The sequence below is a fragment of the Corythoichthys intestinalis genome, chromosome 22 (genome assembly GCF_030265065.1).
Source record: "Corythoichthys intestinalis isolate RoL2023-P3 chromosome 22, ASM3026506v1, whole genome shotgun sequence".
Lineage (NCBI taxonomy): Eukaryota > Metazoa > Chordata > Actinopteri > Syngnathiformes > Syngnathidae > Corythoichthys > Corythoichthys intestinalis.
The window spans coordinates 10,670,540-10,930,227 of NC_080416.1; the positions used below are offsets into that span (position 1 = coordinate 10,670,540).

At 39.2% G+C, this 259,688-nt stretch overlaps 2 protein-coding genes across 4 annotated transcripts; both read left to right on the forward strand.

Annotated features, from left to right (window-relative positions):
• The first annotated feature begins 42,192 nt into the window (after positions 1-42,192).
• Positions 42,193-60,504, forward strand: hepacam2 (HEPACAM family member 2). The gene is made up of 9 exons (XM_057827181.1): positions 42,193-42,357; positions 52,194-52,553; positions 52,628-52,915; positions 54,993-55,292; positions 55,510-55,635; positions 55,723-55,744; positions 59,283-59,317; positions 59,683-59,756; positions 59,848-60,504. Exons 1-9 carry the CDS (start codon positions 42,306-42,308, stop codon positions 59,956-59,958), a joined length of 1,368 nt encoding a protein of 455 aa, XP_057683164.1. The 5' UTR covers positions 42,193-42,305; the 3' UTR covers positions 59,959-60,504.
• A 4,559-nt stretch (positions 60,505-65,063) lies between these two features.
• On the forward strand, positions 65,064-214,765 carry vps50 (VPS50 EARP/GARPII complex subunit). 3 transcript variants are annotated; one of them, XM_057827781.1, is made up of 30 exons: positions 65,064-65,203; positions 68,400-68,468; positions 81,622-81,744; positions 85,203-85,274; positions 95,970-96,023; positions 104,881-104,951; positions 107,953-108,070; positions 108,141-108,176; positions 108,445-108,527; positions 123,214-123,256; positions 127,140-127,238; positions 134,826-134,966; positions 141,529-141,661; positions 149,784-149,875; positions 149,946-150,040; positions 150,661-150,759; positions 153,137-153,227; positions 153,330-153,512; positions 155,902-156,020; positions 159,000-159,106; positions 160,907-161,028; positions 168,093-168,170; positions 171,924-172,004; positions 196,648-196,796; positions 197,107-197,203; positions 197,790-197,948; positions 205,833-205,954; positions 211,599-211,788; positions 212,283-212,437; positions 212,578-214,765. In XM_057827781.1, exons 1-29 carry the CDS (start codon positions 65,171-65,173, stop codon positions 212,400-212,402), a joined length of 2,979 nt encoding a protein of 992 aa, XP_057683764.1. In that variant the 5' UTR covers positions 65,064-65,170; the 3' UTR covers positions 212,403-212,437; positions 212,578-214,765. The 3 variants fall into 3 exon arrangements, with proteins under 3 accessions (XP_057683764.1, XP_057683763.1, XP_057683765.1); XM_057827780.1 differs by having other exon boundaries at positions 212,283-214,763; XM_057827782.1 differs by lacking the exon at positions 168,093-168,170 and having other exon boundaries at positions 212,283-214,762.
• The last annotated feature ends 44,923 nt before the right edge of the window (positions 214,766-259,688 follow it).

The following is a 259,688-nucleotide window of genomic DNA, read 5'->3' on the forward strand; positions in this document are numbered from 1 at the left end:
ACTGTTTGCAAGTAAGGACAATAAAAAAGATTGGTGACATGACTCAAACTATCTCAGTTAATATATTTTTTAAATAATATTTGCTTCTCTTTGTCAGAGCAACCAAGCATGCCGTTACTGACACTGAAACCAATGTTGACTGTGCGAAAATATGCACACAACACATTTTTGAAGTTACATTTATATCAAATCTAAAGGAGTGGCTCCGTCAAACAGCATTCCTCTACACGAGGGACGCCGGTGGCAGATTCTCAAACACAAGGCTGATTTGCCAGATGAGGCCTTGCAGCAACATGCATTGTGATTCATAACTGTGTATGGGAGTGTTTTAGATCTATGACAGATTTTCACTGACCATAGACACTTTCACACATACTGGAATGACTTTCTTTTGTTTTGATTTTTCTGGGAGATTGCAAACTCTGTCAAGTCTTGTTGTGGGAATTTCTATGCATTTAAATAGAGATTTTGGATTTGCTTTCATTTTGTGTCCATGTACAAACATAAATTCTACGTTTCATAATAGAGAACGTCTGGGTAACTCAAAATATAATACAATTTGCGATACAAGACTCAAGATAAGGCTGCAACAACTAATCGATTAAATCAATTAAAATCAATTAATAAATTAGTTTATTGCTGGCAGCTACGAGCAGTCCTGTTTGGGTCTTTGTTTGTGTGTAATGTGAGGTTGCGCGCGCACCAATGATTAGAGTAAGAGAAAGAGAGTTCACTGCTACCCTCAGGATGGATTGCTGAATCAATGATACCGTATTAGGAAGCGACGATAGTAGACATGTGCCGATTACCGGTTTCAAGGTACACCGTGGTATGAAAACGTCACGGTTTCAAAACCACAAAATGTCCCAAGAATGCAGGGAGAAACCCTCGCTTGCAGCTGCAAGGCTCAACCCTCCACCCCTGGTTGTTGCTCAGTTTCAGTAAGTCAGCTTTGCTACACGATGGCTAGAGGAGGTTAAACTCCTGAACCTTTTCCCCCGTAGAAGAAAACAATAGAATAGCTGGCATGGGAATACTTCGGCCACAGAAAAGTTACAGACGGCCGCAGTTAAAGGAGGCGGGCCAACCGATATGTAAAACATGTTTGCGGAGTGTGGCTGCAGAGGAGGCAATACCTCCAATTAGAGATGTCCCGATCGATGCCGATCGATCGGGTCCGATCACATCATATTCAAAGTATCGGTATCGGCCATGCCTTTTTTTAATATATATATATATTTTTAATTAAATTGTTTTCTAATTGTATTTAACGTTACAGACATAATATGTTACACTCATCCAGAGTCTTGAGTTTAGGCTTAAGGTAGGGTTATCAAATTTATCCCAATAACAGCGGTAATTAATTTTTAAAAAGAATGTATCACGTTAAAATATTTAACGCAATTAATGCATGCGCTGCACAACCAACGCATTGTCACGCTCCATCTGTAATGGCGCCGTTTTGCCTATATAGAGAGCTAAAAGGAAGCGTAAAATGAGTAGAGTGAATTTTGGCAGCCTTTGGAGCCTTATTTTAATTGGCTAAAGCCTTACAATCCCTCTCCCTTCGATTAGAAATATCATGGGAAGCAATGTGGGGAAGCAAGGTAGCAATTGATCTTTTTCTTAACACCTTATGTTATTTCCCAACGCAGAGAAGATATATCAATTGGTAGCACTACGCACAGTCATGGTTCCACTTCCCATCATGCATTTGGGCATGGCCTTCAGTATCATTTACTGAAAGCTCAACAAATACACTAGATGGCAATATTTAGTCACAATATACAAAGTCACAAGTCTTTCTATCCGTGGATCCCTCTCACAGAAAGAATGTTAATAATGTAAATGCCATCTTGAGGATTTATTGTCCTAATAAACAAATACAGTACTTCTGTACTGTATGTTGAATGTATATATTCGTCCGAGTTTTATTCATTTTTTTCTTAATGCATTGCCAAAATGTATATGATCGGGAAAACTTATCGGGAATGATTGGAATTGAATCGGGAGCAAAAAACAAGCAATCGGATCGGGAAATATCGCGATCGGCAGATACTCAAACTAAAACGATCGGGATCGGATCGGGAGCAAAAAACATGATCGGAACAACTCTACCTCCAATATGATTTCGCATTTTTACAAAATTCAAGGTTAGTAAACACTGTCATGAATGTTTCCCACCAGCTACGAGAGTTAACTCCAGCGTGTTTAGTGTGTCTAGTGGTGGTAAAACGTGTTTTTTCTCTCTCTAGCAACTGTCTATGTTGAGAAAGACAGTGTGTGTGAAATATCAAGATGATACGAGTCATACACACGTGCCTGTCATGAAAAATAATTCAGTTATTTTTGTTCTGATGGTAGTAATGTTGAACTGGGGCTGTGGGTTTAGACTCATCAAAAGGACTGCATTTATTTTAATTTTATTTGGAATATCTCAGTTATTTTTTGTTATTTTTTAAATTTAATTTTAACTTAACATTATACTTATGTTGCAATTTGCTAATATGTTTTGAAAAAAAAAGAATCCTGTTCAATGGAAAAAAGTGTCCTAACCTAACCCAGATATCTCAAATTTTAGAGCTGTAATTGCAACACCGTGAAACCGTCATATTTTGGCTTAAAGTTATCATAGTACTGTCAGAATCTCATACCGGCACATGCCTAGTCGAGTTAGATTGTCTTTTGTCTAGTTAGACCCAGTGTGCCTCCATCAGAGGTGAGTAACTGAAACCAATTGTATTGTTTGTATTCTTTGTTAATGAGACATTACTACTTAGTATGGCGTGCTAAGGTAGTTAGCGATTATGATTATCAGTGTCTTAAATGTCTGTTTTTTGTGTGTGTTTTGGAGAAGCATATTAGAACTTGAGTTATTGGTAGATAGTAAAGTTCTCTCATTTCTTTTGAGAAAGAAACCACAAACATTAACCCAGTTTAGTCTCTTTTAAACAGAAACTCCCATTCAATTTGTAAATTGTCATACAAGAGAGTGTGCTTTGGAATTGGAGTTGGATTGTATTTATGAACTACTGTTTGATAAAGAAAATTGATTCATTACAGTTTGTCTCCTTGTTATTCGAGTTTGTTGTTTAGTTTGTTTAAGCGCTTTGCCTATAAGGGAAAAAAAATGTGAATTACCAGTACTTTTTTTTTTTTTTTTTTTAATTTGAATGAACAGGATTTTTGTCTGATTTGTGGACTTAGAACTTCTTTTAATATTTTATGCTCAGAATCTTTATTAAAAACTTTAACAAGCTTTATGTACTTAAAACAGTAGTTGTACAGTAATGGGCAAGTCAGGAAGTAATAAAATATTTTTGAAGGAAATGGTCATTCAATTTGTCTTCATTGTTACTAACAACATGCTTAAAACAACTTCAAGTTAAATTGTGAAGGTGCTTAAAACAACTTCAAGTTAAATTGTGAAGGTAATCAAAAAGAATGACATTTCTCAGATTAATCATTTAATTAGTCGTCCGATTAATTAATTATAAAAATAATCATTACTTGCAGCCTTAGCAATAAGCAGAGTTTGACTTTTGCTTCGGGGGGGCAAAACATGTTGATGACCCAGAAACACAGTGTTAGCAATAAAATTAACTTACAAGATATATGCTCGGATAGTAGTTTAGCCCATGCTCCTACATACTGGCATCCCAGCTGTGTGTGCGTGTGCTTTTTTGCGTGTGTGCGCAAACGTGTTTTTCTGTCCTACCTAGTGGAGAAGTAGATGTCGCATCCTTTTTGACTAAATATTCCAGGCAGAATCTGTCCTCAGGTGGTTTTGGCTAAGCAAAGCAAATGGCCATCTCTAAGGTCCTAGTCACATTATGTGTTCCAAAATTTTTTTAGACCCATTGCTAAAATATCCTTTTTTGTTCATTATGTTCATTCTTGTTGTTTTTTTGCTTTACAACATTTTACCGGGAAAGTATTAATTTCAAATTTATATAGTATACTGTATATATATATATATATATATATATATTATATATATGTGTATATGTATTAGGGCTGTCAAAATTATCGCGTTAAAGGGCGTTAATTAATTTTTGAAATTAATCACGTTAAAATATTTGACGCAATTAACGCACTCCCCCCGCTCAGACAGATTTAAATGACAGTACAGTGAACTGCTTGTTAATTGTGTTTTATGGAGTTTTGCTGCCCTCTGCTGGCGCTTGGGTGTGACTGATTTTATAGGCTTCAGCACCCATGAGCATTGTGTAAGTAATTATTGACATCAACAATGGCGGGCTACTAGTTTATTTTTTGATTGAAAATTTTACAAATTTTATTAAAACGAAAACATTTAGAGGGGTTTTAATATAAAATTTCTATAACTTGTACTAACATTTTTCTTTTAAGAACTACAAGTCTTTCTATCCATGAATCGCTTTAACAGAATGTTAATAATGTTAATGCCATCTTGTTGATTTATTGTTATAATAAACAAATACAGTCCTTATGTACCGTATGTTGAATGTATATATCCATCTTGTGTCTTATCTTTCCATTCCAACAATAATTTACAGAAAAATATGGCATATTTTATAGCTGGTTTGAATTGCGATTAATTGCGATTAATTATGATTAATTAAATTTTAAGCTGTAATTAACTCGATTAAAAATTTTAATCATTTGACACCCCTAATATATATATTATATAGTATAAATATATATAAATTAATAAAAAATGAATAAAATAATGATAAACAAACAAGCTCTCTTCACCCTTCTGCTTTGAATTGGAATGAGTTTAGCACTAGTGGACGTCCAATCCGTTTGAACTGGGAGGGTGGTAGCATCCCTCCGACCTCAAACGGATTGGACATCCATGGCTGACAGTGGCTGCCAATGCCGGGCAATGAGTTCATTTTGGGGCATTTCACTGTTGATTTTCGGTCATTTCCTTGTCTTTTTGGGGCATTTACAGGTCACTTCCTGTTGATTTTGGGTTACTGAACGTCTCAAAATGAATGGAAAGTTACTAAAAAATCAACAGGAAGTAACCTGTAAATGCCCTAAAATGAGCAGGAAGTGGCCTGTAAATGCCCACAAAAGATTGGCTGTGAATGCTCTGGTTTCAGTGCCGTTGACGGTGCTAGACGTCCAGTCCAGTCAAAATGAATTTGATGTCTAGCGCCATCACTGGCAGCCAGTGAGGGAACATATTCACTATTGTAATGGAAAATTTTGCCAGCAACCTGTTGGTACCTCTTTTTTCCAACAGAGACACCCTTGTAAAACGATATATCAATTCTTGGCAGGGTCATAATGATAAACATTTCGCACACAAAGAATCACCATATATCACCATTTCGATATTCCGTCACACCCCTATTCCATAATATCATTCTAGACCTTATTGCCAGGGAGCCCCCCAAATGTTCCTCCTCCTTCTCCTCCAGAAAGTGATTCCCTTTCACAAGATAAACACAGACTGTGGAAAGTCGATAGAAAATATATTACATTGTCAAACAGTGACATGGCAGTTGATGTGGGAAATGATATCCAACACTCGCTTTGAGGTCTCTTTACCACACACAGCGCTGATAATTGTTTTGTTTTGCAGCCCAAGAAAAGAATCCATCATGTTAATATATTCAACCCGGGCGATGGCTCTCAAAGCGGATTTCGCAGCAACAATGATGAGGAAAAAAATGTAAATTTGCACATTTACAGTAATTGATACATTGTTAGCGTGTTTCTTTTTCATGCAAATCTGTCAGGTTTTGCTAACAAGTTGGATGAATTTAAGCTAGCAACTAGCTTGTCTTTTTTGGCGATTTTGTCATACAGTAAATGCTTCCCATGGTAATGCAGCTTACACGCCTGTAGCTGGCCTTTCATTCAGATAATCTGACATCAGGGCTTGTCAAATCTTATCTCTCTATACATATAATATAGACTATACATATATCAGGGCTGTCAAGAGTTCATTTATGCAATATATGCAAATGACCTTGGTTTAAGTTCAAGTCCAAATAAATTGTGTGACTAATATGAATTAACGCATGGCAAATTTTTTTGTGATCAGTAAAACATGTTAATGCATTCGTTTTGACAGCGCTAATATTTATGGAGTGGTACTTAAGTACTTTTTTTTGTGTATCTGTACTTAAATTTAGGGCTGTCAAATGATTAAAATTTTTAATCGAGTTAATTACAGCTTAAAAATTAATTAATTGTAATTAATCGCAATTAATCGCAATTCAAACCATCTATAAAATATGCCATATTTTTCTGTAAATTATTGTTGGAATGGAAAGTTAAGACACAAGATGGATATATACATTCAACACACGGTACATAAGGACTGTATTTGTTTATTATAACAATAAATCAACAAGATGGCATTAACATTATTAACATTCTGTTAAAGCGATCCATGGATAGAAAGACTTGTAGTTCTTAAAAGAAAAACGTTAGTACAAGTTATAGAAATTTTATATTAAAACCCCTCTTAATGTTTTCATTTTAATAAAATTTGTAAAATTTTCATTTAAAAAATAAACTAGTAGCCCACCATTGTTGATGTCAATAATTACTTACACAATGCTCATGGGTGCTGAAGCCTATAAAATCAGTCGCACCCAAGCGCCAGCAGAGGGCGGCAAAACTCCACAAAAACACAAGAAGTGAGCGTTTCACTGTACTGTCATTTAAATCTGTCTGAGCGGGGCATCTGTGTTAATTGCGTCAAATATTTTAACGTGATTAATTTAAAAAATTAATTAACGCCCGTTAACGTGATAATTTTGACAGCCCTACTTTAATTGCATACAAATATGAAGTGGTACTTTTTACATTTACTTCACTACATTTTACAGCATGTTTATCTGTACTTTTTAGTACTTTTTGTACTTTTTGGGTTTTTCAATGAGGGGAATATCAAACTGTGTCCGCCCGTGACGGTCGAGGGGCTCAGCGGCACTCGCTGTTAAGTAGGGAAAGAAACAAGAGTACCAGAAGTCTCCAAACACAAACAGCTACGATAAAAAAAAAAAAAACACCAAAAAAAGAATCTCCATTTTATGCTAGTCGTTTTTAAGTCTCGCTAGGATAATTATGAAAGTCTGTTTCAACTCAGAACAACGGAAGGAACCTTGGAAAATGCCTACCGTGAATGTTAATACGACAAGATCACACGATCATTTCACTGTCAATCAAAAAGGGATTTAGCCTCAGACATTGTAGCATATATTTATTCAATGACATGTACACACAACAGTATACATTCGATCACTTATTTTTGGAAATTTTGGGTGAAGTCTTAGCTCAATCGCCACTGGCTAAGATCCTGTATGAAACTTACTTGTACATAAATATCAATATTTTGTTTCCAAAACGATCATCTTTACTGCCAAAATACTTTGCATTTTCTCACGCAGTTGTTCACAAAGTGGGGAACGCCGTCCATCAGTAATGAATCGATTTCAACTCCATACTCAGCACTTTGTAGTCAACTCCTCCAAGCCAAAACAGGCAAAACATTTTCTCCTACAATTTAACATTCCAGTCTAACAACATTACTCATTTCCAGTCTTAGCAAGATCATAAAAAGTCAGTTTTTGAAGTTAAAATCTTGCCACAGCTGTCATTTTGCTTAATTCTTAAGCGCAAGTGGATAAAAGACAGTTAACCCAAAGTGCAAACACACTTTGTGTCTCTCTATGTGTGTTTTATTGTATCCTTGTCTGTGTTTCTTGTGAGCGCGCGTGTGGCAGCTGCTCATCAGCTCGGCCAATAGAGAATTACAAGCCTCCCGTGGGGGGCCGCAGAAGCCAACGAGGGGCAGGTGACTCACAGTCACTGCCAGATCTCCTTACACACACTCGCGCATGCATGCGGACAACAGAATAGATTGATTGAAAAGAACCAGATTTACTTTAAAAATGAACACCCACGCCTCCAGTCAAAATGGATTGGACGTTTAGTGCCGTCAATGGCAGCGAGAGATTTAATCTGTAATTTTTTAATTGACTATTAAATCTGATACAATCTTTGGTCTGAAAAAAGGTTTGATCACATTGATCTGTTGTTAGATTAATCGCGATTAATTGAGATTAATAGAAATTGTGCATTTCTTCCCCCTTCTTCTGTAATAAACGTCCATTGTTGACATTGGCAGCCATCTTTTGAGTCTTATTTCTTTATGCTGATTTCGTAAAAAACATCGATGGCGGTCAATGTCAGTGAGCGAGTGAATCTTTTTAGTGTAATTTCTTTGCGATGATCTAATTCAAGAAAATCTGTTCCAAGCTTAGTTCTGTTGTTTAATTGTATTTAAACTACATTAATCTATTACTAGATTAAATGCGATTAATTGGAGAAAATCATTTCATTCTGTCTGAGATTAATTTTTGGTATTGATTTGACCCAAGTAAATTAGTTACAGGCTTTGGTCTGAAGGAGAGTTGTCCGATAATGACTTTTTAACCGATAACAGATATCTCGAAATTGTTTAACTCCAAAAATCCAATATACCCTACCCACCGACGTCACAAAACCACGTGCTCGCTGTATGGTTCCGCCCACTTGTCCGTCATTTTGTCTCTGTATTAGCATTGGTTTCAATTGATCGAGGAATTTAAAATGCATTTCATGGAAGACCCGGTGCTTTCTGATGCCGTAAACTCACTGGATGTGTTGCATAAAAGGCGTTATGTGGAAAAGCTTCGTTCTATACAGTCGCCAGATCCATATTTGATGCCTAAATCGATGATTTTTGACCGGCTGCCTTCGCCGTCTCTGCCTGACCCTGATATTTACAACTATCTTGTCCACACAAAATCAGCCTATTCTCACGAAAGTTTGAAAAACTTTAAGAGCTTGAAGGCTTATAAATGCTACGTTCCTGGTTGGGTGAAACAGGTCCTCGTACACGAAAATTCGGCAGGAATCTTGTGCTCGGAAGGTGAGTTACGAAATTTTCAATTCAAAATCTTTTGTTCTTGCTAACATCCACTGTCAAGTCTAATGTATTTCATGTCATTTGTCAATGGAGCTAGGGCTTTTAATGTTTATATGGTTTAGCGATAGCACTCTCACTACATACATACGTGTATGTTGTCGGCGATTAGCCTAGCAATGATCTTAATTGTGGTTGTCAGCACCAAACCCTCTAAATATATATTAAATGCATCTTACCAGATATAAAATGACTACTACATAATCTGTGGTAATCGTTTGGAGCCCAGTTTTCTCGTCGAATTGCAGCAGCCCATCTCGCTCTCTCCTCTCCGCGTCTCTCGGAATCCGGTAGAACTTCAAGTCTCTCCGTCTATCTTCTCTGTTATTGCAACTGACCGCCACACACGCCTTCACCATTTTGATTATTAATGTTAACGAGCAGAAAAACACGCCGTAAATAGGAGGAATGTGTTAGGGTCCGCGAACGCGGAAACAAGGTTGGACCTCACAACAGACAACAAACGACTGAAGGAAGCGTACATGGGTTTATTAAATACAAAACAAAAACACGCATTCGCGGCAAAAAGGGGAAATAACAAAACGGGTCCGTGACAGGAGGTCGACGGGGATCAATACACAAACGCGAGGGTAAACCAAGGTGCTAGACAGAGCCAATAAAACAACTAAAATACACTCACATACCTGCACAAGGTAGAGGCATACAAAACTAAAGCGACTGGCGACTAAAACCCACGGAGGGTGCGAAATTACCAAAGTAGCAAGTTACTCGAAATGCAAGGATGTCAAATGGCGACCAGCAAGAATCAATATCTCGGCGTCCTTCCAGTGGATCGCCTGCGTCTTTATACTGTTGTTGATGAGCTGCAGGTGTGACGTCGGGAACGCCCCCACAGTCGGCTCTGCAACAACACAAACTCTGACCAGGAGCAGAACGTGACAGTACCCCCCCCTCAAAGGGAGCCCCTTGGCGACCCACCTGGCTTCCCCGGACAGCGTGTGTGAAAGTCTCGGATGACAGATGGATCCAGGATCCAGGAGCGGGGGATCCATTGGCGTTCCTCAGGACCGTAACCCTCCCAGTCGACCAGATATTGAACCCCCCTGCCCCTCTTCCTGGAGTCTAAAATGGACCGAACCGTGTAAACCGGGTCACCATCGAGCAGACGCGGAGGCGGAGGAGGAGGTTCCGGAGGGCAAAGCGGGCTGGTGGAGACAGGCTTCAGCAAGGAGACGTGGAAAACTGGATGGATCCTGAGGGATGGAGGCAGCGCGAGTCTTACGGCTACCGGGTTGACGACCTTATCAACCTTATAAGGTCCAATGAAGCGGGGACCCAGCTTCTTCGAGACCCCAGCAATGTTCAAGTCCTTGGTAGAAAGCCAGACCTCCTGGCCTGGTCGATACTCAGGGGCCGGTCTCCGGTGACGATCCGCCAACTGCTGGTTGCGCACTGCCGTCCTCGAAAGCGCTGCACGGGCGTCCCGCCAGACTCTATGAGCTCGTCGTAGGTGGTGCTGTACCGAGGGTATGGAGATGCTCGATTCCTGGGTAGGGAACACAGGGGGCTGGTAGCCGTAAGCGGTCTTGAAGGGCGACATACCTGTGGCTGTGCAGACCAGCGTATTGTGCGCGTACTCCACCCAAGGGATATGGGTGGACCAGGAAGATGGGTGCTGGTGGCAGACGCACCGAAGAGCAGCAGCAAGGTCTTGGTTGGCCCGCTCTGTCTGGCCATTGGTCTGCGGGTGGTACCCAGACGACAAGCTAGCTGTAGCTCCCATGGCTTTGCAGAAGGCTTTCCACACTCTCGACACAAACTGGGGACCCCTGTCAGACACTAGGTCCGTGGGCAGGCCATGGATGCGAAAAACATGATTCACCAGTAGGTTTGCAGTCTCTAGCGACGAAGGCAGCTTGGGCAGAGGAATGAAGTGTGCCATCTTGGAGAATCTATCAACGACGGTCAGCACCACAGTCTTTCCCTTGGACACCGGAAGACCAGACACGAAGTCCAAGGCTATGTGAGACCATGGACGGGGTGGAATTGGAAGTGGGGGCAGGAGGCCAGAGGGAGCATGATGGGACTGCTTGTTGCGGGCACACACCGAGCAGGCAAGAACAAACGCCCGGATGTCCTTGTTCATCCCAGGCCACCAGAACTTCTGGGAAACTAGGAACCGCGTCCGGGAGACCCCTGGGTGGCAGGCGACTTTAGAGGCATGTCCCCACTCTAGTACCTCAGACCTGTGCTCTTGAGAAACAAACAGTTTATCCCTGGGGCATCCGACCGGTACGTTCCCGTCTTGCAACGAGCGGGCAACTTTCCTCTCCACTTCCCACCGAAGTGCTCCCACCACACGTACAGCAGGCACAATAGGCTCTGGAACAGTCTCGTGGTGGACTGGGCTGAAGATCCTTGATAAAGCATCTGGTTTGGTGTTGCGGGACCCAGGGCGGTAAGTGATGGAAAAGTTGAAACGGGTAAGGAACAGGGCCCAGCGTGCTTGACGGGAATTCAGACGTCGGGCTGCTCTGATATACGACAGGTTTTTGTGGTCCGTGAAGATTTCGAAGGGCACAGACGTCCCCTCCAACCAGTGCCTCCACTCGTGTAGTGCCAGAACGATGGCCAGCAGCTCTCTGTTACCGACATCATAGTTACGTTCGGCGGGACTGAGGCGACGTGAAAAGAAGGCACAGGGGTGAACCCTCTGGTCGACTGGGGAACGCTGTGACAGGATCGCCCCCACTCCCGTATCCGAGGCATCCACCTCTACAACAAATGGTAAATCGGTGTTAGGGTGAGTGAGGACAGGAGCACGAGTAAACGAACTTTTAAGTGCTACGAAAGCAGCCTCAGCCTCTGGGGTCCATTTAAATGGAACTTTTATAGATGTAAGCCTCGTCAAAGGTTCCGCCTTCTGACTGTAGTTTCGAATGAAGCGCCTATAGAAGTTAGCAAACCCGAGGAACCTTTGCAAGTGCTTTCTTGATGTCGGAGAAGGCCACTCGACCACAGCCTGTATCTTCGCTGGATCTGCTCTCAACTGGCCCTTCTCCACAACGAACCCCAGAAACTGGACCGACTGGGAATGGAACTTGCATTTCTCTGCTTTGACATATAACCGGTTTTCGAGTAACCGTTGTAAGACCAAACGTACGTGCTGCCTGTGCTCATCAAGGTTTCTGGAAAAAATAAGGATGTCGTCAAGATATATGAAACAAAACCGCCCGATCATGTCTCTGAGAACATCGTTAATCAAGTTCTGGAAAACCGCTGGCGCGTTAGTGAGCCCGAACGGCATAACTAAATACTCAAAGTGGCCGATAGGAGTGTTAAACGCCGTTTTCCACTCGTCCCCTTCCTTTATCCTCACCAAATGGTAAGCCTCGCGTAAATCAAGAGTGGTAAAAACAGAGGCGGATTGCAACGGAGCGAATGCAGAGTCCAGGAGAGGTAGGGGGTATTTATTCTTGACGGTTATGTCGTTTAGACCCCTGTAATCAACGCATGGGCGAAGTGTTTTATCTTTCTTACTTATAAAAAAGAACCCAGCCCCAACTGGGGATTTGGACGGTCGGATAAGCCCAGCTGCGAGGGACGACGTTATGTAGTCGTTCAGGGCCCCCTGCTCCGGTTTAGACACCTGGTAGAGTCTAGAAGTGGGCAATTTGGCGTTCGGAACCAGATCGATGGAACAATCATAGGGGCGATGTGGAGGAAGTGACTTAGCTAGGGTCTTGCTGAAAACTAACTTGAGGTCATGGTATTCGCAGGGCACCAAGGACAAATCGATCGGTTCCGGCTTAGACGGCACTGACGCTCCAGGGAAAGATGACGCTGCACGTAAGCAATGGGAGTGGCAGTGAACACTCCAATTAACGATCCTAGGGGCCTCCCAGTCAATGTCTGGGTTGTGCTGCTTTAACCATGTTAACCCGAGAACAACTGGAGCAGACTTGGTTGGCATAACAAAAAATGGTCTACGCTCGGCGTGATTACCAGACACAACCAATGCGAGGGCTTCAGTTTCGTGGGTAACTGTGAAAACAAGGTCTCCATTAAGGTCCCGTACCTCCCGGGGCTCCTTCAATTTAATTAGGGAGCCACCAAGCGAGTCCACGACCGAATAATCCACAAAGCAGTCATCTGCCCCTGAATCAACTAAGACAGTTACCTTTAAGCTGTGACCGTTCCCCGTAATAATCCCAGGCAGTTGCAGTCTGGTGTTCTTGAGCTGTCTTGCGGCTTTAGCGGCCGTAGACGGGTACTCACATGGCCGCGGTGGGGTGCCTCTTGAGGGGGACTTCCCCGCTGCGAGCCCGCTGTTTGAAGTAGGTCCGCCCCTGCAGGCTGCACGAGGGTTTGATGGACAAGAGGCGACGCGATGGCCAGGCTCACCGCAGTAAAGGCACAGCTGCGCCGCCATGCGTCGTTCACGCTCCCTTGTGTTGAGCCGCTTCCCGCCGAGCTGCATGGGCGCCTCTCCTGTTGTAGACTGCCCACCGAGACCAGGCGAGGGAGGAGAAGCCGGATTGAAGACACTCCTGCTCGCCGCTGGATCGGCTCTCTCGATGACGGCCCTCGGATCAGCTCTCTCAATGACGGCCCTCGTCGACCGGTCACGCCATTCCACGCCTCTCTCACGCTCCCGTTCGAGAAGCCGATTGTCCAAACGCACCGCCAGACCTATAAGATCCTCCAAATCACGTGCTTCGTCCCGGGCGGCTAGTTCGTCTTTTACTAATGGGCGTAGCCCCCTCCGAAATATACAGCGTAATGCCGCGTCATCAAAGCCGCTCTCCGCTGCCAAAATGCGGAAGGAGACGGAGTAGTCCGCTACAGACTGTTTGCCCTGAGTCAAGTCGAGCAAGCGACTACCTGCCTCCTTACCCCGAATAGGGTGATCAAAAACTCTCCTCATTTCCTCGAGAAAATCCGGAAATGAGTCGTGTATCACTGGGTAATGATTGCTGATCGCCATCGACCATGCGGCCGCTTTACCGGTGAGGAGGCTCATGACGAACGCAACCCTGGACCTATCGGAGGAATACGTGAGGGGCTGTTGGTCAAAAACTAACGAACACAGATGCAAAAACTGCCCACACAAGCCGGGTTCCCCCCCATAGCGTGGTGGGTGCGGAATGTTAGGCTCATGCAACGGAGAGGAAGCCGGAGCCGGCGGAGAGGCGAGGGGAACGTGGACGGATGCCGTAACCGCCGGTGAGACGGGGCGGTGAGCGCAAACCTGGTCTACACGTGCCTCGAGAAAGCGCAGGTTAACGGTAAGAGCGTTTATCGCTGACCTGATCTCATGGAGAACGCGATCGTGCGGGTCTACAAGCTGCCTCGAGTCTGAGGACGCCGGGGCTTGGGACTCGCTGTCTACGGGGTCCATTCTTGTGGCCGAGATATTCTGTTAGGGTCCGCGAACGCGGAAACAAGGTTGGACCTCACAACAGACAACAAACGACTGAAGGAAGCGTACATGGGTTTATTAAATACAAAACAAAAACACGCATTCGCGGCAAAAAGGGGAAATAACAAAACGGGTCCGTGACAGGAGGTCGACGGGGATCAATACACAAACGCGAGGGTAAACCAAGGTGCTAGACAGAGCCAATAAAACAACTAAAATACACTCACATACCTGCACAAGGTAGAGGCATACAAAACTAAAGCGACTGGCGACTAAAACCCACGGAGGGTGCGAAATTACCAAAGTAGCAAGTTACTCGAAATGCAAGGATGTCAAATGGCGACCAGCAAGAATCAATATCTCGGCGTCCTTCCAGTGGATCGCCTGCGTCTTTATACTGTTGTTGATGAGCTGCAGGTGTGACGTCGGGAACGCCCCCACAGTCGGCTCTGCAACAACACAAACTCTGACCAGGAGCAGAACGTGACAGAATGTACGTAGCCGTAACAGGTCAACACGATGTGTTGACGGACAAGTGGGCGGCACCAGTCAGGAGAGCGGAGTTGTGACGTCACGTGGGTAGGGTCTATACCCATTTAAAAACTGATATAGATAAATGCAATAATATATGGGTAATACATAATTATTAATATAAAATTGATAATAATTTTTTTTTATTTTACTACTTTTCTTAGTGACTATTTCTTTCTGGTAAGGCGTTAGTTATATGTAATGAGTTTATAATTAGGGTTGTTCCGATCATGTTTTTTTGCTCCCGATCCAATCCCGATCGTTTTAGTTTGAGTATCTGCCGATCCCGATATTTCCTGATCTGATTGTTTCTTTTTTTTTTGCTCCCGATTCAATTCCAATCATTCCCGATAATTTTTCCCGATCATATACATTTTGGCAATGCATTAAGAAAAAAATGAATAAAACTCGGACGAATATATACATTCAACATACAGTACATGTGTACTGTATTTGTTTATTATGATAATAAATCCTCAAGATGGCATTTACATTACTAACATTCTTTCTGTGAGAGGGATCCACGGATAGAAAGACTTGTGACTTTGTATATTGTGACTAAATATTGCCATCTAGTGTATTTGTTGAGCTTTCAGTATATGATACTGTAGCCATGCCCAAATGCATGATGGGAAGTGGAACCATGACTGTGCGTAGTGCTACCAATTGATATATCTTCTCTGCGTTGGGAAATAACATACGGTGTTAAGAAAAAGATCAATTGCTACCTTGCTTCCCCACATTGCTTCCCATGATATTTCTAATCGTAGGGAGAGGGATTGTAAGGGTTTAGTCAATTAAAAAAAGGCTCCAAAGGCTGCCAAAATTCACTTTACTCATTTTACGCTGCCTTTTATCTCTCTATATAGGTAAAACGGCGCCATTACAGATTGAGCGCGACAATGCGTGAGTGGGTCGTGCAGTGCATGCATTAATTGCTTTAAATATTTAAACGTGATACATTTTTTAAAAAATTAATTACCGCCGTTATCGGGATAAATTTGATAACCCTACCTTAAGCTTAAACTAAAGACTCTGGATGAGTGTAACATATTACGTTTGTAACGTTAAATACAATTAGGAAACGATTTAATAAAAAAAAAAAAATATATATATATATATATATATATATATATAATAATAATTAGATATATATATAATAATACAATTAGAAAACGATTTAAATTTAAAAAAAAAAAAAATAAATTAAAAAAAAAAAATATATATATATATATTAATATATATACTGTATATACTGTATATATTAAAAAAAAAGGCATGGCCGATATTTTTTTGCCAATTCCGATACTTTGAAAATGACGTGATCGGACATCCGATTGATCTCGAGATCTCTAGACACAACAGCTCTTTTGGCTTAAAATACAGCAGTTTATTTTATAGAGGGGTTCGAGAGCAGAAACTGCTTTTTCAGCCTTGTCTGTGTTTTCTGCCATATGAAAGTAAGTATAGTACAGATTTTTTTTTTTTTTTTTTTGCAGTGATCAATTAATTAGGTTCATATCACCCAATCTGTATGGTCTTATTAATGTCCCGTCCCCAACAAAAAGTGTTCATGCAGGTTATGCTGTTCAATGGTCCCTACCAATGTTGAGACCAAACCTACGCCCTTGTTATCGGCTACCCGGTAATATCGGACAACTCTCGTCTGAAGTTTACAAAAAAATCTGAAAATTTTAGTAAAGGAATTAGATTAATCTACAGAAAACATGCCTTTTTTCTTGGTTACTTCCTGATATTTGCAAATAGAATGGGCCTCTATTTCTGTCAATGGCAATGACACATGATCATTCAATGTAGCCCTCCCAGTCTAAATGGCTTTGACGTCTATCGCTGTCAATTGCAGCGAACGAGTTAAATCCCAAAATGTGACAGGACGCCAGTGGGCCATCTGTGCTTTTTAAGCGTCTCCCTCACTTGATTTCCTCTCTTCCGTTTTCTTGTCAAGTGTGTGGCGGTCGCACGTAAAGCCCCTTCTCTCTTCTTCCCTTGTCCTCGTCCCTCTCCAGGCCCCCAGACACAAGCCTCTTTCTGTTGGGCCATCGCTATGACAACCAAGCCACTAGCTTGAGGAGGCGACATAAAAACCTGCTCTTTTGCCGGGGACACAGGAACACCTGCCGCCTCCGGAGATGGGGAGGGCCAGAGCTGGACACACATACAAAATCCACGTGGTCACTCAAGTTGCACACTCATATGTGCATAAAGTTGGATGCAATTGTGAATTATATCATTTAAAAAGGTGGAATATGGGATCAACTCATTATTAAATATTGATCTGATTGGTCCAGTTTCATATTTAGACTTCATTAGGAGAAATTACGGTAGTTGAATTACAAGAACCAAACTTGCTTGTGGGTTAAAAGACAGGATATCATGACAGTAAAAAAGTGTTATGGTGGTGTCAAGTAAGTGTTATTTTTTTGTCAATAGGCTATGTCACCGTGGTAACCAATGTAGTAACCCAAAATCTTTGTGGTGTTACGACTTGGTAACCGTGGTAGGAAGGTCAACAAACACTTAGAAGCTGCTTCATTAGGTACAGATAAATCCAATTTATCATGTTATTGCTGCAAAGAAAGATGTTAGAACTATCTTTGAATATGATATAATGTAGTTTTGATTATAACCACAGCTGCAGGATCCCCAAGATATACTGTAGTGCATTGTATTCAAATTATATATGATAATATTATATTGTATGTTATTGCGTTATGTTAATTTGCGGCTCCTCATTTTTTGCCTTGTGGAAATTCATTCCCAATGGAATTAGTTCATTTTTTGGTAGATTTTTTTTTTTTGGGTGGTCAAAAAATAAAAAAATAGGTGACATTTTTAGCAAGATGTTGAAATGTGAATGCATGAATCTGATGAATGGTGACGATCTTAATCTTGGATTTGAATGTGTGAAGAATTATGAATGGTAATTTTCGGTTAAAAATGTGGCAAGATTTTTTAGAAATATGTTGAAAAGTTCCTGTGAATTGGATCTACATTAAAATGAATGGGAACGATGTCAATCTGTTATTTTGAATGTGACATTTGAATGATGCCGCATTTTTATGGCGTTTTTATATGTTGAGATAGACGTAAATATTAACACGACACTTTGTCATGTAAACAATTCATAATATTGTCATTTTTTTGTATTTCTCCAATGCTTCCTTTAGTTTTTTTTAAATGACAATAACCTAACTCAGTTTCAACACATACATTACTTTCTTACTTAATGACTGAAAGGACTGGGGGAAAAGTCCTGATGAGTAGGATTAATTTAAAAAGAAATATTTTTTAATTTGAGAACAAAGCTTGGAAAATATTTATTTGAGTCAAGTCAACACATACAAATAATAAAATAAAAGATTAATCTCAAATAATCGCGATTAATCTAGCTGTAGATTAAAATGATTAAATTCTGAACTAAAATTCTGATCGACTTGAGCTAAACCAACAAAAAGCAAAAAAAAAAAAGATTAATCTCAAATAATTGCGATTAATCTAGCAATAGAAATAATATGATTAAAATCTGTACTAAAATACTAACTAATTGACTTGAGTTCAACCAACACAAATAAACTAAAAAGATCTAAATAATTGCGATTAATTTATCCATAGATTAATATGATTAAATTCTGAAATAAGATTCTGATTGACTTGAGTTAAACCAACAAAAAGAAAAAAAAAAACATTAATCTCAAATAGTCGCAATTAACCTAGCAATAAAAATATGATTACATTCTTAACTAAGATTCTAACTGATTGACTTGAGTTAAACCAACACAAAGAAATTGAAAAGAAATATATTAATCTAAATAATCGCGATTAATCTATCCATAGATTAACATGATTAAATTCTGAAATAAGATTCTGATTGACTTGAGTTAAACCAACAAAAAGAAAACAGATTAATCTCAAATAATTGCCATTAATCTATCAATAGATTAAGATGATTGAATTCTGAACTAAAATTCTAATTCATTGACTTGAGTTAAACCAACACAATTAAAAAGAAATATATTAATCTAAACAAACGCAATTAATCTAACCATAGATTTATATGATTAAATTTTGAAATAAGATTGACTGACTTGAGTTAAACCAACAAAAGACAAAAAAAAAAGATTAATCTCAAATAATCGCAATTAATCTAGCAATAGAAATAATATGATTCAATTCTGAACTAAGATTCGAACTGATTAACTTGATTTAAACCAACAAAGAAAAAAAAAATCTCAAATTATCACGATTAATCTAGCAATAGAAATAATATGATTGAATTCTGAGCTAAGATTCTAACTGATTAACTTGATTAAAACCAACACAAATAAACTAAAAAAATAAAAAAAAATCTCAAATAATTGCGATTAATCTAGCCATAGATTAATATGATTAAAATTCTGAAATACGATTCTCACTGATTGACTTGAGTTAAATGAACACAACGAAATTTGTTTCAAAATATCAATTCATTCACTGGGAGAGGCTGGCAGCCATCATTCTCTGCCAACCCTCCCTCTCAAAATGGACTGGACGTTTGTCGCCATCTATGGCAGCTGATGAATTAACTCACAATGAGTAAGCAACCACATGTTCTGCTAAAGGAACCTTCGTTGCTGTTCATTAAGACTATTAATGATTAACTGAGAGTGCTATTGTCCCCTCAGGTCCAGCTGTCCCGATCCACTTGGATGCCTCCGGGCCGCTCGGCTCTATTCATGTGTTCAAGTGACACCTGCACATGCTGGAAAACTGTTGATATCAACTGCCATGGCATGTTTTATTGACTTTACACCTCTCACTGATTAAATCAGATGCTTGCGCTCTTTATTTTCTAAACATGAAATGCCCCAGCTTTATGATTTCACAAGTAGATATCCTTATCCATTCATCTCTTTTCTTCCAGGAACTATGGTATCCTTTATCTGGCCTGTATGCTGGTGGGAACTACCTAAAGACATGTGGGCAGGGTAGACCTGCAAACCTGAGTTAAGGCAACAGGTCATTTTAGAATTGACTAGTCCTGTGAGTAGTACCTAAGATAACACAGTAGAATGCTTAATTTTTTTATTTTTATTTTTTAAACAAGGAATAAATCTGGAGTACACATTAAAATGCATTTTCTCCTATCCAACCTACCAATGACCAGATTTAATCTCAAATGAAACACTTAAAATGAAGTTTGTATTCATTATGGCGGGATATTATTTGTTTCATTGATGTCTCTTTTAGTTTATCTTTTTACTGCAATTGTGTTGGTCTGACACATACAAAACAAAAAATCCAGTTTAATCACATTAATCGATTCCTAGATTAAATGCGATTAAAATAGATTGATGTCAGAAAATATGAAATACTTGTAGCTCTTAAAAGATAAATGTTATTTTGAGTTAAAATAATTTGATATTGAAACCCCGTGATGTTTTCGTTTTTATACGATTTGTAAAATTAGTTTAACTAGTAGGTCACCATTGTTATTGTGGGCGGTGACATCACATGGTTACGCTGCCGGGCTTCCAGAATATGACTCTAGCGACATAAACATGTCATCTGTTCAACCCTTTACATTTGAACATTAATGAGCATGACAGCGCTGTCGATATTTCACAAAACGATCAGCAAAAGCAAAATGAACAGGAAAGACGTGATGAGACGAGAGTAGGAAAAAGAAACGGTGTTCTGCCAAAATGTGCTACACCGGGCGAATTTGACACCCAAAGTACAACTGTGCGTTTTTAGCTTGTTTTGTTTAGATGCCTACAGACAGAACATACTAAAGATGCCTTAAGAAAATACTTAAACGTAGTAATGACAAATAAGGGTGGTTTAAATATGATACTTGACTAATGTGGTCAACAGATCGACAATCTGCTTTAAAGTGCGTACGACAGGATAAAAAAAGTCTTAAATAGCATTATTATGTGAATTAGCCGACACGTACCATTAAAGAGCTCTAGCCTCCCCAACAGGTGGATGACGTCGCCAGGGTCATGGTTTCATCTGATTTACAACTCAGCCCATTGAGATGGAATTATTCAGAATGAGGAAAATGCGACGAAGAGAGCCGCAAAATGTCATTGTTTCAGTCTCTCTACTCCAATATTTTTACAGGATATTCTTTCTGTCCATGTATTTTTCCCTAATAGCTAAATAAATGGTAAGGTAATGACAAATAACAGTCTTGTACTAAATGAAAATAATAAAAATGCATTTATTCAGTACGACATGGCCAAATTACTCCGTAATGGTCAAAACTGTCGACCTTTACTGTCGCACCTCCCGAACAATATTTTATGCCACTGTAGTTATTCAGGCTTTTATCATTTCCCCGCCTCAGCTTCGGAGAATGCAGACAAACCAGGACGCGTGACAGCTAGCCAACATGCTAACCCGTACCGAGTGACGTCTCAAAGTCTTATTTTCGCTTTTCAAAGCGAAAAATCACACAAAACTAGCCTGGTTCATGTCACACGGCGGCGGGGTTTAGAATTTAATGAATTTATAAAGCCCCACCGGACGCCCCGGGCAGGATGTGAAAAGTGGACATGTCCGGGCAAAAGAGGACGTTTGGTCACCCTAACATACTGTACGTTTGTCCTCTTGAGCCGCAGTAACAGCTAGCAAAACCGTTAACTTCTCAAATCTGTAAAATATCACAATTCTCTAATAGTTTATTCACAATTCTTAATTAATATTTAGCATCAAACCAAAAGACCGAACACTTATTTTTCAAGACTTTAGAAGCTAAAATGTCCTCCAACTCTGGAATGACCCGAATACCGACTTCCAACCGTGTCTTAGCAGCCAGTTTATTGCAGGAGCGAACATAGAGGTGGCTGTGTCCGTTCAACTCTTTATGCGCACACGTGCAAGCCGCCGCACAAACACATGCCAGTTGAGTTTGTGAGGTAAACAGCACATTTTTCAGAAATGTGAGTGTTGGATGAAAGGCATTTTGCATTTGTCGGTCGACAGGGAAATTAAAGCTGCGATGGTATAAATGTTCGCTTTCATTTCTGTGCCTGAGGTAAATGTTAACTAAAGCATTCCACAGTTCATATTGAAGGCTTTTGCTGGTTCCTCATTTGCTCCGCATTTTGCACAATAGGAGATTGAGTGCTACACCTGCATGATGTGAGGACATTTGTTTTTGCACTTCGTCGAGCCAAAGAGTGTGAATGTCAACATTTATATATTTTGTAAGAGCCGAGTACTGTTAACTCATTGGCTGCTATTGATGTCTATTAGAAAAGGATCCAGGAAAATGAAATGCAAAATTTCAACAATTAATCTCAATGAAACGCGATTAATCTCGCAATAGATTAATGTGATGTTCAGACAGTCAAAACTGTGTTTAACTAATTGACGGCATAGACGTCCAATCCACTCGTACTGGGAGGGTTGGCAGCTGTCATTTGAACCAGGAAGAGGAAATGCTAATTTGAGCAATTAATCTCAACTAATCGTAATTAATCTCGCAATATATTCAAGCGGTTAAACTGTTTTCAACTTCAGACTGTCAAATCACTGAAAGCAACAAAAAGAAAAAACGTTTGCTCCAATTGCTGTACTTTACTCATGAGCTGCCATTGTCGGCCATAGACGTCCAATCTGTATTGACAGGGATTGCGATTAATCTCGCAATAGATTAATGTGGTCAAACTGTTTTTTTAAACTTCTGACCAACTCTTGTAACAGTCAAATTAATCACTGGCGTTAGACGTCCAATCAATTCCGACTGGGAGGGTTAGCAGCGATCTTTTCAACCAGTGAGAGGAAATACAAATTTTCAACAATTAATCTGAATTAATCTTAATTAGTTTCACAATAGATTCAAGTGGTTAGCCTGATTTTTAACTTCAGACCGTCAAAGCATTGAAAGCAACACAAAGAAAATCAAAAACGGTGGTTAACCCATTAGCTGCCATTGATGGCTATAGATGTCCAATCCATTTTGATTAGGAGGTTTGGCAGCAATCATTCAAACCAGGAAGAGGAAATGCCAATTTGAACGGTTACTCGCAATTAATCTCATAATAGATTAAAGTGGTTAAAGTGTTTTAAACGTCAGACCGTTAAATCATTTAAGGCAACACGATGAAAAAGCTTGCTTCAAAAACGGTGGTTAACTCATTAGCTGCCATTGACGACTATAGACGTTCAATCCATTTTGACTAGGAGGGTTGGCAGCGATCATTCAAACTAGGAAGAGAAAATGCAAATTTGAACATTTGATCTCATTTAATCGTAATTAATCTCACAATAGATTAAAGTGGTTTAACTGTTTTTTAACTTCAAACCATCAAATCATTGAAAGCAACACAAAGGAACACAGTTTGCTTCAAAAACTGTGCTTAACTCATTAGGTGCCATTGACGGCTACAGACGTTCAATCCATTTTGACTGGGAGGATTGGCAGCAAATAATAACTGGGACATCTATCGCCGTCAATGGCAGTGAATGTGTTAAGAGGAGAGGTGTGCAGAGACCTTTAGAGGGGCAGGTGTGCAAAGCAAACGGCTGCATTAGCTCCCCTAGGGACCCATAATGAAAGTATGAGTATGCCCAGTGTGCAAAGCATGTACAGTATGGAAAGGGGAAGGAAAGAAGGGAAATATTTATGAGAGAAACTAAGAAAAAAGTTCTTTTTCAAATTATTTTTTAACAAAAATACTTTAAAAGTATTGAAACAGCAAGGAAAATTCCTCTTTTTTTGTATTCTTAAGAGATTTGCATTTCATAATAAAAAATCAATGTCAGATGGATCAAAACTAAATTGATCATTTTATTTCATGGTATATACAGTATATTTAGATATGTTAAACAACTCAGTAGAGAGCAGTTTTGGGCCTCCAATAACATGGACATGCATGGCTGACAATGTCATCCACATATTTGGGCAGCAGTTGAATGTCAGTGGGCAGTAATGGTAAGCGTATGGCCCAAAATCAAAACCACACATTTTCTGCTATTGAAAATGAATGGGAAATTTGGACATAGATTGCTGTCAATGGCATGGAGGTGCATGGCTGTCAGTGGCATCAAATTACTTGTGTGCCAGTTGAATCGGCTGTATTGGTAAGTTTTTGGTCAAAAATCACAACCACACAGGTTTTTCTGCCATTGACAATGAATGGGAAATTTGGACGTACATGGCCGTCCAGAGGCGTAGCAAGGGTCCCTGGGGGCCCCAGGCAACAAGCAACATGGGGCCCTTCGAGCGTGTGCAAATAAGGGGGACAGTTGGACTTGGAGCAATGCATATTTAACAAAAGTCTAATAACGCCTCGTTCTAATAGAGTGCTTTTCAGGACACTCCAAGTCCCCCCCCCAATTGCATTATTTATAAAAGGGGCAAAAACTAAGCACTTTACACTGACTCATATGGATGTACTTACATTCGTTCATGGACGCACACATTTTAACATGATGCCGTCCTCTGCTCGAAATGCACATTACGCCTATTCTCGCTCCCAGAATACGCAGCGCTTGTGACGAAGGACAATAACAGGACTGGTTGCTATGGGAACGTACGCATACCCAAGGAACCTTGCTAAAAGGAGTATTAAAATTGCTAATAAAATTGTTTAGGATTATTTTAGATGCATATATGTTATAATTTTCTTATAGAGTATTCGACAAGGAATACGATAGACCCATTATTAGACTTTTTTTGGAAAAATAATTTCTTTAAATAGTCACATAAATAATGAGATGGCCTGTGAAAATCAACGTACAACAACTCTGCAAGGACTTACCAGAGAGTACTTGGTGAGTCACTCTTCAAACAATCATGTGGTATTAATAACTGACTGGACTTTCTTAAACATGTATAATATATGTGACATGGTTAGTGCTGATTGGGAGTGATAACAGCATCGTTAGATAATCTGCCAAATGATTCCATGGTATTGAAACACTCCCTACACTTGTCGCTGCGACATTGCAGTAAAGCTGTGTGTGCTAAATCTGTTGGCCCTCTGGGGGCCCCTGCTGGCTGGGGACCCTAGGCAATTGCCTGGTTTGCCTAATGGGACGTGACGCCTCTGTGGCCGTCAATGTCATGGATGTGCATGGCTGTCAATGCATCGACTTACTTGGGCACCAGTTGAATGCTTATGGGATTTAATGGTAAGTTTTTGGTAAATAAAATCACAACCAAACAGGCTTTTCTGCCATTGAAAATGAATGGAAATTTGGACATACATGGCTGTCAATGGCACTGACTCACATGGGCCCCAGTTGAATGTCAATGGGCTGGAATGGTAAGTGATCAAAAATATTTTCCTTCCATTAGACAATAATGGAACGACGTACATGGCCATCAATGGCATCCCCATTAGAAATGTATGGGCAAGCCTTTGGCAAATTTTGAAACTGTAAATTTTTGGCAAATTTGTGTAAAACTTTTTGGAATTTTTGATGTGTAAATTATGTGATTTGGTCAAAAAAAATTAAAGATTCTGAAAAACCCACGTTTACGGATTTTGGAAGTCAAAATTCTGGAGAGTCATTCAAAAAAAATTCCCTGCATTGCGCAAAAATTCCAGTCCTTTTGATATTTGAACGTAGATGGTCGGTCAAACTGTTAACTGTGTGGCGCGCCGAAGAAACGTCATTCAAAAAAGGAATTTTACAATATGGGCCCTTGCCTTGCAAAGTCCCATATAATTAATTTTTATTTTGAATCAAACGTTTTTGTGTTGAATTTACTGAAAATGGTCTTTCAATTTGGTCTGAAGTTAAAAAAAAACAACAATTATTTACATATTGTATGGGTAATCGTGATTAATTGAGATTAATTCGATTTATTCATTGGCGAAGATGATTCACAATCATTCGCTACCAATTCCTTCAAGTCAAAATGGATTGTACATCTATTGCTGTCAATGGCAGCCATTGAGTTAATTTCTTTAATTACTTTATTTATATATTAGAGATTAATTGAGATTAATTGCTTATTCTGACTCACTAGCTGTGAATATGCTGGTTAACTCATTCACAGTCATTTCTCCCAGTCAAAAGAGATTGGACGTCTACTGCTGTCAATGGCAGACAATGAATCAAGAGTCCGATGCACTTTAGTGACTCCATTTTTAGTAGACAATCATTCAAACAGACTCTCAATTACACTGTCAAGCGCAGTTTTGACTAGCGACAGAAGAGGATCTGAGTTACAGACAGCCTAAAGTTGACATTGCCTTACTTCCTGTCATTGACTGCAGGTCACATGTTGAATGCGTGGGCGCTAGATAATGGAATGCGTTAAAAGGGTTCGGCTCCTTCCACCAGACACTGTCACATGCACACAAACACGCTAAAACTCACAGCTGGGCGCATGTACATGTTGCATTCAAGGAAAAAGTACAAAAAGGTCACATATCTGCTTTTGTTTTGACTGCACATGGCAAACCTGCAGATTATGAATGAAGTTTCTAGGACGCACCAAAACAAAATTAGCCTCTTTACTTACATTGACTTTTAACTCTGACATGGTATTGCTCCAAATCAACATAAAAGTGACTGAAACGCAACAGAATGTGACCTGGAATTACCCCTACATTATCAGGAAGTGCCTGCCTTTGACAATGATAAATGTCAAATTCATTTTAACTAGGAGTACTGGCTGTGAATGCTCATCTTTCAGTGCCATTGACAGGGCTAGACATCCAATCCATTTTGACTGGTAGGGGTGAATTCAATGAGTAAAATGTTATTCCACTCCCCCCCCACATCATTCAACATAATTCCACATCATCCAACATTATTCCAATTCATTCAATAATCATCATTATTCTACTGTAATAAACATGACTCTAAACCATTGAGTCTTATTCCACTTCATTCAACATGATTCCATATCATTCAAAATCATTAGACTTTAATACAATTGTACAATATTTTCACTTTATTCAACATTTCCCACATCATTTTACTTCATTGCACATTATTCTACACTGTTCCACATTATCAAACTTTAGTCAACATTACTGTACCTTATTTCACGTCGAAACTTTCCACATCGTTTGACTTCTTGCATCATCATTCCACATCATTTAACCTTATTCCACTTCTGTCAAAACGATTGGCATTATTACAATTCCTCCCACATCATTTATTATTCCTCTTTCAGCACTATTCCAATTCATTCAACAATGATCATGATTCTACTTCAATCAAACAAATTCCACATTATGTAACTTCACTCAGTATCATTCATCATTACGTCACTTCATTCAACATTTTCCCAACATAATCTGACTTCATTGCACATCATTCTACAAGATTCCACGATATTTAACTTCGCATTATTCTACCTTATTTCACATTAGCATTTTACCACATCGTTGACTTCATGCATCATCATTCGACATTATTCCACTTCATTCAAACCCATTGACATTATTACAACTCTTCCCACATCATTCAAAATTATTCCAATTCATTCAACAATGATCATGATTCTAATTCATTCAACAACATTCCACATTATTTAACTTTACTCAGTATCATTCAGAATTAATTCAGTTCATTCAACATTTTCCCCAAATCATTTTACTTTGTTGCACATCATTATACAAGATTCGAGGTTATTTAACTTTAGTTCACATTATTCTACCTTATTTCATGTCAGCGTTTTTCCACATTGTTTGACTTCATGCATCATCATTCCACATCATTTGACATTATTTCACTTAATTCAAAATCATTGACATTATTAGAATTCTTCCCACATCATTCAACATTATTCCAATTCATTCAACGATGATCATGATTCTACTTCATTCAACAACATTCCACATTATTTAACTTCACTCAGTATCGTTCAGCATTATTTCACTTCATTCAACATTTCCCCCACATCATTTTACTTCATTGCACATCATTCTACAAAATTCCAGATTATTTAACTTCAGTCCATATTATTCTACCTTATATCACATCAGCATTTTTCCACATCGTTTGACTGCATGTATCATCATTCTACATCATTCGACTTAATTCCACTTCATTCAAAACCATTGACATTATTACAATTCTCCTCACACCATTCAACATTATTCCACTTTCAACATTATTCCAATTTATTCAACAATGATCATGATTTACTTCATTCAACAACATTCCACATTATTCAACTTCACTCAGTATCATTCAGCATTATTTCACTTCTCTCAACATTTTCCCACATCATTTTACTTCATTGCACATCATTCTACAAGATTCCACATTATTTTAACTTCAATCGACATTGTTCTACCTTATTTTGCGTCGTTTTTCCACATCGTTTGACTTCATGCATCATCATTCCACGTTATTCCACTTCATTCAAAACCACTGACATTATTACATTTCTTCCCACATCATTCAACATGATTCCATTTTCAACATTATTGCAATTCATTCAACAATGATCATGATTCTACTTCATTCAACAACATTCCACATTATTTTACTTCACTCAGTATCATTCAGCATTATTTCACTTCATTCAACATTTTCTCCACATCATTTTACATCATTGCACATCATTCTACAAGATTGCAGATTATTTAACTTCAGTCCACATTATTTTACCTTATTTCATGCATCATCATTCCACATCATTCGACGTTATTCTATTTCATTCAAAACCATTGACATTATTACAATTCTTCCCACATCATTCGACATGATTCCAATTCATTCAACAATGATCATGATTCTACTTTATTCAACAATATTTCACATTATTTAACTTCAATCAGTATCATTCAGCACTATTTCACTTCATTCAACATTTTCCCCACATCATTTTACTTCATTGCACATCATTCTACAAGATTGCAGAATATTTAACTTCAGTCCACATTATTCTACTTTATTGTCAGCATTTATATGTCAGCATTTTTCCACATCGTTTGACTTCATGCATTATCATTCCACATCATTCGACACTATTCCATTTCATTCAAAACCATTGAGATTATGACGAGTCTTCCCAAATCATACTACACTATTCCACATTATTTAACTTCAGTAAGTATTATTCTACCTTATTTCTCGTCAACATTTTTCGACATCGTTTGACTTCATGCATCATCCTTCCACATCATTTAACATAATTTCAATTCTATTCCATTACATTATTACAATTCTTTCCACATCATTTAACATTATTCCACTTTCAACATTATTCTACATCCTTCAATGTTATTCCATTTCATTCAACAATGATCATGATTCTACTTCATTCAACAACATTCCACATTATTTTACTTCACTCAGTATCATTTCACTTCATTCAACATTTTTCTCCACATCATTTTACTTCATTGAACATCATTCTATAAGATTCCAGATTATTTAACTTCAGTCCACAACTCCACATTATTCTACCTTATTTTACGTCAGCATTTTCCCACATCATTTGACTTCATACATTATCATTCCACATCATTCGACGTTATTCCATTTCATTCAAAACCATTGACATTATTACAATTCTTCCCACATCATTCGACATTATTCCAATTCATTCAACAAAGATCATGATTCTACTTCATTCAACAACATTCCACATTATTTTACTTCACTCAGTATCATTCAGCATTATTTCACTTCATTCAACATTTTCCCCACATCATTTGACTTCATTGCACATCTTTCTACGAGCATTTCTAGTTATGAATGAAGTTCACTTCCTTTTCCTCGCTTCATGAAAGAGAAGTAGCCGCTTCTCTTGAAAGAGTTACAAAGGTTAAAAGCGGCGGCGCCGAACAAAGTGTCATTCCTGTGCAAACTTAAGTGCAAGCACACCCACACACTTCGCAACATGTGCATCCAGCATTGCTAGTTTCCGTCTGTTATAAATCTTAGCGTGTGAATGGAATTTAGCCATCCAATCAAACCGCTCGCATGCCATGCAAACATTCCCACCCCTTTTCTTCGCTGCCGAGCTACTTCTGTTCGAACTGGCTTTCGTTTCGACGGTAATCAAAGTCCATTTGTTCAAAATATGCCGCACTTGTCAGAGAGAAAGAGAGATATGCGAGCCTGTATCTCAGTGGGCCAGTGACACCCCATGTGGCCCCACTGTAACGACTGCACCACACACACACAAGTCCACGTGCCAATAGAGTGGCCTTGATGTGGGCTGCTGTGCTGTGTCTGCTATGAGTGCCTGCAGATGGACGCCAAGGCTTCCAGTAAACGGGAATGACGGCGAGGGAGAAGAAGGATCAACAGAGAGGAAAAAAATTTGGACCGCTCGGGTTTGAAGGACTTTTTAGAGTTGACGGAAGTACAGTGAAATTCCAGTTCAAGTCGATTAAATCGATAGTGACACGAGGTTCACTGCTTCGTGAACAACTGCGTGAGCAAACAATCTGATAAAATTAACAATGAAGTCGATCATTTCGAAAATTGATTTAAGAAATGACAATGAAGCCTTTAGAACAGTATGAAGGCTGTTGATCTGTTTCCTAACAGAAAAAATGGGTTGGTCATCTATGAGACAACCAATGAGTTCAAATGCTTCACTCACTCATCCCTGTCATGCCTTAGGCTTTCCTGTTCTCCCACTTGGACTTGTATTGGCGTCAATAGCAGTGAGTTAATGAGTTAAATATTGTTTTTATGTAAGTTCTGTGCAGTATTTCATTATTCGTGCTACCATTGACGGTAATTGATGTCCAGTGGTGGGTAGTGTTCCCAACTCTTAAAAACACTCTTAACACTCTATAATATATAACGCCACAATTGTCATCATTTAATAAAGGAAATAAAGTTGCCATATATTAAAACCGCTCCATCTACATGTGTGTTTTGTGCGCCGTCACGTCAGTAGGATATCATGTGATTCCTCCTAGCAACGTGTCGTTTTAGTAGATGGTAGGTTACAGTTCTCATTTTTGTGGCACAGTAAATCCACAAATATGAATAAAATCCGGCCAAGGATGGTCAGTATTAGTAGTAGACCTCTCTGACTACTCCCGTACTCAAAATTGTGCATTTTTCACTGGACCAATATTTAGAAATTTTGAATTAAATGTCCTACACATGTACTTTGATCTGGTTACGGATTACAGTTCTCATTTTTGTGGTACTGTGAATCCACAATTCTGAATAAATTCTGGCCAAGGTTGGTCAATTTTAGTAGTAGACCTCTCTGACTACTCCCATACTCAAAATTGTGCATTTTTGCTGTACCAATATTTACAAAAATGAATTATAAGTCCTACATGTATGATTTGATGAGGTTACTGTAGTCAATTTTGTGGTACTGTAAATACACAATTTTAAATATGTTCTGGCCAAGGTTGAATTTTAGTAATGGACCACCCTGACTACTCTCATTCTCAAAACACTGCATTTTTACCGTACCAATATTTAGAAAATTTGAAGTAAAAGTCCTGCTTGTGTACTTTGATCTGGTTACAAGTTACAGTTCTCATTTTTGTGGTACTGTGAATCCACAATTCTGAATAGGTTCTGGCCAAAGTTGGTCAATTTTAGTAGCAGACCTCTCTGACTACTCCCATGCTCAAAATTGTGAATTTTTCACTGTACCAATATTTAGAAATTTTGAATTAAATGTCCTACACATGTACTTTGATCTGGTTACGGGTTACAGTTCTCATTTTTGTGCTACTGTAAATACACAATTTTAAATATGTTCTGGCCAAAGTTGGTCGATTTTAGTAGTAGACCCCTCTGACTACTCTCATTCTCAAAACTATGCATTTTTACTATACCAATATTTAGAAAATTTGAAGTAAAAGTACGGCTTGTGTACTTTGATCTGGTTACAAGTTACAGTTCTAATTTTTGTGGTACTGTGAATCCACAATTCCGAATAGGTTCTGGCCAAAGTTGGTCACTTTTAGTAGTAGATCTCTCTGACTACTCCCATGCTCAAAATTGTGCATTTTTCACTGTACCGATATTTAGAAATTTTGAATTAAATGTCCTACACGTGTACTTTGATCTGGTTACGGGTTACAGTTCTCATTTTTGTGGTACTGTGAATCTATAATTCTGAATAAATTCCGGCCAAGGTCGGTAAAAATTAGTACTGGACCTTCCTGACTTCTTATAAGCTTAAAACTATTCATTTTCACCGTAACAATATTTAGAAATTTTGAATTAAAAGTCCTAAAAATATATTTTCATCAGGTTACAGTTCTCATTTTTGTGGCACTGTAAATCCACAAATGTGAATAAAATCTGGCCAAGGATAGTCAGTATTAGTAGTAGACCTCTCTGACTACTCCCATACTCAAAATTGTGCATTTGTGCTGTACCAGTATTTAGAAAAATGAATTATAAGTCCTACATGTATACAGTGCCTTGCAAAAGTATTCGGCCCCCTTGAATCTTGCAACCTTTCGCCACATTTCAGGCTTCAGACATAAAGATATGAAATTTAATTTTTTTGTCAAGAATCAACAACAAGTGGGACACAATCGTGAAGTGGAAAAACATTTATTGGATAATTGAAACTTTTTTAACAAATAAAAAACTGAAAAGTGGGGCGTGCAATATTATTCGGCCCCTTTACTTTCAGTGCAGCAAACTCACTCCAGAAGTTCAGTGAGGATCTCTGAATGATCCAATGTTGTCCTAAATGAGCGATGATAATAAATAGAATCCACCGTTGTGTAATCAAGTCTCCGTATAAATGCACCTGCTCTGTGATAGTCTCAGGGTTCTGTTTAAAGTGCAGAGAGCATTATGAAAACCAAGGAACACACCAGGCAGGTCCGAGATACTTTGGTGGAGAAGTTTAAAGCCGGATTTGGATACAAAAAGATTTCCCAAGCTTTAAACATCTCAAGGAGCACTGTGCAAGCCATCATATTGAAATGGAAGGAGCATCAGACCACTGCAAATCTACTAAGACCCGGCCGTCCTTCCAAACTTTCTTCTCAAACAAGGAGAAAACTGATCAGAGATGCAGCCAAGAGGCCCATGATCACTCTGGATGAACTGCAGAGATCTACAGCTGAGGTGGGAGAGTCTGTCCATAGGACAACAATCAGTCGTACACTGCACAAATCTGGCCTTTATGGAAAAGTGGCAAGAAGAAAGCCATTTCTCAAAGATATCCATAAAAAGTCTCGTTTAAAGTTTGCCACAAGCCACCTGGGAGACACAACAAACATGTGGAAGAAGGTGCTCTGGTCAGATGAAACCAAAATTGAACTTTTCGGCCACAATGCAAAACGATATGTTTGGCGTAAAAGCAACACAGCTCATCACCCTAAACACACTCTCCCCACTGTCAAACATGGTGGTGGCAGCATCATGGTTTGGGCCTGCTTTTCTTCAGCAGGGACAGGGAAGATGGTTAAAATTGACGGGAAGATGGATGCAGCCAAATACAGGAACATTCTGGAAGAAAACCTGTTGGTATCTGCACAAGACCTGAGACTGGGACGGAGATTTATCTTCCAACAGGACAATGATCCAAAACATAAAGCCAAATCTACAATGGAATGGTTCAAAAATAAACGTATCCAGGTGTTAGAATGGCCAAGTCAAAGTCCAGGCCCGAATCCAATCGAGAATCTGTGGAAAGAGCTGAAGACTGCTGTTCACAAACACTCTCCATCCAACCTCACTGAGCTCGAGCTGTTTTGCAAGGAAGAATGGGCAAGAATGTCAGTCTCTCGATGTGCAAAACTGATAGAAACATACCCCAAGCGACTTGCAGCTGTAATTGGAGCAAAAGGTGGCGCTACAAAGTATTAACGCAAGGGGGCCGAATAATATTGCACGCCCCACTTTTCAGTTTTTTATTTGTTAAAAAAGTTTCAATTATCCAATAAATTTTGTTCCACTTCCCGATTGTGTCCCACTTGTTGTTGATTCTTGACAAAAAATTAAAATTTTATATCTTTATGTTTGAAGCCTGAAATGTGGCGAAAGGTTGCAAGGTTCAAGGGGGCCGAATACTTTTGCAAGGCACTGTACTTTGATCAGGTTACTGTTCTCATTTTTGTGGTACTGTAAATACACAATTTTAAATATGTTCTGGCCAAGGTCGGTGAATTTTAGTAGTAGACCTCTCCGACTACTCCCATACTCAAAATTGTGCATTTTCACTGTACCAATATATAGAAATTTTGAATTAAAAGTCCTACATGTGTACTTTGTCTGGTGACAGTTCTCATTTTTGTGGTACTGTAAATCCACAATTATGAATACATTCTGAACAAGGGTGGTAACAATTAGTACTGGACCTTCCTGACTTCTTGCAAACTTAAAACTATGCATTTTCACTGTACCAACATTTAGAAAAATTTCATTAAAAGTCCTGCATATGTACTTTGATCTCGTTACAAGTAACAGTTCTCATTTTTGTGGTACTGTAAATCCACAATTCTGAATAGGTTCTGGCCGAGTTGGTCGATTTTAGTAGTAGACCTCTCTGACTACTCCCATACTCAAAATTGTGCATTTTCACTGTAACAATATTTAGAAATTTTAAATTAAAAGTCCTACGTGTGTACTTTGATCTGGTTACAGTTCTCATTTTTGTGGTACTGTAAATCCACAACTCTGAATAAATTCTGGCCAGGGGTGGTAACAATTAGTACTGGACCTGCCTGTCTTCTCGCAGACTTAAAACTATGCATTTTCGAAGTACCAATATTTAGAAATTTTAAATTAAAAGTCCTAGACGTGTACTTTGATCTGGTTATGGGTTACAGTTATCATTTTTGTAGTACTGTAAATCAACAATTCTGAATAAATTCTGGCCAAAGTTGGTAAAAAAAATAGTACTGGACCTTCCTGACTTCTCACAAACTCAAAACTATGCATTTTTACCTTAGCAATATTTTAAAAAATTGAATTAAAAGTCCTACATGTGTACTTTGTTCAGGTTGCAGTTCTGTAATGGTTTACTCATGTTATAGTTCACAGTATTGTATCAATGACCTGTGCGACCTGTTTGCATTAAAATCACTATATGTTTTAAAATCACTACCCTGTTGTAATTATTTTCCTCTTGGCTAATTAAGGGCTCGGGTTATTGTTTACTATATGATTTTTGTTCAAAACAACATCAAAGGTTGTTATTTTAATCATCAAGATATAGGTACAGGTACTTGTGTTGCCAGTTGGATGGCTTCCAACACTGTCCATGAGGTGAGCCGGTCATTCCGTGACTCCTGGGCCACTCCAAGTCCAATTCAGTCCATGATGAGTGATATTTCATTGTTTTGTTGTTCTGAATTCAAGGAATTTTGTGTCATTGTTTTGGCCTAATATGGTAATTTAATAGGTTATAGTACAGTAGGATAATAGCAGTTCATATAGATGAAGTTGTGCTGAGAAAAAAGATATACCATTATTAAAAAAATAAATAAATAAAATCTGACAGTGTAAGCAGTTATTCACGATGTTACTCATTACTTGAGTATTCTTTACAACATTTTTTAAAAACTTGTACTTGAGTAAATTTTTTGAATGACTACTTTTACTTTTGAGTAATACTAGTATATATTTATATATTTTTTAAAGAGTAAAATAAATTTTTTTGCTACGCTACCCACTTCTGCCGATGTCCAATCCATTTGATGGGATGATGCTCACCACATTGTGAACAACCGCGTGAACAAATAATCCTAACTATTAAACTAATCATTTACAACATCATTTAGTCATTTTATGGAAATTTATGTAGGTGTCATCCAGCTTTTCGATTTCTTGAACTCATTGGCTACCATTGACGGAGATGATCCCCCATTCCGTTTTAACTGGAAGAGCTGGCTGGTTGACTGCATTTTCCCAATCAAATCAAATTAAAATATAAATAAATAAAGTAATAAACCGCAAGAATAGATAGTGATGTGATTTTTTTGCAGTCACAAGATGAAATAAAAGTAACTAGGAATCGTCCCAGAATGCCTTTTGGCGGTTATATCTCATCTCATGGCATCACAAGATCAGGAAATGATGAAATGATAAGTAAAGTTGATTTTCCAAGATTTTATCGCCAAAAAAAAATTAAAAAATGGATGTGGAACTTATTCTGAGTAATCAACAGTGAAGTCAGAATAAAAAAATCAAAAAATAAAGTAACCTAAATGCTGCCATACGAATAGTAGTCCGAGTCAAAATGAGTTAATGCAGTGATGACTTGGCTTTTTGCACATGGAGATGATGCAATGACTCCATCTATTGGTGAAATTGTAACTCGCACTTTTGCGCATTGATTCAAATGCGTTATTACCATGACGGCAATCATGACACTTTTTGCTGAATTATAATCTATAAAGGTTATTCACCAAGTTAAAAAAAAAAAATCACTCTGTAATTAAAATAATGTTTTTCTAAAAATAGAATTCAGAAAATTGAAAAAAATAATGCAAATGATGAACAAGTCAAAGATATAATACTAGGTGAGACAGAGCAACATTTAACTCATTCACTACCATTGACACATTTCTATATTAACAAAACTTCAGACTAAAGTTTGTATCAGATTTACTTGCGTCAAATCAACACAAAGAAATTCTATTAAAACAGTTAACTTAATCACTGCCATTGTCGGGTGATGGAATTCAATATTCGCCCTCACATTTCAAATGTATCACAAATCCATTACCGTCAATGGGAGCTAATCGGTTAATAGAACCACCAATTCATTTGTTTTTTAAATTAATCTCAATTTTTCGTGATGAATCTAGCAATTGATTCATGTAATTTAACTTCTCTTTTCAAATCAACCCAAATACATTAGATTGAAAAGACATCTACTACAAAAATGTACTCAAGTACAAGTAAAGAAGTATTTAGTGAAAAGAATACCGTAATTATGTAACGATAACGCACACCTGACTATAAGCCACTCTCCACCAGATTGGACACGAACACGGCATTTATTCATAGATAAGCCACACTGGAATATTAGCCACAGCTTTATTGTCATTATACGGTTGTACAAGGAAATTGTGGAGCATCTCCCTTCACAGTGCAGGACAAGTAAAAACATCTTGAAAGCGGCTTGCAAGAATAAGTATAAAATATAAATAAATATAAAATATGTATGAGGTAGTCATATGTTCAGGCAGTGCAAATAATTGAAGCGAAGTAGCAGCAGTTGACATGGAAGGCATTAAATATTGCGCACAATTTCACTATCCGGACAACTTCATTCCTTAACTTCTTTTCATTTGTCAATTTGTACAGTGGGGCAAATAAGTATTTAGTCAACCACTAATTGAGCAAGTTCTCCCACTTGAAAATATTAGAGAGGCCTGTAATTGTCAACATGGGTAAACCTCAACCATGAGAGACAGAAAAAACACAGAAAATCACATTGTTTGATTTGTAAAGAACTTATTTGCAAATCATGGTGGAAAATAAGTATTTGGTCAATATCAAAAGTTCATCTCAATACTTTGTTATGTACCCTTTGTTGGCAATAACGGAGGCCAGAAGTTTTCTGTAACTCTTCACAAGCTTTTCACACTCTGTTGCTGGTATTTTGGCCCATTCCTCCATGCAGATCTCCTCTAGAGCAGTGATGTTTTGGGGTTGTCGTTGGGCAACACGGACTTTCAACTCCCTCCACAGATTTTCGATGGGGTTGAGATCTGGAGACTGGCTAGGCCACTCCAGGACCTTGAAATGCTTCTTACGAAGCCATTCCTTTGTTGCCCTGGCTGTGTGTTTGGGATCATTGTCATGCTGAAAGACCCAGCCATGTCTCATCATCAATGCCCTTGCTGATGAAAGGAGATCTTCACTCAAAATTTCTCGATTCATTGCCCCATCTATTCTTATTCTTTCCTTTACACAGATCAGTCGTCCTGGTCCCTTTGCAGGAAAACAGCCCCAAACCATGATGTTTCCACCCCCATGCTTCACAGTGGGTATGGTGTTCTCCGGATGCAATTCAGTATTCTTTCTCCTCCAAACACGAGAACCTGTGTTTCTACCAAAAAGTTCCTGTTGTGATCCGCGGATGCGGAGAACAAGGTTGAACCCAATCACAGACAACAGAGGGGAAGCGTTCGGGGATTTATAAATCACAAATAAAACAAAATACGTGAACGCGGTAAAAAAGGGAATAACAAAAGGGGTCCGTGACAAATAGGTCGACGGGGATCAAACACGCGAAAACCGAGCGGAGGGCAGAGAGCCAAAAAGACAAACAAAAATACACTCAATACCTGCACAAGGTAGAGGATCACAAAACTAAGACGCCCGACGAACTGGAAGGCAAATACAAAGCGACTAGAAAGCAGTACGTGTTAATGGCAACCAGCAAGGGAAATATCTCGGCGCTCTTCTCCCGGATAGCCTGCGTTTATATACTATAGCTGACGAGCAGGGATTAGCTGAAGGTGCGACGTCAGCACGCCCCCACAGCCGGCCCTGCAACAAAAACAAATTCTGACAAGCAGCAGAACGCGACAGTTCCATTTTGGTTTCATCTGAGCATAACACATTCTCCCAGTTCTCTTCTGGATCATCCAAATGCTCTCTAGCGAACCGCAGACGGGCCTGGACGTGTACTTTCTTCAGCAGGGGGACACGTCTGGCAGTGCAGGATTTGAGTCCCTGGCGGCGCATTGTGTTACTGATAGTAGCCTTTGTTACTGTGGTCCCAGGTCTCTGTAGGTCATTCACTAGGTCCTCCTGTGTGGTTCTGGGATTTTTGCTCACCGTTCTTGTTATCATTTTGACGCCACGGGGTGAGATCTTGCATGGAGCCAAAGATCGAGGGAGATTATCAGTGGTCTTGTACGTCTTTCATTTTCTAATAATTGCTCCCACAGTTGATTTCTTTACACCGAGCATTTTACCTATTGCAGATTCAGTCTTCCCAGCCTGGTGCAGGCCTATAATTTTGTCTCTGGTGTCCTTCGACAGCTCTTTGGTCTTGGCCATAGTGGAGTTTGGAGTGTGACTGACTGACTTGTGGACAGGTGTCTTTTTGATCGAGTTAAACAGGTGCCATTAATACAGGTAACGAGAGGGGCCTCGTTTGAAGAAGTTAGACCTCTTTGACAGCCAGAAATCTTGCTTGGTTGTAGGTGACCAAATACTTATTTTCCACTCTAATTTGGAAATAAATTCTTTAAAAATCAAACAATGAGATTTTCTGTTTTTTTTTTTTTTCCACATTCTGTCTCTCATGGTTGAGGTTTACCCATGTTGACAGTTGATTACAGGCCTCTCTACTCTTTTCAAGTAGGAGAACTTGCCCAATTGGTGGTTGACTAAATACTTACGGTATTTGCCCCACTGTACATTGGTATGAAAAAGTATTTGAACCTTTGGGAATTGCTCACATTTCTGCATAAATACTCCATCAAATGTGAACTGATCTTTGTTTATTAGAAATAGTAGCATAAAATCACCATCAAATCTGATCTTTGTCAAAATCACACAGATGAAAAAAGTGTCTGCTTTAACTAAAACCACCCAAACATTTATAGGTTTTCATATTTTAATGAGGATAGCATGCAAACAATGATAGGAGGGGGAAAAATAAGTAAGTGAACCCTCTGCCTGAGATTTAAAAAGCAATTGAAACCAATTTTTACCGAACATTTTAAGTCAGCTGTGTGCCCAATCACTGATGTGTGGCTTAAAGCTGCCCTGCCTACTATAAAACATACACCTGGTAAGAATTGTCATGATGAGAAGCATCGTCTGATGTGCATCGTGGTTCAGTCAAAAGACCTGCGATCAAAGATTGTTGATTTGTAGAAAGCTGGGAAAGGATACAAAACCATCTCTAAAAGTCTGGATGTTCATAATTCGACAGTCATAGAGGTTGTCTACAAATGGATAGAGTTTGACACTGTTGCTTCTCTCCCAATAAGTGGCCGTCCACCAAAGATGACGCCAAGAGTTCAGCACAGAATACCCAGAGAGGGAAAAAAATAACTCTAGAGTGTCTGCTAAAGACATACAGAAATCACTGGCACAGTCCAATATGTCTGTGCACACATCAACTATATGCAAAACTATGACCAAGAATGGTGTTCATTGGAGGACTCCACAGGAAGCCACTGCTGTCTAAAAAAAAAAATTATTGTTGCTCGTTTAATGTTCACAAAAAGTCACTTGGACACTCCACAAAAGTTTTGGCAAAATATTTTCTGGACTGATGAAACCAAAGTTAAATTGTTTGGGAGTAACAAACAACGTCACGGGTGGAGGAAAAATGGAACAGCTCACCAACATCAACACCTCATCACCACGGTGAAGCATGGTGGAGGGAGCATCATTATTTGGGGCTGTTTTGCTACCTCAGGGCCTGGACAACTTGCAATCATTAAATGGAAGAATAAAAAGTTTATCAGGCTGTTTTGCAGGAAAACCTGAGGCCGTCTGTCAGACAGTTGAAGCTATAAAGAGTATGGATGCTGCAACAAGACAATGATCCAAAACACAGAATAAATCAACTTCAGACTGGTTTCAGAAGAACACAATACAAATCCAGATTTGAACCCCATAGAGATAATGTGGCATGACCTAAAGACAGCGATTCATGCCAGACATCTCAGGAATCCGACTGAACTACAGCAGTATTGTAGAGAAAAAGGGGCTAGGATTAGTTGTGATTGATGTGCAATACTGATCTGCAGCTACAGGAAGCGTCTGGTTGAAGTTATTGCTGCCAAAGGGGGGGCAAAATATTAAATGTGATGTATCCCTCACTTATTTTACCCTTTCTTTCATTATTTGGATACTATCCTCATTAAAATATAAAAACTAGGGTTGTTCCGATCATGTTTTTTTGCTCCCGATCCGATCCCGATCGTTTTAGTTTGAGTATCTGCCGATCCCGATATCTCCCGATCCGATTGCTTTTTTTTTTGCTCCCGATTCAATTCCAATCATTCCCGATAATTTTTCCCGATCATATACATTTTGGCAATGCATTAAGAAAAAAATGAATAAAACTCGGACGAATATAAACATTCAACATACAGTACATAAGTACTGTATTTGTTTATTATGACAATAAATCCTCAAGATGGCATTTACATTATTAACATTCTTTCTGTGAGAGGGATCCACTATATTGTGACTGAATATTCCCATCTAGTGTATTTGTTGAGCTTTTAGTAAATGATACTGAAGGCCATGCCCAAATGCATGATGGGAAGTGGAACCATGACAAGTGGAACCATGACTGTGCATAGTGCTACCAATTCATATATCTTCTCTGCGATGGGATATAACATAAGGTGTTAAGAAAAAGATCAGTTGCTACCTTGCTTCCCCACATGCTTCCCATGATATTTCCAATCTTAGGGAGAGGGATTGTAAGGCTTTAGCCAATTTAAATTAGGCTCCAAAGACTGCCAAAATTCACTCTACTCATTTTAAACTGCCTTTTAGCTCTCTATCTAGGCAAAACGGCGCCATAACAGATGGAGCGCGACAATGCGTGAGTGGGTCGTGCAGCGCATGCATTAATTCCGCTAAATATTTTAACGTGATAATTTAAAAAATTAATTACCGCCGTTATTGGGATAAATTTGATAACCCTTCCTTAAGCCTAAACTAAAGACTCTGGATAAGTGTAACATATTATGTCTGTAACGTTAAATATACGTAATTAGAAAACGATTTAATTAAAAAAAAAAAAAAAAAAATATATATATATATATATATTAAAAAAGGCATGGCCGATATTTTTTTGCCGATTCCGATACTTTGAAAACGACGTGATCGGACCCGATCGATCGGCATCCGATCGGGACATCTCTAATAAAAACCTATGAACGTTTGGGTGGTTTTAGTTAAAGCAGACACCGTTTTTTCATCTGTGTGATTTTGACAAAGATCAGATCACATTTGATGGTGATTTTATGCAGAAATGTGAGAAATTCCAAAAGGTTGAGATACTTTTTCATTCCACTGTACACAGCAAACAATCCAGCATTTTTTTTACATATTCAATGACACAATTTACAAGAAAACTAATCATCTCTTCTTTTTCTGTCTTTTGATATTTTTGACCTCCTGGGGCGGTGAAACTATCTAAAAATGTTGCCAAGCAGTGTATCTCTTTCAGAGTCATGTAGTTCTAACAAAACTAAATTTCGCACTAACAAGTGTGCCGTCTGTCTCCTATTTTTTCTACACCCGAAGGGGTTTGAAATAGATTCGTTTACATGTTCACGTCTCAGTTTCGCCTATGAAATGAAACCATAACCCTCAGGCGGGACTTCTTATACTCTGCCGTCACTCTTCCAAGTGGACGTTTTCTACCTTTACCACCTGATGTCAAGTGGGAGGGGCCTGGACAACCCAAGCCAGCTCATCTCATTTCCCTGGCAAATGTAGTCACACATCTCTTCTCCCTCCTCTTTTCACACTCCACCGCCTCCTTCAATCAGCCCTCAGTCTTCTCTAGTCCCAAGAGGATAAGATGCCATGGAGGCCACGGGGAGAATTGTACTTTACTTGCTTCTGGTTCTGCTGACAGGTGAGTGCTGTTGTTGGGATGATGTTGTGCGACAGAGTGAAGAAAATTAAGGAAGTCTTTTAGAGTTTTTGGTAGTAAAATGTTCAGCTAGAAGCTTGTCATCAAAATTTATTAATGTCAGATGTACTCTTGCTGATTATATATGACCTATTGAAAAAAATTAGAAAGCAAAAGATGCTAATAAATATTGTTTTACTACATGTAAGGATTAGGAGAACTTTTGCCCTTCATTTTCAATCCTGTGTCTTATAGTCCAGTGCGGCTTATTTGTTGATTTATTTGTGTTCATAGGTAACACTTTATTTGACAGTGGCGCCATAAGACCGTCATGATTATGACATGACACTATCATAGGCATTACTGAATTCTTATGAGCGATATCATTAGGTGTCATCTGGCAAATTATGTCCCTAACTCAATATATGTCCATCTCAGATCTTTTGCAACAATTCAAAAGTGAGATAATTTGTCATATAACACAAAATGACATCTGTTATAAGCATTCATAAATGCTCATGACAGTCTCATGTCATAAATATGACCGTCTAATGACAGTTTAACGGCGCCACTGTCAAATAAAGTATTACCAAATACCATAACTAGCAATTATTGAAACAACTGGAACAATAACTGAAGAAAAAAATAGCAAAGAACATAAATTTTGATTGTTATTTACGTCTGCAGCGCTGCAATGCATGCTAGGAGGCATGTTGGACAACAACCATTTTGACAGCAGAGGTTGACTGTCTTCCCCAAGGGAGCAGTGATGGCCAAATGAAGCTTATTGAAGCAATCAAGCTTTGCAGCAAATTGGTTCAAAGCTTCATGGTGGTTCATTTGGTCTTATGACAGTCGTATGATGCAGCTGTCAAATAAAGTGCTACCAGTTAATAAAACATTGAGAACATCTGCGGCTTATAGTCCAGTGCGGCTTATCTATGAACAAATGCCGTTTTCGTGTCAAATTTGGTGGGTAGTGGCTTATAATCAGGTGCGCCTTATAGTGCGAAAATTACGGTAAGTTTTTGTTTACTAAATCGTACTGCCTGCGAGTTATTTAAGACCTTTTACATTCAATCCCTGCTAGACCTTGGCGAAATGAGAAGAAAACGTATCGGCTGATAAAATGTTTTATCACGCTATAGATAATTATCACTTTTTTTTTTTCTTTCAAATTTGAAGTGTGATTTTTGCCCCTGAGATAAAATTGACAAAATCACATGCTGCTTTAACCAATGTTTAATGTCAGAACAAAAAATGCATGGTAACAAACTACTACACAGCATTTCACAAATATGGGGAACATTGCAAAAAATCTAAGGGAGACATGCAATCCCCAAAAATTAAATAACCAATAACTAGACAAGCTAATTTTAATTGACACTCAGCAACATGTTAAAGCCTTTTGTGGATGAAGTAAGTCTTAGGGTTTCTGACAATGTCAACAAAACAAAAAGGGAAACGAAAATGTTCAGTTTCAAAAACGCTACAAATAAAAAAGCAAGGCAGCCATTGCTTTAAAGGTTACAGGCCAGGAAAATAAGTCTGTCCACAGTTTCAGGCTTTAATGGTGCTCTCTGACAGGTCATGATGTTCCCTCCTGTACTGAATACGCGGTCAGAGCTAGCATTCATGCTGTATCAGCGCCCCCCCCTTTTCTCAGGTGTTCGGGTGTTGTAATTACAATTTAAATCTATCGACATCGATTTTTTTTTTAATGTTGAAAAAAAAAATTACATGACGATAATTATCGTTATTGTTTTATCGCCCAGGGTTAATCCCTGCTAGCCCGCTTAGTCAAATCCATTGGACGTCTATTACTGTCAATGGCAGTCAGAGTCTTTGGAGCAAACATTTTACTTTGCGTGATTTGATTGTTACGAGCATTGGATTAAAAAAAAAAAAAAAAAAAAAGTGTAACCACGTTTCCATTGTGAGATTAATCGCGATTAATTGATATTGAATGTTGAAAATGTGCATTTCTTTAATATGCTTTTATCTAAAAAAATTTGAGTTGACTCACACTTATTTCAAATTGACACATTTTACTTTATATCATTGTGTTAACACACGCATTTTGAATAAAAATACACATTGTTAACTCCTATGAGTTAACTCATAGTTAACACACTGTGAGTTAACACACTGTACATGAGTTATTTAAGACATTTTACTGCCAATGACGGCATTCAGTGTTGTTTTTGGCAGCCCTTTTAATTTTCGTCTTAGTCTTTTGGAAGATATTACTTACTGTATTAGTCTTAGTCATATTTTAGTCACCTTAAAATGTGCTTTTCTTCGTCTAGTTTTGGTTGACGAAAACTCTAATTTCATCTAGTTTTATTCGACCTGTACTAAAAATGTTTTCATCTGTAAAATTTAAAAAAAAAAAAAAAAAGTACTCTCAAATTAAATAAATAAATAAAGGTTTCCAACTGTTTCGGATTAACATTGACAGACGGCACATATTGTAGTGTCTACACGGAAAACAATTTCTTATTTTTATAAACTATTATAACTAAAATTATTTTCAATTAGTTATACCCACCTAGACGCCACGGACTGTATGTAAAAAAAGTGGTCTGAGAGTTTAGCCTAACGTAAATGCTATGCTAACGCTATGAGTTACATTTAGTGTGTGATGATCACTCAGCACAGACCTTTAAAGGCTAAAACTACATTGTATATTGTCTCTGGCCAAGATAAGAAAACAAATCTTAGTCCTGATCGATGTGCCAGACTGATCTGCAGCGACAGGAAGCGTCTGGTTGACGGTATTGCTGCCAAATGGGGGCCACAAAATATTAAATGTGATATGTCACTCTCTTATTTCCCCCCCTTCTGTCATTGTTTGAATACTAACCTCATTATAATATGAAAACATATGAATGTTTGGGTGGTTTTAGTTAAAGCAGACACTATTTTTATCTGTGTGATTTTGACAAAGGTCAGATCAGATTTGATGGTGATTTTATTCTATTTCAAACGAACAATGACAGACAAGCACATATTGTAGATCACTCGGCACAGACCTTTAAATGCTAAAACAAGATGAGAAATGCTGGCCAAGATGAGAAAACAAATCTTACCGTGTGTGCAAGCTGGAGTGACTGGAGATGACACTGGTGAGTCAGGGGTAGGTGGCGCAGCACGTCACTATTGACACAACCAGACACTGCTACGATGCAGGCTAACAACACATAAAATGTCTTAAGAAAATTTTGGTCTCATTCTCGTCAGACGAAAACTGGCATTCATCTCGTTGTTAGCTTGTTAGCGTCATAGAAAGGGTTCAGTGAAGAAATATTTTCATTATCGTCAACGTTGATGAAAACAATACTGATAATCGTAAGACGTCTAATCAGTTTTGACTGAGGCGGGCTATCAACGATCATATCCTAGTCTTTCCTGTCACCCCTCTTGGATGTCTATTACCGTTGCACTGAATGAGTTAAATAATCTTTGTCTGAAGTTAAAAACTTTTTGACCACATTAATGTTTAGCAACATTGGCGACAACAAACGGGGTCCAAAATTTTTAAAGATGCTTTGGTGAAATGTGATCGATTGTGTCAAATTTTGATTCAAGATGCTTTATTTGAAAAGAATCATTGCTGACTTTATTATATCGGCAAATATTGAAGTTTAATGTACTGCAAATTGATCAATTATAATCAGTCTGCTTTCATTTAGGACTTCAAAACCGGAAAAAGAAAACATGACTGAACACGCTTTAGCTCAACTACGCCATTAAGAATGATCTAAGTAGTCATCAATTTCTTTAATAATCAATTAGTTTTGGATGAATCGTCACCGCCCTATTTGCTCACATTACATTTATTTACACACGCTTTTCCTAATCCTCACCGCGTGACTTCCTTTTTACACTAACAAATTCTCATTTTAAAAACTGAGTCGAATAAGTAGATGCTCTTTCCTTATCTCTTAACCTATTGGTACACTTGCATTACGACACGCACGGACTGACTTTATTTAGCGTCCAAACAACTTACACGGTCGTGAGGGTGATAAGAAGCAGGTGTGTGTATATACGGGCCTCTATTTCCAATTGTTTAAAAGTGCGTGTGTGTGGTGCAATCTCCACCATCGCTAGCAGCTTATGACCACAACAATGACCACTTTGTTTGGGGACAACAGTTAAGCGCAGTCTTGGCACACTTCTCTTCATTTTGTCTTTTCAGTGCGTCGCAGCTGGTGTCAACGCAGGCACACGCCTGCTTGTGACAACATAGAAACAAAAAAACTCGCCTGTAGGCTTGGACGAACGTGTCGTAGGGGTGTGAGTGCTGCATCTATTATTGAGTGTGGAACGGCTAGCAAGTGCTTGAGATGGTGTGATAAGCAGAATGGAAACATGGTAGGAAGTAGCGGTAGTAAAAAATTCATTTGAAGTTTGCCATGAATGCTCATCTTTCAGTGCCGTTGACAGTGTCAATAGCAAAAAAATGAGTTACAGTGGGGCAAATAATTATTTAGTCAATCACTAACTGGCAAGTTCTCCCACTAGAAAATATTAGAGTTGTCAAGATGGGTAAACTTCAACCATGAGAGACAGAATGTGGGGAAAAACCCCAGAAAATCACATTGTTTGATTTTTAAAGAATTTATTTGCAAATCATGTTGAAAAATAAGTATTTGGTCAACACCATAAGTTAATCTCAGTACTTTGTTATGTACCCTTTGTTGGCAATAACAGAGGCCAAACGTTTTCTTTAACTCTTTACAAGCTTTTCAAACACTGTTGCTGGTATTTTGGCCCATTCCTCCATGCAGATCTCCTCTAGAGCAGTGATGTTTTAAGGCTGTAGTTTGGCAACACGGACTTTCAACTCCCTCCACAGATTTTTCATGGGGTTGAGATCTGGAGACTTTTTTTCTTAGATAATAATGTGTACTTTTTCCAAATTCATTCACCTACTGATAGGTTTCATTATTCATCTGTTTTCATGATGGAGCGATTTTAATGACTGCACAAAATGTACTTTATGGTAATACTGAACCAACAGCCGTTTGACATGTTTAACGCTTTTAAGCTCAAATCGTTAAAATGAGAAAATTCAGGAACAAATTTATTAAAAATATTCAAATATAATTTCTCACAACAAGAAAAAAAAACAACATTACTCAAAATTATTGTATCAAGTATGACATGCATGGCCGCATTGGATGTTCTATGTTGTAAAAATACAACATACACCCTGATAGGAATATTTTCATGTTAAAAAACTACAAAAACACTATTTTCCCGTTTTTGAATGAAACGCAAACACACAAAAGCACAACTCCAAGATCTCATCGTGAGCAAACAGTGACAGTCTCTTTGCGATTTAGTGCCTCACTGTACCACCTCCACCCCCTCACATGCTGCTTGTGTTTCAGCTCAGCCTGGCGCCCAACACATTAAAAAAAAACAAATGAAAAAACAAACTTTTTTCGATTTATGAAACAATCCCGAATTGTAAAAAGTTTCCTGCCAGCTCAGTTGAAATATTAGCAATGCTTATGTAACACTAGGACAAAAAGTTGGATTTATTTGGCCGCGTTATCAGAAACTTGATTTGTTGATGTGATGTATTGTTAAGCCTTGTGTTGACCATCTGTTCCGTGGCAACTACCTTCAACGGCAACGTGCTACGGATCAACAGTGATCCTCTGACTTTCGACAGCCGGCGTGTTTGCTTTGCGTGGAGTTGGGTTGAAAGACAGGTCTTGCCCTCGTCAGACAACAATGGCAGGAGTGAACTGTGTCAATATTAACTCATTACAGTTAGAGGATCTAGACAACTTGGAGAAAAGGATGTGCATATTCCAAATAACATCCAAGACACAACTTTATTATTGTTATTTTTAATTTTCCTGTCCCGTTCAGCTGCTTAGACACAAAGAATAGGAATCGGAGTATGCCTTATTGTCTGAACCATGGGCCGAGATCCGTTTTAAGTTGTTGGGGACATTGATAAAGGCAGAGGTGGGTAGAGTAGACAAAAAATTACTCATGAGCAGCATTAGTTTAAAATAATATTACTCAAGTAAAAGTAGTCATCCAAAAAACTTCTAAACACATGTTTATGTACACTTGATTTTCATCTACGTATTTATGTATATTACACAGACCCCTACACACGTATTATATGACAGAATGAATGAATATTTATACATTTTACACTCACCGGCCACTTTATTACGTACACCATGCTAGTAACGGGTTGGACCCCTTTTTGCCTTCACAACTGCCTCAATTCTTCGTGGCATAGATTCAACAAGGTGCTGGAAGCATTCCTCAGAGTTTGGTCCATATTGACATGATGGCATCACACAGTTAGTGCAGATTTGTCGGCTGCACATCCATGATTCGAATCTCCCGTTCCACCACATCCCAAAGATGCTGTATTGGTTTGAGATTTGGTGACTGTGGAGGGCATTTGAGTACAGTGAACTCATTGTCATGTTCAAGAAACCAGTCTGAGATGATTCCAGCTTTATGACATGGCGCATTATCCTGCTGAAAGTAGCCATCGGAAGTCGGGTACATTGTGGTCATAAAGGGATGGACATGGTCAGCAACAATACTCAGGCTGTGGCGTTCCAACGATGCTCAATTGGTACCAAGGGGCCCAAAGAGTGTCAAGAAAATATTCCCCACACCATTACACCACCACCACCAGGCAACGTTTTTCCAATCTTCTATTGTCCAATTTCGATGGGCTTCTGCAAATTGTAGCCTCAGTTTCCTGTTCTCAGCTGAAAGCAGTGGCACCCGGCATGGTCTTCTGCCTCAAAGTTCGACGTACTGTGTTTTCAGAGATGCTCTTCTGCCTACCTTGGTTGTAACAGGTGGTTATTTGAGTCACAGTTGCCTTTCTATCAGCTCCAACCAGTCTGGCCATTCTCCTGACCTCTGGCATCAACAAGGCATTTCCGCCCACAGAACTGTCGCTCACTGGATATTTTTCTTTTTCGGACCATTCTCTGTAAACCCAAGAGATGGTTGTGCGTGAAAATCCCAGTAGATCAGCAGTTTCTGAAATACTCAGACCAGCCCTTCTGGCACCAACAGTGTTGTTAATAACGGCGTTAGAATATAACGGCGTTATTTTTTTCAGTAATGAGTAATCTAATTAATTACTTTTCTTATCTTGGCAACGCCGTTACCGCTACTGAGGTGGGAAAAAGGCGTGCGTTACTAAGTTTGTTGAATAAAAAAAAGTCAGAGAGACGGACTCACGATAGAGCAGAGCAGGAGTGGGGAAGACGCCGTTGCAAACGCGATGCTAGGTGGCTCCAATAATACCTGACTGTAGCCATAGCCTGCAAACTACGCCCACATGATACGGTAGATATCACATATTATAGAACTAGATGCAAATGACAGACACGGCTGCATTGGCAATATGTTTTAAGGACTACATGCGTTAGTAAACAGCCGCCATCTTAAAGCAGTAGACCTCTCAGGAAGGCTCTGATGTAGAGATCCTTCCTAGCGAACCAAAGGAACTTTTTTTTTTTTTTAATCTAAAATGCTCCTAAATCGGCAAAATCTTGACTTAAATCTAGCTTTAAATGATGAAACAGTTTTAAAACTTACACATGTTGAAAGTAGACAGAAGGGAACTAATGCAATAACGGGAGCAATTTTAACAGTTGATTCACAACTTTAAATGACTTCCACACATAGCAAAGTTTACTATCTAGTTATCGCAATACCCTCGTGTCTAGTTAAGTGGAGGGTAAAGAATTGGGCTGGGGCCAATTGTCCCCAAAACCCTTTAAACTTCACATTGTGTGACCTGTTTTTGTTGTTGTTGTTTTTTTTTTGGAAAAAAAAAAAAAAAACATGAAAATTATCACTAGTTACTTTGCCAAGTAACTAATTACTCTTACATTCAAGTAATTGCGTTAGTAACGCAATTACTTTTTGGGAGAAGTAATTTGTAACTAATTAATTACTTTTTAAAAGTAAAATTAACAACACTGGGCACCAACAACCATGCCACGTTCAAAATCACTCAAATCACCTTTCTTCCCCATACTGATGCTCGGTTTGAACTGCAGGAGATTGTCTTAAACCATGTCTACATGCCTAAATGCACTGAGTCGCAGACATGTGATTGGCTGATTAGAAATTAAGTGTTAACGAGCAGTTGGACAGGTGTACCTAATAAAGTGGCTGGTGAGTGTATTTTTTCATTGTAAGAAAAATAAATGATTATATTACTACAAAGCATTTGTATTAGCAATCATTTCCTGGGAGAAATTGAGCATTATCTGACAGAACTCCAGGGGTGCCAATACTTTTGACCAGTAGTTTATATACTGAGAGGACGTACTGTAAATGCTCATCTTTCAGTGATACGATATTTCATGCAAAATGATCAACTTTATTGATTGCTACGCATGTTCTGTGCTAATTATTTCTTCAGTTACTGTTCCAGTTGTTTCATTAATTGCTAGTAATGGTATTTGGTAACACTTTATTTGACAGTGGCGCCATAAGACTGTCATTAGACAATCATTATTATGACATGACACTGTCATGAGCATTTAGGAATGCTTATAACAGATGTCATTCAGTGTTATCTGGCAAATGATGTCACTTTTGAATGTGTGTAAAAGATCCAAGACGGACATAAATGGAGTTAGTGGCATAATTTGCTGGATTACACTTAATGACATAAGCATTCAGTAATGCCCATGATGGTGTCATGTGATAATAATGATGGTCTTCTGACAGTCTCATGTCAAATGAAGTGTTACCTATTAACCCAAATAAATCAATAAATAAGGCGCACTTGTGTATAAATAGCAGGATTCAAAATGAAGGAAAAAAGTAGCGGATTATAGTCCGAAAATTACGGTAATTGGGTGTATCTATCTATTGAGCGTATGCTTAATGGCAGGTGATGAGTTGAATACAATGACATTACATACTACATATGTTCAATTAATAATAGTAAAATGGAGTACAACAGGCTAAATAGTTAGCATAAAATATGAAAAGTTTTTCAGATAACTATAGCTTAAACAAAAGCGGCTGTCAGAGTGGAAAGAAAAAAAACATAGGTCGAATCTGCAAACTGCAAACTGTATTTTTGCACTATTATTTTTATTTTTTATTTTTTAAATTCTTATTCAGATTGTGTTTGCTCATGCTGTTCACAAAGCGGGTAAACTCATCGTCAATTAATCCATCTCCGTCAATGGCAGTAAAAGAGTTATTAATGTCAAGACGTGGGGGCAAGGTGGACCCAAATGCAGGGAAAACAAAAAGCAAGGCAGGGTGTCAGGGAACTTTAAAATGCTTTCATAATAGTTAACCAAAATCCAAAGTGCAAACAAAAGACACGGTTATCAAACAAAATATATAAAAACTTACTTGGGAATACGGGCACATGAAGGCTTGGACGTAGGAACAGACAAGATATCAACAATGACGCTACAAAGACAGCTCATGTGGCACTTAAATACAGACAAGGGGCAACGAGACCATCAGCCACAGGTGGGTGATACAAGAGGCAGCCGATTGGTTAAGAGACACAAGGCACAGGCCACAACAGGTGGAATTAATGGCTAATCACAATGACAAGACACACTAGGGCACAAAGCAAACTCAAACCATGACAGTTAACTCATCTAGCGCTGTCAATGGTGGCCAATGAGCTAAATAAGTGCCCGATTAGGGTAAAAAAAATCGATTTTGAATGTTTACATTCTTTACACTTTTAAAAGAGTTACGATCACATCTTTGGCAGCATTTAAGAACACAAAAAATGTCCTCATTTTGATAAAAACACATTCCATTTTGTCTCCCCTTCACAGATGTCAGCGCACATTTCATTGACATCCCTTCATCAATCTACCCCAGCATCGAAGGAACCTCTCTCCTTCTCCCAGTCGAGACGTACTTCCAGTTGGATGACGCAGAAATCCAAGGGACCTGGTCTCACACCACCACCGACGGTGTCCGAACCACGCTGGTGACGTTCACCAAAGACTCCGCCATCACTGACATGACGTACCGCGACTACATCGTTTTCAAAGTGCCCAACATGACCTTGCTAATCCGGGAATTAAACCAACACGACGAGGGAGATTATCACCTCAACCTGAACATTGAGTTTGTCAACCAGTCGGGGCTAGTTTTCAAAGAGGAGAGGACAGTGCGTGTAACTGTTGATGGTAAGTTTCATCATTCAGTTCATGTTTAAGTTCACAACCCTCTAAATGCACCTTTTTTATAAATTGTTTTTTAGTTCCTGTATCCACGCCAGTCATTAAAAAGACCCCATCGTACTCAGTGGTTGAGGACAAGGCCAACGTGACGTGGACATGTTCAGTGGAAAGAGGAACAAGGGTTGTGTTTCAGTGGTTTAGAGACAATACCCCTCTGGGTGTCAGTGATAGATATCACTTCTCTAAAGACAAATCCACACTGCTGATTAGTCCTGTGAAAAAGGAGGATAAGGGAAGTTACCGCTGCGAGGCGAGAAACCCTGTCAGCCGTGAGAAATCCCGAGCAGCTGTGGACCTAACCGTTTACTGTGAGTGGCTATTCTAGATTAATCTAGATTAATTAAATTATGCAATTGATTAGTTTTTTTGTTTGCTTTCATCAAGCACAGGAGAGTATCTGAATCTTTTGAGAATATGATTGAGTGTAAATAATGAAATTAGAGTTGTCCGATATTATTGGGTAGTCGATGATATTGACATCGGTTTTTCATTATTGATTTTGCACCAATATGCATGTTGCCTTCAAAGTAAATGTAGAAGCCTGCTGCCTTTGTACACGCTAGTCACAGTTTGGCACAGTTTATCAATATTTTTCACAAATGTTTATATGCAAAACCTTCAAGTTGTTACATTTATCATTATCAAAGCATCCAGTGGGGCATTACAATAATTCCTGCCAGAATATGACCACGACCGCATATATCGGTATTGGTTTGATATCGATATTGGATTTTTGGAGTTGGACAATATTAGGATATCTTCTATCGGTTAAAAATTCTGCAGGGCCGAAAACCAAAAGTGGTTTTTGCCATGTGGCAAAATGGATTTTGCCATGTGGCATTTTTTTTGCCATGTGGCAAAATGGATTTGCCATGTCACATTTTGTTTGCCATGTGTCAAAATTTTTTGTATGTACGGTATGCTAACGTCACATGCCACCAAAAAAACGAACTGAGAACATGCCCGGTATGTTAACGTAACATACAGTGGGGAGAACAAGTATTTGATACACTGCTTGGCTTGGCTGTACCTATTAAGAGGAATTATAGCATGAAGAACATGCTAACAAGTTTACCAAATCATCAGTGTCTCTCCAATTGTTGTAATCATAATAGTAAGAATAATAATTGTACACATAAGTCGCTCCAGTGTATACCATAATTATTGCACTATCGGGCGCACCTGACTATAAGCCGCCACCCACCAAAGTTGATCATAGATAAACCGCACTGGACTATAAGCCACAGCTGTCCTCACTGTATTATGGAATATTTACACCAAAAGATATTAACCGGTAACCCTTCATTTATTTATTTCAAACTTGTCCTGTTTAGCTGTTTCACATGGAGAATGGAAGTCTAAGTGCCCGGTTAGTCTGAACAGTTTTAATGTTTCACATTGAGAGTATGACATACGCCCATTGTGATCATTCAACATACCTCATTTATTATGACAAATCAGCGAACAGGAAGGGGTTATGGGAGAACAGAAGAAAAGGAACACAAGAGAAGAAAGAAAAGAAGAACAAACAACAACAAGAAATACATTGAACGTCTAAACTAACTACTAATATTCTGGCGCTATCGTCAGCTAGATGTATTTCCGGTTGACACCATGTGGGGGGCCTGTTGACCAGGGAAAGAGGGGGAGGTGGGTGGAGGAGTCTATAAGCTAAGTGACTGAAAGGGGTAGAGTGTACAAAAATCAGGTCTGTGATCTAGAATCCAGTAATCGTGTGAATCCTTTGTGGGTGTAAGCCCGTTGGCGACCGACCCTACACCGCCCCATCGCCAATCCCGGCACCGGGACCCCCCACCTGAGCGCACCGTATCACATCCAGCCGCACGCGAGCCCCACCAAGCGCGACGAGCGGAGACGCCACGCGGGCTCTAGTTATGGTATTTGATAACATTTTATTTGACAGTGGCGCTATAACACTGTCATTAGACAATCATAATTATGACATGACACAGTCATGAGCATTAATGAATGAATTATAACAGATGTCATTTAGTGTTATCCGGCAAACTATCACACTTTTGAATGGATGTAAAAGATCCAAGCTGGACATAAATGAAGTTAGTGACATAATTTGCTGGATGACACTTAATGACATAAGCATTCAGTAATGTTCATAATAGTATCATGTCATAAGTATGATACCGCTGTCAAATAAATGTTACCTATTAACCCAAATAAATCAACAAATAAGCCGCACTGGACAATAAGCCACATGTATTAAAATGAAGGAAAAAAGTAGCGGCTTATAGTCTGAAAATTACGGTACAAATATGAAAAAAACTGAAATTTATAGTCCGAAAAATACGGTACTAGTACTGCTAATAATAACAATAAAGCTGAACTTTCCCTGACTACTTTCTGCAGACGGCCCCTACAATTTGGAAGTGAACTCTGACCAAGGCCTCCGCACAGGGGAAGTGTTCACCATCAACCCTGGAGAACTGGTCTTTTTCCACTGCCAGGCTGACTCCAACCCCCCCAACAGTTACGTGTGGATCTCCAAAAGCCGCAACGCCACGCAGATCATCACCGAAGGCCCGCGCTTGGAGGTTCTTTCTTACAGACTCGCCCAGGCTGAAGAGTACCTGTGTCGCGCCTTCAACAATGTGACGCAAAAACAAGACGAAACCCAGTTCACCCTCGTGGTGGCCAGCCTGGGTACAGGTGTGTGGATGATCCGTGCATTTTGACCTTTGTTGCTAGGCTTGTATGGGAAAGTAAACAGAGCATAACAGATGTCGTAGACCAGGTTTTATAGCGTGTCGGGATTCCGTGTGTGGAATTGATATGTTGTCTTGGTGATGTTGTGGAAAGGCTCAGCGATGGCTCCTGCTGATTACCAGTTAGGCTTTAACCAGACTTTAATTTCTTTTGTTTGCAGGGAAAGAGAAGCACACCCAGGATGACAATTCTGTATCTCCACTTGTTGTTATAGCTGTATGTTCCTTGTTCATCATCGGCGGCATGCTGCTCATCTTCTTTAGGAAAAATTGTCACCCAAAAAGAGGTTCGATGGCTTTTTCTGCTTCGATACCCATCATATGCTCCATATCTTTGTTGTTAAAACACGCATTTCTGTCCTTTTTATCTGCAGTGCTCATGAGGATTTATAAAAGGTAAGAACAAAAGAAAATGTGTGAATTCATGCATTCACTGGCGTGATGGTCGTCCAATTAATTTAACTCTTTAAAAGTGCATCTTCTGCATAGCTTTCCCTAAAAAATTGTATCTAAACATAGTGGCGGAACAAATATGAACTGGGCTCGGTCCCTCCACAGTTTCGCAGGTCGTTCAAGACAATCGTCTGATGTTTTGGGTGGGCAATGCTAGTGGAAATTTGGAATTAGAGATATTTTCACGCTTAAACACTATATTCCAGCTCCATCCTCAAATCAAAATCAACTGAAATTTATTTCCATAGCCCTTTAAAAACCCCCGAAAGGTCCTCAAAGTGCTTTACAATAACGACAAACATAGTTCATGATAAATAAAAGAATAGAATAGAACGCCTTTATTGTCATTACACAAAGTGTCATGAGATTCAAAGCTGCCCCATGGAGTGCACACACACACTTACAGATAGAATGAATTGAAAAATATGTACAATCTCCAGTATGCAAAATAAAAAATATATACAGTGGGGCAAATAAATGTCCTACTTGAAAAGATTAGAGAGGCCTGTAATTGTCAACATAGGTAAACCTCAACCATGAGAGACAGAATGTGAAAAAAAAAACAGAAAATCACATTATTTGATTTTTAAATAATTTATTTCCAAATTAGAGTGGAAAATAAGTATTTGGTCACCTACAAACAAGCAAGATTTCTGGCTGTCAAAGAGGTCTAACTTCTTCTAACGAGGTCTAACGAGGCTCTACTCGTTACCTGTATTAATGGCACCTGTTTTAACTCATAATCGGTATAAAAGATACCTGTCCACAAACTCAGTCAGTCACACTCCAAACTCCACTATCGCCAAGACCAAAGAGCTGTCGAAGGACACCAGAGACAAAATTGTAGACCTGCACCAGGCTGAATCGGCAATTGGTAAAACGCTTGGTGTAAAGAAATCAACTGTGGGAGCAATTATTAGAAAATGGAAGACATAAAAGACCACATATAATCTCCCTCGATCTGGGGTTCCATGCAAGATCTCACCCCGTGGCGTCAAAATGATAACAAGAACAGTGAGCAAAAATCCCTAGTGAATGACCTACAGAGACCTGGGACTGCAGTAACAAAGGCTACTATCAGGAACACAATGCGCCGCTAGGTACTCAAATCCTGCACTGCCAGACGTGTCCCCCTGCTGTAGCCAGTACACGTCCAGGCCCGTCTGCAGTTCATTAAAGACCATTTGGATGATCCAGAAGAGGACTGGGAGAATGTGTTATGGTCAGATGAAACCAAAATAGAAGTTTTTGGTAGAAACACAGGTTCACGTGTTTGGAGGAGGAAGAATACTGAATTGCATCCGATGAACACCATACCCACTGTGAAGCATGGGGGTGGAAACATCATGCTTTGAGGCTGTTTTTCTGCAAAGGAACCAGGACGACTGATCTGTGTAAAGGAAAGAATGAATGGGGCCATGTATCGAGAGATTATGAGTGAAAATCTCCTTCCATCAGCAAGGGCATTCAAGATGAGACATGGCTAGGTCTTTCAGCATGACAATGATCCCAAACACATAGCCAGGGTAACAAAGGAGTGGCTTCGTAAGAAGAATTTCAAGGTCCTGGAGTGGCCTAGCCAGTCACCAGATCTCAACCCCATAGAAAATCTGTGGAGGGAGTTGAAAGTCCGTGTTGCCCAACGACAGCCCCAAAACATCACTGCTCCATGGGGAATGGGCCAAAATACCAGCAACAGTGTGTGAAAAGCTTGTGAAGAGTTACAGAAAACGTTTGGCCTCCATTATTGCCAACAAAGGGTACATAACAAAGTATTGAGATGAACTTTTGGTATTGACCCAATACTTATTTTCCACCATGATTTGCAAATAAATTCTTTAAAAATCAAACAATGAAATTTTCTGGGGAGGTTTCCACATTCTGTCTCTCATGGTTGAGGTTTATCCATGTTGACAATTACAGGCCTCTCTAATATTTTCAAGTGGGAGAACTTGCACAATTAGTGGTTGACTAAATACTTATTTGCCCCATTGTATGTATCTATACATTTACACAACACAAGATAAAACACAATATAAAATGCATCAGTGGGGAGTCAATGACTTGTAATGGTGATACTCTTGTGGTATAGGTAAGGTGACATTTAATAGCAGCATTCAGTAATAAATATTCGTTATTAACAGTGAAAAAAATAAAATAAAATAAATCAAAGTGCAAAAATACAGTTTGCAGTTTGCAGATGGGACCTATATGTTTTGTGTCTTTCCACTCTGACAGCCGCTGTTGTTTAAACTATAGTTATTTGAAAAACTGTTCATATTTTATGCTATTTAGCCTGTTGTACTCCATTTTACTATTATTAATTGAACGTATGTATGTAATGTCATTGTATTCAACTCATTACCTGCCATTAAGCATACGCTCAATAGATAAATACAGCCAATTACTGTAATTTTCGGACTATAATCCACTACTTTTTTCCTTCATTTTGAATCGATAAATAGTCAAGTGCACCTTATTTATTGATTTATTTGTGTTAATAGGTAACACTTCATTTGACATGAGACTGTCATAAAACCATCATTATTATCACATGACACCATCATGGGCATTACTGAATGCTTATGTCATTACGTGTAATCCAGCAAATTATGCCACTAACTCCATTTATGTCCATCTTGGATCTTTTAGATACATTCAAAAGTGACATCATTTGCCAGATAACACTAAATGACATCTGTTATAAGCATTCCTAAATGCTCATGACACTGTCATGGCATAATAATGATTGTCTAATGACAGTCTTATGGCGCCACTGTCAAATAAAGTGTTAGCAAATACCATTACTAGCAATTAATGAAACAACTGGAACAGTAACAGTAACTGAAGAAATAATTAGCACAGAACATGCATTTTGATTGTAATTTACATCTGTAGCGCTGCAATGCATGCTAAGAGGCATGTTGGACAACAACAGTGTTGACAGCAGGTGGCAGCAGAGGTTGAATGTTCCCCCAGGAGAGCAGTAATGACCAAATGAAGCTTTTTGAAGCAATAAAGTGTTGCAGCCAATTGGTTCAAAGCTTCATGGTGGTTCATTTTGAGAGTTGTTTGATATCTTTTGGTGTTGATATTCCATTATAGTGTGAAGACAGTTGCGGTCTATAGGCCAGTGCGGCTTATCTATGAACAAATGCCGTTTTCGTGCCAAATTTGGTGGGTGGGGGATCATTGTCAGGTACGCCTTATAGTGCAAAAATTACGGTCATTTAAATTGGCTGTGAATCCGAATGTTTCATGGTTTTTATTTCAAATATTCATAAGTGTAAGAAAAAAGGAACATTTAAAAAATAAAATTGATAAATATTTACAGTTAAGTTATTCGCTGCCATTAATATCACTAAACATTCATTCCATTTTGACTGGCAGAGGATTTGACGTTTATTGCCGTCAATGGCAGCCAATGAGTTCAATGACTGATGTTGATGTCAATTTTTTGATTATGATTCTTTTTTGGCAGACCCATCTCAGATCCAAGACGACCGCATCGATCAGGTAAGTCGCTACTTCGAAAAAAAACATCACCCTTTTGTCATTGTTTGCATACTATCCTCATTAAAATATGAAAACCTATAAAGGTTTGGCTGGTTTTACTTAAAGCAGACAGTTTTTTCATCTGTGTGATTTTGATAGAGATCAGATCACATTTGATGGAGATTTTATGCAGAAATGTGAGAAATTCCAAAAGGTTCAGATACTTTTTCATACCACTGTATTCTACTTGTGCTAATGTATATGTCGTATACACACCAATTAGTAATTTTAAAAGGTAAAAAATTCCTAACTTCCTTACTTGATATTATGGTATTCCTCGTTGTGAGAGGTGTAAAATTGAACTATTTTATATTTATTTATAACAGGCCATGAGGATGCAACTGAAGACTTTGGCATCTACGAATTTGTCGCCATACCTGGGAGAATGGAACCGGCGCAGGTGTGTTTCAGTCGTTTCCACGTAGATTTGCCAAAGAATAACTCATTTAAATGTTTTTTTTTTCAAATTTTTTATCCTGACTATCCCGCAGGCGTCGTGCAGATCTCTGGCCCGCCTGGAGTCAACTCAGGATATGCACACCACAATCTACGATGTGATCAGACACGTTCCCGAAAGCCCCGGGCAGAGTTTGCTCAATTGACTTGGAAAAAATTAGCTGTTTGTGTACGTTTTGGGACTTTTGTCAAAGCCAAAGGCACTGCTTGTGGTGACTCTATTTGCACAGAAGTATGTACACGATCCTGTTGTACGCAGTCAAGGACAGATATTTGGTTGAGATTATTTTGTATAGAAATCCAATTTAAAATGAAGATGCATTGAGTAAAAAAAATCTTTACTGTTTGAAGAACTTGTAAGAAAATAATACTATTCATATTTAAAAATGTATTTAAGATAATGAATACATGTACAGTATTTGCTATTTAAAAATATGAAGTTTATCTTGTTTCCAAAGATGGTGAATTTTATGAAATAAGTGTTGTATCAGGTACTTTTGTAATTTATAAATGCGATAAAAACTGTAAATATTGTATATGAATACATTTGAATTATTGTCCTTTTTCTATATTTCCTTCAGATTTATTTATACCTATTTTAAATCCTGTTTCTATAAATGTAGCATTTTCTGCAAAGCTTAAGAAAGGGCAAGGGATTGGTCTTAAAATGAATGTACAATTTGCATTTTCATCTTTGGAGTTTTATTTGAATAAAGATGACTATTTGAAATTTTTGAATCTCTCAGCACGTTTGTTATACAGTAGTCTTATACTCGCATAATTGCAGAGGTGGGTAGAGTAGCCAAAACAGCCAAAACACGCGCGTAAACACGAGCACATCACCCCCATCCTTCATACCCTACACTGGCTCCCTGTTCACCTCCGTATTGAATTCAAAATCCTCCTTCACACCCATCACTGTCTACACGGTGTGGCCCCCACCTACCTCACCGAACTCCTCACATCACATACTTCAGCCAGAACCCAGTCAGGCCAACAGCACCGTCTACTCCCGCCCAGGACTCGGCTCAAGACTATGGGCGACAGGGCCTTTGCAGCTGCTGCTCCCCGTCTGTGGAACACCCTCCCAGACCACCTCAGAGCTTCGCAGACGGTGGATGCATTTAAAAAAGGACTAAAAACTCACCTTTTTAAAAAAGCTTATTCTTGCTAATTTTTTTTTACTATCTTATTTTTATCTGATTGGTATCTGCTTTTATCTGTGCTTCTGTCTGTTTTGCTTTTACTCTTTTATTCTTAGGCTTTTTATTTATTTATTATTTTTTTCTGGCAATATGCACTTTGAGATTTGTTTTTCAGATGTAAAGTGCATTATAAATAAAATGTATTATTATTATTAAAAATTTTATTCAAATAACAGCAGCATTACTTCTAATTAACATTAATCAAGTAAAAGTAAAAGTACTCACCAAAAATTTACTCAAGTACAAGTAAAATGTATTTGTTGAAAAGAATTTACAAGTAATGAGTAACATTGTGAGTAACTGCGTACAATGTCTGATGTTTTAAAATATTTTTTTAATAATGGTATATTTGAACTGAATATAAACTGTTATTACTATACTATACTGTGTTTTTCAACCTTTTTTGAGCCACGGCACACTTTTTTCATGAACAAAAAAAAAACAACCCAAGGAACACCACCAGCAACAAATATAAAAATGAATTTCAGTAGATTATAACAATAATATAAAGTCGTATATTGAATAGGATTCAAGCAAACAAAGACTTACATCAGAGACTCTCCGAGGGGAAATGGTCTTTGCGCCTTTTGACCGCCATTCAATGTATTTTGTCCTGTTCAAACACAGTGGTTGAAAAACTATACCCATTACATGACCATATTAAGCCAAAAAGATGACACATAAATCATCGAATTTTAGTCAGACCAGAACTAGACTTGAAACATCACCCGTCCAAAGAGCATGAGCGTCATGTGATGGAGTAAAAACATTGTTACCTTTTATTTGTTATAATGGTGCATGTGGTTATTTTTGCGACGTCTCATTGGTAAAACAGACAGAGCCTGTCGCCATCTCTGGCAAAAATAAAGTCAATATGTAGAATAGGAATGCGTCGATTACTGGTTTCAAGGATTACCCTGGTATGAAAATGTCACGGTATCAAAACCACAAAAATTTTCCATCATACCTTAGTACGGTATTAGCTATTTTTTATGTCCCAAAAATGCAGTGAGAAATCCGTGGCTTGGAGCGGCAGTGTTCACCCCTCCCCATCTGGTTGTTGCTCTGTCAGTGCCACTACACTTGAGCTTTTTCCCATTCATAAAAGACAAAGTCGCTAGTATTGGAGTACTTCGGCTACCGAAAAGAAACAGATGGCCGTGGCTAAGAGCAGTGTTTTTCAACCTTTTCTGAGTCACGGCACGTTTTTACATTGGAAAAAATCTCGCGGCACACCACAAATCAAAAATGTTTCTAAATTACTTTCTGTAGAGCAGGGGTTTTCAACCCAGTCCTCAAGGCACACTGTGGGTCCTGGTTTTTGTTCCAGCCGATCCAGCAGAGACAGTTGAACCAATGAGGCTTCTGCTAAAACAAGCCACACCTGACTGCAATCAACTGATTGCACTTGTAAAACACCAGATTGGGGAAAAAGTGTTGTCATCTTGTTTGGTAAGAATGAAATCCTGCACCCACAGTGTGCCTTAGTGGAATAGGTTGGGGACCCCTGCTGTAGAGTATATTTAATAAAAAAATAATTTCTCAGTATTTGTACTTACACAGTTGGAAACTTGAGCCTGTTTAGATGAATACAAAGCCGATATCCTGGCGGGAATCTTCTTTAACAGCTTTCAGTCTCTCTCTGTTTTTATTTTTTGTAGCAGTTATGCTTGATAAGCTCAGAATGATCAGACAGGGGACTTTAGCAATGTCTTTAACAGCATCAGGGCAGAGCATCTCGCTGACAATGGCTTTGCAGGCAGGTCATATTCATTTCTCTGTCACTGTGTGGGACTTTTTGGATTTAGCAACAAGTTCAGCAACAAGTTAATTGGGTTTGACGGCTTTTCCATTTACCAATGTAGTTTTTCCTAAAAAAAAGTCTGTTTCTCTGTGTTTTCACAAAGGCTAACAAAATAGTCCATCAACTTGTTTTGAAGCAATGGGTGTTTCGTTTGAAGATGACGTTTATGCTTACTTGGCACCATGGCGCTGTTGGAGAGCTGCTCGTGTCGCGTTCATGAACTGCTCGGATTTCTAGCCATCAGCCACCTTGCTGTCCAGGACAATGTGTAGGAATAAAACACATGGGGAGGATTGACGGTCGTCACATATGGTTAAAATAGAAAGGACACTTTAGTGTATATCGACACTTGACAAGTCCAATCAAATGTTGTACAGTAGACGTGCCGGGGACCACATTGTCACGGACAGAGAGGCGGCTGATGGCTAGAAATCCGAGCAATATTTGAACGTGACACGAGCAATACCTCGCTCATCTGGACACGATTGAGAACTTTCTATGTACTCCTTCCTTCCTACTGCAACTCTGGCCGACGACGTAAAAAAAAAAAAAAGAAAGAAAAAAATGTGATATTGGATAATTTCTCGCGGCACACCGGTTGAAAAACACTGGCTTAGAGGAGGAAGGTCAGCAGGACCTCCAACATGATTTGACATTTACGTGGTCATCATCCGTCACTTTACACAAAATTTAAGGTAAGTAAATGCTGTCATGAACGTTTCCCATCAGCTACGAGAGTTAACGCCAGCGTGTTTAGCATGTCTAGCGATGGTAAAACAAATTCTATATCGTAAGCTTGTTACTGAGGCAGATAACGTGGCTAGTTAGCATCCCAAGATGGCTAACTATTTTCCTCTCTACCATTAACCTATTTTGTAAAGTCTTCCGCCATTGTAAACATCTGTTCAAAATAACATTTTCATAATACAGCCTGTGGTGGTTTTTCTCTCTGGCAACTTTCTGTGTTGAGAAAGGGTGTCCGTGTGTGTATAACGTGTAAATAATGATACGATTCATACGCACGCGCTCTGTCTCTTACTCTCGCTGGCCATTAATATACAACTAATTAATATTAATATAAGTAGTGGTATGTGTCTTACATAAAATCAATTTGATTATGCATTGTTTAAGTCCATTTTTTTTCTTGTTCAAATGGTGAGCAACTTGAGCTGTGGCTGAGGGTTTAGTATATAAGTTATATTTATTTCAATTAAAAAAAAAAAAAGTTTCAGTTATTTTTTGTAATTTATTTATTTATTTATACATTATAGTCATGTTGGTTTTCCAATTCATACCAGCACGTGCCTAATGTAGAATAAAGAGAAAAAGTGTAACGCTAGTGTAGCCCAAAGTACCGGAGTAAGAGTAGTGTTTCTTCTTCATAAACCTACTCAAGTAAAAGTAAAAAGTATTGCATTGGAAAACTACTCTATGAAGTACATAACCCCTAAAAGGTTACTCAAGTAAATGTAACGGAGTAAATGTAACGCGATACGACACACCTCTGTAAAATTGTTTGACTCATGCTCACTGCCATTGACAGCATTAGACGTCGAATCGATTTGACAAAACGGATTGGACGTCGAGCGCCGTCAATGCCAGCCAATGAGTTAATAGCCTTGTCAAGGAATTCAGCCACTGAATAACATTAAGCACTTTATTAAATCAAGCTTTAATTAGTTGTGACCTTGTTGGTGAGTTTTTTGGCATTATCTCCAGGTTGGGTCCCACCATCTGTTCCATCTCAGCCCATGCATAAAGGGAAGCTCCTCACTTTGGATGAATGCCGAACACCTAAGGTAAGCGAGCTCACCTTCATTTGACTGGGAAATTGCCTGGGGATTCATTAACCAGGAACTATAGATCATTGTTGCATCCTGCTTTTAAGCAAAAATAATGCCCGAGCGTGTAATTATAATGTTGGCAAAGTGGTTTTATTGTTAAGTGGCGTTGCATGCGATTCGAACTGCATATTTACTTATTCACCTTTATTCACCCTATTCTAATTTTATCATTTGACAACACGTTTTTAATAATATTTAACATTTTCCCACAAAAATACACTATTCAGACAAGAAAACGCGTTAAAACTTCAAAATTGTAATGCTAGCATGCTAATTACATTAAGTTCTCAATTTTACACTTTGACACTTATTCCAAACGGCTATCAATGTCATTGACCTAAAAACGTGAGCGCAAAAATAAAACTACATTTCCCATGATACGTGAACGTCACAGTCACGTGACCACTAACTATGGCTTCCTTCTCGTATTGATGCAGACGCACAGCTAACATGACAACATAGCTGTCACGATTTCTACGCTCCTTGAATACGTCCCAGCGCTAAAATGCAGAAGATAAAATCTCTCATGACTCGCCAGGTAAATCATACAAAGTAATAAATTCTAGTTAAAGTGGCTCACTGGGTGTTTGTCGCAGGCATGTTGAAGAACTTGCTAATAGCTAAGTTGCTAATTTGACAGGTGGATCTATTCACCAATCAAACGGCACATTTTCCTGCTGTATAAGCTGTTTTTACATTTAAAATTACACCTGCGATGAATGAACAAATCATAACAGACGGAAAATATGTGAACAAATCCTTAATAAGAAATGACAATGCTCTAGTATTGTGATATTTACTGTACTTAGAATACAGCAGGACACACCAAGAGTTGTCACTCTTATTTTTATTGTGGAATTGATGTCGGTGAAAAGCCAACTTTGACAAAGACTTTAAATCTAAGCTACGTGTTGACATGGTGCTTCCGATTTAGGGTAAGGCGACATAAACTTTTCCCGAAATTTTAATTCACAATTTAAAATGTTCATGTGGCTAAGTAACACATAATGCAAACGCCGTTTGATTAGATTTTATTTGTAAGTGCTATGTTTTTTTTTTTTTTTTTTTTTTTAAATGAGGAATTCCTATTTTTCCTCATTTTAAAAAATATGATTTAGTGATAATTATTGTTATATTTATATATTTGTAATAATTATTTTTTTAGTATATACTTATTAGGGCTGCAGCTATCGATTATTTTAGTAGTCGATTAATCGATGAACCAGTTAGTTCGCATAATCGAGTAATTGGATAAGGAACATGAAAAATTAAAATACCTGAGCCTCAAATGGTATTTGGGGGGGGGGGGGGGGTCTATATACAACAAAAGAACAATTGGCTAACTTACATAGCAAAAGTCCACAAGCGTAAATGCTACAAAATGCTAACTTAAAATTTTTTTATTTATTTTTTTTTAACAATACTCTTAACAAATGGTTCAGACATATATTCCCACAAAAAACGGCTAAATATATCTATAAACTAAGTTATGAATGCATTAAAAAACATTAGCTCAAACAAAAACTTGTCTCATGTTGGTCTTAACAGGGAGCTGTTGGATTCAGCCATGTGAAATGAGGCAGACCAGAGGGCAGTGTATCCACCCTAAGCAATAAAACTAAATGCAAACACTTTCAAAATAAACCATTACAACGCCACTTTAATTAAACGATTACTCGAAGCAATAAAATTTAATTGAAATACTTTTTTCTTATCGAATACTCGAGTTAATCGATTAATCGGTGCAGCAGTAATACTTATTTTCTCTCACATTAAGTATTTTTGGTGCTGTTTTGGTTAAGCTGCAAAGATTTAATAGGCATTTCCATTCATTCTATTAGGTAGTATGATTTAAGATAAGAGAATTATGAGTTACGGGCAGGATAACAAAATGGATTAAACTCGTAACCTGTAAAAATGGTGAGTTTCTTGTCATACGCTAAAAACTACGAGCGCAATTGTACATGTTTTATACATTTATTGGCACAAATTAGACCTCTGTCTCAGGATGTCACCAATCTGATCATGTGATTGGAAATTGAGCCTGATCACGTCATTTTTAGATTATCGGAATTGGGTGAAGCTATTTATTATTCAAGTAATCGATCTTTTGATTAATTGGTTCGAATAATCGAGTAATCGGATTTCGAACATTTAATGCGTTGCAGAATAAATTTTAACATGTAAAACAAAGAAGTGTTTATGCTTGCAATAATATTTATTTTGACTTGTCAAGCACTTTCAAAACAGCATTAAATGCGAATACAAAATAAAATACCTGAGTGTTTCTTCAAATGATGTAGAATTGCACTTTCATTTTACAAGAGCAATAAATGCATTTAAAAATAAAATACCAGAGTTTACCCTCAAATGGTCTAAGAAAATAACTAAATGCGTATCTAAAATGGTATGTGTTAAGTACACAAAAGAACAATTGGTTAACTTGCATAGCAAAGGTCCGCTAGCTTAAATGCTATAAAATGCAAACATTTTTTTTTTTTAAACTAAACTCTTAACAAATCGTTCAAACACATATTCTTATCAAAAACTGCTAAATATACTTAAGCTAACATATTAGCTTAAACAAAAACTTACCTTATGTTGGTTTTATCAGGGAGCAGCTGTAGTCAGCCATGTTTGATGAGTTATGTCATATTCAATATTGCCTCTCAAGTGCAGTATATCCACCCAAATAAATATACAGTGCTCTCCATAATTTTTTGGCTCAATCTTGGTCTCACACAAAAATACACACAGTCCCAGGCTTCAACTGGGACCGTGTGCTTTGGTCAGATGAGACCAAGATTGAGCTTTTTAGCAACAAACACTCTTAGTGGGCCTGGCGTGCCACGAAAGATGCGCATGCTGAAAAGCACCTCATACCCACTGTGAAGTATGATGGTGGGTCAGTGATGCTGTGGGACTGTTTCGCTTCCAAAAGCCCTGGGAACCTTGTTAGGGTGCATGGCATCATGAATGCTTTGAGATACCAGGACATTTTAAATCAAAATCTGTTGCCCTCTGCCCGAAAGCTGAAGATGGGTCGTCACTGGGTCTTTCAGCATGACAATGACCCTAAACATATGTCCAAATCTACACAGAAATGGTTCACCAGACACAAAATCAAGCTCCTCCCATGGCCATCTCAGTCCCCAAACCTTGTTTTTTTGGCAAAAGGGGGTTGTTCAAAGTATTAACACCAGGGTTGCTAATAATTGTGACACACATTATTTGATGTCAAATAATTTTTTCTTTATGTGGGATTTTTTCCCACTGAATGAATGCACTTGTATTGAAGGTTGGATTTTTCTCTTTTTTTCCATTAAGGTCCCATATTATTTGATTAAAAAAAATATATTAGAAGCTAAAAAACACATCTTTTTCAGGGGTGCCAATAATTATGGAGGACACTGTAACTGTAACTAAATGCAAACACTTTGAAAACGAACCATTGCAACGCCACTCTAATTAAATGAATCCTCGAAGCAGCAAAATTTGATTCAAAGCTTTTTTTTAATCGAATTACTCGAGTTAATCGATTAATCGTTGCAGTACTATTACAAAGCAACTGAAGCTTATCTCTGTTTGAGAGCAGAGCTCATTAATAAACATGTGCTATGAATCAAATCAAATCAAATCAATTTTTTAATGAGCAATAAACTCAAAATCATTCAGAAAATTTGACAACTGTCCTGCCATATTTTGTTCAATATTGATTGTATCATTTTTAACAGGGTCTAAAAAGCCCTCAGGAGAGCATAACAGACCTCAGTCCTGTGGAGAACTTGAGGATCCCAAGCGAGGTAAATTTCACCTTAAAATTAACCTCATGAATCTTATATTTACCTCTTTTATTAACACTTGTGTGGTTTTAACAATGTCATATGAACCGAAACCATTGCAGACACGTTACCTTGTTACGAACGTGATTCATTACGTTTCACTCCCAAAAGGTTTCCATTGACATAAAAGAGAGTGAAGGCACACATTTATTTTACTTAAGGACTCCTTCACATTCATCCCAGAGGCCATAGTGTGAAATAAGTTCTGCTCTAGCACATCTCTTTTTAGCTGGTACGGCAACACAATCAGTCATGCTTAGTCACATGAGGAGACTCAGCAGATTGCTGTATAATGCTTAATATCAACGCTTTTTAACCAGTTATCAGTGAGCACGAGTCCCCCCCGAATTTTAATGATTAGATGATCGAAATAAGGTAAAAAAACAAAACAAAACAGTTGGAATTCGGAAACTGAGAATGTATTTTTAAGTATTAACACATTGGCTCCTATTGATGACGATAGACTTTCAATCCAATTTGACTGGAAGTGCTGGCCCCCCAGTCAAACTGGGATTGGCAGTGAAACGTGATCACTCAGTGCTAGCCTTCAAAGTTGAAATGGATTTGACGTCTATAACTGTAAATGGCAGTGAAAAAAGAAAACAAATACATATACAGTGCACTTTATGCCATATTTCAACCTCTTCAGACCCGCATTTTTTTCTGCTGAGCAAAAAAAAAAAAAAATCTGCGCTGATTTTTCTCTACTCAAACACCAGAACAAAGTGCAATTTTTTTGGTCGGGGATATTTCATGATTTTATCGGTTATTTTTAAATTTTAATGTGTTTTTAATGAGAAAAGAGCACGTTACGTTATCCTTTTTGAAGTTGCGTTTGGTCAGCCATTTTCAAAGAGCCAAAAATAGCAAAGAGGGTGTGCCAGACTTTATGATTTGATTCCGATGGCTAAAGTTTCATCCAATCATCTCCCAGAAGTGGTAATAGCAACTAAATTATGTGAATTTATTGGTTTAGAGAGGGGAACGAGTCATGTCCTTCAGCAGCATGCGTAGGTGTGAAGGGGTTAATATTTACACTCTTGAAATAAACAGCGACAAAAGAGAAAACGTCCAGCGACAGCAAAAAGAATCTAGAAAATCATAACTATATCACATAGGATTGTATTTTATATACGTTTATTTATGAAAAACAAAATAAAAGTATTTTTTTTGCAACCATATACTAGTCCTTCTAAAAAAATTAGCATATTGTGATAAAGTTCATTATTTTCTGTAATGTACTGATAAACATTAGACTTTTATATATTTTGGATTCATTACACACAACTGAAGTAGTTCAAGCCTTTTTTTGTTTTAATATTTATGATTTTGGCAAAAAAGTCAAGAAAGAACAAAAATCCCTATCTCAAAAATTTGCATATTTCATCCGACCAATACAAATAAGTGTTTTTTAATACTAAAAAAAAAAAATCGACCTTCAATTATTTATATCAGCTATGCACTCAATACTTGGTCGGGAATCCTTTTGCAAAAATGACTGCTTCAGTGCGGTGTGGCATGGAGGCAATCAGCCTGTGGCACTGCTGAGGTGTTCTGGAGGCCCAGGATGCTTCGATAGCGGCCTTAAGCTCATCCACAGTGTTAGGTCTGGTGTCTCTCAAGTTCCTCTTCACAATATCCCACAGATTCTCTATGGGGTTCAGGTCAGGAGAGTTGGCAGGCCAATTGAGCGCAGTAATGCCATGGTCAGTAAACCATTTACCAGTGGTTTTGGCACTGTGAGCAGGTGCCAGGTCGTGCTGAAAAATGAAATCTTCATCTCAATAAAGCTTTTCAGCAGATGGAAGCATTAAGTGCTCCAAAATCTCCTGATTGCTAGCTGCATTGACCCTGCCCTTGATAAAACACAGTAGACCAACACCAGCAGCTGACATGGCACCCCAGACCATCACTGACTGTGGGTACTTGACACTGGACTTCAGGCATTTTGGCATTTCCTTCTCCCCAGTCTTCCTCCAAACTTACCTTGTTTTCCGAATGACATGCAAAATTTGCTTTCATCCGAAAAAAGTACTTTGGACTACTGAGCAACAGTCCAGTGCTGCTTCCCTGTAGCCCAGGTCAGGCGCTTCTGCCGCTGTTTCAAGTTCAAAAGTGGCTGGGGAACGCTGCACCTGTAGCCCATTTCCAGCACACGCCTGTGCACGGTGGCTCCTGATGTTTCTACTCCAGACTCAGCCCACTGTTTCTGCAGGTCCCCCAAGGTCTCTACAATCTTTCTCAGGGTGCAGTCACCTCTTCTGGTTGTGCAGCGTTTCCTGCCACACCTTTTCCTTCCCCCAGACTTCCCACTGAGGTGCGTTGATACAGCACTCTGGGAACAGCCTATTCGCTAAGAAATTTCTTTCTGTGTCTTTGCCTCTTGCTTGAGGGTGTCAATGATGGCCTTCTGGACAGCAGTTAGGTCAGCAGTCTTGCCCATGATTGGGGTTTTGAGTAATGAACCAGGCTGGGAGTTTTTAAAAGCCTCAGATAACTTTCGCAGGGGTTTTGAGTTCATTCGTTGATTCAGATGATTGGGCTTGTAGCTTTTTTAGAGTACCTTTTCATGATATGCTAATTTTTTGAGATAGGGATTTAGAACAATCGCCTCTGCATTGTACTAATTATTGCATTTTCTAATTTTCTATAATGTTGGGATAGCCATGTTCAAATTCAGACTTGATACATTTTCAATGTAATCGATCAGGACTCATATGCAAAAATTAACTCTAATCGGTTCAGAACAATTGAATTTTTGTTATCTCCAATTTTCTTGGTCAACTCCTAACTCAAAAACAGCTCAATGCTGGAGAACCTCAAGCTTTGCAAAAAGTACTAAATCATTAAGCATTTGGACATAAACTATTTATACATGCCAAACCAACTACAGAACTAACTACAAAAACACTCCATCTGTACGTTTTTATCGACATGGCAAACCTGTTTGACAAAAACAAACCTTCTCTGATGTGATATGGATCACATTGTTCTGTGAATGTAATTGGAGGTTTATAGTAAACACGTAACTACTCACTAAATGCATACCTATCTTGTTGTTCAGAGCTTCGGTTACAGCATGTACCTAACAGCACAGGGAGTAATTAAATATCTGACTTTTATTGTGGAAGAACCATTAGTGTTCCCGATGGACAGACTGGCTTTTTCTGCTCCAGGTCATCCGGGATTGAGACACATGCCTTTTTATGTATGCTTAACAAAAAAAAAACAACAAAAAAACAAGGCTTATTAAGTGCATTACAGACTTTACTTATATTTATCCCAAGCGGGCCAGCAGCTTTAAATGCCCTGAAATATGACTTACGTGCGTCCGTAGGGAAATGGCCAAGCGAGGATTCTCATTGTGCTAGACCATATGTTTGTAAAGTTGCTTTTATTTTTCATGACTCTCATCGCTTGGCACCGTTTCTGCATTATGAGTCATGATTGAAACCATTTGGCTGCCACCAGGAGTTGAGAGCGACATCTGGCTCAATGATAGAGGATGAATGATGCAGAGTGAACCAAATGGATGATGACTTTAAAGTTTTTAAGCAGGGAATGATAGGGTTGTTAAGTGTGAGAAAAAAATACAGATATGTACAGTGGATGGAGCTGCTACAACAATTAATTGCTTAAATAATCAATTTTTTAAAGGCATTATCCTAAAAATGGTTCATAGTGTTCTTTTTTTTAACCTCTTAACCCTTTAATGGGTTAATTTAAAAAACTTCAATATTACTAATTATTATGATCGTTTTCTTTTTATTACGAATTATTGTAATGTAATTGTTGTTTCATTTTTTAATAAATTTTAAAATAATAATTTGACAACATTCAAATTAATTAAACTGGTTATGGCCTCCAATAACTCTATTTATTTTTTATTGTATTTCATTTAAAATTCCATAGTAATTCATTGAGTTCTCGATAAGGGTTATGAGTAAAAACACGCTTTATTTATTCTATATTTCTCTAGTATTTTTAATATATATATATTTTTTACATTAAAAAAATTGTAGCTGTCTTTTTGTTTTTTAAATTTATTATTTTTAAATGTAAAGAAATGGTAAACCTTTTTTATTTTTTTTTTTTAAATATATATATTTTAATGTAAAGGGTGTTTTTCAGTGGTCGCCGTCAACCTTCCCAGTTCAATAACAGTGAATTAATTAATGAAAACAATATAAAAATTCATTCACCTTTTCAAAATACATACATGTAAGATGCATTTACCCTCTTTTACCAGCAGGGGATGCCCTTGGTTTACTCACACGTGCTACTAGTTTCAGTTTCTGCATATAAATTAAAAATTCACAATAATCAATTGTCCCCCCTCCCCCAAATATGACCATTGCAAACGGGGGTTTCATGATTCATTTCAGTTTTCGGCTTTAAATCTCTGAAAATGTTTTGATTAAGAAATGTTTTATCAATCACCTCTGGGTGGGTATTTATTTATTTTTCATCATCCCGTTCTTGACCGTCATCATTCACAGTGTACTCGAGACTTTGATATTTCCTTTGATTCTTTGATATAGCCTGCAATTTGAATACAAATAGATCTGTAATTTCCGTCAAAAAGAGATGTGAATGTCATTGATTTGCAAAGCGGATGGACATTTTTTTGTTGTTTCTGGCTCATTCAAAGTGGAAGCGGATCAAAGCTTCCCTGCACGTGTGGCATAGTATTGCCTAAAAAAAACAAAAAAACCCTCACGTTCATTCAGTTTGAGATGTCTGGCAAGCTGAAGCCCCCCACACATATTTTTTGTGCTCATCCCTCTGTCTTCTCATCCCTCCACTAGAACTTTCAGCAGCTGTGAGTCATCCGACCCCCTCCTCCCACCGCCCCCGCTCACATTCTCTCTCATTTGGGTTGATTTCCCACCCACCTTTCTTACGGCGGACCGTGATCTCCCGTGCCTTCACCCCTCCTTTCCAATCTCATGCACTCACCCACACATTTCCCTTGTGGCTGCTGCTCACTTCCTAACTCACTCACACACCCTCTGTCTATATGAGCTATACTGTTAACTCATTGGCTGCCAATGACTGTAAGGGTGTGACAATATATCAAAACAGTGATGTATCGCGATCCTTTGTATCTCAAAAGGTTATCAATATGCTTCGGATCAAGAATCGATTTAGCGTTTTAAAAAGGAACCAACAGGTTGCTACCAGGTTGCTGTCTCCATTGGCGGCACTGAATGTCTAATCCATTTTGACTGTGAGGGTCAATGATGAATTGGATGTCTAGACCCGTCAATGGGACTGAAACACTATTCATAGCCAGTCTTGCCGGTTTTGGGTGCATTTATAGGTCACTTCATGTTCATGTTAGGGCATTTACAGGTCACTTCCCGGTGATTTTGAGTCACTTCAAGGGATGTACTGAAAGCAAAATTCTTGTCCGAAACCGAAAACTGAATATTGGAAGCACTTGGCCGAAAAACTGAAAGCCCGAAAAATACACATGCATATAATTACTGTTTTTGTTCATTTCAAAAAGAAAAAAAAAACATTATTTTCTGATTACTGATAAAATTAGGAACCGGGGCACTTTAGGGGTCATTCAAATTAGAGAGGGGGCTAGTGCCCCTGTAGCCCTCCCTTAAAACCGGCACTGGGAGGGTGCGTTCCCGGCTGCAGTGAGCGCGGTCTTCATCATAGCATTCTGTTTTGTGGATGTAGACACACGTCGTGGCAAATTTGGGACACTCGAAGTCTCACGCCTTCAATGGCGTACCGCAAGCAACACGTCACTTCCGCTCATTAATATTCATGATGTTAGCAACTGTTGCTAAGGGGGGGGACACGCTTCCGTTTGTCCCCAACAGTAAATGAATGCAAATAGTGTACGAAGGAGATGTTTACAGAGCTAAACGTACCAATTCTGTTCGAAAATGATGTCCCTGGTGCCAAATTCACTGGTAAAGATGTGGAAGAACTTACAAATGTTCAGTTAAAAAGATGGCTTGAGTGTCGAGGGCTGAAAAAGACGGAAAAAAGAAACAAGCCTATTTATCGACACCTTTTTCTTACGCCGCTGACAATGACATTCTCCTGTTTCAACAGTCCCTGTCTATCTTATATATTATATCCTCTGGTTGTTTTACGTCTGACCGTTCTTTTGGGCAATTTATTATTTTTGTGTAGCGATCGCAAATGCTACACGATGACAGTCAACGAACACTTTAAATTTTTTCATTCATAACAAATCTTAATTCTATAATTTATTTACACTTCCCCCTTACTAAAGTTGTTTTTTTACAACAGAAAAGGTAACAGTTGCAGTCAGATACCCTTTTACTTCTTTTCAGGTCATTCATTGTCCTACAGAAGAAGCACGGCAAAACGCCACCAACAAAATGCTCACTGCATATGAAATGTGAATGGCTTCAACTTGCTGGTGTTAAACGTCCGTGCAAGTTGATCCATTCTTCACATTTTTTCCTCTGAGTTTTTGGTTTCAGAAAACCTATGAAGAAAACATCCTACATATGTCGTAATGTCTAGAGTTGTTTCTACAAGTTCCATATCAGCAGTGCTTGATTGGCATGTTTGTTTTTGAGAGATTACCGGAAAAAAATAGCAGAAATATAATGGTTGGTATGCGAGGGCGTGTCTATAATGTCCCACTTTCGCTTTACGATGCGACGTCACAGTCTAAAAATAGCATTCGTGCGGTATGCTATTGCTAAGCTAAATGAGATCTTAATATATGTTTGTGTGGAACTAAAAACTATGCCGTTCGCCGAAGTTAGTAAAGCTCTTTACAAGGCTGGTACAATCTCTCCTACTCCTTAAAATAAGACTTGTTTTGTTGTGCAACAAGTAGAATCGATTGAGAGCCAAGCGAGTGGGCCGAGTCCTCGCCGCGACCCAACCGAGCGAAGGCGCTCCCAGCCGGATTAAACGGCGACTGGCAGAGTGGGTCTGGAAGTCGTGACAAAAGTGACAAACATAGTGCTATAAACGTATTGTACTAAACCACAGCAAATGCACATGTATGCATTTAAATACTACTTTAATAAAGCAAATATTATACAAATATTCTATGAACGCAACTTCAGAAGCGTGTAGAAGCGATGAAGCAAATTTATTTTATTTCATTTAATAATTTCTATATTTCTTTGATACCTCAAAATACTTCCAAACCGAGGACATATTGGCTATGACCCAGTAGTGTTAGCTCGTTGTAGGCATTGGAGGACTAAGGGTCTTGACACTTTTCGGTGGTAAACTTTCGGCCTTTTAACCAAAAACTGAAAATGCAATTTTAGCTATTTTCGGCCGAAAGTTTTTGCCGCCAAATTTTCGGTGACAGCTTTGTCACTTCCTAATAATTTGCGGGTCACTTCCTGTTCAGTAACCCAAAATCAACAGGGAAGGGATCCGTAAATTCCCCAAATGGACAGGAAATGACCCAGAAATTCCCCAAAATGAACAAGAAGTGACACAAAATCAATATATTGTAGAATTTCTTGACCCATGTATCGATAATTGTTGTATCGCCACATCATTAGTTCATTGTTATTGTGAGCTGTGTATTGCAAATCCTCTCGTATCATGTGGTACCTAAAGGTTCCCACTAAGCCTGAACGATATATCGTTTAAACATTGCTATTGCGATGTGCGCGTGCGCAATAGTCCCATCGCAAGCACGTGCAATAGTTTTTTTTTTTTTAATCCATATACGCCTTGCTTTCTACTCTGCGCACAGCCTCAAACCCTCCCTCTCCCAGCCCTTTGTTCCTCTCAGTCACTGCGGCACTTGCTTATTAAAGTTAACGATGGCTTTGATCTGGCCAAAGAAGCAGACTTCACACGGGCATCTGTCAATCATCGTTTAACTTGTTAAACAGTTTCTGCAAGGAAGCCGTGCTGGAATGAACGTGTGTGTGTGTGTGGAGATGTTGGAGACATATAAATGCCAGAAATGATCATGAGGAGTTTGAAATTTCTACGTGTCACTCCAGCGCTCACAGCTAAGGTAGATAAACAGAAGCATTTATTAAAGCCAAGCATTTATCTACTACAGTATTTTATTCTTGTTCAAAAATGATTTGGTTGGACAGTTATGTTTAAAACTGATCATAATTTTGACATATGAAGTGCTTAAAAACCATTTTATATACATTTTTAAAAATCACTTTGGGGGAAAAAGTGAGAAAAAACATGTCTTATACGTTATCACTTTCCAATGGTAAATCTGAATAAATACATTGAGCACAAAAAACACACACAAAAAAAAATATAAAAAAATGGGGGGGTGCGCTATTTCGTGATTTTTCACTTATCGCGGCGGGTTCTGGTCCCCATTAACCGCGAAAAACGAGGGATCACTGTACACTGTGGTGATAGTGAGTCATCCAGCGTCTTTCCAAACAGCTATTCAAGTCATCAAGTGAAAATTTCTTTAAAAAATATATAATTTTTTTAAATATTGCAATATAATATCGCAATATATCGCAAACCCCCCAAAAATCGCAACAATAGTTTTTTTCCAATATCGTTCAGGCCTAGTTCTCACCCTTAATTGACTTTTATTTAGAAGGAACCAGGAAAAGGAAATACACATTTTTGGGGTAGTTTTATCTAAATTAATTGTGATTAGTCTAGCAATCTATTTTCAAATTTAGACCATAGATGCTAACAGATGTATTCGTGTTACAGCAACACTTGTTAACTTTTCAGTTTTAGTGGATTTTAGCGACGCCGCTGGACAAAACAGGTAGTGTTTTGTCATCAGGAAGACTGTTTCCCATGTGCACACCTGCACAGTGTAGTAAAATCATCAATCAATCAAAAATCAATCTCCCGATTGCCTGCAGATGGATTAAACAACATTTCTGTTTCCAGCGGCTGTGTGAATGATGAGTAGTAATAGGGTAATGAATCCAGTTGTGGCTAAACACCCTGCTCGAAGTTAATTAGTGCCAGTGAAAGCGATACAGACCCCCTCAAGATATAAACGAGTTGCCATTAAACTACTTGTCAGTCGACATATTATCATAAATGTTATGAAAATATTTTATAAAGGTTGAAAAGTTACCCAGTGTCGCTTTAAATCAACTAAAAAAATACTGTAAGACTAAATAGCTGAACTCTTTGGCTACCATTGACGTTGGTAGATATTTAATATGAAACTAACCAGGAAGAAGAAATGCACATTTTATGCAATAAATCTCAAATAAGCGTGATTATTGATCAACCACAGCATGTAACAGATTTAACCAACAATTTAGGCCAAAAAGATTAACAGCGATAGGCGTCCGATCCATTTAATTTGGGAGTCTAGCAGCGATCATTTGCAATGGCAGTGAATGAGTTAATTTAATAGGCCGTACTAAATGGATTGCATATATCCCCATAATTCCACATCCAACTTTCCCAAGTCTATATTTAGTTGTGGTGTATTTGAATGTGCTGATGCCTCAATGTATTGATTCCACACATAAAAGAAGTCCCAGTCAGCATTACCTTCCAACGCGTGGGATGTTTTATTAATGCGCGCACAAATGTATGAGTTTTTGAATTCAGGCACGGCTGTTTTGTTTGTGCTTCAATACTTTATTCATCTCATCAGCGTCACCTTTAGCAAACTGACATTGTTGGCTTTTTAGTGACGGTTGTTTGATAAATTGCCATGGGCGCAACTATCTGGAGAGTTTGGAGGATGAATCCAAATTATTTGGAAAATAACTTGACCTCTCCTTCGAGTGCCAAGTTACATTTTCTGCATGTTTTCAAATGAAGAATTTATCAGACTCCCATCATTTGAATGGAATGAGTCTGAAAGGTGTGGAGTTTAATTACTGAGAGTCATCCCTGTTCATTTTTTTTTTTACTGTATTTTTTGGACTAGAAGTCGCACCAGGCATAAAATGCGCAATGAAGAGGAATAATGTACTGTATTGGCCCGAATATAAGACGACCCTGATTATAAGACGACCCCCTCGTTTTCAAGACGCAAGTTTGGAAAAAGACTTTTTGAACACCAAATTAATTTTTATACAGAAAATAATTACAGTACATCTGAAACAAATGATTATAACAATACATTTGAGAGAAAAAGCATGTTATTTTGTCTTACTCAAATCTTAATATCTGAACATTTAAATATGTAAACTAAAGTGTAATCACATTCGTAAATGAAGGGCTTCTGGTTTTGGAAATTTAAATAAACCAATCTATTGTGATAAAACAACAAAATTGCAATAACTTCATTAACCATCAAAGTGAGGTCTAACTGTAACTGTAGTCTTGAAACAAATCTTAATAAGGAAAAACATTGCAATAAAATAATGCAAACTGGTTAAACTTGAGAGTAGCTGAGATCTGTAATGACAGAACATTACTCCTTAGGTACAGCATTCGCTTCAATGATATCTGGCGCCATCTAGCGTCGCGAATAGGTATGATGTCTAGACCCCAAATGTAAGACGACTCAGTCGATTTCAGTCTTATTTCAATGCAAAAGACACCGTCTTATATTCGGGCCAATACGGTATTATTTGCACTGGAGTATAAGGCACATGTTTTGGGGAAATTTATTTAATAAAATCCAACACCGAAACAGAAATTTCATCTTGAATGCCAATCTAAATAATAAATAGAATCGAGAACAACAAGTTAAATAAGTGTATGGTATGCGAACGTTACATGACGCATAAACAACGAACTGAGAACATGCCTGGTATGTTAACGTAACATAGCTATTCAGAGTTATTCAGATAACTATAGCATGAAGAACATGCTAACAAGTTTGCCAAACCATCAGTGTCACTCCAAATCACTCAATTCCATGAAATCTTCATTTGTTCAGCCTTCTCAGTTGTTTTTCTTTGTTTTTATAAGGTGTTGTCAGTGTTGAAACACAGGCCTTGAGTGCCCTCTTGCGGTTTAGTGTGAAAGTTAGGGATGTCCCGATCCGATCAAGTGATCGGAAAATCGGGCCAATCGCGCCATTTTTCAGAGGATCGGATGTTTTATTAAAAAAAGACATTTTTCTGCTTCACGCTCATACAGCCTCTCACCCTCCTCTCTCTAAGCAGTGCATGCTTGGTACTAAAAGTTAACCGTGATTGACAGGTTTTTAGCTTTAATCTTGCCAGCGAAGCCTCGCTAGCTCTACGATCAAAGGCACAAATATACAAATATGTTAATCATAGTTTACCTCAGTGCTTCTCAAATAATTTTCTGTTACGCCCCCGCCAGGAAGATGTAAATACCCCCCCCTCCCCATTTACTGTATGTCTCCACTGTAAATAGTATCATTTGTCTACAAAATTATTATGAGTGCACCTCTGCATAACGTCCTTTTTATTATCAAAGAAAAAAAGTACCGTATTGGCCCGAATATAAGACGGTGTTTTTTTAATTGAAATAAGATTGAAAAAGAGGGGGTCGTCTTATATTCGCGGTCTAGACATTATACCCGTTCACGGCGCTAGATGACGCCAGATACAGTACATTTTTTGACGATTTGATACTGAAAAATAAAATCAATACATAATAATACATTCAAATTGATGAGCAAGATTAACCTATGAGGACAAATTGCCAAACAATTTGACTGAAAAAAACAACAAAAAAAATAGGACAAAAATGACAGTGACATTGGACAGAAAGACCGTTTTAATTTTTGCTGCAGGCAGTATCACCTCCTTTGCTATGGTGTGGGGTTATTCTGCCCTGAGCAACTTGGTATGCCACCTAACATGATGCTAACAGTGCTTGCTGGTTTACTGATGCAACACTTACAAAGCAAGACGATTGTTGGCAATATTCGGAACGTGAGTTAGGCGTTCAATGTATTTCTTGTTGTTTCTTTTCTTCTAATCCCCCATAACCCGTTCCTGTTTGCTGCTTTGTCTAAATAAACAAGATATCTTAATTGATCACAATGGGAGTATGTCATACTCCAATGTGAAAGATTAAAACTGTTCAGATCAACCAGACACTGAGACTTCCATTCTCCGAGTCAAACAGCTGAAAAAGGACAGGTTTAAAAAAATATATATATTCGGCACGTTTTCGCAGAATAAAAATTAAGCAGCTTATCAATGTGATTGGAATCTAATGCCTTTAAGTGACGTCTTAATTGATTTTGCTTACTGCTGTCCGCTGCAAACATGTTTAGACACAGTAAGCAGACTGGTCTTTCCTCGTCTCCCACTGTATTAAAAGTCAAAGCCAAACTCTACATACACTTCGACTATTTCCTCGTCTTAGGTCTTCATATCTCTCTTTGCTGTGTGCTCGTTTGGTTAAAAAATACTGCGCACACTCTAAAAATGAGAGCGGCACTGCCACCCACTGAGTGGATGTGCAATTACAATTCATTCAAGTACGGCAAAAAAGTATGTTCCCGAGGTCAAATGCGCCACCTCCAGCATCGCTCTGCCTCCCTTTGGGGGGTTGGTGGGGGCGCTTGTCTTGTATTTCCCTGCACTTGATCTATAAAAGTAACATTTACTGACCACTACTACTTTATAATTAGGACTATTTGTTCACGCAGTTGTTCACAAAGTGGTGAACTTTCTCACCACATCAAATGGATTGGATGTCAATAAGTGAAAGTGAAAACTCAAGCATTTCATCACTTTTTTTTTTTTTTTTTTTGACCTGTGACTATTCACCTGCTCATTAACTCTATTAAATGATAGCGCATTGGCTCTGGATTTTGTTGTGAGATGCACAGCATGTTAATCAATGACACTTAGGGTTCTCACACATGCGAAGGGAGAGAATCCTTTTGTATTTTTTTTCAGTCCTTCATTTCCTCCCTTTGTTCCTCCCAACCCCTACCGATATCCCCCATGAGAACGGCCCGGTGAAATAACATGTAATCTTCTCCCAAACCGCACTTGTATTCCCTCTCGTTATCCATCTTCTTTTCATTCAACCTCTTTCTCACTTTGTCCTTAAGCCCTGCCTGCACGTCGTAACTGCTTTTGTTCCTTCAATGTTGTTTTTAACACCATCTCGCTCTTATTTTCTTCTTTTGCAAAGTTTTAATTAATTTTGATTCATTGATTCGATCCTTTCTAAGTGTGACGTTTTGCTACGTGGGAACTTTCTGAAGACTTGTGTGTTGGTGTTTCAGGAGGAGTTGCGGGAACTAAGGGAGCAACCCGTTGACCCCCAGGCCGAGCAGGAGATCATCGACGGTATTGAGGAAGTCTACTTCTCAGATGACTCTTTTGACATGGTGCAGCATGAACTCGAGGTTGTATTGAAACCCATTCCTTTACCTAGTTGTATTCTCACTTGTTGCTTATAGTGTTGCACCAATACCGATACTAGTATCGGTACTGATACAGCACTAAAATTAGTTGATCGTTACTGAGAAGTAACATGCCGATTTTGTGAAATATATACAGCGGGGCAAATAAGTATTTAATCAACCACCAATTGTGCAAGTTCTCCTACTTGAAAAGATAAGAGAGGCCTGTAATTGTCAACATGGGTAAACCTCAACCATGAGAGACAGAATGTGGAAAAAAAAACAGAAAATCACATTGTTTGATTTTTAACGAATTTATTTCCAAATTAGAGTGGAAAATAAGTATTTGGTCACCTACGAACAAGCAATATTTCTGTCTGTCAAAGAGGTCTAACTTCTTCTAACGAGGTCTAACAAGGCTCCACTCGTTACCTTTATTAATGGCACCTGTTTTAACTCATTATCGGTATAAAAGACACCGATCCACAACCTCAGTCAGTCACACTCCAAACTCCACTATGGCCAAGACCAAAGAGCTGTCGAAGGACACCAGAGACAAAATTGTAGACCTGCACCAGGCTGAATCGGCAATAGGTAAAACGCTTGGTGTAAAGAAATCAACTGTGGGAGCAATTATTACAGTACTGTATAGTACTACAGTACACATCCAGGCCCGTCTGCGGTTCGCTTGAGAGCATTTGGATGATCCAGAAGAGGACTGGGAGAATGTGTTATGGTCAGATGAAACCAAAATAGAACTTTTTGGTAGAAATACATTTTCTCGTGTTTGGAGGAGAAAGAATACTGAATTGCATCCGAAGAACACCATACCCACTGTGAAGCATGGGGGTGGAAACATCATGCTTTGGGGCTGTTTGTCTGCAAAGGGACCAGGGCGACTGATCTGTGTAAAGGAAAGAATGAATGGGGCCATGTATGGAGAGATTTTGAGTGAAAATCTCCTTCCATCACCAAGGGCATTAAAGATGAGACGTGGCTGGGTCTTTCAGCATAACAATGATCCCAAACACACAGCCAGGGCAACAAAGGAGTGGGTTCGTAAGAAGCATTTCAAGATCCTGGAGGGGCCTAGCCCGTCTCCAGATTTCAACCCCGTAGAAAATCTGTGGAGGGAGTCGAAAGTCCGTGTTGCCCAACGACAGCCCCAAAACACCACCGCTCTAGAGGAGATCTGCATAGAGGAATTGGCCAAAATACCAGCAACAGTGTGTGAAAAGCTTGTGAAGAGTTACAGCAAACGTTTGGCCTCCGTTATTGCCAACAAAGGGTACATAACATAGTATTTAGATGAACTTTTGGTATTGACCAAATACTTATTTTCCACCATGATTTGCAAATAAATTCTTTAAAAAAATCAAACAATGTGATTTTCTGTTTTTTTTTTTTTTTTTCCATATTCTGTCTCGCGTGGTTGAGGTTTACTCATGTTGACAATTACAGGCCTCTCTAATATTTTCAAGTGGGAGAACTTGCTCAATTAGTGGTTGACTAAATACTTATTTGCTCCACTGTACTTTTCAAGATCTAGTTTGCAAATGCAGGTTGCCCTACTCAAGATGGCCGGCGGGTACACACGCTAGACGTTCAAGCGTGCAGTGCTCAATCATCCCTCTGCTGTGAATTTCAATGCGTTTATCACTAGTAGACATCCGATCCTTTTGAAGTGGGAGGGTGGCAGCAAATGAACGTTCGTTCATTCGGAGGAGTGAGCACTGCCGCTCCAAGCCACGGATTTTTCGCTGTGTTTTTGGGACATAAAAAATAGCTAATAGCGTACTACGGTATGATGGAAAATTTTAGTGGTTTTGAAACCGTGACGTTTTTATACCACGGCAAACCTTGAAACCGGTAACCGGCACATGCGTAGATGCAAGTCGATGCGAATTCTTTCCTGCGAATTCTGCAAAGATGGAGGAGCAACAAAAGACACAAGAAAAAGACGTAGTTCTTAGAACATAAATGCTAGTACGAGTTATACTAATTTGATATTAAAACCCCTCTCAAGGTTTTCGTTTTAATAAAATTTGTAAAATTGTAAAATTTGTAAAAACTCGTACTAACATTTATCTTTTAAGAACTACATGTCTTTTTATCCAAGGTTCACTTTAAGAACTAACATTGGCCAGCTTTCACTTGCTGGTGTGAATCCCAACAGAACTCGTCAGCGCTGAAGAGTTCAGGTAGGGGGGCCGGTGCGGGAATACAGTAGAAAATCAAACGTTTCTGATATTCAACATCGACATATACTATTGCTTAGCCACAACTGGATTCATTACCACATTACTATTCATCCTTCACACAGCTGCTGGAAACAGAAATGTCATTTAATCCATCTGCAGGCGACCGGGAGATCAGCATTTTACGACACTGCGCGCTGGTCCTCATGGGAAACGCAGTCTTCCTTAAGGCAAAACACTTCCGCTTTTGTCCACCTGCGCCGCTAAAATCGACCAAAACTGAAAAGTTACCCAATGTTGCTTTGATATGTTTTTGTGCTTGGTATTTCCCTTTACATACACGTAATACCGCATAAAAATCGAACACAATCACTCACCCGCTCCTACCCATAAGTTTTTTTTCCCCCCTTTTTGACCTTTTCCATGTAAGGGATTTGTGGCACGTCTCTCTACTCTGTCCAACCTCTATTTGTGTCAGTTTTATATGTTCTTTGTGCAGTTTAAAACTGAGAAATGACTCGCTGTGTGTTTCCGACATCCTCAAAAAGTCTGTGTTTTGAAGCGCTTGACTAACGGAATGAATGACAACTTACTCTCCTGTAAAATTGATGTTGAGACGGGCCCGTGGGTTCCACTTCCCCTCGATTCGGTAATTCCATCAAGGCCACTGATAGCAATACAGTTTTGCAAGGCTTCTTAACCGGCGCTGCCTTCTTGCGCTTCCTGGTTTTTCCTCACCTGAGCTGCCGCCACTTCCTCTTTGACGTCCAGACTGATGGATTGTATCCACTGAACAGAAGGAGGGTGTGAAATCTCATTAGATTTATCTTGGTCTCACCACACCACCTGAAATGAGACTCTCAATCAAGGGGAAAGTAATTACCTATCATCCTCTGAGGCATGGAATTGTAATATCTTCTTTACTGAGCTGAGTTTGTTTGCTGTTTACTAAATATATGTCCTTTGCCTTCTTGTCTCATCCTACACACGATCTTATAAAGTTTATGAATTGAGCTAATTATTTACGTTCCGTTGACTAAGTCAGATCAGCGAGCGCATTTAAGCTCATTTGAATAATTCACGAGATATATTTTTGAATTAAGATACTCCTGAGTGGCGTGTGTCTCTTCCCGGTTCGAACTTTTTTCTAATGAGGATGTGTTTTGAAGCAGCGTGATACATTAGGATAAAAACTACGATGTGTCTGTCACCGGCTGCATGATGAATAAATTTTGTCGCTGTGGCTTGTCTGTGCATGTTTAGAAACTCCCGACTGAGTTGAAGCTGCTGGAGTTGGAAGAGTGCCGAGACAAACTGAAGAGACAACAGGCAGCTGTGAGTCAAAAACATACACTTAATGACTACCATAGAAATCATGAGTTACTCATTGGCAGCCATTGACGGTGATAGACGTCTAATCCATTTTGACTGGGAGGGCTGGCAGCGAATGATGGTTGTAAACTCTCCCAGGGTTAGTGTATCGCCGTCAATGGCAGTCAATCTTTTTAAGTTTTGTATAACTGTCTGCTGAATACATGGGAATTTTTATTTACTCATTCACTGCCATTGACAGTTGTCGACTGGGATGACTGGTATTGAGTGTTCATGTGTCACTGTGCAGGGTTCCTGCGGGGTCTTCAAAAGTCTTAAAAGCATTGAATTCATGAATTTTGAAATATTAGCTTAAAAATTCTTGAAAAAGTTAAGAATTTTCATATCTGGATCTTAAAATTTATTATCTATGTAACTTCTCGTGTGTCATTTCTCCTCAAAAGTGTCATTTGTCATATTGATTAAATAACGTAGCTTGAATAAATAAGCGGGACGGAGGAGCCAATCATTGGGAGCGCAACGCAACCACGGGTCAAAATCCCGCAGGATTCCCACGTGAATCCTGTGTCACGACGGGAGTCCGGACAAAATGTCATGCTCTACACTACACACATTTTTTTTACCTAGCCATACATTTCATATTAGAGAGATCGGCAAATGTAAATTGAGTAAACAATTCTTTGGCCTTTGGCTCAAACCGGTGGATAGCAGTGTGTTTGAGGCTTTTTGCGTCGTTTGCAAAATTATTCAGCTGGGTACAATGGGCATGAAGGCGCGAGAGTCCCATGCTAAATCGTCCAAGCACATAACCTCCATGAGAGGAGAGAAACAAACTCCCTCCATTGCCGGCGTTTTTCAATCTGCCTGTATAAGACAGCCAGCTGCTCACGAGCCTGAAGAGACACAAATTAAAGCCAGCCAGCAAGCTGCTAATGTAAGCAAAGCGACAGACGCTAAAACTAGCCAGCTAGCTGCTAGTGTTCTAGCCGCCTTGCATCCCAGCCCAGCTACAATTGCAAATGGATTTTGTGATTGTGGATCTACGCAAATCGTTTGGGTCCACAGCAACCATGAAAGCAGAGGTGTTGTGGTTGCCTAATAAGGGTTTAAGATGACGCTCGCCATGCTAATGCTAACGAGAACGCCTCTACTTGGCCTGTGGTCTTTGTCTGCGCTATTGTGGTGTCGTGTGAGTAGCCTTTTCAATACGCTGCATTCTTACATCCTGCACACATTCCACATTTCTACTTTCGAGAAATAAACAGGCATGAAAATCTCTCACTTTTCGGCGAAATTCGCCGTTTTGAAGTCAAAAAGGGCGACCTACGTGAATTGCGTAGATCCGAGGAGAAATTCTTTTTGGGAGGAGGGGGGGATTGGGTCGGGAGGTTTTATTTAATTGTTATTATTATCATCATGTGATTAACTTAGAACGTAAACTGAGCACTTAAGAACACAGTCAGCAAATCCTTCTAGATGCTTCGCTGACGAGAACCAATCATCGGCCCAAGCTGCGTTCCATTATTCCAAACGCTTGCACTCGTTACGCGTGTACATGGAGTGCTCGGAGAGCCTTCGGTTGCATTGCAAAGCAGCGAAAACAAAAAGCAGGCCTTATCCACATCGGGGCAGACCAGAGCGCAGCATACACACTTGCCTGTATTTGCCAGCAGATTGAATTTGGTGAGTAATGGTTTCAATCGTTTTCACGTTTTGCGATATAAAAAAGTTACTGCCATTCGTTGCAGCTTGCGTTGAACACTGCCAGAGCAAGCCAAATCTCCCATGAAAAAAAATAGCTCCCGTTAAATTGGCGTCAAGCTTGTGTATTTAGCAGTAATATAAACGAAGAAACACACTGTTGAGTCAAATTAAGCGGCATTCTCTCGGATGGAGGGGGCGCCTCACATCGCTCCTGTCGTCCGCCGGAGACGCGTTATTTCGGCTTGGATTTGAGCTGACGGCCGGTGTCGGCAAAACAGCGGCCCGACGAGTGGTGGGAATGAGTCCTGCTTCTTAAAGCTTTTCAGAAATACAGGGATCCCTCGTTTTTTGCGGTTAATGGGGACCAGAACCCGCCGCAATAAGTGAAAACCGCGAAGTAGCGCCCCAACCCCCCCCCCCCCCCCCCCCCATTTTTTTGTGCGTGTTCAATGCATTTATTCAGATTTTACATTGGAAAAAAGATACATATATAAGACATGTTTTTTCACTTTTTTCACCAAAGTATCATTTATAAATGGTTTTCAAGCACTTCAAAATGTAAGAATTATAAGTTTTAAACATGTTACTGCCCCACCGAATTATTTTTAAACAAGAATAAAGTAGTTAGAAAATGCTTGGCTTTATTAAAAGCTTCATAGTGAGTTTACTCAAACCCTCTCAGGCTTTGGTGAACGGTGATTGGCACATGTGCAAAGTTTTTCTTTTTATATATATTTTTTTGTTTGAAGCAACTTATTTGATTGAATAATAAAGACACAAATGTCCTAGCCAAAATGTGGCCCAAACGCACAACATTACTTAAATGGAAACATTTGTTTCAATCAAGAAAAATAGTTTTCAAATGCTTTTTTTGTCTCAAATTTATTATTGCAATCAAAAACTTTTTTTTTTTTTTTTAATTGAAGCTACTTTTTGGGAATAAAAGTATATACTGTATTTTGATTGAAGCAACTTTGTTTTTGATAGAAGTAACTTTGTTTTTTGATTGAATAATAAAAACACAAATCTAACTCCATCGTTATTGAGTGAGAAAGAAATTAAGAAAGCTTTAAAACTAAAAGCCACCGGGGAGTCTGTTTCTTTGTTTTTTTAAAATATTTATATTTCATTACATAGACATGCGTCGTAGGGAAGGGAGATTGAGGGATAAAAAAAGGAGTTAGATGAGGCTGCTAAAGGCAGTGAATACCTCATCAGCTGGGTGAATAGCAGACCTGGTAAGAACAAGTTTGCAAGGATAGTCTGGTATTAAATCCAATTATAAACACAATTACAATGTTATTTTTCTATAAGATTTTTATGTCATTGCTTTATTAATCATTAGGTGCTAGAGTTGTTAAGTATGGATAATAATGAAATAATAGTTTTAAGAAAACTGTGCTGTTGGTGGCTCAGTGACCATCTGATGTGGTTTGTTCTCAGATGAACAAGTTGAGGAAGGAAGTTTTGATGCAGAGGTTGAAGGAAGAAAAGAGGCAGACTGACTGAGTCACAGCCAGAAAGTGTTGATGACAGTTTTGATTTCTATTCACTGTTGCCTCCTCCCAATTAAAGTATGTTACAGTCGCAGCCAATTATTATCTAAAGCTGGTTAAAATTTAAGTTATGTTGTTTTAAGGTGTATTAAATACTTGTTCATGTGCCCCTTTTGATCTACGAGCACCCACCCCTCCACCGGTCTCTGCATGGCCCTGCTGAAACACAGTGTGGGTCGACAGAGCTCAATATTTTGTTGGGGTGTACATTACAGTGTACTGGAACATATTTCCTCCACACCCTTCTCACCTTTTTAACCCCTGACCCATTTTCATGCCTGAATAAAGAAACACAAATTTACGGATTTTGTTTTTCTTCTTCTATAGTGTCAGGGGGTCCCATTTATGCTCATTGCACCTGCGCCCTGTTTACATGTGTTCCGACAGTGGTAACAAAACATGCTTTCAATAATGCTTTTTTTATAGGGCTGTCAAACGATTAAAATTTTTAATCAAGTTAATCACAGCTTAAAAATTAAATTAATCGTAATTAATCGCAATTCAAACCATCTATGAAATATGCCATATTTTTCTGTAAATTATTGTTGGAATGGAAAGATAAGACACAAGACTAATATATACATTCAACATACTGTACATAAGTACTGTATTTGTTTATTATAACAATAAATCAACAAGATGGCATTAACATTATTAACATTGTTAAAGCGATCCATGGATAGGAAGACTTGTAGTTCTAAAAAGATAAATGTTAGTACAAGTTATAGAAATTTTATATTAAAACCCCACTTAATGTTTTCGTTTTAATAAAATTTGTAAAACTTTCAATCAAAAAATAAACTAGTAGCTCGCCATTGTTGAAGCCAGTAATTACACAATGGTGCTCAAAATCAATCGCACCCAAGCGCCAGCAGAAGGCGACATAACACCAAAAAACACAAGTAACTAGTGCACATGACACTGTGCTGTCATTTTAATCTGTTTGAGCGGGGCATGTGCATTAAATGTGTCAAATATTTTAACGTGATTAATTAAAAAAATTAATTAACGCCCGTTAACGTGATAATTTTGACAGTCCTAATTTTTTAAAAAGTAATGACAACTGAAACTTAGGTATTTTATCCAGAAAAATAAAGCCAATGCTTATGATTTGTTTTTGCATGCTACACAAAACAATGTGGTGGGCCGGATCTAGTAAACCACAGGCTCCAGGTTTGACACATGATTTATGAATTAATAAATATTAGGCATGTGCCGGTATGAAATTCTGATGGTATGATAACCTTAAGCCAAAATATCACAGTTTCACGGTATCACAGTATTGCAATTACAGCTCTAAAATGTGTTACTTTGAGATATCTGGGTTGGAAAAAAAAAAAAAAATCTCCTGCGAACAGTATTTTCATTTTTTGAAACATATTAGCAAATTGGAACATAACATAATATGTTAAAATAATTAAAAATAAATAAATAAATGCAGTCCTTTAGGTGAGCCTAAACCCACAGCCATACTTCAACCGTATTACCATCAGAACAAAAATAATAGAATTATTTTCCATAAAAAGCACGTGTGTATGACTCTTATCATGTTTACATTATACACACACTCTCTCCACAGACAGTTGCCAGAGAGAAAAAAAACACGTTTTACCACCGCTAAACACGGTGAAGTTAACTCTCATAGCTGGTGGGAAACATTCAGAAACATTTATAACAGTGTTTACTAACCTTTAACTCATTCACTCCCAGCCATTTTCACCGGAGCAAGGCCCTTCGCTCCCGGACGTTTTACTAATTTTGACTGGTTTTGCAAGGCCCACAGAAATTTCTGTTCTATTGCTATATAAACATGGAACCCACCAAAAGAAAGATTACTCTCTTCTTCCAGCAGAAAAAAAAGTTCATATCTTTTTCCACTCTTTAGAAATCAGCATTAGAAAATAGTTTTTTCAATTTTCCAATTTCTGATGGGAAAAAAAAAGGAGAAATTGAGCTTTTTGTGATAGCATACATTTCAAACATAACTTTGACTTATACACAGCTATTTTTTGCTTTAGTTACAGCCCAAACATCTGAATAATGTTTTCCTTTTACAAAATAATATAAACAACAAGACAAATAGAGCTTTTGATAGCAAAGTAACAATTTATTTACACATAACTAACTGAAAGATGATGCTGTTTTGGCCGCGACAGCGGTGAAACTTTTCCCTCATCGCCATCTGTCATAAAGATGATTTTTTTTTTTTTAGTCTCTGCGGGCTCTGCTCGCAAGCAGCAAAGCATCGTCCGCTGCACTAGTGGTCCCGGTTGTTCTGCTCGGCCGTCCAGCCAAATGCGCTACTGCCCTCCAGTGGCCAGTTTTATTGCTTTAAAATGGATTTTCAGCTTTGGAGCTAAATCGAATCACGACCCAGAGATGTCTTTTGTTGAAAAAAACAAAACAAAACGTAAAAGACGTATAAATACGTCTTTGGGACACTGAAACAATTTTCTGGGAGCAAATGAGTTAATTTTGTATAAATGCAAACTCATATTGGAGGTATTGCCTCCTTGGCAGCCACTCTCCACAAACATGTTTTACATGTTGGTTGGCTCTTCTCTAAGCCGTGGCAGCCTGTAACTTTCCTGTAGTATAGTATAGTATAGTATAGTCAGGGGTGCACATATTTTTTTTGCCCAGGTACTCAGAGGAGGACCTGGAGATGTGACTTGGTCCTCATTGAGCTTGAGAGCCGACCCGCCTGATGCGATAAAATTATGACAAGCTTTACTTAGAGCCAATTACCTTTAATTAATTATATTAACAATTAATTCTTGATTATCAACTGGCACAACAAAATTGCCATTACTTTGAAGTGAAATGTAAAGAAATAAACATAAAAGCACTAATTCAAAATAAAGGGCATTATGCGGCTCCCACATTAACTCCAAGCCTTTGTAAAAGTGGGATGTCCTCCTCATAAGAGCTCATTGAACGTGCATGTTTAGCTTTGTGAAATGCGAGCAAAAACACGTTTGTCAGTGCATGGCGCTGTTCCTCATTAACTTTATTCCGTCACTTGTCCATAGGGCGAGTGGGGTCCTGTATGATATCGATAGTTTGCTTAATTGCCACATGCTCTGTTTTTTTCGTGCTTTTCAAAGTTTGGATGGCTGAAATTCTTCGACCCTACATAAAATGAGCTGCTGTTATCAGCGACATTGGGATTCTCACGGCAAATTTGATACCATATTTCCGTGCAAGCATCATTTGCTTCTAGCCATGGTACCTCCTGTAGCCACTTTTCAGCAAAAGTCCTTTTTTTCGGTAGCTCCGGTGATGTCTCTTTCGTCTGTCTGTCTTTTGACGGGGGTGGGGGAACGCGGAAATAATTACTCAGTGGGGCCTGCCTCTGACATTTTAAAAAGTGATTTTCTCGTGTCCGCCGCAAATGCAGTGGTCAGCCATCGGTACGCAAAAGAGTATGGAAGCCGTTGAGGGCCAGCGCGTTTGTCTACGTCCAGTACGCATGCGAGCATGCGGAGCACTTATGTGCACCCCTGTGTATAGTATAGTATAATATAGTATATAAGTATTCTCATACTAGTGATTTCGTTTTCTTCCATGGGGGGGAAAAGGTCAGGAGTTTCACGACCTCCAGCCATCATGTAGCACAGCTGACTCACTGACACTGAGCAACAACCGGCGGGGAGGGTTGAGCCGTACAGCTGCAAGCGAGGGAATTCTCCTTGCATTTTTAGGACATAAAAAATAGCAAATACCTTTGGGATGGTATGACGTAAATTTTTGGCGGTTTTGAAACCTCTGCGTTTTCATATCACGGTATACCTTGAAACTGGTAATCGGCACATGTCTAATCAATACAAAAAAGTACTATTACTAGTAGTCCTACTAGAAACAATTACAATACATTTTTTAAATTACTTATTTTCAAATAAATTAGTCAGATGGGCCAAAACATAGGCTTAAACACACTTCCACTATCTGGTCCGATGTGGTTTTCCTCCTCTCATACCCCTTATTTTGGTGCCGCTCTCTCCCATTCCCATCAAGCTTCTCTTTTGAAGCCCCTTCTCCCCGTGACTTTGACACGTTAGTTGCCAAGCAGCCGTTAAATTGAGAGAAGCCCAGACTTTATGTGGCCTGTGGCGTGGTGAGAGGTATGTGTTTGTAAACACTCGGAGTACATCCTGTTGCTTTCCACTTAATCTTTCAACACGTAGCTTTAACACACCTCACCGGAATATCCATGGCAACTGTTCCAGGACCCAACCACGCCATAACACAGCAGCTGTATTGTTCAGTAACATCTTAGATATAAATACGCGCTAATGATGCATATCCCTGCGAATAATTAACGATGGCATTTTAATGCGCTCACCGCAGGGGTGTCCCGTGACTGGCTTTCCTCTCGTCAGGACCGAGATGACAGATGTATTTGCTCCTTCGCGCGAATCCTCGTTCCAATGGACGTTTCGTGCGTTTTTTTGGGAGAGAACATCTGCCCCGTCTGCATTTGAGCTTAATTGGCATCTCTGACTCACTCCCAGCAGAGGTTCATCTCCGAGCTAATTGCCTTTGCGCACGGTGAAACCTCAGGCGCCGCGAAAACTGGCGTAATCCGGAGATGCACTTTGACTTCCTCCCACAAGCGGTAGCCGTGCTGATACCGGAGGAGGCCATGTTGATAACGTGCCGGAAAAGCCGACGGTCTTCTCATGTCGCTTGAAAACTTTGACACCGTCGCCTCAACCCCATCTGGTTGCTCAAATTCTCCTCGGGAAGGGACTTTCAACTGACTGAACACCAAATGTACAATTTAAGGGAGCGTAGAACTCATTATATAAAAACTGTGAAGCATTGAATCAGTAAATTACACCACTGCGGCTTATGCACTCACTGGCTGTATTGAGCTACAATGCAGGAACTTTACAAAGTGTCATTTTTGTAACATAAACCTATATGAAGTGAAATATACATTGGGGAGAACAAGTATTTGATACACTGCCAATGGGAAAACCCACTGACAGTGTATCAAATACTTGTTCTCCCCACTGTAAATAAATTTGTCTATGTGTGTATGTTCGTTCCCTATGGACGCCGAAACGGCTCGACAGGTTTTCTTGCATATTTTTGCACCCGAGTCAGAGTCACCTGATTTTGACAATCTGCCGATACAGAGTCTCGATCCGATCCCATCAGATACCGGAAATGTCATTTATTAATTTAAACAAAAGTTCCAAACATGTTAGGGTACTGCGTTTTTTACAGTACTACCTCTTCTGCTTTTTCCGGGAGTGTTGCAGAGTATAAAACGTACCGTAATTTCCCGAATATAATGCACACCCGTGTATAATGTGCATCCCAAATATACTTGTAAAATCTAGGGAAAATTATTGTACCCGTTTATAACGCGCACCCTAATTTTAACACCAATAAATAGAAGAATACAAGAAAACAGAGCTCGTGTACAGATACAGAAATGTCATTTTACTGACTGGTGAAACACAGCACAAGCATAGCACATTGGTAGTTCAAAACGTTACCATAAACTGACAATATTTACTGTAATAATATGATTTGACAACTTCTCCAACTTAGCAGAATCTAGGAGAAAAAAAAACAGATGTGACTTTTCTTTTAAAGGCTGCTGTATAACTTGCTCGTTTCATCATGATGACTAAATGTTTATCAATGGATTGATAGGGTAAAATGAAAGTGAGAACGTACGTCGGAAATCCGTGAGAGCTCATCGCTGTCAACACGACAGTAACAATAGTTCCTATTGTTATTTGGGTTTGAGTTTCCCGAGGGACAGATATAGTTGACGGACACACACAGGAAGTCTGTTGTTACGTTTATTATGGTACGAGTTGCGGAGCTGCAATGAACGTTGACTCAAATGAGTTAAAGAAACTAAATTCTGTGCTTTATGAAGAGTGAAAAAAGCAGAATTTAACACAGATGAAATAATTCGGCCGATTAGAGTGAAGTATTACCGAAACAAAATGGTGACGTCACCAGAGGTTGCGCTAGACTTTTTCGTTGTCTGTCATTTTGACTGACAGGGTCATAAAAATCAGGTCATAATCTATTTTTACCCGTCACTTAAATTTTTAAAATGATGATAATGACATATTCAATAGTATTTAGTTTTCATTCATTTTTAATTAATATTCTGTCCGAACAAGCTTAACAGAGAATCCACACCGTGCCATCACACATCAAGCAGATGAATATGTAACTTTTTCTCCGCAGTGACAAAAACAGCTGACTGTGGCCCTAGTAGGTAGGCTACATATGGAACAATGAAATTAACAGTTCACCTGCTGTGGCCTGAACGCAGTCTCACACCTTCCTCCTTGCTGCCGCTTGCTCGCTCAGTAGTTGCCCAGGCCTGATTGCTTGTTTGTCCTTCATCGTCCACTGCATCAGTCCCTCTTTTTTCTCCTCTATTATCAACACCATCGTCGTTTTGGGGCTTTTTGAAGAGACTTCGGACACTCTGTTGCCTTGACATTTTTCCAGTAAGGCCAACGACGTCATGCATCAAGAGAGACAATAGCTAATTAATATGCTCATTCGCCACCCTGTGGTCTGGGGTGTAAATTGCAACCTGTCAAAATGACGGATGGACTTCAGTTTTTTCAGTCACCGTTTTAAAAAACCAGTCAACGACAGAAAATATTCAGTTAACGCGACCCCTGGACGTCACGTACTGTAAAGGTCGGCAACTGGTCGCGCATACGTTTCTTCAACACAACGTGGCCGTGTCAAAAAAAAAAAAAAACGGTTTATATATATATATATATATATATATATATATATATATGTAATATATGTATATTTCTGTCTCCATCCATGTACCCGTTTATAATGCGCACCATGATTTTACAAGTTGATTTTGGGGAAAAAAGTGTGCGTTATATTCGGGAAATTACGGTATATATTTTTTGCTTGTATTGTATTTCTGGATTATTTTGTCAATTTTAGCCCCTAAAAAAATCTACGTTTTTATCTACGGTCTTTAACAAACCTTGCCCCCAACAACCCAGCACAAGTACAGTAGTATGCCCTGCAACGTAGGACTATACTGCTTGGATATATAATACAGTATTTAATTGGCCAATTGTTTGTTCTACAAGTGACTTATTCACTGTGAATGGAGTTGATTCTCTAGCTGCGCTCTGAGCTGCCTAATCAACATGACTGAACCTCAAGTGATTTAGCTGCTTGATACATTCGACTGCCCTAATTAGTGTCAGCTAATTTAGCTCTAATTGACCCATACATCTTAGTAAGGACTTACGTGAGAACGCATACATACGACTTTTCAGACCAAGCTATTAAAATCCGAGGTATGTATGAGGTATGTCGGAAAAGTTTCACGACAGTTTATAACGTGGCTTTGTTTTCGTGGGTGACATTTGGGAGAAGCTTCTTTGTTTTAATGCTATGGTCTTTCTCTTTGTAGGTTTCTAGAAAGGTTGCAGATCTCATTTTGGAAAAACAGCCTGCTTATGTCAAGGTAAATATCAATGTTTTTGTTGTCATCAACTCTTGGCGCTAGCCATTTTCAGAAAATGCAAATCTGAGTGGCAACTGATTTAGCGTAGCAATTTGTCGGATTTTTCAAGGGCCGCACATTATTTTGTATTATGACTAATGACACTGAGACTATTAATTGAATGACTATACTCTCATTTGTCATCACTCCTACTACCGTAATTTTCAGACTATACGCCGCTTCTTTTTCCTGCGGCTTATAGTCCAGTGCTTATTTGTTGATTTATGTGAGTTAATAGGTAACAATTTATTTGACAGCGGCGTCATAACACTGCCATAAGACCGTCATAATTATGACATGACACTATCATAGACATTATTGAATGCTTATGACTGATGTCATTAGGTGTCATCCAGCAAATTATGTTACTAACTCCATTTATGTCCAGCTCACATCTTTTATGTCGATTCAAAAGTAGATAATTTGCCAGAGGACACAAAATTGTCAGGAACTCAGGCAGGCAGGTGGTGTGTACCCAAATGCTGGGAAAGGAAGCGAGGCAGATTGACGGTGCGAAAATGATTTAATTACGGCAAGCAAAAAAACAAAGTACCAACAAATAATGACGAGACCCCAAAAAACACAGCAGCAAACAAAACTCAGGTTACTAACAAAAGGCTGGGTATCAAAAACTTACTGAGGGGAACATGAGGGCTTGGAGAAAACTGGCGAGAACAGGTTCGGACTTGCACATGGACATTGACATTGACGCAACAAGGAGTGAAAAGAAACTGGGAGCTTATATACACACACAGACAAGGGGTAATGACACAACTAGGAACAGGTGAGCACAGGAGGATGCAGATTGGAGGATACACTAGGAGGAGTTACAACAGGTGATATCAATGGGCAATCACAGGGACGAGTCACACTAGGAGAAAACCAACACAAAACCGAACAAAAATGATATCTGTCATAAGTACTGATCAATGCTCATGGCAGTGTCATGTCATTATGATGGTCTTATGACAGTCTTATGGCACCACTGTCAAATTAAAGTGTTACTAAATACCATAACTAGCAATTAATGAAAAAACTGGAACAGCAACTGAAGAAATAATTAGCACAGAACAATGAATTTTGATTGTTATTTACATCTGTAGCGCTGCAATGCATGCTAGGAGGCATTTTGGACAGCAACAGTGTTGACAGCAGAGGTTGACCGTCTCGCCCAAGGGAGCAGTGAACGACAAATGAAGCTTCTTGAAGCAATGAATTCATGGTGGTTCATTTGGTCTTATGACAGTCGTATGATGCCTCTGTCAAATAAAGTGTGACTGGTTAATATCTTTTGGTGTAAATATCACATAATACAGTGTGGACAATGGCGGCTTATAGTCCGGAGCGGCTTATCCATGAACAAATGTTGTTTTCGTGTCAAGTTAGGTGGGTGGCGGCTTAAAGTCAGGTGCGCCTGATAGTGCAAAAATTACGGTACTCTGCTTTATAAATTTTTTTTGTAATCGGCAGAGAGAACATGTGTTATTCTCGTCAAACAGACTGATTTTGCACGGAAAACAGGGAAAAAGTTGCTTCTTATTTTTTCCATCTCAGCGGTGACTTTAATACTATTGTTTGCTTTACAATGTTACATCTTTTTGCACCATAAGCACTGAAAGAATTGAGTCAATGGTTGGGAGTTCTGGGAGCCCATCCCAGTCGAAATAGATTAAACGTCAATCACCGTCAATGGCAGCCAGTGAGTTAAAACATCACACTCACCCTGCCCTGCCATACACTAGTCTTTCCTATCCTTCCTCCTGGATGTCTTCTCACCGTTAACCGCACTGAATGAGTTTAAATAATTTTGGCATGTCTTAACATTACGATATTTTCTGATTACTTCTTTTTATATATGGCGGAAAACACTCAGGTGACTTGAAGTTCCGCTCTGAGACCCCCAATTTGACCACATTTTAAAATAGTCTGGTATGTATGTGTGATAATCATTGGAAAGCTAAAAAATTGCCAAATGCATCACATTTGATACACCTAAAATTTCATGATTTTGAAACTAATTCCGAATTTTGAGATTTGTTTCTGAAAAAAAAATTGATGGCTGCAAGTCAACACATGCATCTGCAGGTTGCATGAGAAAAAAAAAACAGGATTTAGCAAGGGTTATAGATATCATAGCGCTTATTACACATATTCATTCGGACTTTTCTTTTTACAAATTTGAAAAAAAGGTTTCATTAGGATCTTATTTAATTAATTTTGGGTTTCTCTGATAATTGCTTCATATTGCAGGTATTTAAGGGTTAAAAATCTGGGGGAGAAAAAGTTTGAACAGGAGGGCATTTTGGAAAAAAAAAAAAAAAAAAAAAAAGAAAGTTTTTTAAACAGCAAAACCCTAACTGGAGGTGAGAGCACGCGACAGCAGAATTAAAGACAGTACAATTTTAGCGAGATATTATTGTGTACTTACCTCTTTTCGATCCAAAAACTCTATGTAGCATGTATCACAGAGTGTCAAGACACAGCTGTGAATAGCCAGAGCCGCATTTTTGGGGGATTTCATAGGTGAAACATAATAATATAACAAAGGTAGCAATGCAGAAATCGCAGACATCAAGGAGTGGTCGAGATTTTCTTTTTTATAGATTTACTTTTCAACATTTTTTTTCAATTTTTCTTTGTTTGGATCGATTATCATCTAACACATTGGGGAAAATGTGACAGGAACAAAAAATATAAAATAGTTATGAGGTAGATATCCGAGTTTTTTTTTTACATTTTTTTCATTGTGATGACATTTGTTTAAAAGTGAATCATTTTTTAAAGTCTTTTTTTTTTTTTTTAAATATTGGACATCAATTAATGATTCTAAGCTAAAAATGACAGACATTTTGAATGATAAATATGATTACTTACCTTTTTTATGGCTAGGTTGAAACAAAAGCAGTTGCTCGACGTCTGTAAACGGGGGTTTCCAGGGTAAAACGGACAAATTGAAAATAGTTCGGGGGCTTAATGTGCCATGAATCTGCTATGGCAGCATATAGACATATTGTTCTATCAAACACAACGGTTCTTTTAGCTTAAAATACAGCAGTTTATTTTAAAGAGGGGTGCAAGAGCAGAAACTGCTTTTTCAGTCTTGTCTGTGTTTTCTGCGCCATGTGCATTTATAGTGCCATCACCCTTGCTTTAAATCATATCCACACATTTTTGTGTCCCCCCCATCAAAGTCGATCCAATAAATTAGTTTCATTTCTAATCTCAGCGAGTCTTTTGGTCCAGATTGCGCGAATGCACTCTGATGACTACTGTTGTAAAGCCATCTGAAGGTCAGTCCCTGAATAGTTAATCAGTCATTATTTCTGTGACCCTCCCGGTGACTCGGCCGCGTCCAAATGACAGTAGAACTTATTAGCCCGGGCCTTCGCCTCCACCCATTTCTGCCCACATACACAAGATGGTCGGCAAAATGACCTCTAGAGATCAGAGGGCACTTCCTATCCTTTGCATTTATGTCAAATGAGTCAAAAGAGGGATTTATTATTATTATTTTTTTAAATGACTTAGTTCGATGATGACTGGGAAGGCAGTTCCTGTTTATATGTTTTGCTGTTTCATTTGCCTCCACCATTTCCACCTCTTTGATCTCTTCTTATCAAGTCTATACGATCTGTTGTACCATCTAAACAGAAATGCATATTGCTGCAAAACAGGCAGCCCGCGGCCACTGCGCTTCCTCTCTCCGTTGATCGCGTGCCGCGTATCGCCCGTCAGTGGAAACATAATTTGTGCAGACATTTAAACCCATGGCTCGGAGCTTAGAACGATGGTCTGCTAAGCATCTAATGTGATTCATAGGAACGGCGGGAGTAGCCTTCTGCTCAGGCTCGGTCTGATCACTCTTGACGCCCGCCAGCCACACGCGGCCGCCGCTTGCACTCGGAAACAATGGAAGGTTACATGAAGGCCAGAGCCATTGTCATTCATGTGCTTCCAGTGTTTTGAGTTTCAAGGGAGGGTTTTTCACTCATTCGCTGCTATTGACGGTGATAGGTGTCCGATCCATTTGAAGTGGTTGCCACTGGAATAGTGCAACAGTGCTTTAGAAAACACAGAAAGCTGCTGGTTACTTGATTACAGAAGAAACAGGAAGGAGAAAAGCACTTATTTTTGTTTGTTTACAATTAATCTCAATTAAGTGAGAAGCTCAATTTTTCATTAGTCTCAATTAAGATTAATCTAGTGATTTATTATGAAAAAAAGCTTGTCATGGATTTACTTTCAAATCGACATGTAGAAATTACATTACAAAGATTAACTTGCTTGCTGCCATTGACTGTGATCGTCAACCATTCCATGTGATGTGGCTAATAGTTTCTCACTTAGTAGCAGAGTACTTCATAAAGCAAAGAAATAAGCTAATACATTTATTAAAAAAGGAACCAAGAAGTCTGATGTCCTTGAGTCAAAAGAGCATAAAGAAATTAGATTAAAAAATATCAACTATGCCACTGACAGTGATAGGTTTCCAGTCCATTTGACGTGGCTGTCACTGTAATATTACCACAAATAATGTCATGATGCTTCATAAAGTGCAAAAAGTTGCTGATAACATATTTACAGGAAGTAAAGCATTTTTTGCAATTACCGTATTTTTCGGAGTATGAGTCGCACCCTAGTATAAGTCGCACCAGCCCAAAAATGTGCAATGAAGAGGAAAAAAAAAACATACAAGTCGCACCGGAGTATTAATAGCATTTTAAGGGGAAATTTATTTGATAAAATCCAACACATAGGACGGATATGTCATCTTGAAAGGCAATTCAAAATAAAAGTACAATAGAGAACAACATGCTGAATAAGTATACAGTATGATAACTATTGAGTTATTCAGACAACTATAGTATAAAGAACATGCTAACCAGTTTACCAAACCATCAGTGTCACTCCAAAAAAACCAAAATAACATGTGAAATGATATAATAATGTGTTAATAATTTCACACATAAGTTGCTCCTGAGTATAAATCGCACCCCCAGCCAAGCTACAAAAAAAAACTGCGACTTATAGTCTGAAAAATACGGTAGTCTTAATTCATCATGATTAATCTAGTGACAGATTAATATGATTAAGATTCGCTCACCCCATTTTTCTGGGGGGAAAAAAAAAACAACAACAAAAAAAAAACAACCACGTAACATTTAGTTGAGTTGACTAAAGACTAGTGTTGTTTTTGGCAGCCATATTTTATTTAGCCAAGATAAGCAAGCAAAACTTAGTCCCAACACATCAAATGAGTGAAACGACCAAACACTGCTAAATGCGTTCTAACTACACATACAATAAGAAAATATCACACATTGTGAATTTATGACAGAAACTGGTGTATTTTCATTTCGTTCTTGTGTCGTCACACGACAACTGAAATCCATCTCGTTATGTTAATTTCTCCCAAGACACGTTTTCAGCGCGTCATCGTGACGTCATAGTCATGAAAAAATTGTTCGTTGACGAAATATTTTATATTATCGTCATCGTTGACAAAAACAACACTGCTTGAGTAAAAACAACATTGAGAAATAAGATTAAAAAGATTAACTTTCTCTATGCTATTGACGGTGATAGGCGTCCAGTCTGTTCGACGTGGTTGTCGCTATAATATTACCACAAATAATCTCAGGATGCTTCATAAAGTGCAGAAAGTTGCTAATAACATATTTACAGGAGCTAAAACATTTTTTTTACAATTAATCTTAATTAATTATAATTAATCTATTGACAGATTACCATATTGGCCTGAATATAAGACGGCGCTGATTATAAGACGACCCCCTCTTTTTCAAGACTCAAGTTTGAAAAAAAGACTTTTTGAACACCAAATTAATTTTTATACAGGAAATAATTACAGTACATCCGAAACAAATGATTATAACAATATATTTGAGAGAAAAAGCATGTTATTTTGCCTCATTCAAATCTTAATATCTGAACATTTAAATATGTAAACTAAAGTGCAATCACCTTCGTAAATGAATGGCTTCTGGTTTTTGAAATGTAAATAAACCAAATCTATCGTGATAAAACAACAAAATTGCAATAACTGCATTAACCATCAAAGTGAAGTCTAACTGTAGTTTTGAAACAAATCTGAATAAGGAAAAACATTGCAATCAAATAATGCAAACTGGTTAAACTTGAGAGTAGCTGAGATCTGTCATGACAGAACATCGCTTCAATGATATCTGGCGCCATCTAGCTTCGTGAATGGGGAGAGTAGCTGAGATCTGTCATGACAGAACATCGCTTCAATGATATCTGGCGCAATCTAGTGTCGTGAATGGGTATAACATCTAGACCGCGAATATAAGACAATTCCCTCTTTTTTAGTCTTATTTCAATGCAAAAAACTTATATTCGGGCCAATACGGTAATATGATTAAGACTCGCCCACCCCATTTTTCTGAAAAAATAAAAAAATAAAAAAATCATGTGACAGATTTACTTGAGTCGAATAAAGACAAAGAAATTATGGTAGATTAAAAAGATAAACTTGCTCACTGCTGCCATTGACGGCAAAATATGTCCAATCCAGCAGGTAATAATTAAAGTACCCTCAGTTAGTTGGTTATCTTCCATTTGCTTACCCCTGAATTCATATATGGTATTTTTAAAGGTACAGATGTAAATGTCTCATTCGTTGGTAAGAACAGGAAAAACAGTGTGGAATTTAAAAGGACAGAGCCTCAAAAAGTCGGAGACAGTATTATACGGACGTAATTTCCGAATAGTCTCACGGTTCCCCAGTATGCATTGAGTTTCCATGGAGGAAGGTAAACCAGCCCCCTAAACACAATCAGAAAGGACCGGACTGTGGAGGGGACTCAATTATTTTTCCACTAGAAACACATTCATTAGAGGTAGCCATGTGCCTCTCTTTGCCCTCCCGAATTGCCGCGTGTGAACAGAAAGGTTTGTTCAACCTTGATGGTCAGACCTGACAATTACCATGAAGGTCTCGAGGGTATTTCACTGGGAAGATTAGAAACTGACAGGAATTAGACGCCTAATATCAGCTAACCATGTTTGCATGTGGATTTGTACGAAATGTCAACTCCGGGGATCTTCGAAGTCTTGTGTCATAAATGCCATTCATCTTTATTTATATATGAATACCACGACACAAAAAGAAGAGAAAAAGTATTCCCTGTGAGACTGAGTGGCATCTTTTTTGCTTGACCTTAGCTCGCCATTCTTGCTTTCCAAGTGCTTGTTTGCGGACATAGTTGGTTTGCACTGTTAATGGCACAAGTCCACCTTTTCTCAGTGTATATTTGAAGGATGTACGGAGCAAGCCAAAAACACGTCACTAAATGGACATAAATGTAGAATTAACAGGCTTTTAAATGATTACCGTAATTTTCGCACTATAAGGCGCACCTGACTACAAGCCGCCACCCACCAAATTTGACACCAAAACGACATTTGTTCATAGATAAGCCGCACTGGACTATAAACCGCAGCTGTCCTCACTGTATTATGGGATATTTACACCAAAAGATATCCGGTAGTACTTTATTTGACAGCGGCATCATGCGACTGTCATAAGACCAAATGAACTACCATGAAGTTTTTGAACCAATTGGCTGCTAAGCTTCATTGCTTCAAGAAGCTTCATTTGGCCATCACTGCTCCCTTGAGGGTGACAGTCAACCTCGGCTGCCACCTGCTGTCAACACTGTTGTTGTCCAACATGCCTCCTAGCATGCATTGCAGCGCTATGGATGTAAAAAAACAATGGAAATTCATGTTCTGTGCTAATTAGTTCTTCAGTTACTGTCCCAGTTTTTTCATTAATTGCCAGTTATGGTAATTGGTAACACTTTATTTGACAGTGGCGCCATAAGACTGTCACTACGCCATAATAATTATGATATGAGACTGTTATGAGCATTAATCAATGCTTAAAACATATGTCGGTTAGTGTTGTCCGGCAAATTATCTCACTTTTGAATGGATGTAAAAAATCTGAGCTGGACCTAAATGGAGTTAGTGACATAATTTGCCGGATAACACTTAATAACATCTGTCATAAGCATTCAGTAATGCCCATAATAGTGTCATGTCATAATTATGATGGCCCTATGACGCCGCTGTCAAATGACGTGTAACCTATTAATAAGCCACAGTGGACTATAAGCCGCTATCTCTCGCTCTTCCTTCTCGCTTCCCCCTACGTCACAGCTCCCCAGTCCGATTGTTTCTTAAGGGGGCCGCGCTATAGTTACAGACATTACAAAACACAATGAATATGTTGCCCTTCAACCCTTCAACCAGGCTGCCGCCAGTTTGAAACGGCCTTAAAAAAAAAAAAAAATCTCATTTGCGAGGCATGGCAGTTTTTATTTTGGTGTGGCGGTGCGCCAGAATCTTTTATTTGTAGGGGAAACCCTGCCAAGAAAAGATTTGTATATTTTTTGGTTTGCTTTAGTTGTTTCAATTTCTTTTAATTTTTAAAAATAGCTATATTTTGTTTTTGTAGTAGGATCTGAAACTAAAAAAAGTGCTCATTGATTTTCACATTAATGTCTGTAAATCCTCTAAAGAAAGAACTTCCTGTAATTGTCTACATTTTATTCCGCACAATGGTTTCTTTACTCTAATGGTGTCAAACCTCAAATTTTCAATGCATTCACTGCAGGAATCATCCCCCCATAATGTGTGCTTACATTGCAGTTGAGAGATGAAGAAGCGATTTGTTTGATAAATGGCTGCATCAGAGGAATCAATGTTTGCCTCAGGCTCCTTCTTAACATTTAAGAGAACTTTGGTGTGAAACGCTTTTGGTTTATGCTGGCAGGAACTGGAGAGAGTGACGGCGTTGCAGACCAACCTACAACTAGCCGCTGTCATTTGCACTAATGCAAGAAGGTAATGGTGTGCTTTGATCGCATTTTATCTTCATTTTCTTGTTTTGCTACAAACACACTCTTGCTTCCTATATCTCTTCCGATTCCTGAAGCTTAAGATAATTTGTTATTGACTCCATGTGGTAAATCAGTACAGCAGCACACAACATTAAAAACAAAAAAAGAAATCGAAATATAAACTGTCATAGTGACATTTTTACTCTTGGGCATAATGATGAACATTAGCCCTCGAGGCAAAAAAAAGAATGTTAATCGCGCAATATGTTCACTACAAAAGAATATGGTTCTTTTTTTTGTTGGTGACTAGAATAAACGCACAATCAGCCTTGCAATCAAAGATCTTTGGCTTGTTGTTCAGGGCCAAATTTCTGTCTGATATGCAAATAAAGCCATGCGTTTCTTTCATTTCACAACATAGCTTGCCTGTCTAAATATACTAGTCGTTAGTACTTTTTAAATCATTTTAAAAGTTGGATTTCTTTCATATCTGAAACAAAGTTCCGTATTTCCGGACTATAAGGCGGGGGTGCGACTTATTCTCTGGAACGATTTATGTGTGAAATTATTAGCGCTTCATTGGAGTTAGTGGTTTGGAGTGACATTTGGTAAACTTGTTAGCACGTTCTTTATGCTGTAGTTATCTGAATAACTCTTAAAACCTATGTCAGGTTAACATACCAGGCACATTCTCAGTTGTTCATGCGTCATGTAGTGTTAGCATACCGTGCACTTATTCAGTCTGTTCTTCTCTATTCTTTTAAAAAAAAAAAAATTGCTTTTCAATATGAAATGTCTGTTCTTGAAGAGGGATTTTATCAAATACATTTTCCCCCAAAATGTGACTTATACTCTGGTGCGACTGGCGCAGACACCCAGGTGACCTGAAGCTGCACTCTGAGACCCCCAATTTGGCCACATTTCAAATTTGTCATTCATCATTGGAAAGCTTAAAATCTCTATTTTCTGGGGGAAGAAACATTTTGAACAGAACAGCAGTCAAATCAGTTGAGTGAAAAATAGACATTTTTGAGACCTTTGAAATTTTCTTGAAGTTTCTCATTTTAAAAAAGGTTTTGGACACCCATCCTGATACATAATGAATAACGTACACTTCAAGATGACCCCCCTTTGTCTACTCAAGTCTTTGATGATAATAGTATGCATGCACTAAAATGAGGGTGGATGTACAATAATATAGGAAATTTGTGTTTGACTAAAATATAGATTTAATTTAGCCCTGTGTTTTATTTTGTAAATATTCATAGCTAAACGGGAAGTTAGGTGTATAGTTAATGATAACTTTACGGCATAAAGTTTTTGATTTTGCTTGATTTTAATCCATATGCATAAAACGAACATATAAATGTGAGTACATAACACTATAGTGTTTAACCTCGAAGCCTAGGACCTAGGCTTTAGGATTTAAGCATCTAATGTGTCTAATACATCGATATCATACCATTATAAGCAATCCAAATGGCAACAAGGGTCGAAAAGATAATGGATAGAATGCTAGTCAGTTAGCCTGCTGTGTCCATAATTTTCTTTTTTTTTTTTTTTTTTTTTTTCTTTCTTTTTTTTTTTTTTTTAAAACCTGTCCTGTTCAGCTGTTTGACACAGAGAATGGAAGTCTAAGTGCCCGGATTCTGAACAGTTTTAATGTTTCACATGGAGAGTCTGACATACTCCCATTGTGATCCTTCAAAATACCTTTTTATTATGACAAAGCAGCGAACAGGAAGAGCTTATGGGGGGAGAGAAGAAAAGAAATACAAGAGAAGAAAGAAAAGAAAGTGAAAGTGTAGGACTTTGTAGGAATTTTATGGGTGAAACACGGTAATATAACAAGGGTCATGATGCAGAAGTCACAAACAACAAGGTGTGGTCGTGATGTTCTTTTTCAAATATTTACCCTTTTAAACTTTTTTTCCTCAATTTTTCTTTGTTTGGATCGATTATTTATCATTTAAAACATCGAGGAAAATGCAACAGTAACAAAAAGAATACAATTACCGTATTTTTCGGACTATAAGTCGCAGTTTTTTTCATAGTTTGGCTGGGGGTACGACATGTACTCTCGAGCGACTTATGTGGGAAATTATTAACACATTATTACATCATTTCACATGTTATTTTGGTGTTTTGGAGTGACAAGGATGGTTTGGTAAACTTAGCATGTTCGTTATGCTATAGTTATCTGAATAACTCTTAATAGCTATGTTACGTTAACATACCAGCCACGTTTGCATTTTGTTGTTCATGCATCATGTAAAATGATCACACTGTACACTTATTCAGCATGTTGTTCTCGATTTAATTTTATTTTAAATTGCCTTTCAAGTTGTCATATCTGTTCTATGTGTTGGATTTTATCAAGTAAATGTCCCCCCAAAATGCGACTTATACTCCGGTGCCACTTATAGTCAGAAAAATACAGTAAGCGGTAGTTGTGAGGTAGATATCCGTGACCTATTTACAAACACCATTTTTTTCCATTGTGACATAATTTGTTTAAAAGTTTAAAATATGCGAGTGAATAATTTTTTGCCTTCTTTTTAAACAAATTATTTGACATCAATTAATGATTCTAAGCTAAAAACGTTAGCCATTTCGAATAATAAATATGATTACCGTACTTACCTACTTTTTGTGGCTGGGTTGAAATAAAAGCTTTTGCGCAGTCTCTGTAAACGGGGATCTCCAGGGTAAAATGGACAAATTAAAAATTGTCCGGAGCCATAATGCGCCATGAAACTGCTATGGCGGCATATACACATATTGTGCTATCAAACACAACAGTTATTTGTGCTTAAACTACAGCAGTTTATTTTAAAAGGAGGGGTGCAAGAGCAGAAACCGCTTTTTCAGCCATGTTTTTTTCCCCGCCAAATGTATTTTTGCTCCTCATTGCGCATTTTTTGACTGGTGCGACTTATACTCAGGTGCAACTTATTGTTCAAAAAATAGTAATACATTTTTTTCTTGTGATTTGTCCTGCTTAGGCAACTGAGTGTGTCAAAAGAGGGATTCACAGAAGCATGCTTGGGATTATTAGCCAATCAGAGAAAGCGGCAGCTCCTAACAGGCCTGCTCAAGTCTCTAAGGACCATCAAGACGCTGGTAGAGTATTCTGCCCATAAACACACTGAAATCTAGTAAAGTGGACATTAACCATTCTTTTCCATTACAGCAAAGAACAGATGTACGACTCAGCGAAATGCTCGAGGTAAAACCACCCAACATACATTTATGCACATGCTAATCATAGCTTGCTTGTAGATTGAAATCTGAACTCAGGCAAACAAATCAATACAATTGCCACTGATTGAGTGTTTAACAACCAGAACAGTTTATCAAAACGTGATCGCTGTAACATCTTTTTAAAGTGGCAACGTAATGATTTATATTTCTACTTTCCTAAAGCTTAAGCTGTTAAAAAAGTACCTGAATTTGACAAATTGTGTATGTAATTACTGATCATTACTTCTCCACAGGAGGAAGACTATCCCGGTGCTATTCAACTTTGTCTGGAATGTCAGAAGGCTGCCAGCACATTCAAACACTATAGCTGCATCAGGTATAACACTCAATGCATTGTTTGCCATTGACGGGTGTAGACGTCCACCCCATTTTGACTGGGAGAGGCTGGCAGCGAATGATTACTGCCACCCTTCAGAGTCAAAATGGATTGGATGTCTATCACCGTCAATGGCAGCCAAGGTGTTAATCATTTTTATGTGTTGATTTCACTTAAGAAAATCTAGAGTTTAAAAAAAACCTTTCATCCTCTTGATGCATTGCTAGATTAATCACAATGAATTTAGATTAACTGCAGGATCAGCTGATGAGTTTCTCCCAGTAAAAATGGAATGGACGTCTACCAAAGTCAATAGTAGTCCATGAGTTAACCATTTTTACAAATTGTATTTAAGTATATCTCTTACAAGTTATATTCTGAAGTCAACTCATTCACTCCCAGCCATTTTCACCGGAGCAAGGCCCTTCGCTCCCGGCCGTTTTACTGGATTTTAACTGATTTTGCAAGGCCCACAGAAAATTCTGTTCTATTGCTATATAAACATGGAACCCACCAAAAGAAAGATTAGACTCTCTTCTTTCAGCAGGAAAAAAGTTAGTTCATATCTTTTTCCATTCTTTAGAAATCAGCATTAGAAAATAGCTAAGTTTGAGCAATTTTCCAATTTCTGATGAAAAAACAGAGAAATTGAGCTTTTTGTGAAAGCATAAATTTCAAACACAACTTAAACACAGCTATTTTTTGCTTTAGTTACATCCCAAACATCTGAATAATGTTGTCCTTTAACAAAATAACATAAACAACAAGACATGTCGCGCTTTTGATAGCAAAGTAACAATTTATTTACACATAACTAACTGAAAGATGACGCTGTTCCAGCCGCGACAGCCTGTTAAACTTTACCCTCATCGCCGTCTGTCTCATAAAGATGAATTTTTTTCGAGTCTCTCTTGGCTCTGCTCGCGAGCAGCACAGACTCGAAGGCATCGTCCGCTGGACTAGTGGTCCTGGTCGTTCTGCTCGGTCGTCCAGTGCCTGGCATCCCGGGCGTCCTACTGGTTGTTCTGCTCAGTCGTCTTCCACCGCCTGGCATCCATTCGGTCGTCTACCGCCGGCGCCCGTTGCCGTTGAATCGGGTCTTACCAAATGCGCTACTGCCCTCCAGTGGCCAGTTTTATTGCTTTAAAATGGATTTTCAGCTTTGTGCTTTGGAGCTAAATTGAATCATGACCCAGAGATGTCGTTTTTGAAAGGAAAAAAACCCAAAACAGACGTATAAATCCGTCTTTCGGACACTGAAACAATTAAAAATAGAACATATTTATATGTTTTTGGGAGCAAATGAGTGAAAAAAAACAACCTTTCATCACCTTAATCCATTGCTTGATTAATCACGATTCATTTGGATTAACTGCAGATGAGTTTTTCCTAGTCAAAATGAATTGGATCTATTACCGTCAATGGCTGACAATGAGATAACCATTTTATCTCCCTTTTTGTGTTGATTTAACTTAAGTAAAGTTCTTACAAGTTATATTCTGGTGTTAAAAAGAACCTTTCATCCTCTTAATCCATTGCTCGATTAATTACGATTCCATTAGATTAACTGCAGGAACAACCGATGAGTCTCCCCCAGTCAAAATGGATTAGATGTCTATCACTGTCAGTGGTAGTGAGTGAATTGATAATATGTGGTAGTACTACAATATAAAATGGGTACTGGGTATTGAAAATATTGATATCTAAATATATTTTTATATAGTATGTTGCTTCAAAAAGCAACACTGCCAGTTTTATTTATTAATCTTCATATGTTTATTCAAAGCAGATTCAGTTTAAATGCAGCTGGATGCATGTATTGTACTGTAGTTGCTGTCATACAAACAGCTAATTTCCTATTATATTTAACCCCAGAGACACTTTAAGGCTTAAAGTTGTACCTTCGAATGAAACAGAAGCATCTGTCACTCACCAACAAAAATCAACAGTTAAGCAAAGTAGCTCAGAAAACACAACGCTTGAACACTCCAGTTCTAACAATTAGGCTGAAGTGACAGGATGACTGATGATCAGTAAACGCGCATTATACACTGGAAATTACAATGCCGAACACCCCCTCCTTTTCTCCTCCCCCTGCATCTGCTCTTAATTTGCTTGGATATCACTCTCGTCTTCACCGTGACATTAATTTGTCATTATTGGCATTGAATGCATAAGAGATTGTATAGGAAAGAGGTGACTGCATACAAAATAGTCCAGTACGCTATTGACCACCAAGGGGTTTCGTAGCATCAATTGTAGTTGATACTAATGTGATTAAAGTTGCGTGGGTGTCGAATTGTCGTTGATTAGTCCTTGATATTTCACTTCGGAGCTGTGATTAAAAAAGGAACCACAGCAATCATTTTTGTTAAAGCGTCCTTAGTATTTATTTTCTTCAGTATGCTATAGTATTAGTACATGATGCTGATATTTTGGGGGCCTGGAAATAATGGTAGAAAAAAAATCAGTTTGTTATTTATTTACCATAATTTTCGGACTATGAGCCGCTACTTTTTCCCCCTCATTTTGAATCCTGCGGCTTATTTGTTTATTTATCGGGTTAATAGGTAACACTTTATTTGACAGAGATGTCATAAGACTGCCATAAGACCTTCATAATTATGACATGACACTATCATAGGCATTAATGAGTGTATATGACATATGCCATTACGTGTCATCCGGCAAATTATGTCACTAACTCCATTCATATCCAGCTCGGCTCTTTTACATCCATTCAAAAGTGAGATAGTATGCCAGATGACACAAAATAATATGTATCGTAAGCGTTTATTAAAGCCCATGGAAGTGTCATGCAAGCCTGTCGCAATATGCAATAATTCCATTTATCGCACGATAAATAAAATGAAGTCGGTAATTTTTCTGCTGCGATGTATCGCCTCGCGTGCACGTACGTGCGCGCATGCGGCTGATGTGCTGTTAAAAGTTCGGACTTCTTGTTACCAACTACGCAAAATGCATCTTCGTTCCAGGTCCGGCAAGAAATAGCGCCGGAGACAATCGTTCCCATTATATCCTATTGTTCAACGTATACCGGCCGCGTCAGTGCTCCGGATTGACTGCGGACCATCTCCGGCGTGCCGGTGTTGTTGACGTGTGGGCGCTCCCGTCAGGGGTGGCCTTTCACGCATTGTTACTGACTTGGCTGCTATGAACAACCTCACTTTGACAACAGACAGCTGACATGATGAACATTGAGTGGCAAATTAAGAGCGCTGTACTTCAAACTCGTCCTGTTTATGAAAGTCGATTGTCATATGCTGGTGTTGTGCAGTAATGAGCAGACGTGACTGTGGCGTTTGCTAACTTTTTTATGCGCGCACACACTAGATGATCATGAAATAGCAAACTAGATGTGCTACGTCCCGTGCCATGGCTACGTGAGCCCAGAGTGATTATGGGACACGCAGTCAATATAATACATCGATGAATTATAAACCACCATGACTGAATGGAAGTTAAGAAGGCCAAATCAATCCATACCAGTGACCATAGATAATGCTGCAAATAGTGTTAATACAGTACGTGACACAGATGGATTCAGACCACAAATAGGATGTCTTGCTCATGTAGTAAACCTAGCTGCTAAGAGAACTGTAGCAATCAACAGTGTCAGTGTCTCCTCACTTTACAAACAGTAAATATTGTTCTCATCAATTTTATACAAAATTTCTTCAGATCAGTAAGAAGTAAGCACATAAATATTATGCACTAAAATGCATGTTTATATGATGGCAATTTAATTTTTGCTCGTTAGCAAAAAAAAAAAAAAAAAAAAAAAAGACAGAAAATAATGCAATTTTTTTTTTTCAGAGCATTAAATATATTGAATCGGATTGAAAATCGTGTCCCCCGTATTGAAAATCGTACCGAACTGTGACTTGTGACTTGAAGTGGGAGGGATGGCAGCGAATGAACGAACGTTCATTCACTGCCACCCTCCCAGTTCAAATGGATTGGACGTCTACTAATAATACTCATTTAAATTTACAGCAGAAGAATGAGGATAGCTTGTTTTTCTGTTTATTATTCGTTTTGTAGAATATCCAAAAATGATTTCCTTGTCCTTGTTGTATCGCCATATCGTGACAACGTTATCGTAAGCCTTGTACCGCAAATTACATTGTGAGGTACCCAGAGGTGGCTCAGTAGTCCGCATGCTCAACTGCCACAGTACCAATGTATTTTCAAACTCTAGTTGAACAACATTGGTGACACACTTGCAAGCTAATATCATCATGCACGCTTTACTCAAGTTCTCTGGCCCCGACGGCGTCGCCCACTCACAACAGCTCGTTGCCGGCCGGATGCACTTTGATTTAACCTTGTAGGCACACTTTGCTATGCGCCGCTGAATGCCCTACGTGGGGATTTTGTCTCCCGAACGCCCCCTCCTCGCTCGTGTCCCTTGCCTTTTACAAGTCAATATTGTCATTTGAAGAACACTGTTCCACAGAGCCGTGCTTTGTCTCAATGCATTTTCATCAATTGGCTCTCGCAGGAGGCGAAAGCAAGACTATACACTCTGAACCCTGTTGCGGTCGGTAAAAACAAATGTTTAGCCTAGCCCCTAATCGCCTAATTAAATTGAAATCCAATAGTTTTTGTGGTAGCCTAGACTCGCCACTTTAGCAAAAGGTTTCCTTTTATTAAGAAAGAATCAGTTACATTTATATGTACCTCAGTTTTAGAAGCACTCAACACATTTTATCCCTGAGCACTAAAGTTATAAGTTATTTATGGCTGCACTGTTTTCTTATTCTTCGCTATGGAGAGTTTTTCTTGTTTTTATGTACCAAATATAGAGTTCAATGCATTGAAAAGGTGAATTAGAGTTTTCTTCATTTTATTGAATTATTTTCTGCTTCCAATTCCAGACTCTGAATACATTTTAGCTGAGAGAGCTGGCAGCTGTCAATGCGTTCATCTTTTTTGTCTTTCTTACGTAAATTTGTTACATGCTTTGGCCAGAAGTTAAATGGGGAATAGTGATACAGAAACATGGTTTAATGTACAGTGAGGAGTAGAAGTATTTGCACCCCTTGTGATTCTGCAAGTTCACCCACTTAGAAAATAGGTAGATGTCTGAAATTTCAATTATTGATGCATTTCCACTTATAGAGACGTAATCTAAAAAAAACTCCAAAAATATTATTGTATGATGTGTTAAAAAAGTAATTTACCTTATTTTCTGCACTGTAAGGCGCACCTAAAAGCCTTAAATTTTCTCAAAAGCTGACAGTGCGCCTTGTAATCCGGTGCGCCTTATATATGAATCAAAACTGAGCCGCAACATTTTTTTTGTTTTTGTTTTTTTTTGACAGATTTATACAAATTTGCAAACAAAAACGGGCTTATAAAATTGCACCATAATAGTAATATAATTCAACATAAGCAGCAGGTATAGTCATAGGCGCTTTTGGCCTTTATACATGCTCTGGTCAAATATAGTGCATACATTGCAAAACAGTGGAAAAATTATAACCCATCTAACACAAAAAGGGTGACTGTGGAAAAGAAAAAAGTTCCCCTCCACTATGCGATATACAGTGCCCTCCATAATTATTGGCACCCCTGAAAAATATGTGTTTTTTTAGCTTCTAATATATATATATATTTTTAATCATTCAAATAATATGGGACCATAATGGGAAAAAAAGAGAAAAATCCAACCTTCAATACAAGTGCATTCATTCAGTGGGGAAAAAATCCCACATAAAGAAAAAAATATTTGACATCAAATAATGTGTGTCATAATTATTAGCACCCCTGGTGTTAATACTTTGTACAACCCCCTTTTGCCAACAAAACAAGGTCTGGGGACTGAGATGGCCATGGGAGGAGCTTGATTTTGTGTCTGGTGAACCATTTCTGTGTAGATTTGGGCATATGTTTAGGGTCATTGTCTTGCTGAAAGACCCAGTGACGACCCATCGTCAGCTTTCGGGCAGAGGGCAACATATTTTGATTTAAAATGTCCTGGTATTTCAAAGCATTCATGATGCCATGCACCCTAACAAGTAGGGATGGGAATTGATAGGATTTTTACGATTCCGATTCCATTATCGATATTGCTCAACGATTCGATTCTTTATCGATTCTCTTATCGATTCTAATTTGGGGAAAAAGAAGAACAAACGTTTTGATTGGCACCGAGTTCGTTTAATCAGAAGTCACAACCTTACAAACTCACAACGAGATCAAAAGAGGCCCAAAGCCTCAATGTTAACTGTGGCAATAAGTGGCAAATACACAAGAATGTGTAACATTTTACTGAAACATTTATCTAATGGAAATAAAAAATATTGGTATATATTGGCAGATAGGTCGTTGTTCTGCCTTTGGCAGTATGTGTTAAAGCAGGGGTCCCCAAACTTTTTCCTGTGAGGGCCACATAACTTTTCCCTTCTCTGATGAGGGGCCGGGGTCAGTTTGTAACAAAAAAAGTGTGACGATTGCAGAAGTGCATAAATGTAAAAAATTATTTTTTTAATTTTATTTTTCAGAAAGCCACAATCAAATAAGCCTTTCTAGATTCTTCACGAAATGAAAGTAAATAAAATAAAAATTATAATGTAATAATAATAATAATAATAATAATTAATAATAAAAACACTATTAATTAAATAGATAATAACCAAATAACCCTCTCTGAATTCTTCAAGGAAAAGGCCAGGAAATAAATAACACAATTGAGAAAAAAAAAAAAATTCAAAATGGCCGGACCAAATGTGGAGGCGGGCCGTATTTGGGCCGCGGGCCGCAGTTTGAGGACTGCTGGGTTAACGTGTATTATTTACCATTACATTGAAATGCATGCCTTTTAGTTTTTGTGGCGCTTACATGCTCAAGTGGGGGCGCCCTTGCGCTTCCTCACGCGAAGAAGAACGCGCTCACGTGAAGAAGAGCGCGCTTACACCCGAAGAAGAAATGCCGCATCCAAGTGAGTGAGCGAGTTAGTGAGAGAGGGAAACACTTCTATGAGCCTACGCTCTTTGTTAATGTTAATATCTACAGAGACAACGCCTGTATGTATCATCTTTTGTGTTGTTGTTGTTGTGTTTCCACTCGCGATCGGACACTTAAATCCAGTTGTGTAGTGGTTTGAACGATGTGCTAATGCTAGCGAATGAATGCTAACCAATTGTTATTACTGTAATTAGCAGCTAATCATCGCTGATTTACGTTGATGCAAACCTGTTTGTCATTGGGGACGAAATGGATTTGTTTCGTTTCTATTCTTAGTTTCACTCTTCAAGTGATGGTTGAATAAAGTCAGCAAATTATACCAACGTCTTCTGCATCGTCATTTGGGAGTTTAGCTAGCTGTATAGCCAGGACTGAGCATTAGCCTCTCTGTGAGGACAGCGCAGTCGTATTCCCTCCCGATGCAGTTATCTCCACCTTGCAATGACTGCAAGTCGCTTTGTTGTAATTTTTCCTCGTGAAGTGAAGACACACTTTCGAGCGTTTGAACCTACGTGCTGTCATTGTTATGTTTATGGCTGCAATGCTCGTGCTTACCTGTCGTAACCTTTCATTTTCACACTCTTTCCTGGTGAAGTGTAGTCAAATTTTGGAGCGAGTGGTTCTTGGCGCCATGCTAGTTTGATGCGTCTGGACAACAACACACGTCACGACGCAATACGCGTCTTTAGGAATCGTTAAAGGGATCGTTAAGGCTTTTTCATTGTGATGTCGAGGCCTCGAAACACTCGGAACCGGTTCCGAATTGGAATCGGATTTCGATTCCCATCCCTACTAACAAGGTTCGCAGGGCCTTTGGAAGGGAAACAGCCCCACAGCATCACTGACTCACCCCCATACTTCACAGTGGGTATGAGGTGCTTTTCAGCATGCGCATCTTTCGTGGCACGCCAGACCCACTTAGAGTGATTGTTGCCAAAAAGCTCAATCTTGGTCTCATCTGACCAAAGCACACGGTCGCAGTTGAAGCCTGGGACCATGTGTATTTTTGTGTAATAATAATTATGGAGGGCACTGTAAATGTTGCACTACATGTTTTACCTTGCTGTTGTGCTGCTGTTTTGTTGACATTCCCTTTACTGCAGCACCGTCTAATGGATGCATAAAATAACCCCAGCCTCTACTGTAGCATTTATTCTATTCCTATAATGCGGCGTGCCTTATATATGGAAAAAGTTTTAAAATATGGCATTCATCGAAGGTGCGCCTTATAATCCGGCGCACCTTATAGTGCTGAAAATATGGTATTTGTCATTTACTGAGGTTCATAAGTGTTTGTACCCATGAGAATCATCAATAATTATAACACACAGAGTTGTCAGTCTACCTTTAAAAAATTCACCTTTACCTCATGAGTGACCACCCACCCACCACCTGTTTGAGCTCAATATTTTCACCTGTGCAGTGTGCCCCCCACAGTCAGTCATAATCCAACTGCTACCATTGGGCAAGACCAGAGAGCTTTTGAAAGACACTAGAGAAAAAAATTGTTGAGCTCCACAAAGCTGGAAAAGGCTATGGGACAATTAGAAAGCAGCTTGGTGAGAATAAATCAACTGTTGTAGTAATTGTTAAGAAATGGAAAACGCTAAACATGACTGATAATCTACCTCGCACTGGGGCTCCATGTAAAATCTCTCCTCTTGAGGCATTACTCATGATGAGAAAAGTGAGGGCTCAGCCTAGAACTACACGGCAGGAGCTGGTCAATAACCTGAAGAGAGCTGGATGCACTGTTTGAAAGGATACTGTCAGTAGAACACTACAGTGCAATGGTTTAAAATCATGCATTGCTCAGAAGCCAGTACATGCCCGTCTGAAGTTTGCCAAGGACCATCTGAATCATGCAGAGGGGTCACTGGAAAGAGTCATGTCGTCGGATGAGACCAAAGTAGAACTTTTTGGTGCAAACTTTACTTGTCGTATGTGTAGGAAAAAGAAGGATGAGTACAATCCCACGAACACCATCCCCATTGTCAAGTATGGGGGCGGAAACCTCATGCTTTGGGGCTGCTTTTTGGCAAAGGGGACAGGACGAATGCACTGTATAAAGCACAGGTGTCAAACCGATTCCAGAAAGGCCCTGGGTGGGTGCAGGTTTGCTTTCCAACCAATGAAGAGGACACCTTTTCACCAATTAGATCTTTTACATGTGTAATCAGTTAAACTTTGTCAGGTGCTAGTTGTTTCAGCAGGAAGTTCATTGGTTAAACTCTGCGCGTTATCGGTTGGAACAAAATCCAGCACCCACTAGGTCCTTTCTGGAATCGGTTTGACACCTGTGGTATAAAGCATAGGATGAATGATAAAATGTGTCTGTAGAGTTTGAGCCACAACCTCCTTCCCTTAGTCAGAGATGATGAGTTGTGGCTGGATCTTCCAACATGATAGAAGATGATGGAACAATGATCCGAAGCACACAGCCAAGCTGACCAAGGGGTGGCTATGTAAAAAGCATATCAAGGAGTGGCCTTGCCAGTTTCCAGACCTCAATCCAAAAGAAAATCATTGGATGGAGCTGAAACCTCATGTTTCTCAACGACAGCCCTGAAACCTGACAGATCTAGAGAAGATTTGTCTGGAGGAATGGGCCAAAGTCTCTGTTTCCATATGTGAAAACCTGGTGAAGAACTACAGAAAGCGTCTGACCTCTGTAATTGCAAATAAAGGTTTCTGCACTAAATTTTAGCAATGATTTTATCGGGGGTGCAATTACTCATGGACTCCAGTAATTTAAAAAAAAAATCATACAATGTGATTTCTGTTTTTTTAAGATTACAGTATGTCTGTAGGAGTGAAAATGCATCTATGATTGAAATGTCAGACTTCTACCTATTTTCTAAGCGGGTGAACTTGCAAAATCTCAAGGGGTTCAAATACTTTTGCTCCTCACTGTCTGTGCTACTTGATTATAAGTAGCATTACACAGTAGTCACAACTTGGTCAAAACTGCATGCGAAGTGTTTTAGATCATTGTCAATAAATAGTGTCCTTGAGCAGCCAAGTCATTAGCTTGGCAATTAATCGTTGTCAGCCAATTACTACTGAGATAAATTGTCCAAACTTGCACTAATATTTTCATTTATCTTGTGTTTTCCATTTTCAAATCCACTCTGTGCTACTATGTTAACGGTCTTTCCTGACCACTGCAAAAAAAAACACTGCATTCTCACAAGACACCCAGCTTCCAGGCCAGTTCCTTAAAGGCACGGATAGCCATTTTTATCCAGTCAGCAGTCCGCCGTTGAGGGACTCGCCTCAAGGCCGTGTGGGCACCTGCTATGTTGTCACTTCCAATTGAAAATGAGCGTTTAAAAAAAGCCTCTCCTATGTACTCATAACTACATTTCTATCCTCGAGTTCCCTGCAGGGAACAGGTTGTTAATTAGGTGTTCCTCCTCATTTGTTATTTATGCATTCTGTGTGATCATGGAATGGTCCCACTATGTAAGTAGGCATCCAGATACATATAGAAAGGCTATGTTATTCACATATTTTTCCCCGATACTCTGTGTGTGTTCGCTAAGGTGAACCGACTGAACCGAACACAGTTAAGTGTACTCTGGGGTTTTCAATGTGGACACTCAGATGTAGTTATTCAGTAGTCATGGCTATTGATCGGCACACCCAAACTTCCCGACATTGTTGTCTTGTGTAACAACTCATTAACCTTGACCGCGGTATCTGGATTTTGGCAGCACAGCCAATGTCGCATCGGTGTTGATGTGCCTTGTGGTGGACTGACTGCTGATTATTTCAGCTTTACGAGTGTCCTTGCTCGCTGACAACTCTGAACAATTTTCAAACTGTCAAATAGCAAGTTTTGGAATCTGTACTTATTTCCCATTCTATAAAAGCAACCTGTAGGGACACAATCTTTCAAGTTTCTCACTCATTTTCCAGCAAAGATGCTTAATTAGCAATTTCATTAAGGACACGTTCTCCCTCAAGGCTGCTCGCTGTCTCAGAAGGCCCCACACAAGAACGGTCTGACCCCAAAAAGACCCCAAATAAAGCAGGGAGACTTAGAACAAAGGATATTTACGAACGGGAGCCTGGTAGGGGGGACGCAAGGGAATTGAAGGGGTGTCCTGGGATGGGCAAAATATGCTGTTGCGTCTTTACATTTGAGTTGAAAGCATTTCCTGGTATGAGATTACAGCTTCACATAATTCAAGGTTATGTGGGCGTTTGTTTGTCATCCACACAACAGTTTTAAGCATTATGAGTGAAGTAGGAGATTAGCTAGCATTAAGGGTTGGAACCTCTGGGTCTCTCACGATGCGATACAAGGCGCACGATAACGATTATCGATATATGGGCCAGGAAATAATATGTTGCTACGTAATATACAGAAAAAGCAATTCAATTCAATTCCATTTTATTTGTATAGCCCTAAATCACAACAGATGTCTCAAAGGGCTTTGCAGAGGCAATATGATACACAATCAGAAATCAAGCAACAAAGATGAATAGATACAGTTCAAGTCCTGGGTATCCCCTATCCTTAAGACCCTCCATGCCGGCAAGGAAAAACTCCAAAAACTCCAGAGTCAATTGGGAGAAAAATGAGAAACCTCGGGGAGTACCACAGTCAGGAGAGATCCACTCCCAGGACGGATAGACAGGAACCCCAGAACTGCTAAGGGGAATTAGCAGGCGAAGTTACAGTCCGTAAAAATGCAGTGGAGTAAAGGAGCAAGAAGAGGTCCATCTAGCCAGATGAGACGGGGGTAGCAGCGAGGACGTCTATCCAGCCAAGGGTCCGGACAGTCAGGAGGCTGCAGCTGAAAAATAGCTGAAAAAACAAGCTCCTTTCCTCCTTCTGCTGCGAGTTTATCACTAGTAGACGTCCAATTTGTTGGAATTCAAACGGAGTAGACGTCTATGGCAACCAATGACTTTAATTTTGAGGCATTTCAGGTCATTTGCTGTTGATTTTGGGGCTTTTCTGGGTTACCTCCTGTTGATTTTGGGTTAAAGGGCTGTTCGGTCCTTGGACAACCGGTGTCAGCAATTGGTCAGCAATGCCGGCAGTAAATCAGATTCATTCCCAGTAAGGGTTGGACTCCGCCAAGATTGCCCTTTGTCACCGATTCTTTTCATAACTTTTATGGACAGAATTTCTAGGCGCAGCCAAAGGGTTGAGGGTGTCCGGTTTGGTGGCCTTAGCATTGCATCCCTGCTTTTTGCAGATGATGTGGTGCTGTTGGCTGCCATCAAGCTGTGACCTCCAACTCTTAACTGGAGCGGTTTGCAGTTGAGTGTGAAGCGGTTGGGATTAAGATCAGCACCTCCAAATCCAAGACCATGGTCCTAATCGTAAAAGGATGGCGTTCCCTCTCTGGGTCGGGGATGAGATCCTTCCCCAAGTGGAGGAGTTCTTGGGGACTTGTTCGCGAGTGAGGGTAGGAGGAGCGGGAGATCGACAGGCGGATCGGTGTAGCGACTGCAGTGATGCGGACTCTGCACTGGTCTGTAGTGGTGATGAAGGAGCTGAGCCAAAAGGCGAAGCTCTCGAATTACCAGTCGATCTACGTTCTGACCCTTACCTATGGTCACGAGCTGTGGGTCGTGACCGAAAGAACAAGATCGCGGATACAAGCAGCTGAAATGAGTTTCCTCCGCAGGGTGTCTGGGCCCTCCCTTAGAGTTAGAGATCGCTGTCATCCAGGAGGGACTCTGTGTCGAGCCGCTACTCCTCCGTGTAGAGACGAGCTAGTTGAGGTGGCTCGAGCATCTGGTTAGGAGCCCTCCTGGATGCCTCCCTGGAGATGTCTTCCGGGCATGTTCCACCGGTGAGAGGCCCCGGGGACTCTCTCTCGGCTGGCCTGGGAACGCCTTGGTATCCCGTCAGAGGAGCTTGTTGATGTGGCTAGGTAGAGGGAAGTCTGAGCTTCCATGCTAAAGCTGCTGCGACCCGGCCCTGGATTAAGCGGTAGATGATTTTGGGTTACAGGAGAGGAAGTGACCCAGGATTCTCACCGAATGAATAGGCAGTGATTCAAAGTTAACTGGAGGTGACCTTTAAATACCCTAAAGTGAACAGAAAGTGAGCTGGAAATGAACCGAAAATCAAAAAGGCTGGCTGCGAATGCTTTGGTTTGGAATGAGCGAACGTTCATTCGCCCCTCCCATTTTAAATGAATTGGGCGTCTTGCGCCGTTAATGGCAACCATTGAGTTAACAGAGACACTTTTCTCGTGGAAGATTTTAGTAGCAACTTGTTGGTTTCTATATACCGTAGTGGCCCGAATATAAGACGGTGTTTTTTGCATTGAAATAACAGTGAAAAAGAGGGGGTTGTCTTATATTCGCGATCTAGACATTATACCCATTCACGACGCTAGATGGCGCCAGATATCATTGAATCGATGTTCTGTCCTGACAGAGCTCAGCTACTCTCCCCATTCACGACGCTAGATGGCGCTAGATATCATTGAAGCGATGTTCTGTCATGAGAGATCTCAGCTGCTCTTTTTAGTTTAACCAGTTTGCATTATTTTATTGCAATGTTTTCAGATTTGTTTCGAGACCACAGTAACAGTTAGACTTCACTTTGATGGTTAATGCAGTTATTGCAATTTTGTTGTTTTATCACAATAGATTGGTTTATTTACATTTCAAAAGCCAGAAGCCATTCATTTACGAATGTGATTGCACTTTAGTTTACACATTTAAATGTTTAGATATTAAGATTTGAATGAGGCAAAATAACATGCTTTTTCTCTCAAATATGTTGTTATAATCATTTGTTTCTGATGTACTGTAATTATTTTCTGTATAAAAATTGTTTTGGTGTTCAAAAAGTCTTTTTTCAAACTTGAGTCTTGAAGAAGAAGGGTTCGCCTTATAATCAGGGCGGTCTTATATTCGGGCCAATACGGTAATATATATTTTTAAAATAAAAACAGTGACACCTTTTTCAAAGAATATATCGATTTTTGGCAGGAGAATATCGATACCCTTTTGTGATACAAAGTACCCAGATATATCAACATTTCGATATTTTGTCACACTCCTAGCTGGTATTGATGGTGATAGATGTTCAATCCATTTCGAGTGGGAGGCCAAGCAACAATCGAATAACGACAGTTACGCCAAGAAGCTCACAGAGTTCCAGCTTGTGAAGGAAACAGATCAACAACCTTCCAACTGTTCTTCTGGCTTTAACGTTAATTCCAAAATTAATTCATTGGCTTCCATTGACAGCAGTAGTTGTCCAATCCATTTTGAATGGAGGGGGCTGGCAGCAATCGAAAAATCAGTTAACGGCAGCAAAGGAGTTAATTCTTTTTCATTTAATTTCTTTGGGTTTTGTTTTGGTTTTTGTTTTGACTCAAGAAAATCTTATAAGATTTGGTGTCAAATATAAAACAAAATCACATGAATCTGTTGAAAGATTAATCGAGATTAATTGCAGAAAATGTGCATTTCTTCTTTCTGTAATAAACACAGTTTACATGCTTTTTTTTTTTTTTTTTTTTTTTTTTTTTTTTTTTTTTTTTTTTATAAATCTATTGGCTGGTATTGACAGCAATAGACTTTGAATCAACGATTTGACTTCCATTGCCGTCACCGCCACTGAAACATAAGGCGTTTTTTTTTTTTATTCTTTGTTTTAGTTTGTTATGAACTTAAAATTAAATACAGTGTTCTACTTTTTTCTCCACAGTGAATTGAATTCCAAACTTCAAGACACTCTGGAGCAAATAGAGGTACTCTCTCTCATATTCTACTATCTGCAATTGAGTTATTGAAACCAATAACTCTTCAAATGCTTATAACATGATATAGTGTTTGGACCTATCGTTTAGTTTTCTGGAAAAGTTCTTCATTCAGACAGAGGTTTAACTGTTTAATTTTGCCTCAGTCTAATATAAATATTGACTTGCTGAAAACTAAGTTGAGTACAAAAAGCATATAAATGATATCAGTTTCATCTAGAGCTTTGTTGCAATATTCCACTGCGATAAAAGATATGCAAAGCAATTTTCTTCGCACCGCTGCTTCTGCGCTTGAATAGATTAATTACTTTGGTTTGTCTGTACACAAAAAAGGGATGCACGCGCACACACGTAAATATTGCAGAGCCACTAGTGGAACTTCTTGTTGTTTACCTGTCAGCTTTGGTTATAAATAAAAGAAAATCCTTGAAACTAATTTTACTAATCACTTTGTACAAAGACAATTATCAAGTAGATGAGATTTTGTGGATCATGTTTGCAGAACACAATTGCTGATGGAAAATCTACATATTTTATACAGTGTTATGTGAATGTTAACACATTGGCTGACATTGTTGGCTATTGACGTCCAGCCCTGCCGATTTAAACACATTGGACGTCTATAACTGTCAATGGCAGCAAGCGCATTAATCTGTCTTTATTTTGTCTGAAATTAAAAAAAAACAAAAAACAGTTTTGTCACATTAATCTGCAATTAATTTAGTAGACTGTTAACAACGTTAACGGCAGTGAGTTAATCTTTTCTTTTTTTGGGGGGTGATATTTTGACCCAAGAAATTACAAACTTTCCTCTGAAGCAGTGTTGTTTCCGTCAACAATGACGGTTATTGAAAATATTTTGTCCACGAACAATTTTTCTCATGATGTGACAAGCTGAAAACTTGGCATGGGACATAACGAGACGAATGTTAGTTTTCGTCTGACGGGACGACAAGACGAAAATGCTACATACAGTATGTTCACAATGCGTGATATTTTCATATTGTACGTGGAGTACGTCAGCTTGTAAGTCAGTTTGCAAATAGAAAAGGCACGAACCCCAATTGCAAACGCTTTGCAAAAGAAAAAAAAAAAGCACAAATGCAAACTGCCACAACAAGATCCCCAATTCCTAAAGCGCGATTGCAAATTGGCACAGCAGGAACCCCAATTGCCAGAACACGCTTGAAAATGGCTCACAAGAAGAATGCAAAAGCCACAGCACGACGGCAAGTAGCCACAGCACGACTGCAATACGACGACCCGGGGAAAATAAATAAATAAATAAGCGACAACACTTTGTATATTGCTATATGTGCTTTGTGACCATCTTTACTGACCTCTGTGAAGTTGACACACCCAACCCCCATCAGACGCAAATTTATATAAAAATTACGTCAATTGTTTGTGCTGTAAAAAATTGTTATTTATGCTGCTATCTTTTCAGATATTTGATAACTTTTATAAGTTAATCTGAGGCAAAACAGCCTTCCATTTTGATGAAAATTATGTCATATTGTGCTGTAAAAATTGTCGTTTTATAGATATTGAGATAATAATTTCGATTGAGCACGTCATAACTCCCGTGACTGGCGGAGCGCAGTAACTCTCCAAACGTATCAGAAACGAATGGCAACACATCGGGTCCATTTTGCAGTAAATGCGGGGCTGAGAGTGACGCCATCACTCGAAATTCAAATCGCAAGCCCCCCAATTTACTGCAAAATGGACCCAGATTCGTTTGTGCTAGTTGTTGACACCCCCGTTATCGAGATAGTTGATACGCTCCATCGGCCACGGGAGTTTTGACGTCCTCACTCGAAATTAATATCTCAGTATTTATACAACAATCACAGCTACAATTTTTGCAGCACAAACGATTGACATCATTTTTATATAAATTTGCGTCTGATGGCGGGGGGGGGCAACTTCACGTAGGTCCGTAGAGATGGTCACAAAGCACATACAGTCCCTGACAAAAGTCTTGTCGCTTATCCATTTTGTAGAAACAATTGCTAATAACCTGACTTTTAATTATTCAATTGGTTTCAGAAATGGCTCAAATGAAAGCTAAGACCCTCCCAAATGATGTTGAATGTACAAAAATATATTTGTTTCATTGAAAAAAGATTCATCATTTAATGAAGACATAAAGGTCAAATTCTGCGAAGACAAAAGTTTTGTTGCCTACAGAAAGTAGTGTGAAAATTGAACAAAAAATGTACTTCAAATACAAAAATATGTGACATAACACAAGCGAATTAAGTAGTGGTGCTGTGAGATCCAAATTTATTATTTTATATGACTTCCATAGGCTTGAAGGACTGCATCCATGCGGTTCGGCAAGGATTCATACAATTTATTGATGAAGTCATCAGGAACATCAAAGAAAGCAGTCTTGCATGCCTCCCAGAGTTCATCAACGTTCTTGGGTTTCATCTTCCATGCTTCCTCTTTCATCCTGTTCATGTCTGGTGACAGGGCTGGCCAGTCCTGGAGGATCTTGATCTTCTTTGCCTTAAGGAACTTTGAGGTAGAGATTGAAGTATGCGGTGGAGCACCATCCTGCTGCAGAATGTGTCCCTTTTTATGGTTAGGAATGTAGAGGCAGCTAAGATTTGTTGATATTTCAGACTATGTTGCCTTCCACCCTGCAGATCTCTCGCACACCCCATACTGAATGTAACGCCAGACCATGATTTTGCCACCATCCAACTTCACTGTTTTCTGAGTGAATCTCGGATCCATGCACACTCCAGTAGGTCTCCTGCAATATTTGTGGTGACTGTGGTGTAATTCAATTGAAGATAAATCTGAAAAATCCACCTTTTGCCACTTTTCCAGCGTCCATCCTTTTCACAGGCTGTGGGCCTTGGCAAATGTCACACTGTTTTTTAATTTGTGGCAAAAGGTGGATTTTGGTGTGCGAGAGATCTGCAGGCCAGCTCAGTCACCAGACATGAACAGGATGAAAGAGGGAGCATGGAAGATGAAACCCAAAATGGTTGATGTACTCTGGGAGGCATGCAAGACTGCTTTCTTTGATGTTCCTGATGACTTCATCAATAAATTGTATGAATTCTTGCCAAAGCCCATGGAAGTCAGACAAAATATTAAATTTGATCTCACAGCACCACTACTTAATTCGCTTGTTATGTAACATATTTTTGTATTTGTATTTTGCATTTTTTGTTCAATTTTCACACTACTTTCTGTAGGCAACAAAATTTTGTCTTGCCAAAATTTGACCTTTATGTCTTCATTAAATGATGAATCTTTTTTCAGTGAAACAAATACATTTTTTGTACATTCAGCATCATTTGGGAGGGTCTTAGCTTTCATATGAGCCATTTCTGAAACCAATTGACTAATTAAAAGCCAGGTTATTAGCAATTGTTTCTACAAAATGGATAAGCGACAAGACTTGTCAGGGACTGTAGATTAATCACGATTGAGATGAATTTTTAGGAAATGTACGTTTCATCTTCCTGTTTAACAAAATTTTTAGCATTTCATTCAGCTAATGGCATTAAATACATTAAATATATTGCTTTTTGGTCTTCATTTACAAACATTTATTCTGGTTCTTTGCTTGTCGCCCTATATACACACGAATCGAGAGAACATTTTATCTCCGTCAGCACATAGTTTGCATCAGTATGGCAAGGTCATTATCGTACAGCACTTCGCTCACATCTTTACACCTTTTTTTTTCCAAAAACAGCCACTTTCATCCCCCATCCAATTACCGTATCCACTGCTTTGTGTATGAGCCACACATCTGCACATCTCTATCGAAATCCCTGGTCTTAATGTTGCTAATCCCCTCTGTTTCTTCCCCCACCTTTTGTCATCCATCTGTTTCCACTTCCAGGAGCAGCTTGACGTTGCCCTGTCAAAGACTTGCAAACACTTTGATGTTTCACACTATACTAAGGTCCAGCTGGCCTACACGCTGCTGGGGAAGACCCAGGTGAGTGGTTGCTCTTCAGTTCAAGGTCATGGAAACGGTCCAAAACTAAGGAGCGCCTTAATCCTTGTTTCTTTTTCAAGCCTTTGTCCAACATTGACTTATTATCCCCCATTAATTTGAATTGAGAGTGAATGTCATGCACGTCATTTGCCAGATAAATGACAACCACAAGGTTGTGCTAATATTCTGGCAGAAGGTTGTAATCGTCCAATACATCTTGACAAGAGATCATATTTTCTAAATCAATATTTGCACGCAAAACGTAATGTATTCAGTTTGAAAATGTCTCATATGAATGGGTTTATTTAATTGCATCAATATTTGATCAAATATACTGACTTGTTTAATTGGTAAGACATTTTGAGAAGATTTGAAATGTCTCAGAAATCATGTTTCCAGAAGAACACAACTGTACAAGGTCGGTAGATTGGTTTCAATTAACTCATTCACTCCCAGCCATTTTCACTGGTGCAACCCCCTTCGCTCCCGGCCGTTTTACTGGATTTTGACTTATTTTGCATGGCCCACAGAAAATTCTGTTCTATTGCTATATAAACATGGAACCCACCAAAAGAAGGATTAGATTCTCTTCTTTCAGCAGGAAAAAAAAAAGTAAGTTCACATTTTTTTCCATTCTTTAGAAATCAGCATTAGAAAATAAATTAGTTCGAGCAATTTTCCAATTTGTGATGAAAAAACAGAGAAATTGAGCCTTATGTGAAAGCATACAGTTCAAACATAACTTTGACTATAACACAGCTATTTTTTTGCTTTAGTTCCATCCCAAACATCTAAATAATGTTTTCCTTTTACAAAATAAGATAAACAACATGACAAATAGAGCTTTTGATAGCAAAGTAACAATTTATTTACACATAACTAACTGAGAGATGATGCTGTTGTGGCCACGACAGCCGGGTAAACTTTTCCCTCATCGCCGCCTGTCTCATAAAGATGGATTTTTTTGAGTCTCTGCGGGGTCTGCTCGGCGAGCAGCACAGACTCAACGGCATCGTCCGCTGCACTGGTGGTCCCGGTCGTTCTGCTTGGTCGTCCAGCGCCTGGCATCCCAGGCGTCCTCTAGGTTGTTCTCCATTCGGTCGTCTTTCGCCGGCGCCTGGCCGTTCGTTGCCGTTGAATCGGGTTGCGGGTCTTACCAAATGCGCTACAGTAATCCAGTGGCCAGTTTTATTGCTTTAAAATGGATTTTCAGCTTTGTGCTTTGGAGCTAAATTGAAACAGAACCCAGAGATGTCTCTTGGAAAAAAAAACAACTTAAAAGATGTATAAATACATCTTTGGGACACTGAAACAATTAAAAATAGAACGTATTTATACGTTTTTGGGCGCAAATGAGTTAAAATTGATTGTTTTTCACCCTTTAAACTCATGCACTGCTACTACTGATCATGGATTGGATGTCTGTCTCCGTCAATGACAGTCAATAAATTAAGCAAATCCTATTTTAGTACAAAACGGCAGCAAAAAGGTAAAATCAATCTACTTCACCGCACCTGGCTAGGAAGAGCCTAAAGCCTATTCAGTTTAATGTTAAACATAAATGTTTCAAAATGGCTAATGAGCAAAGAAACATAAATCCTCTCACTAAAAAAAGATGACAGCCTTATTTTTAAGAGGTATAAATGTGAAAGTGAAGGACTATTTTCAGCTGTAATTCATATTGTGAGATTATCTAGTCCAAATGGATTGGACGTATATAGCCGTCAATAGCAGCCAATAAGTAAAGCAGCAGAGCCCATGTTCATCTTAATGAAGCAACATGTCACAACAGTGTCGTTTCCTGATGACTTTTTAATAGGTCTTTGACAATAATGCATCTCTGTCATGGAGAAAAAGCTATTAGGTGTTGACTGGAATGCCAATGCTTGTTTAATGAATAGCTGAAAAACAATTTTCACTTGCTCATATGTATAAATGTGTTTAGTCTTCTAAGAAACCACATGAAATGTGTGTTAAATTTCAGTTTATTTACTTATTTATATACTGTATTTTTAAAAATGTTTATTTACAAATGCAGCTGAACTGAAAATGGTTTAAGGCAGGAGGTCAGCAACCCGTAGCTCTAGAGCCGCTTTAGCGCTGCCCTAGTGGCTCCCTGGAGCCTTTTCAAAGATGCTTGAAAATTGAAAAAGATGGGGGAGGGAAATATATTTTTAGTTTAATATGATTTCTGTAGGAGGAAAAACATGGGTCAAACATTCTTTTAATTCATTAATATGATAATGAAGTTAAACTTGAGGCAACATCATACAAAGGAGAGTACTCATGTGGTGCGTCATTCTCTATAGCAGGGGTCGGGAACCTTTTTGACTGAGAGGGCCATGAACACCACATTTTTAAAAATGTAATTCTGTGAGAGCCATGTAATATGTTCAAAACTAAAAATACAAGTAATGTGTGCATTTTATCTAATTTCAACACTTTTAATGTACAAGTTTGGGTTAGTCTCTGAATTCTTTTTAATAACATAACAAGTCGCATTAGCATTAATGCGACTTCTGGTGCTGCATTGTTTTGCTGATGGCTTTGTAGTCTGGTTGATACTTGGGGGGGGGTTACACTTCATGCAGGCATTGAGAAACTTAGGATGCGTCTCTTTTCATGTTCACGAAGCCCCACGAATCCTGTTTTTCCCCACCACGTACGGAGCACCATCAGTACACACCGAAACAAGTTTATCCATCGGTAGATTTTTTTTTCTTTAGCGAACTCAGTGAAGGACTTGAATAAATCCTTCCCTCTTGTTGTCCCTTTCATAGTCAAAACCTTGCAATCACGCTGAATTGGGATAAATGGCTTACGTTTGTTGACTCATCCAAAGCGAGAGAAAAAACGGTGCCGCATTTATGTCCTTCACTTGCAAAAACTCTCCACTAAGGCAAATTCCTCTGTCAGTTCCTGCTCAAAAGTACGATACGCCTCGTCTTTTTTTTTTTTCCCCATCTTTTCAAAAGGTTTTCTAAAATTAGCTGACAAACGCGGAAAAGGAAACTACAAACGAGTGAAGTTTACTTCACGCACATGCGCACATTGGCCGCTATTTTCGACAGCAAAATACGGCGACCCCACTTGAACAGTGTCTCTGCCTCATTTGCGTTGCCAATGAGATTGATAGAAAGATAAAAATATAGATAGACACAGCGGCATGTACGTTTGCCACTTTCCCACTAAAATGACTGCGAACCGGCTTTCTAGTCACCGGTTGTAGTATACGGACTACATATCCCATGATCACCCTGGGCTCACGCAGCCAATGGCATGGGACTTGGGGGGGATCTAACGTAGCACATCTAGGTTGCTATTTGATGATATCTAGTGTAGGGCTGTCCCAAACGACTATTTTCTCCCGATTAGTCAGCCGACTATTTTACGATTAGTCGACTAAACTAATTAAAAAATAATAATTTTTAAAAAACTAATTTAGCAATGAAATTTTTGTTGACACTTATCAATTCACAAAAACATATTGGAACACTTAAATTTTTAATTAAAGTACAAATAAACACGTAAATAGCAATAATAAATCACAAATAAACAATGAGTTCAAATGCTGATAGAATTAACTAGTGCAAAAGAATGGAATGTAAACTGATTCAGAACACTGACACCGCCTTTCCAACATGATTCAAACAATTCTTAAAAAAAAACACCCTAGCGTTAATATTATAGTATAGTACTATATATAATAGTATTATAATAATTATAATAATTATTCATTGCCAATCAGATTTTTCATAAAGAGTGTCATTTTAAAGGTATTCTTAGTGTAGGATCTGAATTGTGAAGTATGTGGGATTAACTCCAGAAATCGCTATTTATATGACGAACATGACATGCCTTTATTTTGAAATGTTCACCAGAAGTACGTTCGCTAACCCGCTAACTTCAGCTTTACGCGCCGCAAGAAAAGCACTTTGTCATTGCATGTAGTGTCAGTAATAGCTTTTTTTGTCATTTTTTTCATTTACAAATGCTTTTAACCAGCGATTTTTCATGTTTGAAGTGTCACCTTTTAACCGCAAATTTGCTTTCACGGGACGACTGCCAATGTTTTATAGCAGGCTAAAGTCGGTTGCCTTTTTCCCCCATTCACCTCAGTGTAGCAGTGCTAACGTTACAGTGTTTAATATAGATGTGTTTTCTTATTTTGTATGTCTAAACTTTAATTCTACAGCGTGTTGATAAGAGAAAGGAACTGGAGTCTCATATGCCATCAGCACGCACGCACCAATGTATGCACGCGCGCCGCAATAAAAGGCAGCCGTGAAAATTACCGCCCTCATTTTTATTTGCCGTGCGATAAATGGACTCATTGCATATCGCGACAGGCTTAGCAACTTCAATAAAACATGTCGATAGGCAGTTAGATGGACTTACAAACTGGGTGACGGCGCTTTAGGTGTTTATTCACGGCCGACGTGCAGCCAAGCTTGGCATTGAAAAGACAGGACACAAGAGTGTACCCTCCTTTGTTTCTTTGAAATAAGTCAAGGTTTAGACACTCTGGTGCGCTTTTTTGGCTTTGTGCCGCTTTCCCCGCTTGCATACAGAGCGTCTGACATTCTGACTTTCCACGCATATATATTTTTTAACCCTTCATTAACCGTCGACGGGATGTTGTGCTCGTTGACGGATTTACAGTACGTCATCGATGACGTCGACTAGTCGGGACAGCTATAATCTAGTGCGAATTGCGCGAGTGTTGTCGGAGCATTAAAAAGTCACATCGTCCCTCCCCAGATTACTGTGCATTTGAATCTATGCGTGAGTAGTTTGGAGTTCATTCAAGATGACAATATACAAATAGGCATTTGCTGTGGTTAAGTACAATAATATTATCGCATGACCAGTTCTTATTTTTGTCACTTTTTTTTTTCAAGACTGCCACACCCACTCTGCCAGTCGCCGTTTAATCCGACTTGGAGCCACTTTGCTCGGCTTTGTCGCCGCTAAGTCTCGGCCTACTCACCTGACTCTTGATCGACATCCTTGTTGCACAACAAAACAGCTACTTATCTTGCTTTGAGGAAGAGAAATAGCTTTATAAAAAGCTTTACTACTTTTGGCGAGAAAGGAATACTTTTTTGTTGTGAACTACAGTTCTACACAAATGTACATTGCGTTATCATTTGGCTTGGCAATTGGGGAGTGAAAGCCATTTTCCAAATGCCCCAAACTTCAAGAAAACTCATTTATCAATGTTTCCTTGGCCTTTTTATGTGTCTGTCCACCGAACAGCATAAGTACGCCAGCACCTCTGCTGTTGGATGCACTCAGAATTTGCCTCAAGATGCCTCTCAGAGCCGATCAGACAAAATTTCAATATTTTGGAAGACATTTGCGTACTTGTGAGAATGCTCCATCATAGACTCCACCATCAGTTGACAAGACAGCTTCCACAGACATTGCGCTCCGCCTTCCCGTAGGGTGCCGACCCAGGCAGTACATTGAGTGGCATGACAAACGTTTTACTTCATACAAGCAGGCAGGAGTGTCTCAAGAGTGATTTGTTCGAGGATTCAAGGTTATTATAATAGAAAATAGCACCATGCGTGCACTTTGAAACGTTGTGAAAAAAAAAAAATCAATGGATAACATTAGTGTAACTTTGAAGTATTTACGTAAAATGAACGATAACTGCCCGTTTTTTTGCTTTTCACCAAGAATCTAGACAGTTTTACGTTCATATCTATAGAAATTGCGCGATTTAAGCATTTATTTCCAAGAGTTTTCAACTTAAAAGCTGTGTTTCCTGACGGCCGCCATGTTGGATTACACGATACCGTAACTTTTGCTTGAAATATTTACGTAAAATGAACGATAACTGCCCGTTTTTTGCTTTTCACCAAGAATCTCGACTGTTTTATGTTCATATCTATAGAAATTGCACGATTTAAGCATTTATTTCCAAGAGTTTTCAACTTAAAAAGATCTTTGTTTTGTGAAGTCCGCCATGTTAAAAAAAAAAAAAAAAAAAGTTGCTATTCCTGGCAAAAACATATATGTTAAATATTGCTATCGATCCTGAAAATATAGGTGATTATATCTGCATTTGTTGATTTTTGTGCATTTAGCATAAAAACTGAGAATTTTGAAGCCATTTTTTGTTATACTTATTTAAAAAATAATTAGGATTTTGTTATGGAACGAGTTTGAATTTTTGGATGCCACTGCTCATGGAGACTTGTATATGCCTCAGGGAGGTGCCTGTTTTGGTTTTAGGTCGCTAGTGGCTTTGGTTTTGAAAATATTTGAATTTTGAAGTTTGTTAAAATAGGCCCCCTTTGGATCGGTCCCGAGTCCTGTGTCCCGTCAACTGATAGTGAAGTCTGTGGCTCCGTATTTTATTTCCGTCTCATCGTACAAAAACACTTACTGGAAAATTGGTCTTGAAAGTCCTTAAGAAGTGCTTGAATTTTAACATGAAAAAGGTGTACGAACTAGGAGTGGGAAACTCTTGGTAACTCACGATACGATACGGTTTGCGATGCAAAGCTCACGATAACGATGATCTGACGATACGGCGATACAACGATTATTGATACATTGGTCAGGAAATCATTGTAGGATATTCTCAAAACAACTAATAAACAGAAAAACAAGCTTCTGCTGTGAATTGGAATACGTTTATCACTAGTAGACGTCCAATCCATTTGAACATTCGTTCATTCGCTGCCATCCCTCCCACTTCAAACGGATTGAACGTCTATGGCAGTCAGTAGCAGCCAGTGCCAGGTAATTTTGGGCCATTTTAGGTCATTTACCTGTTGATTTTCAGTTACTTCCTGTTGATTTTGGGGTATTTTATGGGTCACTTCCTGTTCATTTTGTGCTACAGAACAGGAAGTGACCTGGGAATCACCCAAATGAACAGGCAGTGACTCAAACTCAACAGGAAATGACCTGGAAATGCCTTGAAAACTGACAGAATGACTGTGAATGCTCTGGTTTCTAAATGGATTGGGTGTCGAGCACCGTCAAGACAGCCTTAGAGTTAACCGAGACACTAATTTGGTGGTAGATTTTGGTAAATTGTTGGTTCCTTTTTTTTTTTTTTTTTTTAATGAAAAAGACATTGACACCTTTTAAAACGATATCTGGATTCTTGCAGGAGCATATCGATAACCTTTTGGGATACAAAGTATCACGATATATTACCATTTCGATATTTTGTCACACCCCTAGTACGAACCCTTAAGAAGTGATACAGAATTGCTCCAAAATCAAAAGGAAGTGACCTGGAGTTGAACCAGAGTAAAGCATCTCCACATAATTCTCCATAAATGTCATTTTCTTGTATTCACTGTGTCATTGTTAGTCAAATTGATTTTGAACAGTTTTTCTTTTAGTCATTTAACCCATTGGCTGCATTGACGGCTATAGACGTTCAAGCCATATGGACTAGGAGATTTTCCAAAATGGATTGGACATCTATCGACGTCAAAGGCACAAAAAAAATGTGTTTTTGTAGTTTGGTAGGCAATATTTCCCCAATTCACACAGGCAGATGAAAATGAAATCTCGTTTTAATCGTTTTCATAACTCTGTGTTTGCTTTTCTCTGCAGACTGCCATGGACCAGCTGCACATGCACTTCACCCAAGCAATTCACAACACAGTCTTCCAAGTGGTGCTGGGATACGTCGAGCTCTGTGCTGGCAACGCCGATACCAAGTTTCAGAAAATGCAATATAAAGATCTATGTACGGTAAGAAAATGTGCATATATCACCAGCTGCTTCCTGCCTTGTTCTTGTATGTCTGTGCTTGTACCATCTCGATTCCACTTTCAAATAAATCAGTTTTAGAAGCCGTAGCTCGGTCAATTTATCAGGAATTTAGTGGGGCGAATTGCTGGGATACCCCCTAGAGATTACGCTGTAGAAGGGTTATGCTCGTTGTAAAGGTTCTTTATGCCTTTGTATGGCGGACAATTCGTTTCAGTGTCCTTTCACGCTGTATTTGAGTTGTGTTCGTTTTGTTCTTCATGCTCCATGTTCAGAATTCACAGAAATCAAAGTAGTTTCGAACGCTTTGAATCTCGGTTCCGATGATAAGCAAAGGTTGAACCGCGTGAAAGCTAACGTTAGACCTTCTAAACTCGCCTTTTTAATTACGTGACTTAAAATTCAAAAGCAACGGGAAGCCTCTGAGAGGTTAGGATTATGGTAAAGGGCGTATTAATTTTACATCAGCGTCTCATTATTGTTGGCCAGACTCTGTAGCAATCTCATGGTCTGTTTGACATTCTTGATAGAATTCACTCATTCCAGTTATAAGAAGGCAAGTGAGTGGAAATGTTAGCCTTTTAACAAGTAAGAGATTTATATAAATTTTAACTTCAAAACAAAGCTTGTAACGGATTAACTCGAGTGAAATGTGTGAAGTGAAAGTGTTTATGTCCAATCAGTTCCAACTGGAATTAAGTTAATTGAGGTTAATCTAGCAATATATTAAGGTTACAAATTTCAGAACATAATTTGTAACAGAAAAATTAGAGAAAAAATGTACTCATTGGCTGCTTCAGCAAATAATCTAAATTAATTGTGGTAAATCTTGCGATAGTTTAATATAATTTAACTTTTTAATTAAAGACCAAAGCTGGTCACAGATTTGCTTAAGTCAAATCAACACAGAGAAATCAGACAAAAATGGTTAACTCATTGGCTGCCATTGACACCAATAGATGTCCAATCCATTCGAACTGGGAGACTCACTGGCTGCTTCTGCAATTATTTCTAAATTAATTGTGATTAATCTAGCAATATATTAGGGTGATGATTTTTTTTCAAGCTTCAGAGCATAATTTGTAACAGATTTACTTGTGTCAAACCACTGTGAAAAAAATTAGACTAAAAATTTGAACTCATTGGCTGCTTTAGCTGCTTTATCAAATAATCTACCGAAATTTTCGGACTATAAGCAGCTACTTTATTCCCTCAGTTTGAAACCTGCAGTTTATAGTCCAGTGCGGCTTATTTGTTGATTTATTTAGGTTGATAGGTAACACTTTATTTGACAGCGGTGTCATAAAACTGTCATAAAACCGTCATAATTGTGACATGACAATCTCATGGGCATTAATGAATGCTTATGACAGATGTCATTTAGTATCAAACAGCAAATTATGTCACTTGACTCCATTTATGTCCAGGTGGGATCTTCTACATCCATTCAAAAGTGAGATAATTTGCCAGATGACACAAAATGACATCCGTGATAAACATTTATTCATTCTCATCTCATGGCAGTGTCATGTCATAATTATGATGGTGTTATGACAGTTTTATGGCGCCACTGTCAAATAAAGTGTTACAGAATACCAGAGCTAGCGATTAATGAAACAATAGGAATAGTAACTGAAGAAATAATTAACACAGAACATGAATATTGATTGCTATTTACATATTTAGCGCTGCAATGCATGCTAGGAGGCTTGTTGGATGACCACAGTGTTGACAGCGGGTGGCAGCAGAAGTTGACTGTGATGCCAATTGAACCTTCTTGAAGCATTTAAGCTTTGTAGCCATTTGGTTTTATGACAGTCTTACGATGCTGCTGTCAAAGTGTTACCGGTTAATATCTTTTAGTGTAAATATCTCACAACACAGAGAGGACAGCTGCGGCTTATAGTCCAGTGTGGCTTACTGTATCTATGAAAACATGCTGTTTTCATATCAAATTTGGTGGGTGGCGGCTTATAGTCAGGTGCGCCTTATTGTGCGAAAATTACGGTAAATTAATTTTGATTAATATTTAGAGATGCACGATAATATCGGTCTCCGATAATTATCGGCCGATAATGGCAATTATGACGTCACACAGATAATCCAGATAAAACAAAATTCAACCGATAATGCAATCCGATAATTATATACTTGATTTAGCCTCCAAATGTGCGCAATCAAGTTTAGTCCAATTCTGCTAGTTTTAAGGAGGTGTTTTTGCAGTGTAGTAATGTGATATATGTTAGGAACGGCTTACTTTTAAAGGCATTTTTGTGCAACTTGGGTGTTTATTCTCTAAGTAATTGTTGCCAAAAGCTTACCATTACACAAAGTCATTGCCATTGTTTAGATGTTAGAATTTACTACTTGTTCACATTTGATGTGGAAAAAAATAGCACTAAATTACATTTTTGCACAGTAAAATTTGATCTTTGTATACTTTAAATTTTTACATACATATTTGAATAGAATTATCGGCGTGACATTATCGGTTATCGGGTGGAAGGGGCAGGAAATTATCGGTTATCGATATCGGTTGAAAAATGTATTATCGTGCATAACTATTAATATTGCAATAGTTTAATATGATTAATTTTTTTAACTTAAGACCAAAGCTTGTCACAAATTTGCTTAAGTCAAATCAACACAAAGAAGACAGACAAAAATGGTTAATCCATTGGCTGCCATTGACGCCAATAGACGTCCAATCCACTTGGACTAGGAGAGGTTGGCACCAAGGCCAAATGGACTGGCGCTGCGTCACCAGTCGGTAGATGGCGATGTGGTGTAAAGCGCTTTGAGTGCCTTGAAAGGTGGAAAAGCGCTATATAAGTATAACACCATTTACCATTTACCATTGGACTTCTATTGCCACCAATGGCAGCTAATGAGTTAAAACGACATAAATTATTTGCAACTTAATTGATAGACATCAGGTTTTTGCTGTGTTTGTCATTATTTTAATGAGCTTGACCTCATATCTTAAAGTCACTCCAAGGCTTTGATTTTCATGCTGATTGAGTTTCTTATTCATATTAAACTATGCCAAACGCTTACATCAGCATTTTTCTTTATCATGATGGGAATGGATGTCTTTGTCTTTAAGTGCTTTCACTATGATGAACCTTTTACGAACCTTGCGACTTTGTTTTGAGAGCGTGTCTGCTAAATTTCATCCAGAATAAAGAGTTGAGAACTGTTCCCGTGGGAAATCTCGATCTCCATGCCAATTCTGTAATCTGGTTTAGGTGTCATCAAAGCACTTAGATGATGAATTGAAGTTTCAGATTCTTGAATAATAGAAACCCTTAATGCAACTGTAAATGGCAGCTCGTGCTTTTTGTTGGATAGACTAAGATTTCAGTCACTACAATACAGTATTAGAAATAAACGTTTTCTTTACTGGTTGTGACAGCTTTGTCATGAAAGGTCGATTCCCGCAACAAAACTAGCTGTCATGGTGTGTTGCAGTTGTAAACTGAAGTTGTATTCCTCATCAGAAAAAAACCCACAGATCCATTTACGCTCACACCTCTCCTAGTGCCTCAGTTGCTTGGCAACATGCTGCTGACATGGTTGACTTGTGAAGAATATGGAGCATCAAATGTATGGCACATCTGGTTCTTTAACCTCCCTCTCATTTTATATCTTCTGACTGTATATAGCATTTTAGAAAATATTCTATCCCTTATCCGGTGCAGAGTTTGAGTTAAAGGACAAAAACTAAGTATTACACCACGTCGATAGAGTTTGCCGATAATGACTTTTTAACCGATATACCAACTCCAAAAATCCGATACCAATATATACGGTCGTCCACTTAATCTGTTATTGCTAATAGTATTGCGATGCCCGTACTGGATGCTTTAATAATGATAAATGTAACAACTTCAAGGTTTTCCAAATAAAATATACATTCTGTGAAAAAGAGGGGAACAACTTAAAGGTGTTATTGAAAATAAATGTCCCACATAAATAATATAAATTGAAATGAGTTAAAATTTCCATTATTAAATAAAAGGAATCATTCATAATTAAATCCTGTTTACAGTAGTTACCCCAAAGAGCCACTAGGAGGCAAGAGGCAGGCAATCAGGAAATTCCAAGGCATTTCCCAAGATGCTTTTGCTGGGTTTTTGCACATATTTTTGTATTTTATTATTATTATTATTGTTTTTATATATAAATCTGAAGAACAATAAACTTTATTATTTTCGATATGTTAATTGAAAATTTGCCTCTTGTTTGCCAGTCGACAAACAGCAGGGAAGGTAGTTGACAAACTCAAGATGACACCTTCTTCTTTATAGTGAATTTGAGTTGATTTAAAGTAGGCCTGAACGATATTGGAAAAAACTATTGTTGCGATTTTTTGGGGGGTTTGCGATATTGCGATATTAAAAAAAATATATACATATATTTTTAAAGAAATTTTCACTAGATGACTTGAATAGCTGTTTGGAAAGACTTTGGATGACTCACCATCACCACAGTGTAAAGTGATCCCTCGTTTTTCGCGGTTAATGGGGACCAAAACCCGCCGTGATAAGGGAAAAACCGCGAAGTAGCGCATCCCCCCCCCCCCCCCCCCCCATTTTTTTTTTTTTTTTGTGTTTTTTGTGCTCAATGTATTTATTCAGATTTAGCATTGGAAAGAGATACATATAAGACATGTTTTTTCTCACTTTTCCCCCTAAAGTGATTGAAAAAATGTATATAAATAAATGGTTTTTAAGCACTTCAAATGTCATAATTATGATCAGTTTTAAACATAACTGTCCAACCAAATCATTTTTGAACAAGAATAAAGTACTGTTAAAATGCTTGGCTTTATTAAATGCTTCTGTTTATCTACCTTAGCTGTGACGGTTGGAGTGACATGTAGAAATTTCAAACTCCTCATGATCACTGGCATTTATGTCTCCAACGCCTCCACACACACACACACATTCATTCCAGCGTGGCTTCTTTGCAGAAACTGTTTAACAAGTTAAACGATTATTGACAGATGCCCGCGTGAAGTCTGCTTCTTTGGCCAAATCAAAGCCATCGTTAACTTTAATAAGCAAGTGCCGCAGTGACTGAGAGGAACAAAGGGCTGGGAGAGGGAGGATGTGAGGCTGTGCGCAGAGCAGAAAGCAAGGCTATGTGGATTAAAAAAAAACAAAAAACTATCGCACGTGCTTGCGATGGGACTATCGCGCACATCGCGATGGCGATGTTTGAACGATATATTGTTCAGGCTTAATTTAAAGTCTGGCTTAGTGAATAATCTTGCAATTTATGCATGGCACAAACTCATTATTACAAACTTTTCAAACGATAACACATTAAGCAATAATATATAATAGGGGTATTAAAAATCGATTCTGAGATATATGTTACATCAGGCAATCCTCGCATCAATTCAAAATCAGTCTTTATTGATCCTTACACGTGTGTTCTTGGTGGAAATAAACAATTCAGTGGCTGCACTTCTATTCCCGTCCAATAGTTAGCAGCGCACAGCACCACTACCTTGCAGTTTGCTGAAGTAACAACAGCATTAGCCTAATCTGAATAGAGATTTGTGTACGTACGTGTGTACGTATGATAATTATTTTTCCAACAGATCATGTGACTAGTACCTAAGAGACGGTCCTTTGCTTCGCTTAGCAAAAAATTCACCTGAGAAGTCGAGATGGATATTTGGAATTTCTTAGTTTCATGTTTTGTATTTTATTACTTTTCTTAGTGACTGTTTTTTTTCTGGTAATACAGTAGTCATATGTAATGAGTTAATAACTCACTATTTATTGTTCATTGAATTTTTGCACCATGAATGCAAATGGTCTGCTCACATGACAAATCCCAAGCGTCTTAGTTTGAAGAAATCTAGTAGTCAATAAACATAAATACTGTGCTAAGCTATGACCAGCCCTTGTACAAAGGCAGAGGGATTTAACGTTTAATTTGAAGGTAACATGCATGTTTTTCCAAAATCGATAATGAAAAACTGATTTCGATATTATCTGATATCATTTTAAAATACTTTTATCAGCCAACCGAAAATATCGGACAACTCTACATGTCGTTCCAGTGTGGTATGAACCTGCAATTGGCATTCCCCCCCTCCATATTGACTTTTTCTTAATCATTAATGTCAACATTTATGTTTGTTAAATAAAACGTCCCACTGATTATCATATGAATTCATTTAATTCACATTGAAATGTACTTCATTAGCAACCATTTGAAACTCTTAATTATGTTTTACCCCACCAGAAGATCAAATCAAACGTAGGCTCATTTGGCACTCTTTTTAATTACATAATTTAACAAGTCCATGCATTCATTAGCTCCATCAGTACGTCGGTCTTGACACAGAAACGAGTTGTTTCCCTACAGCATCTCGGAATAACGAGTATTCATTAGATGGGATATCAAGCACATTAGCATATGTAGTCATTTTTATTTCAACTATCTGTGTGTTCCATTTGACTTCAGGCTATTCGGGAAGTATATTTAAAACCTTTCAATGACACCGTTATCTGTCTTTCTGCAGCATATCACACTGGACAGCTACATTCCGTGTTTGACTGATTTATGCAAAGCATTATGGGAGGTGATGCTGAGCTACCACCGCACCATGCGCTGGCACGAAGAGCACGACAAGCAGGCGACTACGCCCACTCCAGGTACCGCACTATTTTCAGTCCACCCCAAATTCATAGAATCGCCGTCATTTTCGATCACTAATTTCATCATCGTTTCCGCTTCGACTGTTTTTCTTGCGTAATGAAACGATTTGGAAAAAGGGCGAATCTCATCTCGGTAACATAAGATGAATAAATAAGTCACAGAATCAGTTTGGCTTCAAAGGCTTGGTGAAAATGGGGTCAGATTGCCACACTCTCCGGAGCGCTAATCTTTTCCGGCTGTTTGATATCAGCGTAAGACACAGCTTGGCCAGGTCTAAGCTTGAAGAGAATAATCACCCAACTCTGGGTTTTCTAAGCGATTTTATTGTGTTTGCGCTTTTACCGGGAATTGTGATAAAAGCATTTTGGGTTTAGAGGTTATTGAACAAATATAGAGTTGAAATTGGGTATTTATCGATACATGGGTCTATTACAATATTTTACTGCAAATGTAATAGACAAAAAAACATCCTTCTGTTGTGAATTGAATTGAGTTTATCACTAGTAGACGTCCAATTCGTTTGAACTGGGAGGGTGGCAGTGAATGAACCTTCCCACTTCAAACGAATTGGATGTCATTGTCAACCAATGAGTTTAATTTTGGGGCATTTCAGGTCATTTACTGTTGATTTTCTGTCACTTCCTAGTTCCAAGTTCTCCTACTCGAAAAGATTAGAGGGCCTGTAATTGTCAACATAGGTAAACCTCAACCATGAGAGACAGAATGTGGGGGAGGAAAAAAAAACAGAAAATCACATTGTTTGATTTTTAAAGAATTTATTTGCAAATCATGGTGGAAAATAATTATTTGGTCACCTACAAACAAGCAAGATTTCTGGCTGTCAAAGAGGTCTAACTTGGTCTTACGACGCTCCGCTCGTTACCTGTATCAATGACACCTGTTGTAACTCATTATCGGTATAAAAGACACCTGTCCACAACTTCAGTCAGTCACACTCCAAACTCCACTATGGCCAAGACCAAACAACTGTCGAAGGACACCAGAGACAATTTTGGTAGACCTGCACCAGTCTGGGAAGACTGAATCTGCAATAGGTAAAAGAAAATGTAAAGAAATCAACTGTGGGAGCAATTATTAGAAAATGGAAGACATACAAGACCACTGATAATCTCTCGATCTGGGGCTCCATGCAAGATCTCGCCCCGTGGCGTCAAAATGATAACAAGAACGGTGAGCAAAAATCCCAGAACCACACGGGGGGGGGGGGGGGGGGGGGTCCTAGTGAATGACCGACAGGGAGCTGGGACCACAGTAACAAAGGCTACTATGAGTAACAAAATGCGCCGCCAGGGACTCAAATCCCGCACTGCCAGACGTGTCCCCCTGCTGGAGCCAGTGCACGTCCAGGCCCGTCTGCGGTTCACTAGAGAGCATTTGGATGATCCAGAAGAGGACTGGGAGAATATGTTATGGTCAGATGAAGCCAAAATAGAACGTTTTGGTAGAAACACAGCTTCTCGTGTTTGGAGGAGAAAGAATACTGAATTGCATCCGAAGAACACCATACCCACTGTGAAGCATGGGGGTGGAAACATCATGCTTTGGGGCTGTTTTTTTCTGCAAAGGGACCAGGATGACTGATCTATGTAAAGGAAAAAATGAATGGGGCTATGTACCGAGAGATTTTGATTGAAAATCTCCTTCCATCAGCAAGGGCACTGAAGATGAGACGTGGCTGGTTCTTTCAGCATGACAGTGATCCCAAACACACAGCCAGGGCAACAAAGAAGTGGCTTCGTAAGAAGCATTTCAAGGTCCTGGAGTGGCCTAGCCAGTCTCCGCGTCTCAACCCCATAGAAAATCTGCGGAGGGAGTTGAAAGTCCGTGTTGCCCAACGACAGCCCCAAAACATCACTGCTCTAGAGGAGATCTGTATGGAGGAATGGGCCAAAATACCAGCAACAGTGTGTGAAAATCTTGTGAAGAGTTACAGAAAACGTTTGGCCTCCGTTATTGCCAACAAAGGGTACATAACAAAGTATTGAGATTAACTTTTGGTATTGACCAAATATTTATTTTCCACCATGATTTGCAAATAAATTCTTGAAAAATCAAACAATGTGATTTTTTGGGGTTTTTTTCTCTCCACATTCTGTCTCTCATGGTTGGGGTTTACCCATGTTGACAATCACAGGCCTCTCTAATATTTTCAAGTGGGAGAACTTGTACAATTAGTGGTTGCCTAAATACTTATTCGCCCCACTGAATATGATACCATAATCTTGAAGCAGTAGTGTGATAATTATTATGTTCTGTTTCCTCTCTAAACATAGATACAGTATATGCACACATAAATGACTACTATAATAGAAGTTACCCACTTGTGTTATAGGATACCAATGTGAATTAACTGTGAATGATGTATTTCGCCTTTTTGTGTCTGTAAATATGACGTGGGCGACTTTGCCTCTGCTCCATTTTCATGCTAATGTAATCAGCAGATTCTGGTGCGACCCATTTCACGGTTATTGTTGCTTAAAAATGGATCATATATTATTTTTCTGTTTTGCAATTGTCATTTAAATTCCAGAATTTGATTAAATAATTAAAATAATTGGTACCACTTGACAATAAGGGTCCCTTAATAAACATTAGTTAATGCATTTTTAGACAATAACTAATGTTTCAGTAACATGACAATAATTCATTTAATCCCTTATCTAACCTTTATTAATATATTATTTACCACGAGTCAATGCATTAGTTAATGCATTTTAAGACAATAACTAATGTTTAAGTAACATTACAATAATTCATATCATCCCATATATAAATTTAGTAATATATTAACATTAACTAATGCATAACTTGACATTAACTAATAGTTTGGTAAAATTAAAAAAAAATATATATACAGTGGGGTAAATAAGTATTTATTGATTTTTAAATAATTTTTTCACAAATCATGGTGAAAAATAAGTATTTGGTCAATACCAAAAGTTCATCTCAATACTTTGTTATGTACCCTTTGTTGGCAATAACGGAGGTCAAACGTTTTCTGTAACTCTTCACAAGCTTTTTACACACTGTTGCTTAGAGCTGGGAATCTTTGGGCACCTAACGATTCGATTACGATTACGATTCAGAGGCTCCGATTCGATAATAAAACGATTATTGATGCACCCCACTCCCTTTTTTTTTTTTTTTTAATTTGTTTTGTACATTAGTTCCAAAATTGTTCAAAAATCCTCTCAGGCTAAACCAAACTACTATTTCAGTATCAAGTTAACATATAGCAGTAAACAAATATACAAAAATAACAGTAATTAAAAAAACTCCAGTCCCCATTCTATATCAGCAGCTTTAAACTACTTTCAATTAATTTAATGTTGTGAATTAACCGTTAAAGTTGTTAAAATTGCTCCTGTTATTCCATAATTTCTCTTTTGTCTACTTTCAACATGTGAACGTTTTAAAACTATTTTAAAGATAGATTCAAGTCAATATTTTACTGATTTAGGAGTATTTTAGATAAAAAGTTAATTAGGTTCGCTTGGAAGGTTCGCAAACAACAGCCTTGCAGGGAAGTGTACTGCTTTAAGATGGCGGCCGTTACTAACGCCCGCATCTAGTTTTTTTGTAGATGTGCTGGTAACGATACCGAAGCGATAATGCATCTACTCCTATATAAATGATATCTACCGTAACATAATGTGGCTTGTAGCAGCTTTTCGGCAGCAGTCAGGTATGTTTTTTTTTTTTTTTTTTTATCTCGTGGCTTGAGTTGAGCTAGAGCCGTGAGTTGAGCATTGGCGTTACCCGAGGGGCCGGGTAATGAGAAGCATGATGTTTAGCTACTCTCGCTCTGTCCCTAATTGCGTACCGAAGACCGCGCGGCGCGCTGAGTGTGTCGTACTTCTGCTTTACTTGGCATATTTCAATAATCGGAATTTGGATGTTTGTGAATCGTTCTCGAATCTTCCACGGCCGAATCGCGAATAATCTAAGAATCGGAAATTTTGCACACCTCTACTGTTGCTGGTATTTTGGCACATTCCTCCATGCAGATCATCTGTTTTACCTATTGCAGATTCAGTCTTCCCAGCCTGATGTAGGTCTACAATTTTGTCCCTGGTTTCCTTTGACAGCTCTTTGGTCTTTGCCATAGTGGAGTTTGGAGTGTGACTGACTGAGGTTGTGGACAGGTGTCTTTTATGCCAATAATGAGTTAGAAGAAGTTAGACCTCTTTGACAGCCAGAAATCTTGCTTGTTTGTAGTTGACCAAATACTTATTTTCCACTCTAATGTGGAAATAAATTCTGTAAAAATCAAACAATGTGATTTTCTGTTTTTTTTTTTTTTCTTCCTCATTGTGTCTCTCATGGTTGAGGTTTACCCATGTTAACAATTACAGGCCTCTCTAATCTTTTCAAGTAGGAGAACTTGCACAATTAGTGGTTGACTAAATACTTATTTGCCCCACTGTATTTCTATTCTGTTGATGTATCCTATGCTTCAGAATGATTGGAAACATACTAAGCCCTTTGAGTATTACATTCCATGCCATCTTCTCCGTGACAGAAAGGACATCCACCCCGTTTCCTGCCAAGAGTGCCATCAATCATCTCAATAGTTGATTGGCTTTCACCTCTGTGTAAAAGGTGTCCCTGGCCATTCTTTGTCTTGCGTTTACAGTCTCCGCAAACGTGCTCACGCTCTGTAGCTGTAGTGATTGACTGAACATGTAGCATCTGGTTTGTCGGACAGTATTTTGAGGTGACTTTGACCTCTAGCTCACACTAGAGGCCACCTGGGTCATAACGGTCACGCTTACTAAAGATCGCTCCTCCCGTGGTGTCCGTCCTCTTTAGCACTTAATATATTGAGTTGTTCACTGTAATGTGTGGCTAATTAATCTTGTCGTGTGATGAAAGGAGAGGTTGTCACTGGATGTTACTCCAGTCAGGGTCATCTTTCTACCTGACAAGATTGATTTGCTACTGTGGTGAATACTACTATGCGTTTCATTTGCTATGAAGGCCAGCAGGATGAGGTCAAGGGTGTGTCATGATAGATAAAAGTGATCTGTTTGGCTTTACAGGCGTTTGGTAGGAGCATTTAACCCTTTACTCATTGGCTGCTGTTGACGGCACTAGACGTGTGATCCATTTTGACTGTTTTTATTTTTTCAGGAAAGATTGGTCAATAAGAGAAAGAGGAGGTATTTTAACAGAAATTTAAGATGTTAGGCAGTGATGTTGACGAACACTTTTTCTCACGGCGATGACGAGAGGACAACGAGCTAAAAAGGTGTCTTGGGAAACTACAACATAACGAGACGAATGCCAGTTTTGGTCTGACAGAACGAGACGAAAATGCGCCGTAGTTTCCGTCACTTGTTCACAATGTGTGTGTGTGGTTAGCTTGCATCGTAGCAGTGTGTGGTTGTGTCAATTATGTAATGTGACGTGCTGCCCTCTCCCCAATTTAGCAGTGTCCTCTCTAGGCTTGCATGTTTTGAAACACACACGGAAAGATTTGTTTTCCTATCTTGGCAAGAGAGAATATTCAATGTTTCTTTAGCCTTTAAAAGTCCATGCTGAGGGATCATCACGCTCTAAATGTAACTCGTAGCGTTAGCTTAGCATTCACATTCGCATTAGCATTAATCTAATGCTAACGGCGAGAATCCTCTTAAACTCTCGGACAACCTTTTTTACATAGTTATTGGCGTCCAGGTGTGTGTAATTTATTACAAATAATGTAGTTTTTCTCAAAAAGTTAGTCACGTAAATGTAACTGAGTAAATTTAACATATTAATACTAGAGGCGTGCGAAATTTCCGATACTTAGATTATTCGCGATTTGGCCGTGGAAGATTCGAGAACGATTCACAAATATCCAAATTCCGATTATTGAATTATACCAGGTAAAGCGTAAGTAAAACACAGTCAGCGCGGTCTTTGGGACGCAATGAGGAACGGACCGTGTGTAAATATCATGTTCAACTCATGCCGCTAGATAAAAAAACAATCATACCTGACTGCGGCTGACAGCCGCTACAAACGCCCAGTTGCTAGTTGCTACATACGGCTACAGTAGATATCATATATATGTAGAACTAGATGCAAAATGACAGACGACGTCGGTGTTAGAACATGTATTATTGAACAGAGATGCGAAATGACACTTTCCGGCGTAAATAAACAGCCGCCATCTTAAAGCAGTAGACCTCTCTAGAAAGCTGTGTTGACGCGAACCTAATTAACTTTTTATCTAAAATACTCCTAAATCAGCAGAATCTTCTCTTGAATCTATTTTTAAATGATGAAATAGTGTTAAAAGTTTGACAAAAGTAGACAGAAGGGAAATTATGGAATAACGGGAGCAATTTTAACAACTGTAACAGTTGATTCACAACATTAAATTCATTGAATGTAGTTTAAAGCTTGCTGATACAGAATGGGGACTGGAGTTGTTTATTTACTGTTATTTTTATATATTTGTTTACTGTTATATGTTAACTTGATACTGAAATAGTAGTTTGGTTTAGCCTGAGAGGATTTTTGAACAATTTTGGAACTAATGTACAAAACATTTAAAAAAAAAAAAAAAAAAAAAGGAGGGGGGTGCATCAATAATCGTTTTATAATCGAATCGGAGCCTCTGAATCGTAATCGAATCGTTAGGTGCCCAAAGATTCCCAGCTCTAATTACTACCCACCTCTGACTAAGGCTAGGTTCAGACCGCAGGTCTTAATGCAAGAATCCACTTTTTTGTGTGTGTTTTTCCGACTTGAGTGAGGCGTTAACTTGATGGTCTGAACGTGACAAGTCGCAATGAAGTGGACCATTTCAAACCTGACCTGGGTCAATTTCGTATGTGGTTTGAATCCGATCTGGGCTACATTTTTCCAGAATGTAGCAGCGGTGTGAACTGTCAAGTCTTCCAAATCGGAATTCATGCAGCAATTTCGTCAGCAAAGAGCGAGAGCGGCAGGCAGGACATCAGGGATGTAGCTGTGCATTAGCGTTAACGCCTAGTTTGAACTCTGCTTTCACGCAGTAGGCGGGCTTGACCACAGTCATATAAAATAAAGAGAAGGATAAGCCTGAAAATGCTCGGTTTTCTTTCTGTGTGCCAAATGAGCATTATTCACAGCCTACGTTCTATCAATCCATATAAACTTTGATTATAAGACTCAACAGTGATGATTAATTTCCTAATACTTAAGACTGATTAGTATTATCGTCCATAAAACGAAGAAAATTAAAAGGGCTGCCAAAAACAACACTGATATCAGGGCAAATTTGACAAATTTTTATGTATCCATTCATTTCAGTAAGTTGTTACATCGAACCAACCAACCTACTTCTCTTAGTGTGGTAATTTAGTCTGAATTCTATAGTAAGGTAGAGATCTTTTCTTCTGTTAATTGTTATTCTCACAGAGATTAACTCTGGTCCAGTGGGGATTACACTGGTCTGCTCGCATGTGATAAACTACACGGGAGAACCTTGAGGATTATTTTTGTTTGTTGATTGAGTTTATTGATAAATTCCTCTTTTATATGTTTATGATTATTATTTAGACATACTGTATAGTGTTACTTGTTAGTAGAAAGATGGAAACTGGCTTTTTAGTTCTTTTGTATGCTCTTGATATACAAACCATTGCTTCCTTAAATCCTATTACGCCATATGACAGCAGCATTGTCAATGCACACAATGTAGCAACATATTTCCCAATGACCTGCTTTCTACTGGGCCACTTTGTATTTTTTTCTGTATTAGGATCAGAAAAGAACCTCAAAGATTTCCCGTTGGCTTTGAGAAATCCATACTCACTGATCCCTACTGAACTGAGGTTTCACACTATTTCTTTTGTCTGCGAGTTTGCTCACCTATTGAAAACGACCTTGACAGGCCCATCTCCTGGTCCTCTCATCAATCACTCATGCTTCTTGCTCACCATTCGGAGTGCGAAGCGAGGCGGTGGACTAGACTCCCAAGAAGTTGGTTTCATTGCACCGCCTGACAACAAACATGACTTAGATGACTGTCAACTGGCGTTGGGCGTGTCAGTCGAGAAAAGCCTTTTGAAAAGACGCAGCCGAACAATAGAAAAGTGAGAAAATCTGTTTTTAAATTCACAGAGGATGCGACGCAAGCAGAATCAGATGAGTTGGTGATAGACCGCGGCTACGTAAAGAAGAAGCTGGAGCACGGACTGACACGGATCTGGCAGGTCGGCTGACGATTCATTTTAGAAATTCAATTTCGCTAACCACAAATGACGTCTCGCCTCGTTTCATCAGGATGTCCAGTTAAAAGTGAAAGCCTACATCCTGGGGACTGACATGTCCAACTTTAAATATGATGACTTCATTGTGGTATTGGATGTCATCAGCAGGTAAATTGTTGAACACAAAGCCCAACTTCAAACAGCTACGCAGCTATACAAACCTTGTTATCTGTTGCTTAACCTTAATTACATTTAATTGATAGAGAATAGAAATAGGCACATCTGCTCGGCGTTCCAAAAATTGGTCAAGTGCTTTTTGAGAGAATTGTTTGTGGAAGTAGTTGGTATTCTTGGCAACGCTTAAAGATCATTCTCTATTCTTATGTTATATCTTATGTATGACAATGTGTAAATGTATATACATTATGTACGTGACAGGAATTAATCTGTGTGCATATTTCTGCAGTAAAAACATTTTTTTTTTATATAATTTGAGTGACAACTTGCAAATCCTATTTGTGGACAGGCTTAGTTGTCAGTCATGCACACAAAGGCATGGAAATGCAACAGTACCTCTTCAGCTACAGCATAGACTTCATAATAATAGGTTATGAAGGGTATGGCTCCAGTATATATCATCAAGCATGTTATTTTTCATACTGAAAGTGACAAACATATGGAGGACCATAGCACGTTACTTACCAATGGAATCATATTTTCATCCGTGTTACTACCATAAAATCCAGCTCACAATCATTTTTTCCCTCACTTTGTGTATTATTTCCTAGGCTGATGCAGGTGGGTGAGGAATTCTGTAACAGCAAGTCTGAGGTTCTGCAAGAGTCCATTAAACGCCAAAGTGTCAACTACTTTAAAAACTATCATAGGTAAAGACGACATGCATTCAATCACAATAACAAATTCTGTGTACCGATAACATTTGGGGAAAAAAATAGAGCTGTCCGACTCCCGACTAGTCAACGTCATCAATGACGTAAATCCATCGACGAGCACATCATCCCGTCGACGGTGAATAAAGGGTTAAAAAATATATGCGTGGAAAGTTGAGAATGGCGGAGCGCAAGTGGGGAAAGCGACACAAAGCCAAAAAAGCGACTTATTTCGAGGAAACAAAAGAGGTTACACTGTGATTGTGGTCTCTTTAATGCCAAGCTTGCAATTACATACCACGGCAGGACGTCGGCCGTGAATGAACACTTAAAGCGCCGTCACCTAGTTGTAATTTAGGAAGACTACAGGAGACAACAAGCTGGCAGATCGTAAAGTCCATACAATCAATGTTGCTCATAATAGCGTTAGAGTAGTCAATAGTGAGTAATCTAATTACTTTTTCCATCTTTGCAATGGTGTTCCCATTACTGAGGATTTTAAGGCTTGCTTTACTGCAATTTGCTAACTTGAATGACGCGAGAGATGTTTGAGAGAATGGAGAGTGCAGAGCGGGAGGGGGAGGACGGAAGTGGGTTGTGATGCCGTTGCTAACGCAATGCTAGGTGGCTCGGACCGTTAGTTTAACATTTGCGTTCTCGCTAGCATTAGCATTTAGCGTGGCAAGCATCATCTTAAAATCTCAGGCAACTTTTTTGCCCTAAACTTTGCTTGAATGACGTACATATTCACCTTGTGTGATTTAAAAAAAAAAAAAAAAAAAAAAAAAAAAAAATATATATATATATATATATATATATATATATATATATATATATATATATATATATATATATATATATATATATATATATAAAAAGAAAAAAAATGGAAACACTAGCCTGGGTAATATAGTCCATGACTGCGCTAATCTTACCATAATTTTTGGACTATAGGGTGCACCTGACTATAAGCCGCCACCCACCAAATTTGACATCAAAACAGCATTTGTTCATAGATAAGCCGCACTGGAGTGTAAGCCGCAGCTGTCCTAACTGTTTTAAAGGATATTTACGCCAAAAGGTATTAACCGGTAACATTTTATTTGACAGCGGCATCATAAGACTGTCATAAGACCAAATGAACCACCATGAAGCATTGAACCAATTGGCTGCAAAGCTTCATTTGGCCATCACTGCTCCCTTGAGGGAGACGGTCTACCTCTGCTGCCACCTGCTGTCAACAGTGTTGTAGTCCAACATGCCTCCTAGCATGCAATGCAGCACTACAGATGTTAATAACATTCAAAATACCTGTTCTGCGCTAATTATTTCCTCAGTTACTGCTCTGGTTATTTCATTCATTCATTGCTAGTTTTAGTATTTGGTAACACATTATTTCACAGTGGCATCATAAGACTGCCGTAAGACTGTCATAAATATGACATGACACTATAATGGGCATTAATTAATGCATATGATAGATGTAATTAAGTGTCATCTAGCAAATTATTCCGCTAACCCCATTTATGTCCAGCTCGGATCTTTTACATCCATTCAAAAGTGAGATAATTTGCCGGAGGACACAAAATGATATCTGTCATAAGTATTGATTAATGCTCACGGCAGTGTCATGTCATTATGATGGTCGTATGGCAGTCTTATGGCACCACTGTCAAATAAAGTGTTACCAAATACCATAACTAACAATTGATGAAACAACTGGAAAGGTAACTGAAGAAGTAAATAGCGCAGAACATCTGTAGTGCTGCAATGCATGCTAGGAGGCATGTTGGATGGCAGCAGAGGTTGACTGTCTCCTTCAAAGGAGCAGTGATGGCCAAATGAAGCTTTTTGAAGCAATTCAGCTTTGCAGCCAATTTGTTCAAAGCTTCATACAGGTTCATTTGCTCTTATGATGCCGCTGTCAAATAAAGTGTTACCTGTTAATATCTTTTGGTGTCCCCATAATACAGTGGGGATAGCTGCGGCTAGTCCTGTGCGGCTCATCTATGAACAAATGCCATTTTTGTGTCTAAATTGATGGGTGGCAGCTTATAGTCCAAAAATTACAGTATCGAGACAAACGGGAAAAATATTCATGTTAACTTTTAAATTTCTAATTAATTATCTTTGTTGGATTATGGACAAAATAATCATTGAAGATCGGAAGTAATCTGGAAGTTGAGTGACATCACTGTGAATATGTCTAATTAGTGGGAGGATTCATCTTGGCCAGAGGAAGAACATTGACAACGCTAGACGTCCAATCCATTTGAAGTGGGAGAGATGTCAGCAAATAAACAAACGTTATTTCTTTTTGAAGACTTTTTGAAGAGCTGTGACTCATTGCTTTTTTCACTTTCTTATTTTTTAGGGCACGGCTGGAGGAGCTGCGGATGTTTCTGGAAAATGAAACATGGGAACTTTGCCCTGTCAAGTCGAACTTTAATATTTCACAGTTACATGTGAGTTAGATTTTTGTTGTCGTCATGAATTACGTACAGCAAACAGTTTTTTTCGGCTCTTCATTCTTATCTTGTTTGCCTGTCACTTCTTCCCTAAAATAGGAGTTCAAGTTCATGGACCAGTGTCGCTCCCCTTCGCTTTCCCCAAGCAGAAAGGACGAGTCCACCGCCAACCTTATCCAAGAGGAGCTGTCATTATTCCAGCAATATCTGCAAGAGGGAAACCCCTTTGAGATGCATATTGAGCAGAAAGAGGAAGAAACAGAGGATGTGCTGGCATCTGGGGTGAGTACCAAATACAAAAAAAAAACAATACTTCAAGTAAAGTATAAGTATAATTATAAATAAAGTATAAAGTATAACAAAAAAATATACAGACTACAGTAAACTCTCATTTTTCGCGGTTAATGGGGACCAGAACACCCCCCCCCCAAAGAAAAACATTTTTTGTGTGTGTGTGCGTGTGTTCATTGTATTTATTCAAATTTAGCATTGGTAGATACATATAAGACATGTTTTTTTTTCATTTTTTTCACCCTAAAGCAGTACTTCTCAAATAGTGGGGCGTGCCCCCCTGGGGGGGCGCAGAGCGATGCCCGGGGGGGCGCATGTGACCTCGGGGAACAGGTTTTTTATTTATTTATTTATTTATTTTTTTTTTGCCGTACTCGAATAAAGTGTACTTGGACATCCACTCAGTGGGTGGCAGTGGCGCTCTCATTTTCAGAGTGCGTGCAGTATTTTTGAACTAAGGAAAAGCACTCAGCACACACAGAAAAAAGATATGAAGAGCAGTGTGCCACCGCCGTTTTCGAAAGCCGTTTTCCGACCGGACTCACTCACGCAGCGACCCACTGTCTTGTCCAATTCTGACGTCGCCGCCCGAGAAGTGCCATTTTCGGCTTGGGATCGTCACGACGACTGCCCTCACCTACGGTTCTACCTCGCCCGCCGAGAATGCGCTTTTTTCGTGCCGTTTGCCTTTTAGCTTTGACTTTTAATACAGTTGGTGATGGGGAAAGACCACTGTTTACTGTGTCTAAAAATAATTATAGCGGACAGCCAGAAGCCAAATAAATTAAGACGCCACTTAAAGACATTAGACCCCAATCTCATTGATAAGCCGATTGATTGTTTTTCAGCGAAAACGTGCCGAATATTGCCAACAATCGTCCTGCTTTGTCAGTGTTATATCCAGGGGTGCACATAAGTGGTCCGCATGCGCGCATGCGTACTGGACGTAGACAAACGCGCTGGCCCTCAACGGTTTCCATAAGCTTTTGCGTACCGATGGCTGACCACTGTATTTGCGGCAGACACGAGAAAATAACTTCTCAAAATGTCGAAGAGGCAGGCCACACTGAGTAATTACTTCCGTGTTCCCCCTCCCCCGTCAAAAGACAGATAGACAACAGAGACTTTAAGGGTTTAGGTATGAGGAGGGAAACACATGCGTTAAAGTATTTTGAGACAATAAAAAGGTAATAAGACTCAATAAAAACACAAAGAGTAAGTACTCGCCGCTTTTAACCGATGAGCGCATGTGTTAGACGTCTAGCCGCATAGAAGGAATTGCAGTAACCAGGTACTATTCGTCTAGTGACAGTGACAATCTATGTCATCACCCGAGCGTCCATAAAACACGTCGCCCTCTGTAGGTCATAACATGTACTAAATCTTATCAATTTTTAAATCAATGACAATATTTTATGTGTTTCTAAGACATATTTTAGTGAAACAGAACAATTGTGGCTATTAAGAGCCTACAAGTCTTTAAGTCCAAGGTTCCCTTTAAAAGCGATTAGTGAAAAATTATTATTATTATTATTTTTTTTTTTTCTAGTTGCTCGCGTTTGGAGACTTGACTTCTGGCACTTTAGTTTCTTTCCCTACTGAACAGCGACTGCCCCTGAGCCCCTCCACCATCACAAAGCACTCACAGGCGGACACACTTTGAGCTTCCCCTCGTTGAAAGACCAGCATCCGCCACTGATTTATGTATATCTATTACGTACTGTATATACAGCATCTGCAGTTGTTTAGTGTTGACAGTTTACAGCTTCTACACTCTGACTGAGTCAAGTCAACATCAACATGACGGAGATGGCTACGACTAATTAATGAGGCGACCTGTTGAGATGCACCACTGTGTTAATAAAGAGACACGTTGATTAATTGGTGCAAAATCACTGCGGGTCTACCACATTATTCAGATTTAAGTGACGTGTATTTTCAAGTGCTTTCAATGTTATGTACAGACAAAGCTTTTAACATTGGCTGTCATTGACGCCGAAATGGATCGGATCTATGGCAGTGGAATGTGATGTAAACATGAAATTCAATTTCACACACAAAAAAATGATTTGATTTATTTTTCTATTACACAGGTTATTTTTATACGGCTGTATTATCCTATAAAAGCCATATTGCCTTATCAAATGTGTCAGGCTTTCAAAGCCATACATTATTTCACTTAAGCCTGCATTACTCGAGCTGTTGTGAGGCCTGAGCTCGCAGTTAAGAGGACAAAAATATGAATATATTGCATTTTTGTTGATGTAACACGTTTTTTTTTTTTTAAATATTTTTTTTACTATCCAGTTCTAGGTTACATGTGTTACAAGCGTTAGACCTTTAGTGCCTTTTTTCTGCAACACCCTTTTTTTTTTCGAAGTACGAATCTGACGAGCTGGAGAAGAGCGCTTATCAGGACTACGACAGCGACAGCGACGTCCCCGAGGAGCTCAAGCAGGACTACGTGGACGAGCAGACGGGAGACGTCCCTCTTAAGAGGTCAGTCCCACTGTTTCAAGCTGGGTAGTGACACCATCGGTGTTTCATGATAAAGGCCAGGTGTCTATCATTTCTGCCAGATGTAGTTTGACATTAACTGACTGAGATGCCAAAAATAAAATGGTCAAGCTCAGGGGCCACCCTAATGAGGATAAGTGGTATATACGTTTGCTTTCTAAACGCTTTCTATGTTTAATTTTAGCTCACCTCCTCTTAACCCTGCTCAGCAGGCAGGGAGCTGAGCATGAAATCATGAAACATTCTCTTTCTTCCTACATTGGTGATAATGGGCCAGTTATTGTTGTCGCTATCATGAAAATGGTTCCTTCATGCTTCTCTTTGAAATTAAGTTTTAGATTATTTTGTCAGCATAGTAATTTATTTTATTGGATTACAAAGGCTTTTCACTGCTATTCACAGTAAAAGACATCTAATTGCTGCCAACCCTCCCAGTTCAAATGGATTGGACATCTATCATTGTCTTTTTAGTCTAATTTATTTGTGTTGATTTGACTGAATTAAACCTGTTATTACCTTTAGAGTGAAATTTAAATAAAAATAATCACACTGTAGGATCCAAAACAAAAAAAGCCCTCAGCCCGACGATCTCCTCTTCCGTCCCCCCTCACGTACCGTTGGACAGCGGCAAAGAAAAACCCTCACGGCGCTCGTTATACGTTCATTCTTTTAATCCAACAAAAAGTAATCCACAGCTTGACATCCAAAAAACGTAAACAAAAAACCAACTGAGAGATCGATAAAGAGAGAGGTAGAGAGAGTGAGACAGACGTCAAAAACTGTTTGGGTCTATGCTTCCTACTTACTGCCCCAGCGCCAATTGACTCGTCCACACAACTCTGCCTTTGCATTTATATCGTACGGCGTGACGTCACAAGCCCGTCCCACGAACCCAAACAAACAAATAACAAGCCTGTCTTATAGAACCAAACTAAATTATCCCCAACTAACATGAATATCCAACTAAACATTTAGGCTCATACACACTAATCTATTCATAGATTAATCGCGATTAATTTAGATTATTTTTAGAAGCAGACAATCTATCGCCATCAGTGAAATTTGATCACACACATTTTGTTCTTCTGAAAGCATTTTGTTGTTTTACTTCTGTGTTTTGGCTCATTGACTTGTTGCAGCATCCATCTTCTTTTTACCTTCAACTCTCTGACTGACAGCCTCAGGCTTTCCGGCAAAACACCCTGATAAACTTTTGAATTCATTCTACCGTTAATGATTGCAAGTTGTCCAGGCCCTGAGGGAGCAAAACAGCCCCAAATCATGATGCTCCCTCCACCATGCTTCATGGTTGGGATGAGGTGTCGATGTTGGTGAGCTGTTCCATTTTTCCTCCTCACATGACGTTGTGTGTTACTCCCAAACAATTCAACTTTGGTTTAATCAGTCCACAAAATATATTGCCACAACTTCTTTGGAGTGTACAAGTGCCTTTTTGTGAACATTAAACTAGCAACAATGACTTTTTTAGACAGCAGTGGCTTCCTCCGTGGAGTCCGCCAATGAACACCATTCTTTGTCATAGTTTTACATATAGTTGATGTGTGCACAGAGATATTGGACTGTGCCAGTGATTTCTGTAAGTCTTTAGCAGACATTCTCGGGTTCTTTTTAACCTTTATGAGTATTCTGCGCTGAACTCTTGGCGTCATCTTTGGTGGACGGCCACTCCTTGGGAGAGAAGCAACAGTGCCAAACACTGTCCATTTGTAGACAACTTCTCTGACTGTCGATTGATGAACATCCAGACTTTAAGAGATGGTTTTGTATCCTTTCCCAGCTTTATACAAATCAACAATCCTTGATCGCAGGTCTTCAGACAGCTCTTTCGACTGAGCCATGATGCACATCAGACAATGCTTCTTATCAAGGCAATTCTTACCAAGTGTGAGTTTTATAGTGGACAGGGCAGCTTTAAGCCACTCATCAGTGATTGGGCACACACCTGACTTAAATTGTTTGGTAAAAAATGGTTTCAATTGCTCTTTAAGTCTCCTTAGGCCGAAGGTTCACTTATTTTTTTCCCCATTCTGTCATTGTTTGCATGCTATCCTCATTAAAATATGAAAACCTTTAAATGTTTGGCTGGTTTTAAGTTAAATCAGACAGTTTTTACATCTGTGTGATTTTGACAAAGATCAGATCAAATTTGATGATTTTATGCAGAAATGTGAACAATTCAAGAAGGTTCAGATACTTTTTCATACCACTGTATAATACACCTTTTATTTCAAATAATTAGCACATAATTTAACTCATTATATGCGGTTATGTTATAGAAATTTGATTTCAGTCGCTTCCAGTTAAATCTGAGAAACGTTCAAGTGACAAAAACACATTTTTTGCTAAATTTTTTGCAATTAATTGAGCTTAATCTCGGAACATGTGATTTGCTTTCAGTCCTTCTCATATAAATGTTTTAGATTCCAATAACTGCGTTAACATACTTTCATAACAAACGAAACATGCAGTACTATTACTTATTCAGGAGCTTGTCACTATAGCGGCAATGTTATGGTATGTTCCAGTGAAAATGTTCTGTCATGAAATACAAACGTAAATATTAATTGCACCATTATGTCCGCACGCCAAGCTGAATCGCGCTCACAATCTATTTTCCCAGCACGATTTCCCTCGTGTAGATTAGCCTCCAGCTACTAAAATGCTAATTTCCCATTATTTTAAACAGGAATAGCTAATGGTTAATTATCAAATGGGTCGTGGTGGTCACATCCAGTAATTAAATGATTGCTGGTTAATGTTGAGCTCAACGATGGGAGTCAGGGGTCCAGTTTCCTCACCCTAGGGGTCCTTCAGTGACACTGTTTTGGTGTAATGGGTTCTGATAGATCAATTAAAAAAATTTCAGTCCCATCCAAAATTGCTTTTCAGTTTTTTTGCAAAGGAATAATAAAGTTGGAACTTATTTTTTTCATGTTTTAGTGTGTCTCGGGAGACTATAAGAAGCAAGAAGCGGTCAGATTACAACCTGAATAAGACCAACGCCCCAATCCTCACCAATACAACTCTCAACGTCATCCGGCTTGTCGGTGAGTCCTTTTTCTGCACATTCAGATCAATTTAGATATTTTTTTTCTCTCTTGCTGTCATTATTCTCGCTAATTAACTCTTTTACACATCAGCACGTTCCGCACTCGGCCACTGCCCGTGTGACTGAGAAGCAGTAATAATAGTTAGCCTTTGCCCTGTGCCTTGACCTGGCACTTTTAAAGAGGTGCTTAAATGTCAGCGTGACATTACTAAGTATGCAAATGCAATGGGATCCAGCTAAGGTCCTCATGGCTCCACCTGGATATAATTTATTGTAATTTCCACTTTTTTAATCTCTTGCAAATTTGATTAAATGGCAGGAATTTTACATTATAGGGAGACTGGTTACTTGGGAAATTTTTGACCGTTTTCATATATTTACCTTTTTAAACGTTTTTTTTCCAATTTTTCTTTGTTTGGATCAATTATCATCTAACATATCGGAAAAAATGTGACAGAAACAAGAAAATACAATTAAGCGATAGGTATGAGGTAAATATCCATGATTTTTTTTACAGACGCCATTTTTTTCATGTGACGTAATTTGTTTAAAAGTTTACAATAACCGAGTGAATCGTTTTTTAAGTCTTTTTTTGTTTTGTTTTGTTTAACGAAATATTAGACATTAATGATTCTAAGCTAAAAATGACAGACATTTTGAATAATAAATGTTTAATTACCTTCGTTTTATGACTGGGTTGAAACAAAAGCGGTTGCGCGACGTCTGCAAACGGGGGTTTTCAGGGTAAAACGGACAAATTAAAAATAGTTTGGGGGCTTAATGCGCCATGAATCTGCTATGGCAGCATATAGACATATTGCTCTATCAAACGCAACAGTTGTTTTGGCTTAAAATACAGCAGTTTCTTGTAAAGAGGAGTGCAAGAGCAAAAACTGCTTTTTCGGTCTTGTCTGTGTTTTCCGCCATATGTATATATATATATATTTTATCATTAAATTTATTAGAATCATGGAAGCTTCCACTTGGGGAAAATATATACATACAGTATATCCTGTATATACATAATATAATAAAAATATACAGTACTGTGCAAAAGTTTTAGGCAGGTGTCCTGCCTAAAACTTTTGCACAGTACTGTATATATATATATTAATAAATGTTTTTTAAGCACTTTAAATGTAATAATTATTTCAAGTTTTAAACAAGTTACTGTCATACAGAATTATTTTTAAACACATAAAAAAAAAATAGACGCCCAATCCATTAAAAAAAAAGTTAAAAAAGAAAAAAAAAGGCTTGTGTTTATGAAATGCTTCATTGAGTGTCCACTCAAATCCACTCCGGATGCACACTTACACACAATGAGTTGCCACAGCAACTGTTTAACAAGTTAACTGATGATTGACGCATGCGGCCCTTTGAAGGTCGAGTCTTTGGCAAGATCAAAGCTTAACCGTCTGTGAATCATCGTTTACTTTAATAAGCAACTCCAGTTCACTCTCTGACAAACAAAGAGCAGGGAGGGGGAGGGATGGAGCGTGAGGCTACACTATCAACTCGGGACAGCGTATCTGTATTTTTCTAAATTTATTTATTTATTTATTTATTTTTTGTTGAAAACAACAAAAAACAAAAAAACAAATCCGCGATGGACTGAGGGCGCGAAATACTTCATTTTTCAACAGGAACACTTGTACACTAAATATTTGTGTCCTATTACGTTTTGATTAAAAAAAAAACATGTTTTTTTTTCATATGATAAGTTTATTGTATTTATTATTTATGTTTTGACTGAAGCACTTTCTAAATGCTGGGTTTTTTTTGTGTCCCCCATCAGGCAAATACATGCAGATGATGAGCATTTTGAAGCCAATAGCCTTCGATGTCATCCACTGCGTGTCGCAGCTTTTCGACTACTACCTCTACGCTGTTTACGCCTTCTTTGGAAGAAATGACATGGTATAGTGACTTTTTTAAAAATCCATTTTCAGTACCTTTTGGCAGACAGTACTGAATATTCTCTGCACTACCGACTGAGTTTTTGACAGGGCAAGTTGAAGGTTCTCCTTCATTTTGACAGATTGGTATGCCGTAACTGTAACAGTAGCCCCGCTGGGAGTTGAACGCTTGAAGGAGACTGAGTGAGAATTCCCTGGTCTGTCTTATAGATTTATGGTCTCATGGGTGGATTATTCCCTTTTTCCAAAAATGGTGACTCCAGTCTGTATTTTGGCTCTATAGCCTGGTACTAACTTTAGAAAAAACATTTGTGTAAACTGTGTAAGTGCTAAACAAAAATTTCCCAGTGTTGCAGTCATGCTCATTTATATATAAGTATTATAATATCTGTCAGTATTATATATTATATTATATTATAAAGCTCCTCAGCACAGAGCTTAAAAAAAGACTCACGCGAAAGAAACTTAACATGTTAGTGGCTTATAATAAATGCAAGTTTGATGGACACATACTGTACAGTAGGTCTACTATTACTTTATTGATCTCTGTGGTGGTGGTCCACGTACAAAAATAATGTATTGATTAGGTTGCAACCCTGTATGTCTTGTGTATGTAAATGGGAAATTCTGAATGTCTAAAACTGGTCTCAAACATGCAGCCTAGGGGCCAATTGCGGCCCATGGTATAGTACATCGTGGCCACCTTGACATCTAAGTCAAGTATCTGTGCGACTCTGGGGCTTTTAAAATACAGGTAGTCCCCAGGTTACGACGCGATTTCGACTTTACAACGCCAAAGTCTCGTCCACCATTTTGTCTTCAGTCATTTTTTTTCTTAGTCGCATAAACAGTACCTTATTGACCTAACAATCTTATTTTTTACTTTACTATATAATATGATGTGTTCTGGCATCACTAAGTGTGAAGTTGTTCAGCTTGACGCACAGCAAACAAGGCGACTGTGCTTTTTGAAGCTTTTTACGTCCTTCACTTTTGACAATTTGTAAAAAGTTATACCGTGGTATGAAAACATCAAGGTTTCAAAACTGCCAAAAAACTTCCGTCATACCGTCCCTACGGTATTAGCTATTTTTTATGTCCCAAAATGCAGGGAGAAATCCCTTGCTTGCAGCTACAAGGCTCAAATCTCCCCCACTGGTTTTTGTTCAGTGTCAGTGAATCAGCTGTGCTACAAGATGGCTGGAGGAGGTGAAACTCCTGAACTTTCCCTCCACATTGAAAAAAATGAAATCGCTGCTATGGGAATACTTAAGCTACAAAAAAGTTAGACCGTCGCGGCTTAGAAGTGGAGGGCCAACCGACATGTAAAATGTTTTCGGAGGGTGTCTGCCGAGGAGGCAATACCTCCAATATGATTTCGCATTTATACAAAGTTAAAGGTTAGTAAACACTGTTATAAACGTTTCCCACCAGCTACGAGAGTCAACTCCTGCGTGTTTAGTGTGTCTAGCGGTGGTAAAACATGTTTTTTTTCCTCTCTGACAACTGTCTGTGTTGAGAAAGAGAGTGTGTGTATCATGTAAACATGATGCGAGTCTTACGTGCTTTTTATGGAAAATAATTCAGTTATTTTTGTTTTGATGGTAATAATGTTGAGCTGTGGCTGTGGGTTTAGGCTCATCTGAAGGAAGGCACTTATTTTAATTTAGAATATTTATATATATATATATATATATATATATATATATATATATATATATATATATATATATATATATATATATATATATATATATATATTCACATTATACTTATTTTCCAATTTGCTAATGTTTTGAAAAATAAGAATTCTGTTCAATGGAAAAAGTGGATTTAAAAAAATTTTTTTAAACCCAGATATCTCAACGTAATAAATTTTAGAGCTGTAATTGCAATACCATGATACCATGAAACCGTGATATTTTGGTTTAAGGTTATCATACTGCCAGAATCTCATACCAGCACGTACCTAGCTGTAACACACATATGTACTTATGTTCAAAAGGACACACATTTTGACAATAAAACGAACTTTTGGTTTTCAAATGTCCATCTAGTCGGATCAATATGTAAGTTTAGTAGATCTAGAACTACTAAATTAGAGCTAATTTGCCTTACAAAAGTCCGCCATCCTAAATGCTACGAATGCTAACTTATTTACAATTTTCATAGCAAATTGCTCGCACATAACACCACAAACTGTAGCTGTAAACTTGCATATAAACAAATGCATACATAAACATTTATTAGCTGAAACATCTTACAGCCTTATGTGGGCCAAACCAGAGCGCAGCTGTTGTTTATCCATGTCAGAAGTCTGAGTCTGCTCAGTCTTACAGCCAAACCTAACGCTGCCATCAGAGAGCAGTGTCTCCTCCATCATTAAACAATATACAATACATTGGGACTTTTTGAGTAGTGCAGCGGTACTTCAAGGGTTAATTTCAATTTACGCGGAAATTCGGGTTACGTCACCAGCGGAGGAACGGAACTCGTTCCTAACCCAGGGACTACCTGTAATTGTTTACTTACTTACAGAACAAGCTAGCATAGCTCAAAAATGATTGTGAAAGCGTTTGTGAATTGGCGACCATCATTTAAACTTAGTGTTCTGAGGAACTTTTTACATTATGAACTGTTATTCATAAAGATTGAGAAGATTGAGCCTACTCTTACCTTCTAGGGTTGCCTACTGCCTGAAAAAAAATAATGAGGGACACCTCATAGGTAGAGCTGGCCGGCCCGATAACAGTCACCATTTAATTATTATTATTATTTTTGTATGATGTGTCCCACACTCCTTTGTTGTCTTACCGTGTCATCATGGCAAGCAACAGTACCTCGACCAATGAGATGAGTGGGTTTTTGTAATGTCATTGTTCCGTCAGCTCATCGGTCGAAAAGCAGGAGAAGCGGGGGAATGCTTTTTTTCCTGCACATTCTTGTAAAGCACCATACCAGTATTCGTCTGCTCTACAAATAGTGTTATACTTATATAGCGCTTTTCCACCTTTCAAGGCGCTCAAAGCGCTTTACACTATCTCGCCATCCACCTACTGGTGACGCAGCACCAGGAGCAACGTGGGGTTCAGGATCTTGCTCAAGGACACTTAGGCGAGTTCATCAGGGCGGAGAATTGAACCCACAACCTCTGTGTTGGGGGACAACTACTCTACCACTGAGCCACACCACCCCAAATAAGACACTATTTTTCGAGTTTCATGATAATACGGGGTAAAGCGCATCCCTTGAAAGCTCAATAGGGGACGTGTATTTTTGTTTCTGAGTAAGGTCCGATTCAGTTTTTCAAGGGACTGTTGGCAACCCTCCTAGCGGCCCCTGGATAAATTGATTTTGATACCACTGGTCTAAAACACCTGAATATTTACCTTAACCTAAATAGTGGTTATATGTTAGCAAAATAAAGTGGTATAAAAACTATTTGAACCTTTTGGAATTTCTTACATTTCTGCATAAAATCATCATCAAATGTCATCTGATCTTTGCCAAACTCACACAGATGTAAAAAAAAAGCTTTCAGTAAAACCACACAAACATTTATAGGTTTTCAAATTTTAATGAGGAAAGCATGCAAACAATGACAGAAGGGGTAAAAATAAGTAAGTGAACCCTCTGCCTAAGGAGACTTAAAGAGCAATTGAAACCAATTTTTACCAAACAATTTAAGTCAGGTGTGTGCCCAATCACTGAGTGTCTGCTAAAGAAATCTCTGGCACAGCCCTCTATCTCTGTGCACACATCAACTATAAGTAAAACGATGGCCAAGAATGGATTTCATGGGAGGACTCCACGGAGGAAGCCACTGCTGTCTAAGAAAAATGTTGCTCGTTTAATGTTCGCATTAAGGCACTTGAACACGCCACAGACGTTTTGGTAAAATATTTTGTGGATTGATGAAACCAAAGTTGAATTGTTTGGGAGTAACACAGAACTTCATATGTGTGGAGGAAAAATGGAACAGCTCACCAACATCAACACCTCATCCTCACCGTGAAGCATAGTGTAGGGAGCATCATGATTTGGAGTTGTTTTGCTGCTTCAGGGCCTGGACAACTTGCAATCATTAATGGAAGAATAAATTCAAAAGTTTATCAGGATGTTTTGCGGGAAAACCTGAGGCCGTTTGTCAGACAGTTGAAGCTAAAAAGAGAATTGATGCTTCAACAAGAAATTGATCCAAAACACAGAAGTAAATAAACTTCAGAATGCTTTCAGAAGAACATAGTACACATTCTAGAGGGGCCAAGTCAAAGTCCAGATCTGAACCCCATTGAGATACTGTGGCATTACCTAAAGACAGCGATTCATGCCAGACAGCCCAGGAATCTGACTGAAATACAGCAGTTTTGTAGAGAAGAATGGGCCAAGATTAGTCCTGATCGATGTGCCAGACTGAGCTGAAGCTACAAGAAGCATCTGGTTGAAGTTATTGCTGCCAAAGGGCGAGGGCACAAAATATTTGTGATGGTTCACTTACTTATTTTCCCCCTTCTGTCATTATTTGCATACTATCATCATTAGAATATGAAAACCTGTAAATGATTGACTGGTTTTAGTTAAAGCACCGTTTTTTCATCGGTGTGATTTTGACATATATCACATTTGATGGTAATTTTATGCAGAAATGTGAGAAGTTCTAAAAGATTCAGATACTTTTTCATACCACTGTAATGCCTTACTATGCTATAGTAGCAGAAAAGGAGGGTCAATATGTGTTAGCTGACTATCACTTTTGTACTGCCCTTTAGGACACATAGCCAGAGTTGAAAAGCTGCCATGCTAAAAAACATGTCACTTGTACCGTTACCTTGTAAGACACTAATCCCTATCCCAAAAAAATCTGTGATTTTAAAGATTGTTACATTTCACTCTGACCGAGATGATGGAAAGGTAATGAAGCGTAACTACAGCAGGCATACCGTTGTTTTTCTCTGAATGCTTGTTTGTACAAACGCCATCTAAATAATAGGCTACATTCTCGTCATTCCTTACATTGTGTATTGCACTTCACGATGAAACAAAACCCATTTGTGTGTGTTGTCGCCACGGATCGCAAGCGCAAAATGGCTTCTATCCTATTGTGTTGGAAGAGATAAAGAGGATGAACGCTCCACAGGGGCTGCTTTAATACAAATTATTAACGCTGCTGTACGCGTGTCATGCGGAGGTAAAAAAAAAGTCATACTACTCGCATCATGTCCTTTTCGCACCTGCTGCAGCACTGGGTTCCTGTTATCCGTACTCATTGAGTGTCATCACATGAACGTTTCCATTTCATTAATGGTCTCACTTAGCGAGGCACCTACAGTAAAATGCTAATCACGCTATGAATCTTTAAAAAGCCCCTATGCCATGCACATATGCTGCTATTTTGACCCGGTAATTGCTCTTTCGGCACTGTCGGAACCAAGATGGATCTGTTTGACTTCTCTGGTTAAAGAGTCACGGCTGACATTAATATTCAAAAGGGTAAATAGCCCATTATGTGTTTATATTGGCTCGGAAAAAACGGCGAACTAAGTCTGTCACACATATGCTAAAGACGCATTATTTTCACAGAAGAGACTTCATAAATAATCAGGTGTTCATCTGTTTGGACTTAGTGGAAAAGCAGTTTTGGACTCAGCAGTTGAGACTTGGATGCTTTGCTGAAATATCTTCTATGGAGAGAGACAAATTAAAAACTAAACAGAGGAGATGAGAGTGCATTCATGTACACTGGGAAGATAGATGACCAACTGTTCAAAAAGTATAAATACTTGTCATTTGGACTCAGTGAGTTTATTTTTATAGGAAGCACTTGGAGTGAAATTCTTTTGTGTTCAGTTTTTGGCAGCAACACCTAAAATATAGTTAAAGCTCATCCATTCATTTTCAACACAGCTTTTATATTATTAAAACAATAAACTTGTCCATGATATCAAATTCTGCATTTTTTTGGGGACATTAACTATTGAAATGGGGGTACGTTAAATGGGTTGGTAACACTTTACAATAAGGGTCCCTTAATTAGTTAATGCATTTCTAGACAATAACTCAATAATGTTTAAATAACATGACAATAATTCATTTAATCCCTTATCTAACGTTTATTAATATATTAATTAACATGAGTTAATGCATTATTTAATGCATTTTAAGACAATAACTAATGTTTAAGTAACCTTACAATAATTGATATAATTGCTTATCTTTTATTAATAAATTAACATGAGTTAATGCATTAGTTAATGCATAACCAGACAATAGTTTGGTTAAAAAAAGGCTTATATAGGGTTAGGGTTTAGGGTTTGTTATTTTTAGCTTTTATAATTTCTTAGTTAAGGGACACATGTGTTACACCTTACAATAATTGTCCAAAACGCATTCAGTAATGGTTAATAAAGGTTAAGGGGGGGGGGGGGGGTGACTTAAGCATTTATAATTTCTTAGTTAAGGGACGTATGTGCTACACTTTACAATAAGGGTCCAAAAAGCATTCAGTAATAGTTAATAAAGGTTAAGAGGGGGGGAAACTTAAGCATTCTTAATTTCTTAGTTAAGGGATACGTGTGCTCCACTTTACAATAAGGGTCCAAAAAACATTCAGTAATGGTTAATTAAGGTTAAGTAATACTTATATGGTACGTTCACGTGAAATAATACCAATATCATGTTAATTAATATATTAATAAATGTTAGAGAAGCAATTATATTAAATTATTGTAATGTTACTTAAACATTAGTTATTGTCTAAAAATGCATTAACTAATGTTAATTAAGGGACCCTTATTGTAAAGTGTTACCAATGGGTTTTTAAAACTTAACTAGAAAAAGTACCCTAATGTTTTTCGTTGTATTTTTCGCCCTGTTTAACGATTATTTAACTTTATGTCACTCGTCGTCTTTTATAATTTATCAGCTCTAAGGCCCATTCCAAATTAAAAATCCTTTACTTATCTCCCTTCGGAGTGTATTCAAGATTTTAGCAGTTCTAATTTCATCCTTCATTTTTTAAATTTGACTCTTTTTGTCTTTTACTTTGGTCCTTTTCGCCATCTTTAGTCTGTTCCAAGCCCATCTTTGCCCACTCACAGTGGCAGAGAGTCGGGTACGGCCCGGCTGGTGGGCCCGGCTTGTTTGGTAAGAGTAGAATTCCACACACTACACTGTAAAAAAAGAAAAAAAAAAGTTAAATTTACAGTAAAATACTGACAGCTGTGGTTGCCAGAATTGTACTGTAAAAACTGTACTTGTTTTACAGCAGATGACTGTAAAAAGTGCATGCACTTGTTCACCATGGCAGTCAAGCGTCCTGACTAGTGAGCGTAAAAGCCAAGGATAGCAATTCAAGCCGCTGATATGCTCTTTTAAGTTTAGTGAGTAAGGTTCTCCCAACTTTCTGTGTCTGTTACTTACTGTGGTTCAGTAGTCACTACATTTGACTGCCACGGTCGGCAAAGGTCTACCCTTACTGAAGCACTTTACTTTTGAATAGAGTTGTCCGATAATGACTTTGTAACTGATATTCTCCAACTTCAAAAATCCGATACGATATCAAACCAGTACTAATACCGATCTATACTGTCGTGCACTGAACATGTTATTGCTAATTGTAGTGTTAAACACCACTGGATGCTTTAATTATGATAAATGTAACGACTTCAAGGTTTTCCAAATAAAATAAACATTCTGTGAAAAATAAGGAAACTTCAACTGAAGTTGTTATAAGAAAAATGTCCCATATAATTAGTATAAATTGAAATGAGCCAAAATGTCAAAATCACATTTACAGTAGTTAGCCCAAAGAGATGCTAGGAGGCGACCAAAGCAGTACAAATACAGGCAGGCAAGCATAGAACATGCCAATGCAATGACAATTCCCGAGATGCATTTTTCTAGGCTTTTGCACAGATTTTTGTATTACTTTTGTAGATTTCTTAGTGACTATTTCTTTCTGGTAAAGCAGTAGTTATATGTAATGAGTGCAAATGGTCTGCTCATATAACAAACCCCGAGCATTTAGTTTGGAGACATCTTAAAGTGCCTGTGACAGCATAAAAAAATCTGAAATAGCATTATTATGTGAATTAGAATCATATTTTGAGACGATTCGACTATATGCAACAATTTGGCAAAGCAAGAAACTATACAAGAAATTTGTTTTTTAATCTGCCGTTTAGCGCCGCCTGTCATTATAGCTCTCTTGCGTCCCCAGCTGGTTGATGATGTCAGCAGGGTCACGATTTCAGCTGATTTAGAATTCAGCCCATTGAGGGGATGATTCAGAACGGGGAAAATTGCGACAGAGAGCAGCAAAATGTCATTGTTTTAATCTCAGTACTCCAATTATTTTGTACGATATTCTTTTTATCTAAGTATTTTTCCCCAATTGCTAAATAAATGGTACGGTCATGACAAATACCAGCCTTGTGGGTAATGGAATATTAAATATTAAAAACGCATTTATTCATTACGACAGGGCAAAATCAAAGCATAATAGTCAAAACCTATCGACCTCTTGCACCTCCCGAACGGTATTTTATGCCACCGGAGTTAGTCAGGTTTTTATCATTTCCCAGCCCCTGGCTATGGAGACTGAAGAAAGAGCGTAAACAAAGGAGGAGGTGTGACAGCTAGCCGACACTGTTAGTTTTTTTTGCGGCCGGCAGACAGTGCTCGTTGCGGGGAGAGAAGGGGAAACGCCGAAAATGACAAACCACACAAAAGTACCCCAACACGTCACACAAGGCGGCATGGTTGATTGTCTTCACCGATCTGCCAGACCACGGTGGCGGGCAGGCAGTGCTCGTCGCTGGGGATAGAAGGAGAAACGCCGAAAATGTAAACAAAACAGGAGTAGTATTATCACCCACAAAATGCAAGCCACATTTTTATTAAAACGTTTGCCATGATCCCAGTATTTGACATAATATAAAACACGAAGCTTACTCACTTAGTCATCCGTCCAATGGTGTCTAGATTGTCGGACTTGTTATGCCCATCGCGGTGAACAAAAAGGCTCACACCACTCTCTTTGGTGCAGCAACAAAAGCCTGCAGCACATTGGGCTGCCGTGATACGAAAAATAAACAAATTAGGCCGCAAAATCAGCTGAATCTGCAGTTCATCTGCATGTTATAAAGCAATGGCTGTGTTATGAGGTGCTGACCCAGGTGCATTCGCATTCTTCCTCAAGCCAAGACTGGAGCCGCAAGTCACTCATTTTCATGGCGCGGGATTAAAAAAAAAGGGATAAATAAAACAATCGCTTTCACAGACAACCAAGCGGTCCATTTCATTCAGGAGCATAAAATACCGCATGAAATATGAAATAAACATGCTTTTTGCTGTCATAGGCACTTTAACTCATTCACTCCCAGCCATTTTCACCGGAGCACGGCCCTTCTCTCGTTTTACTGGATTTTGACTGATTTTGCAAGGCCCACAGAAAATTCTGTTCTATTGCTATATAAAGACGGAACCCACCAAAAGAAGATTAGACTCTCTTCTTTCAGCAGGAAAAAATAAGTTAGTTCATATCTTTATCCATTCTTTAGAAATCAGCATTAGAAAATCGCTTAGTTTGAGCAATTTTGCAATTTCTGATGAAAAAACAGAAATTGAGCTTTTTGTGAAAGCATACATTTCAAACATTGACTTTAACACAACTATTTTTTGCTTTAGTTACATCCCAAACATCTGAATAATGTTTTACTTTTAATAAAATAACATAAACAACAAGACAAATAGAGCTTTTCATAGCCAAGTAGCAATTTATTTACACATAACTAACTGAGGGATGATGTTGTTGCCTCGACAGTCGGGTAAACTTCTCCCTCATCGCCGCCTGTCTCATAAAAATTGATTTTTTTGAGTCTCTGCGGGGTCTGCTCGGCGAGCAGCACGGACTCATCGACATCGTCCGCTGCACTGGTGGTCCCAGTCGTTCTGCTCGGTCATCCAGTGCCTGGCATCCTGGGCGTCCTCTCGGTTGTTCTGCTCGGTGGTCCGCCGCCTGGCATCCTTCGGCCGTGCTGCCCGGCCGGTCGTTGCCGTTGAATTGGGTTGTGGGTCTTACCAAATGCGCTACTGACCTCCAGTGGCAAGTTTTATTGCTTTAAAATGGATTTTCAGTATTGTGCTTTGGAGCTAAATTGAATCAGAACCCAGAGATGTCTCTTGTAAAAAAAAAAAAAAAAAAAATGTAAAACACGTATAAATACGTCTTTGGGACACTGAAACAATTAAAAGTAGAACGTATTTATACATTTTTGGGAGAAAATGAGTTAAGGTTGATAGGCATGACTAAAATGTAAGCAGTGACTTGCCTTTACATTGCCTCTACATTCACTGTTAAGGTTACATGCACATTGGCATAAAAATTGAAATGCAGATATCAATATTATACGATACATTTTAAAATACTTTTATTCAATGTCGGACAACTCGACTTTTGAACACTTTTACAGTTTTCCCATTTCGTTTTTAACGGTAGCATTTTGGCAACTGAAATTGCCAGTACTTTCACGTATATTTCTTTTTTTTCTTTACAGTGTAGTCAGTATGTATGTGCGTGATCCCTCAAGTAACACCAAGTGCATCTGAAAATAACTTCAGAAGTAGTTGGCTTTTTTTTTTTCTCCAGTTCTTTCCTCCTCTTTCCACCTCTGTCATGCACAGTAGTTAGTGTGAATGTACCCCCCCCCCCCCCCCCCCCCCCCCCCCCCCCCCGTTGACATGGATTCAGCTTGAAGCCCCGAGTAAAGATGCTCCTGTCGCCGTCCTACATGAGATGTGTACGCGTGTAGCATGCCTTCACACTTTTCTGAAGTGCGTGCTCTCCTACAGAAAGCTGTTGCTGACACTAACATTGTGTGAATCTATATTCCGCAGTATGAATCATCAGGTCTGGGCCTTATCAGCAGTAGACTGCGAACCACACTGAACCGGATCCAGGAGAGCCTCATTGACATGGTAGGATTTTAACACAGCATCTCCTCTTTCCGTTTCGCAATTGCTCATTACCTCATTTTCTGACACAAACATGCTCTCTCGTCTATTTCTCTCCTTTTTATGCTCGTTCCCCGCTACTCTCGCGTCCCGTGGCGGCCATATGCCTGGCCTTATTGCCGAGAAAGCCGGTAGCCTATGTTGCCACCAAATACATTACGGGTCATTATTATGTGGTCGGTGGTCACTCACACACGCGTAGCTCCCTTTCTCTAAGTGACCAGAGCAGGCTGGATTTGGACGTGTTGTTCCATTAGGGCCTTCAATGATGACAATTAGTCTGATGCTGGCCATACCCTCCTGATACCGGAGCTTTTTTCCCCCACGCTGCCCGGCTCGTCTGATTCGTCATGACCCTCGTGTCATTTTTTTTTTCACTGTATTGCAGGTTTTAATCTGCATTGCCACGAAAGTTTTGAAATAGAAACTTCTAATGACATTTTGATTGTGTCTCTAATACTTTGTCTTAGTTGTGAAAGGAGTCTGTATATAAATTATGTGGACGTCATTTTGACTGGGAGGGATAGCAGTGAATGATCATTTAATCCTGAGTTAAATCTAGCAATAGATTAATCTCATGTTTTTTTTTTTTATTTGATAAAAAACAGATTTACCTTAATCAAATACACACAAGGAAACTAGATTACAAAGATTAACTCATTTCAGAAGCTGGCAGAAAATGATTAGAAGAAATTAGAAAAATCTATTTATTGTCTGCTTCTGCAATTAATCTCAATTAAGATTTAGAGAAATAGGACGTGTTTTTAACTTCAGACCAAACTTTGTTATAGATTTACTTGGGTCATCAAATCCACAGTAAGAATTGGATAAAGATACAATTTGGTGACTGCTTCTGTAGTAAATCTCAATTAATCGCAATTAATCTAGCTACAGAATAATATTATTAAATGCTTTTGTAAGAGATTTGACTCAAATCCACACAAAGAAATTAAATTACAAATATGAGCTCATTTACATTGACGACGATAGAATTCCAATCCATTTTGATGTGCAGGGATGGATTGGACGTCTATCATCGTCAATGGCAGCTAATTAGAGGAGTTCCAAAAAAATCGATGATTAGATGCATCGCGATTCGACACGTGACGATTCGATTATAATTTTTAAAGGTTCAAAAATGATGATTTTCACTCATAACTCTATGACAGCCGCTCGTAGCGGAACGAAAATCAAGACACGTCTGCCGCCCGGATCACCGTTAACAGACGCATGCACAACGTTATGATGGATGCTTCCAGTTACTGGGAGACAGAGTTACTCCTTTTTAAAAGACTGGAAAATAAATTTGTGTATGAGACAGGCAGGAGAGAAGCGCGACCCGGCGGTTATTTTTTAGAGCGAGAGTGGAAGAGAGATAGTTCTTTGCTCCATGTCATTCAGATGTCCAGCAGTAGTTTTAAGGCATTTTAATTGAAAAATGTCCTGAGTGTGTTGCTAAGACCTGTGTGCGTCTGTAAGAGGTGAGTACACGAACCCTCTTGTACTGTTTAGCCTTTATTGTTGTTGTTTTTGAGATGTTAATAGTTAGCGCTGAACGTTAAGCTAATTAGCTAATTCGCTAACGTGTATTTCATATGCAGAACGTGTAAAACCACGATTAAGTACAGCAGTAACACGATAATAGTACAGAAATCTGTTGTGGCAAGTGCTGCCTGGGAGCCGAAAGCCGTGTGTGCGCATGGGCGGGCAGGGAGAGAAGAAAGTGCGCGTGCTGTAATGAGTGTGTGTGGGGCGGTGTTGTTTTTATATGTGACAGAGCAATGTTTCTCATTTTAAAATAACATAATCACTTCCTAGTACCAGTATACATTAATTTATTAATGCGCTAATGTATATGTGAATTAATGTTAAGTAATGTATTATATATATTATATATTATAACCTAACCTTAAGTATGGTAATATTTCACGTGAACATACCTCATAAGTATTACTTAACCTTAATTTACCATTACTGAGATAATTTGCCGGATGACACAAAATGTTTGTCATAAGCTTTCATTAATGCTCGTGGCAGTGTCATGTCATAATTATGATAGTCTTATAAGTCTTATGGCGCCACTGTCAAATAAAGTACTACCAAATTCCAAAACTACCAATTAATGAAAAAACTAGAACAGTAACTGAAGAAATAAGTAGCACAGAACATGAATTTCGATTGGTATTTACATCTGTAGCACTGCAGTGCATACTAGGAGACATGTTGGACGACAACAGTGTTGACAGCAAGATGTTGATTGTCTGAAGCTTCTGGAAGCAATGAAGCTTTGCAGCCAATTGGTTTAAAGCTTCATGGTGGTTGATTTGGTCTTATGATGCCGCTGTCAAATAAAGTCTTACCGGTTAATATCGGTGTAAATATCCCATAATACAGTGAGGACAGCTGCTGCTTGTAGTCCAGTGCAGCTCATCTATGAACAAATGCCGTTTTCGTATCAAATTTCGTGGGTGGCGCCTTATAGTACGAATATTACGGTATGTATCCCAAATCCATATATCTATTCTTTGTTGGTCTCCATAACCAATTTTCATTCTGGCTGCATCTTAAAAAAAAAAAACAATATGTATTTTTATTTACTCCGTTGCAAATGGAAATTGGTGCGTTGGACACAGTTTTACAAGATAAGCATGGGTTAATACAAAAATACACCTGAAGATTATTCGCTCTGACCCAAATTCCCTACATCTATATTGAATTACAGAATGTGGACTATCTTGCCCGAAAAAACAGATTTAACAGTGCGGCACAATGACATTTTGCTGTGATAGCAATGCTTATGACTTTGCTGCAGTGTTCACAGCTTCAAGGATGCCCTGAGGAGGAAACTGTTTAAAAAAATATGTAAAATTTGCAGAATAAATAAAAATAAAGGAGAAAAACACGCAGTAATGTGAACATGCCAGATATTCAAGATGTCATCTTAGATGATGAAAATCTTTACTGCGATATTTTAGACACCAAAACGTTCATATTGAAACAAAGACTAAAGAAGGCACCTTAACATAACATTATGAATGATCACTTTTTTTTTTTTTTTTTTTTTTTTTTTAATGTCTTAGTCAACATTAGGAGTGTGACAAAATATCGAAATGGTGATATAATATTTTTTCTCCAAAAAGGTTGTCGATATGCTCCTGCCAAGAATCGATGCATCGTTATACAATGGTGTCAGTTTATAAATAACAGGAACAGACAAATTACCACCAAAATCTTCCACTGGAACGGGGGTTGGCAACCTGTGTTTTGAGAGCCGCATGCGGCTCTTTAGCGCTACCCTAGTGGCTTCCTGGAGCATTTTCAAAAATGTTTGAAAATTGAAAAATATGGTTGAGGGAAATATATTTTTTGTTTTGATATGGTTTCTGTAGGAGGACAAAAATGACACAAACATTCTAAAGTTTCCAATGCTGTAAAAATGTGTAGAATAAATATTAAATTTCAACATTTCTCTCAGCGAAGATTTGCGTCATAACCTGCGACACACGTTTGTATCAGCAGGGCAGAAAGCCAGGCAGGTGGCTGTGGTAAACAAACTGCCAGTGAGTACCCTGTTGGGATTGAGAGAAAAAGTGTGATTCCATTAGTTCTGAAGAACTTAAATTAGCGCAAAAATAGATTTAATAAGTGGATTGCATCTCCAAACTCCACTACTGCTGCGTGTTTTGTTGCAACCCGAGAGATAATAAAGTGTGGAGAACCATTCACAGATGGTGAGTACACGAAGGAGATATTCATCAACATATCAGAACACATATTTGCAGACTTCAAAAACGAAACCGAGATAATAAAGAAAATCAAAGACATGCCCAAAAAAGGGGCATGTTATGCACGTTCCATTTTGTTGTTTTTCGAAACCTCAAAATAAAAACGACAACAATAATCTGATTTCTTTATTGCATTTCTATAATTTTATAAAAACAATCAAACAATTCATTAATATTGTAATAAAAAACTTGAGGTGGCATCATACAACAGAGTAGCCACGTGGTGCGTTTGACGCACTGCAGGAAAAATAAACATTAAATCATGACGGCTCAATATGTATTTTTAGCCAACTTAGTCATTCTGATAGTACGCTGATATAGCTAATACAGATAAATTACATACAAGCATGTGTTGCCTTCATTATTAGGCTTATTATTTCTGTTAACTCAATGGCTGCCATTGACGGCCCCAGACACCCAATCCATTTAGAGTGGGAGGGGCAAATGAATGGTCTTTCCGATGTTCGGTGGCTACTTTGTCACTTTCTGTTTATTTTAAGGGCATTCACAGGTCACTTCCTGTTGGGTTTCACTACATTGGCTGTCACTACCTAATTTTTCGGGGAGATTCCCGGGTCACTTCTGGTTCGGTAACCCAAAATCAACAGGAAGTGACCTATAAACACCCCAAAATCAACAGGAAGTGGCCTGAAATGCCCCAAAACTAAACTCATGGGTTGCCATTCACCGCCATAGACGTCCAATCCATTTGAGGGATGACAGCGCATGAACATTTGTCAACAAACATTTGTTCAAAGCCTGAACGATATATCGTTTAAACATCGCCATCACGATGTGCACGTGCGCGATAGTCCCATCGCAAGCACGTGTGATAGGTTTTTTTTAATTTTATTTTTTATTTATTTATTTTTTAAATCCATATACGCCTTGCTTTCTACTCTGTGCACAGGCTCACACCCTCCTTCTCCCAGCCCTTTGTTCCTCTCAGTCACTGCGGCACTTGCTTATTAAAGTTAACAATGGCTTTGATCTGGCCAAAGAAACAGACTTCACACGGGCATCTGTCAGTCATCGTTTAACTTGTTAAACAGTTTCTGCAAGGAAGCCGAGCTGGAATGAATATGTGTGTATGGAGATGTTGGATACATATAAATGCCAGAAGTGATTATGAGGAGTTTGAAATTTCTATATGTCACTCTAACAGTCACAGCTAAGGTAGATAAACAGAAGCATTTAATAAAGTCAAGCATTTATCTACTACAGTACTTTATTCTTGTTCAAAAATGATTTGGTTGGACAGTTATGTTTAAAACTGATCATAAATTTGACATATGATGTGCTTTAAAATCATCTACTTCGCGGTTTTTCACTTATTGCGGTGGGTTCTGGTCCCCATTAACCGCAAAAAACAAGGGATCACCGTACACTGTGGTGATGGTGAGTCATCCAAAGTCTTTCCAAACAGCTATTCAAGTCATCAAGTGAAAATTTCTTTTAAAAAAACATATATAATTTTTTAAAAAATATCGCAATATAATATCGCAATATATCGCAAACCCCCAAAAAATCGCAACAATAGTTTTTTTCTAATATCGTTCAGGCCTAATTCATTCATTCGCTGCCACCCTCCCAGTTCAAAGGAATTGGGCGTGTACTAGTGATAAACTCAATTCAATTCACGGCAGAAGGATGAAAACAGCTTGATTTTCTGTTTATTACTTTTATAGTAAAATATTGCAGAATTGTTTCCTGACCAATGTATCGATAATTGTTATATCGCCATATTGTAAGATAATTGTTACCGTGAGCCTTGTATCGCAAATCTTATCGTGAGGTTGCTAGAGGTTCTCACCCCTGTTTGACATATCAGTAGAATAATATAACATCTACTTGTATATTTACTGCATATGACAAATATTCTAAACATTTGAATCAATAGGCATTCAAGGCTTAAACTCGTAAGCATTAAATCATAATCAGGAGCATGTTTATTTCATAATATAAAAACGAATAAGCATACAAGTAACCCTCTATTGTCTGTGAATAACATCAGTGTTGAGAAAAAAAGCAGTAATTGATTTCTTTGAATGCTTGTGAGCTTGCTTGACATGCAGTTGAGAAAAAAAGCAGTAATTGATTTCTTTGAATGCTTGTGAGCTTGCTTGACATGCAGTAAACATTTTTTTCCTGTGCACTTAATGGCCAAGACCTGTGAATAAGTAATTTTAAAAAATTTGTCTTGAACATTTTTGAATGTGAATAAACATTGGTCTATTATGCAGGTTCTCTATAAAAATAAAAAACATGTTTATTGCTATTTCAATTTTGTATCTGGAGGACAAATCCTCCTTATTATTGTATAAGTTGTATATGTAAAGTATGTATAAAGTGCGCAAGCGCGTCTTGCGAAATGCAAATGCACCTACGGCATGCTCCAGAGATTGGCTAAGGTGGACCTCATTTGCAAGCAGATTATAAAGTTAATTATACACTGCATTTCAATCGAGCTGTCAAATCCTTGCGGTTGTGCTCCCCTTATTTGACGTTGCGGCGGTTTGATCCGTAAGCCAGCGCGTTGGTAATGACTCCGAGTCCCACATGAGTGGTGCTGAGGTTCCATCTCATTTCTGCTAAGGTACGGAGTGGCCTCATCTTAAATTGGAAGATCCGCAAAGGGAGAAAAAAATTGTAAAAACATCATTCACCCTTTAGTGCTGTGTTTCTTTTGTCCTGTGTATCTCATTTGGAGAGAAAGTGAGAACAAAATGTGGTATTTGGTATATAGCAAAATGGCTTTTGGCATATGGCATTTTTTTGTATATGGCCATATGGATTTGGTATATGGCACAGCTTTTGACGTATGGTAGTTTTTTTGTTTTGTTTTTGTATATGCCATTTTTTGCAAGCCATACGTGTCCATGCCGTTGACGGCCATGCACGTCAGTATTTCATATTTATTTTGAATGGCAGAAAAACATGTGTGGTTATGATTTTTGACCATACACTTACCATTACGGCGCATTGTCATTCATATGGCAAGCCTTACTTGGGTACCAGTGGGAGGGGCGAGTGAATGGTCTTTCGGATTCGCAGGGCATTTACAAGGTCACTTCCTGTTGAGTTTGTTTCACTGCCTATTTACATGGGGAGATTCCTGGGTCACATTCTGTTCTGTAACCCAAAATCAACAGGAACTGACCCATATGGTACCCAGGTAAGGCCAAGTGGGTGCCAACTGAATGTCAATGTGCTGTAATGGTAAGTGTATGGTCAAAAATCACAACAGCATGTTTTTTTTTTTGTTTTTTTTTGCCGTTGAAAATGAATGGGAAATCTGGACGTGCATGGCTGTCAATGGCATGGCCTTTTTGGGTGCCAGTTGAACGTTAACGCGCTGTAATGACAAGTGTATGGTGAAAAATCACAATCACACGTGTTTTTTTGCCGTTGAAAATGAATGGGAAATTTGGACGTGCATGGCTGTCAATGGCATGGCCTTTCTTGGGTGCCAGTTGAATGTCAATGCGCTGTAATAATGTGTATGGTCAAAAATCACATCCACACGTTTTTTTGCCCCTGAAAATGAATGGGAAATTTGGACGTGCATGGCTGTCAATGGCATGACATTACTTGGGTGCCAGATCAATGTCATTGTGCTGTAATTCTAAGTGCATGGTCAAAAATCACAACCACACGTTTTTTTGCCTTTTAAAAATGAATGGGAAATTTGGACGTGCATGGCTGTCAATGGCATGACATTACTTGGGTGCCAGATCAATGTCAATGTGCTGTAATGCTAAGTGTATGGTCAAAAATCACAACCACGTTTTTGTCTTTGAATGGGAAATTTGGACGTGCATAGCTGTCAATTACATGGATGTGCATGGCATGCAAAAAAATGCCATATGCAAAAAAAAAAAACTCCATATGTCAAAAGCCATTTTGCCATATACCAAAAAAATGCCATATGCGAAAAAAAATGCCATATGCCAAAAGCTATTTTGCCATATACCAAATAAAATGCCGTATACCAAAATCCATGCGGCCATATACAAAAAATGCCATATGTCAAAAGCCATTTTGCCAAATACCAAAACAAATGCCATATGCCAAAAGTCATGTTGCCCATACCAAATACTCCTTTTCGTTTTCAGCCCTCCTGCTCATTTGAGTATAAGTGTGGTCCTTTTTGGCACTTGCATGTGTTTTGGGCGGGATCAGACGTACTACGGAGACTAACGGTTTCATCAAAGATGTTTTTGGGCAGATTTGATGACGCGGATTAATCAAGTTCATGGCCGAGACCCATCTGCTCCCACATTGTCCCTGTCTGAAAGTTCCGCTGTGACAGCTGTTGAGAGCCTTTTGCTGTAGGCAACATTTAGAGTTCTCATATACTTGGATTTTCAATGAACAACTGCTCAGATGCACAGTTTCTTTCGCTCCATTCTGTCAGGAGGACCATTTTTCTTATCAAGGCACTATGAAGAGAGATCACTTAAATTTGAATTATGTGTGATGAATTTTTTTTTTTTTTTTTTTTTAAAGTCTGGACAGACCGTTGTGTAAAAGTAAACTGAAGATGAGTTACTACTGTAAACAAAACATAGAAGAGACTGAAAATTTTATGATTTTATCCATTGCCAATGACTACATTACTCACATCTTCTGCAAATAATCTGAATGAATCTACCAATAGAAGATGCAATTAAATGTTTTTTTTACCTTCCAATTTTATTTCTAACTTCAGACCAAAGATGGAAATAGATTTACTTTTGTCAAATCAACACCTGGAAATCAATCTACAGTCCCCGACAAAGTCTTGTCGCTTATCAGTTTTGTAGAAACAATTTCTAATAACCTGACTTGTAATTATTCAATTGGTTTCAGAAATGGCTCATATGAAAGCTAAGACCCTCCCAAATGATGTTGAATGTAATTGAATGAAATTTTGGCAAGACTAAAGTTTTGTCGCCCACGGAAAGTAGTGTAAAAATTGAACAAAAAATGTACTTCAAATACAAAAAAATGTTACGTAACATAAGCGAATTAAGTAATGGTGCAATGAGATCCAAATTTAATATTTTGTATGATTTCCATGGGCTTGAAGGACTGCATTCATGCGGTTCGGCTAGGATTCATACAATTTATTGACAAAGTCATCAGGAACATCAAAGAAAGCAGTCTTGCATGCCTCCCAGAGTTCAGCAATATTCTTGGGTTTCGTCTTCCATGCTTCCTCTTTCATCCTACCCCCAGACATGTTCAATGATGTTCTCACAGCACCACTACTTAATTCCCTTTTGTTATGTAACATATTTTTGCATTTGAAGTACATTTTTTGTTCAATTTTCACACTATCAAAATTTGACCTTTATGTCTTCATTAAATGATAAATCTTTTTCCAGTGAAACAAATATATTTTTGTACATTCAACATCATTTGGGAGGGTCTTAGCTTTCATATGAGCCATTTCTGAAATCAATTAAAAGTCAGGTTATTAGCAATTGTTTCTACAAAATGGATAAGTGACAAGACTTTTGTCAGGGACTGTAAAAGGTTTCTCATTGTCTCCATTGACGGCGATAGACGTACAATTCAGGCGAGCAGTGTCAATGGCACTGAAACATTCTAATTCTCTGCACGTTCTGTGTTTTTGTTGTGTTCTTTTTGCTTGATTTTCTTTTTTTTTTTTTTTACCATAGGTTATAGATCATTATTAATCCCCGTGGAGCGACTGCATTTGTCAGAATCTCCAGGTATCAACACTTTTAGGGGAGTATAAGTGGAGTGCACGAAGCGTCCTCTGTGAAAGGTTCAGCTGTAGGTCATGTTCTAGTTGGAGCCATTTTTTTCAAAGTTCCCGAAATTTCCACTGGTGACTCATCAGGGCTCCCTTGGGAAGAACATATTGCTATGCATAAACGCCCTGTAATTTAAATAAGTAAAATACATACTTTTTTTTTTCATTGAATTCATCACAAGACAGCTGGAAGGATCAGTGTCAGGGTTAGTCATCCATATGTTTTCATATGTTGCACAGCAACTTACCACCAATGAAAGGCTTTCATGCACCATAGATAGTTTTTATTATTATTTTTTTTAACATTAACTTGAATTAAAGGTAGGAGTATGAATGCCAGCGTAAATAAACATCAGGATTTTGCGTGTTTTGGGATATTAATGTAGAACTGTCAAACAGGTCATTTTCTTAACTTAATATTTGTCAGCCTAGATGGCTCCAAGGGCCCAGCGGTTGTCAAAACAAAATCAATGAAGGCCTTCTATTTAACAGCGTCTAATGAGAAGTAAATTTTCCAGTAATTGCGTGACAAAGAGGTGCAAAAAGATCCACTTGACAGTAATTGCCTTGCGGCCAGTCCACTTGCGTTGACCATGAATCTCCGTGGAATGGGCTGGAGAGGAATAAGCAGTCAATCATGATACATTGATACACTTCACCGAAGAGATCAGATTTAGTACCCTCTGCTAAAAGGTCTTATTTTAAAACTGAATACAATTACTTCTATTCATTTGTTTGTTTAGCTGAGTGGACACGCAGAATGATAGACATGAATGCATTTAATGCTGGAATTGTTTGTTGAGTTTGAAATACTCCCTCTTTTATTTTTTATTCATAATGCAGCTGCAAAAAACAGGTTTAAAGAGATGGACAAAGAACAAACGTGGGGAATAGGAATTCAGAAGCATGACGGAATATACAGTATATTTTAGTAGTCGATTAATCTATCAACTAGTTAGTTGGAATAATCGAGTAAACAGAATAGGAATATTTAATGCGTTGCAGAGTACATTTTAGAAGATTTAAAACAAAAGGCTTGCTGAAATTTGAATACAAAGTGTTTCATAAAAATACCCAGAATAGCAATTTTTATTAAGAAATAAAAATACTTGAGCTTAGCCGCAAACATTATTAATAAACGAGGATCTAAGTACAACAAAAGAACAATTAGCTGTCTTGCATAGCAAAAGTCAGCTAGCTGAAATGCTATAAAATGCTAACTTTTTTTTTTTATTTATTGCAATGCTCTAAACAAATTTTTCAAACACATATTCTGACAAGAAGCGGCTAAATATACCTATAAACTAAATTACAAATGCATAAAGAAACATATTAGCTTAAACACAAACTTACCTTATGTTGGTCTTAGCAGGGAGCAGCTGGAATTAGCCATGTTAAATGAGTTATGTCATATTCACTTTTACCACTAGAGGGAAGTGAATCCACCCAAATGAATAAAACTAAATTTGAACACTTTCAAAGCAAACCATTACAATGTCACTCAAATGAATACTCGAAGCAGCAAAATTTAATTCGAAGCTTTTTTCCCCAATCGAATTCCTCGAGTTAATCGATTAATCATTGCAGCACTATTACAGAGTACCCGAATTTTCGTAGTATAAGGCAGACCTGACTTTAAGCCGCACTCGCCATATTTTGAACATAAAACTGTGTTTGTACACGTATAAGCCGCACCTGGCACAATTTGTAACGTAAAACTGTATTTATGCTAGGGCTGTCAAAATTATCGCGTTAACGGGCGGTAATTAATTTTAAAAATTAATCACGTTAAAATATTTGACGCATTTAACCCACATGCCCCGCTCAAACAGATTAAAATGACAGCACATTGTAATGTCCACTTGTTACCTGTGTTTTTCGGTGTTTTGTCGCCCTCTACTGGCGCTTGGTTGCGACTGATTTTATGGGTTTCAGCACCACATGAGCATTGTGTAATTATTTACATCAACAATGGTGAGCTACTAGTTTATTTTTTGATTGGAAAATTTGACACATTTTATTAAAACGAAAACATTAAGAGGGGTTTAAATATAAAATTTCTATAACTTGTACTAACATTTATCTTTTAAGAACTACAAGTCTATCCATGGATCGCTTTAACAGAATGTTAATAATGTTAATGCCATCTTGTTGATTTATTGTTATAATAAACAAATACAGTACTTATGTACCGTATGTTGAATGTATATATCCGTCTTGTGTCTTATCTTTCCATTCCAACAATAATTTACAGAAAAATATGGCGATTAATTACGATTAATTAATTTTTAAGCTGTAATTAACTCGATTAAAAATTCTAATCGTTTGCCAGCCCTAATTTATGCATATATAAGCCACAGGTATGCACATTTTATTATTGGATATTTACACCAAAAGTCATACAGTACATTAGCCTGTAAAAATCCATATATTTGCCGCTCTAGAATATAATCTGCGAGTTCCAAAGTGGGGTAGGGAAATGCAATAGCCCAATTTCTGAACATCACGCTAGTGACCACTAGACATGTGCGGATTACTGCTTTCAAGGTATAATGGGGTATGAAAACGTCACAGTTGCAAAACCGCAAAAATCTTCTGTCATACCGTCCCGAAGGTATTAGCTATTTTTTTATGTCCCAAAAATGCATGTGTGTCAGTTGTGCTACACGATGGCTGGAGGAGGTGAAACTCCTGAACTTTTTCCACCATCGAAGAAAACGAAATTGCGGATGTGGGAATACTTCGGCTACAGAAAAGTTAGACGCCAACGGCTTAGAGGAGGAAGGCCGACAGAAATGTAAAACATGTTTGTGGAGGGTGGCTGCCGAGGAGGCAATACCTCCAATATGATTTCGAATTTGTAGAAAATTAAAGGTTGGTAAACACTGTCATGAACGTTTCCCACCAGTTACGAGAGTTAACTCCAGCGTGTTTCGTGTGTCTAGCAGTGGTAAAACGTGGTGTTTTTTTTCTCTTTGGCAACTGTCTGTTGAGACAGGGTGTGTGTATAGTGTAAACATGATACGAGGCATACACACATGCTTTTTATGGAAAACAATTTTTGTTCTGATGTTAATAATGTTGAGCTGATGCTGTGGGTTTAGGCTCCTGTTCAACGGTAAAAAGTTTTTGTTTTTTTTTAAACACATATCTAAAAGTAACACATTTCAGAGCTGTAATTACAATACCATGATACCGTGATATTTTGGCTTCAGGTTATCATACTGTCAGAATCTCATACTGGCAAATGCCGAGTGACAACAGTTACCTTTTCATTTGATAGGGGATGCTAAGCGTCTTGAAGTATTGTAAATAAACACAGTTCACTGAATTCTCCAGTGATGAAACATGATTGAATATATGTATAGGCATATATACATGCTATTGGACTATAACCAGCATTGCAAAGTGGTCACAACGTCATTTAATGGAGTTCACTGACAGGAATCCTCCAGTGATTCTTCAAGACGCTGTCACATAATGATAACTAGAAGTATTCCCCAGCATGCTACTTATGTTGGGTTGTTGGAGCCAAGGATTGTTAAAACAACACATAATAAACCTCGAAATGTGGGCTTTCCCATGATTTTTTTCTTTTAAATGTAAGCTGGATGGATTGATCGAGCAGTATGGCCGGCGTTGTTCAGGCGAAAAATTGAAAATTGGCATTCTATGTTATTTTTTTCACTTTCTAATTTTCCGCACTAAATGGAGGCCTACAGATCAAACCCATTTAAGAACACTCCCAGACACATAAAGTACAACTGTGTAATATTTCATCAAAATTCACCCAACCGTTTCAGCGTCCATAAACCATGAACACACAGATAGATATCCAGCTGAAATGAATCCCTGGAATTCTGGAAAATTGTTAAATCAAGTGTCTTGTTGTAGAGTACTCTAAGCCACAACCTGTAATCACAGCACATTTATTTATTTTTATTTTTTTTAAAGTTTGAAAGTCAACTGCGACATTGCAATTGCAAGAGATGCGTCTTTTTCCCAAAAGAAAGGCGCGGTGGCTTCCACAAGCAGGCCGCATTTTCTATGCAAATTTTTGGAGTTTCGAATTAATTTTACGTACTAAATGGAGGCCTAAAGAGATCCGACCCATCCAAGAACACGCCCAGACACATGAAGTACAACTGTGTAAAACTTCGTCAAAATCTGCCCAGCAGTTTCGGAGTCCATAGGGAACAAACACACAGACACACACAACTTTTCATATATATAAGCATACTCTGAAATCAGGCCAATTGCGTCATTTTTCAGAGGATCAGAATTAGGGTTGGGCATCAAGCATCGATGGGATCCGGGACTAACACTCCGTTCAAATTTTAAAAGGCGATTCCAAGTTTTAGGTGTGTTAGAGTAATATAAACAGTTAAAGATGTCCCGATCGATCGGCTCCGATCACGTCATCTTCAAAGTATCGGAATCGGCAAAAAAATATCGGACATGCCTTTTTAATTAAATATATATATATATATATATATATATATATATATATATATATATATATATATATTTTTTTTTTTTTTTAATTAAATCGTTTTCTAATTGTATTTAACACTACAGACAAAATGTCTTACACTCATCCAGAGTCTTTAGTTTTGGCTTATAGTAGGGCTATCAAATTTATCGCGTTAACGGCGGTAATAATATTAAAATATTTAATGCAATTAACGCATGCGCTGCACTACCCACTCACGCATTATCGCATTCAATCTATAATGGCACCGTTTTATATATACATGGAGCTAAAAGGCAACGTAAAATGAGTAGAGAGAATTATGGCAGCCTTTGAAGCCTTTTTTTAATTGGCTAAAGCCTTACAATTGCTCTCTCAACAATTAGAAATATCGTGGGAAGCAATGTGGGGAAGAAAGGTAGTAGTTGATCTGTTTCTTAACACCCTATTGTCTCCCAACGCAGAGAATATATATCAATTGGTACAACGACGCACACTCATGGTTGCACTTCCCATCATGCATTTGGGCAGAAGTTAAATGACTACAGTATCATTTACTGAAAGCTCGACAAATACACTAGATGGCAATATTTAGTCACAATATACAAAGTCACATTTATCCTTTAAGAATTACAAGTCTTTCTATCCGTGGATCCCTCTCACAGAAAGAATGTTAATAATGTAAATGCCATCTTGAGGATTTATTGTCATAATAAGCAAATACAGTACTTATGTACTGTATGTTGAATGTATATATTCGTCCGAGTTTTATTCATTTTTTTCTTAATGCATTGCCAAAATGTATATGATCGGGAAAAATTATTGGGAATGATTGGAATTGAATGGGGAGCAAAAAAAAAAAAAAAAAAAGAAATCGGATCGGGAAATATCGGGATCGGCAGATACTCAAACTAAAACGATCGGGATCTGATCGGGAGCAAAAAAACATGATCGGAACAACTCTATAAACAGTCCTGCAGTAAATATGAAAAATGATACGATTCCCTAATTGATTTACATGTGTTAGAGTAATGCAAACATTAATATGGTGTGTGCGAGAAAGGTAACTATTCCCTTGACTAGGATTCCCGGTTCAAATGGATTAGACGTACTTCGCCGTCAATCTTTGTACCAAAAATCCGCGCTGTGAAAAGAAAATGCGACAAAGCACTTGACAAATTCCTTTTATTCCTCTTTCATACATTTCCAAAGAATGCTTTTCAAGTAAGCAAATCCCTCCACCTTCTCATTTAATCAGTTTTAGGCGCAAGAACAGGCGTACACCGTGATCCCCCATCTGATCTCCCTCATATAGTACTTTTCCTCTTATCTGTTTTGAAATCAATAGCCACGCATTCTCCATATGTTTCCTTTATTTCCAACGGGAATTCAATCCCGTATTTTCTAATCATTACGCAAGTGTAGATAAGCTCCCAAGCTTTGATGGCCTCATCTTTTACAGTGCCGGCGGTCCACATGGGAGAAAAGTGTGTGAGTGGCATTAATACCTAAAGACAGAAACAAAACAACTTTACCTTTTGCACGTTTGCGGAATATAAATGACCGAAAAAAAATGGCTCCGGCGTGCAAGGCGAGCTCTTCCTTACGACTAGCTGACAGGTTCAGGTAAAGAATTCTTTACGGAGGCTTTAGATGGATGTAATGCGATTGCAGGGAAAACATCGCTGTGTTTTCAGGAGCTTATGTGACCAAACTGTATGCATTTATTGTATCGGTTGAATCCATAAGAAGGCAAACAGTGAATATATAGTTTGTTCTCCATGACAAATAAGATGCATTTCATTTTTTCAGCACTTTTTGATGTCTATTCTAAAAATACAGACACTAAAACCTCATTGATATCAAGTTGATGTTCAAATGTATGCTCAGGATAACGATCTGACAATATGCCGATACAACAATTATCGATACATGAGTAAACATACAATGGGGCAAATAAGTATTTAGTCAACCACCAATTGTGCAAGTTCTCCTACTTGAAAAGATTAGAGAGGCCTGAATGTGTGAAAAAAAAACAAAAAATCACATTGCTTTTTAAAGAATTTATTTCCAAATTAGAGTGGAAAATAAGTATTTGGTCACCTACAAACAAGCAACATTTCTGACTGTCAAAGAGGTCTAACTTCTAACGAGGTCTAACGAGGCGCTACTCGTTACCTCTATTAATGGCACCTGTTTTGACTCATTATCGGTATAAAAGACTCCTGTCCACAACTTCAGTCAGTCACACTCCAAACTCCACTATGGCCAAGACCAAAGATCTGTCGAAGGACACCAGAGACAAAATTGTAGACCTGCACCAGGCTGGGAAGACTGAATCTGCAATAGGTAAAACGCTTGGTGTAAAGAAATCAACTGAGGGAGCAATTATTAGAAAATGGAAGACATACAAGACCACTGATAATCTCCCTCGATCTCGGGCTCCATGTAAGATCTCACCCCGTGGTGTTTTTTTTTTCTCCACATTCTGTCTCTCATGGTTGAGGTTTACCAATGTTAACAATTACAGGCCTCTAATATTTTCAAGTGGGAGAACTTTTAGAGAACAATTAGTGGTTGACTAAATACTTATTTGCCCCACTGCATAAACGGAAACGCAAGCTATTTTCATGTTTCTGCTGTGATTTGGAACGAGTTTCTTACTGGTAGACGTCCAATCCATTTGAACTGTGAGGGTGTGAGGCCGCCATCCCTCCCACTTCAAACGGATTAGACGTCTATGGCTGTCAGTGGCAGCCAAATGCCAGGCAATGAGTTTATTTTGTGGCATTTCACGTAGAGCATGAATTATTTCGGGAAATCTCTTGGGTCACGGGATTCCCGCGGGATGTGAGTCAAAATTTTATGAATGCAGTGATTGGAATGGGAGTAATAAACGGTGGAAGCGAGAACATATAAATAGGTGATGATTTTAACCTGTGTTAAAAAACCTAGAAGACCGAAGCGTCCATTTTTGTAGTTTTATACTCGTAGGCCAACGCTATCTCAACTAGCATTGGCAGGTCAGAAGCTACACTTTCTAATATCCCAAGTATCCAATGCCTCGATTTCCGGCTACTATATTTGCGTGGACTCAACATGGTGTAGGTATTAAAGGAATCGGACCTTCTAGCCAGACCGCCGGGATCGCACTGGCGCAGCTCCAACGGCCCGGGCCGGCGAGACCCCGGCAAAGGGCAAACTTAGCGCATTCACCTTAGTCATAACCCTTTGTGCTTACTTCATTTCAAAAGGTTTAAAGAAGACTCACAGAGAGCAAGTTGACAATTTATTCGAGGCGACAGCGATCAAACCAGCAAGGCGAAACAGAAACACTCAGGCGAGGAGGCAAACTCGTTCCAAAGTCACCATATCAGAAGTCAACAAAAGGTTCCTGAGAAAAATGACAACACTTAAACATTCAGTCTTTTAAAGGCTCTTACGTGGCGGGCCATGGGCAGGAAGAAGGGTGTGTTTGGGATTATTGTCTGTCTGTGGATTGGACAGGAGGATCCGGGCGTTACTGTTGTTCGGGCAACGAGGGTTGTGGATTTTGCCACCTCAGCGTCAAAGGGGCTCTTGGAGTCTTGTCAGTCATGTTATCAGTTGGATATCATGCGTTCTCCGGGGCTCTAGTCCTGTGGTTCATGTGCTCATCTGTCGTACGTGAAATGCGGGTTCGAATCCCGATGGAGACCTTCATTTAATTAAATTATCACTTTTCTGCTCTGGTTAAAATTGGAAGGGCAGAACCGACAACATGTTTATGTAGCTAACGAGTGACACTGTGGAAATACGGCAGCGCTGCCCAGTCACGTCACCGCCCATAGTGCACAATTTTTCAAATGTTATAAAAACGAAAACAGTAAGAGGGCTTTGAATATCAAACCATTATAACTCATACTAACATTTACCTTTTAAGAACGACAAGTCTTCCTGTCCTTGGTTCCTTTTAAATGAGATCAGACTCGGATATAACAAGACGATTCAGAATTATTATTCTTATCAGTAACAATATCCTGCTACTCCATGTCCTGATTAGATAATTACAATAATTGCATAGATGTATCTGGAACTGTATAATTTACTTACTTAATTTATTCCTTAACATGCATTCATGTCTCCTTTGTAGCGTCTTGATTAACACTTGAGATTTCTATTTTCCACCCGCGGAGATATTGCTTGGTGCTGCTGTGCTTAACATAAACACTCTACAATATTTTCTGTCGCGTGGTATAATACAAAATACTCTTCAAATATGTAAATAAACTGAAATGAGTAAACACCAATTCAAGTCGAACCAAGCAACATTCTTGCTTAAATTCACAAAAGTTCAACCGCAGGTGGCTCAATCGTCATCACAATTCTTAAAATTATTCATGTGTGGGATGGAGCAGAATCAGTGAGGGAATGTACATTTTTTTGTGGAAAGACCAACTTGTATCTTTCTTGGAAAGTAAAGAACTGAAATCCTATGTAATATTTTGAGCAGCTGCTTCATATAAATCAAGTAGAGTTTGGCTGCAAGTGATAAGCCGTAAAAATAAATAAAATTCATGTCGGCCGTATTCCTAACGGCCAAGCGGGAATAGTTACGTCATATACAAGTAATTTTTTTTTCTTTTTTTGACCGCAAAAATTAGATAATTCTCTGAATTTCTTTAGATTCTATATATTTTGTAACCTAAAAAAAGGATTTCAAATACAAAGTCTGAAGCCACTGCACTAAATTCTTGCCAGCAACCACAAAGCAACTGCATGACTCATAAATAAAGCAGGATTAAGAAAGACATGCGTCATCAATCTTTCATCCATTGGAACATATTATCAAAAGTAAGATTTCATCTGCAAAAGCAAAGTGCAGCCCATGATTTGTGTTTCTTCATAAAACCGTTAACCCATGGAAGAACACTCATTGAAATACAATATTAGCCATTTATTGGTGTCCATAAAAAAGATGCCGCAGTTTTAAAGTTTCACGAGTCGTGACTTTGAACACTTTGGATATAAATCTGTTTCCTGTCTGCAAAATTTTAGTACGTCTCACATCCAAGACTGTTGGATGGATATGTCTTACTGTTCTACAACTGTACGTAACTTCTCTCACTCTTCAAATCTAGTCTCAAAACCCACCTGTTCGAATTATCTTACACAGCTTGACCTCTGTTCTGCTCCATGCTATTTCTTTTTCATTTCCTCTTACTATATTTTTCGGACTATACATGGTGAAAAACACAGAAAAGTCTGAAAAAGCACTTTCTGCTCTTGCACTCCTCTTTAAAATAAACTGCTGTATTTCAATCCAAAATAACTGTTGTGTTTGATAGAACAATATGTCTAGATGCTGCCATAGCAGATTCATGGCGCAATAAGCCTCCAAACTATTTTAAATTTGTCCGTTTTACCCTGGAAACCCCTGTTTACAGATGTCGCGCAACCGCTTTTGTTTCAACCTAGCCTTAAAAATAAGAAAATGGAAGAAATACAAGACCACTGATAATCTCCCTCGATCTTGGGCTCCATGCAAGATCTCACCCCGTGGCGTCAAAATGATAACAACAACGGTGAGCAAAATTCCCAGAACCACACTGGGGGACCTAGTGAATGACCTACAGAGAGCTGGGACCACAGTAACAAAGGCTACTATCAGTAACACAATGCGCCGCCAGGGACTCAAATCCTGCACTGCCAGACGTGTCCCCCTGCTGAAGAAAGTACACGTCCAGGCCCGTCTGCGGTTCGCTAGAGAGCATTTGGATGATCCAGAAGAGGACTGGGAGAATGTGTTATGGTCAGATGAAACCAAAATAGAACTTTTTGGTAGAAACACAGGTTCTTGTGTTTGGAGGAGAAAGAATACTGAATTGCATCCGAAGAACATCATACCCACTGTGAAGCATGGGGGTGGAAACATCATGCTTTGGAGCTGTTTTTCTGCAAAGGGACCAGGACGACTGATCTGTGTAAAGGAAAGAATGAATGGGGCCATGTATCGAGAGATTTTGGGTGAAAATATCCTTCCATCAGCAAGGGCGTTGAAGATGAGACGTAGCTGGGTCTTTCAGCATGACAATGATCCCAAACACACAGCCAAGGCAACAAAGGAGTGGTTTCGTAAGAAGCATTTCAAGGTCCTGGAGTGGCCTAGCCAGTCTCCAGATCTCAACCCCATAGAAAATCTGTGGAGGGAGTTGAAAGTCTGTGTTGCCCAACGACAGCCCCAAAACATGACTGCTCTAGATGACAGCTGCAGGGAGGAATGGCCAGGAAAAGCTTGTGAAGAGTTACAGAAAACATTTGTCCGCCGTTATTGCCAACAAAGGGTACATAACAAAGTATTGAGATGAACTTTTGGGATTGACCAAATACTTATTTTCCACCATGATTTGCAAATAAATTCTTTTAAAATCAAACAACGTGATTTTCTGTTTTTTCCCCCACATTCTGTCTCTCATGGTTGAGCTTTACCAATGTTGACAATTACAGGCCTATCTAATATTTTCAAGTGGGAGAACTTGCACAATTAGTGGTTGACTAAATACTTATTTGACCCACTGTAAGTATTTGTAGCCTTGTGAAAATCAGTGCTAATATTTAGTGTAGAAACCTTTTGTTTGCAAGTACAGAGGTCAGACGCTTTCTGTAGTTCTTCACCAGGCTTTCACATATGGAAACAGGGATTATGGGCCATATATCCACACAAATCTTCTTAGGATCTGTCAGGTTTCGGCGTTGTCGTTGAGAAACTCGAAGTTTCAGCTCCATCCAAAGATTTTCTATTGGATTGCGGTCTGGAGACTGGCAAGGCAACTCCAGAACCTTGATATACTTTTTACGCAGCCACTCCTTGGTGAGCTTGTCCCCTTTGCCGAAAAGCAGCTCCAAATCATGAGGTTTCCACCCCCTTACTTCACAGTGGGGATGGTGTTGTTGGGATTGTACTCATCCTTCTTTTTCCTCCACACATGAGTAAAGTTTGCACCAAAAAGTTGTACTTTGGTCTCATCTGACCACATGAATTTCTCCCATGACCCCATCTGCATCATTCAGATGGTCCCTGGTAAACTTCAGATGGGCCTTCATATGTACTGGCTTCAACAGGGAACCTTCTGAGCAATGCTTGATTTTAAACCATTGCACAGTAGTGTTCTACTGACAAGTAGCCTTTGAAACTGTGCATCCAGCTCTCTTCGGGTCATTGGCCAGCTCCTGCGGTGTAGTTCTAGGCTGAGCCCTCACTTTTCTCATCATGAGTGATGCCCCACGAGGAGGTGGAAAAGCGCTATACAAGTGTAACACCATTTACCATGTTTAGCCTTTTCCATTTTCTAACAATTGCTGCAACTGTTGATTTATTCTCACCAAGCTGCTTTCCGATTGTCCCATAGCCTTTTCCAGCTTCGTTGAGCTCAACATTTTTTTTCTTTGGTGTCTTTCGAAAGCACTCTGGTCTTGTCCATGGTAGCAGTTGGATTATGATTTATGTGGGGTGCACAGGTAACAATAATGAGCTCAAACGGGTGGTGGGTGAGTGGCTAATCATGGAGTAAAGGTAGACTTTTTTTAAAGGTAGACTGACAACTCTTTGAGTGTCATTATTATTGCCGATTCTCAGGGGTACAAATACTTACGAACCCCAGAAAATTACAAATGGATTATTAAAAAAAAAACATACAATGTGATTTCTGGATTTCTTTTTAGAATATGTCTCTGAGTGGAAATGCATCTATGATTAAGATTTCAGACCGCTACCTATTTTTTAAGTGGGTGAACTAGCAAACTCCCAAGGGGTGCAAATACTTCTGCTCCTCACTATAAGTCGCATTTTAGTGTAAGCCAAACCAAACTATGAAAAAAGTGCAATTTAAAGTCTGAAAAACACTGTACATGATGTTGCTTTTTTGTTTTTTCAGAAAGGTGTTTTGAAATAAAATGCATCATACTAGTACTACTTTCCTAATGTAGAGACATTGAAGTTTTACTATCCTTCATTGCCACACATTCTTTTTTAAAACTTTTTGGACTTGTAGTGGTCACCCAACGCATTAGAACCACTCTGCCCTGAAGTGAGCTTGGTGAGAGGATGATAGTGAACACGACTGATCGCGGCGCAGCTCACATTCATTTATGAGTTGAGTGATTGCCATTGATTTGCCGGAGGCTCTTTTACAAAAAGCGCCAAGGTTCTCATGTGGCCATATTGCTTCAAATGGGTGCGTTTTGTAAGGACAGTTTTTTCCCTCCTCAGACATCCTTTTCAGTTCTCCATGTGGTCTTGATTCTGTCACTTGAAATGCATACATTTACCACTAGGGGTGGAAACCTCTGGGTAGCTCACGATATGATATGATTTGCGATACGATAAGGATGATCTCACAATATGGCGAAATAACAATTATCGATAAGTGGGTCAGGAAATCATTCTAGGAACTCCAAGAAAGAAAACAGAAAAGCAAGCTCTTTTCATCCTTCTGCTGTGAATTGTGTTTATTGTTAGTACACGTCCAATTCATTTGAAGTAAGATCCCTCTTAATTCAAACGGATTGGACGTCTATCGTGCTCAATGGCAATCAATGACTTTAATATTTGGGTATTTCAGGTCATTTACTGTTTATTGTCAGTCACATCCTGTTGATTTTTGGTTACAGTAACAGGAAGTGACCCAGTAAACGCCCTAAAATGAGCAAAAGGTGACTTATTAAATGCTGTAGTTTCGAACGAACAAAATGTTCATTCGCCTCTCTGTCTAAATAGATTGGACGTCTAGTGCCTTCAATGGCAGCCATTGAGTTAACAGAGACACCATTCGAGTGGAAGATCTTGGTAGCAACTTGTTCCTGTTCCTTGTCTCCTTGTCCTTGTTCCTTGTTCTTGGGCTGCATTGGAGTTGGACAGCCTCACCATTTCGTGCCACGGCGCAATTGCGTCATATCATAACAAATGAGATTTTTTTTTTTTTTTTTCCCCTCACATTTTTTTCCAAGAAGAACCTCCAAGATCTATTTGAAATATTTCATTAGCCAGGCTAATATCATAGCTCTCAGCTACGGTACATGTACAGTGGGGCAAATAAGTATTTAGTCAACCATTTTTAAAGAATGTATTTCCAAATTAGAGTGAGAAATAAGTATTTGGTCACCTACAAACAAGCAAGATTTCTGGCTGTCAAAGAGGTCTAACTTCTTGTAACGAGGTCTAACGAGGCTCCACTCATTACCTGTACTAATGGCACCTGTTTTAACTCCTTACCGGTATAAAAGACACCTGTCCACAATCTCAGTCAGTCACACTCCAAACTCTACTATGGCCGAGACCAAAGAGCTGTCGAAGGACACCAGAGACAAAATTGTAGACCTGCACCAGGCTGGGAAGACTGAATCTGCAATAGGTAAAACGCTTGTTGTAAAGAAATCAACTGTGGGAGCAATTATTAGAAAAATGGAAGACATACGAGACCACTGATAATCTCCCTCGATCTGGGGATCCACGCAAGATCTCATCCCGTGGCGTTAAAATGATAACAAGAACGGTGAGCAAAAATCCCAGAACCACATGGGGGAACCTAGTGAATGACCTACAGAGAGCTGGGACCACAGTAACAAAGGCTACTTACTATCAGTAGCACAATGCGCCGCCAGGGACTCAAATCCTGCACTGCCAGACATGTTCCCCTGCTGAAGAAAGTACACGTCCAGGCCCGTCTGCGGTTCGCTAGAGAGCATTTGGATGATCCAGAAGAGGACTGGGAGAATGTGTTATGGTGAAATGAAACCAAAATAGAATTTTCGGTAAAACGACAGGTTCTCGTGTTTGGCGGAGAAAGAATACGGAATTGCATCCGAAGAACACCATACACACTGTGAAGCATGGGGCCAGGATGACGGATCTGTGTAAAGGAAAGAATGAATGGGGCCATGTATCGAGAGATTTTGAATGAAAATCTCCTTCCATCAGCAAGGGCATTGAAGATGAGACATGGCTGGGTCTTTCAGCATGACAATGATCCCAAACACACAGCCAGGGCAACAAAGGAGTGGCTTCGTAAGAAGCATTTCAAGGTCCTGGAGTGCCCTAGCCAGTCTCCAGATCTCAACCCCAAAGAAAATCTGTGGAGGGAGTTGAAAGTCCGTGTTGCCCAACGACAGCCCCAAAACATCACCGCTCTAGAGGAGATCTGCCAAATTTTTGGGGCCAAAATACCAGCAGCAGTGTGTGAAAAGCTTGTGAAGAGTTACAGAAAACATTTGGCCTCCGTTATTGCCAACAAAGGGTACATAACAAAGTATTAGATGAACTTTTGGTATTGACCAAATACTTATTTTCCACCATGATTTGCAAATAAATTCTTTAAAAATCAAACAATATGATTTTCTGTTTTTCTTCCCACATTCTGTCTACCCACGTTGACAATTACAGGCCTCTCTAATATTTTCAAGTGGGAGAACTTGCACAATTAGTAGTTGACTAAATACTTATTTGCCCCACTATATATCACCGTCAATGGCAGCAAATGAGTTAAAAAGAAAAAAAAAAAACTGAATATTGGCTTCTGGCGCTATGCTAATTTAAACGTGTGTGTCTTGCAGGAGGCTAGCAATGAAAATGCAGGTATGCACGGTCCTTCAGAAGACAAGAAGGAGAAAGTGCCGAGCCCCCACCTCAGCCAAATGGTGGTCCTCACCAACAGTGGTACTCTTTATGGGCTGGCACAGAGAGTGGTTGCCACGGAGTCTCTGTACGTACCTCTACAAAATATTACAAGTCCCAAGGGACGCGAATGTACTTAAAGTTGGCTTGATTTGTTGGACAGTAAAGGTTATTTAGAAGTAAAGTGTTGTTTATCAGCGCAAGCGCAGGTTAAGGTAATTAATTTTTTGACAAGCGTGTTTTTTTTTTTTAATAGATGAAACTGTCATCATTTCTACAAAAAACAATTACACCAATAAAGAAGGTCTAGAGGGCATTATAAAAGATGAATAATTAGGGCTATCATAATAAAAGTGTTTATTTTTTATTTTTTATCCTTTTTCATTCTTTTTTTGCAGTGTGTTTTTGGCTGAGCAGTTTGAGTCGCTTCAGTCCCATTTGGACACAATGATGCCTGCTGCCAAGAAACCCTTTTTGCAGCAATTCTATTCCCAGGTACACACAAATTCCTGCCTTTTTTTTTGGTCTAATTACTGTAAATGATATTAATCAATCTCAGCTACAGATGAGTCCAGCCAAATCGCTCATGTGAGAAAGTGAAATCAAGCAAATCTTCAGTCATGTTAAAAGTGATATTCAGTATTTGACATATAAATGTCTTTGCAGTACATTTTCACAATATTATCCTCTCCATGAAGCATTTTTTCGCACAAAAACAAGTTGTTATTTCTCAAGAAACTAACTTCTTCAGGAGAAACGTTGAAGTAGCCATCCATGCGAGCAGTTTAGTCCGAATCCAACAAAGAAAATTATCCGTCACTCAAATTTCAACCTGGTGCTTGACATATTGAGATGTTAAAATGATGGAATGTCATTTTTCCGGCAACGTTTTCGCATACATATAGACCATTTGCATGCATTAACAGATATGGATTCTCAATTTTCCATATACTCCCTAAGTTACCATGCACTTAACTTATTGACAGCCATTGACGGGAGAGGTTGGCATCGATCGGATGATTGTCAATGGCAGCCAATATGTTAATGAAATGAATTAATTTGAATGTCTTCCTTCTTTCAGACTGTGTCTACAGCCAGTGAACTGCGGAAGCCCATCTACTGGATCGTGGCAGCCAAAGCCATCGACTACGAGCAGATGTTGCTCCTGATGTCGGGCGTCAAATGGGACATTCGAGAGATCATGTCCCAGCATAACATATATGTGGATGTCCTACTAAAGGTAATGATCCCAATAAGTGTTATTTTTGGCAGCCCTTTTAGTTTTCGTCTTAGTCTTTTGGAGGAAAATACTTATTAGTCTTAGCCATATTTTGGTCATTTAAAAATGTGTTTGTCTTCCCGTAGTTTTAGTCGACAATTATTCAAAATGTTTCCGTCTGTAAACTTCAAAACTTTTAGTCCATGAATTAATTAATAAATAAAAGGTTTCCAACTATTTCAAATGAACATTGACAAACACATAATTGTAAAGTCTACAAGGACATCACCATCTTCGTAATGATAATACACACTCAGCGTTAAAACAATGCATTCACTTCAATTAATTAAACTCATCTGGATGCCACGAACTGCATGTGAAAAGTTTTCCAAGAGTTTAAGACGACACTCACCATGCTAAATGCTAACGTGAATGCTATGCTAACGCTACAAGTTACATTTAGTGTGTGATGATCACTCAGCACAGACCTTTAAAGTGCCTCCGACAGGATATAAAAGGTCTTAAATAGCATTATTATGTGAATTAGAATCATATTTTGAGACGATTCGACTATGTACAACAATTTGGCAAAGCGCAGATGACGAGAAATTATTCTTTTAATCTGCCGTTTAGCAACGCCGACATGGTCATGGTTTCATCTGATTTAGAATTCAGCCGACTGAAGGGTAATTATTCATAACGAGTAAAATGAGACAACAAGAGCCGCAAAATGTCATTGTTTCAGTCAATGATCAAAGCTGTCCACTTCTTGCACCTCCCAAACTATTTTGTATGCCACCGGAGTTAGTCAGGGTTTTGTCATTTCCCTGCCTACATTAAATGGCATGCTAATTGGCTTCTTATGCAATTGATCAAAATTATTGTGATTAATCTAGAAATAGATTATTATTATTATGAAACCCTTTTTTTCCTCAATATCATAACTTCTAAAATACTTACTTGAATCAAATCATCTTAAAAAAAATGAATAAAAAGATTACTCATTGGCTGCTTCTGCAATTAATCTACAGTCCCTGACAAAAGTCTTGTCGCTTATCCATTTTGTAGAAACAATTTCGAATAACCTGACTTTTAATTATTCAAGTGGTTTCAGAAATGGCTCATATGAAAGCTAAGACCCTTCCAAATGATGTTGAATATATTTGTTTCACTGAAAAAAGATTCACTTAATGAAGACATAAAGGTCAAATTTTGGCGAGACAAAAGTTTTGTCGCCTTCAGTAATTAGTGTAAAAATTGATCAAAAAATGTACTTCAAATACAAAAATATGTTACGTAACATAAGCGAATTAAGTAGTGGTGCTGTGAGATCCAAATTTAATATTTTGAATGACTTCCATGGGCTTTGGCAAGGATTCATACAATTTGTTGATGAAGTTGTCAGGAACATCAAGGAAAGCAATCTTGCATGCCTCCCAGAGTTCATCAACATTCTTGGGTTTCGTCTTCCATGCTTCCTCTTTCATCTTACCCCAGACATGCTCAATGATGTTCATGTCTGGTGACTGGGCTGGCCAGTCCTGGAGGATCTTGATCTTTTTCCACTGCAGCAGAGCCCCACGAGACCTGGTCCCCTGAAGTCGCTGTGTCAACCAGAACAGTCTGTCGAACTCTGTCTAGAAATTGCCTCCATGGTCGAATCAGTGCCCAGAAACCAGCAATAAATAATGGACAATTAAAAAAACAGGTGGCATTTACCAAGGTCCACAGCCTGTCAAAAGGATGGATGCTGGAAAAGTGGCAAAAGGTGGATTTTTCAGGTGAATTTTCCATTGAATTACACCACAGTCATCGCAAATATTGCAGGAGACCTACTGGAGCCCGCATGGATCCGAGATTCACTTAAAAAAAGAGTGAAGTTTGGTGGTGGCAAAATCATGGTCTGGGGTTAATGCCAGTATGGGGGTGTGCGAGAGATCTGCAGGGTGGAAGGCAACATAAATAGTCTGAAATTTCATCAAATCTTCGCTGCCTCTTACATTCCTAACCATAAAAAAGGACAAATTCTGCAGAAGGATGGTGCTCTGTCGCATACTTCAATTTCTACCCCAAAGTTCCTCAAGGCAAAGAAGATTAAGATCCTACAGGATTGGCCTGCCCAGTCACCAGACATGAACATCATTGAGCATGTCTGGGGTAGGAAGAGGAAGCATGGAAGACGAAACCCAAGAATGTTGATGAACTCTGGGAGGCATGGAAGACTGCTTTTTTTGATGTTCCTGTTGACTTCACCATTAAATTGTATGAATCCTTGCCAAAGCCCATGGAAGTCAAACAAAATATTAAATTTCGATCTCACAGCACCACTACTTAATTTGCTTATGTGAAGTAACATATTTTTTGTATTAGTAGTACATTTTTGTTCAATTTTCACACTACTTTCTGTAGACGACAAAATTTTTGTCTTACCAAAATTGGACCTTTATGTCTTCATTAAATGATGAATCTTTTTTCAGAGAAACAAATATATTTTTGTACATTCAACATCATTTGGGAGGGTCTTCGCTTTCATATGATTCATTTCTGAAACCAATTGAATAAGTAAAAGTCAGGTTATTCGAAATTGTTTCTACAAAATGGATAAGCAACGAGACTTTTGTCAGGGACTGTAAATTCTTCTGTAGATTAATATAGATTGATATAATAAAATGATTTTCAGAATCAAGCTTCAGCCGAAGTCACTTAAGTCGATACATGTAGTTAAATCATTTACTGCCGCTGTCAGCCCTCCCACTCAAAACGGATTGGACGTCAATAGCAGCCAGTTAGTTAACACGACAGGCAACATTTTTAACATTTTCTACCCGTCACTGAAAGTAACCCACTAAATATGCATGCTCGTCATGCATTTTGCATCTGGGGTGCCCGAGACCAAAAGGTCATAAAAGGTCACAAATCACACATCCTCCCTAAAAATTCGTAGATTATGCATTTATGAATAGAATCATACATAATAAAGTATTCCACTTAAAGCGAAAAGTTATTTTGTCCGGAAAAAGAATTTAAAGTCACCCCTTAAATTCCCGCGTGGTTCGCAGATCTTAAGCCTAACTAATTTGGCTCGCGGCTAAATTGCCTCGGGTGCAAATCCCCGAGTCGCCACCCGGGCCAAAATCCCTTACGGTGTCAAAATGGTCCACCTGTAGGACTGGCACAGTGCATATTACAACTAGCATGTACCTTTCCCCATCGGGTGCTAATAACCCACTCAAACAACTTGTCAGATACGCGTAATGCATGCGCATTGTGCCGTGCGCATTGATTGAAACTAGCGTGCTAGATTTTTTTTTTTTTTGGTCAAACTGCACACAGGGAGATATTTTATTCATGAGTTCAGGTTTATCACCAGCATTCAACAATGACGTTGATTTGCATATAAAGTGGCATGGAGATACTGGAGTCTCCATATGAGTTCATTGAGAAAATGCTGAAGTAGGAAACTATTGTGAGGCTGTTGAAGAGTAAATAACATTTCATTCGAAGATGTGAAATTAAATACAGTTGGGCGTGCTAGCTATTGTTTGACTAAAATGTGTACGCTAGGGGTGTAACAAAATATCGAAATGGTGATTTACAGTCCCTGACAAAAGTCTTGTCGCTTATCCATTTTGTAGAAACAATTGCTAATAACCTGACTGTTAATTATTCACTTGTTTTCAGAAATGGCTCATATGAAAGCGAAGACTCTCCCAAATGATATTGAATGTACAAAAATATATTTGTTTCACTGAAAAAAGTTTTATCATTGAATGAAGACGTAAAGGTCAAATTTTGGTAAGACAAAAATTTTGTCGTCTACAGAAAGTAGTGTGAAAATTGAACAAAAAATGTACTTCAAATACAAAAATATGTTACATAACATAAGCGAATTAATTAGTGGTGCTGTGAGATCCAAATTTAATATTTTGTATGATTTCCATGGGCTTGAAGGACTGCATCCATGCGGTGAGGCAAGGACTCATACAATTTATTGATGAAGTCATCAAGAACATCAAAGAAAGCAGTCTTGCAAGCCTCCCAGTGTTCATGAACATTCTTGGGTTTTGTCTTCCATGCTTCCTTTCATCCTACCCCAGACATGCTCAATGATATCCATGTCTGGTGACTGGGTTGGCCAGTCCTGGAGGATCTTGATCTTCTTTGCCTTGAGGATCTTTAAGGTAGAAATTGAAGTATGTGATGGAATACCATCCTGCTGCAGAATTTGTCCCTTTTTATGGTTAGGAATGTAAGAGGCAGCTAAGATTTGTTGATATTTCAGACTATTTATGTTGCTTTCCACCCTGCAGATCTCTCACACGCCCCCATACTGTATGTAACCCCAGACCATGATTTTGCCACCACCAAACTTCACTGTTTTCTGAGTGAATCTCGGATCCCTGCAGGCTCCAGTAGGTCTCCTGCAATATTTGCGGCGACTGTGGTGTAATTCAATGGAAGGTTCATCTGAAAAATCCACCTTTTGCCACTTTTCCAGCCATGCCACACGGTTTTTAATTGTGTGCACCCTGAGAGATCTGCAGGGTGGAAGGCAACATAAATAGTCGGAAAATGCGTCACTCTCTACCTCAAAGTTCCTCAAGGCAAAGAAGATCATGATCCTCCAGGAGGCATGTCTGGGGTAGGATGAGGGAGGAAGCATGGAAGACGAAACCCAAGAATGTTGATGAACTCTGGGAGGCATGCAAGACTGCTTTCTTTGATGTTCCTGATGACTTCATCAATAAAATGTATGATCTGAGAGTATGCAGAATGTTTTCCTACCAGATTATTAGGACTAAAATGAAATCTTTCTCGATTGTAAACACTGGGGCTCGCCTGTGGAATACATGTGATGCAGTGCTAACGAATATAAATTCATTAAGTTACTTCAAAAAAATGTATAAACGAGATATAATAAGCCAGTACGTTGCCCAAACTCAACTGTAAAATGCACACACAACACAGATAAGACTGTCCTCACAGCAAAGCATGCTTAAATGTCAGGGTCAAGAAGATAAGACATAACATTACTAGGACATGCCCCTCAACGAAATCACATTACTGATTCTGCCATTGCTACGTTACGTACTGAGTTTCCTCCTGAGACAAATATGGAACTGGTAGACTGGGCTCTGAGTTCGATGGATAGAATATTCTCTACGATGCGGCCTACATCGGCACAACGCCCATGTCCAGCCACCACCTTTACGTCTGGTTATGTGGAAGACGCCTGGGGTAAATGGAGGCCGCTATGCCTAACGTCCCTCCAGATGGAGGACGCTGAGGACCTGTACATCTTCGGCACGCTGCTGGCTCTTGCCTTCCTACTGCTACTTGGTGCCCTCTGGGTTCGTCGCGTCTCGATGAGGATGAAGAACCAACTCCATGAGATACTGGAGGTTGTTCGTCGCAACGGCGACGAATTGGCACTGTTAATGAAGGAGCAAGCAACGCTAAGTGACGCCGCTGCACGACTGGCCACAAAAATTGACGCGGAGCTGCGTGATCATGAGAGACTTGCTCGGGCCAACCGGGCCAGGGATGATGATGACTAATCTCCTAAACCGGGCAAGGTATGATGACGAGAAATCTCCTACGGAGGATACTACACATGCGAGCCTCCGAAGCACCCCAGGCCTTCCCACCCTTCACCTACTTAGACATGAACTGATACAATACACTCAAATTAATATATGTGAAATCTCCATGGCAATCAATGACTTTCGAACGAAATGTGTTAGACTATCACTGGACTGATACATAACATGCTGCTTGTGTGACCTAGGTGGCAGGGGGACGGGTTCCCGATAAGCTTCTGCTTTTTCCGTCTCCCTTGTCATGTCTGTCTTCATCTTGTTCCTTTGGATAAACAAACTTACGTGATGATTTCCTTCTTTTTTTCTCTCTCTCTTCTTTCTTTCCTTGTGATTTTGATTTTAATGATGATGATGATGATGACAATGACAATAAAATTAAAAAAAAAAAAAATTCAATTCAATTCAATCCTTGCCGAAGCCCATAGAAGTCATACAAAATATCAAATTTGGATCTCACAGCACCACTAATTAATTTGCTTATGTCATGTAACATATTTATGTATATGAAGTACATTTTTTGTTCAATTTTCACACTACTTTCTGTAGGCGACAAAACTTTTGTCTTGCCAAAATTTGACCTTTATGTCTTCATTAAATGATAAATCTTTTTTCAGTTTTTTCTTTGTACTTTCAATATTATTTGGGAGGGTCTTAGCTTTCATATGAGCCATTTCTGAAATCAATTGAATAATTAAAACTCTGGTTATTAGCCATTGTTTCTACAAAATGGATAAGCGACAAGACTTTTGTCAGGGACTGGATAGTAAAATACCGTAGAATTATTGACCAATGTATGGATAATTGTTATATCGCTATTTTGTGAGATCGTTATCATGAGCCTTGTCTCGCGCATCGTATCGTGAAATACCCAGAGGTTCCCGCCCCTAGAGTACGCCATGTCAAGGGTTTGTAGGTTAACACATTCAAGAAAAATATACCGTATTTTTCGGACTATAAGTCGCGTTTTTTCCCCCATATTTTTACTGGGAGTGCGACTTATACTCAGGAGCGACTTATGTGTGAAATTATTAACACATTATGATATCATTTCACATGTTATTTTGGTGTTTGGAGTGACACTGATGGTTTGGTAAACTTGTTAGCATGTTCTTTATCCTATAGTTATCTGAATAACTCTTAACAGCTATGGCCACGTTTGTGTTCTGCCTTTGGCAATGTGTGTTCATTTGTATTATTGACTTTTTTTTTATATTGAAATGCATGCTTTTAGTTTTTGGCGCTTTCACGCCCACATGGGGGCGCACTCGCACTTGTTTATGTGAAGAGCGCTCACACGCCAGATGAAGACTGACAGCTACGTAGCTCTGAGTGAGTGGGAGAGTAAGCGAGCGAGAAACACGGCTGCGAACCAACGTTCATTGTTCATGCTTTTAAAATATCTCTACAGAGGCAACGCCTGTGTGCATCATCTTTTCTGTTGTTGTTGTGTGTTTTCCACCCGCGATCGGACACTTACAGCCAGTTGCGTGAGTGTTTAAACAATGTGCTAATGCTAGCGAACGCGTGCTAACCGTTTATGTCATTTCAGTAAAACAACCTATCATTTATTTACGTTAATGCGAACCTGTTTGGTATTGAGGACCAAATTGATGCAGCAAATTTTACGGGCGTCCTGGTGAGGACAGTATATTCGCATTTAGTTGTTCATGCACTGTACACTGTACATTTATGCAACATGTAGTTCTCTATTGTATTTTTATATTACCGTAAATTGCCTTTCAAGATTACATATCTGTTCTGTGTGTTGGATTTTATCCCCCAAAAATGCGACGTATACTCCGGTGCGACTTATATATTTTTTTCCTCTTCGTTGGGCATTTTATGGCTGGTGCGACTTATACTCAGGTGCGACTTGTAGTCCGAAAAATACGGTAGTTATTTGGATTAAACTTGATTGGATTGTCATGACCAGAACGGCTGAGAAGTTAGAAAAACATGATACTCTATGTTCATGTTCTTTTTAGTAGGTAGAAAATTGTAGCTGCGAGGTGTACGAATATATGAATAAATGGATGAGGTCGTGCGCATGATGAGCGTACAGCAGGGGTTCTTTCATGCAAGTCAATTCCGCTGTAAACACAGTAATGTGTACTGGCGTGCGCCTAACTGTTTTTCTATGGAACTGGGTAGTTGGAAAAGTAGGGTTAAAGGTAAATATTCTCGTCACACTGTAAGCTGCTGCCTCCAGAAGTAGAAAATTCAGGGTATAAAACTCGAGTGTAGTGATAGTAGTTTAGATTAATTCATATTTTGTTGATGTGATTTATACCTTCTTATTCGAAAGGAGTTTGAGATGTTCAACGAGCGGCTTGCGGACGTCTCCAAACACGTGCGCATCCCACTGCCTGTGTCCAATGTCCTGTGGGAGCACTGCATTCGCTTGGCCAACAGGACTCTTGTAGAAGGGTAAGTAAGAATTTTGCTGTATTTAAGCATAAGTAATCGAGCGATAGCTTAATTACTGTGATTATACTTGTATAGAACTTGTAACACAAAGAAATTACACTAAAAAGACAAATTATTGTTGCTAGAGTTGTTAAAAGCAGTTTAAAATGATGATGGATAATATCGACGATGGTTTTTCATTATCAGTTTTGGGCCAATATTTATGTTGCTTTTAAGGTGAATTTAGAAACCTTCTGCCTTGGTACAAGGGCTGGTCACAGTTTATCACAGCAGTTGTGCTTATTGGCCATTAGATATCTCTAAACTAAGATGCTTGGGATTTGTTATGTGAGCGTTATCATTATTAAAGCATTCAGCGGGGCATCACAATACAATCAGCCATAATATGTCCACAACTGGATGTATCGATATCGGTTTAATATCGATATCGGATTTTTTGTTTTATCGGTTAAAAAGTCATTATGAGACAACTCTAATCATTAGAAAGGATTGGACGCCGATCGCCATCAATGGCAGCCAATAAGTTAAAGTAATATAAAACATGCAGTTTGGGCTGATATTTGGAACGCTTAGCATCCATTTTTTTCAATTTAAATGAAGTTGTGACTACTGTGTAACACCACATACAGTCAAATGAGATATACTGTATATTGAATGTTTCTGAATCACTTACCCCTATGTATTTTTACTTCAAGACAAGGCATGTGCCGGTATGATATTCTGACTGTACGATAACCCATAGACTTCATAATGTATTGACGGGAGACTGATAAATAGGGGGCCTGCATTGTTGGCGAGGCCGTCAAAGCTGACCGAGTGGAATGACTGACAGAGCTTTTTTTGTTGAAAATTCTTGTGAATGAAAGCTTAAATCCCTAAATTCTTTATCAATATGGACGTAAAACAGTCTCGATTCTTGGTTAAAAGCAAAAAAAAGCGTGCATTTCGCATTTATTTTACGTAAATATGTCGAAGTACAATGCTAGTCTGTTAGTGAATGTAGCTAGCGGCCGCCTTATATAAACAGAGCTTTTCCGGTGAAAATTCTTGTGAATAAATGCTTAAATCCCTGAATTATTTGTAGATATGGACGGAAAATGGTCTCGATTCTTGATTAAAAATGAGAAGAAGGAAAAAGGTGACGTTAGCATTTATTTTACGTAAATTTTACGAACTATGATTCCAATGCAGTAGCGGCTAATTTCTCCCATTGATTTTTTTTTGCACAACGTTTCAAAATGCATGCATGGTACAAAAAATATAATAATTACCTTGAATCCTCGAACAAATCACTCCTGAGACAATCCTTCCTGTTTGTATGCGATACAGCTTTCGTACTTTTTAAACAAATCCGGCGTTAGATCGCTGCGTGCGTGTGTTTGTGAATAGCTCCTCTTGATATGGGCAGATATGGATAACTATGATACCTTAAGCCAAAATATCAGTTTCACGGTATAACGGTATTGCTATTACAGCTCTAAAATGTGTTACTTCTAGATATATGGGTTTTAAAAAAAAAAAAACTTTTCCAATTGAACAGAATTTTTATTTCTTAAATTGGAACATATATTATAATGTTAAGTTAAAACTAAAAAAAAAATTATATAAAAGCGCCCAAACAACAAAAAAACTAAAGACGGGAATTGAAAAGCAAACAACTGCGGTAAGAGTGGGGTATGGTAAGGATTCAAATTTTTAAAGATGCTATACAGAAACCTGAGTCGGCTTCGCTGAATGTAAACGAATGTGGTGCTTTGGTCTCATACGAGAAATATTTACCAAACTTTTCTAGCGTTATTTTGTTGTGTAAATGCATTTACAGTGCCTTGCAAAAGTATTCGGCTGCAGGTGCATTTATACGGAGACTTGATTACGCACAGGTGGATTCTATTTATCATCATCGGTCATTTAGGACAACATTGGATCAGTCAGTGATCCTCAGTTAACTTCTGGAGTGAGTTTGCTGCACTGAAAATAAAAGGGGCCGAATAATATTGCACGCCCCACTTTTCAGTTTTTTATTTGTTAAAAAAGTTTAAATTATCCAGCAAATGTTGTTCCACTTCACGATTGTGCCCCACTTGTTGTTGATTCTTGACAAAAAAATTAAATTTCATATCTTTATGTTTGAAGCCTGAAATGTGGCGAAAGGTTGCAAGATTCAAGGGGGCCGAATACTTTTGCAAGGCACTGTATAATGATCATAAAAATATGTAGACTATTTAAACATTGAGAAAACTTGCGTTTTTTTTTCTGCCAGCTCGAAGAGATTAAAATAAATGTCAAATCCACTATCCGCCTGTTAGAACAGACACACAAATATAAAAGATATAAATGTTCATTGAATATCCATCTTAGTCTTGTTTAACTGGGAGAATTCGTTACAAAAGGCAGGCTTTAATTTTTTTATATCATTATGCATATATGCAGGCATCGTCACAAATGTGATCACACAAAACGCAACCACGCATCATGTTCCCGCATTTCCTCCTTCTCCTGAGTCCACACAAATAAAACAGAATTTCCTTTTTTTTTTTTTTTTTCCGGGCTCGTGCCTACAAATAAAACATAAAATTTCGCGTTTTTATCGCGCTCGGGCCCCCAAATCAAGTTAATTGATCGGCGGGCCGGGTCGGGCTTTAATACCCGCGGCCCGGTCGGGTCGTCCTGGATTTTTTAGACCCGATCTAACTTTTAGCGTCATGTAATGTTAGCGTACCGTACAGCTATTCAGGCTGTTGTTTTGTATTGTATTTTAAATTGCCTTTCAAGATGACATGTCTGTTCTTGGTGCTGGATTCTATCAAATATATTTCCCCCAAAAAACATTTACTCCAGTGCGACTTATATATGTTTTTTTCCTTTTCATTGCGCATTTTTTGGCTGGTGCGACTTATACTCAGGTGCGACTTGTAGTCCAAAAATACGGTAATTAACTCCCGACCAAAGCTTGTAACAGATATACTTAAGTAAAACCACCGCAAAAAACTCAATCACAACAAATCACCATTAATCTAAAAATAGATCAATATGATTTTTTTTCACTTCATAACAAAGCTTGCAACGGATTCACTTGAGTCAAATCAATGCAAAAAAATGACTAAAAAGATGAAGTCATTGGCTGATTCTTCAATTCATCTTAATTATCCGCAATTAATCTAGCTATAGATTAACAGCACTAATAAAAATCAACTAATAAAATTAATTTATTGGCTGCCATAGCAATTATAGAGCCTCTCCCAGTTCAAATGGAAATCGCTGTCAGCCCTCCCTGTTCAAATGGATTGGACTTCTATCGCCATGAATGGCACTGAAACATGTTGTTGGTATGCCTTTACAGTCGTACACAGAGTGATCCGGTCTTCCTTTGGGATTCTTCTTCGCACAAAACAACTCCACATTCTTTCCGTCTCCCTCGCTTTGCTCCTCCGCCGTCTTTTCCAGACTCATTGGGGATTTGCATGACACGGGCCACTCGCTCTAACTGTAAAACGCTCTTGACACATCCCTCTGCAATACATTTCATCACTTTTTCACTTGTAAGCGCCCCATACGGCTTTTGATAGGTGACAGGAAGCATTTGCGTGTTTCGTTTATTTTTTTTTTTTCTCTTTATATATACACACTATCCTGCGTCCTTGTGGTTGAGTGGACGTGTGGAGTGGCTTGTTAAATTGGAGGTGTGATGAAGCCCTCTCATGTCACACCGCATTTCTGAGTCTATAACATCTCCATGATGACGAGAGGCTGCAGTCAACCTCACTTGTTGTGTGTCCATGAATGCATTTTGAAGTTAACGTAACAAAAATATAATGCATTTCTTTGATTTTCCAATATTCTTTTAGCATTTTCACAATTAGAAAATGATGCAATTTTTTGTTTCTGCATATATTTGAAACAGGTAAAACACTATTTTACTTCCATTTTCATTTTAGCTGATCAAAGCTCTACCTTGAGAGGAGAAAAGGCTACTTACTGATCAAAGATAACCCCTCAGAGATGCTGATAGCGTAATTTTAACATTAGAAGATGAGGCAACGCTACCTAAAACACTGATTAAGGGCTGTTATTCGGTCATGTTTCATCTAATCAGGTTTTACTACTGTATTTTTCGGACTGTAAGTCGCATTTTTTTTCATCGTAGTTTGACCTGGAGTGCGACCTTTTGTCTGGAGCGATTTATGTGTGAAATTTTTAACACATTGTTGTATTATTTCTAGGGCTGTCAAATTTATTGCGTTAACGGGCGGTAATTAATTTTTTAAATTAATCACGTTAAAATATGTGACGCAATTAACGCATGCACGGAATGACCCGTTCATGCGTTGCCTCTAACAGTTTAAAATGACGCCGTTTTAGCACATTGAGAGTGAAAAGTTGACACAGGCTTTCATTGGCTTTGGCAGCCACTATAAACAGTCATGGTTGCCCAACTTCCCATCATGCATTTAGGCTGTCTCCATCCCTGTACCCGTGTATAATGCGCACCGATGATTTTACATGTTGAATTTGGGGGGAAAAAAAGTGCACGTTATATTTGGGAAATTACGGTAAGTAAAATATCTTATTTTATACTTTATTTTATTAATATGATGTGTGTGTATATATATATATAAAAACATGTTTTTGGATAGTTATTTCGAGCTTTAGAGGATATTTAGGGGTATTAAAGGGATAATTGCGACTTCCGCAGACATTCAGGTTATGTCGCCAGCATAGGAACAGAGCTCGTCCCTAACCTGGGGACTACCGGTATATGTTTTTTTCCTCGTCATTGTGCATTTTTTTGGTGCGACTTATACTCAGGTCTTAATGCAAGAATCCGTTTTTTTTTCGTGTTTTTCCGACTCAAGTGAGGCATTAACTTGACGGTCTGAACGTGACAAGTCGCATAGAAGTGGACCATTTCAAATCCGATCTGGATCACTTTCATATGTGGTTTAAATCCGATCTGAGCCACTTTTTCCCAGAATGTGGTGGCGGTCTGAACTGTCAAGTCTCCCAAATCGGAATTCATACAGCAATTACGTCAGCAAAGAGCGAGCGGCAGGCAGGTCGGCAGCGGTGTAGCTGTACTTTAGCGTTAGCGCCTAGCTTGAAACATGTTGCTAGTAAACTCGCGAATTAATTAACGGCAATAGACTCGTTGGCTGCCATTAAAAATAGATTAGTTATAAACCAACAAAGAAATTAGATTAAAAAAAAAAAAAAAAAACACATTGTTAACTAGTGACGACTGTAGATTGGACGTCTATCGCCAGCCAAGGAGTAAGTACGCCATTTACCTCCCTTCAAAGTTTGTCCTCCACATTTAAAATCCTCCGCATTGGTCACGCCAAGCAAATTAAATGGATTCTTTTGCAGTCAAGCACAACCATCCTAAGTTTGGCAAATGACAGCATTCTGACAAGTGAGTTCCAGGCATCAGTTGGCTCGTGGCGGCCGCATGGCACAAGGGTGTCTGCGATTTGTCGCTCGAAAATGAAAGTTGCGAGTCGCTATCTGCCAATGCCGGGACGGCGGATTGCGGCTGGCAAGCGTTATGCGCCATCGTCTAGGATGGCAAAAGTCAAATAATGAGACATTCTCTCGCGGCCAGGGACAAAAACACAATTTTCTATTTTTCACCCTTTTTTTCCCCTAGATATGCCAACGTGAAGAAATGTAGCAACGAGGGCCGAGCGCTGATGCAGCTGGACTTCCAACAATTCTTGATGAAGTTGGAGAAGCTGACTGACCTCCGGCCCATTCCCGATAAGGAGTTTGTGGAGACCTATATCAAGGCCTACTATCTAACAGAGAACGATATGGAGCAGTTCATCAAGAACCACAGGGTAAGTCTTTTAAATTAAGTAGTTCTGGATAGGGGTGTGACAAAATATCGAAATGGTGATATATCGTGATACTTTGTATCCCAAAAGGTTATCGATATGCTCCTGCCAAGAATCGAGATACCGTTTTAAAAAGGTGTCAGTGTCTAAAAAGTGGGAGGGGACGGCAGCCACCCTCCCACTTCAAAGGGATTGGACGTCTACAAGTGATACTCATTCCAATTCATAACAGAAGCTTGTTTTTCTGTTTATTAGTTGTTTGTAGAATATCCTAGAATGATTTCCTGACCAATGTATCGATAAACGTTGTGTCGCCATATCGTCAGATCATCGTTATCGTGACCTTTGTATTGCGTATCGTATCGTATTGTGAGGTAACAAGAGGTTCCCACTCCTAATTGAAAGGGTGTCCTCATTTTTTCACATTGCTGTAAACATTACAGTTTTTAGACGGATCTCCTGCAATCAAAGCGGATCTTTTTTTCCCCCCTTTTCAGGAGTACTCCATGAAGCAGCTAGCAAATCTTGTCAACGTTTGTCTGGGCTCACACATAAACAAGAAGGCCCGCCAGAAACTTCTGGCCGCCATCGATGACATTGACAGACCCAAGAGATAGAGCATCTCCAAGTCTAGCAAGCAGCTGGATAAGATGTAAACACAAACAGTCAAACAATTTTAATCCTATCCTACTAACCAAATGCTCTGTGCTATGGATGTAATAAGAGAAATTTTATTTCGGTACCACAAGCCTCATTAACCTCATTGTTTTTTGTCATGTCACCTTCCTGCAGTTGTTGTCTTTCTTCCAATTAACTCCGAGGATAACTGGAATTAACCATGTAAAAAGTAAGGTGAGAAATGAGTCTCCATTCAAAAACCCACATGAAGTGCTCACATGTATTTTTTAGATGATCATTTATTATTTATGCACTCCCCTTGTTTAGAAAATACACCGTATGTAGATGTCGAGTGGCTTCTGCTTGCCTTTTTGTTTGTTTTGAAGAATATTTTTTAATGTAATGTACAGTTAGATTGTATGTGCACCACTTGGAAATGACTATTTACTATCATGTGCGACTGACTTTTTTTTTTAATTGTGCAGGAGTTATATTATTCATTTGCCAGGCTGGATCTATTGTAAAAAAACAAAAACAATCTATAAATGTACGTATTCCTGATCATGATTCCTAATCGGAGAAAAATATTACACACGAATGTTCTGAACAATGTCTGTATTTATTTTCTGCTCTGTTTTGTTTTGTATAACCACAGTTTATGTGTTGTGCTTGAAGTGCTCTCATCATGTAAATCATCAAATGAAACAAATACTTCACAGTAAATATGTTAGCGCCGCATTCACGGTTAACTACTATAATAAATAACAATAGTAATTCACTTGTGCAGTACTGAATTGTTGCGCTTGTATTATTTTAATGACAAAACTAGATTACAGGATTCATGAAGAACCTTTTGTGTGTACACTATCATAAAACCGCTGCTGTCCATTTTAATGACTGTCCTCCCCCACAACCAGGAGCTGGACGCTGTCAGATGAATTTAATGGTCCTTCCTACATGCTTACTACTCCTCTGACTTCCTGTTTATCAGAATCATCGTTTTTGGCCAAGTATGTTAAAGACACACAAGGAATTGTTGATTGATGTTTAAGTAAAAAGACGCTCAAATTTAATTGATGGCGTAAATATCAATTCTTTTATCTATAGAATAATGCGATTAATCTCATTTGCTTGTTTTTTTTAAAACAAATTTCAGGTTAAAGCTTGCTACAAATTTGCTCAAGTCAAATCAACACAAATAATTTACATCAAAAATATTCATTTTAACTAGGGCTGTCAAACGATTACAATTTTTAATGGAATTATTCACAGTTTAAAAATCAATTGTAATTAATCGTAATTCAAATCATCCTTAAAATATGCCACCAAGGCAAAGATAGTCTGAGTAAGTTTTATGTGTATTTTGAATAGCTATTTTGATTGGGAATGCCAGTTCTCTTTGCATTTAGCACTTTTCTTTTCGTGAACATTTTTTTTTACAAAGATAGGAATATTATTTTTGTTGTGCTCTATCTAAATGATACTGTAGCGACTTAACTGTTCCGCCCAAATGCATGATGGGAAGTTGTGCAACCATGACTGTCAGTGGTGGCTGCAAATGGTATACAGTATGTTCTGCGTTGTGTTCAATTAACCGTGTTAAGAAAAAGATCGTCTCCTGCTTCGTCCAAATGCATGCTGGGAAGTTGGGCAACCATGACTGGCAGTAGTGGCTGCAAATGGTATACAATATGTTCTGCGTTGTGTTCAATTAAGAGTGTTAAAAAAGAACATCGTCTGATCGTCAATGAACTCCTGTGTCCACTTGCATTCCTCTGCCTTTTCAGTCCGAATGCGCTAAAATGGCATCATTGTAAACTGTTTGAGGCAGCGCATGCACGGGTCATTCCGTGCATGCGTTAATTGCGTCAAATATTTTAACGTGATTAATTTAAAAAAATTTGTTATCGCCCGTTAACGCGATAAATTTGACAGCCCTAATTTTAGCGCATCACACAATTTAGATTAATCTCTAATTTGTCATATTTATTTAATCCAACATCATTTCAGTGACATTGAGCGGGATGGATGTGATGACTGCTTCTACCATTAGTCTCATATAATTGTGATTAAGAACAGACTAATATGATTAATAGTGTTTTCAACTTTTTTTGATAACAGATTTAATAAAAAAAATAGATCACAAAGATTTTTTCTTAACAGATCCCACAATATAGATTAATCTGTAATTTAGCACCATCATTTTTTGTGTGTTCTAACTTGATCAAATGAATGATTGGCAGTGAATAACAGGTTTCAGTGCCATTAACAATCATGGACTCATTGGCTGCTTGCTTCTGCCAATAATCTCATTTAATCGCAATTAATCTAGCAATGCTTCAATATAAATGTATATATACATAGGCATGAAAAAGTATCTAAACCTTTTGGATTTTTTCACATTTCTGCATAAAATCACCATCAAATGTGATCTGATCTTTGTCAAAATCACACAGATGAAAAAAGTGTCTGCTTTAACTAAAACGACCCCCCAAAATTTATAGGTTTTCATATTTTAATGAGGATAGCATGTCAAAAATGACAGAAGGGTGAAAAATAAGTAAGGTAACCGCCTGCCTAAGGAGACTTCAAGAGCAAATTAAACCATTTTTTACCAAACAATTTAAGTCAGGTGTGTGCACAATCACTAATGAGTTGCTTAAAGCTGCCCCGTCCACTATAAAACACACACCTGATAAGATTTGTCTTGATGAAAAGCATTGTCTGATGTGCCTCATGGCTCAAAAGAGCTGTCTGAAGACCTGCGATCAAGGATTGTTGATTTGTATAAAGCTGGGAAAGGACACAAAACCATCTCTATAAGTCTGGATGTTCATCAATCGACAGTCAGAGAAGTTGTCTACAAATGAAGAGAGTTTGGGGCCGTTGCTTCTCTCCCTAGTAGTGGCCGTCCACCAAAGATGACGGCAAGAAATCAGCGCAGAATACTCAGAGAGGTAAAAAAGAACCCTAAAGTGTCTGCTAAAGACTTACAGAAATCAGTGGCACAGTCTAATATCTCTCTGCACACATCAACTACATGTAAAACTCTGGCCAAGAATGGTGTTCATGGGAGAACGCCACAGAGAAAGCCACTGCTGTCTTAAAAAAACCCATTGTTGCTCGTTTGATATCGCAAAACGAAACTTGGACACTCCACAGAAGTTGTGGCAAAATATTTTGTGGACTGATTAAACCAAAGTTGAATTGTTTGGGAGTAACACACAACGTCACGTGTGGAGGAAAAATGGAACAGCTTACCAACATCAACACCTCATCTCCACCGTGAAGCATGGTGGGGGGAGCATCTTGATTTGGGGCTGTTTTGCTGCCTCAGGGCCTGGACAACTTGCAATCGTTAATGGAAGGATGAATTCAAAAGTTTATCAGGATGTTTTTCAGAAAACCTGAGTTGAAGATAAAAAGATAATGGATGCTGCAACAAGACAATGATCCAAAACACAGAAGTAATCCACTTCAGAATGGTTTCAGAAGAAGAAAATACATGTTCTGGAGTGGCCAATTCAAAGTCCAGACTTGAACCCCATTGAGATGCTGTGGCATGACCTAAAGACAGCGATTCATTCCAGACATGACTGAACGACAGCAGTTTTGTAGAGAAGAATGGGCCAAGATTAGTCCTAATCGATGGGCCAAACTGATTTGCAGCTACAGGAAGCGTCTGGTTGAAGTTATTGCTGGGGGGGGGCAAAATATTAAATGTAGATGTTCACTTACTTATTTTCCCCCCTTCTGTCATAGTTTGCATGCCCTCATTAAAATATGAAAACCTATACATTTTTGGGTGGTTTTAGTTAAAGCAGTTTTTTCATCTGTGTGATTTTGACAAAGATCAGATCACATTTGATGGGGATTTTATGCAGAAATGTGAGAAATTCCAAAAGGTTTAGATACGTTTTCAAAGCACTGTATAGATATATATTTTTGAACACGTTTCAGATTTACTTGGGTCAAATCAACACCAAGAAATCAGATTAAAAGGATTAACTCACTCGTCAATGGCAGCCAATGTGTGAATAAAATACTATACACCTCTTCGTCCCACAAACTTGTGTAATTCATTCCGTATGTGTACACTGCAACTTTTTTCCTATCTCCATCTATCCATTTTCTATACCTTGACAACATTTTAGCCACAATAGACCAATCCACCATCGGTCACGTGAGAATGACCTCTTACAACACAGAGTCTCGATGCATTATTGCCAGTTATTGTGAAAAAGAAAACGCAAAAAGTCACCTTTTATATTGAACTTGGGGCTGTGACAAAGAGTAGGCGAAGTGCGGGGAGTATCTAAAGATATTTATTTGCAGCATAGATTGAGAGCGTGAGGGTCACAGGCGACGACTTGGCGAGCCTCTGGAGATGCGCGCCATGAATCATGCATAACCTCCGTCGTCATAATGGACGTGATGACCTCTGCAAATTCGCCGCTTTTCAGCCCCGTAAAAGCTTTGACTGCGCAAACAACTCGGAAATAAAGTGTAGGTGGTGGAACAAGAAACGAAAAAGGAATAGAATCATTATTAGCAGCTTTCGAGGTTCAGAGGCTTGAATAACCTAAAAACAAAAAATGAAGTAACTTTGAATTTTGTGGGTAATCTTTTTTTCTTACTACACAAGAAGACAAAAATAGGATAATTGAAGTATAGTTGCTTGACGAAATGAGGAAGTTACATTGCAGTTATGTCTACCTTTCAAACACTTAGACATAAAATAGCACATAAATTACCAGAGAGCCTTTTAGTCCATGTTGAGAACACAAATGACACTGGAACACAATTTTTGTGGAGTAAGGTTTCGCAGCTAATAATAGTTCATTTTTAGGTGCGGAATCAAAATCCGGTTTTAGTTTTTCTGACAATCACCTTTTTTTTTTTTTTTTTTTGGAAACTCTTGGATCCGTTTTCACAAAATATTTTAAAAACACTGTAGACTGAGAATTATATACAAATATATACATTATATACTTAAAATTTATTATGCATTAGGGTGGTCCACTCCATAAGGTAAAAAAAAAAAAACATTGCTGATTTTTTTTCCTCCATATGGCTTATTTTTGTCCACTGTGTAGGTCTTTCTGTGCAAAATTTTGGGAAGGTATCATTTAAAGGCATCCACGAATAGAAAGACTTGTAGTTCTAAAAAGCTAAACATGACTATGAGTTAGAATAATTTGATATTGTAACCCCTCTTGACGTTTTCATTTTAAACAATTTGTAAAACTTGTAGCTCGCCATTGTTGTTGACGTCACATGGGTATGCTGCCGGGCTTCCAGAGTATGACTCTAGCAACCTAAACATGTCACTTGGTCAACCCTTTCAATTTGAACGCGAGAGGAACATTAATGCGCAAACCAGCACTGTTGATATTTCACAAACTAGCAGCAAAAGCAAAATGAACAGGAAAAACGGGATGAGACAAGAGTAGGGGGAAAAAAAAACTTATGTTCTGCCAAAATGTGCTGCAAACGCCAGTGAAATGTGCTATAAGTGGCGTTTTAAGTTTGCTTTTAATATGTTCTGTCTGTATGCATCTAAAGATACCTTAAGAAAATACTTCCCCAGTTTAAATATGCTTCGTGATTAATGTGTTCAACAGATCAACAATCTGCTTTAAAGCTACCACAAGAAAACACAATGCTTAAAAGTATGAGAGGGAAACACATGCAAAAAGTATTTTGAGGCGATGATGAAAAGGTGATAAAAGACTCAATAAAAACGCAAATAGTAAGTACTCGCCGCTTTTAACCGATGTGCGCATGTGTTGATCGTCTCGCCGCGTAGAAGGAATTGCAGTCACCCGGTAGAGATTGTCGAGTGACAGTGACAAACTACGTCATCACCCCGAGCGCCCATTGCACGCATAAAACATGGCGCCCTCCGTAGGTCAAAAAATACACTAAATATTATAGCTTTTTAAATCAATGGCAATATTTTGTGTGTTTCTAATTACATATTTTAGTTAAAAAAAAAAAAAACAATTGTGGCTTATTAGAGGCCATAAGTCTTTAAGTCCAAGGTTCCCTTTAAGGGTCCCCCAATTTAATTGATTTTGGTTTCAGACGTGATGCTGCCGCCATCATGTCTTGGGGATAATCCTCTCTGATGTGTTCCACGTTGTCTTCGGACATACTGAAGGCCCAGACATAGCTTTGTTCAAGAGGTTTCAGAAGAAGTGCCCCTCCCTGGACCACGCGGCATTCACTCCTGCCACTGACGACCTCTTTCTAGGACTCTTGTGTCAAGGATTGCGGGCAGGCAGGTGGAGTGGACCCAAATGCAGGGAAACAAAAACGCAGCAAGGCAGGTGGCGGTGAACTCAAAAAACGTTTTAATAATTACTAACAAAAACACAAAGTACAACCAAAAGGACTCGGGATCAAAAAGGCAATGTTCAAACAAAACTTACTTAATCGGAGGGACAGGTACACAAGGGCTTGGACAGGACTTGAAAATGACTTTGCCAATGACGCAACAAGGAGTGAAAAGAAACTGGGAGCTTATATACACACACACACACACACACACAGACAAGGGGTAACAAGACAAGGAAGAACAGCTGGGTGACACAGGAGGATGCAGGTTGGAGGATACACTAGGAGCAGGTACAACAGGTGAAATCAATGGGCAATCACAGGGACACACTAGGAGTGAACCAACACAAAACCTAACACCTTGTATGCATAGGGACGGTAGAGACATATCACTACCAACTTTTCAGGATGCTCAAATTATCCCCACCAAATTTAAAGTACCGAAATTCTTGGACTATAAGGCGCAACTAACGATAACCCGCCACCCACCAAATTTGACTGCATTTGTTCATAGATAAACCACACCGGACTATAAGCTGCAGCTGTCCTCGATGTATTATGGGATATTTATCCCAAAAGATATTAACCGTATACACTTAATTTGACAGCGGCATCATAAGACTGTCATAAGACCAAATGAACCACCATGAAGCTTTGAACCAATTGGCTGCAAAGCTTCTTTGCTTCAAGAGGTTTCATTTGGCCATCACTGCTCCCTTGGGGGAGACTGTCAACCTCTCCTGCCACCTGCTGTCAACACTGTCAACACAGCGCTACAGATGTAAATTGCAATCAAAATTCATGGTCTGTGCTAATTATTTCTTCAGATACTGTTCCAGTTGTTTCATTAATTGCTAGTTATGGTATGTTGGTAACACTTTGACAGTGGCGCCATAGGACTGACATAAGACAGTCATAATTATGACATGACACTGTTATGAGCATTAATGAATACTTATATCTTTTAGTGTAATCTGGCAAATTATCTCACTTTTGAATGGATGTAAAAGATCTGAGCTGGACGTAAAGGGAGTGTGTGCCATAATTTGCCGGATGACACTGAATAACGTCTGTCATAAGCATTCAGTAATGCCTATGATAGTGTCATAATTATGACGGTCTTATGATAGTCTTATGACGCCACTGTCAAAGTTTTACATATTAACCCAAATAAATCAACAAATAAACCGCACTGGGCTATAGGCCTTATTTCCATTTGCAGAGATAATTTAGATTGATTTCTCATATCTTGTAATATCATACCTGTCAAGTTGTACGGTTTCGGTGTAATTTCTACAAGTGAGCACTGATTTTTAAATGTGTACGCCGTACGTTCAAAATCTGAATGTTTTTCGTGCATTACGTTTTTTTTTTTCTCCGTTCTGATTTTGTTACCGTATCGGCAACGAGACATTGTGCGTTACTATGCATTACGTTAGTTGAATGACGAGAGAAAAGTCAGAGACACCGAGAGAGAAGAGTGTTTGTTGTGACGCTGTAGCAAACGCGATGCCAAGCGAGGTGGCTCCAATATTTCCTGACTGCGGCCGACTGCCTACAATTTACGGCTAGATATCACATGCATATAGAACTACATGCGAAATGACAGACTGTGCGGCTTTTGTAAACAACCGCCATTTTAAAGCAGTAAACTTCTCAGAAAGGCTCTGTTAGGTTTTGTGTTGGTTTTCACTTAGTGTGACTTGTCCCTGTGATTGCCCATTGATTTCACCTGATGTGCCTCCTCCTAGTGTATCCTCCAACCTGCATCCTCCTGTGCTCACCTGAACCTCATTGTGTCGTTACCCCTTGTCTGTGTGTGTATATAAGCTCCCAGTTTCTTTTCACTCCTTGTTGCGTCATTGTCAATGTCCATGTGCACGTCCGAACCTGTTCTCGTCAGTTTTCTCCAAGCCCTCGTGTTCGCCTCGGTAAGTTTTTAATACCCACCCTTTTGTTAGTGACCTGAGTTTTGTTTGCTGCGTTTTTTTTGGGGATCGTCACATTATTTGCTGATACTTTGTTTTTTGCTTGCCTTAATTAAATCATTTTTTCACCGTCTACCTGCCTCGCCTCCATTTCCCTGCAATTGGGTCCACACACCACCTGCCTGCCCGCGTCTTCCCTGACAGGCTCTGTTGTAGAGAACCTTCCTAGCGAATGTAAGTAACTTTTATCTAAAATACTCCTAAATCCGCAAAATCTTGACCTGAATCTATCTTTAAATGATGAAACAGTTTTATAACTTTCACATGTCAAAAGTAGACAGAAGGGAACTAATGCAGAAAACAATAATTTTAACTTAAAGGGTTGATTCACAACATTAAATGACAAACATAGCAAGGGTTACTGTATTTTTTTTTTTTTTTTTTTGTGGTTTTTTTTTTTTTTTTTTTTTAAACATGAAAGGTAACACCAGTTACTTTGCATAGTAACTAATTACTCTTACATTCAGGTAACTGAGTTACTAACTCAATTACTTTTTGGGAGAAGTAATTTGTAACTGTAATTAATTACTTTTTAAAAGTAAGATTAACAACACTGGTCATAAAGATGAAGTTTGCAGAATGAAAAGTGACGAAAGCGGAGATTTTATTCTGCCAATATGTTGCCGAACACAATTTGCCCGCAACTACAGTGGGGCAAATAAGCATTTAGTCAACCACTAATTGTGCAAGTTCTCCCACTTGAAAATATTAGTGAGGCCTGTAATTGTCAACATGGGTAAACCTCAACCATGAGAGGCAGAATGTGGGGCTGTCGTTGGGCAACGCGGACTTTCAACTCCCTCCTCACCCCGTGGCATCAAAATGATAAAAAGAACGGTGAGCAAAAATCCCAGAACCACACGGGGGGACCTAGTGAATGACCTACAGAGAGCTGGGACCACAGTAACAAAGGCTCTTATCAGTAATACAATGCGCCGCCATAGAAACAAATTCTCCCTGCAAGACGTGTCCCCCTGCTGAAGAAAGTACACGTCCAGGCCAGTCTGCGGTTCGCTAGAGTGCATTTGGATGATCCAGAAGAGGACTTGGTAGAATGGGTTATGGTCAGATGAAACCAAAATAGAACTTTTTGGTAGAAACACAGGTTCTATTGTTTGGAGGAAAAAGAATACTGAATTGCACCATACCCACTGTGAAGGAAGAGGGTGGAAACATCATGCTTTGGGGCCCTTTTTCTGCAAAGGGACCAGGACGACTGATCTGTGTAAAGGAAAGAATGAATGGGGCCATGTATCGAGAGATTTTGAGTGAAAATCTCCTTCCATCAACAAGGGCATTGATGATGAAACATGGCTGGGTCTTTCAGCATGACAATGATCCCAAACACACAGCCAGGGCAACAAAGGAGTGGCTTCGTAAGAAGCATTTCAAGGTCCTGGAGTGGCCTAGCCAGTCACCAGGTCTCAACCCCATCGAAAATCTGCGGAGAGAGTTGAATGTCCGTGTTGCCCAACGACAGCCCCAAAACATCACTGCTCTAGAGGAGATCTGCATGGAGGAATGGGACAAAATACCAGCAAAAGTATGTGAAAAGCTTGTGAAAAATTACAGAAAACGTTTGGCCTCCGTTATTGCCAACAAAGGGTACATAACAAAGTATTGAGATGAACTTTTGGGATTGACCAAATACTTATGTTCCACCATGATTTGCAAATAATTTTTTAAAAAATCAAACAATGTAATTTTCTGGGTTTTTTTCGACATTGTCTTTCATGGTTGAGGTTGATGTTAACAATTACAGGCCTCTCTAATATTTTCAAGTGGGAGAACTTGCACAATTAGTGGTTGACTAAATACTTATTTGCCCCACTGTATTGCTGATCACTTCTCAGAATTAGCAAAAGAAATGTTCCCTGACTCAAAGATTGCATCGGTAAGTTAATTTTATCAATTGACCTTTAGAATTTATAATTGGACACACTAACGAACTACCTTCAAGTCAAACTAAATTGCGAGCTGAAGTGCAGCCATCAAGACATGATAGAAATTGCCAAAAGAGCTACATACAATTATGGCAAGTCACTGTTAAAAATTTTAGTAATTGTGATGTAGCTGAAGATATTGATTGTTCTTTTATTGCACCAGGTTATAGGTTGCAATATTACCAATAAATTCATATTATTTTAAAAATTGATATTTATTTTGTTTTCATATTAAACGATATAAGGCGACTTTGTAAAATTAGTCACCAATTTGTAAGGGCATATGTCACTATTTGTAAGATTGCCAACGGCCTCAGGTTGACAGGTATGTAATATAATAATAATAATAACAATAATAACGATGATTAGATATTTATATACTCCTGTATAAAATCAAGTTTAGATTAGATACATCTACTTATCCAGTAAATTAAACATTATCTCTAAGCTGTACTTCAATACATGAATGGCAGTAATGCTCTTGTCTTGTTGACTGACGAGAGATGGAGGCTGCTAATTGGATGCGCTTCTTCCGCTGAGAAGATCCCGCCTTGAGAATGTTGCTGCAGCTAGCGACCGCAGCTAATTTTCTGCCTGATTTGCTAAATTCAGGCGGAACAAATGTCGTCCATGGAGATTAGAGGTTACATGCTTGTTGGCTGCCGTTGACGGCGATAGACGTCTAATCCATTTTGACTGGAAGTGATCGTGCGCTGCCACCCTCTCCGGGTCAAAATGGGCCATCGCCATCAATGGGAGTGAAGGAGGTAATCTAATTTATTCAAGTTGATTTGAAGCAATTAAATCTGTAACAATCGTAGTTCTTCAATTAAAAAAAGTTTAATTGTATTAATCTATTTATTGCTAGATTAATTTGGATTAATTGAGTTTAATTTCATTTTATCTCCGTCAAATATGATCACTCACTAAGTATCAACACACAACTTCACATGAACAATATTTCCCCATTTCCAATTATGAATCCCAGAGAAAAACAATTTGAAAACGCCCACACATGACTGAGAAGTACTTTGCATTTCTAGCGGACGCCGAAGTAATGAAAGCAATACATCATTACATTCAGTACAGTACAAGCGTGTCGCAAATCTCGGCACGTGTTGAAAATGGGGCTCACAGCCAACATTAACATATAAAGCAATATTTCACACAGCAATTTATTTTCCTTTCATGTAGCTGAGATTACATGTTTGTGTTTTCAAAAAGTTTCACCGTAACGTAAAAAAAAAAAATCTTGATGCCTGAATTGCCATTGGACTATTTCTTCACGCAGTTGTTCACAAAGTGGTGAACCTTACCACAGCAAATGGATTAAATCAAATTAAGTAATAGTGATAACCTGTGCTCCAAACTGAAATGAGTTTATTACTAGAATAAGGGTTATTTATGGACATCGAATGGATTGGACGTCTTCTAGTGATGAACTGGTGATAGATTTATCGGGATTGAGATCAAATGGATTGGACATCTATTAGTGATGAACTGGTGATATATTAATCACAATTAATTGAGATTAATCACTCACATTGGCCACCTTTGACGGCGGTGGTTCATTCGCGGCCAACCCTCCCTCTTCAAATTGATTGGACAACTACTAGTGATAGATTAATCGCGATTAATTGAAATTTAATGGATTGGATGTCTACTAGTGATGAACTGCTGATAGATTAATCGTGATTAACTGAGATTAATCCCTCACATTGACTGCCTTTGACTGCAAAGGCACATTCATTGCCAAGTGAGAGACCAACTAATCAGATCATCCATTTTCGTATGAGAGACCAGCGCGGTTGATCCACAGAGGAAATACAAAAAAAGCAGACAGACTGGACTAGACAAAGATAGCAGATAGCTATTATGATAATGCAGCAAACAGGAAGGGGTTATGGGGGAACAGAAGGAAAAAAAACATAAGAGGAAAAAATACATTGAACGCCTACACTTACTATTAATATGTTGGTGCTATCTCCAGCTAGATGTATTTCCGGTTGACACCATGCGGGGGGCCTGGTGACCAGGGAAAGAAGGGCAGGGGGGTGGGCAACTCCATAAGCTAAGTGATTTGGAGGGGTAGAGTGTACACAAATCAGCTCTGTGATCTAGAACCCAGTAATCGTGTGAATCTCTTGTGAGTGTAAGCCTGTTGGCATCAGACCCTACTCCGCCCCACCGGGACCCCCGACCCGAGCGTGCCCAATCACATCCAGCCGTACGCGAGCCCCACCAAACATGTGACAGCCACGCAGACGAGCGGAGACACAACGCAATTATGACTGTCTTATGACAGTCTTATTACACCGCTGTCAAAGTGTTATCTGTCACCCCAAATAAATCAACATATAAGCTGCAGGATTCAAAGTGAGGGGAAAAAAATAGCGGCTTACAGTCTGAAAATTACAGTCGAGTTTATCCACAAAAACTAGACGAAGACAAACACGTTTTGAGATGACTAAAATATGACTAAGAAGGGCTGCCGACAACAACACTGCAATTAAGATGAAATAGGGCTAGTCCAAATTGATATGATTCTTCACTTACAACGTTTCCAGTTCAAATTGTTGTCAATGACAGCCAATAAGTTAACATACAGTAAATTCTAGTGTTAAGACAACGTTTTTTAATCTGAACCCATAGGCGGAGTTTGACTTTTGGGGCAGGGGGGGCACAACATGTTGATGACCCCGAAACGCAGTGTCAACAATAAAATTAACTTAAAAGAATATTTATAATAATAGGTTAACACTGAGCGTTTTTTGTTTCCCATCATTCTTGAGGGTAATTCTAAATCAGGCTGCTTAGGCAATGCTTTTCGCCAAGATCGTCATCCATTGAATATGGTACGCCCGCCGGTGTCATGCCAATGTAGTTACACCAGTCAAAAATTGTATCCCCTGGGTGGAGCCATATGGAGGTAGATTTGTGTCTTTATTATTCGATCCAAAAAAAGTTGCTTCGATGAAAATATATATTTTCAACCCAAAAAAACTCGCTTCAATTAAAAAAAAAAAAAAAAATGTGTTTGAATGCAAAAATAAATTTGAAACTATTAGCTATTTTTCTTTTTTTTTTTTTTTTTTGATTGATGTAATGTTAATTTGTGTTTGGGCCACATTTTGGTTAGGAAATTTTTGTCTTTATTATTCAATCAAAACTAAGTAGCTTCAAAAAGAAAAATCATGTCAACCAAAAAAAAAAGAAAATTTTCAATCATAGAAAAAGTTTTTGAATGCGAAAAAATATTTGAGATTGAAAAAATTTGCATTTGATCACTTAATTTTTCATTTAAAAAGTTTTCTTTGATTGAAGCAATCCTTTTTGTGTTTGGGCCTTATTATGAGTAGGAATTTTTTGTCTCAAATCATTTTATCCCAAAAAAAGTTGCTTCAATCAAAAAAAAAAAAAAAAAAAAAAAAAAAAAAATTAAAGAAAAAAATCATTTGAAAAATAAAATTGCCCTCCCCTAATTTTTATTGTTGTTGAAAATTATATGCAAAGCAAATGACCGTCTAAGTTGCTAGTCACATGATCTGTTCGAAAAATAATTTTGACCCATTAAAAAAAAAACATTTTTTTTGTTCATTTCATTCATTTTTGTTTGTTTTATTGCTTAACAACTTATATATATATATATATATATATATACACATACACACATAGGAAAGTCAATTATATGCAATGACACTTTTCAGCCACCAGGGGTGCCTGCCCCCCCCTTAAAATCCGCTTATGTCTAAAACATGATGAGTATGATGACTTTAGTTTTAACTTTAAGACTGCAATCTGTGTATCGAGTTATTGTGTTGTGATATAGTGTGCTGTACTTCTCAAATGACAGTTGACACACACCATCTCTTCTTTGGGTGCTCATAACAAAACACATTTCAAGAAAATCTCCCCCTCCTTCTTCATTTCTGTCACTTTAGGACTGAAAATGCCTCGGGTGCATCATTCCTCTGCTTTATCACAGATGAGATAAATATTCGCTTATCCGCAATCAGATCTGCCGCTACCACACTATCTAGTTTTAGATAATAATCTCAGCTCATTTACAATGACAATTTTCGATGCCATGTAGTTCTTTCATTAAAATCCCAAAACGATACAGTCAAGCAAATGGGGTGAGTGAAAGCCAATAAAGTGATTTTTCCTCATTTCAATTCCCCGCCATCCCGTGTCTAATTAGCTCAGCGATGTATTGGAAAAGGTCATTCGGCATGTTGGCACAAATGGCGTGCCCATGAGTGCATTTTCTGCAAATGTGAACTTTTTTTCATTTTTGCTGCATATTGGAGCTACTGATGAGGATTTTTTTTTTTTTTTAACCCTTACACAGTACTTCTCAAATAGTGGGGCGCGTGTAACCTCGGGGAACATGCTTTTTTTTTTTTTTTTTTTTTTTTTTTTTTTTTTGGGCCGTACTAGAATAAAGTGTACACATCCACTCAGTGGGTGGCAGTGGCGCTCTCATTTACAAAGTGCGCGCAGTATTTTTGAAGTAAGCAAGAGCACTCAGCACACAGAAGAGACTCACAAAGAGCTGGAGAGCTGTGTGCTGTTTTCGAAAGCCGTTTTCTGGCCGGACTCATGCAGCGACCCACTGTCTTCTCCGGTTCTCACGTGTCCGCCCGAGAAGTGCCATTTTCGGCTTGGGATCGTCACGACGACCGCCCTCACCTACGGTTCTCCCTCGGCCGCCGAGAGTGCGCTTTTTTCGGGCCGTTTGTTTTTAACATTTAATACATTGGTAGACGAGGAAAGACCACTGTTTAGTGTTTAAAAATGATTATAGCGGACAGCCGGAAGCCAAATCAATTTAGACGCCACTTAAAGACATTAGACCCCAATCTCATTGGGAAAATCGCTTGGTTGTTTTTCAGCGAAAACGTGCCGAATATTGCCAACAATCGTCCCGCTTTGTCAGTGTTATATCAGTAAACCAGTGAGCACTGTTAGCATGCTCAGTGCAAAAATAACCCCACATCATTGCAAACTGGAGGTGATACTGGGAGCAGTGAAAATAAAAAAACTGCCCTTTTGTCCAAAGACACTTTTTTTTTTCCTTCTTCTATTCAGTTTTGTTTTTTCGGTCAAATTTTTTGGCATATTGTCCTCATGAGTTAATGTTTCTAATCAATTTGAATTTGTTATTATTTACTGATTTTATTTTTCAGTATCAAATGGTCAAAAATGTACCTTGAGTGTATTTTTACAGTTTGGATGAGACTTTTTTTTTTTTTTAATTCAGGCAAATTGATGCGTGTTAAGTCTTTTCTGTTTCAAACAAAACAATGTTAATAAAGTTATACTTTATAAGTTCATCTTTGTTATTTTCTCTAATAGAAAAAAAGGATACAATGTGAGGCAGAGGCGTACTTATAATAGTAATATCATAGACAAATGATACTATCTACAGTGGCGGCAGAGTTTGGGAGGGCGCGAAACATTTATGTCTTCCTTGGGGGGACGTAACGGAAAATAATTGAGAAGCACTGCCCTTACAAGACATTTACGCTTTTGACTGCGTTCGGCGTCCAATATGTGCCACTTTCTGATGATTTTGAAGCTTTTACGGGTCACTTCCTGTTCACATTTTGATTTGGTTTCAATTCCAGGTCATGTCCCATTGATTTTTTTTTAAGGCATTTCAGGCATAGGCTGAGTTTGAGGGGAGCTGTCCAACACTTCGCTTCATTTATTAGCAGTCGGTCACATGCAGCGATCTAATGCCGAATTTAGGTTGAAAAAGTACGACAGCTGTCCTGCATACAAACAGGAAGGATTGTCTTAGGAGTGATCAGGGGTGAAAGTGGCTAGAATTTCTTGCCGGAACGCCCCGAAGTGAAGGTCACCACGGAGCCTGGAAATTTAATTTTTTGTTTTTGTTTTGTTTTGTTTTTTTTTGGGGGGGGGGGGGGGGGGGATGTCAAAACTACTGAAATTCAAAGAAAACTTTTTTTGGGGGGGGGGGGGTCAAAACTATTGAAATGCAAAGAAAACTTTTGGTCAGTTATTTCTATAACACATACAAACACTGATTTTCATTCAAAATTGTATTTTTTTCGATGATTTGCAAAATAAAAGTTAACAAAAACAGCTATAACCCCAACCTCCATATCCTAATTTCTATTTTCCCTCATTTCCTCACATACTACATGCCAAATCTCAATTTTAACTACTTAAGAACATAAGATGTATATTGAAATTGAAGATAATGTAAACATTTACTTTATGTTGTGTTTTTAATAATAAACATATAAGTAACATTCAGAAAAATAAGTACAAATGACTTATATTATGCAGAGTGAAATGGAATATATTTTGAAGATCGCACATTTACTTTTTTAAATCATAAAGAAATGAATAGGTTGCCTAACACAAATTAACAAATTTAAGTCCAAAGTGCACATTGACAGCTAAGATGTTCTGACCATCCCCATCAGAGCAAACAAAACAAAATATGATAAATAAGCCACCTTAGCTCTTTCCTTGCTCTTAAAGATTTGATCCATTTTCTGTTGCATTGCCCTATTTTTTTATTTTTTTGCAGTTTCAGAAAAATTGCACATCTGAACCAATCAGAGCTAACTATCTCTGGTGATCACATGTCAGTATGTCAGCCAGTTGAACGGATAAATGAGTCCAGGTGTTTTGCTTTTGCTGCGTGGATTCGTCAGACTCAGATAACTGCAGCAGCTGGGGAAACCTCCATGCCGTCCGTGGAATAAAATAAATAATAAATATCGGTGGAAACGGATTACCCTACACAGCACTTTATTATGCTTGTTGTTAACACTTGTGTATGTAAATTTGATGTTGGTAGATTGTTTTCTTCTTGGAGATGAAATGCATGTGTGGCAGCTTTGTATTTTTCGTTTTTTACATAGCGTTTTGACAGTTGCTGTCATATTTTCGGACTCAAAGCACTGTATACCGGAACAGCGTTCCTGCCCTGAATCTTATACCGGAACTGCGTTCCTGACCGTTCCCGCTCACTTTCACCCCTGGGAGTGATTTGTTCGAGGATTCAAGGTAATTATTATATTTTTCGTACCATGCAGGCATTTTGAAATGTTGTGAAAAAGAATTCAGGGGTTGAAGCATTTATTCACAAGAATTTTCTACGGAAAAAGCTGTTTATCTGTGTTTCCACTCGGTCATCTTTGACAGAGATAGCTTAGGCTATGCTCGTCCATCCTACATGGTGAAGTAGACACCGCATCCTTTTTTGACTGAATGTTCCAGCCAGGAATATTTTTCATAATATGTTCAAAATTAGCCATTTTTGTTGTACGATTAATGTCTTTAATGGGGCAAACTGAAACACCACCATTTTAGCAGTGCTCTCCGGCGTTTCATGGTCCACATCTTCAATCCTCGGTTCTCGCTTAGTAGTTGTTGTCGCTTTTGAAAGCTTAGGTTTGAAGAAAAATACGTTCAGTGGGGCAAATAAGTATTTAATCATCCACTAATTTTGCAAGTTCTCACACTTGAAAATATTAGAGAGGTCTGGAATTGTCAACATGGTTATACCTCAACCATGAGAGACAGAATGTGGGACAAAAAAAAGAAAATAACATTGTCTGACTTTTAAAAAATGTATTTGCAAATCAGGGTGGAAAATAAGTATTTGGTCAATATCAAAAGTTCATCTGAACACTTTGTTATGTACCCTTTGTTGGCAATAACGGAGGCCAAACGTTTTCTGTAAGTCTTCACAAGCTTTTCACACACTGTTGCTGGTATTTTGGCTCGTTCCTCCATGCAGATCTCCTCTATAGCAGTGATGTTTTGGGGCTGTCGTTAGGCAACACGGACTTTGAACTCCTTCCAAAGATTTTCTATGGGGTTGAGACCTGGAGACTGGCTAGGCCACTCCAGGACCTTGAAATGCTTCTTACGAAGCCACTCCTTTGTTGCCCTGGCTGTGTGTTTGGGATCATTGTAATGCTGAAAGACCCAGCCACGTCTCATCTTCAATGCCCTTGCTGATGGAAGGAGATTTTCACTCAAAATCTCTCGATATATGGCCCCATTCATTCTTTCCTTTACACAGATTAGTCGTCCTGGTCCCTTTGCAGAAAAAGAGCCCCAAAGTATGATGTTTCCACCCCCATGCTTCACAGTGGGTATGGTGCAATTCAGTATTCTTTTTCCTCCAAACAAGAGAACCTGTGTTTCTACCAAAAAGTTCGATTTTGGTTTCATCTGACCATAACACATTCTCCCAGTCCTCTGCTGGATCATCCAAATGCTCTCTAGCGAACCGCAGACGGGCATGGGCGTGTACTTTCTTTAGCAGGGGGACACGTCTGGCCATGCAGGATTTGAGTCCCTGGTGGCGCATTGTGTTACTAATAGTAGCCTTTGTTATTGTGGTCCCAGCTCTCTGTAGGTCATTCACTAGGTCCCCCCGTGTGGTTTTGGAATTTTTGCTCCCCGTTCTTATCATTTTGACACCACTGGGTGAGGAGGGAGTTGAAAGTCCATGCTGCACAACGACGGCCTCAAAACATCACTGCTCTAGAGGAGATCTGCATGGAGGAATGGGCCAAAATACCAGCAACAGTGAATGAAAAGCTCACGCATTTTTTCAAAGTTTCAAAAACGGTAAAAAGAAATGTTTGGGCAAGAGAACACCATAAAATGTTCCAAAAACACACCAGGACTCTCTGCACCACCCAAATATGCTAAAAAATTTGACTTTTGGGAAAAGTCAATTTTTTAAGGGTGGGGGTGCTTATTCATTTTTTCAAAATTTCAAAAACGGTCAAAAAACAAGTTTGGGCCAGGGAGCGCCGGGAAACGTTCCAAAAACCCGTCAGGACTCTCGGCACAGCCCAAATATGCAAAAAAAGTGGACTTTTGGGGAAAGTCAATTTTTGACTTTTTCGTAAGGGGGGGTGGTTACGCATTTTTTCAAAATTTCAAAATCGGTCAAAAAACACTTTTGGGCCAGGGTGCGCCGGGAAACGTTCCAAAAACCCGTCAGGACTCTCGGCACAGCCCAAATATGCAAAAAAAGTGGACTTTTGGGGAAAGTCAATTTTTGACTTTTTCGTAAGGGGGGGTGGTTACGCATTTTTTCAAAATTTCAAAATCGGTCAAAAAACACTTTTGGGCCAGGGAGCGCCGGGAAACGTTCCAAAAACCCGTCAGGACTCTCGGCACAGCCCAAATATGCAAAAAAAGTGGACTTTTGGGGAAAGTCAATTTTTGACTTTTTCGTAAGGGGGGGTGGTTACGCATTTTTTCAAAATTTCAAAATCGGTCAAAAAACACTTTTGGGCCAGGGAGCGCCGGGAAACGTTCCAAAAACCCGTCAGGACTCTCGGCACAGCCCGAATATGCAAAAAAAGTGGACTTTTGGGGAAAGTCAATTTTTGACTTTTTCGTAAGGGGGGTTGGTTACGCATTTTTTCAAAATTTCAAAATCGGTCAGAAAACAAGTTTGGGCCAGGGAGCGCCGGGAAACGTTCCAAAAACCCGTCAGGACTCTCGGCACAGCCCAAATATGCAAAAAAAGTGGACTTTTGGGGAAAGTCAATTTTTGACTTTTTCGTAAGGGGGGGTGGTTACGCATTTTTTCAAATTTTCAAAATCGGTCAAAAAACAAGTTTGGGCCAGGGAGCACCGGGAAACGTTTCAAAAACCCGTCAGGACTCTCGGCACAGCCCAAATATGCAAAAAAAGTGGACTTTTGGGGAAAGTCAATTTTTGACTTTTTCGTAAGGGGGGGGTGGTTACGCATTTTTTCAAAATTTCAAAATCGGTCAAAAAACACTTTTGGGCCAGGGTGCGCCGGGAAACGTTCCAAAAACCCGTCAGGACTCTCGGCATAGCCCAAATATGCAAAAAAAGTGGACTTTTGGGGAAAGTCCATTTTTGATTTTTTCGTAAGGGGGGGTGGTTACGCATTTTTTCAAAATTTCAAAATCGGTCAAAAAACCCTTTTGGGCCAGGGAGCGCCGGGAAACGTTCCAAAAACCCGTCAGGACTCTCGGAACAGCCCAAATATGCAAAAAAAGTGGACTTTTGGGGAAAGTCAATTTTTGACTTTTTCGTAAGGGGGGGTGGTTACGCATTTTTTCAAAATTTCAAAATCGGTCAAAAAACAAGTTTGGGCCAGGGAGCGCCGGGAAACGTTTCAAAAACCCGTCAGGACTCTCGGCACAGCCCAAATATGCAAAAAAAGTGGACTTTTGGGGAAAGTCAATTTTTGACTTTTTCGTAAGGGGGGGTGGTTACGCATTTTTTCAAATTTTCAAAATCGGTCAAAAAACAAGTTTGGGCCAGGGAGCACCGGGAAACGTTTCAAAAACCCGTCAGGACTCTCGGCACAGCCCAAATATGCAAAAAAAGTGGACTTTTGGGGAAAGTCAATTTTTGAATTTTTCGTAAGGGGGGATGGTTACGCATTTTTTCAAAATTTCAAAATCGGTCAAAAAACACTTTTGGGCCAGGGAGCACCGGGAAACGTTCCAAAAACCCGTCAGGACTCTCGGCACAGCCCAAATATGCAAAAAAAGTGGACTTTTGGGGAAAGTCAATTTTTGACTTTTTCGTAAGGGGGGGTGGTTACGCATTTTTTCAAAATTTCAAAATCGGTCAAAAAACACTTTTGGGCCAGGGAGCGCCGGGAAACGTTCCAAAAACCCGTCAGGACTCTCAGCACAGCCCAAATATGCAAAAAAAGTGGACTTTTGGGGAAAGTCAATTTTTGACTTTTTCGTAAGGGGGGGTGGTTACGCATTTTTTCAAAATTTCAAAATTGGTCAAAAAACACTTTTGGGCCAGGGAGCGCCGGGAAACGTTCCAAAAACCCGTCAGGACTCTCGGCACAGCCCAAATATGCAAAAAAAGTGGACTTTTGGGGAAAGTCAATTTTTGACTTTTTCGTAAGGGGGGGTGGTTACGCATTTTTTCAAAATTTCAAAATCGGTCAAAAAACAAGTTTGGGTCAGGGAGCGCCGGGAAACGTTCCAAAAACCCGTCAGGACTCTCAGCACAGCCCAAATATGCAAAAAAAAGTGGACTTTTGGGGAAAGTCAATTTTTGACTTTTTCGTAAGGGGGGGTGGTTACGCATTTTTTCAAAATTTCAAAATTGGTCAAAAAACACTTTTGGGCCAGGGAGCACCGGGAAACGTTCCAAAAACCCGTCAGGACTCTCGGCACAGCCCAAATATGCAAAAAAAGTGGACTTTTGGGGAAAGTCAATTTTTGACTTTTTCGTAAGGGGGGGTGGTTACGCATTTTTTCAAAATTTCAAAATCGGTCAAAAAACAAGTTTGGGCCAGGGAGCGCCGGGAAACGTTCCAAAAACCCGTCAGGACTCTCGGCACAGCCCAAATGTGCAAAAAAAGTGGACTTTTGGGGAAAATCAATTTTTGACTTTTTCGTAAGAGGGGGTGGTTACGCATTTTTTCAAAATCGCTGAAAAACACTTTTGGGCCAGGGAGCGCCGGGAAACGTTCCAAAAACCCGTCAGGACTCTCGGCACAGCCCAAATATGCAAAAAAAGTGGACTTTTGGGGAAAGTCAATTTTTGACTTTTTCGTAAGGGGGGGTGGTTACGCATTTTTTCAAATTTTCAAAATCGGTCAAAAAACAAGTTTGGGCCAGGGAGCACCGGGAAACGTTCCAAAAACCCGTCAGGACTCTCGGCACAGCCCAAATATGCAAAAAAAGTGGACTTTTGGGGAAAGTCAATTTTTGAATTTTTCGTAAGGGGGGATGGTTACGCATTTTTTCAAAATTTTAAATTCGGTCAAAAAACACTTTTGGGCCAGGGAGCACCGGGAAACGTTCCAAAAACCCGTCAGGACTCTCGGCACAGCCCAAATATGCAAAAAAAGTGGACTTTTGGGGAAAGTCAATTTTTGACTTTTTCGTAAGGGGGGGTGGTTACGCATTTTTTCAAAATTTCAAAATCGGTCAAAAAACAAGTTTGGGTCAGGGAGCGCCGGGAAACGTTCCAAAAACCCGTCAGGACTCTCAGCACAGCCCAAATATGCAAAAAAAGTGGACTTTTGGGGAAAGTCAATTTTTGACTTTTTCGTAAGGGGGGGTGGTTACGCATTTTTTCAAAATTTCAAAATTGGTCAAAAAACACTTTTGGGCCAGGGAGCACCGGGAAACGTTCCAAAAACCCGTCAGGACTCTCGGCACAGCCCAAATATGCAAAAAAAGTGGACTTTTGGGGAAAGTCAATTTTTGACTTTTTCGTAAGGGGGGGTGGTTACGCATTTTTTCAAAATTTCAAAATCGGTCAAAAAACAAGTTTGGGCCAGGGAGCGCCGGGAAACGTTCCAAAAACCCGTCAGGACTCTCGGCACAGCCCAAATGTGCAAAAAAAGTGGACTTTTGGGGAAAATCAATTTTTGACTTTTTCGTAAGAGGGGGTGGTTACGCATTTTTTCAAAATCGCTGAAAAACACTTTTGGGCCAGGGAGCGCCGGGAAACGTTCCAAAAACCCGTCAGGACTCTCTGCACAGCCCAAATATGCAAAAAAAGTGGACTTTTGGGGAAAGTCAATTTTTGACTTTTTCGTAAGGGGGGGTGGTTACGCATTTTTTCAAATTTTCAAAATCGGTCAAAAAACAAGTTTGGGCCAGGGAGCACCGGGAAACGTTCCAAAAACCCGTCAGGACTCTCGGCACAGCCCAAATATGCAAAAAAAGTGGACTTTTGGGGAAAGTCAATTTTTGAATTTTTCGTAAGGGGGGATGGTTACGCATTTTTTCAAAATTTCAAAATCGGTCAAAAAACACTTTTGGGCCAGGGAGCACCGGGAAACGTTCCAAAAACCCGTCAGGACTCTCGGCACAGCCCAAATATGCAAAAAAAGTGGACTTTTGGGGAAAGTCAATTTTTGACTTTTTCGTAAGGGGGGGTCGTTACGCATTTTTTCAAAATTTCAAAATCGGTCAAAAAACAAGTTTGGGCCAGGGAGCGCCGGGAAACGTTCCAAAAACCCGTCGGGACTCTCGGCACAGCCCAAATATGCAAAAAAAGTGGACTTTTGGGGAAAGTCAATTTTTGACTTTTTCGTAAGGGGGGGTGGTTACGCATTTTTTCAAAATTTCAAAATCGGTCAAAAAACAAGTTTGGGCCAGGGAGCGCCGGGAAATGTTCCAAAAACCCGTCAGGACTCTCGGCACAGCCCAAATATGCAAAAAAAGTGGACTTTTGGGGAAAGTCAATTTTTGACTTTTTCGTAATGGGGGGTGGTTACGCATTTTTTCAAAATTTCAAAATCGGTCAAAAAACACTTTTGGGCCAGGGAGCGCCGGGAAACGTTCCAAAAACCCGTCAGGACTCTCGGCACAGCCCAAATATGCAACAAAAGTGGACTTTTGGGGAAAGTCAATTTTTGACTTTTTCGTAAGGGGGGGTGGTTACGCATTTTTTCAAAATTTCAAAATCGGTCAAAAAAATCTTTTGGGCCAGGGAGCGCCGGGAAACGTTCCAAAAACCCGTCAGGACTCTCGGCACAGCCCAAATATGCAAAAAAAGTGGACTTTTGGGGAAAGTCAATTTTTGACTTTTTCGTAAGGGGGGGTGGTTACGCATTTTTTCAAAATTTCAAAATCGGTCAAAAAACAAGTTTGGGCCAGGGAGCGCCGGGAAATGTTCCAAAAACCCGTCAGGACTCTCGGCACAGCCCAAATATGCAAAAAAAGTGGACTTTTGGGGAAAGTCAATTTTTGACTTTTTCGTAATGGGGGATGGTTACGCATTTTTTCAAAATTTTAAATTCGGTCAAAAAACACTTTTGGGCCAGGGAGCACCGGGAAACGTTCCAAAAACCCGTCAGGACTCTCGGCACAGCCCAAATATGCAAAAAAAGTGGACTTTTGGGGAAAGTCAATTTTTGACTTTTTCGTAAGGGGGGGTGGTTACGCATTTTTTCAAAATTTCAAAATCGGTCAAAAAACAAGTTTGGGTCAGGGAGCGCCGGGAAACGTTCCAAAAACCCGTCAGGACTCTCAGCACAGCCCAAATATGCAAAAAAAGTGGACTTTTGGGGAAAGTCAATTTTTGACTTTTTCGTAAGGGGGGGTGGTTACGCATTTTTTCAAAATTTCAAAATTGGTCAAAAAACACTTTTGGGCCAGGGAGCACCGGGAAACGTTCCAAAAACCCGTCAGGACTCTCGGCACAGCCCAAATATGCAAAAAAAGTGGACTTTTGGGGAAAGTCAATTTTTGACTTTTTCGTAAGGGGGGGTGGTTACGCATTTTTTCAAAATTTCAAAATCGGTCAAAAAACAAGTTTGGGCCAGGGAGCGCCGGGAAACGTTCCAAAAACCCGTCAGGACTCTCGGCACAGCCCAAATGTGCAAAAAAAGTGGACTTTTGGGGAAAATCAATTTTTGACTTTTTCGTAAGAGGGGGTGGTTACGCATTTTTTCAAAATCGCTGAAAAACACTTTTGGGCCAGGGAGCGCCGGGAAACGTTCCAAAAACCCGTCAGGACTCTCGGCACAGCCCAAATATGCAAAAAAAGTGGACTTTTGGGGAAAGTCAATTTTTGACTATTTCGTAAGGGGGGGTGGTTACGCATTTTTTCAAATTTTCAAAATCGGTCAAAAAACAAGTTTGGGCCAGGGAGCACCGGGAAACGTTCCAAAAACCCGTCAGGACTCTCGGCACAGCCCAAATATGCAAAAAAAGTGGACTTTTGGGGAAAGTCAATTTTTGAATTTTTCGTAAGGGGGGATGGTTACGCATTTTTTCAAAATTTCAAAATCGGTCAAAAAACACTTTTGGGCCAGGGAGCACCGGGAAACGTTCCAAAAACCCGTCAGGACTCTCGGCACAGCCCAAATATGCAAAAAAAGTGGACTTTTGGGGAAAGTCAATTTTTGACTTTTTCGTAAGGGGGGGTCGTTACGCATTTTTTCAAAATTTCAAAATCGGTCAAAAAACAAGTTTGGGCCAGGGAGCGCCGGGAAACGTTCCAAAAACCCGTCGGGACTCTCGGCACAGCCCAAATATGCAAAAAAAGTGGACTTATGGGGAAAGTCAATTTTTGACTTTTTCGTAAGGAGGGGTGGTTACGCATTTTTTCAAAATTTCAAAATCGGTCAAAAAACAAGTTTGGGCCAGGGAGCGCCGGGAAATGTTCCAAAAACCCGTCAGGACTCTCGGCACAGCCCAAATATGCAAAAAAAGTGGACTTTTGGGGAAAGTCAATTTTTGACTTTTTCGTAATGGGGGGTGGTTACGCATTTTTTCAAAATTTCAAAATCGGTCAAAAAACACTTTTGGGCCAGGGAGCGCCGGGAAACGTTCCAAAAACCCGTCAGGACTCTCGGCACAGCCCAAATATGCAACAAAAGTGGACTTTTGGGGAAAGTCAATTTTTGACTTTTTCGTAAGGGGGGGTGGTTACGCATTTTTTCAAAATTTCAAAATCGGTCAAAAAAATCTTTTGGGCCAGGGAGCGCCGGGAAACGTTCCAAAAACCCGTCAGGACTCTCGGCACAGCCCAAATTTGCAAAAAAAGTGGACTTTTGGGGAAAATCAATTTTTGACTTTTTCGTAAGAGGGGGTGGTTACGCATTTTTTCAAAATCGCTGAAAAACACTTTTGGGCCAGGGAGCGCCGGGAAACGTTCCAAAAACCCGTCAGGACTCTCAGCACAGCCCAAATATGCAAAAAAAGTGGACTTTTGGGGAAAGTCAATTTTTGACTTTTTCGTAAGGGGGGGTGGTTACGCATTTTTTCAAATTTTCAAAATCGGTCAAAAAACAAGTTTGGGCCAGGGAGCACCGGGAAACGTTCCAAAAACCCGTCAGGACTCTCGGCACAGCCCAAATATGCAAAAAAAGTGGACTTTTGGGGAAAGTCAATTTTTGAATTTTTCGTAAGGGGGGATGGTTACGCATTTTTTCAAAATTTCAAAATCGGTCAAAAAACACTTTTGGGCCAGGGAGCACCGGGAAACGTTCCAAAAACCCGTCAGGACTCTCGGCACAGCCCAAATATGCAAAAAAAGTGGACTTTTGGGGAAAGTCAATTTTTGACTTTTTCGTAAGGGGGGGTCGTTACGCATTTTTTCAAAATTTCAAAATCGGTCAAAAAACAAGTTTGGGCCAGGGAGCGCCGGGAAACGTTCCAAAAACCCGTCGGGACTCTCGGCACAGCCCAAATATGCAAAAAAAGTGGACTTTTGGGGAAAGTCAATTTTTGACTTTTTCGTAAGGGGGGGTGGTTACGCATTTTTTCAAAATTTCAAAATCGGTCAAAAAACAAGTTTGGGCCAGGGAGCGCCGGGAAATGTTCCAAAAACCCGTCAGGACTCTCGGCACAGCCCAAATATGCAAAAAAAGTGGACTTTTGGGGAAAGTCAATTTTTGACTTTTTCGTAATGGGGGGTGGTTACGCATTTTTTCAAAATTTCAAAATCGGTCAAAAAACACTTTTGGGCCAGGGAGCGCCGGGAAACGTTCCAAAAACCCGTCAGGACTCTCGGCACAGCCCAAATATGCAACAAAAGTGGACTTTTGGGGAAAGTCAATTTTTGACTTTTTCGTAAGGGGGGGTGGTTACGCATTTTTTCAAAATTTCAAAATCGGTCAAAAAAATCTTTTGGGCCAGGGAGCGCCGGGAAACGTTCCAAAAACCCGTCAGGACTCTCGGCACAGCCCAAATATGCAAAAAAAGTGGACTTTTGGGGAAAGTCAATTTTTGACTTTTTCGTAAGGGGGGGTGGTTACGCATTTTTTCAAAATTTCAAAATCGGTCAAAAAACAAGTTTGGGCCAGGGAGCGCCGGGAAATGTTCCAAAAACCCGTCAGGACTCTCGGCACAGCCCAAATATGCAAAAAAAGTGGACTTTTGGGGAAAGTCAATTTTTGACTTTTTCGTAATGGGGGATGGTTACGCATTTTTTCAAAATTTTAAATTCGGTCAAAAAACACTTTTGGGCCAGGGAGCACCGGGAAACGTTCCAAAAACCCGTCAGGACTCTCGGCACAGCCCAAATATGCAAAAAAAGTGGACTTTTGGGGAAAGTCAATTTTTGACTTTTTCGTAAGGGGGGGTGGTTACGCATTTTTTCAAAATTTCAAAATCGGTCAAAAAACAAGTTTGGGTCAGGGAGCGCCGGGAAACGTTCCAAAAACCCGTCAGGACTCTCAGCACAGCCCAAATATGCAAAAAAAGTGGACTTTTGGGGAAAGTCAATTTTTGACTTTTTCGTAAGGGGGGGTGGTTACGCATTTTTTCAAAATTTCAAAATTGGTCAAAAAACACTTTTGGGCCAGGGAGCACCGGGAAACGTTCCAAAAACCCGTCAGGACTCTCGGCACAGCCCAAATATGCAAAAAAAGTGGACTTTTGGGGAAAGTCAATTTTTGACTTTTTCGTAAGGGGGGGTGGTTACGCATTTTTTCAAAATTTCAAAATCGGTCAAAAAACAAGTTTGGGCCAGGGAGCGCCGGGAAACGTTCCAAAAACCCGTCAGGACTCTCGGCACAGCCCAAATGTGCAAAAAAAGTGGACTTTTGGGGAAAATCAATTTTTGACTTTTTCGTAAGAGGGGGTGGTTACGCATTTTTTCAAAATCGCTGAAAAACACTTTTGGGCCAGGGAGCGCCGGGAAACGTTCCAAAAACCCGTCAGGACTCTCGGCACAGCCCAAATATGCAAAAAAAGTGGACTTTTGGGGAAAGTCAATTTTTGACTTTTTCGTAAGGGGGGGTGGTTACGCATTTTTTCAAATTTTCAAAATCGGTCAAAAAACAAGTTTGGGCCAGGGAGCACCGGGAAACGTTCCAAAAACCCGTCAGGACTCTCGGCACAGCCCAAATATGCAAAAAAAGTGGACTTTTGGGGAAAGTCAATTTTTGAATTTTTCGTAAGGGGGGATGGTTACGCATTTTTTCAAAATTTCAAAATCGGTCAAAAAACACTTTTGGGCCAGGGAGCACCGGGAAACGTTCCAAAAACCCGTCAGGACTCTCGGCACAGCCCAAATATGCAAAAAAAGTGGACTTTTGGGGAAAGTCAATTTTTGACTTTTTCGTAAGGGGGGGTCGTTACGCATTTTTTCAAAATTTCAAAATCGGTCAAAAAACAAGTTTGGGCCAGGGAGCGCCGGGAAACGTTCCAAAAACCCGTCGGGACTCTCGGCACAGCCCAAATATGCAAAAAAAGTGGACTTTTGGGGAAAGTCAATTTTTGACTTTTTCGTAAGGGGGGGTGGTTACGCATTTTTTCAAAATTTCAAAATCGGTCAAAAAACAAGTTTGGGCCAGGGAGCGCCGGGAAATGTTCCAAAAACCCGTCAGGACTCTCGGCACAGCCCAAATATGCAAAAAAAGTGGACTTTTGGGGAAAGTCAATTTTTGACTTTTTCGTAATGGGGGGTGGTTACGCATTTTTTCAAAATTTCAAAATCGGTCAAAAAACACTTTTGGGCCAGGGCGCGCCGGGAAACGTTCCAAAAACCCGTCAGGACTCTCGGCACAGCCCAAATATGCAAAAAAAGTGGACTTTTGGGGAAAGTCATTTTTTGAATTTTTCGTAAGGGGGGATGGTTACGCATTTTTTTCAAAATTTCAAAATCGGTCAAAAAACACTTTTGGGCCAGGGAGCACCGGGAAACGTTCCAAAAACCCGTCAGGACTCTCGGCACAGCCCAAATATGCAAAAAAAGTGGACTTTTGGGAAAAGTCAATTTTTGACTTTTTCGTAAGGGGGGGTGGTTACGCATTTTTTCAAAATTTCAAAATCGGTCAAAAAACACTTTTGGGCCAGGGAGCACCGGGAAACGTTCCAAAAACCCGTCAGGACTCTCGGCACAGCTCAAATATGCAAAAAAAGTGGACTTTTGGGGAAAGTCAATTTTTGACTTTTTCGTAAGGGGGGGTGGTTACGCATTTTTTCAAAATTTCAAAATCGGTCAAAAAACAAGTTTGGGCCAGGGAGCGCCGGGAAACGTTCCAAAAACCCGTCAGGACTCTCGGCACAGCCCAAATGTGCAAAAAAAGTGGACTTTTGGGGAAAATCAATTTTTGACTTTTTCGTAAGAGGGGGTGGTTACGCATTTTTTCAAAATCGCTGAAAAACACTTTTGGGCCAGGGAGCGCCGGGAAACGTTCCAAAAACCCGTCAGGACTCTCGGCACAGCCCAAATATGCAAAAAAAGTGGACTTTTGGGGAAAGTCAATTTTTGACTTTTTCGTAATGGGGGGTGGTTACGCATTTTTTCAAAATTTCAAAATCAGTCAAAAAACACTTTTGGGCCAGGGAGCGCCGGGAAACGTTCCAAAAACCCGTCAGGACTCTCGGCACAGCCCAAATATGCAACAAAATTGGACTTTTGGGGAAAGTCAATTTTTGACTTTTTCGTAAGGGGGGGTGGTTACGCATTTTTTCAAAATTTCAAAATCGGTCAAAAAAATCTTTTGGGCCAGGGAGCGCCGGGAAACGTTCCAAAAACCCGTCAGGACTCTCGGCACAGCCCAAATATGCAAAAAAAGTGGACTTTTGGGGAAAGTCAATTTTTGACTTTTTCGTAAGGGGGGGTGGTTACGCATTTTTTCAAAATTTCAAAATCGGTCAAAAAACACTTTTGGGCCAGGGAGCGCCGGGAAACGTTCCAAAAACCCGTCAAGACTCTCGGCACAGCCCAAATATGCAAATAAAGTGGACTTTTGGGGAAAGTCAATTTTTGACTTTTTCGTAAGGGGGGGTGGTTACGCATTTTTTCAAAATTTCAAAATCGGTCAAAAAACAAGTTTGGGTCAGGGAGCGCCGGGAAACGTTCCAAAAACCCGTCAGGACTCTCAGCACAGCCCAAATATGCAAAAAAAGTGGACTTTTGGGGAAAGTCAATTTTTGACTTTTTCGTAAGGGGGGGTGGTTACGCATTTTTTCAAAATCGCTGAAAAACACTTTTGGGCCAGGGAGCGCCGGGAAACGTTCCAAAAACCCGTCAGGACTCTCGGCACAGCCCAAATATGCAAAAAAAGTGGACTTTTGGGGAAAGTCAATTTTTGAATTTTTCGTAAGGGGGGATGGTTACGCATTTTTTCAAAATTTCAAAATCGGTCAAAAAACACTTTTGGGCCAGGGAGCACCGGGAAACGTTCCAAAAACCCGTCAGGACTCTCGGCACAGCCCAAATATGCAAAAAAAGTGGACTTTTGGGGAAAGTCAATTTTTGACTTTTTCGTAAGGGGGGGTCGTTACGCATTTTTTCAAAATTTCAAAATCGGTCAAAAAACAAGTTTGGGCCAGGGAGCGCCGGGAAACGTTCCAAAAACCCGTCAGGACTCTCGGCACAGCCCAAATATGCAAAAAAAGTGGACTTTTGGGGAAAGTCAATTTTTGACTTTTTCGTAAGGGGGGGTCGTTACGCATTTTTTCAAAATTTCAAAATCGGTCAAAAAACAAGTTTGGGCCAGGGAGCGCCGGGAAACGTTCCAAAAACCCATCAGGACTCTCGGCACAGCCCAAATATGCAAAAAAAGTGGACTTTTGGGGAAAGTCAATTTTTGACTTTTTCGTAAGGGGGGGTGGTTACGCATTTTTTCAAAATTTCAAAATCGGTCAAAAAACAAGTTTGGGCCAGGGAGCGCCGGGAAATGTTCCAAAAACCCGTCAGGACTCTCGGCACAGCCCAAATATGCAAAAAAAGTGGACTTTTGGGGAAAGTCAATTTTTGACTTTTTCGTAAGGGGGGGTGGTTACGCATTTTTTCAAATTTTCAAAATCGGTCAAAAAACAAGTTTGGGCCAGGGAGCACCGGGAAACGTTCCAAAAACCCGTCAGGACTCTCGGCACAGCCCAAATATGCAAAAAAAGTGGACTTTTGGGGAAAGTCAATTTTTGAATTTTTCGTAAGGGGGGATGGTTACGCATTTTTTCAAAATTTCAAAATCGGTCAAAAAACACTTTTGGGCCAGGGAGCACCGGATAACGTTCCAAAAACCCGTCAGGACTCTCGGCACAGCCCAAATATGCAAAAAAAGTGGACTTTTGGGGAAAGTCAATTTTTGACTTTTTCGTAAGGGGGGGTGGTTACGCATTTTTTCAAAATTTCAAAATCGGTCAAAAAACAAGTTTGGGTCAGGGAGCGCCGGGAAACGTTCCAAAAACCCGTCAGGACTCTCAGCACAGCCCAAATATGCAAAAAAAGTGGACTTTTGGGGAAAGTCAATTTTTGACTTTTTCGTAAGGGGGGGTGGTTACGCATTTTTTCAAAATTTCAAAATTGGTCAAAAAACACTTTTGGGCCAGGGAGCACCGGGAAACGTTCCAAAAACCCGTCAGGACTCTCGGCACAGCCCAAATATGCAAAAAAAGTGGACTTTTGGGGAAAGTCAATTTTTGACTTTTTCGTAAGGGGGGGTGGTTACGCATTTTTTCAAAATTTCAAAATCGGTCAAAAAACAAGTTTGGGCCAGGGAGCGCCGGGAAACGTTCCAAAAACCCGTCAGGACTCTCGGCACAGCCCAAATGTGCAAAAAAAGTGGACTTTTGGGGAAAATCAATTTTTGACTTTTTCGTAAGAGGGGGTGGTTACGCATTTTTTCAAAATCGCTGAAAAACACTTTTGGGCCAGGGAGCGCCGGGAAACGTTCCAAAAACCCGTCAGGACTCTCGGCACAGCCCAAATATGCAAAAAAAGTGGACTTTTGGGGAAAGTCAATTTTTGACTTTTTCGTAAGGGGGGGTGGTTACGCATTTTTTCAAATTTTCAAAATCGGTCAAAAAACAAGTTTGGGCCAGGGAGCACCGGGAAACGTTCCAAAAACCCGTCAGGACTCTCGGCACAGCCCAAATATGCAAAAAAAGTGGACTTTTGGGGAAAGTCAATTTTTGAATTTTTCGTAAGGGGGGATGGTTACGCATTTTTTCAAAATTTCAAAATCGGTCAAAAAACACTTTTGGGCCAGGGAGCACCGGGAAACGTTCCAAAAACCCGTCAGGACTCTCGGCACAGCCCAAATATGCAAAAAAAGTGGACTTTTGGGGAAAGTCAATTTTTGACTTTTTCGTAAGGGGGGGTCGTTACGCATTTTTTCAAAATTTCAAAATCGGTCAAAAAACAAGTTTGGGCCAGGGAGCGCCGGGAAACGTTCCAAAAACCCGTCGGGACTCTCGGCACAGCCCAAATATGCAAAAAAAGTGGACTTTTGGGGAAAGTCAATTTTTGACTTTTTCGTAAGGGGGGGTGGTTACGCATTTTTTCAAAATTTCAAAATCGGTCAAAAAACAAGTTTGGGCCAGGGAGCGCCGGGAAATGTTCCAAAAACCCGTCAGGACTCTCGGCACAGCCCAAATATGCAAAAAAAGTGGACTTTTGGGGAAAGTCAATTTTTGACTTTTTCGTAATGGGGGGTGGTTACGCATTTTTTCAAAATTTCAAAATCGGTCAAAAAACACTTTTGGGCCAGGGAGCGCCGGGAAACGTTCCAAAAACCCGTCAGGACTCTCGGCACAGCCCAAATATGCAACAAAAGTGGACTTTTGGGGAAAGTCAATTTTTGACTTTTTCGTAAGGGGGGGTGGTTACGCATTTTTTCAAAATTTCAAAATCGGTCAAAAAAATCTTTTGGGCCAGGGAGCGCCGGGAAACGTTCCAAAAACCCGTCAGGACTCTCGGCACAGCCCAAATATGCAAAAAAAGTGGACTTTTGGGGAAAGTCAATTTTTGACTTTTTCGTAAGGGGGGGTGGTTACGCATTTTTTCAAAATTTCAAAATCGGTCAAAAAACACTTTTGGGCCAGGGCGCGCCGGGAAACGTTCCAAAAACCCGTCAGGACTCTCGGCACAGCCCAAATATGCAAAAAAAGTGGACTTTTGGGGAAAGTCATTTTTTGAATTTTTCGTAAGGGGGGATGGTTACGCATTTTTTTCAAAATTTCAAAATCGGTCAAAAAACACTTTTGGGCCAGGGAGCACCGGGAAACGTTCCAAAAACCCGTCAGGACTCTCGGCACAGCCCAAATATGCAAAAAAAGTGGACTTTTGGGGAAAGTCAATTTTTGACTTTTTCGTAAGGGGGGGTGGTTACGCATTTTTTCAAAATTTCAAAATCGGTCAAAAAACAAGTTTGGGTCAGGGAGCGCCGGGAAACGTTCCAAAAACCCGTCAGGACTCTCAGCACAGCCCAAATATGCAAAAAAAGTGGACTTTTGGGGAAAGTCAATTTTTGACTTTTTCGTAATGGGGGGTGGTTACGCATTTTTTCAAAATTTCAAAATCGGTCAAAAAACACTTTTGGGCCAGGGTGCGCCGGGAAACGTTCCAAAAACCCGTCAGGACTCTCGGCACAGCCCAAATATGCAAAAAAAGTGGACTTTTGGGGAAAGTCATTTTTTGAATTTTTCGTAAGGGGGGATGGTTACGCATTTTTTTCAAAATTTCAAAATCGGTCAAAAAACACTTTTGGGCCAGGGAGCACCGGGAAACGTTCCAAAAACCCGTCAGGACTCTCGGCACAGCCCAAATATGCAAAAAAAGTGGACTTTTGGGGAAAGTCCATTTTTGACTTTTTCGTAAGGGGGGGTGGTTACGCATTTTTTCAAAATTTCAAAATCGGTCAAAAAACAAGTTTGGGCCAGGGAGCGCCGGGAAACGTTCCAAAAACCCGTCAGGACTCTCGGCACAGCCCAAATGTGCAAAAAAAGTGGACTTTTGGGGAAAATCAATTTTTGACTTTTTCATAAGGGGGGGTGGTTACGCATTTTTTCAAAATCGCTGAAAAACACTTTTGGGCCAGGGAGCGCCGGGAAACGTTCCAAAAACCCGTCAGGACTCTCGGCACAGCCCAAATATGCAAAAAAAGTGGACTTTTGGGGAAAGTCAATTTTTGACTTTTTCGTAAGGGGGGGTGGTTACGCATTTTTTCAAAATTTCAAAATCGGTCAAAAAACAAGTTTGGGCCAGGGAGCGCCGGGAAATGTTCCAAAAACCCTTCAGGACTCTCAGCACAGCCCAAATATGCAAAAAAAGTGGACTTTTGGGGAAAGTCAATTTTTGACTTTTTCGTAAGGGGGGGTGGTTACGCATTTTTTCAAAATTTCAAAATCGGTCAAAAAACAAGTTTGGGTCAGGGAGCGCCGGGAAACGTTCCAAAAACCCGTCAGGACTCTCAGCACAGCCCAAATATGCAAAAAAAGTGGACTTTTGGGGAAAGTCAATTTTTGACTTTTTCGTAAGGGGGGGTGGTTACGCATTTTTTCAAAATTTCAAAATTGGTCAAAAAACACTTTTGGGCCAGGGAGCACCGGGAAACGTTCCAAAAACCCGTCAGGACTCTCGGCACAGCCCAAATATGCAAAAAAAGTGGACTTTTGGGGAAAGTCAATTTTTGACTTTTTCGTAAGGGGGGGTGGTTACGCATTTTTTCAAAATTTCAAAATCGGTCAAAAAACAAGTTTGGGCCAGGGAGCGCCGGGAAACGTTCCAAAAACCCGTCAGGACTCTCGGCACAGCCCAAATGTGCAAAAAAAGTGGACTTTTGGGGAAAATCAATTTTTGACTTTTTCGTAAGAGGGGGTGGTTACGCATTTTTTCAAAATCGCTGAAAAACACTTTTGGGCCAGGGAGCGCCGGGAAACGTTCCAAAAACCCGTCAGGACTCTCGGCACAGCCCAAATATGCAAAAAAAGTGGACTTTTGGGGAAAGTCAATTTTTGACTTTTTCGTAAGGGGGGGTGGTTACGCATTTTTTCAAAATTTCAAAATCGGTCAAAAAACAAGTTTGGGCCAGGGAGCGCCGGGAAATGTTCCAAAAACCCGTCAGGACTCTCGGCACAGCCCAAATATGCAAAAAAAGTGGACTTTTGGGGAAAGTCAATTTTTGACTTTTTCGTAATGGGGGGTGGTTACGCATTTTTTCAAAATTTCAAAATCAGTCAAAAAACACTTTTGGGCCAGGGAGCGCCGGGAAACGTTCCAAAAACCCGTCAGGACTCTCGGCACAGCCCAAATATGCAACAAAAGTGGACTTTTGGGGAAAGTCAATTTTTGACTTTTTCGTAAGGGGGGGTGGTTACGCATTTTTTCAAAATTTCAAAATCGGTCAAAAAAATCTTTTGGGCCAGGGAGCGCCGGGAAACGTTCCAAAAACCCGTCAGGACTCTCGGCACAGCCCAAATATGCAAAAAAAGTGGACTTTTGGGGAAAGTCAATTTTTGACTTTTTCGTAAGGGGGGATGGTTACGCATTTTTTTCAAAATTTCAAAATCGGTCAAAAAACACTTTTGGGCCAGGGAGCACCGGGAAACGTTCCAAAAACCCGTCAGGACTCTCGGCACAGCCCAAATATGCAAAAAAAGTGGACTTTTGGGGAAAGTCAATTTTTGACTTTTTCGTAAGGGGGGGTGGTTACGCATTTTTTCAAAATTTCAAAATCGGTCAAAAAACAAGTTTGGGCCAGGGAGCGCCGGGAAACGTTCCAAAAACCCGTCAGGACTCTCGGCACAGCCCAAATGTGCAAAAAAAGTGGACTTTTGGGTAAAATCAATTTTTGACTTTTTCATAAGGGGGGGTGGTTACGCATTTTTTCAAAATCGCTGAAAAACACTTTTGGGCCAGGGAGCGCCGGGAAACGTTCCAAAAACCCGTCAGGACTCTCGGCACAGCCCAAATATGCAAAAAAAGTGGACTTTTGGGGAAAGTCAATTTTTGACTTTTTCGTAATGGGGGGTGGTTACGCATTTTTTCAAAATTTCAAAATCGGTCAAAAAACACTTTTGGGCCAGGGTGCGCCGGGAAACGTTCCAAAAACCCGTCAGGACTCTCGGCACAGCCCAAATATGCAAAAAAAGTGGACTTTTGGGGAAAGTCATTTTTTGAATTTTTCGTAAGGGGGGATGGTTACGCATTTTTTTCAAAATTTCAAAATCGGTCAAAAAACACTTTTGGGCCAGGGAGCACCGGGAAACGTTCCAAAAACCCGTCAGGACTCTCGGCACAGCCCAAATATGCAAAAAAAGTGGACTTTTGGGGAAAGTCAATTTTTGACTTTTTCGTAAGGGGGGGTGGTTACGCATTTTTTCAAAATTTCAAAATCGGTCAAAAAACAAGTTTGGGCCAGGGAGCGCCGGGAAACGTTCCAAAAACCCGTCAGGACTCTCGGCACAGCCCAAATGTGCAAAAAAAGTGGACTTTTGGGGAAAATCAATTTTTGACTTTTTCATAAGGGGGGGTGGTTACGCATTTTTTCAAAATCGCTGAAAAACACTTTTGGGCCAGGGAGCGCCGGGAAACGTTCCAAAAACCCGTCAGGACTCTCGGCACAGCCCAAATATGCAAAAAAAGTGGACTTTTGGGGAAAGTCAATTTTTGACTTTTTCGTAAGGGGGGGTGGTTACGCATTTTTTCAAAATTTCAAAATCGGTCAAAAAACAAGTTTGGGCCAGGGAGCGCCGGGAAACGTTCCAAAAACCCGTCAGGACTCTCAGCACAGCCCAAATATGCAAAAAAAGTGGACTTTTGGGGAAAGTCAATTTTTGACTTTTTCGTAAGGGGGGGTGGTTACGCATTTTTTCAAAATTTCAAAATCGGTCAAAAAACAAGTTTGGGCCAGGGAGCGCCGGGAAACGTTCCAAAAACCCGTCAGGACTCTCGGCACAGCCCAAATATGCAAAAAAGTGGACTTTTGGGGAAAGTCAATTTTTGACTTTTTCGTAAGGGGGGGTGGTTACGCATTTTTTCAAAATTTCAAAATCGGTCAAAAAACACTTTTGGGCCAGGGAGCGCCGGGAAACGTTCCAAAAACCCGTCAGGACTCTCGGCACAGCCCAAATATGCAAAAAAAGTGGACTTTTGGGGAAAGTCAATTTTTGACTTTTTCGTAAGGGGGGGTGGTTACGCATTTTTTCAAAATTTCAAAATCGGTCAAAAAACAAGTTTGGGTCAGGGAGCGCCGGGAAACGTTCCAAAAACCCGTCAGGACTCTCAGCACAGCCCAAATATGCAAAAAAAGTGGACTTTTGGGGAAAGTCAATTTTTGACTTTTTCGTAAGGGGGGGTGGTTACGCATTTTTTCAAAATTTCAAAATTGTTCAAAAAACACTTTTGGGCCAGGGAGCACCGGGAAACGTTCCAAAAACCCGTCAGGACTCTCGGCACAGCCCAAATATGCAAAAAAAGTGGACTTTTGGGGAAAGTCAATTTTTGACTTTTTCGTAAGGGGGGGTGGTTACGCATTTCTTCAAAATTTCAAAATCGGTCAAAAAACAAGTTTGGGCCAGGGAGCGCCGGGAAACGTTCCAAAAACCCGTCAGGACTCTCGGCACAGCCCAAATGTGCAAAAAAAGTGGACTTTTGGGGAAAATCAATTTTTGACTTTTTCGTAAGAGGGGGTGGTTACGCATTTTTTCAAAATCGCTGAAAAACACTTTTGGGCCAGGGAGCGCCGGGAAACGTTCCAAAAACCCGTCAGGACTCTCGGCACAGCCCAAATATGCAAAAAAAGTGGACTTTTGGGGAAAGTCAATTTTTGACTTTTTCGTAAGGGGGGGTGGTTACGCATTTTTTCAAAATTTCAAAATCGGTCAAAAAACAAGTTTGGGCCAGGGAGCGCCGGGAAATGTTCCAAAAACCCGTCAGGACTCTCGGCACAGCCCAAATATGCAAAAAAAGTGGACTTTTGGGGAAAGTCAATTTTTGACTTTTTCGTAATGGGGGGTGGTTACGCATTTTTTCAAAATTTCAAAATCAGTCAAAAAACACTTTTGGGCCAGGGAGCGCCGGGAAACGTTCCAAAAACCCGTCAGGACTCTCGGCACAGCCCAAATATGCAACAAAAGTGGACTTTTGGGGAAAGTCAATTTTTGACTTTTTCGTAAGGGGGGGTGGTTACGCATTTTTTCAAAATTTCAAAATCGGTCAAAAAAATCTTTTGGGCCAGGGAGCGCCGGGAAACGTTCCAAAAACCCGTCAGGACTCTCGGCACAGCCCAAATATGCAAAAAAAGTGGACTTTTGGGGAAAGTCAATTTTTGACTTTTTCGTAAGGGGGGGTGGTTACGCATTTTTTCAAAATTTCAAAATCGGTCAAAAAACACTTTTGGGCCAGGGAGCGCCGGGAAACGTTCCAAAAACCCGTCAGGACTCTCGGCACAGCCCAAATATGCAAATAAAGTGGACTTTTGGGGAAAGTCAATTTTTGACTTTTTCGTAAGGGGGGGTGGTTACGCATTTTTTCAAAATTTCAAAATCGGTCAAAAAACAAGTTTGGGTCAGGGAGCGCCGGGAAACGTTCCAAAAACCCGTCAGGACTCTCAGCACAGCCCAAATATGCAAAAAAAGTGGACTTTTGGGGAAAGTCAATTTTTGACTTTTTCGTAAGGGGGGGTGGTTACGCATTTTTTCAAAATCGCTGAAAAACACTTTTGGGCCAGGGAGCGCCGGGAAACGTTCCAAAAACCCGTCAGGACTCTCGGCACAGCCCAAATATGCAAAAAAAGTGGACTTTTGGGGAAAGTCAATTTTTGACTTTTTCGTAAGGGGGGGTGGTTACGCATTTTTTCAAATTTTCAAAATCGGTCAAAAAACAAGTTTGGGCCAGGGAGCACCGGGAAACGTTCCAAAAACCCGTCAGGACTCTCGGCACAGCCCAAATATGCAAAAAAAGCGGACTTTTGGGGAAAGTCAATTTTTGAATTTTTCGTAAGGGGGGATGGTTACGCATTTTTTTCAAAATTTCAAAATCGGTCAAAAAACACTTTTGGGCCAGGGAGCACCGGGAAACGTTCCAAAAACCCGTCAGGACTCTCGGCACAGCCCAAATATGCAAAAAAAGTGGACTTTTGGGGAAAGTCAATTTTTGACTTTTTCGTAAGGGGGGGTGGTTACGCATTTTTTCAAAATTTCAAAATCGGTCAAAAAACAAGTTTGGGCCAGGGAGCGCCGGGAAACGTTCCAAAAACCCGTCAGGACTCTCGGCACAGCCCAAATGTGCAAAAAAAGTGGACTTTTGGGGAAAATCAATTTTTGACTTTTTCATAAGGGGGGGTGGTTACGCATTTTTTCAAAATCGCTGAAAAACACTTTTGGGCCAGGGAGCGCCGGGAAACGTTCCAAAAACCCGTCAGGACTCTCGGCACAGCCCAAATATGCAAAAAAAGTGGACTTTTGGGGAAAGTCAATTTTTGACTTTTTCGTAAGGGGGGGTGGTTACGCATTTTTTCAAAATTTCAAAATCGGTCAAAAAACAAGTTTGGGCCAGGGAGCGCCGGGAAACGTTCCAAAAACCCGTCAGGACTCTCAGCACAGCCCAAATATGCAAAAAAAGTGGACTTTTGGGGAAAGTCAATTTTTGACTTTTTCGTAAGGGGGGGTGGTTACGCATTTTTTCAAAATTTCAAAATCGGTCAAAAAACAAGTTTGGGCCAGGGAGCGCCGGGAAACGTTCCAAAAACCCGTCAGGACTCTCGGCACAGCCCAAATATGCAAAAAAGTGGACTTTTGGGGAAAGTCAATTTTTGACTTTTTCGTAAGGGGGGGTGGTTACGCATTTTTTCAAAATTTCAAAATCGGTCAAAAAACACTTTTGGGCCAGGGAGCGCCGGGAAACGTTCCAAAAACCCGTCAGGACTCTCGGCACAGCCCAAATATGCAAAAAAAGTGGACTTTTGGGGAAAGTCAATTTTTGACTTTTTCGTAAGGGGGGGTGGTTACGCATTTTTTCAAAATTTCAAAATCGGTCAAAAAACAAGTTTGGGTCAGGGAGCGCCGGGAAACGTTCCAAAAACCCGTCAGGACTCTCAGCACAGCCCAAATATGCAAAAAAAGTGGACTTTTGGGGAAAGTCAATTTTTGACTTTTTCGTAAGGGGGGGTGGTTACGCATTTTTTCAAAATTTCAAAATTGTTCAAAAAACACTTTTGGGCCAGGGAGCACCGGGAAACGTTCCAAAAACCCGTCAGGACTCTCGGCACAGCCCAAATATGCAAAAAAAGTGGACTTTTGGGGAAAGTCAATTTTTGACTTTTTCGTAAGGGGGGGTGGTTACGCATTTCTTCAAAATTTCAAAATCGGTCAAAAAACAAGTTTGGGCCAGGGAGCGCCGGGAAACGTTCCAAAAACCCGTCAGGACTCTCGGCACAGCCCAAATGTGCAAAAAAAGTGGACTTTTGGGGAAAATCAATTTTTGACTTTTTCGTAAGAGGGGGTGGTTACGCATTTTTTCAAAATCGCTGAAAAACACTTTTGGGCCAGGGAGCGCCGGGAAACGTTCCAAAAACCCGTCAGGACTCTCGGCACAGCCCAAATATGCAAAAAAAGTGGACTTTTGGGGAAAGTCAATTTTTGACTTTTTCGTAAGGGGGGGTGGTTACGCATTTTTTCAAAATTTCAAAATCGGTCAAAAAACAAGTTTGGGCCAGGGAGCGCCGGGAAATGTTCCAAAAACCCGTCAGGACTCTCGGCACAGCCCAAATATGCAAAAAAAGTGGACTTTTGGGGAAAGTCAATTTTTGACTTTTTCGTAATGGGGGGTGGTTACGCATTTTTTCAAAATTTCAAAATCAGTCAAAAAACACTTTTGGGCCAGGGAGCGCCGGGAAACGTTCCAAAAACCCGTCAGGACTCTCGGCACAGCCCAAATATGCAACAAAAGTGGACTTTTGGGGAAAGTCAATTTTTGACTTTTTCGTAAGGGGGGGTGGTTACGCATTTTTTCAAAATTTCAAAATCGGTCAAAAAAATCTTTTGGGCCAGGGAGCGCCGGGAAACGTTCCAAAAACCCGTCAGGACTCTCGGCACAGCCCAAATATGCAAAAAAAGTGGACTTTTGGGGAAAGTCAATTTTTGACTTTTTCGTAAGGGGGGGTGGTTACGCATTTTTTCAAAATTTCAAAATCGGTCAAAAAACACTTTTGGGCCAGGGAGCGCCGGGAAACGTTCCAAAAACCCGTCAGGACTCTCGGCACAGCCCAAATATGCAAATAAAGTGGACTTTTGGGGAAAGTCAATTTTTGACTTTTTCGTAAGGGGGGGTGGTTACGCATTTTTTCAAAATTTCAAAATCGGTCAAAAAACAAGTTTGGGTCAGGGAGCGCCGGGAAACGTTCCAAAAACCCGTCAGGACTCTCAGCACAGCCCAAATATGCAAAAAAAGTGGACTTTTGGGGAAAGTCAATTTTTGACTTTTTCGTAAGGGGGGGTGGTTACGCATTTTTTCAAAATCGCTGAAAAACACTTTTGGGCCAGGGAGCGCCGGGAAACGTTCCAAAAACCCGTCAGGACTCTCGGCACAGCCCAAATATGCAAAAAAAGTGGACTTTTGGGGAAAGTCAATTTTTGACTTTTTCGTAAGGGGGGGTGGTTACGCATTTTTTCAAATTTTCAAAATCGGTCAAAAAACAAGTTTGGGCCAGGGAGCACCGGGAAACGTTCCAAAAACCCGTCAGGACTCTCGGCACAGCCCAAATATGCAAAAAAAGCGGACTTTTGGGGAAAGTCAATTTTTGAATTTTTCGTAAGGGGGGATGGTTACGCATTTTTTCAAAATTTCAAAATCGGTCAAAAAACACTTTTGGGCCAGGGAGCACCGGGAAACGTTCCAAAAACCCGTCAGGACTCTCGGCACAGCCCAAATATGCAAAAAAAGTGGACTTTTGGGGAAAGTCAATTTTTGACTTTTTCGTAAGGGGGGGTCGTTACGCATTTTTTCAAAATTTCAAAATCGGTCAAAAAACAAGTTTGGGCCAGGGAGCGCCGGGAAACGTTCCAAAAACCCGTCAGGACTCTCGGCACAGCCCAAATATGCAAAAAAAGTGGACTTTTGGGGAAAGTCAATTTTTGACCTTTTCGTAAGGGGGGGTGGTTACGCATTTTTTCAAAATTTCAAAATCGGTCAAAAAACAAGTTTGGGCCAGGGAGCGCCGGGAAATGTTCCAAAAACCCGTCAGGACTCTCGGCACAGCCCAAATATGCAAAAAAAGTGGACTTTTGGGGAAAGTCAATTTTTGACTTTTTCGTAATGGGGGGTGGTTACGCATTTTTTCAAAATTTCAAAATCGGTCAAAAAACACTTTTGGGCCAGGGAGCGCCGGGAAACGTTCCAAAAACCCGTCAGGACTCTCGGCACAGCCCAAATATGCAACAAAAGTGGACTTTTGGGGAAAGTCAATTTTTGACTTTTTCGTAAGGGGGGGTGGTTACGCATTTTTTCAAAATTTCAAAATCGGTCAAAAAAATCTTTTGGGCCAGAAAGCGCCGGGAAACGTTCCAAAAACCCGTCAGGACTCTCGGCACAGCCCAAATATGCAAAAAAAGTGGACTTTTGGGGAAAGTCAATTTTTGACTTTTTCGTAAGGGGGGGTGGTTACGCATTTTTTCAAAATTTCAAAATCGGTCAAAAAACACTTTTGGGCCAGGGCGCGCCGGGAAACGTTCCAAAAACCCGTCAGGACTCTCGGCACAGCCCAAATATGCAAAAAAAGTGGACTTTTGGGGAAAGTCATTTTTTGAATTTTTCGTAAGGGGGGATGGTTACGCATTTTTTTCAAAATTTCAAAATCGGTCAAAAAACACTTTTGGGCCAGGGAGCACCGGGAAACGTTCCAAAAACCCGTCAGGACTCTCGGCACAGCCCAAATATGCAAAAAAAGTGGACTTTTGGGGAAAGTCAATTTTTGACTTTTTCGTAAGGGGGGGTTGTTACGCATTTTTTCAAAATTTCAAAATCGGTCAAAAAACAAGTTTGGGTCAGGGAGCGCCGGGAAACGTTCCAAAAACCCGTCAGGACTCTCAGCACAGCCCAAATATGCAAAAAAAGTGGACTTTTGGGGAAAGTCAATTTTTGACTTTTTCGTAAGGGGGGGTGGTTACGCATTTTTTCAAAATTTCAAAATCGGTCAAAAAACAAGTTTGGGCCAGGGAGCGCCGGGAAACGTTCCAAAAACCCGTCAGGACTCTCGGCACAGCCCAAATATGCAAAAAAAGTGGACTTTTGGGGAAAGTCAATTTTTGACTTTTTCGTAAGGGGGGGTGGTTACGCATTTTTTCAAAATTTCAAAATCGGTCAAAAAACAAGTTTGGGCCAGGGAGCGCCGGGAAATGTTCCAAAAACCCGTCAGGACTCTCGGCACAGCCCAAATATGCAAAAAAAGTGGACATTTTGGGAAAGTCAATTTTTGACTTTTTCGTAAGGGGGGGTGGTTACGCATTTTTTCAAAATTTCAAAATCGGTCAAAAAACAAGTTTGGGCCAGGGAGCACCGGGAAACGTTTCAAAAACCCGTCAGGACTCTCGGCACAGCCCAAATATGCAAAAAAAGTGGACTTTTGGGGAAAGTCAATTTTTGACTTTTTCGTAAGGGGGGGGTGGTTACGCATTTTTTCAAAATTTCAAAATCGGTCAAAAAACACTTTTGGGCCAGGGTGCGCCGGGAAACGTTCCAAAAACCCGTCAGGACTCTCGGCATAGCCCAAATATGCAAAAAAAGTGGACTTTTGGGGAAAGTCCATTTTTGATTTTTTCGTAAGGGGGGGTGGTTACGCATTTTTTCAAAATTTCAAAATCGGTCAAAAAACCCTTTTGGGCCAGGGAGCGCCGGGAAACGTTCCAAAAACCCGTCAGGACTCTCGGCACAGCCCAAATATGCAACAAAAGTGGACTTTTGGGGAAAGTCAATTTTTGACTTTTTCGTAAGGGGGGGTGGTTACGCATTTTTTCAAAATTTCAAAATCGGTCAAAAAACAAGTTTGGGCCAGGGAGCGCCGGGAAACGTTCCAAAAACCCGTCAGGACTCTCGGCACAGCCCAAATATGCAAAAAAAGTGGACTTTTGGGGAAAGTCAATTTTTGACTTTTTCGTAAGGGGGGGTGGTTACGCATTTTTTCAAAATTTCAAAATCGGTCAAAAAACAAGTTTGGGTCAGGGAGCGCCGGGAAACGTTCCAAAAACCCGTCAGGACTCTCGGCACAGCCCAAATATGCAACAAAAGTGGACTTTTGGGGAAAGTCAATTTTTGACTTTTTCGTAAGGGGGGGTGGTTACGCATTTTTTCAAAATTTCAAAATCGGTCAAAAAAATCTTTTGGGCCAGAAAGCGCCGGGAAACGTTCCAAAAACCCGTCAGGACTCTCGGCACAGCCCAAATATGCAAAAAAAGTGGACTTTTGGGGAAAGTCAATTTTTGACTTTTTCGTAAGGGGGGGTGGTTACGCATTTTTTCAAAATTTCAAAATCGGTCAAAAAACACTTTTGGGCCAGGGCGCGCCGGGAAACGTTCCAAAAACCCGTCAGGACTCTCGGCACAGCCCAAATATGCAAAAAAAGTGGACTTTTGGGGAAAGTCATTTTTTGAATTTTTCGTAAGGGGGGATGGTTACGCATTTTTTTCAAAATTTCAAAATCGGTCAAAAAATACTTTTGGGCCAGGGAGCACCGGGAAACGTTCCAAAAACCCGTCAGGACTCTCGGCACAGCCCAAATATGCAAAAAAAGTGGACTTTTGGGGAAAGTCAATTTTTGACTTTTTCGTAAGGGGGGGTGGTTACGCATTTTTTCAAAATTTCAAAATCGGTCAAAAAACAAGTTTGGGTCAGGGAGCGCCGGGAAACGTTCCAAAAACCCGTCAGGACTCTCAGCACAGCCCAAATATGCAAAAAAAGTGGACTTTTGGGGAAAGTCAATTTTTGACTTTTTCGTAAGGGGGGGTGGTTACGCATTTTTTCAAAATTTCAAAATCGGTCAAAAAACAAGTTTGGGCCAGGGAGCGCCGGGAAACGTTCCAAAAACCCGTCAGGACTCTCGGCACAGCCCAAATATGCAAAAAAAGTGGACTTTTGGGGAAAGTCAATTTTTGACTTTTTCGTAAGGGGGGGTGGTTACGCATTTTTTCAAAATTTCAAAATCGGTCAAAAAACAAGTTTGGGCCAGGGAGCGCCGGGAAATGTTCCAAAAACCCGTCAGGACTCTCGGCACAGCCCAAATATGCAAAAAAAGTGGACTTTTGGGGAAAGTCAATTTTTGACTTTTTCGTAAGGGGGTGTGGTTACGCATTTTTTCAAAATTTCAAAATCGGTCAAAAAACACTTTTGGGCCAGGGAGCGCCGGGAAACGTTCCAAAAACCCGTCAGGACTCTCGGCACAGCCCAAATATGCAAAAAAAGTGGACTTTTTGGGAAAGTCAATTTTTGACTTTTTCGTAAGGGGGGGTGGTTACGCATTTTTTCAAAATTTCAAAATCGGTCAAAAAACACTTTTGGGCCAGGGAGCGCCGGGAAACGTTCCAAAAACCCGTCAGGACTCTCGGCACAGCCCAAATATGCAAATAAAGTGGACTTTTGGGGAAAGTCAATTTTTGACCTTTTCGTAAGGGGGGGTGGTTACGCATTTTTTCAAAATTTCAAAATCGGTCAAAAAACAAGTTTGGGTCAGGGAGCGCCGGGAAACGTTCCAAAAACCCGTCAGGACTCTCAGCACAGCCCAAATATGCAAAAAAAGTGGACTTTTGGGGAAAGTCAATTTTTGACTTTTTCGTAAGGGGGGGTGGTTACGCATTTTTTCAAAATTTCAAAATTGGTCAAAAAACACTTTTGGGCCAGGGAGCACCGGGAAACGTTCCAAAAACCCGTCAGGACTCTCGGCACAGCCCAAATATGCAAAAAAAGTGGACTTTTGGGGAAAGTCAATTTTTGACTTTTTCGTAAGGGGGGGTCGTTACGCATTTTTTCAAAATTTCAAAATCGGTCAAAAAACAAGTTTGGGCCAGGGAGCGCCGGGAAACGTTCCAAAAACCCGTCAGGACTCTCGGCACAGCCCAAATATGCAAAAAAAGTGGACTTTTGGGGAAAGTCAATTTTTGACTTTTTCGTAAGGGGGGGTGGTTACGCATTTTTTCAAAATTTCAAAATCGGTCAAAAAAATCTTTTGGGCCAGAAAGCGCCGGGAAACGTTCCAAAAACCCGTCAGGACTCTCGGCACAGCCCAAATATGCAAAAAAAGTGGACTTTTGGGGAAAGTCAATTTTTGACTTTTTCGTAAGGGGGGGTGGTTACGCATTTTTTCAAAATTTCAAAATCGGTCAAAAAACACTTTTGGGCCAGGGCGCGCCGGGAAACGTTCCAAAAACCCGTCAGGACTCTCGGCACAGCCCAAATATGCAAAAAAAGTGGACTTTTGGGGAAAGTCATTTTTTGAATTTTTCGTAAGGGGGGATGGTTACGCATTTTTTTCAAAATTTCAAAATCGGTCAAAAAACACTTTTGGGCCAGGGAGCACCGGGAAACGTTCCAAAAACCCGTCAGGACTCTCGGCACAGCCCAAATATGCAAAAAAAGTGGACTTTTGGGGAAAGTCAATTTTTGACTTTTTCGTAAGGGGGGGTGGTTACGCATTTTTTCAAAATTTCAAAATCGGTCAAAAAACAAGTTTGGGTCAGGGAGCGCCGGGAAACGTTCCAAAAACCCGTCAGGACTCTCGGCACAGCCCAAATATGCAAAAAAAGTGGACTTTTGGGGAAAGTCAATTTTTGACTTTTTCGTAAGGGGGGGTCGTTACGCATTTTTTCAAAATTTCAAAATCGGTCAAAAAACAAGTTTGGGCCAGGGAGCGCCGGGAAACGTTCCAAAAACCCGTCAGGACTCTCGGCACAGCCCAAATATGCAAAAAAAGTGGACTTTTGGGGAAAGTCAATTTTTGACTTTTTCGTAAGGGGGGGTGGTTACGCATTTTTTCAAAATTTCAAAATCGGTCAAAAAAATCTTTTGGGCCAGAAAGCGCCGGGAAACGTTCCAAAAACCCGTCAGGACTCTCGGCACAGCCCAAATATGCAAAAAAAGTGGACTTTTGGGGAAAGTCAATTTTTGACTTTTTCGTAAGGGGGGGTGGTTACGCATTTTTTCAAAATTTCAAAATCGGTCAAAAAACACTTTTGGGCCAGGGCGCGCCGGGAAACGTTCCAAAAACCCGTCAGGACTCTCGGCACAGCCCAAATATGCAAAAAAAGTGGACTTTTGGGGAAAGTCATTTTTTGAATTTTTCGTAAGGGGGGATGGTTACGCATTTTTT

Bases quoted from the DNA above. Each gene is read 5' to 3' on its own strand.
- hepacam2 (XM_057827181.1), top strand. From the start codon at position 42,306: ATGGAGGCCACGGGGAGAATTGTACTTTACTTGCTTCTGGTTCTGCTG. The intron at 55,636-55,722 runs GTTCGATGGCTT...TTTTATCTGCAG, and splicing joins AAATTGTCACCCAAAAAGAG to TGCTCATGAGGATTTATAAA. The intron at 59,757-59,847 runs GTGTGTTTCAGT...ACTATCCCGCAG, and splicing joins GGAGAATGGAACCGGCGCAG to GCGTCGTGCAGATCTCTGGC.
- vps50 (XM_057827781.1), top strand. From the start codon at position 65,171: ATGCAGAAGATAAAATCTCTCATGACTCGCCAG. The intron at 153,228-153,329 runs GTGAGTTAGATT...TCCCTAAAATAG, and splicing joins TTAATATTTCACAGTTACAT to GAGTTCAAGTTCATGGACCA. The intron at 196,797-197,106 runs GTACGTACCTCT...CTTTTTTTGCAG, and splicing joins GTGGTTGCCACGGAGTCTCT to TGTGTTTTTGGCTGAGCAGT.